Genomic DNA, 288,358 nt, shown 5'->3' with positions numbered 1-288,358 from the left:
CTCAGGCGCGCCGGGTACAACAGGGAGTATTGTAGCTTAAGACCTCTCAGCTTAGCCTTAGCCGCCACGAAAGAATGGCGCTGTTGCTGCACGAGTCTAGTATAGTCAGGGAAAATCATGATCTTTTGATTTTCAAACAGCAGGGTTTCCTTGGTTCTGGCTTCCCTCAGTATAGCGTCCCTGTCGTGGTAATTTAACAGCCTAGCGATCACTGCCCTAGGCCGCTCGCCCTCAGGCGGCCTTTGCGTCAGGGCGCGGTGTGCTCTTTCGATAACAAAACAGGCAGATAGCGACCCCGGGGGCATCCATGACTCCAGCCACTGTGTGAGAAAGTGCTCCATATTGCCCTTGGCACAGCTCTCCGGAAATCCAAGAAAACGGAGGTTGTTACGCCGTGCCCGCCCTTCAGCATCCTCCACCCGGAGCGCTGTGGTTCGCTGCGCGTCCTCCACCGCCGCCATTCTCTTCTTAAGGGCACTTACATCCTCCTCCACCACTGACACCCTGGACTCGGCTTCCGTGATTCGTGCCACTGCGTTTCTAAGATCTTGGCGCAACAGGGTTACGTCTGCGCCAACAGCCCCTATCTTTGCGTCCAGCATGTCTCGTGACTGGGTTATAGCCGCCATAAGGGCTGCATTGTCCGGCCCTCCTCCTGATGGACCACCCCCCGACGATCCAGGGCCCCCACCGGGGCCAGTAAATTTGTCTATGGTCACCTGCTTGGTGGATCCACCACCTCCCCTGGTCATGATTGTCCGGGTGGATGAGGGCCACTAGGGTCGCCGGACCACAGTCGGGGAGACCCGAAAGAAGTCTCTTCGGTAAGGACTAGTGGCAGTTGAGAAATAGGGGGCAGGCGTCAGCCACTTCCCCCAGGAACAGCCCCCCCAGCCGCCGCCGACCAGGGCCCCCCGTGACCCACGTTGCCCCTCAGGAGGCGCGAGGACTCCCAGCGTCCTGCACTGCTGCGCCGATAATGTCACTGAATAGCGGGCCCGGGGGGTGGGGGGGGGGGGGGGCCGGGGAGGGCCACTACTCACAGTTGCTGCTCGCCGGGCCACCGGTCGCCCTACGTCCGTCTGCCTCCGACCAGGGTCTCCAGGGGATGCCAGTTACTCCTCCAGGCCGCCGGCCCCGGCCCGACACGAGGCCGCGAAAATCGAGGTCCCGGCTGCGCCAGGCCACCAGGCCGCCTCCGCTGCCACTGTCCACTCGTGGCGCCTGCGCCTCTCTCCGGCCCAGCCTGGCCCCAGGTGAAGGATCGTCAGTAGTGTCACGGCCTCAGGGACAGCCAACACCGCGGCCGCTCCCGGGCCAAGCAGTGCACTCTGCCGCTTCGCTAAAATCGAGGCCCCGGCTGCTCCGCGACCACCAGGCCGCACCTCGCCCCTCTCTGCTCGGTTCCGTCCGGGGGCACGAGATCACCTCCGAGCCCACCGGATGGTTCCCGGCGCCTTCAGGAACATCAGCCGTGGTCCGGTAGTGGGCTTGTGGGTTTGGGGACAGGATAACTCGTCGGATAATCGGCGGGCCGGCGGGAGCTCTAGCAAGCTGCGACCGCCATCTCCGCTTGCGTAGCCACGCCCCCTGCACCACATATTTTTCATCCTCTTTAATTCTTCTATCATATGAATGTGTATTACGAAATATCCTTCTTCCACTAGGTATCTTATTTTTATCATGTGCTTTTAATTTATTTGTCAAACTTTTCAATTTTAATTCTTCAATTTGTTTTTGATGATATCTCCCTATTTCTCTTTGCATTCTGTCTTTTATATATTATGTAGTGACCTGCTCCTCCCCATTCGTGGTTCCTCTACTCTGCTATCTTTATTAAATAACTATCTTCTTTCTACTTACTCCCCTTCTCTTTCTCTCTTTTTAATCCGCTTTTTAGTTATTTTTCTCCTCTTTTATTTCATTTTATTTTACCTTTACAACTTCCCTCAGTTTTATCATTCATCCCATTGACTCTCTATTCTAGACTACCTTCTAATCCATACCCCCTCTTTTCCATTTACTATTTGCACTTTATTTTGTATCGTTTGGATATGTTATTCTAGTGTGGCGCTTTTTAACCTATTTCAACGTTAATTTGTGTATTCCTTGACTGCTCACTAGGGTATATTCTCTTTTTGTTATGTATTTTGTTATTTTGTATATTTTGATGTTCCTCTGTTTAGACCACCCTCATTTCCTATCATTGTAATTTGTTTTGAACTATTGTTCAGATTGCCCTCTATGTTATATCCTTTTGTCACTATGCTTTTGTTTTCAATGTGTATCCTGATGTTACTATGTGTAGTTCAAAATTATGTCCTATCTCTATAATTTGTTCAGGCTATATTTAATTCCTTCCCCCGCGTTATAGCCTTATCTTCTCAATTCTCTTGGCTGCCCTTCCTTACATCGTCAAATGTAATTTATATGATTACGTCGCCCCCTCACCTTTTGTGCCTATGTTTTCATCCTTACATCGTGAAATTGTATTTCCTACGATTACGTTGCCCCATCACCTATTGTTCTTAATTGAAAGCCCACCCACACCTCTCACTGTCTGAGTCTGCTTTGGATTCACTTAATCGACCTCCGCTTCCCCCATCGCCACCTTCTATCTTCACTTCGAGGACCAGTGCGTTCTAATCTACTGTGCTTCCTCTTTCTCCCCCTTCTTTTCTCCAAATCATGCCTCCACTCACTCTTCCTCCATCAATCTCAACCCCACACATCTCTAAACTCGGCCCTAACTCTTGGACCATCCTCTACCCACCCCATCTATCTAAACATGGTAAAAAAAAATCAAACACAAACTTCTCTGTCTCCACCCAGAAACATTATTTGCTGATCACCATAACAGCCTTAACTCCCCAATTATCACCAACTTTATATTCTTCACCAAACGACCATCTAAATGGAAAAGCTTATTTCTATGTCACCTCCTGATCTCCAATTCCCGCAACATCCCATACGGTCTAAGATTCTCCACTACACCATCTTCTTTCTTTTCAGGCAAAATAGGTATCTCCATCTTCAAATCTGGAACTATACTCATCCAAGCGTCTGAAAAGCACCTCGGCATCTTTGAACAACACTTTAGCGCTATATCCCAAACTCTCACAATATCTTCGAATCCTGCCCTCTCACCCCCTCTACCCCTAGACTCATCACCCCCTCTCATCCCCGATACCATTACCTCATCTCTCTGGCCTACCCCAACTTTTATTGCCTTCCTCTCCCTTCACCTCTCCCTCCCCCTATCGCCTATTCCTGTTTTTTCCCCTCTCCTACTCCCAATGAACAACACTTTAGCTCTTTATCCCAAACCCTCGCACAATCCCCGAACCCTGACCTCGCACCCCCTCTACCCCTTGATTCATCACCCCCCATATCATCCCCGTCCCCCTTACCTCGTCTCTCTGACCTTCCTCAATTCTTATTGACTTCATCTCCCTTCACTTCTCCCTCCTCCCTATGGCCTCTTCCTAATCTAATATGCTCTGGTACACGCGCCTCTCCTTTCAACCTCCTCTTCAACTTCCCCCTCCTTACACCACATCATTCATCCACACAACGATACCACCTGCACCCCCCAATTACCATATGATCTCCCCCGATTCCAAAAACACACTCTACTCAACGCTCCTCCCTCTACTCGACTCCCTTCCCGCTTCTCCCTCTGCCTCTTACCTCCTGGGAACCCCATGTCCCATTAATACTCTCTCTTCTATGCCCCTCCCTCGCCTTGACTCCCACATCCCTTACCCCTCTGCCACCTATCCCCAGATTCTCCTCTGTTCTAATAATACACTTGCTTATATACTCTTCCCTCCCCCTGACTCCCTTATCAATTCTCCCTCTGCCACTTACCCCATAGTACCCCCCGTTACAACTACACACTCTCTTCTATGCTCCTCCCTCCCCTTGACTCCCTTACCACACCTATCTCTGACTCAGTTCCCCACTCCCCCTTAACTGCCCCCACATATCCCCCACAATCACCCTCCAACACCTCCAAGCTTTCTTCAACAACTCACAATCCGACAAATACAACACCACCTCCTACTTCCTCTATGCCACTTTCACCAAACTGTCTGTCCTAAATGAATACCTTTCCTACATCCTCCTCTTGTTCACCTACGCTCTCCAAAAATGATCCTCCCCCTCATTATAATCTCACCCACCTCCAGACTTTCATCCTCATCATCGACAAGTTATCCCCCCCCTAAACAACCCTAACTCGACCAACAGCCCAATAAATACGGACCCACGACACTCATCAACACACACTGGCTTTTCCTACCATTGAACTTGTCCTTATGTCCCTCATCTTAGAACTCTCTTCACTCAGAAGCGATATCTCATTCCTTACTAAAACCATCTCCTCGCACAATGACACTCTCCTCAACACACCCACATATTGTCCGCCAAACTCTATCCCCAACAGAAACACTCCTCCTTCTAGCTACTACACAACCAGCACCTTACCCACTCAACCTTCCCCAATCGTCCCTCCCTACAATACTTACATACCCACACCGCCACAACTTGGTACTCATCCAATACCCTCTGAAGCTGACAGTTCCACTAACTTAACTTCTAGCAACTACACAACCAGCACCTTACCCACTCAACCTTCCTTAATCGTTCCTCCCCACACTACCAATATACCCTCACTGCCACAACTTGGTATTCGCACAATAACCCCTGAAGCTAACAGTTCCACTAACTTAACTACCTCTCCCTCACCACCCTCGTCCACTATCCCCCCTACTCAACAGTCTACCATCCCAGTTCTCTTAGGAACTAGCAGACTCACCCCTCCTCCGACCTCCCCTAGACCACCCCAACAACTTAGACCTATCACCCCTTTTCCCCCCACTACTCGCCCAATAACCTCTGTAGCTAACAGTTCCACTAACTTAATTTCTAGCAACTACACAAACAGCTCCTTACCCACTCAACCCTCCTTAATCTTCACTCCCTACAAAACCAACATACCCACACCGCCACAACTTGGTACTCACCCAAAAACCTCTGAAGCCAACAGTTCCACTAACTTAACTATCTCTTCCTCACCACCTTCGTCCACTATCCCCCCTACCCAATTGTCTACCATTCCAATTCTCTTAGGATTAAGCAGACTCCCCCTTCCTCCGACTTCCCCTAGACCACCCCAACAAATTAGACCTATTCCCCCTTGTCCCCCCTCCAAATCGCCCGACCCCACTCCCCTCTGTTGCATGCTGATTAATTGCCGATCCGCCTTCTGCCACGCTACTGAGATTGCTGAAACCATTCTTAGTGAAAATATTGACATTGCATTCCTAACTGAAACCTGGCTCACAGCCCACTCCACTCCCATCCTCGACTTGCTTATCCCCCGTGGTTGCTCTATCATTAGAAAAGATAGAAACGAACAAACAGGAGGAGGACTCGCCATAATTTTTAAAATTGAACTTAACATCTTGCTCGTTCATCTGAAAGACCCTTCATCCTTTGAATACCTTTGCGCTGATCTCATTATGCCTGACTCCCCCACCACCCGGTTGCACACTATCTATCATCCCCCTGGAAATAACATCCCCTTTACAGAAGAGTTGACTGATCTTATCATACAATCATCGCTCTCACGTTCTAATAATCTCTTCCTCGGTGACTACAATATCCATTGGAACAAAAGTGAAGATCCTACTGTCATCCTATTTAATGATACAATGGACATCACCAATATGACCCAACTCTGCCATTCTCTCACCCATAACAAAGGTGCAACCCTTGATGCTATTATGACTAACAACAACATGGCCTCCCTCTCAAATATACTTCCAGTAGACTGGTCTGACCACTACCTTATCCTCTTCACCATGAATAGAACCATGACTCACCCCGCCCCCATCAGCTCTTTACCTAAGAACACACGCAACCTTCACCTTATTCCTCCTGGCCAATTGGAAGCCACAATTAAGGCCCACTTACTTCTACCCCCTCTCTCTGACAGCACCACCGACCTAACTAACCATTATAACAATTCTATTCTTGATGCCCTCGACCTAATTGCTCCAATCAAACTCAAACAACAAAAAAGCAACCCTCCTAAGTCTTGGTTCAATTCTGAACTTAATAACGAAAGTCGGACCCTTAGACATTCTCAACAGGTTTGGAGGAATCATCCAACCATTGACAATATGGCTCTCCTTAGAACTGCTAGAGCCCAGTACAAAAAAACATATCTTTATTGAGAAAGCCTCCTTTCTACGATCACAAATTGATCAAGCCAGAAACCGCCCTAGAGAACTCTTTAACATTGTTAAAAAACAAACCTCCACTGGCCCTCCTAAAATATTAGCCTCTATTGACAGATGCGAAGAAATTGCCAGTTTTTTTACAAACAAAATCAACAAGATCGAACTATGCTTCTCTTCCCTCCCACTCTCACTACAACCTACCCCCACCCTATACACCCTCCCCAACACTCCTAACTCTCCTCCGTCCACTTTTTCACACCTCTCGATCCCTCTCATCCCCTCCTGCTCTCCCCCAACAAGATACCTTTCCGAAAATAAACCCCCCTGATAAAAACAATGCCTCATGGAATGATTTTAGTACAGTATCTGAATCTATGATCACTAATATCATTGTCAAACTAAAACCCTCCTCCCACTCCAAAGATCCTCTTCCCGCCCTTTTGGTTCAAGAACTTAAATTTATCATTGCCCCTATATGGACCAAAATCATCAACTTCTCTCTTTCCACTGGCTGTGTCCCCACCTCCCTTCAGCTTGGTCAAATCTCACCCATTCTCAAAAACACCACTGCTGACCCCAATGACCTTAACAACCTTCGCCCTATCTCTAACCTTCCATTCCTCTCTAAAGCCCTCGAAAAATGTGTCCTATTGCAATTAGAGAAACATATTGCCTCCTTCAACCTCCTTGATGTTTTTCAATCCGGCTTTACAAAGGGATGCAGTACAGAAACTGCTATGCTAAATATCACTGACGACATTCATCGCTCCCTAGACAAAGGGGAATCCTCATTACTAATCCTCCTCGACCTCCCAGCTGCATTTGATACCGTCCACCACCCCACCCTTCTCAACACTCTCAAAGACCGGTTCGGATTAGATGGCAATGTATTCAAATGGTTCTCCTCATTCCTCCAAAATAGATCACAGCAAATCAAGCTCAGCCACTTTCTCTCTAAACCTCAACCTGTCTCACTCGGCGTCCCTCAAGGATCCATTCTCTCCCCAACCCTATTCAATCTGTTCATGGAACCACTCACCCTCATCCTCAAACAAGCTAATATCAATTACCACCTCTATGCCGATGACACTAAATTATATTACAAGATCAAATCCCACAAAGACAATCTCCACCTCAATGAGACCTTGACCAGAATTCAAACCTAGTTCCATCTGAACCATCTCAAACTGAACCCAAATAAAACTGAAATCATCCTTTTCTCCCCAAAAACAACTCCCTTCCCATTCAACTCTGGATAAAGGACATCAAAGCTCTTAACTGCCCACTCTCCACCTCTAATTCTGTCAAATCCCTAGGCATCAGTATCGACCAGAATCTGAATCTCATCCCCCACATTAAAAATGATTCCAAAAGTGCGCTTTTCACCCTTCTCCACCTCAAGAAACTTAAACCATTTATTCCAGCAGACGATTTCCAACTTGTTGTCCAATCGCTTGTCCTTTCCAGGATTGACTATGGCAACGCCACTTCGGCTGGCATCCCTAAAATCCATCTTGCACCGATTAAATCTGTCCTCAATCTAGCTGCGAGACTCATCTCTGATTGTAAAAAATTTATCACATCTCCCCTGTCCTCAAAAATCTCAATTGGCTCCCAATAGAAGGAAGATCCACCTTCAAGATTGCCTGCATCACTCACAAAGCTCTTCACCAAAACACCCCTTCTCACCTTACAACAAAACTACACAAAACAAGTTGCCCCAGGTCCCTGAGGAGCACAAACTCCCTTGTCTTGATCCCACCCAGACTCAAATGTCAGAAGACCCTATCCTGTGCGTTCTCTGGTAACGCTCCTACAATTTGGAACTCTCTCCCTAAGGATCTTCGCTGCAACCCCTCTTACCCTCTCTTCAAAAAGGAACTCAAAGTACTTCTTCTCAACAAATACTGGGGTATCTAATGTTACTGACTCTGACCATGTCCACTCCTTTCTCTTCCCTTGTCCGCTCCTCTTCCCACCCCCTCTCAATCCCTTCATTTTTCTCACTCCCCCTCTCTTCACCCCCCTCTCACTCCTAACTTTTAATATTCACTTTCCACTTAATGTTATCTCTCTGTTTCTTTGCCCCCTTAACCCTGTTGAATGCATTATCATACTGTAACTATTTTCCGCTTAATTGTTAATTTTATCTCATTATGTTCACCATCCTTGTAAAGCGCTCTGATACTCTTGGGTCCAGTAGCGCTATATACAACCTTTGAAATAAATAAATAGTTTGGGGTTATGGGGTTTAGGGATAGATATGGTTTTTGGGGTACAGAGGTATTTTTAGGGTTCAGGGCTAGCTTTGGGTTTTGGGGTATAGGGGTATTTTTAGGGTTATGGGGTGGGTTTGGGTTTTGGGGTACAGGGGTATTTTAAGGGTTCAGGGCTCTGTTTGGGTTTTGGGGTACAGGGGTATTTTTAGGGTTCAGGGCTAGGTTTGGGTTTTGGGGTACAGGGGTGTTTTAGGGTTCAGGGGTAGGTTTGGGTTTTTGGGTACAGGGTTATTTTTAGGGTTCAGGGCTAGGTTTGGGTTTTGGGGTATAGGGGTATTTTTAGGGTTCAGGGGTAGGTTTGGGTTTTGCGGTACAGGGGTATTTTAAGGGTTCAGGGCTAGGTTTGGGTTTTGGGGTACAGGGGTGTTTTAGGGTTCAGCGGTAGGTTTGGGTTTTGGGGTACAGTGGTATTTTTAGGGTTCAGGGCAAAGTTTGGGTTTTGGGGTACAGGGGTATTTTTAGGGTTCAGGGGTAGATATGGGTTTTGAGGTACAGGGGTATTTATAGGGTTCAGGGCTAGGTTTGGGTTTTGGGGTACAGGGTATATTTATAGGGTTAAGATGGGTTAGTGTTTAAGGGTGTTGGGGTATTTTAAGGAGTAAGGGTGGGTTATGATTATGGGGTGCAGGGGTATTTAAAGGGAGCAGGGTGGGATTAGCACACAATATGAGACATGGCATGAAGGGCGGAACGTACCACACGCCCCCAGCGTTTGTCACGCCCCGAGGACACACCCACAGCACAACACAGACACGCCCACAAGGAACTACTTTGCTGGCACCGTTCTTTTACCTTTTAAATGTATATGGTGGGCGTCTGCATAGCCTATGTCCTTCTGCTGCAACTGCCCTTTCCAACGCTGTATTGGGTGTTATGATTGGTGCTGTGGTTCCTGAGATTACCCGCCTCAAAGGTTTGGGCTCTCTCTTTATTATATTAGTATGGATATATATATATATATATATATATATATATATATATATATATATATATATATATATTACCTACTGGCGGTCGCCAGTAGGTATATATAGTTAGGATTTTTTCCCTATGGGATTTTTGAAAATTCTATGTCTAATAACTTTGGCGTTTGTGGACGGAATCGGCTGAAATTTTCAGGAAAATGGCACATTTTGTTTCTGAGCAGCTCCTGGAAATTTGGGGGGGGTTCGTCAAGGGGGGGCCGAGAAAAAAGGGGGGTCCCAAAACGCGTTTTTCCCATGTTAATTTCCATAGGGCGGTTGGCCTCACTTTTAGCCCGAACGGCTGAATGGATTTCCACGAAACTTGGCAAAATTGTAGGGACTGTTAGCCCGATGTGCCTTTGCTAGGTCTCAATATATGTGCTTCAGTGGATTTTGAGAAATTAACGTTTAAAACAAGATATATATCTGTAACAGCGCTCCGGGTAGCGCTCCGGTTCGCGAACTTTTCGCGTATCGGAACTTTGCGAAGCGAAGCTGATTGGCTCTCCGGTGTCTGTCAACATTCTAAACAGTCCGGAGCGGCCGCCATCTTGTCTCTCGGTAGGATCGAGAGACAAGAGGAGGCCAAAACAAAGGGGGAAATTACCATAAGGGGGCATAGTAGATCCTCGTTGACCCCCTAGGTTTTATGTGGAGGTTTTAAAAGGGCCCAGCAGGGTCAAAAAAAAATTTTTTTTTTTTTTTTTGCGTGGTGAGCGCCAAGTCCGCGAACCGGGAAGCGTTCTGGGCAGCGTACTATAAGGAAAATTGAATGATAGACTTTTCAAATACTGTATGTTAATTGTTTGTTGTTTTTGTTGATTATTTTTTTGTCTTTATTTTTAAAGCATTTTTTTTAATTTTGTTTGTGTTTCATAATTTATTAAACTTTCTAACATTTCAGTGTCTGAAATTTCATTATTTTCTTGGAATATTGTTTGCAATCTGTGAGGTTGTAAAATGTCCTCATTTTCAAGGAGGTCATCTACTGCTTGGACACATTGCAGTAGTTCTTTGTCCAAAGTTTCATCCATAAATTCAATGTCAATTTGATCAATTGTATCAATCAATTCTTGGCTGCTCTCTTGCAGGTCCATTTCAAAAGAAACTTGGTTTTCGCCTTCCATTTTGCCTGAAATTTGGATTAAAAAAATATATATTAGTAGAGATAGGGCACTGTTGGGAATAATTTTAGATAGGCATTTTTTATCAGTGAATTTATCTTTGGGCAGTGTATAGTATCAGAGTGGAAGTAGGAATATAAAAAAGTGTATGTGATTTAATGTAAGTAAATTTATAATTATACAAGAGAAGTCTAAGTCCATCCATAACTATAACAGAGAAGTCTATTTAAATCTATAACTACTACAGAGGGATAGTATATAACTATCTGAAAAAGTTTACCATATTTACTTATAGTGCACAATATACTTCAGTTTTAAAAATAACAACTTACCTTTAGAAACAAGTTGAAGTGATTAGTGATATTCCAAATGATATATACAACAAGAAGTAGTAGTCAAAATGGCTGTGTTTCCTTCTCTTCCTTTATATATATTCAGGTATATAACCAATCAAATGTCAGGTAATAAAAGTAGAAAATGAAAGTAACATTTTCATTGGTTGTCAATTCCAACACTTCAGATGTGTTTTGTGAAGTAATTTACCTCACGGTACTTAGAGAGGTCTACAGGCTAAATGGCTAAATGGAATTTCAATCAAATTTGTGAAAATGAAAGGGATTGATATGTAGTATGAGCTAATCTATATTTGGTGAGAGTGTCTCTAGTCGTTTTTCTGTAAATTACTTTCCCACCTTTTTTTTGGACCGCTTCCCGGGAAGCGGCTCGGTTCGCGAACCTTAAGCGTCACGGGAGTCCACCATTTTGTGTTTCGGTCGCATTAAGATACAAGATGGAGGGCAAATAATGTTCAGAATGGGTAGAAGGGGTCATGGTAGACTTATCTTGACCCCGTAGGTTTTCTGAGGGTGGCTGAGGAGGCTTATATGTGCGGAAAAAAACATTTTTTTTAAAAATTCCGCGAGGTTAGCTTCCGGTTCGCGAACCGGGTAGCGCCCCGGGGAGCGTATTTTGTGGAAAATTAGTGAAAAAAGTTAGAAAAAAATAATAATTGTGAGTGATCAAATGAAGGGTAGCTCTGAGAAGAGCTTTTGGGTTTATGGTACATTTAGGTACTTATAAGTAGGTACCAATGCACAGTCTTAAATTCAGAATGAAAATTCTGTTGCCCTCATCTGAGAAGTGAACTCCATCTCTTCTGTAGATATCTTGCATGTAGTAACGCAAGTTATTGTTGTACAAGGAGCCCATTCCATGGTCTCTCATGTAAGCTGAAACAGATTTGTTTACATGCTTCCTCGACTTCTCAATTTGTGGACAAAATTGGTTGGACCACCTCCATTTCTGTCTTTGGCATATATTGGAATATACCAAGGCAGTTTGAGGAAAAAGTGCCATTAATTGCTCAAAGGTGTCCTTTAAAAGCATTTCCAGACCTACCCCAGTCAAAGTGCCCAAATCATTACCTCCACAGTGCACAATTAACAGGTCAGGTTTTGACAAATGCATAAAGGTTTTCACCAATGGTATCAATTGGTGACATTTTAATCCTCTTTGGCCCAACCAATTAATGTCCACATCTTGTAAATTGAGGTTAGGTAAATTTCTGTTCTCAGCATACCTTTGAGCCCAGTGGATGTAACTATGTCCAACAATCCAGACGTTAAACATGGTGGGAGAAGGTTGTGCTGCAGTCAGATGAAGTGTGGTAATGAAAGGGCAGTTGAAACAGTAGGAGTTTGTAAAGAAAAAAAACTGTGGATTTCCAGTCCTAATGATTCATTAGCAGTGATTGGTGTATTTTCATTTCTGAAAACAGAAAGTTAGGGTGCATGGTTGTGTTCTTTGAAAGATGTAATTTGAATGGTCAAGGAAGAAACATTTAATGAAAGATTGCACTGGATACGCAGGTGCACTGAGAGTTCAGAGTTCAATTGAAACATTGTTGTGTGAATTTGCAAACATGAGAGGTCTTCCAGGAGGTGGTTGCTATGGAAAAAAGGCAGAGAGGGCAGAGGGGGGAAGGGTTTTGATTTGAAAAAAGTGAGGGAAGAGTTATGATTGGCTAATATGAGAGATATGTGTAATGAATATCTGTATTTCTGTGCTTTCAGTAGCTGCAGCCTTTGGAGTGCATCCTTTTTCTTCTGCTGAAGACAATTTGGAGTATTTCTGAGACTGTTTTGAAACTCAAAAAGTATTTGCTAAGGTGAGAAAAGATTTATTTAATTTAGATAGAGAATAGTATGATTTAAGGAGAAAATGATGAAGAAAGCTGTGTTTTTAAAATGTGGCTTTGTCTCAAGTGATATACAAATAGATTTTGGTTTTTTGGAGAAATTGTAATTGCATATTCGGTGTAGCATTCTGGCATGCAGTAACACAAGTTATTGTTGTACATGGAGCCCATTCCATGGTCTCTCATGTAAGCTGAAACAGATATGTTGTTTTTAAAAATGATTTTAGAAATCAATTACATTTCTGGATATGTACTGCTAGAGCTTCATAGGTTGTTTGGGTCATATTTATAAGGCATTTGAGTGTCTATGATGTTATTTTTCCCTTTTTAAATGGAAAGCGTTCCTCATGGGGCAAGTTTTTTGTAAATACGCTCCCACCTGTGCTTGGCAAATTTAGATTTTGATTATGGGAGTTACATAGCCATGTTAATAATGTCCCAAAAATGGTGCTAGGGCATTCCAAAAAACGCTTTCATGTGTCTCAAGGACATTTTCAGTCATTTCCTCTTGAATGCAGGTATACAATTGATTTATATGCTGTGTTTAAAAACGATTTTTTGAAATCAATTACATTTCTGGATATGTACTGCTAGAGCTTCATAGGTTGTTTTGGGTCATATTTATAAGGCATTTGAGTGTCTATGATGTTATTTTTCCCTTTTTAAATGGAAAGCGTTCCTCATGGTGCAAGTTTCTTGTAAATACGCTCCCACCTGTGGTTGGCAAATTTAGATTTTGATTATGGGAGTTACATAGCCATGTTAATAATGTCCCAAAAATGGTGCTAGGGCATTCCAAAAAACGCTTTCATGTGTCTCAAGGACATTTTCAGTCATTTCCTCTTGAATGCAGGTATACAATTGATTTATATGCTGTGTTTAAAAACGATTTTTGGAAATCAATTACATTTCTGGATATGTACTGCTAGAGCTTCATAGGTTGTTTTGGGTCATATTTATAAGGCATTTGAGTGTCTATTATGTTATTTTTCCCTTTTTAAATGGAAAGCGTTCCTCATGGGGCAAGTTTCTTGTAAATACGCTCCCACCTGTGGTTGGCAAATTTAGATTTTGATTATGGGAGTTAAATAGCCATGTTAATAATGTCCCAAAAATGGTGCTAGGGCATTCCAAAAAACGCTTTCATGTGTCTCAAGGACATTTTCAGTCATTTCCTCTTGAATGCAGGTATACAATTGATTTATATGCTGTGTTTAAAAACGATTTTTTGAAATCAATTACATTTCTGGATATGTACTGCTAGAGCTTCATAGGTTGTTTTGGGTCATATTTATAAGGCATTTGAGTGTCTATGATGTTATTTTTCCCTTTTTAAATGGAAAGTGTTCCTCATGGTGCAAGTTTCTTGTAAATACGCTCCCACCTGTGGTTGGAAAATTTAGATTTTGATTATGGGAGTTACATAGCCATGTTAATAATGTCCCAAAAATGGTGCAAGGGCATTCTAAAAAACTCTTTCATGTGTCTCAAGGACATTTTCAGTCATTTCCTCTTGAATGCAGGTATACAATTGATTTATATGCTGTGTTTAAAAACGATTTTTGAAAATCAATTACATTTCTGGATATGTACTGCTAGAGCTTCATAGGTTGTTTTGGGTCATATTTATAAGGCATTTGAGTGTCTATTATGTTATTTTTCCCTTTTTAAATGGAAAGCGTTCCTCATGGGGCTAGTTTCTTGTAAATACGCTTCCACCTGTGGTTGGCAAATTTAGATTTTGATTATGGGAGTTAAATAGCCATGTTAATAATGTCCCAAAAATGGTGCTAGGGCATTCCAAAAAACGCTATCATGTGTATTAAGGATATTTTAAGTCAATGAGGAAACACAGGTGACGTAATTCTGAAATGAGGAAAAGAAACTCCACATTTTTCAATTACATCACTAGTGTTTCCTAAGTTTATGAATGACATTGTGCAGATGAAGTTTAGGTGTGACCACAGATTCAAAAGAGGTCTGCCCTTTGTTCAAGAGTGAAGTGGACATGACTTACTTCATTGGTAGGCCTTTGCATGTATTATCTCCTTTGTTTTCTTCAACAAGTGAAAATCTTATCTGCAACCATGTGTTGGCCTCACCTCAAACAAACAAAACAGGTGATGGACCGAATGTGGATCAATGACACACATTCACCCCAGTCCAAAGATCTGGGCCCAAACAAACCTTTAGATAGGCCACACCTTATCGTCAACCTGAATCAATCATTTAAAATGTTAGGGAGAGATTTATGATTGTTGTATGCCTGTTTTGTACCACTGTGTGTCATTTTTGTGACGCAGTGCTGGTGCAAAAGATTTGCTATGTTAAATAATAAGTAGGGCGTTAAGTTTTTGATGACTGTTATTCATTTACTGTTTGGTAATAGTGGTTAATAACATTTTTTATTATATTTTTCCACAGATTCAACTGCAGATCATTTCAAAATTTGAAAAATGCCAACTAAGAATCGAATTAGAAAGGCTAGAAAACGTCAAAGACAGCAGGATGATCTTTTATTGCAGGAGTCCTCTCCCCAAAATACTTTTGAAATCACCAAGAAAGCTCCGGGTAAGAGCACGAAATCATTCTTAAGAAATATTTGTAGTAAAAAAAGTATTTTTCCAAAAAATGTTTCAGTCCAGAAAAAGAAAAGCAATTTAAATGGAAACGAAAGCCCAATCAAAAATGTTACTGGTAGAGCAAGAGATAACTCTGTGCATGATAGTAGAAGGAAACAACAGTTTAGGGACATTCGAAAACGAATGTTCCGCAACAGGATAATAGTTAATTTATTAAAAAATAATAAGAAAGGCCAACAGAATGTGGCATTTTATAAGAAGAAGAAAAATGTAGAGAAAATTATTGATCATGCTTTTGAAATTAAGCGAAAGTTGTTTATTTTGGTAATCAATAGAATTAGGAAACTAAGCAAGATAATTTCTGATTTCAAATCAAATAGTAGATGGAAGAGAGTAGTAAATCGTAGTAACTTTTGTGAAGTTTTTTCCGGAGAATGGATGCATAGTTCAAGTTGTGAGGCATTTTTTAATGAGGAGAGTTATTTTCAGGATAATGATTTGGTGTTTGCAGTTGACACCAGTGGTCGAGCTTATGAAGTGAAGGATGGTTGTCCAGTTGAAAAAGAAAAACCTGTGACAACAGAGACAGACGAGGTGTTAGGTAATGAGGTTTTAGGAAGACGTCCTAAGGGTCCTGTGTACATTTGGAAGTGTAGTTCTATTTGCAGTGTGCGACAGGATTCCATCAATTTTCTTTGTGATTTTGTACGGACATTTAATAAGAAAAGTTTGAAGCAGAAAATGAAGTTGTTGCAAGAATTAGATCCTTGCAGAGTGAGACAAATGACAGGTTTGCGTGGTCATTCACTGGCTTGTCTTTCCAGGAGAGTATGCCAGAGTGTTTTTCATCATTTCAGGATGCTAGCAGTGCATCATAATAAAGTGAGGAAATTAGTGAGAATGTTGTATCATGCTAAGAGTCCAGCAATTATGCTTAAACAATTATGTGCTGCTCTTTTGCATGGTTCTGAAATAGATGTCAAGAATATTTGTGAAGAAATTGAGTTTTGTTACTTTGGAAGTAAAGATGAGAATGTTGAAATTGACCCAGAAGTAGAGGGTAATGTTGAAGATAATGTACAGGTTTCCAGTACAGATAATTTTCAGAAGGAAATTGCCACATTTCAGATGAAATCAAGTGAGAGGCCTAATTTCACTTGTGTGTGTTGTCGACGCACTTATTATAAGAATCAGAGTAAGTTAGTGGATTTATATGCAAAAAGTGAAAGGGAAAATAATAGTGAATGGAAGGATTTCGCCACATACTTGATGGTAGAAAATTATTTTGATTTGTGATCGGATCAACGTGTGTGTACTTATTGTTGTAACAAATTAAACAAAAACCAGATGCCTGCTAGGGCGGTTCATAATAATCTTGAATTGGTTGAGGTTCCTTCTGAATTGAAGGATTTAAATACTTATGAATCTATTTTGATTCAAAGTATCCATCCCTTTCAGGCTATTGTAAGAATGGAGCCAAAGACAGGGAAGTTGCCTCCAGCAGATTTACAGAGAGGATTAAAGGGAAGAGTTGTTTATTTGCCTCTAGATTTGAACAAAAACATTAACACAATTGGAGTAGAAAAAGTTGAAGAGGAACCTTTGGTTATCTTGGTTAATGGGGTTCCGACAAAGAATAAGAAAATATGGCAAGATTTAGTGGATGTTAGGAAAGTCAAAAAGGCAACATTGTATTTGAAGAAAAATAATAAGTACTATATAAATGTATATGTTGCAGAAGAGGAAGTAAGTGATGAAGAGGATAGCGATTTGTGTGCTGGCCAAATTGAGAAAGTAGAGGCCTCTAAAAGTGAAGAAATATATGAACATTATAGTGTTCATCCTTTGCATTCCAAGGAAGTCATGGGGAATGCAATTGAGTTGTTTCAAATGAAACAAGCCAAAGGGAGTCCCATTAGTGTTTGGGAGGAAAGTTTGGAAGCTCGGTGTTTCCCACAGCTATTTCCCACAGGTCGAGGAGGAAGATATGATGAGCGACCTCATCAAATTCCTGCGTCTGAATACCGGACTTTACGATTGTATGCAGAAGATCCTAGGTTTCGTCAATGCATTCCCTATTTGTTTCATCTCCTGTTTGAAAGCGATCTGTCTGGACTGTCATATGCAGTGAACCACATCTTAAAAAGTGGTATACAGATGCGAAACATCTCGGCAAGTGATTTTATGCATAAAGTCAATGTCCAAGACAGTATTTTGGATTCTCACCTAATTAATCTCATGGCGTGTCAGCGTGGTACTAATGAGTACTGGTACCGTCGTCATGGTGATTTAAAATGTATGCTGAGGAACTTAGGAACTCCAACATGGTTCCTTACTCTGAGCTGTGCCGAGTATGGCTGGGAAGACTTACTTGAATTTCTACGAGAGGCAAATGGAAATATTGAAAACATTGAATTCAAGACACCTGGAGAACTGTGTTCTTTGGATCCAGTGAATGTATGCAGGTACTTCAATCATAGATTTGAAGCTATGATGTCTTTCATCACAAATAAGAAGAATCCACCTCTTGGAGAGGTGTTGGATTTCTTCTGGAGAAAGGAGTACCAAGCAAGAGGTGCTCCTCATATACATATGTTGTTGTGGATCAAGGATGCACCTAAATTTGGAACAGATCCGGATGACTTAGTGATGAATTTCATAGAACAGTATTCTACGTGTGCTGTTCCAAACGCAACGGAGAAGAAAAGCCTAAGAGAACAAGTTCTACGTTTCCAAAGCCATCGTTGTGGAAAGTACTGTCGTCGTAAATTCAGAAACAAGGACAAGTTCTACACCAAATGTCGTTTCAACTTTCCACGACCGGTCATTTCTAAAGGAAGAGTGAACAGTTTGATGTCTTCGCTGCGACATAATGTGACGAGGAAATCACCCAAAAATACATACAATTTGAAAAGGAACGAAGAGTCCAAGTACATCAACGACTACAACCCAGTGATTTTGTCCATGTGGAATGCTAACATGGATATACAGTTTTTGGCTGACAACTGTATGGCTGTGGCTCGGTATGTGACATCTTACATCACCAAAAAAGAAAAGACAGAACTGAAGGATATGTGGGAGGACATTTCCCATGAAAAGAGCCTCAGCAAGAAGTTGTACAGTTTCAGTCTGAAGATGTTGTCGCATCGAGAAATCGGAGCTTACGAATGTTCTGACCGGTTGTCTTCAGCAAGTCTCTATGCCAAATCCAGGAGTATCGTTTGGGCGAGTCTTGGTCTTGCTGCAACGCGAAATCGAGTTCTAAAACCTGTCCGGGAAATTGAGTATTTGGCAGAAAAGGAACCAAACAGTACCGACATTTTGAAGACCAACATGTTGGATACATACTATCCAAATCGAAGCAGTCACCTTGAGAATGTTTGTCTATATGAGGTTCTACAAAATTATATATTCAAGAGGAACATCAAAGAAGATATTGAGAAAGGAGTGTATGCTGTAATTGGAAGTGAGGGATGTCTGGTCAAGCAAAGAAAATGCCAATTAGTAAACCATCGAAAATTGAGTGGCGAATCTCCAGAAAAAAAGGAGTTTTTCTATTTAGCACTTTTGCAACTTTTCAAGCCTTGGCGTGCAGAAGAGGAACTGCTTGGAGATTTCCTCTGTTACGAAGACTCTTTCACTGCTGCTAAGGAGACCATAGAATGTCCTGCTTTTCCCAAATATCAAGAAATGTCGACTTTGGAAATTGAGCAGGAAGCAACGATTGCAGCCGAGATTGCCAGAGACAGTTCTCAGGACAGTCAGAGTTCTGTTTCATTGAGTCAGGATCCACTAGGAGGACCTATTATCGAAAATGAAGCTGCCACTGCTATGAATGAAGTGGAAAGAGCCATGGCACATGCTCAGGAGGATGCAGTTAACTTAGAAGACTTGGAAAAACAACTCAACGTTGAGCAGTGGAAAATATATGATGAAGTTACCAAGCAAATTGAGCATGGATTAAGTCATGAGAAGAAAGAGTGCTCATGTACATCGGTGAAGCCTGTCCGACTGTACGTGAGTGGAGAAGCGGGAACTGGAAAAAGTTTCCTCATTAAAGCAATTTCATGTTATTTGCAGGAAAGGACTGGGGTCATCGCTGTCTTGTGTTGTGACCGCTCCAACTGGACTGGCAGCTCATAACATTAAAGGGATTACTTTGCATCGTCTACTGATGCTGCCACTGGAGCATGACAACAAATTACAATACCACAAGTTATCTGGGGATGCTTGTTGTGAAGTTTCAAGAGTCTTGAGGAAAATGAAACTTCTTATCATTGACGAAGTAAGCATGGTTTCCAATGTCATGCTTGCCTTTGTGCATTTGAGAATGCAAGAAGTTCTTAAAACTGAGTATGCTGTGTTATTTGGTGGCAAACACATCATTGTTTTTGGAGATCTTCTGCAGCTGACACCAGTAAAAGGACAACCTGTGTTCAAAATACTCACGCATGAAGATACCAGGAAGTGCCTAGGGAGCATTGGCAACGTTAATATATGGTTAAATTTCAATTATGCTGAACTGCATGAAAATATGCGTCAGGCGAAGGATGAAGATTACAAGAATATTCTACAAGATATTAGAATTGGAAAAGTGACCGAGCATGGAAAAGAAGCTTTAAATGCACGATTACTGTCAAATTTATATCCTGAACAAGACATTGTGCCTGAGAATATTTTTCAGAAAATTACTGAGAAGAAATCCGGAATATGTTTGATGCCAACTCTTGCAGAATGTGCCATCTTCAACAACAAAATGTTGAATTTAGAAAAGCAAGAGATTGTGAAACTTGAAGCTATTGACAAAATAGAGCATATGGGATCAACAATTATTTTGTCTGAGAATTTGAAATCAAAATTGGATTCATTAGAGAAGACTATATCTAAAACAGCGGGTTTTGAAAAGACTTTGAATGTGTGTTTAAATTGCCGAATCATTTTGAGAAGGAATTTACATGTTGAAAGAGGTCTGGTAAATGGATCAATGGGTAATGTTGTTGATTTTGAGAAATACAGAAGTAGAGATGGTATTGAATTTTTAAAAATTAAATTTGATGGCATTGAGGAAGTACAGCTAATTGGTCGTTGTTCTGCTAGGTTTTTGCTTGTTAAAGATTTATATGTTCGCCGTAAACAGTTTCCTGTTTGCTTGGCATATGCGGTGACAATCCATAAATCGCAAGGTTTAAGTGTAGATACTGCATTGGTGAATAGTGGCAGTTCTGTGTTCAAGGAGGGTATGGCATATGTGGCATTGTCACGAGTTAGAACTTTATCGGGATTGTACCTGATTGACTGTGATGTCACAAACATTTGTGCGGATCTAGATTGTGTTAAGGAATACAATAGGTTAAGAAAAGAGTATGCGCCACATTTGCCTCAATATCCTTTGATTGAGAAACGTGTGGTAGGCCGGAAACGAAGAAATATCAGTAATAGTAGGGAGGTTGTAGCAAAAAGCCCAAAAGTCGATGAACCGAAAATTGTATGCAGAAAGAAAGTGGATTCTGTTGAAGATGTTGTCGGTTTTCAATTTGAAAACAGTTCTGGTGTCAACTGCTATGCAAATGTAGTGGTTAATGTTCTCTTTTCACTAGAGACTTTAAAAGAACAGATTGTGTTCAATTCGGAACAAAGTTTATGCTGCTTGTTGAATTCTGTGTTAGAGAAATGTAGCACTGATCGAACAAAAGTAGAAAGTGTGTCTGAAGTTCGTTATCTGTTAGATGAATGTTCAGGTAAAACAGACTTCTCTGAAAATATTCAGCAAGATTGTCAGGAGTTTTTAATGTATATGCTTGATGTATTGCAAGATGAGGGTGTAGATGTAGATCACCTGTTTGGGCTTTCTAATCAATGGCAGCATGACTGCGAGAACTGTATGGTATCAAGTACTACTAGTGTAGACTCAGAAAGATTTATATATTTAACTTTGCCAGACAGTAAATCAGTCTCCTTTAATAAGCTAGTAAATGCAGCGGATCACAACATGGAGTGTAGCCAATGTAAATCTGAAATGATGTCAACATTATTTATACGAAGATATGGCCAGTATGTCATTTTAATGATCCAACGATGTAGGCCTGATGGATTAAAATTGTCAACTTTAATAAAAAATGTTGTTGCTTCTCAGCTGTCAATATCAGGAAGGACTTTTGTAACTGTAGCAATTATCTATCACGATGGTCCTTCAACAACATCAGGACATTACACAGCTTATTTAAAGTCTCGAAACGGCTGGTCATTCTGCAACGATTCTGTTGTAACTTTCAGAAAAAAATTGCCGTTTGACCTTAAAAATTCTTACCTGGTGTTTTTAAAACCAAAATTTTAAGGAAAGAATCTTGGGGTTTCCTCTGAGGAATTGCAAAACGTTCATGAAGTAGAGGGAATGTAAGTCTGCAATGCTGTCTAGATTATTGGTCCAAAACTTTTAATTATAATGTCAATTTAAAAATCCAACTATATAAACCTGATGCAAGTAAGTCTGCTTCATAGTAAGCAGTATCAGTGTCATAGGAAAAGGAGAACATGAGTGAGAAAGAAGGGTAAGATATTAGTAGTCCAGGATTGTGAAAATAATCTTAAATGTTTTCTTTTTGAAAGTTGCGAAAATAGAAAATGACAGGATTTGATTGGAAGAATTACAAGAGTAGTGAATCGCTGCAACATGATTTGGCCAAGTGGAAACATGTGGTAGAATGTGAGAAGTCTTTTATTGTATGTAACATATTTTTCAAAACGATGGAGGTTTTCTTTCAGAAAGTGGCGGGCTGAAAATATTTATAGCACAACAGAGTGGACGCTGTTCATAGGACATCCTTCGACGTTATGGAAAGTAAGTTAATTTTAAGGAGTTTTGCATTCAGATTTCTTAGGTTGTATGGGTTTTTTAAACACAATCATTTTGATTGTGTTTTTTTTCCCCGCTGTTACATGATGAATACCTTCAAGTCACTGATTTAAGTGAAATTTGATACATTCTGAGAACAGCAAAAATAAACCATTTAACATGTATAATTAATGTTCTGCTTTTTGTACTTATAATATACATTTAGAAATGTGAGGTAGATATGGAGAAACTGAGTCTTCTGTAAGTGTCAAAGTTAATGCTTACAGTGCTGTACTTCTGGGTACTGTTTTTTTTTTTTTAAAAACTGAATAGGCCTCACCTCAAAGAAACCTCTTGAAAGGACACATCTTATTTGCATCCTGAAACAATCATTTACAATGTTAGACACAATTTTATGATGGCTTTACATCTCTTTTGCGCTGCTATTGCATCACTATTGTGAGACATCAGCAGTGCAAAAGAAGCACCATGTTCCAAAATAGGCCTCATTTCATCAGCATGAAGATACTGTTTGTTTAAAATATATATCTTTAGGATTGTGTAGGGGACGTAGAGAAGCAGAGGCTTCTGTAAATGTCAAAGTTGTTGAAAAACTGTTTGTTTTTTAACCTTTTCCCTTCTCTTTTCTAATTTTTAAATACATGTTTTAATATTTTTGGAAATGTTTGTTCTCTCTTTTACAGATTGAAAGTATGAAAAAATATTTTAAAAAGTTAACAAGAATTATAAGGTAAATGTTTTCTACTCTTTTTACCCGCAATGCACTGCTGATGATGTCACTGACCATGTCATGAATGATGTAATAAGAGGACATGACTTACTTCATTGGTAGGCCTTCACATGTATTATCTCCTCTGTATTCTTCAACAAGCGTAAAATTGATCTGTAACCCTGAGTAGGTCTCACCTTAAACAAACCTCAGGAGAGACCACACCTTATCGTCATCCTGAATTAATTATTTAAAATGTTAGGGACAGATTTATGATATATGTATGCCTCTTTTGCGCCACTGTGCGTCAGTTTTGTGACGCAGTGGCGGTGCAAAAGATATGTTATGAGGCGTCAAAATTACAAATTGATGCATCTAGGCAAATTTGTCATGCTGTTTTAAAACCGTGCCACATGAAACCGATGCAGCAGTGATGAAAAAGATGCACCATGTTGCAAGACAGGCCTCACTTGGGGTCATATGTATCAAGCTAATTAGAATGCTTTGGTGACATATTTCTGCTGATAAAAAATGCAAAACTTTTATTGCCTATGTTGATGATATGGCTCTATGTTATTTACATTTCTTTGCTGTTTCAATTAATCTTTTTCTGTTATTTTTTCTTTTCTGTTTTCTATTTTTTCTCTCTGTTATTGCGCATGTTTTAATCTTATTTTGAACATTCACTCACATTCTCCAAGAAACTCTTCTTTGTTATTGTTCTACTCTCTTTTTTTTCTTTCACTTCCTTATCCATTTTGTTTTTCGCAATTATACCCTCTTCCATCTTTTCTTCGGTAAATAGATCTATTAAACAGAATCTCTGGTTTACTCCCTATAGCTGTCTTTCTTTTAACATTACTCTCTGTTTACTTCCCTTATACTAACTCTTCTTTTTTTTAAAAAAAATAATTTTGGTTCGCTTCTAGTTCGCGAACCGGGCAGCGAACGGGAAAGCGAACCAAAAGAAATAGAGCTTGCCAGAGTGCTAAACATTCTAGCAATTTTATTTGAAAGGGGAGGTAGTTCTGAAAAGAACTTTTTTTTAATGTTTTTGTTGTTTTTTTTTTTTTTCTAAACATTTTTTGTTTTTTTTTGTATTTTTTGAACAGTTTTATGTTTTTTTTTGTTTTTGATGGAGGGGAAACAACAAAAAACAGGCATTGAAAAGGGCTCAACAGGAGCAAAAAAAAAATTACTGTCTGGGTTGGTTAGGGCAATTGTGATTTTCATAAGCAATGTTCATTAACTTTATGCTTATGTTACCACATGAAAGCAATGCACCGCAATACAAACAGGTTAGTTTCATGTGTTTAAAGTTCTTCTGAATGTTTGGCACGGTTTCCTGTGCCTCTCCTCCTGTCAAAGAGATATGCGAAGTGGACCTGGCCACAGGAGTTGTTGGTGGATTATCCTGCAGGTCACGCAACTCTGCACGGCTGTAGTTCAGTGGATGCCACCTGCTCATATGGCGATGCCTGGTATAGTTTCCCATGCTATACTTTTTTTCAGTGCCTCTTGATAACCTGTGTTTACAAATTAGGCAGGTGGCATACTTTGCATTCACTTTCTTCTCCCCTCGAGGGATTGAAAAAAACTGCCAGATGAAACTGGTTTTCCGACGGGAAACACGGGGCAACTCCTGTAAGAACTGTGGTTCTTCTGTCTCCTCTTCCTCTAGTTCATCCTCTTCCTCCTCTGTGTTGGTGATGAACTGAGATGGTGGTCCTCTCTTCTCATGAGGAGGTGGAGGTGGTGGTGGGGGTGCACCAGCTGATGCAACTACTGAAGCCATTCTTCACTGTTCAGAAAGGGTCTTTCTCTCACCAAGATGAAAGTCAGAGTGAGGAAAGAAGGAGGGGTTTTCATCATTTGGGAAAAGCAAAAGTTCTAAACCAATGAAAAGTGTTATTTTTAGGTCATATGACCTAGTCTTACATCATTTGGAAACCAAAAGTGAAATGAACCAATGAAAAGTTTTATAAACAAGTCACATGACTTGTTCCGCTCACGTTACGCGGTGCGCGCCGCGTCCCGGATCGCTTCCGGTTCGCTGTCCGGAGCACTTCCGGGAGCGCTAACGCGGCGCGTCATAAGACGCATTACGCGACAAAGTGATACGTCGCGCTTCCGCGACGCGTCACAGTTGCACAAACGAAACGTTTACCGGTTCGCGGACTAGGTCGCGGCATCAAGATGAGCTAACGGAAAGCTTCCCGGTTCGCGAACCGGAAGCGGAGAAAAAAAATATTTAAAAAAAAATTATTAATAAACATCTAAAATATATTTTTGGATTTAAAGAAGAATACATTTTACAGCTACAGATGTTAGCTTTTAAAAAACCAATGAAATTCACTGAAAAAAACCATAGGTTATAGACCATATATAGTTAGGAATTAGCATTTACAAAACCTTGAAAATTCACTGAAAAAACCATAGGTTATAGACCATATATAGTTAGGAATAAGCATTTACAAAACCATATTTTACTCACACAAAACCATTGAAATTTCATATATAGTTAGTTGCACTAACTATATATCGCGCACCCGCAATCCACTGCTGATGATGTCACATATTACATCATTCATGACATGGTCAGTGACATCACTGATGACATCACTGATGACATCTCAAATGACATCACTGATGACATCACTGATGACATCTCATTTGACATTACTGATCACATCACTGATGATATCATTCATGTGATAATACGATGAACCTCTTCAGACTCTAATATAACCTTAGATACAATCAGTGTAAACAGACACTCACAGACTGCCACTCATCCATGGAGTTACTCACACACCTAGTCAGTCATGCAAAGAATCAATCACACCTCCATTTCCTCAACTATACAGTTATACAAACTTTACTTATTCAAACATATACTAACACATATTTACTCTCTTATATAATCCCTGATACAAGTTCACAATGATCCATACAGCCACTCACACATTCACTGGCTCTTATGCACAGTTATTTATATATGTCAACTCTCAATTGTACTGTGTTTTACATATGTACTTACTTTGACATGTAGCACTGAGATATCCATTCACTCACCAATACACTCATGCACACAGTCAACCGCCCATACAGCTGTTTCCACATGCACTTTTGAAACCATACATCTAGTGAATCAACTGCTCACACATCTATGCACAGAGTCATACACCTCCCAGCCACCCACACACACACTCAGTCTCTCATACAAATACTTGGGCAACCAATCAATAACCCATATAGTTACTCATATAGCTACTTATCAACACATGCAGCAGTTTACAGAACAACAGACATAATGATGCACAAATTAAGACACTTTAGTCACTAACCCATGCACTCAGTGAGACACATTTAATCACTCACTCATACAGTCAGTCATGCACCTACTAAATCCTTCATCCAGACACTTATACATCCACTCATTCTTCAATATGTAAGACATATTTTAACTTTACAGAAACATACAGTCACTGGATGTTGTCATCAGTGATGTCATCAGTGATGTCATTTGAGATGTCATCAGTGATGTCATCAGTGATGTCACTGACCATGTCATGAATGATGTAATATGTGACATCATCAGCAGTGGATTACGGGTGCGCGATATATAGTTAGTGCAACTAACTATATATGAAATTTCAATGGTTTTGTGTGAGTAAAATATGGTTTTGTAAATGCTTATTCCTAACTATATATGGTCTATAACCTATGGTTTTTTCAGTGAATATATATATATATATATATATATATGTATATGTGTATATATATATATATATATAGATATATATCTATATATATATATATATATATATATAGATATATATATATATATATAGATATATATATATATATATCTATATAGATATATATATATATATATCTATATATATATATATATATATATATCTATATATATATATATATATATATCTATATATATATATATATATATATATATATATATATATATATATATATATATATATATATATATAGATATATATATATATATATATATATATATATATTACCTACTGGCAGTCGCCAGTAGGTATATATAGTTAGGATTTTTTTGAATAGGGATTTCTGAAAATTCTATGTTGAATAACTTTGGCGTTGATGGACGGAATTGGCTGAAATTTTCAGGAAAATGGCACATTTTGTTTCTGAGCGTCCCCTGAAAGTTTGGTGGGGTTTCGTCAAGCGGGGGCCGAGACAAAAGGGGGGTCCCAAAACGTGTTTTTAACATTGAGTTTTCCATAGGGCGGTTGGACTCACTTTTAGCTCGAACGGCTGAATGGATTTCCACAAAACTTGGCAAAATTGTAGGGACTGGTAGCCCGATGTGCCTTTGCTAAGTCTCAAGATATATGCTCCAGTGGTTTTTACAAAAATTAACTTTGAAAAATGTATATTGGGCTACATTGGGCTATATATATGTTAGAGCCCAAATGTAGCCCAAATGTAGCCCAATGTAGCCCAATGTAGCCCAAAGATGGCCACCAGAGACAAAAAAAACCAAATGTAGCCCAAATATCAGCCAGATGTAGCCCAACTATAGCCCAGTGACAGAATGTCCCAGAGTGTTCTAAAGAACAACTAGAGCGCTAACAGTCTTACTTATGACAAAAGTATGGCACACCTGAAGTCATCTTGATTGGAATAAAGTGTTAACACTTAAAACATTTAATTTGCAAAGGAACAAAATGAGGGGTTTCAATTTGCCATAGAAATGTTATATATATATATATATATATATATATATATATATATATATATATATATATATATTACCTACAGGCGGTCGCCAGTAGGTATATATAGTTAGGATGTTTTTGAATAGGGATTTCTGAAAATTCTATGTTGAATAACTTTGGCGTTGATGGACGGAATTGGCTGAAATTTTCAGGAAAATGGCACATTTTGTTTCTGAGCGTCCCCTGAAAGTTTGGGGGGGGTTTCGTCAAGCGGGGGCCGAGAAAAAAGGGGGTCCCAAAACGTGTTTTTAACATTGAGTTTTCCATAGGGCGGTTGGACTCACTTTTAGCTCGAACGGCTGAATGGATTTCTATCAAAATTTGGCAAAATTGTAGAGACTGTTTGCCCGATGTGCCTTTGCTAGGTCTCAAGATATGTGCTCTAGTAGATTTTGAGAAATTAACTTTCAAAAAAATATATATATCTGTGACAGCGTCCCGGTTAGCGCCCCGGTTCGCGTACCAGACGCGTAAGGTAACGTAACGTAACTTCGCGAGGAGAAGCGGATTGGCTCTCCGGTGACTCTCAACATTCTAAACAGTCCGGAGCGGCCGCCATCTTGTCTCTCGGTAGGAACGAGAGACAAGAGGTGGAAATAAACGAAGGGGGAAATGAAGGAAAGGGGCAAGGTAGACCCCTCCTGACCCCCTAGGATTGATGTGGGGGCTATTAAAGGGCCCCGCGGAACAAAAAAATAAAATACATTTTTTTTCGATTTTTCGCGGTGGAAGCGCTACCCGGTACGCGAACCGGGTAGCTCACCGGTAGCGTAACGGGAGTCCGCCATCTTGTGTTTCGGACGAATTTAGTTACAAGATGGAGGATAAACAATGTTGGGAATGGGTATAAGGGGGCACGGGAGACATATCCTGACCCCCTAGGTTTTCTGAGGGTGGCTGAGGAGGCCCATATATGTAAAAATCCAGTCCAAATTTTCGCACAGTTAGCACCCGGTCCGCGCACCGGGTAGCGTTCCGGAAAGCGTAACAAGGGGAAAACCAAGGGAAATAGTAAAATTATATTTTAGAGTGCTTTGAGGTAGGGTAGCTCTGAATAGAGCTGTTGTGTTGTGTGGGTGATGTAAGTACCAACATGTAGGTACCAATGAAGAGTCTAAAATTCAATGTACACCGTCTCCTCTGTAGATATTTTGTATGTTCTAATATGGGTTATTTAAATGTAAATGTGTGGAAAAGCACTTCATGCTTTAAAGCAATTGTATTTTTGAACTGATTGTTCTTTCCTCTTAGTCCTCCTCTTTGGTTTTTTTTCCCCACACTCTTCTTCAGCATGATAGTTGATAAATTCATTCCCTCAAAAAATTTATATACATAAAAAATTATATTAAATACATATAAAATATATTTTTCCTTTAAAAGAAGAATACATTTTACAGCTTTTGATATTTGCTATTAAAAAAAACATTGAAATTCACTGAAAAAACCATAGGTTATAGACCATATATAGTTAGGAATTAGCATTTACAAAACCTTAAAAATTCACTGAAAAAACCATAGGTTATAGACCATATATAGTTAGAAATTAGCATTTACAAAACCTTATTTTACTCACACAAAACCATTGAAATTCGCATATATAGTTAGTTGCACTAGCTATATATCGCGCACCCGCAATCCACTGCTGATCATGTCACATATTCATGTCACACATTACATCATTCATGACATGGTCAGTGACATCACTGGTGACATCACTGATGACATCTCCAATGACATCACTGATGACATCACTGATGACAACATCCAGTGACTGTATGTTTCTGTAAAGTTAAAATATGTCTTACATATTGAAGAATGAGTGGATGTATAAGTGTCTGGATGAAGGATTTAGTAGGTGCATGACTGACTGTATGAGTGAGTGATTAAATGTGTCTCACTGAGTGCATGGGTTAGTGACTGTCTTAATTTGTGCATCATTATGTCTGTTGTTCTGTAAACTGCTGCATGTGTTGATCAGTAGCTATATGAGTAACTATATGGGTTATTGATTGGTTGCCCAAGTATTTGTATGGGAGACTGAGTGTGTGTGTGGGTGGCTGGGAGGTCTATGACTCTGTGCATAGATGTGTGAGCAGTTGATTCACTAGATGTATGGGTTCAAAAGGGCATGTGGAAACAGCTGTATGGGCGGTTGACTGTGTGCATGAGTGTATTGGTGAGTGAATGGATATCTCAGTGCTACATGTCAAAGTAAGTACATATGTAAAACACAGTACATGTGAGAGTTGACATATATAAATAACTGTGCATAAGAGCCAGTGAATGTGTGAGTGGCTGTATGGATCATTGTGAACTTGTATCAGGGATTGTATAAGAGAGTAAATATGTGTTAGTATATGTTTGAATAAGTAAGGTGTGTATAACTGTATAGTTGTGGAAATGGAGGTGTGATTGATTCTTTGCATGACTGACTAGGTGTGTGAGTAACTCCATGGATGAGTGACAGTCTGTGAGTGTCTGTTTACACTGAGTGTATCTAAGGTTATATTAGAGTCTGAAGAGGTTCATCGTATTATCACATGAATGATATCATCAGTGATGTGATCAGTAATGTCAAATGAGATGTCATCAGTGATGTCATCAGTGATGTCATTTGAGATGTCATCAGTGATGTCATCAGTGATGTCATTTGAGATGTCATCAGTGATGTCTTCAGTGATGTCATTTGAGATGTCATCAGTGATGTCATCAGTGATGTCACTGACCATGTCATGAATGATGTAATATGTGACATGATCAGCAGTGGATTGCGGATGCGCGATATATAGTTAGTACAACTAACTATATATGCGAATTTCAATGGTTTTGTGTGGGTAAAATAAGGTTTTGTAAATGCTAATTCCTAACTATATATGGTCTATAACCTATGGTTTTTTCAGTGAATTTTCAAGGTTTTGTAACTGCTAATTCCTAACTAAATTTAGACACCAATACCCATCCTTTAATTAATATGGGAAAATGTGCCTTATTATAGGATTAGTAGTTCTGCTACCTTGTTCAGATCCTATCAAGATTTTCTCTTGCCCCCTCTAGGACATCTACGGGCTTCAGAATTAATATAGAGTTTGATCTTGAATATTAGAAGATATACTGACCTATTTTTTGATCTAAGGGTAAGCTAAATACTGCAGTTACCAAAGGATTTTTTTGTATAGTAAACCTTTAATTGCAATTATTGTATTAATCCTGAAAACGCCATAGACACCCTTGCCTTGTCCACATAAACAGCTACTGGGTGCTTTAAAGATACAGGACCATACAGCAATAGGGTGTTTCCACCTGAATGTTAGACTGTGGAGTATTGCCCTACTTGTGTGGAAATAGATAACATTGTGAAATGGGTTAGACGTTGCTAGCAGGGCACGTTCCAAGCCTAGTATTTAATAAGGTGTAGAAACATTAGGCGACAAGTTGCTTTTGTAACTATGAAAACAATAGATCATATGCAATGTTGTAACGACATGTATGTTTATCGTAGGGTGTTGTATCAGACCCCCAGCTACGACAGACAACAAAGAAAAGTCTCGAAAAAGGTGGAATCAATCAGTTCAGTTTCAATCAATCAGTTTATACCACCGAAACGCGTCGACGCACTTCCAGTACAATTCAAGTCTCTATCACTTATGTTTATATACGAATACGAATGTTGTAATGATAAAACATAGGTGACAATATTTGGAGCCCGAATGTACAATTTGTATTTTACCATTTTTATGTTTTACAGTTTATGTCTGTCTTGTCAATTATGCAGGTCATAGTTGATTGTGTAAAATGTTGAGTCTCTTTTTTTAGGAACCAATATATGTTCAACAGTATTATGAACTGTTTTTAAGTATTTATGTTTAATAAATAATTTGTACTATATATACTTGTGTTTGTAATAGACTTAATGTTACTGTGATTTTCTAGACTATGTGTTAATTAATTCCTATGATACTCTCAAGGGGATTTACTTTTTCTCTTGTTTTATGATATAGCCATACCATATACTCTTAAGTGCATTATAATCATCTCGGTTAATGCTAACTTTGGTTTGGCTTTATCAAAACATGTCGTGTAAGGTGTCAAACACTTTGGAATACTACCCCCCAGCCAGTCCCGGTGGCAGGGGTAGCATTCCACCCTTCTAGAGGGAGAAGACATGTGGTTACTGGTTTACCCGGTTAAAGTTAAACAGAGCCCCAGCATCACAAAATGGATGCTGCTGCCACAGACACGAGTGTGCCCTCCTGCTGCTGGACAAAACTCCGGCAAGGGAGGCTTGGACAATAGGTTTCCTGTCCAGGGAGGCGCTGGCACCTCCCAAGACAGGCTTTAGTGTATTGGGGCAGGGTGGGTTGCAGTCAGTGAATGCTTTTCAGACACTGCCTGGGGCACACAAGGTGGTCCATGCATTTCCCAGTTCAAACCGGTTGCTGGGGCTCTCAGCCCCAGCTCTAGCGCGAAACTGGACAAAGGGGAAGGGGTGTAACCACCCCCTCCCCTGGTCCACCCATAGGAGGGACCTTAAAGTTAGTCCAACCCCTAAACTTACTATAAGTACAGAACCCCAGTCCCAAGGACTTTAGATTACCCTGGACGAAACTCTGCAACATATATCCTGCACCTTCGACATTCCATTTCGACTGGACGACGGAAGAAATCTCCCTTGTGGCCAAGGAGTGACCAGCCTGTTTAAACAGGCACCAACAGCATCTTTGCCGGTCTGCATTTTCGAGGCTCCCGCCGGACCCTGAAGAATCTGCGACACAGGACATGGACTTCCAGACATCTCTGACCCCGACCTTCGCTCCCAACAAAGCTGAGACCCGTGGCGGACATGAGAGACGTGGGACCGGAACTCCTGTATATCCTGCATTTTGCTACCTGCATCGACTTCCCGAGGTATCCCGAAGTTGTGCATTGGGGTGCTTGAAGCCCCAGCCCCGAGCACCTTTTGCACCGAAGCTCAGAGTGTAGTGTAGTTCCTATATTCCCAATAGGCTCTTCGCATTGAAATAACATAAACAGCAATGTAGACGTAGGACTGAGGTCACCTAGGTCTCTACTGACTATGTTAGACTTAATTAGTTTTGCCAGGTAGCTCAGAGGTCACTAGAAACTTTCTCGAATGTTCAGGAATGGGTTTGTTGTAAGTACACCTCAGCTAGGCCTACTTAGTGCAAGGGTTCGCCCTTCTCTGCACAGAGTTCTCGGACCTTAGGAAGAAGTTGGCAATGAAACTGGAAATGCAAAAACAATGTTTATTAAACCTTTAAAGGTGGTACTACAGTCCACACAACACTCTTCAGTATTGTATCGGGTAGTACAAGGAACTGAAGCACATGGCCCCTTTTATACACAATAAGGGGGCTGAAGAAAAGGCGGTACAAAAGACAAGAGCAGATTTATGACCATACAAGGACATTTTAGAAGGCACAATCGATAGATGGGTGGAGCTAACAGTCTCCGATCACATTCCTGTCTGGAACCAATTAAGTAACGGTCACTGATCCTACTGCGCATGTCTGGACATGTTAGAAGCGGAGACTGCTAAAAATAGCCTGTTGCCGGGCAGACTCCAGGCGCAATGAACAAGGAGGTAGGACCAAACGCATTGCGAGCACATGGTAATGTATGGCACACAAAATGGCCGCTACAAATTCAAGATGGAGTTGGCACATTTGTTACGATAATGGTTAAACGAAACATGTCTGCTGCTAATGCTTAACCTAATCACCGTTGATTTACAACAGGTTAACCGTCCTGATTTAGACAAGAAGGGATTAGTTTCTGACAACCGCATAAACATGACAACTTTGCTCCCTCAGAATAAAGAGTATATCTCTAGAGTCGTGTGAAAACAATAGACAACTATTTCACTCAGTCAATCGTGCATGCTTAATTTCACCAGAGTGCAGAGAAATAGAGAGACGGGCGTTTTCAATAAAAGGTGTTATTTTATTGAGCAGTCTTCTTTCTCATGCAAGAGAAATGAATTGCCACAGTTACAATACTTATCATAAAGTAAAGTGCGTACAGTAAAAGTAGTATTATGAAATAATACTGTAAAAGCACTGCTATGGTTTCTTAGCCATATGATACTTTAACATGTATAAAATATATACATACATAAAAACATTGACTAACAAACTCAACTGGCGCTTCTATGATACGCCTACCCCGGTGTACCTGACCTGTGCCTAATACGTGGCAAGGGGTAAGTAAGTTGCAGCCTTAAGTTAAGTTAGGTTTTTGCCAAGAATCTGAATCAAGAATTCTCTCGAAGGTTTTAATCAGCTCCGTACCTTGGTTATAGAATGAAGGAGGTCTTGTATCTCGTTTCTCAGGACTCGATCTCCCAGCAACCCGCGAGGGTGACTTTGGAACACCGGAGCTGGATTTTCCTGGCTGGAGAAAAAGACAGCGTCTCTCTCAGTGCGTCAAAGGGAGGGGCGGTTACCTTTGGCTCTAGCAACAGCTGGGCTCCCGGGCAAGTAGAACATCGCTCTGCTCCCAACCACAGTGTGTTTGCTTACGGCAACGTTGGTATATTTATACCTGAAAGGTGCCGGGTTTGACGTAAGGTTGGACATAAGACGTCACTAAGAACTAACAGTTCTTTCTGGACTCCAGGAGTTCTTGTGCAAATCAAAACAAAAGCAGGGGGAATTCCCGGGCTGCTGGAGGCTTGGTTTGTTTAAAGAACGCGTTGTGCTTTCTAGGAGTCTATGGGAGTAGCCTTGCCGTATTTGGACTGCAAGTGCTATTACTAAATATGGATATGATTCCTATGCCTTTCTAAGGATATTATTTGTTATAACCACATAAGGGCATGAATCTGGAATATCGAATTAGGGTCCTAGATAGAAACACAACACTCACTCCACGTATTAATGTCCATCATTACTAAATAATAAGCAATATTAAACGCATAACGATGCATGTGTGTTTTCCAACCCACCCCAAAATACATAAATTGCATTTGAAATGGTGTATGGTTTATACACGAAAATGAGTATTGGTACTGTACGCTTTTCAAGCAGGGTTATCATTCAGTTAAATGCATATATATATATATATCAGCTGAATGAATTGCGACAATTACACATGAAATGGCTCTGTATACAGAAAAGAAGGTCGAGACCATTTCATCACATATTTATACGATGCTGTACATGTGCTAGAGGCTGAGGTAAAATATTGTCTCTAATGTCTCTAAAAATAGAAGCTCTGGTCTCTAAGAATAGTTCTACTTTAAGCAGAGTACCATGTGCCAGAAAAAGGGTAAATATTTTTGATGTGAAAGAAAAATAATTTCGCTTTCAGGGGAAAAAATAGTTCCAAATGTTTTCAGTAGCTTTGTTTAACAAAACTGAAGGCCAAATTCAGAGTTCAGGGAACGCTGTGTGCTTGTTGTTTTTAAAAGTTATTCTCGTTGTTCAGGGGAGAACATCAAATCAGACAGGCTTGCAAAAAATTGGTCTACAACATCAGGTGAAAGTTCGATCAAGTTTGAAAATGCTGTAACTGTGCAGTTGTGAGCGTGATTGCTATCATCGATGTTTGGATCAGCAATGCTCAGAGAAGGTTGTACCTGTTTGGTGCTGCTTTCCTCTCATACTTCACCGCCACCTACTCGTAATGGTGAAGTCTCAACGAATGCCGTCATCAGAATAGGTAGCCGCTGGGGACAACACGTTGTATGAGTCGTTACCGGACAAAGCAAAGTATCGATATCCATTGGTACTGCTGATGGTAGTGTAAGACAGACGTCCAACATGCATTCTTCTCCGCATAGCAAACATCGAAGCACAGGTAAGATGCAATCTTGCTAGATTGGTCTGAATGAAAGAAACCAAGTTGTACTCAGATCTCTTAGCCGGGCTAATCCGAGGACCTTAGTGATTTTGTCTCGTAGCGTATTGCTAGGATCGTCTCTTCAATCGTTGCTGGAGTCTTGTCTGTGGCTTGGCTTGCCATATCGGAGCAGAAGGAACAAAAATAAAATTCCTGCTACGAGACCCAAAATTAAAGGTAGGCCGCCAAAGACAGAATGGACAAAATTTGGGAAGATGCCCAGAACTGTTTCAAATGGTGTTAACAGTCCCGAAACAATTGTCTTAAATACATGTGCGATGCCACTGGTATCAGACATGTTTAAAATTTGACTTAACATTTCTACGAAATGCACGGGGCAGTTTGTCGATAAAAGGGTATGTATCTCTGCCGCTGTCCTTGCAACTTGCAGATCATACGTTTCTTTGGACGAGGTCAAAGGCACAGTAGTCTGTAAAAGAATAGACTTCATTCTGCTTAAAGTATCAATTCAAATACAAGAGATATTCACATAAGGCCATATTGCCGCCTCCATGTCTGGATTGCTGTTTGGACACAATACTTGCATACAGCAATTGACCCTGGAAGTAACGGTTATGAGATAGGATTCTCCTGGCACCATTCCACAACAGCTCTGGTCATTTATTAGAACCTAGCTGCCGTTGGATAGCTGTCTGAAAAATGGCTCTATCTGTGTTGCAGGAGTGCCTTGCAGGTGACATGAAAGGTTATTTGAAGACCCTTCGCAGGCTGCATGCAAGTTAATACCTTGACACAGAAGTGTACCGCTTAGTGATTTTTTACAATTATTACCACTAAGGAATACCTCCTTTTTCCCTTCACTATAACATTTGTGTGTGTAAGGTAAATCCTAGGTTGATTTGATGTATCCTTTACCAAACTTTTCATACTGGCCTTCTGGTATATATTCTTGGCAATATTTAAACTGGAAAGTTGTTATCGGAATTGTAATTTTTCCGTGTATTATACATTCAATGACAGGTCTCTCTGACATTGTCAATGATAATCTCTCCAGTGTTTGCAATGCTCAGAATCGTATAGTCTGCTCCTTTTTGTGCCAAACTGATTTGTTTATCAGTAAGGTTAAAGATAGAAAAGAATGACGTTATGTTGATTAGACGCCATGGCACGTAGCCTGAACGTAGGTTTTGCAACGTCCAGCCAAGCTGTACAATAGAACGCAATTGGGACTGACCATGTTGTAACAATACAAGGACTATTACAAGGCTGCCCCAGCCAGGGGGAAGGCTCCTCTGTGCACTGCTCTTGGAGACTAGATAGTCTTATTCACTTTTGTAAGTTTAATAAAGTTCTCTGTATTCAAAATGGTTTGGATTCAAAGTCTTTTTTTATTATTTGTTCAACTCATTATCTTCATGGTTGTATTCAATTCTGACATATCATCCTTATCCGTTTCATCACAGTATCAATATTGCCGTTATATAATCCTCCCTGTTCGCTATTCCCAATGCATTTCGGGCTTCGTGTCAGCCCTTCGTCAGGGGATTACTGTGAATTACGATGTGTCCGGTAGACTAAGATGCGAAGAGACTCTGCAGTATATCTGCGCTTCCGTCTGACTCATGGCGTGAATACATACGGAATGATTATAGCATTTGGGTCATCTTGCCGAAGACTTGTGTCTTCCGCTAAGAGTTGAGTTGCTAAGGCTTCTCTTTCTCTTTCTTCTTCACTTTCCGTCATTTTATTGACTAAAAATGTTTTTGTTGCAGAGCAAGTTTCAAGGAAACAAAGATTAGGTGCACAATATTTTGGAACACTGTATCCTTCAACGTTGACTAAACCAAAAACTAATACATAGGATTCTCATCCTACTAAGTACCGGCGGATATTAACCTTTTACCCACTCCAGACGTCTTTTGGAGTTTTTACGGAAAAAGGGGTCTGTGTGAAAAGCACGACTGAGTTATTCTAGTGTCTTGCGTTAGATTATCCCCTTACCAAACTTGGGCGCCATGTAGTGTAGTTCCTATATTCCCAATAGGCTATGCGCATTGGAATAACATAAACAGCAGTGTAGACGGAGGACTAAGGTCATCTAGGTCTCTACTGACTATGTTAGACTTAATTAGTTTTGCCAGCTAGCTCAGAGGTCACTAGAAACTTTCTCGAATGTTCAGGAAAGGGTTAACCGTCCTGATTTAGACAAGAAGGGATCAGTTTCTGACAACCGCATAAACATGACAACTTTGCTCCCTCAGAATAAAGAGTATATCTCTAGAGTCGTGTGAAAACAATAGACAACTATTTCACTCAGTCAATCGTGCATGCTTAATTTCACCAGAGCGCGTGGGGAACAGAAAATGGCATAATATCACTATGATGCCCATTGGAAAAACGGAGCGCAATCTGTACTTAGCTTGATAATGTTAGGTGGTATCCACTCACGCCCTTGACGCTTAGCACCCTCAGTCTGCCTACGTCGCCCTCGGACCGGACCCTGACGATGGTGAAGCGGGCTCGGTTCACTGCTTAAAAGTAAAACAGCGAGGCGGTGATTGCTTCCGGGTGGGTGTGGTTCCGCGTCAGTGCACGTCGTCAGACGCGCATAGCCAATCGGAACGTGGCGAGTGTATGACGATTGGTCACATGGGGTCTTGGAAGTGGTTGCTAAGCGGCCTAGGGTAAACATTGGTCGAGCTAAACACAGAGGTGTTTATAAAGACTGGAGCGGCCGATTTTAGATCTCGTTTGTGAGTGCCTTCGCTTATGGTTAATTGGAATCAGTTGATAAATTAAGATGATAATTCAAAAACCAGGGAAATCGTAGTATCCCTGTAGTAAAACAAAAATATATATAAAAGGCAGCCATAAGGTTATAGTAGAATAGGGATATTGCTATTAGAATGAGACCCAATTTGCCGCCAGTGTTATGTGAGGGGCTTGCATTGTAGAGAGCCTATAGATAGGTTTTCAGCTTAATGATGAAAATAGATTGTTTGTATTGATTTGTGCCAAGTCAGAAATTGCTAGACTCCATATTAGTTCACTTTATCACAGTATTCCAGGGAATATCATCGTTTAGACCTGTGAGGTGGGTACCAAGCCTGTATACCCACCTTTGTTCTTTTTCAAAGAGGCGGGTGGGAATATTTATTCCGCCAACCAGATGCTCGATGACAGTCCATCGCATGTCGTTGGGAGTGTGGTTCTGTCCAAAACAATGACGACTCATTTTGGTGGTCAGTTTCTTACATCTGATGTTCGAGCGGTGTTCACCTATCCTTTGCTTAACTTTGCGAGTCGTCATGCCTACATAGCGTAGGTCGCAGGAGCAGGTGATCAGATAAATGACGTTTTGGGTATTGCAATTTGTGTGACCTTTCTGTGTCCAGACTTTGCCTGGCTCAAGGTCAAGAGTTTTGGAGTGTGTTGTGAGGTGGCAGACACTACAGTTTGCGCAGGGGAAGTGTCCAGTCACTCTCGGTAAGCCCCAAGTGTCTGTGATCGATCTCTCTGTGGTAGGTGCTTCAATTCTGGGTCGAGTGTGCACCAAAGTGTCCCTCAGGCTGCGTCCTTTCTTAAAAGAGAATAATGGTTTCTCCCAATCTGTTTTTATACTGGACACAATGCGCCAATTTTTGTTGATTGATTTTTTCATGCGCTATATGTAGTTACGCAAGTTAGCGGTATGGTTTTGTTGTCAGTGACCCTGTCTTCAATGAGAGATTCTCGTGGTTGGTTGCGAGCCCTCTTGTAACCTTTATTCAGTATTTTGGATGGATAGCCTCGTGACTTGAGTTTGTCAGTTAGATCTGCGGACTGGATCTTAAAATCTTGGAGATCAAAACAGTTGCGTCTTATCCGCAAATATTGGCCGTAAGGAAGGTTTTCTTTTAGTGGCCGAGGATGAAAGCTTGTGAATTCAAGTAGGTTGTTGCGAGCAGTCGGTTTTTGGTATGTTTTTGTGGTCAATCTTGTCCCGGAGACCTGAATCCTCACATCCAGAAAGGTGACCTCTGTTCTGCTCAGTTCAGAAGTGAACTTAAGGTTAGTGTCTAGTGTGTTAATCCAACATAGGAAGGCCTGTAATTGTTCATCATTGCCTGTCCATATTACCAGGACATCATCAATGTAACGTCTCCATATTTTAATGGAAGACGTGAAGGGACCATTAGGTTGTATGATATGCCTCGCCTCAAAATCCGCGACGTACAGGCCTGCCACACTGGGGGCAAAAGTACTGCCCATAGTTGTCCCAGTTGTTTGCAGGTAGAGGTTGTTTTTGTAGGCAAAGAAATTCTCTTTTAATGCTATGGTAGCACAGTCTAAGATGAAGGTCTTGGATGCCCGGTAATCCCAGGTTATGGAGTCTAGGGCCGTCCCCAGGACCTTGATGGTGTTGTCCTGGGGGATGCTGGTGTATAGACTCTCAATGTCTAATGTCACCAGTGTCGCTGTGTCTCCTGAAAGATCAAGGTTTTGAAGCAACTGGAGTAAGCTTTTTGTATCCTTCAAGTAGGTCGGAGTGTTTTGCACTATAGGTTTGAGATAGTGATTGCAAAACCGCGAAAGAGGCTCTAACAAGGAGCCAATGCCTAATACGATCGGCCTTCCTGGTGGCGGTAGCCGGTTCTTGTGTGTTTTTGGTAGAGTGTAAAAGTAGGGTGTTACATTTTCACTCGTGCTCAAGAATTCAGCCTCATTTTTGGAAATTTCCCCGTTCTCTTCAGCTCTTTTAACCAGATTGGTGATCCGAGCTCTTAAGTCGTGTGTGGGGTCTCGTGTTAGGGGAGTGTAGTTCTTCCTGTCTGCCAGGAGAACTTCACATGCCTTCTCATAATCAGTTGTATTTTGAATTACCAACCCACCGCCCTTGTCTGCTGGTTTTATCGTGATCTTTGGGTCATTTTGCAAAGATCTTAATGCCTGGTATTCCTCTGTACTGAAATTGCTATAGGATGGGGTATCCTGATAGGTTTCTAGGTCTAAGAATACTGCTTGTTCAAACGCAGTTATAGCTGCTGGCACTGTCTGAATCGGTGGGTTAAAGGTTGAGTTCAGTCTTAATCCAGTATCACCTTTTCGTAGTGCTTCATTCGGGTCTTCCTTCCCTTCGAAGAAAGCTTTGAGTTTAAGTTTCCTGAAGAACGCTGAGAGCTCACAGTGTAGCTTAAATTTGTCAGGGCGAGCGGTTGGTACGAAGCCTAAGCCTCTTTCAAGGACTGTGACTTCGATTGGGGACTGGACTTTGTCCGACAAATTGTTTATAAGACTCAGATTCCGCTCGTCCCTGGTTGCTGTTCCCTGTTGCGGGTGTGATTGCTCACTGCATCGTTGTCCTCCCATGACACATGGTTCATTGATTGACTTGTCCCTCTTCTCTTTCCCCTTCCTCTCCTGCCCTGGTCTAAAAAAGGCTGGCGATAATGAGGTTGGAAGTTAGGAGGTGGAAAAAATCCTGGATTCCAGCCCATCATGGGGTATGGTGGTTGGTGGAATGGGAATTGATGACCCATTGTTGGCATTTGGGGTGGCGCTGGCCATCTTGGTGGTTGGTTGTGGAAGCTCTGTTGGCCGCGATTGTTTCGGTTTCCCCTGTTCCCTCGTCTTCTTCCTTGTTTAAATGACCCTGTGCTAGATCCACTGCTGTTGGATGTGTTGTCATCAGACTGGTCGTCATTAGTTGAGTTGTTAGTAGGTGGAGTATATGTTGCAACTGAGTATGGGTATACCTTGTCATACTCGAATTTTTTCAGGTCTTTCTGAAATTTATTGACTTTGGCTTGCATCAAATTGTCTTTATACTCGTTTAACTCTTTGTTTATTTCGTCAAGTTTTTTCTTGTAACCAGTTATTGTTGTCTTAAATTTAGATTCAGTTTCTTGTATTTCTCTCTGTAGGGCATCGGAGAGTCTTAGGGCTGTTTTTATAATTAGGACGAGCCAGTCGCAGGTGCAATGCCACGCGATCATGGCCCATTCCTTTCTAAATATGGCATCATTTAGAAAGATTCGAGGGGCATTCGTGACAAGTAGTCTTCGTGGTGCTATGTTTTTAAGGAGATATTGTTTCAGTATTGTGCCATGGAGGATAGTTCGTATCCTGTCTCGTTTGATTTCTGTGAGATTATCCCACTCTGAAGTATGTGCTATTACCTGTGAAATAGCTGGATCAGCGAACAAATCAGAGTCAGACAAGATGTCAGCTATTTCTGACTCAGAGAATGTAAGTCCTAAGTTTGCCATGGTGGACCCAGGGTTTGTTCGGAGACAAATTGAATAGATAAAAATCTTAAAAGAGCCAAAGTGCGCTCAATAAGAAAAGCTCTCACAGCTCTGCGCTGCTATGTATGTGTAACAAGGAGAGAGGTAGGGAGAGTAGATTGACACTCTTGTTCCCCGGTCAATAGTCAATAATCAAAAGAAGAGTGTCTTCAGGAAAAGCTAGGCCGTAATAAGGAGCACAAAAACAACCACACTGGGATGTTGAAGAAAGCCCTCACTCACCACCTAGTGATGACATGCTTCATCATCGGGCCCCACCAAAGAGACCGAATGACTTGGACAGGCCGAACACCAGGCGAGCTGCCTGGTTCTGGACCAGCTGGAGGCATTGAAGGGCATATGGGGGAACACCGTTGTAAACGATATTCCCGTAATCAATTTTAGATAGAACCATGGCCATTGTGATCAGTTTGAGGGCAGGGAACGAGAAAAACCGGGATATTTTCCTAATGGTCCGTAAAGAAAAAAAACAAGCGGAAACAACTGAGCTGATGTGTGAATGGAGTGTAAGTTGATGATTGAGAGTGATACCTAGCGTTTTGACTGAGAGGGAGGGAGTGCGGGGGTGCTCAGGGATGGTGGCCAAAAGAGGGGCGACCAGGGGTTACCGGTACCGCCCGTCAGGACCAGCTCCGTTTTGTCCGGATTTAGCTTGAGGTGGTTTGCATTCATCCATTCACGGATGAATAGCATCACGGACTGGAAGCTGGTTTGACCTGACGAAGCCGGGGACAAATTAAAGATAAGTTGGAGGTCGGCATAGTTATACACCGCGACCTCCTTGCGCTGCAAAGCAAAAATAAGGGGGAAAATGTAAAGGTTGAAAAGCAGGGGGGAAAGGGAGGAGCCCTGGGGAACCCTACAGTTTACTTTACGGGGAGGAGCAGCGAATTCTGCCAGATGGACAGCCTGAGATCGATCGGACAGGAAGGACTCGAGCCAGGCCAGGGGGCAGCCCTCAATGCCTGCCGCCTTGACACGGCACAGAAGGATGGAGTGGTCCACTACTGTGAGTAGCCTTGCCGTATTTGGACTGCATGGGCTATTACTAAATATGGATATGATTCCTATGCCTTTATAAGGATATTATTTGTTATAACCACATAAGGGCATGAATCGGGAATATCGAATTAGGGTCCTAGATAGAAACACAACAAGAGGCCCACACTCCACGAGTGTCCTGTGGGCCCGCTTTGTGCATTTCAGCTCGGCGCGTCTTCGCGGTTCCAAGTCCGTTGGCTAGTGAGCCCTCAAGAAGACCAACCTTTGATTTAACTTGCTTTCCTGGTTGCTCTAGGCTTGCTCCAACTTCCCTGCAAAGGAGAAGTTCCTCAGACCTTGCTGGTCACCACCGGAGCCAATCTCGACATCCTGCATGGGTTGCATTTGGCAAGGCTTGTTGGGTCCAATCCGGATACCGACACCGCAGTCAACTAGATCTTTCGCTTGACAGCTCGAATCCAGCTCCTGGTTGTCGTCCACGCCTCCTGGACCTCGTGGCTGAAGAGACAAACTTCACCTTTTCACCTGAAATCACCCGACATCTGATGGCATCTCTCTATCGCCACCCTGGTCACTGGCTAGTGGCCCAGACTCTGTCTTCTATGCTTTCTGGTTCTTCACATCTCCGATCCACCCGGACACTTTTCCTCTGGTCGCCTGCAGCACTTCTTTGCAGATCTCTATTGGAATCGACGACAAAACCAGACACGAAAAGACACCTATGCACCCGGCTTCCCTGGGTGAGGTAACACGAGTACTCCGGTGCTCCCGTGGGTATTGACTCTCCAAGTGACCTAGTCTAAAAGGGTTCCTTCGTGGTTCAGCTCCTTGTACCCTTAATCTTTGGAATTGTAACTTTTTTGTTTCCCATAGAAAGTCAATAGTAACATGCAGCTGTGTTTAGACACTGCACGCGTCTCTCATGGGCCTCCTACATCCTAACCTTTGGTTGTCCTGAGTAGCCCCAGCGATTTCACCGGCCCTAGGCCTCCTTTCTATTCCTCACGTGGTTCTTAAACCACTATTTTAGTATATGGTTTTTGAGGCCCCTAGAGCAAAACGTATACTGTGCAACTAACTGTATACTAATTAAGTTTCTTGTTTTGTACTTTTACCTCTGACCTCATAAAGAGTGCAGAGGGGTTGTGTTTAGAATAAATACATAAATATTTGATGTATACCCTGTGTGGTGTGCTTTCATTTGGTACTCAAGAGATTATAAATGGTAAAACAACTTGCTTAACTCGTCTCCAAGTCTTAGCCTGAAGGCTGCCCTCCACAGCTACCCCTAGGATAGCTTTCTATAAGGTTGACTTTATAACCTACCATCAATAAGGGGTCGATTAGACTGGTGCAAGGTGCCCACTAGAATAGTGGACAGTATATACCAGGCTAACTTCTCATAGTGTTGTTCTTCCGACTTGCTGTAAATCAGTACATCGTCCTGGAATGATCTAACTCCTTCCATGCCGCTGAACAACTGATTCATTGTACACTGGAATACAGCTGATGCTGAACACAACCCGAAGGGTAACCTGCAGAAATGATATGCACCTCTGATGTGATGAACGCTGTATATTTCTTTGACTCATCTTGTAATTGTATTTGATGGTATGCAGCGCTGAAGTCTAGTGTAAGATCTTTGCTTGACCTAACGTCATCACCATTTGCCAACCTCAGAGGCAGGGGTTGGCAATCAGCTACTACATGGCGGTTTCATTCACGAATGTCTATGCACAAACGGATCTTTCCATTCCTTTTCTTCGCAATAACCATGGACGGCAACTACACAGATGCATTGATTGGTTCGATTATACCGTTCTTGCACCAATTCTCTAGAATTGTCTTAACTTCAGCACGGGCAGATAATGATATGTCCCTGACCCTTTGTTTCATTGGGTATGCATTATTCTTCAGGACAATCTGTTGTTTGAAGTCCTTTAAGCATCCCAATTTCCTTGAGAATTGTTTCCAAGTTGTCCTCTTGAATGTTGAATAAATACAGTGGTTGGCAAGGGTTGATCATCTTAAGTTTTTGTTGTTCCAGCCAACCCAGAATGTTCATGTTGTAAACCACTACAAATATCCTTTTGAAAGTGTTTTTTTTCTTGAATGACAAATCCACCTTGAATACCCCTTCCAATTCTATCTTGTGTCCGCCATATGCACGTGGAATAATTCTGCTGGATTCCAACGGTGTCTTCCACTAAAGACCACTGTAGGTGTCATTTGACAAGATTGTAATCCTTGATCCAGTATCCACCAACATCTCAACATTTTCACCATTCACGCCGACATTATTCCTGGTTGGTTTTGCGCATCTTCACTGTTAATTTTTTTTTTTTTTTTTTTTTGTAAGACGTTTATTAGTAGTCAATAGAGCAGTACATATAGCGAAGCCTACAACCCTGTGGGCCGGCTGCAACATTACGATATATCATGAGAGTAAAGGAACATAGAGGAAGGTGTACAGTTCCTTCGATTGTAACCTCAGTGAGTGAGTCTTTAATTACATCTTTCGTATCACGTGTGCTCAATATTCAGTTATGCTTGCAAATGACGTCTTGTTTTATCTTTGTTTATAAGTAAACATTTTAACTCTGCAAACAAAACAGATCTCATCGGTGTGTCCCAATCTTTGGCTGTGCCATCGCGTATCTTTCCGGTATCCACAACACTGAAACCCATAGGTTGTAACATCAGACCTTGGAGGCGCGTCAATGGGATAGGGGTTAGTAGTGCATGTGTTCAGTCTGTTTTTGTCGTGGTGTACGACAACCGTTCAGAGCGGTAGGGCCCCCCGGGCTGTCGATGAAGTGTGTGATGTGCCTTACGGATAAATAGTATAGCCAATCTGTGTATTGGGGAGATGCCACCTGCGTCCGGTCCCGTGGCCGGACATGTGTCCAGGTACGCCTTCCGGGTGTGGAGTGTGAGGAAGACAGGGCTATATTTGGGAGACAAGAGTCCGAAACAATGAACATAGGGGTGCGTGTGGGAGGGGGGGCGGTAGGGGAGAGTGTACTTGCGGGAGCGATGCCACGAAAAGGGGCCAGGAGGATATTTCAATATGTCGTGGATTAGTGGTCCCTCGTGTGGGTGGCTGTCCGGATCCACAGCTAGCGTGTCGGATGTATGGTGCAGCCGCTGCTCAGGGCGTCTGGGGGGGAGGCAGGCTTCCTGCAGTCCGCAGGCGCCACGTCTCCAGCGCTCCAAGCGGGCGAGTGTCGTGAGGGGGGGATGCAACCTGCGCCCTTGTCTTCGCCACGGTTTCCCCAGCAGTGCTATCCCATTTGTGGCAGTCTCTATGTGAGCCCTCTGGCCGTGCCCTCCCCCTGGAGGGATCTCAGGATGTCGTCCCAGAGTTGTGCTATCGGGAACTGCCTTAAGCCCGCTATCTCCTCCCGGTGTAGTGCAGTGCTTTCTGCTCTAGCCCAGTTGGTAAAGGATGCATACCAGTATTTGGGGATTGGCGGTTCTCTCCGTTTCCAGTGTTTGGTGAGCAGCCGTTTGGCTGTGATAAGGCCTAGATCCCAGAACCTAGCTTGTGTCTTATTGAGTTTGGTTCTTTTGTATAGCCCAAGAATGCAAGCCTCCCATGTGTGTGGCAGCCCCGGGCCCGTACTACGCGTCAGGAGAGATGTCACCTCCCCCCAGTATGTGGCTAGAGAGGGGCAGTGCCAGAGCATGTGTAGGATGTTCGCACCTAGCAGGTCGCATCTGGGACAGGTGGCAGTGTTGATCATGAAGTACCTGTTGATTCTGTCTGGTGATAAATATGCCTGGTGCAGTATGTATAACTGAATCGTCCGGAAGCGGGAGTTGCGTGGGATATTTACGGGGCCAGCCAGTACCAGGTTCCATTCCTTATCTGTCCAATCCCTCCCTCGGTGGGCCGCCCATTTGTCCCGAATCGATTGTGTGGATCTTTGCGTGTGCATGAGGAGGGCCTGCCCCAGCCAGCGAATGATGTGGGAGCCGTTGCCCATGACGTGTAGGTATTGCATTAGGTGGTGTATCGGCGGCTCTTCCTGAATATCTCCCCAGGACTCCGTGTATGCCCGCAGTATAGACGCGTGGAGTAGGAATTGCCCCGCTGGCAGACCCGTGCCCTCCGACAGTTCCGCAAATAGGAGCATGGCTCCATCCGCGTAGAGGTCGCCCATGGTCTCCACCCCAGCCGCAGTCCAGCTCTCCAGAATGCGTGGTGTCACCGTTCCACCCCTCCAGGGGGTGCCCATCAGGGGGAGCGCAGGGGCATATGGTCTGACTTCCTGGGTCAATTTTAGGCTACGGATGAAGCATTTACGGGCCACAGCCACGTGCAGGGGTAGAGGGTGGGGTCCCTTAGTCAGGGGATGAAACAAGGCGCATACCTTCGAGTGGGTCCATTGGTAGGCAGAGGTGGCCGTGTCGTCTAGATGCGAGCCGCTAAGCCAGTGTGTCACCCATTGCAGCTGCGCGGCCAGGTAGTACAGCTCCATGTTAGGGACTGCCAGCCCTCCCTCAGCAGTCGGGGAGTACAGTTTCGCCAGGGCCACGCGGGGGCGCCCGGTGTTCCAGATCAGGCTACAGATCATTGATTCCAGGTCACGGAATATCTTTGTGGGGACATACAGTGGGATGTTTGAGAAATTATATAGTAGCCTGGGCAGAGCTATCATTTTGGATAGTGCAATCCTGCTGGGCACATTCAGTGGCAGAGTCTTCCAGAAGGCCATCTGTGCTCGCAACGAGGAGATAGCGCGCACCAGGTTGCCCTCCAGTATGTTTTGCGTGTCTCTGTATATATACATTCCGAGGTACTTAAAGGTGGTAGGATACCATGTGAGTCGAGCACCTCCGAGGTGCACATCACATTCCTGCAGGTCCGGATTGAACGAATACACTCCGGACTTTGTCCAGTTGACCTTAAGACCCGATACTTCTTCGAATGTCTGGAAAATGTCTGACAGTGCGCCCGGTACTGCGGTAAGGTCCCGTACATACAGTAGCAGGTCGTCCGCATAAAGCGAAACTATATGTACCCTGTCAGCTAGCGGGATCCCCCATCCTGCTCCCCTGTCCCGCAACAGCGCCGCCAGGGGCTCAATGGCCAGAGAGAAGAGAAGGGGTGACAGGGGGCAGCCCTGTCGGGTGCCTCTACGCACCCGCACCGCCTCCGAGAGCAGCCTGCCCGTCCGCACTCGCACACTGGGCCGCTGGTAAAGTAGTCCGACCATGTCCGCGTAGGCATCGCCCACGCCAAATCTGGCCAGCACCGTCGCCAGATAGGGCCACTCTACGGAGTCAAAGGCCTTCTCAAGGTCTAAGACTAGGCACCCCGATCTCGGCCAATGCGACGTGGCGGCTTCCTGAACTTGGAAGAGTCGGCGTATGTTACGGGAAGTGCTCCTTGCTGGCATAAAACCATTCTGGTCATCATGGACTTGGTTGGAGACCTCCGAGGCTAATCGTCGGGCCAATAAGGAGGTGAAAATGTTATAGTCAGTGTTCAACATGGCTAATGGCCTGTAGGACCCCATGCATGTTTCTTCCCTGCCGGATTTCAAAAGCGAAACCAGGTTGGCCTCATTAAGCGTGTCCGGGAGCGCCGAGTCCTCGATTGCGGCGTTATAAACCTTGAGCAACTCCGGGATCAGTGTGTCTGAACACGCTTTAAAAAATTCGGCAGGTAAGCCATCCGGGCCAGGGGATTTGCCATTGGATAGGGCGAAAATGGCCTCGCGCATTTCCTCCTGAGTGAATGGTGCCCCTAGGTCCCCCTGCTGCGCGTCCGTAAGGGAAGGCAGTTGTATATTTGCAAGGTAATCTATTATGGACGCCGATGAGACCCTCAGCTGTGACCTGTATAGGGCCTGGTAGTGACGCACAAAGGCTTGGTGTATTTTACTCTGTGTGTACACTACCTCTCCCTCGGCTGTTCGGATGGCGGACACCGGCTCCGTGCGGTTCTCTTGCTTGACTAGCCAGGCCAGCAGCCTCCCAGGCTTGTCGCTGTGTTGGTGTACGCGCGCCGAGTGAGCCGCATAGTTGATGTGTCTCAGTCGTTCCAGTAATGTCGTGTGTTCCGCTCGGGCCTCGTTTAATTGGTCGCCCGTCCCTGCCACCGCTTCCTGCTCCCAGCGGAGCAGGTCCGCCTCCACCCTGGGCAGGTTGGCTTCTAGTGTTTTCTGCATGTTCCCCTGCGTGCCCAGACAGTGTCCCCGTACCACCACCTTGAAGGCGTCCCATTCGACCTGTGGGGAGGACGCTGTGACCGAGTTGTCTGTGAAGTATTGTGCTACGCAAGCCTGCAGGGAGTCTCGAAAGGGGGCATCCAGCAGTAGGGCAGGTTGTAAACGCCATGTGGGGATGGGCGGATGTGGGCGCTCCCAAGCCATTTGCAGCGTGTGTGGATTATGATCCGAGTGTGTTCGGCCAAGGTATTGAGAATCTGTGATGTGTGGCAGCAGTTCTGATGACACCATGTACCTGTCGAGGCGGACATGTAACGCGTGCGTCCCTGAGTAATCTATACTACTATTATAAAGAGAGAACTGTGTCCTTTGAGCCAGGTAAACTCGAAAAGTACACCACCAATCCAAACACCGAAGACATCTTTGAAAACCTCAGGGCAAGCAGAAGGACATAGGCTATATAAATTTAAAAAATAAACGTTATTTACAAAATTCCTATTAAAAAAAAAGTAGTCCCTCCAAAGTAGCGCCGGCCGCGACGTGCGTGCTCACATCAGGAGCACTGGGAGGAGCGGCGTACGAGCAGCGGTGGACATGGCGTGGGGGAGGAGCGGTGACCTGAGGAGCAGCGGACAGGCCAGCGGCGGTGCGAGCAGCGGAGAGGCGGACATGGCGCGGGGGGGGGGCCGGTGGCAGACAGGCGGTGAGGAGCAGAGCGGCGAGGAGTGGTGAAATGAGGAGCGGCGGCTGAGGTAAGGCTCCGGGGACAATGTCGGGCCAGGCGGGGGACGGGGAGTTACAACAAACACAGGCGGTGAGGAGCAGAGCGGCAAGGAGTGGTGAACTAAAGAGCGGCGGCTGAGGTAAGGCTCCGGGGACAATGTCGGGGCAGGCGGGTGTCGGGCCAGGCGGCGGACGGGGAGTTACAACAACACACATCGGCTGAGGAAAGGCAATGTCGGGGCAGGCGGGGGACAGGGACTAACAAGGTGACGGGTGGAACATTTTGAAGGTAGTACTGTCCGACCTCCATTGACTCAGGCCAGGCGGGGGTCGGGCCAGGCGGGAAAACAGATCAGCTGAGGAAAGGCAATGTCGGGGCAGGCGGGGGTCGGGGCAGGCGGGGGACGGGGCGGGCGGGGGCACGGGCTGCTTGCCAATGTCGAGGCAGGCAGGGGTAGGGGAAGCCTGAATGCTCCCGGACAAGGTTGGGACGGGCTGCTAGTAAGAGTATATTTTGGTGTTAGGGTTGTGGGCGCGCCATGCATCTTTTAAATCCCACTGTGCCGCCCACTGTGTGAGTGCTCTCGTGGCTCCTAGAGATGTTGCATCTGGCCTGGGTGGGGCCGAGCGGTCCAGCATGGGATCCAGCACTGTGTTGTAATCCCCCCCAGTATCCAGGGGACATCATGCCAGGGCGCCAGCTTCTCCGAAATGCGCGCTAGAAAGCCCCCCTGGTCCGTATTCGGAGAGTAAACTGACACCAGAACTACTGGTTGCCCATCCAAGCGGCCTTTCACCAACACGTACCTCCCCTCCGGGTCTGTGAGGACATCTGTCATTGTGAAGGGGGTGCCCGGTTTCACCCACAGTAGCACCCCACGGGCAAACGAGGAGTACTCCGTGGCATACAGTTGCCCCCTCCATCTATGACGCAGTGCGGCCACCTCCGCACCGTTCAAGTGTGTTTCCTGCAGGAGTGCAATGTGCACCTGTTGCCTTTTCAAGTAGGAATATATTTGATAACGGCGCGCTGGTGTGTCCATGCCTCTAATATTCCAGGTGCATATCGTTATCGCAGCCATTCTAGCAGTGTAAACTCCCCCCCACCATAGCCACGAACATCAGCCCAACGAAGGTCCATTGCATCCCCTTTTCCAGCTCTCCCACAACCATCTCCCCCAGCACACTCAGCAATGTTCAGGAAGACATTAAGGAGGGGAAAAACAAAGAACAACAATAACCAACTGTGGGTGAACCCCACTAAAATACCAAAAGGGCAGTGGCGAAACGGGCCGACGCCCATACTCTCGATCGAGAGGGACAACCTTTCAAGTCTAGGGGGTATCGTGCGCTAAGCACAGTCCTGGCAGTTCAGGTGATCAGTCAAGGAAGGAGATCAAGATCCTTCCCTGAGCCATATGGGATAGGCAACTGGCAGCCAATATCAGTGTTCCGGAATGTGGCGTCATTCGTCCCGTGGGGGGCCCCGTTCCAGCCAGTCATGGCAGGGGAAGGGTATGAGGAGGTGTGGTGCGTTTCCCGGGCCCCTGGCAAGAATGGCTCCCCATTGACTGTGGCCTGCGGTCAGAGGTGGTATAGGAGGAGCACGGGCCAAAAGACAACCCCACCGCCACCACACTCTGCTTTCATCAGCACCATCGGGGCAGTACTCACTGTTCCGGTTGTCCACTGTCCAGTCGGCAGGCAGGGGGGGGAGAAGATTTCCCCGGCAGCATCGGGCATCAGCCGCGCCTCAGCGTCCAGTCGGCTTCTGCCGCCATCCCCCCCGCCATGGCGGGTACCTCACAGATGACTCGTACGGAGTCAATGAAACAGGTCTGCAGTTTGCGGTGGGATGTCCGGTAGGTCCACCGAGATCTGAGAGTTCGGAATCCCATATACAGCTTCATCATCATCGCTAGGGACTGTCTGTTGGCCGTCATCCAGGGCCGCTTCCTGGGATGGCGAATTACTCAACTGGGAGACTCCGGAGTGCATCCTGTTGTTCCAGAAGCATTTGGTCCATCAGGGGAGAGTGTTGTGACGCCTCCTCCGGGCGTTGGGTCTGCTGTGCTCTGTTTCTGCGGCGGCGCCGCGGCCCGCGTGAGCGCGGCCTCACCTTACCACCCTGTGCCTGTCTGGGTGCCGTGTCCGTGCCCTCGTCCAGCCACTCACTGACCTCCTCGGGGGTGTTGAAGAAGTAGGTCTTGTCTCCTGCCACCACCCTCAGTTTTGCAGGAAAGAGCAAGGAATATTTAAGGCCTGCGGTGCGGAGTCGTCGCTTCACCTCCATGAAGTTGTGTCTTTGACGTTGCACTTGGACAGTGTAGTCCGGGAAGAACATTATTGTTGCATTGTCTATTCGAATTTCGCCGAGGCGTCTAGTTTCCCGCAGCACCGTGTCCCGGTCCCTATAATTCAGTATCTTGAAGAGCAGCGGCCTCGGATTAGTGCTGGTGGTGTGGGGCCTCGTCGGCACTCGGTGTGCCCGCTCCACTATGAAGTAGGGCGATAGCGTGCCTTCGGGTAACAGGTTCCTGAGCCAGTCTTCAACATGCTGGGCAGGATGGTTCCCTTCCCATTTTTCCGGGACCCCCATGAGCCTGATGTTGTTGCGTCTCGCCCTCCCTCCCGCATCCTCGGCCCGGTCCTCCAGGAACTCCACCCTGTTCAGGAGATCCTGCACTTGCTTGTCCGTCTGGGTGACCTTGGGTTCGATCTCCTTCACCGCACCCTCCAGAGTCTTGGTCCGATCGGACAGTTTCCTGTGGTCATCCCTTAGGTGGGTCAGGTCCACGGCGACACTGTCTATTTTGGACTCCAAGGAAGTTATGGTCAGTTGGAGCGACTGTTCCATGCGCTCCATAGCTGCTAGCACGCTGTCCAGCCTCGCAGTCACTTGGTCGGCGGCCATTTTGTTGAGCAACTTGTCCGTTTTACCCTTCGGCGCGGCACCTCCAGTCCCGGTGCGGGTCCGCACCCCTCCGGACATGGGCAAGATAGCCCGGCCAGCAGCTCCCCCACCTGGGTCACACCAGCAGCACCTCCGGGATCACTCCACCGCCAGGCGGGGGGTCCGTCAGCCAGCAGCCGCTCCTGGGGCCAGGGCCGTCGCCGTTATGGCAGGGGGAGGTCTGTCAGGCGGGTCCTCGCCTCCTCCCAACGTAGATTCACCGCACTGTCCCAGGTGCAGCGGGGGACCAGGGGGCCAGGGTGGCGCGCGGGTCCACAGGGCCCGAGTTCTGTGGGCAGGAGGGTAAGACAGGTCCGGCTGCCAGGTCCAGGCCCAGGTCGCGGCCCCTCGCGTGCCCCCCCCGCCCTTCAGGCAGCCGCTATCCCCGCGGTGGGCCCGCAGGCAAGTCCGGTGCGGAGCGTGCTGTTGTGGGCCTCCGTCACAGGAAGGCGGCCAGGCTGCCGCAGATTGCGGTGTGGCGGTCAAGAGGAGGGGCCGGGCAGCTTCTCCACCAGCAGCGGATGCGCAACGCAAGCCCCAGGCGGCTTCTCTGCGCGGGTCCCGCTATGCAGGCAGGCGCGGGAGGGACTCACCGGGTGGCACCGGTCTCATCGCAGCATCCTGGAGAGGAGTCCCGTCAGCCGGGTCCGCCATCCCACCAGCGTCCCGCCAGTGGTGTCCTCTGTGTCATGCACGCTCCGGGCGCACCGTCAGGCAGCCAAGCGAGCCCGCGCCACGCACGGAGCACCAGGTGCGCGGCGGCCGTGATGTGAGGGCCGTGTGTCCGCTCCTCCCTCAGTCCGGGCCCCCTGCAGGCGTCCAGCAACAAGGTGAGGCGAATTGGGGGCCGCCAGAGGGTGTTCTCAGCTTGGTGGCAGTCGGCCAGGGGGCTGCAGTCGGTGGGGCAGGGATCGCCGGCCGGGGCCTGTGTGCTGGGCCCGAGCCGCGCCCTCTCTTAATTTCCCCGCCGTCCGGGAAGCAGCAGGTCCCGCAGGAGGGCCGTAGGATAGGTCGGTGCCGACCGTGTCGGAGCTCCGAGTTCAAAGTTTAAGGAGCCCCTAGGAAGCAGGCGCGAGATCCCAGCGCTTTGCAAACATAATGTTTGACTTCTGATCACGCAAGGAGCAATCTCCAGCTACTGTGCAACTTATTTTATTTTAAAAACGCCGAATTTTAAAACTGCTCTAATTTTCATACTGTTTGCATACAGCATACCTGGCATACTTGGCACTCACTTGCCACTATTTTCGCTCTGTTCCTGACATTCCCAGCCGATTTTAGGGCTGTAGATCGAGGGCTAGTGACAACAGCATTTACGGCGGCCATCTTGAGTGAGGGGGCGAGAGTGGTGAGAGCGCTCTAGTGTCCGGTATTTAAGGAAACGGTCTATCTCCGCGCTAGCGGTCGCGTTTGCGGAAGCGCCTCCTCAGCGCCGGAGTCACGCCAGAGTCAGCCTGTCTGTGCCCGTCCGCGCCTCGGACGTGCCTCAGGGCTATGGCACCACCATTTGGTTCAGACCCCAACCTACCACAGGTACATATAGCCGATGTAGCAATACATTCAATAGAATCCCCCTACATCAAATATACGTCTGTCGATTTGAAGGCTCTAAACCGGCAATAAAACCCTCCTGCAGGTTGTTAAAATTGGGGTGGGAGAAGGATTCCTGTCAAACCTGTCAATTACACATTGACCCTGTAGGGATCAAATCCACGCTGTCTGATTCCCACAAGAACTCCTCAAAATCAAAGACAAAATCCTTTTCCTTTATTAGCCTCAACTGTCGCTCTTTACCAATGCATAAACTAGAAATTTTTAACCTACTCTTAGATGAAGCACCCGACGCATTGTTTATTACTGAAACCTGGCTCAAAGAAAGTTCGGGTCCAGACATAGCTATGGCACTTCCGGACTCCTACGCTATCACCAGACTTGACAGGGAAAAGATACCTGGCGGAGGAATTGCCATCATCTTCAAAAAGATTTTTAATTGCAAATTTAAACCTCTTTTATGTGATGGCTGCCAAGCGGCGACATTTAAACTTACGCTAGCCCCTTATTTCACTTTAGCCGGAGTCCTTGTGTATCGGCCTCCGGGGGCAGCATCCAAATGGGTGACAAATATGTCTGCATTATAGGACCGTTAGCCATGAGAACTGCCAATTTCACAATCTTAGGCGACATAAACTTGCATCTAGAAGATGAGGAATGCTCTTTAGCTAAAGACTTCATAAATGACTTAGCAGGTCTCAATCTAACCTTAAAGAACTCAGGGCCTACACATCGTGCTGGACACCTGCTAGATCCCATCTTTTCCAATCTTAACAATATTGTGACGCATTCTGCCCAGCCTCTGCCCTGGTCCGACCACTATTTGGTTAAATTTGCCCTTCAGGTCAACCCAATAAATAAAGATAATACTCCCCTACCCACCCAGTTTATAAGAAAGTGGAAACAACTTGACATTGACAGTCTCAATACCCTCCTGGAAGAACATAGGCCTTGCACTAAGACCACTGTTCAACAGATTTCCTCCACAGTACAAAACTGGCTTCTTGCAGCCATTGACTCCACCCTGCCCAAAACAAAGCTTAAACCTAACACCCACCGCTCTCCTGCGCCCTGGTTCAACGATATCTTACAAAATGAAAAAACTAGATGTAAAAATCTTGAACGTTAATGGAGGAGGAGTTACTCACCTGTAATCAAGGAAAAATACAAAATTCAGTTAATAGCGTATCAAAAGCAGTGTAGCAAGGCTAAAGCAGAATTCATCTGCACAAAAATCACAAATGCCTTAGACCACTCCAAAACACTTTTTAAGCTAGTAAAAGAGCTGGCTGGCTCTAATACGTCTCAACTCCCACCTGAACTTAATAAAACTCAATGTGACCTACTAGCTGCCTTCTTCATCAATAAAGTCGACCAAATTCACCAAGACATTAATCAAGCTTCTAATAAATATAAGTTAACCACTGAAGCTACCCCAAACTGTGCGTCACCTACCTTGGGTAATGCCCCAGGCATTCCGGATTGCTCTACTCCGGTTAATGCATCTTCTGTCACACTTGATAGTTGGCCCTTGCTGAACCCTGAAATGGTTCAAAGGCTGCTAAAAACTATTAAATCTGGTTCACCTAAAGACCCATTGCCATGCTCAGTCTTAAAGCAACTTAACAGCAACGTCTTGGTTACCATCACTGATCTTCTCAATGCTTCGTTACTGGAACAATTTGTACCCAGTGAATGGAAGCATGCAATGATTCATCCGCTCCTGAAGAAAGCTGGCGCAGACCCCAATTTGCCAGCTAACTTCCGCCCAATATCCTTGCTGCACACCTTTGCAAAAATATTGGAGAAACATGTACATCGTTGCCTCACTGATTTCATTACCACTCATGACCTATTACCATCCCACCAGTCGGGATTTCGTGCAGGCTTTTCCACAGAAACTACCCTGCTGGGGGTAACCAAAAATATCCGCCGCATGGTGGACAAGGGCGAAACAGTGGCACTTGTGCTGCTCGACCTCAGCGCGGCATTCGACACTGTGTCGCATGCGGTCCTCGCCCAAACACTCCACTCCCTGGGCATCCGTGGGGCAGCTCTCAACTGGATTAGATCATTATTGGAAAACCGCACGTTCCAGGTCTTCTCACAAACTGCCTGCTCCGATACCATGACATTCAAACACGGAGTTCCACAGGGCTCTATTCTTAGCCCGTTGCTTTTCAACGTGTATATGAGCCCCCTGGCCAAAATAGTGGAGGAAACAGGGCTTTTAATGTTTTCCTACGCTGATGATTCCCAGCTGCTTTTTTCTTTATCAGCTGCAGATTCTGATAATTCCTCCACCCTACAACTCGGACTCTGTAAAATCGCCGACTGGATGCAAAAAAACTTCCTAAAACTTAACGGCGAAAAAACCGAGTTAATCGTGTTGGGCAAAAATAAAGAACTTTGGGGACCCCAACATTGGCCAACTGAAATGGGCACCCCCCCCTGCCCCGGTAACTCATGCTCGCAACCTGGGCGTCATTATTGACGACTCACTCAGTTTACATCAGCAAGCGGTAAAGACTTCAGCCACCTGCTTTGCGATATTAAAATGGCTAAAAAAGATCTGTTGGATGCTGCCTGAAAACACCAAGAAAACAGTTGTCAATGCCCTAATAACATCTAGGCTAGATTATGGCAACGTTTTGTACCTGGGGGCGAACAAAGCTACTGTCCGCAGGTTGCAATCAGTGCAAAATGCAGCAGCCAGACTACTCTGTAAAATTCCCATCTCTACTCCAACCACTAAATACATCAGGAAGTTACACTGGCTAAAAATTGAAAACCGAGTTAAATTCAAATCTCTATGTTTTATGCACAGGATTTCCACCAACACCGCTCCTAAATATCTGCAAAACCTGGTGCGCCCCTACCGTCCTTCCAGATCTCTTCGGTCTTCCACGGCAAACCATTTTGAAATTCCAAGGACCAGGCTGTCACGCATGGGTGGCAAGTCCTTCTCATTTCTAGGACCTTCTCTCTGGAATTCAATGCCACATACATTGCGGTCTGAGTCGAATTACATCAAATTCAGAAAAGCCTTAAAAACATGGCTCTTTAACATCTAGTTTTCTGTAACCGCATTGCTATTGGGATCTGCCGCGACGGGAAACCCTTTGTTGGGTAGCTGTGCGCATTACAAATGTAAACAAATAAATAAATAAAAAAATAAAGTCGGCCAGAGTGCCGAAAAGTGTCCCGTTGAGGTCCGCCTGCAGTTTCGGGCGGCTGCGATGTATTTTGGCGGAGAATCGGCTCAGGGAAGGGGAGCTTAACACGGAGCTCTACCCTAGTGCAACCTCCGCCATTGCGTGCTTAGCCACGCACCTCGCGCATCTTCACTGTTAATAATGGCGACCAGCAGTACCAAGTTCTCCAGTAGTTTACTCTCATCTGAGTTTTCTTCGGACTTAGACCATTCACTGTATAAATCCTTCTAGAACGTTACGCTCTGCAAACTTTAAGGAAATGTCCCATTTCTCCACATCCCTTGCAGAACTTTCCCCATGCAGAACACTCTTTGTTAGTTGCCACATGCGCATTGGATCCGCAACGATATCAGCTAGGCTTTACGCTGTATGTACTGGGGGTTTTCCTAGTGAAATTCTTGTGTGGTCTGTTGGATACAGATTCTTCATCCTTATGGGCAAGATTGACGCTCACTTGTTGGTTGTCAGATTTGCGCAGTAACTTTACTGCTTTGGTTGATCTTTCCATGCTCTTGATGGTGGAGACTACCTTATCTAGGTTTGGGTTCCTATGGCATAACAGTTTTTCCTGCGCCTTCACACACGTGGTTCGCATCACCACCTGATCGCATATCATCTCATCTGCATCGTTGAATGGTTTTCTCATCCTATTCATAACCGTAGGTGTATTACATATTGGTTCATGAGACCAGATTAGTGTAGATGGTATTACTAAGATGTAGCCAACACATGCTTCATCTTGGGTAAATCGCCCAGCAAATTCCTCAGGGCAGACGTAATTTCTGAAAATCGATGCACCACACCCCAGGTAAAACTTGTATGTAGTCCCATACAATATGGGTCTAAATATAGCTTGTATCCTTCAAGGATCAGACGTACATTTTTTGCAAATATCTCAATAGGACTTAAATTCTAGTCAGGGCGTTTGTGGATAAGAATATCAAATTTTGGAATAGTACTCCCGTCGCCATCGTAGTATAGTAAGACCCAATTGCCTCATCTGATGCTTGCTACCTGTAGTAAAAGTTGTACCTCTCCCTTATCACACTCATGGTGGTATCAAAGTAGTTTTCCAGCCTCAATTTGGCTTCTTTAAACACATTTCCCTCTTCATCCCCCTCTTCTTTTTCAATGGGAGTTATGTGATCATCTAACCCCCTTACTTCTGCCCGCAAACAGTTATACATCATGGTGGTTTCCTGGCAGGATTGTATTCAGTTTCGTCAATTGCCTCTAGATGTTTTTCAAAACATTTAAACCAATGTGTCAAATTCTCTGTAGATGGCCCATGGACTTCTAAAAAGGTGCAGTGTAGGCCACTGCGTTCATTATCCCAGTCATGCTGACACAGTACTGGTGTATTAATGAGGAAAGTGCCAACGAGTCTTTTACAGGACGAAATGTTAAGTAGGGTTTCGGCTCTGATGGTAACACCCAGGGGGCAGATTAATAATATTTGTTTCACTCATGCTTCGTTGCAGCTCCTCCCAGGGGCAGGCAGAGATCGGAGAAGGCGAATAGAATGAGGCTGGATGAACAGTGGACTTGAAGCAGTGGAGGTCAGGAGTAAAAGGAAGTCCCCCGCACTGCCGCATCGATGTGGAAGGTGATCTGTGTAGATTAATGGTATGATCCTGTAATCGTCGCCAAAAAGGAGCTTGTAGTAATGAGGCGACAGGCGGAGGTTGGAAAAGCGACCTTCTTTATTGTTCTGTAACTCAGAATGCTGTTAGCTACCGGCTACCTCCCGCATGAACGTTCTAACCTCGCGTTGGGAACCACGTGCACGGAACCATGCGCACAGACACAATAGGTAGGACAGAAGCGGGGAAGGGACACAGGCAATGGTTAATCATGACAGCATTATTATTATTATTAAACATTTATAAAGCCCATGGCTACCCTCGGGCATCCCAGCGCTAAACTGCTGAATAGAGAGACGGATAAATGTAGGAAGATGTTTGTTGAAATAGCCATGTTTTTAAGAGCCTCTGGAATGGTAGGCTGTGCGGATGAGTAGTGCGCGTGCATTCCACAGCTTTGCCGCATTGAAGGCGATGGATCTTCCTCCGCTTCTTGTCCGCCTGACTTTGGGAACGATGGGGAGATTACGGTTAAGCGATCTCTGTTTCTCTTGGGGCGGTGCCGAGAGATAAGAGGTTTATTGATTATTACTCCTGGCGGTCTGAGGCCTTGGCAGCGATGAGCAGGCGCCTGGCCTCACTGCCAGTCTACTCTGAATTTAGAGTTTTCTTGTTTGTATCTCTTATGTAACTCATGTACTCCGAAGTCATTATGTGTCGCAGCTGGTCCTTTTGTAAAGCCTCTGACACCCTTGGGTAAAGTTCACGCTATAGAACATCGCATGAAATAAATACATTAAATACATCTCATGGCCTCTTTCAGTCCGGTGTCTCCCCGTCGGAGCATGCGCAGTGAGATCAACCTTCTTCCCTAGCTCGACGCATGCGCAGTGAGGCTCTATGATCAGTTAATGTTCCGCCTGCAAAATACGTCTTCATATGGGCGTCATGGCGGGTCAGCGGAGCTTGCGCAGTGAGGCTGTGCGATTACACACACTTCTATCTCCAACTGAACGCATGCGCAGTGAAGTCAAAGACACGCTCCCATCTGCAGCTCGACGCACGCGCAGTGAGGCTGTGAGGTCAGACACTCTTCTATCTCCAGGTTAACGCATGCGCAGTGAGGTCAGACACGCTGCCATCTGCAGCTCGACGCATGCGCAGTGAGGCTGTGAGGTCAGACACTCTTCCCCCTGCAGAGCTGTGTGTCTGTCCTCTTTGCCCCACACAAGCCCCCCCACAGGACCCCTCAGAGCCCCCACCCTGCCCCAGGGGCCTCGAGAGCCATGAACCGGCCGGGAGCGGAGCAGGTGAGGCGGGCCCTGTCTGTGGGTCCTGTTGTTGTGTGCTTCTGTGTGCCCTGTCTGTGTGCCCTGTCTATGTGCCATGTTGTGTGTGCTGCTGTGGTGTGTCCTCCTGTGGTGCTGCCCAGTCACTCTAGTCACAATGTGGAGGCCCTTCGTGTCTGTGTGTCCTGCTGTGGTTCTGACCTGTCACTCTAGTCACACTGTGGAGGCCCTGTCTGTGTGCCCTGTCTGTGTATGATGCTGTTGTGCTGACCTGGCCCTCTGTGCCCAAGTCACACTGAAGGCCCTGTCTGTGTGCCCGTTCTGTGTGTCCTGCTGTGGTGCTGACCTGTGTCTCTGTTCCTAAGTCACACTGAAGCCCTGTCTGTGTGCCCTGTTGTGTGTGCTTCTGTGGTGTGTCCTCCTGTGGTGCTGACTCTAGTCACAATGTGGAGGCCCTCCGTGTCTGTGTGCCCTGTTGTTGTGTGTCCTGCTGTAGTGCTGACCTGTCACTCTATACCTAAGTCACACAGAAGGCTCTGTCTGTGTGCCCTGTTGTTGTGTGTATAACCGTGGCGCTTACCCGTCACTATGTACCCAAGTCACACTGAAGGCCATGTCTGTGTGCTCTGTTGTGTGTGCTGCTGTGGTGCTGACCTGTCGCTCTGGCCCTAAGTCACACTGTGGAAGCCCCTCCTGTGTTCTCTATTGCTTTGTGTCTTTCTGTGGTGCTGACCTGTCACACTGTGGAGGCCCTGTCTGTGTGCGCTGTATGTCCTGATGTGTTCCTGACCTGTCACTCTGTCCTAAAGTCACACTCTAGAGGCCCTGTTTTTGTGCCCTGTTTGTGTGTCTTGCTTTTGTGCTTACCTCTCACTCTGTACCCAAGTCATACTATGGAGTCTCTGTCTATGTGGTTTGTTGTTGTGTGTGCTGACCTGTCACTGTGGAGGCCAGGTCTGTGTGCTCTGTTGTTGTGTGTGCTGCTGTGGTGCTGACTTGTCACTCTGTCCCTAAGTCACACAGATGGCCCTGTCTATGTGCTCTGTTGTTGTGTGTGCTGCTGGGGTGCTTACCTGTCACTCTGTACCTAAGTCACACTGTGGAGGCCCTGTCTGTGTGCTCTGTTGTTGTGTGTGCTGCTGTGTTGCTGACCTGTCACTCTGTACCTAAGTCACACTGTGGAGGTCAGTGCTGTAGTGATGCTCTTACGCTCTTCAGCAGTGTGCCGTCCCCCAGCCAAAACAAAACCAAGTCCCAGAGGGATGTTTTTAGGTGGAATCTATGCAGCGCTCATGCGCTGTCTCTAAACATGCTGTATCTCCTCTGTGGGCTTTGGGCACGCCCATTGATTTCAATTTGATATTTTGTGTGCCATTCTGAAATGCGGGCATTTGATTGGTGCAATAGTTTTATTTGTGGGCTTGGTTCCCTTCCATGGGATTGGCCTTCTTACATGTACTCCTCCCCTCTACTTGTGTTAGTTTGGCACTATTTCTATCTTCCCATTTTCTTTTGTTTACATGGTGTTATGGGAAGGCTTTTCTCACGCACAGCTGCTTCCATGCTTTCCATTTCAAGTGTGAATCAAAACAGGCCTGTAAATCTTGTCATGCGCCCGTGCAGCGATTGTGTCTTGTCATGTTCACCAAAATTTTCACTTTCATGTTTCCTGTATGTCTTTTTATCAATGTAGCAGCAGTTATCTATTTATCAATGTAGCAGACGTTATTTTCATGCAGCAAACAGGAAACAGCCATTTAGAGGTCAGGCACCATTGTCCACACCTGTGCAGCGCTTTGATGTTAATCGCGTGTGGGTTAATTAATGTACAAAACTAGATGCGATTACTTACTCTAAATTATGTCAGCCATGGGACTGCACCTCCCGTGGTTATTAACATTTATGGCTCTAGGAGACGGAACAGTGCATTCTGGAGGCATTATCAGAACATTTAAGCCTCTTCCTAAAACAAAAGCACTCCCACAGGTTAACCCCTTATTCATCGATACTATGGATTAACCCTTCGAGAAAATTCTAGCTTCTACCACAACAGCCCGTCATGGCCAGGTCTGGGGCAAAAGATTCAGAGCAAATGTCACAGATTTCCGAACCTACAGGGACTTTGGGCCAGATGTAAGACCCTCCAATCAGCGACTCACAAACTGCATTGCATTTGCGACTCGCAAATTGAGATGTGTCTCAGACATCGTTAGCGTTTCGTAATGGGGTCCCAAATTGCATGCCTCATGAATATTGATGAGGCTGGCGCAATTAACGACTTCATTGGAAATGGCTGGCACTCCCAGGGATAAGTGGTCTGCTGGGGTCAGCAGACCACCATGTTGCATGTAAAGCCTGTTTTTTTTTTTAAATGTAGCCCGTTTTCTTCAAAGGAAAATGGGATTCATTTAAAGAAGGAAAATGAAACTTTTCAGTTTCATTTTTTAAGGGCAGGCAGTGGTCCTTTGGACCACTGCCTGCTCTTAAAAAATATTTCCCCACAAACACACAAAGGGTAAGGGACCCCTTTCTGTCTGAGAGTGGTTTACCACCTACTTTAAGTAAGTGGTAAACTGCAAGTGTTTTGCTGCCGCAAATGCAGTCGCAAAACAATTGTACATGTCATTCAGAATCAGTATTAGGAAGGGACGCCCCTTTCTAAAAGCGAGAGTCGCAAATGCGATTTTGCAAGTTACTGATTCACAAAATAGTATTTTTACATACCATTGTCCTTTTTTGCAGTCGCACGCACAACTTTTGTTTCATCATCACGTTACTTTTGTTGACTTGTTTTCTTCTGTTAGTGGTTTCCCCTCTTACACATCCACTGTTTTTCCGTGTGCTGCCCCTTTCACCCCACCTCGTGCTCCGTCCTTGTTCTTCTGCCGGTCACATTTCTGGCAGATACGGTATCACTTAACAGCCCACCATCGACTGCTGCTGGCCCCAGGCGATGTAATGCAAGTAATCGGAACTCCTAGTTTTAATTTTACATAGTTCCACCCCTATTTAGAACATTTTCACCAGTTTCATTTATTTTTTTACCTTTACAATAGATCACTTCTAAAGGGCTTTCAGGCATCTTCACCTGTGGTGAAATTAGCACATGCTGATTTTGTTTAATGAGCATGTTTATTTCATTGACTTGTTTTGCATGTTACTGGTTTACGGGGTGGTCGGCAGTGCCCGCGGGTGGGTGGGCGTGTGCTGGGAGGCAGAAGATTGTGGGCTGCAGCAGGAGGAAAAAATAAAATGATAATAACATTCCGTTATAATTTTATTTTTGGCATTCTTTGCTGCTTAACTGTTTTCGATGGAGCACTCGACATTCCAATGTTTTAATTTTACCTAGTTCCACCTCTATCTAAATCAATATTCACCACTTCCAGTACTTTTCTTACCATTATAGAAGATTTTGGAGTGTCACTTCTAATGAGCTTTCAGGCATCCACATCTATGTTGCATATCTTCCCTGCTGATAACAGTTCCACTGCTTCTTTTGTCGCCACAAGCCAGGCCTGCTTAACCAGTTGTATGGTTCATAAACCGAGCCTCGTGAACAGTACTCGCTGCCCCCAATAAGAAATTATTTAAATGCGCATCACTCAGTATTAATCACAGCATACATCTAGTAGCGGTGTACATTACAGTAAGCCCTCGTGTACAACTGTTGTTATTGCACAGATCCCTTGCCTGCCGTACAATTATGTACCACAGAATCTAGTTTAAACACTTTAAAACAGTTCAGAAGTAGTACTTTTATAGGTCTGCATAACTACAAACACACAGTTTAACGCATGACTCCAGTGAAGAGCAGTTACTTAGAACAACTGCCACTAGCTTATCCCTTCCAGCTCGTTATTTTATTTCTAAGGCAGTGCTTTCTTGGACCTCTGGAATATGGGGTGGCATTTCTCACCAGGTATACTGTTACCAGTAGCAAGACCCTTGTCAAGAAACAGTTGACCACTTTCCAGTGTATGATAATATACCTTGGTTTTTCAGGTAATCTGACAGTGGCGAACAATGCATATCAGTGCACATCTCTGTGCCTACTACTGTCAAAGCTTCTTTGTTACAGAAAGAAACTTTTTCGAATGTTTCTTTTTTTTAAACACCCAAATGCACAGATCTAGAGCTTAGCTCCTACCTATCCCCGTCCATCAGGACCACCTCGACATCTGTACACCCAGGATCTGGACCAACATCCCCGGACCCATCAGGACCACCTCGACATCTGTACACCCAGGATCTGGACTAACATCCCCGTGTCCATCAGGACCACCTCAACATCTGTACACCCAGGATCTGGACTAACATCTGCCTGTCCATCAGGACCACCTCAACATCTGTACACCCAGGATCTGGACCAACATCCCCGTGTCCATCAGGACCACCTCAACATCTGTACACCCAGGATCTGGACTAACATCTGCCTGTCCATCAGGACCACTTCAACACCTGTACACCCAGGAACTGGACCAACTTCCCCGGACCCATCAGGACCACCTCAACATCTGTGCACCCAGGACATGGGCCAACATCACCTGGGTCTATCATGACCACCTCGGCATCTGTGCACCCAGGATTAGGACCAACATTCCCTTGTCCATCAGGACCACCTCAACATCTGTACACCCAGGATCTGGACCAACATTACCCGGATCCATCAGGACCACCTCAACATCTGTACACCCAGGACCTGGACTAACATCCCCCTGTCCACCAGGTCCACCTCAACATCTGTACAACCAGGATCTGGACTAACATCCCCGTGTCCATCAGGATCACTGCAGCATCTGTACACCCAGGAGCTGGACCAACATCCCGTGTCCATCAAGACCACCTCAAAATCTGTGCACCCAGGATCTAGACCAACACCCCCCTGTCCTTCAGGACCACCTCAACATCTGTACACCCAGGATCTGGACCAATATCCCTGTGTCCATCAGGACCACCTCGACATCTGTACACCCAGGATATGGACCAACATCCCGTGTCCACCAGGACCGCCTCAACATCTATACACCCAGGATCTGGAGCAACACCCCCGTGTCCATCAGGGCCACCTCAACATCTGTACATCCAGGATCTGGACCAACATCCCCGTGTCCATCAGGACCACCTCAACGTCTGTGCACACAGGATATGGACCAACATTCCCACGATCCATCAAGACCACCTCAACATCTGTGCATCCAGGATCTGTACCAACATGCCCGTGTCCATCAGGACCACCTCAACATCTGTACACCCAGGATCTGGACTGACATTCCCCTGTCCATCAGGACAACCTCAACATCTGTACACCCAGGATCTGGAACAACATCACTCTTTCCATCAGGACCACCTCAACATCTGTACAGCCAGGATCTGGACCAACATCCCTGTGTCCATCACGACAACCTCAACATCTGTACACCCAGGATCTGGACCAACATTCCCGGATCCATCAGGACCACCTCAACATCTGTACAGCCAGGATCTGCACAAACATCCCCGTGTCCATCAGGACCACCTCAACATCTGTGCACCCAGTATATGGGCCAACATCACCTGGGTCCATCATGACCACCACGGCATCTGTGTACCCAGGATTGGGACCAACATCCCCGTGTCCATCAGGACCACCTCAACATCTGTACACCCAGGATCTGAACCAACATCCCCAGATCCATCAGGACTACCTCAACATCTGTACACCCAGGTTCTGGACTAACATCCCCCTGTCCACCAGGACCACCTCAACATCTGTACACCCAGGAGCTGGACCAACATCCCGTGTCCATCAAGACCACCTCAACATCTGTGCACCCAGGATCTGGAACACCATCACTCTTTCCATCAGGCCCACCTCAACATTTGTACAGCCAGGATCTGGACCAACATCCCCGGATCCATCAGGACCACCTCAACATCTGTATAGCCAGGATCTGGACCAACATCCCCGTGTCCATCAGGACCACCTCAACATCTGTACACCAAGAAACAGGGCCAACATCCCTGTGTCCATTAGGATCACTGCAGCATCTGTACAAGCAGGATCTGGACCACATCCCTGTGTCCATCAGGACCACCTCAACATCTGTACAACCAGGATCTGGACCAACAGCCCCATGTCCATCATGACCACCTCAACATCTGTACACCCAGAAACAGGACCAACATCCCTGTGTCCATCAGGAGACCTCAACATCTGTACATCCAGGATATGGACAAACATCCCCGGATCTATCAGGACCACCTCAACATCTGTACACCCAGGATCTGGACTAACATCTGCCTGTCCATCAGGACCACTTCAACATCTGTACACCCAGGATCTGGACCAACATCCCTGTGTCCATGAGGACCACCTCAACATCTGTACACCCAGGATCTGCACCAACATCCCCGTGTCCATCAGGACCACCTCAACATCTGTTCACCCAGGATCTGGACCAACATCCCCGGATCCATCAGGACAACCTCAACATCTGTACACCCAGGATCTGGACCAATATCCCTGTGTCCATCACGACAACCTCAACATCTGTACACCCAGGATCTGGACCAACATCCCCGGATCCATCAGGACCACCTCAACATATGTACAGCCAGGATCTGCACAAACATCCCCATGTCCATCAGGACCCCCTCAACATCTGTGCACCCAGGATATGGGCCAACATCACCTGGGTCCATCATGACCACCTCAGCATCTGTGTACCCAGGATTGGGACCAACATCCCCATGTCCATCAGGACCACCTCAACATCTGTACACCCAGGATCTGGACCAACATCCCCAGATCCATCAGGACCACCTCAGCATCTGTACACCCAGGTTCTGGACTAACATCCCCCTGTCCACCAGGACCACCTCAACATCTGTACACCCAGGATCTGGACTAACATCCCCGTGTCCATCAGGATCACTGCAGCATCTGTACACCCAGGAGCTGGACCAACATCCCCGTGTCCATCAGGACCACCTAGACATCTGTACACCCAGGATCTGGACCAACATCCCTGTGTCCATCAGGACCACGTCAACATCTGTGCACCTAGGATATGGACCAACATCCCCGGATCCATCAAGACCACCTCAACATCTGTACACCCAGGTTCTGGACTAATATCCCCCTGTCCATCAGAACAACCTCAACATCTGAACACCCAGGATCTGGAACAACATCACTCTTTCCATCAGGCCCACCTCAACATCTGTACAGCCAGGATCTGGACCAACATCCCCGGATCCATCAGGACCACCTCAACATCTGTACAACTAGGATCTGGACCAACAGCCCCATGTCCATCAGGACCACCTCAACATCTGTACACCCAGAAACAGGACCAACATCCCTGTGTCCATCAGGAGACCTCAACATCTGTACACCCAGGATATGGACAAACATCCCCGAATCTATCATGACCACCTCAACATCTGTACACCCAGGATCTGGACTAACATCCCCGTGTCCATCAGGACCACCTCGACATCTGTATACCCAGGATCTGGACCAACATACCCGTGCCCATCAGGACCACCTCAACATCTGTACACCCAGGAGCTGGACCAACATCCCGTGTCCATCAAGACCACCTCAACATCTGTGCACCAGGATCTGGACCAACATACCCCTGTCCATCAGGACCACCTCAACATCTGTACACCCAGGATCTGGACCAACATCCCTGTGTCCATCAGGACCACCTCGACATATGTACACCCAGGATATGGACCAACATCCCTGTGTCCATCAGGACCACCTCGACATCTGTACACTCCGGATCTGGACCAACATCCCTGTGTCCATCAGGACCTCGTCAACACCTGTACACCCAGGATATGGACCAACATCCCCAGATCCATCAAGACCACCTCAACATCTGTACACCCAGGTTCTGGACTAATATCCCCCTGTCCATCAGGACAACCTCAACATCTGTACACCCAGGATCTGGAACAACATCACTCTTTCATTCAGGCCCACCTCAACATCTGTACAGCCAGGATCTGGACCAACATCCCCGGATCCATCAGGACCACTTCAACATCTGTACAGCCAGGATCTGGACCAACATCCCCGTGTCCATCAGGACCACCTCAACATCTGTACACCAAGAAACAGGGCCAACATCCCTGTGTCCCTCAGGATCACTGCAGCATCTGTACAAGCAGGATCTGGACCACATCCCCGTGTCCATCAGGACCACCTCAACATCTGTACAACCAGGATCTGGACCAACAGCCCCATGTCCATCAGGACCACCTCAACATCTGTACACCCAGAAACAGGACCAACATCCCTCTGTCCATCAGGACCACCTCAACATCTGTACACCCAAGATCTGGACCAACATCCCCGGATCCACCAGGACAACCTCAACATCTGTACACCCAGGATCTGGACCAACATCCCTGTGTCCATCACGACATCCTCAACATCTGTACACCCAGGATCTGGACCAACATCCCCGGATCCATCAGGACAACCTCAACATCTGTACAGCCAGGATCTGGACAAACATCCCCGTGTCCACCAGGACCACCTCAACATCTGTACACCCAGGATCTGGACCAACATCCCCATGTCCATCAGGACCACTTCAACATCTGTGCACCTAGGATATGGACCAACATCCCCCTGTCCATCAGGACCACCTCAACATCTGTACACCCAGGACCTGGACCAACATCCCAGCGTCCATTAGGACTGACCAACTCTGCTCCAATGTAGGATACCGTCTATTTTTAATAACTTTTTTGAAAGAACACTGCAGCACATGCATTAACCATCCTTAACCTGGCGACCTCTCTGATCACTTGTTGACCTTAGGCTTATCTTTCGCCCTGTGCAGCATTCCGCTGACGTTTTGCTCGGTCTGAGCTACAGAAATACCATATACATGCATGCATACGTGCGTACATTCATTCATACATACATAGATACATGCCTACATGCATGCATATGTACAATCAATCAATCAATCATTTGTAAAGCGCACTACATACCCGCGAGGGTCTCAAGGCGCTGGGGGGCCGCTACTGATCAGCAGCCAGGTCTTGAGTATCCTCCTGAAGGTCAGCAGGTCTTGGGTCTGTCGTAGGCTCAGTGGGAGGGTGTTCCATGTCTTGGCGGCGAGGTGGGAGAAGGATCTCCCACCGGTGGTTGTTCTTCGGGTGCGCGGGACGGTGGCGAGTAAGAGGTCGGCGGAGCGTAGCTGGCGGTTGGGGATGTAGAAGGAAAGCCGCCTGTTGAGGTAGGCTGGGCCAGTCTTGTGGAGTGCCTTGTGTGCATGGGTGAGGAGCTTGAAGGATATCCTCTTGTCAATGGGGAGCCAGTGCAGGTTTCTCAGGTGGGGGTGATGTGGCCGTGGCGTGGTACATCGAGGATCAGTCGTGCCGAGGGGTTTTGGATGCGTTGTAGTCATTTGATGAGCTTGTTCGGGGCTCCCGCGTAGAGGGCGTTTCCGTGGTCGAGTCTGCTGCTGACGAGGGCCTCGGTTGAAGCAGGAGGAGGAGACAGCGTTGACTTGCTTGGTCATTGAGAGCATTGAGTCGAGGATGATTCCCAGGTTGCGTGTGGGGTCGGTGGGTGTCTGGGTTGCCCCCAGTGCCGTCGGCCACCAGGAGTCGTCCCAGGCTGAAGGGTTGGAGCTGAGGATGAGGACCTCCGTCTTGTCCGAGTTCAGCTTCAAACGGCTGGTCTTCATCCAGTCGGCGACGGCCTTCATTCCTTCGTGGAGGTTGGCTTTGGCTGTGATAGGGTCCTTGGTGAGGGAGAGGATCATCTTAGTTTCGTCGGCGTAGGAGATTATGTTGAGGTCATGCTGTCGGGCTACGTGTGCGAGCGGGGCCATGTAAATGTTGAACAGCGTCGGGCTGAGGGAGTCACCTGGGGTACGCCGCAGATGATCTCAGAGGTTTTGGAACAGAATGGGTGAGGCGGATGCTCTGGGTTCTGCCGGAGAGGAAGGAGGTGGTCCAATCCAGAGACTTGTCTCTGAGCCCTGCGGCATGCGCGTAGTATGCGGTGGCAGACGGTGTCTAAGGCGGTAGAGAGGTCTAGAAGGATGAGTGCTGCGGTCTCGCCATTGTCCAGCAGGGTCCTGATGTCGTCTGTGGCGGCGATGAGGGCAGTCTCGGTGCTGTGGTTGCTGCGGAACCCTGACTGGGAAGGGTCCAGGATTCTGTTTTCTTCGAGGTATCGGGTTAGCTGTCTGTTGACGGTTTTTATCGATGACCTTGGCCGGGAAGGGGAACAGAGAGATGGGCCGGAAGTTCTTGAGGTCTCTTGAGTCTGCCTTAGGTTTTTTTAGTAGGGCGTTGATCTTGGAGTGTTTCCAGATCTCCGGGAAGGTCGCCAACTCGAGGGAGAGATTGATGATGTTGCGCAGGTGGGGTGCGATGGTGCTGCTTGCTCTGTAGAAGACGTTATATTATGATATATTTGATTTATAGAGCGCACAGCTACTCAAGAGTATCCCGGCGCTTACTTCAGAAAAGAAAGGGAGGCACACTAATCCAAATTAAAAGAGCAACGTTTTTAGTTTCTTTTTGAACAGCAGTGGGTCTTGCTACGCAGGGCCGGGGGCACATTTTCCAGGCTAAACCTGCTCTGTGCAGAAAAGAGTTTCCACCAAGACGCTGACGCTTAAACCTCGGGGTCTGCATCAACAGCTGAGCCGAAGAGCGCAGCTGTCTCCCTGGTGGTATAAAAGGCGAATCTCTTTTGCAAATAGATGGGACCTAAACCATAAAGAGCCCGATGACGTGGTGCCGGAATGGGTCCGACGGAGAGCCGGAGTGGATTGAGCGCTGGGTCTTGATGTTGTCATCGATGCTCACGCTGGCCCAGGCTAGCAGAGGGTTGTGGTCGATGGTGTACGGAGGATCTGTTTTGTTGCTGTCTGTTGGGGCGGTCTGGGTGTTGAAGCTGTCGTGGATGTCTGCTATCTTGTGGTGGAAGAAGGTGGCGAGGGAGTCGCACAGGGCCTGCGATGGCGGGATGTCGTTGGTGTTGGAGCTGGGATTGGAGAGTTCCTTCACGATGTTGAAGACATCCTTGCTATTGTGTGCGTTGTTGTCGAGGCGGTCTTTGAAGGAGGTCCTCTTGGCCGCTCTGATGAGGTGGTGGTGGTTGAGGATGGGTCCTTGTGTGCTGCGTGGCTGCTCGGAGTTGGTTCACTGTGCCATTTCTTCTCTAGTTTCCGGCAGGCTTGCTTGGAGACTAGGAGTTCTAGGGTTAACCAGCTGGCCCTCTTGCTGGTGTCTCTGTGGGGGGGGTTTCTTCAGCGGGGCGAGGGTGTTGGCGCAGTCCTCGATCCAGCGTCTGAGGCTGTGGGCAGTATCGTCGGTGTTGGAGGGTTCGTGGGTGGGCTGAGAGCGAGGTTTGCGTGTAGTTGGTCTTTGGTGATTTTGCTCCAGCAGCTGGGGATCTTTTGGGTGCGGTGGTGTGTGGTGGGTTTCTGGAAGGCGAAGTGGATCCAGCGGTGGTCGGTCCAGAGGAGTTCCGTGGTGTGGCTGATGGAGACGTACGGGCTTGAGGAGAAGACTGGGTTGAGCGTGTGGCTGGTGGAGTGGGTGGGCGTTGTGACGAGTTGCTTCAGTCTGAGGTTGGCGAGGTTATCGATCAGGGTTGTGGAGTTGTTGTCGTCGTTGTTCTCAAGGTGAAAGTTCAGGTCTCCGACGAGGATGTAGTTCGTGAAGGTCAGGGCGTTCGTGCTGATCAAGTCAGCGATGGAGTCGCTGAACTGGGGCCAGGGTCCTGGGGGTCAGTAGACAGGGGTGCCTCTGGGGGTGGAATTAGGGTTTGTGTGGATCTGGAAATGCATGTGTTCGGCAGTGTGGAGCCCGCCGTCGGTGCTAGTCGAGATCCTGATGCTGTTCTTGTGGACGATGGCGATTCCTCCTCCGACTCCGTTGATGCGGTCTCTGCAGGTGATCTTGTAGCCGTCTGGGATGGCTATGGCGATGTCGGGTGCGGAGGAGTCTTTAAACCAGGTCTCTATCAGGAAGGCGTCGTCCGAGGATGTTGTGTCGAGCAGGTCCCAGAGCTCCACGGCATGTTTGCGTGCGGAGCCGGTGTTCAGTAGTATGCATCGGAGGTGGTTGGGGTCTTTCTTGGCGAGTGGTTCGTCGGCTCTGAGGCTGGTGTAGCTGCAGTTCCGGCAGGTGAAGGGGCCGTGTGTGCGTTTCGGGGCGGCCTTGAAGCAGGTGTGGCTCTGTCCGGAGTTGAGAGCGTGAAGAGTGCTGGCATCGTAGTGGCGGCGGTCGTCGTGGCGGGTGCGGGGGGCAGGGGTTCTGGCGCTGGGCGCAGTCCAGGCGTGGACGGGCGCAGATGGACTCACCTCATGCGCACCTTCTGCACACCAGCGGCGCGGCCGCCCAGCGGCTGGCATATATGAAGAGGTGGGAGGGAGGAGTAGCTGGGAGGCGGAAATGGCGAATGGGCAGTGGGCAGTCAGGGGGGCGGGGCCGCAGTGTATGCAGCGGCGAGGGCGGTGAGGGACAACGATGGTAACAGAAGGAAAAGGGGCACAAAAATCGAGGGTAAAACAAGTGGCAGAGAAGGCAAAAGGGCACAAAAAACGAGTGGAACAGAAGGCAAAAGGGGCACAGAAACGAGGGAAAAACGAGTGGCACAGATGGCAGAAGGGCACAAAAAACGAGTGGAACGGAGGGCAGAAAAGCACAAAAAACGAGGGGAAAACAAGTGGAACAGAGGGCAGAATGGCACAAAATGAGGGAAAAACAAGTAGAACAGAGGGCAGAAAGGCATAAAAAACTAGGAAAGAACGAGTGGAACAAAGGGCAGAAAGGCACAAAAAACGAGGAAAAAACGAGTGGCACAGAGGGCACCAAAAACGAGTGGAACAGAGGGCATAAAGGCACAAAAAACGAGTGGAACAGAGGGCAGAAAGGCACAAGAATCTAGGGAAAAACGAGTGGAACAGAGGGCAGAAAGGCACAAAAAACGAGGGAAAAATGAGTGGAACAAAGGGCAGAACTGGCAGAGAGGCACGGGGGCAGCGAGGGGAACAGAAAGGAAAACCGGGCAGAGACACGGGGGCAGCGAGGGGAACAGAAGGAAAGACCGGGCAGAGAGAGCATGGGGACAGCGAGAGGAACAGAGGGAAGAAAAAGTGGCAAAGACCACGTACAGGCAGCGGGGGAAGACAGACAACAGCAGTCACAGATACAACAATGAAAATACAGGCAATACAGTAAAAGCAATAAAGCGGAGGATGAACAAACCTACCTACGGCCTACCACTGGCATCAGGGATGAGGCGCAGGTGGTAGCCTGCGGGTGGTGGAGGGCCTCGTACTTCCTCAGCAGCGGCAGCTGGGGCAGGGAGACACAGGCGGTGCTGTGCGGAGGGGGAGCGGCCTACCTGGTGGGGTCAAGGGTTGCTCATATACACATACATACATATATAAGTACGTACATACAAACATACATACATGCATGCATACGTATATACATGCATATGTATGTACATATATAAATACATATATACGTCCATACATACATTCATATGTGTATATACATACATGACATGTGCACGTACATGCATATAAGCATGCGTACAGAAATGCATGCAAGCGTACATGCATGTATACGTACATACATGCATATGTACATACATGCATATGTGCATACATGCATACATACACACATTCATGACTATGAACATACATACATACATGTATGCACTACACACTCAAAAATGTATTGCTCCTTATATTTAATCATGAAAGGAGAGTGAAACTCTTTCCTTCCATCAGTCCCTACTTTGTTACCTTATAACCATACTTAATTTAGAAATGTCTCTGTTAATCACATTCGTCTTCTCTAAATCCCCCTATTTGTGCACGCGGTGTCACCTTTTCCAGGCAATTGCATAACGATTTTACTCCACATTGACTCACTCACTACCCCTTAGATTTCATCCATTTCCTTTTATCTTTTGTAATTCGTTCATCTTACCACTGATAACAATCCTTTGTTCAATCCTTTCGGCAGTATTTTAACGTTTAAGAACTCCATGCTTGCATTTATGGACATTTTATATAGCACAAGCAACAACGGGCAGCGATGGAATGCCAATGGTTTAACATTTCACAAATATTACAAATTCGGCTACAAAGTGATTAAGTGATGTGCCTCGAAGACGGTTGGCTTGCTGAACGATATATACATTGCATACCTATAGAATAGCAATCCGTTGTAATTTCCCACACTAGATTCCATGGTCTTCCAGTAAATCCTTTTTGTTGAATACATTTAATTTGTTTTCAGTGTATTAAGCAAAATATTTTTGATGAGTAAATTTCTCAGTGCAGTTTGGGACAGTGTCCCTTCATCAATATGATCAACATGTAATTTCTGGTAAAGAAAACTTATTAAAAAATATACCAAAAACAATCATTTTGTAGTAAAGACCAAGATGATATTTGGGCTATTTGAAACAAAATGTGATTGGCGATGAATTATGTACCTGGCTACACCGCGTTGTAAGATGGCCGCATAGAGTGTGAGGTCTGCTGACCGAGCTCACAATCCTCGAGAAAAGTCAAGTCAAGTCAAGTCAAATGATTTATATAGCGCGCTACATACCCAGAGGGTCTCAAGGCGCTTGAAGAAGGTGGGGAATTACTTGTCGAATATCCAAGTTTTAAGTTGTTTTCTGAATGCTAGGTGGTTCTGAGTGAGGCGAAGGTGAGTGGGAAGTGAGTTCCAGGTTTTAGCTGCCAGGTAGGAGAAGGATCTACCTCCCATGGTGGTTTTGTTGATGCGAGGTACAGTGGCAAGGGCTTGGTTGGAGGATCGTAGCTGGCGGGGGGGGGGGGGGTGTAGAAGGAAAGTCGTGTGTTGAGGCATTCGGGTCCGAGTTCGTAAAGTGCTTTGTGCGCGTGGGTTAGGAGGCGGAAAGTAATCCTCTTATTGACGGGAAGCCAGTGGAGGTTTTTCAGGTGACCAGAGATGTGGTCTTTACGCGGAATGTCTAGTATGAGTCTGGCTGAAGCGTTCTGGATGCATTGGAGTTTTTTCTGGAGTTTTGCGGTGGTACCGGCGTATAGGGTGTTTCCGTAGTCCAGGCGACTCGTGACCAGTGCGTGGGTGACCGTTTTTCTAGTTTCGGTGGGGATAGCGAAATGTTTTTTTGAGCATGCGAAGAATGTTGAAGCAAGATGATGAAACGGCGTTGACTTGTCTGTTCATAGAGAGTGAGGAGTCCAGGATGACGCCCAGGTTACGTGCGTGGCCCGTCGGGATGGGTGCTTTTCCAAGGGCCTCTGGCCACCAAGAGTCATCCCAGGTGGAGGGGGAGGTACCCAGGATAAGGACTTCTGTTTTGTCTGAGTTCAGTTTCAGACGGCTGTGCTTCATCCACTCGGCTACTTCTTTCATTCCTTCATGTAGGTTGGTTTTGGCAATGTCAGGGTCTCTGGTGAGTGATAGGATCAGTTGAGTGTCGTCAGCGTAGGAGATGATGTTGAGGTTGTGTTGGCGTGCGATGGCCGCGAGGGGGCTCATGTATACGTTGAAGAGGGTGGGGCTGAGTGAAGATCCTTGTGGCACGCTACAGATGACTTCAGTGGCCTCTGATTTGAATGGTGGGAGGCGGACTCTCTGGGTTCTTCCGGTGAGGAACGATGTGATCCATTCCAGTGCTTTTCCTTGGATTCCGATGTTATTGAGGCGCTGTAATAGGGTGCTATGACAGACTGTGTCGAAGGCTGCGGAGAGGTCGAGGAGGATGAGGGCGACTGTATCTCCATTGTCCAGTAGAGTTCGAATGTCGTCTGTTGCTGCGATGAGGGCGGTCTCAGTGCTGTGTTTGGCTCGGAAGCCGGACTGTGAGGAGTCGAGGGATTTGTTTGTTTCGAGGAAGGCGGCGAGCTGGTTGTTGACAGCTTTCTCGATGACTTTGGCCGGGAATGGAAGGCTCGAGATGGGGCGGTAGTTTTTGAGTTCGGTGGGGTCAGCTGTGGGTTTTTTCAGAAGGGCGCTGAGTTCTGCGTGTTTCCAGCTTTCTGGGAAGGTGGCGGAGTTGAGGGAGCAGTTGATGACGTCTCGGAGGTGTGGTGCTATGATGGAGTCTGCTTTGTTGAAGATGTGGTGAGGGCATGGGTCTGTGGGGGATCCTGAGTGGATGGAGTTCATCAGGCGGATGGTGTCCTCAGTGGAGATTGTGTTCCAGTTATTAAGGATGTTCAGGGGGGGTGAAGGTGTGGCAGAAGGATGGGTGGGTTGGTCTCCGGTTTGGTTGTCGAAGCTGTTATGGATGTCTGCGATTTTGTTGTGGAAGAATGAAGCTAGGGAGTCGCAGAGGGCTTGAGAGGGGGGGATGTCGTTGGAGTTTGCTGAGGGGTTGGTAAATTCTTTGACGATATTGAATAATTCCTTGCTGTTGTGGGCGTTGTTATCTAGTCGGTCTTTGAATGCGGCTTTCTTGGCAGACCGGATAAGTTGGTGGTGTATGCGGGTGGCGTTTTTGAAGGCGTCCCTGGTGCTGGTGTTTGGGTCTTTTTTCCAGGCCTTCTCGAGGGAGCGACAGAGTTTCTTAGATTTCTTAAGATCATCGTTGAACCAGGGGGCATTTTTTCTGCCTAGTTTGAGTTGACGTTTTTTCAACGGTGCTAGGATGTCGGCGCTGTTGTATGTATGTATATGTATAGGCATTTATATAGCGCACTACTTACCCGGAGGGTCCCAAGGCGCTTCGACCGCTGCGAAACCCTTCCTGGCTTCCCTGAGAGATGGTCCCTTAATGGGTATCTCCAGGGTGAAACCAGGCATCCCCGGCGGTCTGGTGGGGCCGTTAGTGAAGATGAGGCAAGCTAATGCCCAGAGTTGCCGAGTGTGAACGCTGATCAGAGTGGGCACCGAGGCGAGAGAATTATCGAGTCCGCTGACCCTGGTCCAGAAACCTGCCGCGCCGGGACTCGAACCCTGGTCCCGGGCCGTCCTCTGCTCTCGGGTCTGCCGCCTCTAACCAGTGACCAAGTTGGATAGCCATTGGGTGAGGTTAATGGCTGCTTGGTCGGGGTTTGAGGAGTGGGCAGGGGGGTTTTGGAGAAGCGATGAGAAGATCTGGTCGATGGTGATTTTGTTCCAGTTTCTTCGCAGAGTAGGTTGAGGATGGTTGTGGGTTGTGTTCTTATTGTAGATAAAGTGAACGCAGCTGTGGTCCGTCCAATTGAGAGCTGTGGTGTGACTGAAGGAGACATGTTTGCTGGAGGTGAAGATAGGGTCGAGTGTGTGACCTGCAATGTGGGTGGGGGTAGTGACAAGTTGTTGAGTCCGAGGTTAGCGAGATTGTCCCGAAGGGTGGCGGCGTTGCTGTCATTGCTCTTTTCCAGGTGAAAGTTGAGGTCCCCCAATAGAATGTATTCCTCGGAGGGGAGGGCGTGTGGGGTGATAAAATCAGTGATGTCGTCACTGAATTGTGCACGGGGTCCTGGAGGCCGGTAAAGGAGGGTGCCTCTGAGTGTGGTCTTGGGGTCGGTGTGGATCTGGAAGTGAAGGTGTTCGGTGCTGGCAAGGTTTACGTCTGAGCTGGTTGGGATGCGGATGGAATTCTTATGGACGATAGCGATGCCTCCTCCTGTTTGGTCGGTGCGGTCCTTACGGATGATCTTGTAGCCTTCCGGGATGGCAATGGTGATGTCTGGGGCTGAGGAGGCGTTCATCCATGTTTCTGTTAGGAAGGCGACGTCCGGAGAGATGGTGTCTAGTAGATTCCAGAGGTCGATGGCGTGCCTGTGGACAGAGCGGGTGTTGAGCAGGATGCATTGTAGGTGGTTGGTGTCAGATATCTGTTTTGTGTTTGTGGATGAGGAGTTGTTCTTGGTGCCGTCGAACTTGCAGGAGTTGCAAGAGAAGGGTCCATGGATGTGTCCAGGAGCGGCTTGGGCGCAGTTGGGAAGGCGGCCGGGGTTTAGGGCTAAGAGGGTGGTGGCGTCGTATGTAATGCGGGTGGGGTGGGTGGTACGAGGGCCAGGGGGTCTGGCGCTGGGCGCGGTCCAGGCGCGGACGGGCGTAGACGGGCTTACCTTTGGCGCACCTTCGGCGCGAATGGGGCGCGATCGCTGCGCGTGAACGCTGCGCGCAAATGCTTCTGTCATAAGTGGATAGTGGGAGGGGAGGGGCGAGGCAGGCTCAGCTGGGAGGCGGGAGCGTGATTGGCGGGACGGGCTTGGACGTCACAACAAGCAAATGGCTGCAACAATAACAACAACTTTACGCAGGGAGAGGTTGGGGCGAGCAGTGGAGCGCTATTACTAAAACAATTAATGTATTATTATTATTATATTTATTATTATATTTAAGCTTATAAAGCGCTCAGCTACCCGAAGGTTTCCCGGCGCTAAAACCAACTAATAAAGAGGGGAAGTCAGAGGGGAGGAGGCTACATGTTGAATAACCAATTTTTCACCTGTTTGCGAAAGCTAAGGTAGTTGGGCTCTTTTCGTAACTGAAGGGGAAGAGAATTCCATAGTGAAGGGGCTAGCCAGGCAAAAGAGCGGCCTCCCATTCTGGCTTTTCTGATTCTGGGCACTGAGAAAAGGTATTGGCTAGATGAGCGCAGAGTGCGGGGGGGGGCAATGGTGGTGAACCAAGGATGTCAGATAAGGTGGGGCCCGGCCAGTGTTTATTTTGTGCATGAAACAGAGAGCCTTGAATTTCGTGCGGTTTTCGATACGGAGCCAGTGTAGTGAGCGGAGGGAATTAGAGGTAGGAGAAGTGTTGGGGAGTTTGCAGAGCAGTCGTGCTGCCATATTCTGGACTGTCTGCAATTTGCGAGTCACCTCTTTGCTGGCACCCAGAAGAAGAATGTTGCTGTAGTCCAGCCTAGAAGTGATTAAGGCCTGGACTACAGTTTTCTGGGTGTCCGCAGGCAGCATCCAGATGATCTTGCGGAACCATTTAATGATTGTGATGCAGGTGGAGGAGGTTTTGACCACATAGTTTTTCATTGACAGCTGGTCGTCAAAGATCACGCCTAAGTTGCGTGCTGATTTAGAAGGGGTAGGAGGAGTGCCCATTTGAGTGGGCCAGTGTTGGGGTCCCCATAGAGTGGTATTGTGGCCAAACAGCAGAAGTTCTGTTTTTCCACCGTTCAGTTGCAGTTTGTTGTCCAACATCCAGGCTGCGATGTTTCTCAATCCTGAACATAGAGCGGATGAGGGGGCAAGAGAGTCAGAGGAAAGAGAGTAGATGATCTGGGTGTCATCTGCGTAGGAGTAAATAGTGAGCCCAGCTTGCTCTGCAACAGACGCCAGAGGTCTGACGTATAAGTTGAAGAGCAAGGGGCTCAAGATGGAACCCTGTGGGACTCCATACGCAGATGTAAAAGTTTGGGAAGCGGATGATGAAGAGAAGACTTGGAAGGTTCGGTCGGATAGGAAACTGACAAGCCAGTTGAGGGCTGAACCGGTGATGCCAGATGATCGGAGGGCGTTGACAAGAATGGGGTGGGAAACCGTGTCAAATGCGGCGCTCAAGTCCAGCAGAATGAGTGCCACGGTTTCCCCCCTGTCAACACGGTGACGGATGTTTTCTGAGACTCCCAGCAGAGTGGATTCCGTCGAAAAGCCTGATCGGAAGCCGGATTGTGACGGATGTAGGATTCCCCTTAGCTCAACGTGGGTGGACAGTTGAGAATTAATGTGCTTTTCTAAGATTTTAGAAAATACCGGAATAAGCGAGATGGGACGGAAGTTGGCTGGAATGCTGGGGTCGGCATTAACTTTTTTTAATAACGGCATAATCATCGCGTGTTTCCATGCGGAGGGTACAGTAGCTTCTCTAAGGGAGGAATTTAGAAGGTCCATAATGGGTTCTAGGGAGGATTTGTCCAGTTTTTTTAGAATTTGAGGGGGAATAGGGTCCAGTGGGGAACCGGATTTGATTTTACTGATGATGTCGGAGAGGGTCTCAATATTGAGCGGATCCCATGTGTCGATCAGCTGAGTGACCGAAGGACAGGTATCAGATGGGGGCCTAAGGTCACAGGAGGGCGTGGGTGGAGAGGGGGGGATCGATGAAAAGTGGATGGGACTGTTGTCCTCTGGCGTCCCTAGATCGGAAGATGAGATTGTGGCAGTTAAGTTGGGTAGAGAGGGAAGGGGAGATGAGTTCTTAAAATTTGAATAGATGTTATCAATGTTGGCGACAAAAAATTCGGCCAGTGAGTTACACTGTACCTTGTTGAGACATGGAGGTTTGGGCTGACACAGTGCGCCCGAGAGTTTTTGTACTGCCTTGAAGAGTGCCTTTGGACGATTTTTTGCTTCAAGGATGGTATGATTGACATGGTCAGCTTTAGCAGTTTTACATAGGAAGTGATATTTTGTTAAGGCAGCTTTATAGGTTTGCTTAGAGCAGGAGTCATATTTTATGCGGCATTTGCGCTCCAGGCTTTTACAGATGTTTTTTTCTTTTTTTAAGGCTTCAGTAAACCAGGGTGCAGGTGGATGATGAAAATTGTGCGTTTGCATGCGCAGGGGTAGGCATGCGTCGGCAGCCTGTGCAAGCCAGCTGTTTATAGCGGCAGAAGTTGCAGTACTAGTATCTTCCATGAAAGGTCTAGTTTTCTCGAGACAGGAATTAAATTTGTTCAGGTCCAATTTGTTCCAATTTCTGGATAATCTAGGTTCTGTAGGGTTAGAGGGAGTGGTCGATTTCTGACCTAGTTTAATAATAAAAGACACTATGTAGTGGTCAGACCATACAATGGGAGACGGAGCCTTACAGTCAATGGCCTCTAGATTAGAAAGGATAGGGTCCAAAAGGTTACCTGCTTTATGCGTAGGGCCATAGTTGTGTAAAAGAATGTTTAAAGCAGCCAGATCTTGTAAGAGATTGCTACTGATAGTACATGAAGGATCATTCAGGTGTAGGTTGAGGTCGCCGATAATGAAAAAATTTGTAGAGCTCTGGATTAGCGGTGCTATATACTCCGGAAGGGAGGCTGCCCAAGAATTCGCTGGGCCCGGGGGGCGGTAGATAAGCAGCCCAGAAAGAGTAAAATTGGGAGAAAGTGAAAGCTTGAATAGACCTGCCTCACAGTTGGGTAACACAAAGTCTTCCCATTTGCAGGAATATAATCTGTTGTACACTATGGCTATACCTCCACCTTCTTTCTTGGGCCTATTTTTCCAAACATAAGTATAGTTGTCTGGGAGAGCGGCGGCAATATCCGGGCCAGAGTGGTCTTTTAGCCATGTCTCTGTGAGAAAGAGAGCTGCAGGTTTCTCCGAGACCAGAAGATCGAATATCTCTCTCTTATGTTTGCCCAGAGATCTACAGTTTAGACTGATCAGTGTTCTAGTTCTAGTTACAAATGAAATGGCTGAGTGGTGGACGCTGTGAGGGGTCACAAAGTAGCGCTATGAACACAGCACTTTAAAAGTATAAAGCGGCGCTATGAAATTGAACACAGTGCAATAAATAACAAAGCAGCAAAGCAGCGCTAAGGTCAGAGCACGTTTAAGACACAATGCGGCGCAATGATAATAGAGCAGGAAGAATGCACAGAGCACAAGCAACACTTCAGGAGCCCATCCAGCCACAGAAGTGAGCGCCGAATGCAGGGGCCCCACCAGCGAAGCTAAAATGTAGGTGGGATCGCAGTATGTGTGAACATCGAGTTGGAACTGCGGGCGACGGCGGCATGACTCCTGCTTAGAACATTTAGAAACGCGCATGAGCGGGGCGGAAGATAGCCAGACCACCACATCCGAACATCTCCTATACATGGATAAAGTCCTGGATCTGATCAAGTAAAAGAATGAGGACCTCAATGCCCGATCAAGGAGAAATAACCACCGGAATATTGGAGTCAACAGCCATTCCAAAAATGGATGACTTCATAGAGACAATGTTGCTAGATCTCTTCGGACCTGAACTATCTCTAGTCTTCTTCGCCGAGAGGGCCCATAGAACCGCGGGTCCGCAGCCACCCCGGGAACACCACCTCGCCCTATAGTAGCTGGTTTGTTAAACTACTAGGGCCGAGACACAGTCCTCCGTGCGGCAAGAGAGAGAGGCCAGATTCAGTACAAAGTGATAATCTATTCTTTTTTCCGGACTTCAATTAGCGGTGCAGTCAGCAAGACGCAATTTTCAGCCACCCAAAAAACTCCTACAGCAAGCCAACCTGAAATAGGCCATGCTATACCCTGCGAAGATACGAGTAACACAGGATGGGAAAGCATATCACTTCACAGATCCTAAAAAGGCCCTCAAGTTCATCAAGAAACAGATACAACCTAAGAAATCACAGGGAGTGTCTTCTCAGGCCATTTCTGATGCACGGCTGAGTGACAATGATTAAATAGAACTTGATGCTGTTCTGATTTGGCATGCGCAGAAGAAGTTTGGTCCCACTAATGGCCGCTGACATTCTTCTGTACCACATTCCATTTAGTAGTAGGTTGTAATTTTTTTTCACAGGCCTAGTCGTGTCCCTCTTTGCGGATGACATCACCTTATGTAATCCACCCCGAACACAATCCCTTGCCACTAATTTGCGAAATTATACGCTTTGGTGACATGCTGGGAATTCAAATTAACTGGGCTAAGTCCACGCTACTTCTAACAGAGGCTACAGCTTCATTTTCCATTGAATACCCACTCCAATGGGCAAGTGGCCCTGTTAAGTACTTGGGTATCCATGTATGTAATGACACAGAGAACGTTTGGAGGGCCAACTTTGGCAACGTAGGGATCTGGCTTAAGGATAAAATTCCCATATCTCTGGTGGGACGATTCGCCATTGCAAAAATGGTGATTATACCCAAGTTCTTTATTTGTTTGTGAACATCCTTATACTAATCACACAAGCTTTTTTTAAGAGACTTCGGTCTAATCTTATAGCACTAATCTGGGCAGAGAAGCAACCTCATGTGAAATACGATCTCCTAATGTTGCCACAAGCACAAGGCGGAATGGAGGTGTCAGATTTACAGCTGTATGCGTTATACGCCCAAGCACACTTTTTACACTATTGGACACATCCAACACCCTTCCAACCACATGTTGCGGTGGAAATAGACAAAATCTGCCTGTGCCCGATCTCGACAGCCCTATTTCTTCCATTCAAGCGGCCGGGCCTCGAAATAGATACTCCACAGAGTTTGAGGTGGGCATGGATGGGGTTGTCGCGACGCGTGGGACACGTGTGCGTCAATGCCCCATCGATTCCTGTGGCGAAACACCCAATGCTGCCACGGATGCTAGACGGCGGTGCCTGCGCTCGTGCTAGTAAGCTCGGCTTCCACACTTTTGCAGATTTATACCCAAATGATCAGTTCCTTGACCGCCCTGCCCTGAATTCTGTCACAAGCGCCCCCCTGGACACTCTTCTGTATTATCAATTACGTGCAACTTGCCGGACAGTATTTGATACATTCCCAGCCCCGCAAACACTTACAGCGCTAGAATACATATACAAATCCAGCTCTGCAAGCAACTCATTACATCTCTGTACAACCATATGCAACGCCTCAGCGCCTGTAACAGACACACATGCCCGAGAAGCTTGGCGAAATGACCTCCCCTTACAGACAAGCAGTGAACATTCTGCTGTGGCCAACTCGAGTTTCTGTCCCCTAATTACAGCTTACGCCTCATCCATTTCAAATTCTTGCACCGCATATACTAAACCCCCGCTCAAACACATTGCATGGGGCTATATCCAGATTCTCACTGTGCACGCTGCCCTACGCTGAGGGCGGATTTCTTCCACCTTGTCTAGCAATGCCCGCTATCGCTACCAACTGGGGAGAGATATTTTACACCATTGGGAAAATCATAGGCACACCACTAGACCCCCCGCTATTGGCAATGTGGCGGGTGTGGACCGCGGCACCTGGAAACTTGAGGCACCAATGCTACATCTAGAAAAATGCAGAGTTGCAATGAACTGGGGGCGCCCCAGGGCACCACAGGCCCGACATTGGCTCAAGGACATTGCATATTGTCACAAGCAATTGGCCAACTACAGGTAACTGATGCCACTGAGGTCTCGCCCTCATGATATATGGGTGCCTTTCACCACCTATCTCTGGCTATCAGAGCCCCCCTCCGCTATCCCCTCTGACAGCCCCTCTGAAATGACATGTATTACACCCTAGATGAATACTGGAGAGGGCACCGAGAGGGGCGGCCGCGGAGGAGGGAGGGGTGGAGCCCTTTCTTAGATTCCGCAAATACTCTTCTTTTTCTCACTGTGTCCCTTGAGTGTAATGATATAAATTGCAACAGTGCCTATGATGTACGTGCTATGTCACACAAGTCATCGTTCTGCATAAAGTTTGTAACATTGCCAACGCTTTCAATAAAGTTTTTTTGAAGTATTTAAAAGCAGCTATGTAGAGTAATGTATCACCCAAAGCCTGGTGACAGTGCTCTTCTGTAGATACAGACACAGAGGTACGTTGTAGGAGTTTGAAGAGTGGAGGACTGAAGACCAGAAAAAACAGGAGGGGGGAACTCGAGACCGGCCCAAGTAAGCGCAAGCATCGCAGCATCAGTTACTAGAAAAGCAACACATGTTTTGATTCATGTAAAATTTACCAATGTGACCAGAATAATTTCAAGGTCCCCACTTAATGATTGCAATGCCCATCATTTTCCATCTTGAGGTGGGCAAGAGCTGGGACAGGGGTTAGTTTGACCGCCCTCGGTTTAACCTCGTTGAGAGGTGCCCGACACATGCGCTTTATTCTGATCTATGAATGCTTCTAGAAAGAGACACTCAGGGTCCTCTTTGCACCCAGAGCGAGGAGGCCTGCGTTCCCACCAGGCGATGCTTGGGTTACTTTCCCTTGCTAAATTGTTTACAGATAAGTAAGCAAACAGCAGAAGCTGTATACAAAATAAACCATGTGGTCTGGGAGTAGGCTCTCCCACCTCAAAGCCTGAATTCCCTCCTTGCTATGGAACAAGCGGGGTTGCTACTGGGGAAGGAAAGGAGTAGGGTGCAGGGGAGAAGGACATTATGAAAACAATAATCCGTTTCGAGTTGCGTTAGTCTTTATAACCACCGCTGTGCATATCAACACTTATACCCCTTTCTGTTTCAGGCACACGCGACCTTCCATGATGTTTCTACTTATTTTTCGGAAGAGGAGTGGAGGCTTCTGCAGGACTGGCAGAAGGAACTGTACAGCAATGTCATGAAGGAGATTCACCAAGCTTTGCTCTCGCTGGGTAAAGTTCAAAGTTTTCCTCCTTCTACAGGTTTCATGATATATTATTTATCTATGTGTGCCTATACCTGAACTATTTTACTTTCTAGATTTTGCTCTCATTTTCTATCCGTGAATTATGTTAAATAATTTTTGCTCCAGAGATAAAACTAACATGTTGACAAATCATTCACCCAACATAGTGACTGAGTCTGCGTATTTCCATAGGATGCACTGCAGCCGTCTTGAAACTGCGCATTGTGTCGCTGATTACAGAAGCAGGGTCTACGCGGTGGCAGCGTATGCTTATTAGTTCGCAAACAGCAAGGTGATTGGTTTCAGCTCTCCTGGAAAGGGCAATGAATTCCATGGAGTAGCTCGTCGGCCTTAGAAGTGTCGTCCACAAGACTGTATGTGAGAAGGAAGGATCACAGAGCAGGTGGTCTGTCAATCACGCTTGGGTACGCCCTTGGCGCCGGACTGGCCGGACCTGGCATTAGGCGTTTATGCTAGGAGGCTGGAAGGGTTGGGGCCAGTTTTGCAGCAGTGTGGCAGATGTGTCACTGGGAGCCGATTTTGCAACATCTGCTGCAATATCAGCCCCAATATCAAAATAAACAAGCAAGCCTATCCAGCCTCCAGGGCCGTACAGTGCTTCCCCACGGGCTGGTCATAGAAAATGGCTAGGGCTGCTTTGGGTTCCCAGTCAGGCCCTGTATGCCCTGGGGGGGCTGGAGTCTAGATGACAGTGACGTCTATCCTGATGAAGAGTTTATTGAAAGAGGCAAGTGATTTTGAAAGTGATTCTGGCAGTCAGCACAGTGAGTGCTGGGAGGCAGGCAGGATCATGTTCATAAAGGTGAGAAAGTGGACACACAGCAGTGACCCTCCTGCTTCAGGTGAAAATAAGAGTGGGAAAGGCCTGTGTATATCAGTCTCACTTAATCAAACTGAGATTTTAATGAACACCAGAGTAAAATACAAATCCCATGTTGTGAATGGCTTAAAAGTCAGAAGTGTTGGTGCAAACAACATTAGGGGTGAGATGTAAGGGTGGTTCGCACGGTGCAGTGAATCAGATTATTGTTGTTTGGCTTGGTGAGTCGAGCTAGCTGTCAACTAGTGCACGATTGCTGGTGAACTGTGTTTAAACTGCAGCTGCTATGAGACAGTTCAGTGACGTGGGTAAGACATTAAAAAGCAGAGGGGAGAGAAGAGAGGTATGTGAAGCAGACAAATTATAGGAGAATGAGAAACAGTCAATGAGGCCTGTTTGGCCCTGGTAGGTACATCATTTGCTAGGTCAAAGGCTCAGTTGGACATCTTCTCTGCTGTCTAAAGACCAACCAGAAGTGCCCATTACAGACCATGTCTAAAGTGTGAGATGTGTCAAGAACAGAATGCAGGATGAGAGTCCCATCTTTTTAAGAGACTGTATTTCAAGCACCTTGGGACCCTCATGGATGAGTAGTGCGCTCTATAAATCCCTGATTGATTGATTGATCAATGCAAGCTCCAAACCACCCAGAACACCTATGCCAGACTCTTCCTCGGAAGCCCTCGACACGAGGATATGACCCAACACCTACGAGACCTCCACTGGCTCCCCATCGAGAAGAGAGTAACCTTCACGCTACTCACTCACGCCTACAAATCCCTCCACATCGGACCCAAATAACTCAACAAAAGAGTCTCCTTCCACGTACCCAAATGGAACCTCCATGCTGCCGATCTCTCCCTGCCCACACGCATCTGCAGAACCAGAGTGGGTGGAAGAGCCTCCTACGTCTCAGCAAAGACCTGGAACAAGCTCCCAGTCAACATCAGACGCTCCCCGACCCTGCACACCTTCAGGAAGAGCCTCAAGACCTGGCTCTTCGACTGACCCAGAGCTGCTCCCCTCCCCCTCCAGCGCCTTGGGACCCTCACGGGTAAGTAGCACGCTTTACAAACCCCCTGATTGATTGATGTGGCAAGCAGAGCTTTCTCCGTCACATGATTCGGACGGCAAACATAATCGCGTGTGTTGGACTTGGCCCTCTTGGCAGGGTCATCCCTGAACTTTTTGCCTTCCTCCAATATTCTCTCTGACTTGTTTTTGTTGGTTTAATGATTCTGGGCACTTTACCACTGCTGACCAGTGCTAAAGTGCATATGCTCTCCCTATGAAAAGTGTATACATTGATTGATGTTCATGATTGGTTCATTGGATTTACTGTCAGTCCCCAGTAAAGTGCACCAGGAGTGCCAGGGCTGGTAAATGCCAATACTGCTAGTGGGCCTGCAGTGCTGGTTATGCCACCCACAGAAGCAGCCTTTTTAAAAATGTGTCTGGGGGCTGTCATTGCAGAAGCTGCGTGCAGTCTGGTACTGTCATGCTGGCTGGGCAAGTGCACACACTTGCCAGCCTCTAAACCTTCCCTTTGCTTCATATCAGTTACCCCTATGGTCGGCCCTAGGGCAGGGTGCTTTTTAAGCATAAGGTAGGACATGCCCTGATGTCCTAATAGTGAATTAACAGCCATTTTCGTTTTCACTATTGTACGGCTACCTGTTCTCATAGGCCAAGATGGGCTGCTGGAATTATTATACTCTATAATCCCAGCAGGCTCAGGGAACATGGTAGAAGGTCAAGTTTAGTATGCCTGAACTCAGAATAATAAAATACTTCTTTTAGTAAAGTTTATTTTAATATCCTGTGTTTGCAAATGCAACTTTTAGAAAGTTAGCATTTGCTTGCCTAACCATTTCAGCCCGCCTCTGCTAGGATGTGTATTTGCTGTGAAGGTTGTGTGAGTGACAGGGCTGGGGGATGACAGGTGGTGAATGCAAGGATTACACCTAGGTGGGTGGTGGGAGTGCCCCTGGACTCTGAATAGGGATGTGCTCTGCCACCACAATGCTGGCTCCACCTACTGGGGAGCGACTAATGACTCCTGGCCCAGGAAGAGGGAAGACTGTCAACAGAGTACTCCTGGCTGCCCCTGTCATCACAATGCTGGCTCCACCTCCTGCGGAGCGTCTGATGTCCCTGCCCCTCACACTGAAAGGAAAAGCCAGGAACAGCACAACAGAGTGGAACAGGCTTCCTATTAAAGCTTTCGAAGCAGCTGATGCTTCCTTGCAATGCAGCATTGGACGGCACAGAACCCTATCTCCAAAACAGTGCATTAGGGGAGAGGTAGTGTGCTGACAGGAAACAGGGACAGGGTGCAGGAAGCCTTGCGGGTAACAGTTCTCCCCCCCAAGTGTCTATTCACAGGTTGGGGTTTGGAAGGGTGCAAGGCATGAAATCTCCTTGCCAACACGGGTGCATGCACTTGATCAGCGGGTTCCCAAGTCCAAGTCCTGTCTTCTGGAGTGTATCCCACCCAATCTATTAGATATTGCAATTTATCCCTATATCTGTGAGAATCGACTATTCGCCGGATTTCGAATTCTAATTCTCCATCTATGCGAATGGGGGGAGGGGGTGGTTCTGGACAGGAAACAGGTTCATATGTTTTGAGCAGAAAAGTATGAAAAACGGGGTGTATTTGGATTTCGGGTGGTAATTCTAGTTTGATGGCTACTGGATTAATGATTTGTGACACCTTATTTGGTCCTATATATCGGGGTTGTAATTTCCTTGGTCCCGCTAACCTGAGGTTTTTGGTAGCTAACCACACTCGGTCTCCCATACATATGTAGGTGCAGGTCGTCTATGTTTATCAGCCTGTTCTTTCATGTGCTCCTTTGCCTCTTGTAGCTTGTCTTTAGCTTAGTTCCATATTGAGGTGAGTTGTGTGTGATGTTCTGTGACTGCAGGTATCTCTGATATAGTTGAAGGAAGGTGAAGGGGTAAGAATAGAGGGTGATATCCATAAGAAAAGACAAGCATTGGAAATGCAATAGGTCTCGGATTTATTTGAGTTAGAGCTAATGGCATTGTAAATGGCAATGTCTTTTAGCCATGTGTTATGGAGTGTATGCATGTGGTGTGTAATGGGATTATGTGGTTTGGATTGGAATTGTTCACCCTGCACACTCACAAACTGTTCACCTTGCACACTCACAAACTGTTCACCCTGCACACTCACACACTGTTCACCCTGCACGCTCACACACTGCTCACCCTACACGCTCACACAATGTTCACCCTGCATGCTCACACACTGCTCACCCTACACACTCACACACTGCTCACCCTACACACTCACACACTTCACACTCTGCACTCACAATGTGCACTCACAACTCTGCACTCGCACTCTGCACTCACTACTCTGCACTCACTACTCTGCACTCACTACTCTGCACTCACTACTCTGCACCCACTACTCTGCACTCACTACTCTGCACTCAGTACTCTGTACTCACTACTCTGCACTCATTACTCTGCACTCACTACTCTGCACTCACTACTCTGCACTCACTACTCTGCACTCTGCACTCACTACTCTGCACTCACTACTCTGCACTCACTACTCTGCACTCACTACTGTGGTACTGAAATTCTGGACCCGTGTTATAAACCTCATCGTATCAAGACGATTTTCGTATCAGCAGACCGAAAATGACGAGTATCCTATGCACAAGCATTTCCGTCACGATCGAGTGACGGAATCACCCTGAAATTAGCATTTCCGTTCCGAACCCTCGGGTTCCATTTTGTGAACGGCATCCATTTTGTGATTGCCCTCACATAGCCAAATAACTAGAAGCCAAAACCTGGTCCAAAGGACACGTACACCTTAGCTGACTCTTCTGTGACCTGGGCAAGCTGACTCCACTGCCCGAAGCCAAACCTGTTCGCCCAGGTCCTTCCCCAGAGGCCGAGCAAGATTAGTATCAAGGCACAACATATCATAAACCTTTCATCGCACATAAACCATGCCTAATCTTACACACACCTGTCCCTGTTTCTTGCTTTATGACTTGCTTTACGAGGAGGAGGTGCCCGATTTTATTGGGGGTCCATCGATATCTGATGAAAATACTGGGTCTTGCCGGGTAATCAACTACGGGCTGGACGAACTAAAATATGTGCTTGTCATCATGACTCTGCTTTTCCTTTGTAGTAAAAATATTTGTATGGTCAACTGTAAAATAAGGAATTTGTGCCCGAAGCTCATTACTTTGTATAAAAGACAAAGGCTGGCTTTGTAACTTTGAGCAGTCTCCTGAGAATATACATGCCGTTATACTTCTAGGATACCTGTTACTGGCTGTAGCCAATAAATACGATCTTTGATTTCACCCAGAAGACTCTGTGTTTCTGTAGTCTGAAACAAGAAGGACTCGGAGTTTTCAGGTGTTCTCCCTGGCACCGCCGGGTCCATAAAAAACCCGGTACTCCAGTTGGCGCCCAACATGGGGCGGTATCAGCGGTACTGGTCGAAGCCAGAGGTTCGTGAGGAGCTTCGTGTGAAAATTCCGGAGGACGGCCAGCCACTTCAGCGACCCCTGTATGTCGACGTGGTCCGAAGGTCTTTGCTGCGAGGTTCCCCGCGTCCCGACGGCTACGAAGGACTGCTGCCCTGACTATCGCCCTGTTTTGGACTCTTGATGATTGGTAGAGCGAAACGATAGACGAGTCTTCTGGTGATGTCACCGATACCTCAGTTAAGTATAAGTGAAGCGTCTCCCAGTCCTTAGTTTGATTCTTAGTTCTTGGTATCCTTCGGGATTATTTTGTATTGGAACTTGCAAGTGCCAAAACCGAAGGAACCGCGTATTCACGAGACTATCGTATTCGATAATCCTTCGAAGCTTGAAGCTTGAAGCTAGACTAGAGAGCGAAGATGCCTGGTCTTAGCAGACTTGGAAATTTGTTTTGTCTTGGTTGGTCTTGGTTGGTCTGCCTCTTACACTTCGGGGAGCCACCAGCTTACTAGCTTTTAGAAAGGACCTCAAAACCTGGTTGTTCACCCAGTAGGCCTTTTTTTTCCTTGTTGTTTTCTCTCTGTTTGTGACACTTTCTCTTTTAATGTGTTATGTTAGTACACTGCAGCCTACCTTAAATAAAAGCGCCGGGACACTCTTTTTGAGTAGCCGCGCGCTCTACAAAAGCCATTTTAACATAACATAACATAACAAGGATTCCCGATTGGAGGACTCGTGTCCGGTTCCTCCGATTGGAACTCCAACATATGAACTCTATGTGAAGCACGGCGTGGGCCCCATCACATATAATGAAGTATGGATCCGATACACCAGAAAAGACGGTGTTCTAAAATGGCCCCAATATGGTAGTTTTGACACAGAGATTTTGGATAATCTGGAGGTTAAACTTTTTAAAAAGAAAGCCCGGCCGGCAATGTTTGACTCTTTTCGCATATGGCGCAAAGAAGCCAAACAGAAAGAAATGAAATTAGCAAAGAAAAGTAAACGAGGTATGTCAATGGTACAAGCTGCCGTTGCGTTCAGAGATCATGAGGAAGAGCGAGAGAGTGAACAAACGCTTAGAAGTAAGAAGTTAGCGGTAGATAAGTACTACCCAGTTTTGCCACGTAAAGGACAAGAATTAAAGGAGAAAGTTGATCAAGACCCTTTAATGTCTCATCTACTGAGTTCACCACCTCCTTATGCGCAAAGTTCTACTGCACCTCAGCAACCTTTGGTTGTGCAACACCCCATTGTTGGACCACAGGTTCTACCACAACCACCAGCTCCTCTTCAGCTGGTTCCGACTCCTCCGGCGCAGCCCCCTTGAGGGCCGCCGCTTTTGCTACCTACTCCATCTGTGTTCCCTACGACTTTGCCTACTGCTCCGACTGTTTATCCTGATACTCTTTCCGTGTCTGTCTCCACTTCTGCATTACCTCAATCTGTCTTTCCTCCTGTCCTTCCGCCAGCTTCTCCTTCTGTCCGACAGAGAGTGGCCAACACTGTTACTGGCTTTCTCGCACCTTTCTTTGGGTCGCCTAATACGACCCCTAGCACAGAACGAAGGCAGCTACGCAGTCAGCAGCCTGACTATCAAGAGAGAGAGTTACTGAATAGGTTAGCGCGTAAGTGGGTTGTCGATACTGCAAAATATGACGAAGAATCTATCATAGAAGTCTTCCGTCAATGGGAAGCATCGAAGAAGAGATATGTTTTTGAACAGATGTGTGTACTTCTCCGTGAAGATCTGGTAGGAAATGATCCGGAACATAACCTGTCTGAGTTGTGCCGTGTTCGGTTTAAGTTCGCGGAGGGTATGATTGTAGGCACCGATGTTGAAAGAGCGGTTGCAACATTGTTGTCTTATCGGAGTAAAGTGGGTACTTCTCGATCACTATCTGAATATGACACATCTGGTAGGAAAAAGGCGCGACAGTACCCCATGAGAGAGGTTCCTCCGGTTTGGAGGGAAGGGGGCGCAAATGCTAATCCAGCCATTCCGCCGCATTTTCAGCGTGTATGGGTACATGTTCCTTGGAAGAGATCTGAGGTTTTGGCTCTCAAACAGACATTGCCTGATCCTCGTAAAAAATTCTGCAGGGTATTATAAGGAATTGTCACAGACTGCAAGCTCGTGCATTATGAACTTAGCCGATATAGACATGTTGTTTGGGAACGTGGTTCCACAGCCTTTATGGGGAAAGATTCGCCACACCGATCACGATCAGGAGTTAGGTGATACATGGGATAATATTGCTGCTGTAGATAACAGACAAGTCGGTGTTGCTAAACCCAAACCTTTAATTGCAGAACTCCCTGGTAGAATAATAACTTACATGAAGACTCTAATGCCTGAATTGCGTGTCAATTGGGATAAATTGTCCTCATGTAAACAGAAGAAAGACGAAGCGGTGTCCGATTTCTTCACGCGGTTTGAAGAAACTTTTGTAGATCATAGCGGTCAGGATATGGCTACTGAAGGTGGCCAGAGATTGTTCGTCGACAAATTTGTGCATAATCTACTGCCGGAGTTGTGTGCTAAGTTGAAGGATTCCGAGAGTGTTTGGGCTGTCTCAACGTCAGCGCAGATTTTAGCTACAGCCCAGTACTATGAAAATAGGCGCAAGGATGAGTTAGAGAAAGCGGATAAAAAGACTAAAGAATTAAAAACTAAAGTTCTGTTGCAGCAAGCGTATCCACCTCGCACTAATAATCAGCGCGATTATCAGCAGCCTCAGCAATATTCGAGGAACTCACAAAGAAACGAGTCTTCTCAACAGCGTTTACCGTATGGTCCCAATCAGTGTGCGTATTGCAAAGAGGAAGGCCATTTCAAGAGTAGTTGCCCGGTTTTGTTACAACGTGCGAATGGTGCTACCAGTGTGCGAGGTCGCGGTGTTCAACAAATGCCTAGAGGTAGGGGACGCGGTGTGTTCCCACAAAACGGACGCCCGTTTCCACCACAGAATTCAATGAACAGTTTTGACCAGCAGAATAACGCTTCTGGCAGGACGACTCAGTACTATGCTGATGATTACTATGCAGAAGATGAAAATATGGTAGGCAATGATTGCTAAGACAGCCATGGACAAAGAGAGGGAGTTGTTTCAGTTCCAGTAGATCAGAGTGGACCTTATGTTGAGGTGATTACATCAGGTGTGTCAGAGCCTTTTCTGTTGGATACTGGTGCTACAAAGAGTTCTATTATGCACCCAAAACTCCCATGCGCACCTTTGTCTGGCAAAATGAATGTTTCAGTAGGTTTTTTTGGCGCCCCGGTTAGGAACCCAATTTCTAGTCCTATGTCTCTTTCTGTTGGACCTTGTGAATTCGAAGCACCCCTTATTCTTACAACAGGTTGCGGTGAGAATTTGTTGGGATTGGATCTGTTGAAAAGATTATATGCAACTTTGTTTTGTTCTCCTTCAGGAGTACAACTGACACTAGGTAAACGAGTGGTCTCTCCGATCTATCTATGTAAGGATAAATTCCAGACAGAATTGTCTTCTCTTCCGGATACTCTTTGGGCTACTGGTCCCAATGATGTAGGTCTTTTGCAAATATCACCGTATGTTGTGACGTTGAAAGCCAATGTTAAATTGCCACGCATTCCCCAATACAAGATCTCTAGCGAAGGTTAAAAAGCGTTGTTAGCGATCATTTATGATTTGGTTGAGAAAGATGTAATTGAAGAGACGAGAGGCAATGTTTGTAATAGTCCGGTTCTGCCTGTCTTGAAGCGCACTGATCTTTCCCAGCCACCTGTTTATAGGTTCGTGATTGACCTTAGGGAGGTGAATAAGATTGTTGTGCCACAGTTTCCAGTTGTCCCTGACATCACCACCCTATTAACAATGATTCCAGCTTCAGCCACTTGGTTCTCGGTGATTGACTTGAAGAATGCTTTCTTCAGCATCCCGATTGCAGAGGAGAGCAGAGATATTTTTGGCTTCAGTTTAGGAGGCCGAAGTTTCCGCTTCAAGCGCGCTCCTCAAGGCTATTGTGAAAGTCCATCAATTTATAGCCAGCCTTTGAAAACACAGCTTGACATGATTGTTTTACCCGATGGCGCTACGCTGGTCAGTACGTCGACGATTTGCTTGTAGCTGCAGATACTGAGGAGATTTGTAAAGAGGCTACGTTGTCGTTGTTGCGTCATTTGTCTCATTTTTATCACAAAGTGTCTCTCTCTAAGTTACAATATTGTTGACAAGAAGTGACCTACTTAGGTCACCTCTTATCGAAGGAGGGAAGGAAACTGACCCCAGAAAAAATTCAGGCAATTGCAAATCTGAGTGTGCCAAGGACACAGAGAGAAGTGCGTGCTTTCTTGGGCATTACATCATATTGTAGGCAATGGATACCGGATTTCTCATTATTGGCCAAACCTTTGGTGGCATTAACTTGCAAAGATACACCGAATCCCATTCCGTGGTCTGAAGAGTGTCCGAAAAGTTTTTCCGAATTACGTGACGCACTGTGTTCGGCTCCTGTGTTGGGTACCCCCGACTACAGTAAGCCCTTTACATTATATGTCCATGAGAAGGAAGGTTGTGCATTATCAGTATTGACACAGCCTTTTGGGGACAAGCAACGTCCATGCGCGTATTTCTCGTCAACTTTGGATCCGGTAGCTAGGGCATTGCCAAGCTGTTTAAGAGCCACAGCAGCAGCAGCTGTTTCTATTCGACAGTCTGCTGCGTTGGTGATGGACAACATGCTTATCGTGATGGTCCCGCATGCGGTAGACACTTTGTTAAATAGAACCAAGACACAGCATTTAACCAGTGCTCGATTGTCAGGTTATGATGAGTTACTGGGTTTTTCAGAACCGGTACTAATCCGGTAACCCAGCGGTGTCAGGGCAACACCCAAAGACCCCGGATTCCCCTGTCTTGGCAAACAGAGACACAGGATACTTCTTGATGACGTCAAAGACCAAAGTTTATTGGTTGCAACCAGGGACAGAGGTCTACGAAGTACACACGGGTAGTTCGACAGAGACTGCACCACATCAATGAACAAAACTCGGTCTTTTATGCCGAAAATTACGCCTCTGGCAGCATCACAATTTACATTTGGTGCATACAAACTAACCAATAGCAATGTAGCATTTCAAAAGTAGCGAATGACGACAGTCAAAGTTAATCCCACTTCCCGTTGTCCAGCCCACCAAAACGATCGCACACATGCTTAGTTTCCTGTTCGATCAGGCCGGACAAACCCATCATAAAACCTTCAACCCAGGTCGATGATCAAGTCGTAAAGGAAAGGCAAAAACAGATAGAAAGGAGATAGAGGAGTGGGAACGGTGTACCATAAAATCGGACCACGTCCTGTCCTTTGATCTTTATCAGGCCAGCTGTGGGATAAGGTACTGGCTCAGCGGGATTCGCCCCAGGCGAGGAGTCAGTTCGGCCAGGTTAACCAGAAGTAAACTAAGGCGTACGTGTCAAGGACTCGTTCGGCCACAATCATCGGGCCTATGTTAGGGCAACCACACAAGATGGCTGCCACATACAAAATGGTACCCGAGGGTTCTAACTAAATCCTCAAATGCAGAGTGTTCTCCTATATCGATTCATGCGAAAACACTCAGACACATTACACTCGCCATTTGCGGTCTGTAGAGACCAAAATCGTCCATTTCCGACGATCTTTATAAATCGGGTTCAGAACTATCGAACCCAATTCGGAACCACAGACCCTCCTTTTGCCCTATCATAGGCAATAAACCCAGACCCAGTTTAATCTGAATCCGGATCTATATTCATCAGGTCATCGATATGTTGCTGTAGCATCATCTTATTACTATGCATCTCTCTCTGTACAGGTTTCCGTACACACAAAGTAGCACAAAGGCCACAAATAGTCGGAGCACACTGTACACAGAGACAGAACATGAACAGAATCGCTAAGACCATCCCAATGCCCATCAAAATCTTCCAACCCCAAGTGGATATCAATCCCCATAACCATCCCATCAAAGACCAATCTCCTTTGTCCAGATGGACAGAATCGGAGAGTTTGTGCAATTTGGAAATGGCCTGGAAGACTGATGGAGCGTTGTCTGGAATTAAAACGCAGCAGCTCGATTGAATCAGTCTACATACTCCACCTCGATCTGCCAGAATAACGTCTATGGCAACTCTATTCTGAGTGTCATAAGTCTATCCGACTGGAGCTCAGCAGTCAAGTTACCAAGGGCACCGGCGGTCTCAACTATGGTGGACTCAACCACACTTGTAAGCTGACGAATGTTCCTGCTGTTAGCCATAGGTCCCCAAAACGGCAGAAAACCCTTAACGAAATCTCCTAATTTTTGTCCTGCAGTGTCTTCTTGACTAAAGACACCTCTAGCAACTCTCGTCTTGTGGTAATCTGCTGCAGCTGTAAAAGTGGGGGGTAACAGAAAGGAAACAAAACATGTGCCCGAGAAGTCGGGGGGCAACCATGTATACGCTTTGTCATAGCAAACAAAGTAGGTACCCTTGGCAGCTAAGAACGCTGGGGAAGACTGAGACGGAAACACATAAGTCTCAGCGCAAACACTCTTCCCTAACTGAGCCTTCGGATTCTTACCGTTGCCCTGCAGACAATAGTAGCCTTTATGGGGCACTATCCAGATCGGTAGAGAACTTTTCGGTCGCTGGTTAATACGCAGACTAACTCCATATCCAGTAACGTTCCAACCACTATATGGTAGCCTTTCATCTTTCGGAATAGTCTCTACTGCATTAGTCCCTTTAATCATGTCGACTATACCTCTAGCTAGTGGATTAGTCTTCGGACTATCTCTCGGTGAACGTAAGGGGTCAACACTGTGGGCATAGATGAACATGGTTCGGTAGGCTCGAATCGAACCATTTAAACTAAAGGGCAAAACTAGGTAAGGAATACCTTTATCGGTCGTATGAGGCATCAAACCACAAATCCAGCAGTTCGTTGTATTGATCACTAACTGATGCTGGTCCAAAAGCTGTATGAAGGAATTATTAGCAAATTCCAGACGTCTGACTACCTCATATTCAGGCAAAAGGTGGAAAGAATGAGAGGAAATAGTAGGTGAAGGTGTAGGTTGCACAGTGGAATTAGACGTTGTTTTAAAAACAAATGCTACATAACCAGTTATAAAAATTGCGAAATTCAATAGCAAAAGTATGCATGGTATCAAAAAGCATTTCTTCGACATTATCTTGCATATACGTTTTCCAAAAGTCAGTGTCTGCACAGGTTTCTCCAACTCAAAGAAATCCATCCTAAACTAAAGTTGCTGCCCGCGGTGGTTGGTTGATTCTGCTTGAGAGTGCCTCTGCTGCACCCAGGAAGGCTGCCTCGGACCAACAGAACCCAAGACCTAGTGTCTCAGACTTACACTCCCAAGACTGGTAGCAACCGCGACCCTAGCAGCAAGAACCGGATGGCAGTTCAGAAAAACAAAAATGAGTAGATCCTTGGTGGAGAGTTAACCTGCAAACAGTAAAAAAAATCAACGTTATTAATTGCTTTATTTGTCCATATTTCTCAATCTCAAATTGTATCTGTTTCTTCCAGGTGACTCTTGATCGCCAAACAAAAGATGAGGCTCGGTAGTGTCCAATCGATCTGCAGAAGGTACTGATGCGTGCAAAAGTCGATCACTTTCCTGTTCTGAGCTAGTCCCAATCAAACGAGCATCACTGAACGTTACAAACTTCGGGATTGTCTCGGTCTCAGAATCTGCGAGACCATCCTGTACCCACTTATCATACGGCAAAGGTAAGGGTGCTTTCTTCGTGTGGGAGCCGTGAATCCAGTGGCGCTTCCCACGTACTCGCACCGCAGATCTCGTCGACAACAGGACCTGGAAGGGTCCAGTCCAGCGGGACTGATCGTTCTTCGTACGCTGGAAATTTCTAACAAAGACCCACGCACCAGGTTCAAGGGAGTGACCAGGATCCTCTGTAGCTTGAGGAAGACTATTGTATACCTGTTGGCGTAAAACACTCATTTTAGTTGTTAATTCACGCAAGTAATCAAGCAAAACAGGGTATTCGAGGTCACTAAACCTCGTCGGTCTTGGTACGCCCCAAATATTCGCTGGGCGACCAAACACTACTTCATATGGACTCAAGCCCATTCGTGAGTGCACGGTCATTCGGGTGGACAAAAGTGCTAATGGCAAGGCATCTGGCCATTGTAAACCAGTGCTTTCTTGAATTTTGGCCAACTTAAGCTTAAGAGTGCCATTATAGCACTCGACTAAACCAGCTGATTGGGGATGATTTGCAGCGTGGAATTTCTGCCTAATTCCGAGACCCTCACACACTCTCTTCATAACTTGACCCACAAATTCACTTCCATTATCACTCCAGATGATTCTCGGCATTCCGAATCTCGGGAAAAACTCTTTTATCAAAACCTTCGCTGTGGACAAAGCAGTATTGTCCTTAAGAGGGTAAGCTTCTACCCATCTAGAAAAAGAGCAAACAACCACTAACACATACTTCAAGTTGTTGCATCTTTCCATATGGATAAAATCTAGCTGCAAAGCCTCGAACGGATACGTAGGAGGAGCAAAATGACCAGCTGGTGTTGGAGTTCCCTTACCAGGATTATGCATCAAACACACCATACAGTTCTTGACTAAATTCTCTGCACATCTGTGGATCCCTACATTCTGCCAAACTGGAGCCAACAACTTGCAAATCCCTTTCACACTAATGTGTGCCATTCCATGTGCCATTTTAACTACTGGAAGCACATACGCGTTGGGCAACAACCATCTCTGATGTTCGGACAAATCAGTCCAATAACCATTCGAGTCCAATCTACCCTTACTCTCTCTCCATTCATCCAACTCTCTCTCTGTAGCCTCACTCTGAATGACTTTCACGCTCTCAATGGTGTCTTCGCACATACTCTTCTCTGGAACCCATCTCGCCGGACCCACAACATACATTCGACTCATCACGTTCCTAGCAGTTTCTTTCGCAACTTCATCCTCAAATGCATTACCACGGCCAACGTCATCCGTAACCTTTTTATGGGCACTGCATTTCACGATCGCTATTTGCAAAGGTAACGTAAGAGATTCAAGGAGTTCATTCACCAGTTGTCCAGGCTGGATCTTCGTCCCATGCGATGTCAAAAACCCACGTTCACGCCACAATCGTCCAAAGCTATGAGCCACACCAAACGCATACTGACTATCCGTGTACACATTCACTCGTTTCCCTTTCGCCAACACACATGCTCTCGTAAGTGCAATCAATTCAGCCGCTTGTGCGGAATTATGTGGGATACGTGCAGCTTTAACGACCGTATGCAAAGTCGTCACAGCATATGCTGCAGTTGTATCGCCATTCGGTAATTTGAAACACGAACCATCAACCCACAAAGCATCATCACAATCAGAAAGAGGAGTGTCCCTAAGGTCCACTCTCCCTTTCGTCTCTTCTTCGGTTCTTAGAAAACAATCGTGTTGCTCTTCACTATCATCATCTGTCTCAAGCGAAATTGGCAATAAAGTAGCCGGATTCAAAGTATTGCACCTCTTGATGTGCACATGGCTCGCTAACAACGTAAGTTCATAACCTGACAACTGAGCACTAGTTAAGTGCTGTGTCTTCGTACGATTCAACAAGGTATCCACTGCATGTGGAACCATGACCACTAACGTATTGTCCATAACCAAACCCGCAGATTGTCGAATCGAAACAGTCGCTGCCGCTGTAGCTCTCAAGCAACTCGGCAACGCTCTAGCTACAGGATCTAAAGTCGACGAAAAGTACGCACATTGGCGTTGCTTCCCGCCAAACTGCTGAGTCAAAACCGATAATGCACATCCCTCTCTCTCGTGGACATACAATGTGAAAGGCTTACTGTAGTCGGGAGTACCCAACACAGGAGCCGAACACAACGCATTGCGTAACTCAGAGAAACTCTTTTGCCATTCATCAGTCCAAGGAATCGGATTTGGAGTATCCTTAACCGTAAGAGCTAGCAAAGGCTTCGCTAGAAGAGAAAAATTTGGAATCCACTGTCTACAGTACGAAGTAATGCCCAAAAACGCTCGTACTTCTCTCTGTGTCGTAGGGACACTCATTCTCGCGATAGTCTGAATTCTTTCTGGGGTCAGTTTCCTTCCCTCCTTCGATAAGAGGTGACCTAGGTAGGTAACTTCTTGGCGACAGAATTGTAATTTCGAGAGAGAAACTTTATGATGGCAATCAGATAAATGAGACAACAAGGACACAGTGGCATCCTTACATATGTCTTCGGTATCAGCAGCGACCAACAAATCGTCAACATACTGAATAAGGACTGCACCTTCAGGAAAAGCTAACAAGTCAAGTTGCGTCTTCAAAGCTTGACTGTAAATCGATGGACTCTCGCAATAGCCTTGAGGAGCGCGTTTAAAGCGGAAGCTTCGTCCTCCTAAAGAGAACCCAAAGATATCTCTACTCTCTATGGCAATCGGAATGCTGAAGAAAGCATTCTTCAAGTCGATCACCGAAAACCAAGTGGCAGAAGCTGGAATCAATGTCAATAATGCAGTAATGTTGGGTACAACAGGGAATTGCGGAACAACAATTTTGTTCACTTCACGGAGGTCGATAACGAACCTATATACAGGAGGCTGTGAAGAATCAGTTCTCTTCAGTACAGGCAAAACAGGACTATTACACACATTACCTCGTGTCTCTTCAATAACGCCCTTGTCAATCAGATGTAAATGTAAATGTATTTGAGCTTATATAGCGCACAGCTACCCACAAAGGGTTTCCCGGCGCTTGCTTAGGGTACCCGTCCTGGAATTCCCTGTGTGATAACCCCGGCAGGGTATCCACAAGGTGAAAGCCAGGCATCCCGCCGCGAGGGGCCGTTTGTGGAGATTAAGCAAGCTATTGCCCAGAGTCGCAGAGTGTGAACCCGTGAGTTGAGAAGGCACCGGAGCGAGAATTATCGAGTCTGTGGAATTTTTTGAGCCCAAGACCCGCCGAAGCGGGGAATTGAACCCTGGTCCAGGGCCGATCTCAGCTTCCGGGTCTGCCGCCTCTAACCCATGAGCCACACTTCTCCACAATTATAAATGATCGCCAAAAGCGCTCGTTCACCATCACTTGAAATACGATATTGTGGAATGCGCGGTAACTGAGCATTCACCTTCAATGTCACAACATATGGGGGAATGTCTAACAGGCCCACATCATTTGGACCCGTAGCCCACAATGAATCTGGTAGCGAAGACAATTCAGGTGGGAGACAATCTTTCGAGATATATATTGGAGAGATCACATTCTCACCCAAAGTAAGATGTACTCCTGACGGAGAACAGTACAAAGTCGCATACAATCTCTTCAACAAGTCCAAACCTAGCAAGTTCTCATTACAACCTGTAGTCAAAAGAAGGGGTGCTTCAAACCTACGAGGACCAATAGAAAGAGGCAATGGAACGGAAATCGGATTCGTAACGGGGGCGCCAGAAAAACCTATAGAAACATTATTAAAGCCAGACAAAGGTGCGCCAGGGAGTTTAGAATGCATAATAGAACTCTTCGTAGCACCAGTGTCTAGCAGAAAAGGCTCTGACACACCTGATGCAATCACTTCCACGTAGGGTCCACTCTGATCTACCGGAACTGAAACAACTCCCTCTCTTTGTCTATGGCTATCATAACAATCATTACCTTGCTCTTCATCGCCTTCAACATAGTAATCATCCACGTAGTACTGTGTAGACCTACCGGACGGATTCTGCTGTTGGTCAAAACTGTTCATTGAATTCTGCGGAGGCAAAGGGCGCGCGTTCTGTCCGCGACCTCTACCTCTAGGCGCTTGTTGAGTACCTCTACCCCTAACACCAGGAGCACTATTTGCACGTTGCAACAGAACCGGACAACTGTTTTTGTAATGACCCTCTTCTCTACAATACGCACACTGATTAGGCCCATACTGAATACGCTGTTGCGGAGTCTCGTCTCTCTGCGAGTTCCTCGAATATTGTGGTGATTGTTGATATTCACACTGATTATTAACACGGGGTGGATAAGCTTGTTGTAGAAGAACTTTAGTCTTCAATTCCTTAAGTCTTCTTATCCGCTTTCTCTAACTCATCCTTACGCCTATTCTCGTAGTACTGAGCCGTAGCAAGAATCTGCGCCGAAGTAGAAACAGACCAAGCACTCTCGGAATCCTTCAACTTTGTACACAACTCAGGAAGAAGATTGTGCACAAATTTATCAACGAATAATCTCTGGCCACCCTCGGTAGCCATATCCTGACCACTATGATCAACAAATGTTTCTTCAAAACGCGAGCAAAAGTCTGAAACAGACTCATCTTTCTTCTGCTTACACGCAGACAATTTGTCCCAATTAACACGGACTTCAGGCATCAAAGTCTTCATGAAAGTAATGATTCTACCAGGAAGTTCAGTAATAAGATTTTCAGGCTTAGCACCTCCAACTTGTCTATCATTTGCCGCAACAAGATTCACCCACGTATCACCCAATTCATTATCATAATCTGTATGTCGAATGACATTCCAGATGGGCTGTGGAACAACATTCCCAAACAGCATGTCTATATCCGCCCAATTCATAACGCACAAACTCACAGTTTGCGTAAGTTCCTTATAATATCCCGCCGGATTCTTCCGCGGATCTGGTAAAGTCTGCTTAAGCGCTAGAACTTCTGCACGCTTCCATGGAACATGAACCCACACTCGCTGAAAGTGCGCTAAAACAGGTGGATGAGCATTTGGATCAGCAGGTCTCCATACTGGAGGAATCTCTCGCATTGGATATTGGCGCGCATGTCTCCTAACTGACGAATCTGGCTCAAACAGCCGTTCAGTAGGGACATTGCTTCGAAGCGACAGTAACGTCGACACCGCTTTCTCGATGTCATGTAGACTCACAATCGTTCCTTTAGCAAACTCGGAACACAATCGAAAAATTCTTCAGGAGCTTTAGCCACTTCGTCCGTCCATTGTTCATGGAGGAACGCACACATAAGTTCAAAAACATAACGCTGCTTTGGTGCTTCCCATTGCCGAAAAACATCCATAATACCCTCTAGATCGTACTGGGACTTATATGTCACCCATCTACGTGCCATATGATCCAAAACCACTCGCTCATCTGTATCGGGCAATTGGCTACGCAGCTGTCTACGCTCGCTCACAGGAGACATACCCAATTGTCCCAACCAAGGAGTCAAGAAACCAGAAAAAGCAGCGGTCATCCGCTGTCTAGGAGAAGGAGTAGTCGGAAGGACAAGAGGAGACGAAACAGTAATAGAAGAATTCATAGTAGGAACAGGCATAGAGGCCGTAGTAGCAGGAAGAGACAAAGTTGGCGGCCCCTGAGAAGACTGCGCCAAAGGGACAGTAGCCAACGAAGGAGCTGGCTGTGGAGGAATTACAGAAGGCAAAGCAACCGGCACTTGCACGGCCACGACCGGTGGCGGTGGTGCCGTAGCATTTTGCACATAAGGTGGCGGTGAATTTAACAAATGCGACTTTAAAGGGTCTTTTACAAGATCCTTCTCGTCTTTCTGCTCTTTAGACGGCAAGACTGGGTAGCATCTGTCTACCGCTAACTTCCTCACTCTAAGCATCTGCTCACTTTCCTGCTCTTCTTCATTATCTCTGTATGCAATGGCAGCTTGCACCATAGACATACCCTTCTTATTCTTCTTCGCTAACTTTATTTCTTTCTGTTTGGCTTCTTTGCGCCATATGCGGAAAGAGTCAAACATCGCCGGCCGGGCTTTCTTCTTGAACAACTTCACTTCGACTTCTGTCTCAAAACTACCATAACGGGGCCACTGTAGGACACCGTCATTCTTCGTGTATTTAACCCAAATCTCATTATAGCTAATCGGACCCACGCCATGCTTCACATATAGGTTGTAGGTAGGAGTTCCGATCGGAGGAACCGGACACGAATCCTCTAACCGGGAATCCCTCAAAGTACCACAGCTAAACAATTTCCGAAGACTGCTAAAACCAGGCATCTTGCTCTCTAGTCTAGCTTCAAACAACAAGGGGAATCTAAAATCGATAATCTCGTGAATACACGAATCCCTTGGCTTTGGCGCCTGCAGGTACCAAATCAAAGCTATCCACTAAAGGATACAAAACGAACTAAGGACTAGGAGACGCTACCTTTATACTTAACTGAGTTGTCGATGGCGTCACCAGAAGACCCGTCAATCGTCTCGCTCTACAAACGTCTAAGGCTCCAAAACAGGGCGACAGTCAGGGCAGCAGTCCTTCGTAGCCGTCGGGACGCGGGAAACCTCGCAGCAAAGACTTTCGGACCACGACGACATACAGGGGTCGATGAAGTGGCTGGCCTTCCTCCAGAATTTTCTCACGAAGCTTCTCACGAACCTCTGGCTTGGACCGGTACCGCTGAAGTCGCCCCACTGTGGGCGCCAATTGAGGTACTGGGTTTTTCAGAACCGGTACTAATCCGGTAACCCAGCGGTGTCAGGGTAACACCCAAAGACCCCGGATTCCCCTGTCTTGGCAAACAGAGACACGGGATACTTCTTGATGACGTCAAAGACCAAAGTTTATTGGTTGCAACCAGGGACAGAGGTCTACGAAGTACACACGGGTAGTTCGACAGAGACTGCACCACATTAATGAACAAAACTCGGTCTTTTATGCCGAAAATTACGCCTCTGGCAGCATCACAATTTACATTTGGTGCATACAAACTAACCAATAGCAATGTAGCATTTCAAAAGTAGCGAATGACAACAGTCAAAGTTAATCCCACTTTCCGTTGTCCAGCCCACCAAAACGATCGCACACATGCTTAGTTTCCTGTTCGATCAGGCCGGACAAACCCATCATAAAACCTTCAACCTAGATCGATGATCAAGTCGTAAAGTAAAGGCAGAAACAGATGGAAAGGAGATAGAGGAGTGGGAACGGTGTACCATAAAATCGGACCACGTCCTGTCCTTTGATCTTTATCAGGCCAGCTGTGGGATAAGGAACTGGCTCAGCGGGATTCGCCCCAGGCGAGGAGTCAGTTCGGCCAGGTCAACCAGAAGTCAACTAAGGCGTACGTGTCAAGGACTCGTTCGGCCACAATCATCGGGCCTATGTTAGGGCAACCACACAAGATGGCTGCCACATACAAAATGGAACCCGAGGGTTCAAACTAAATCCTCAAATACAGAGTGTTCTCCTATATCGATTCATACGAAAACACTCAGACACATTACACTCGCCATTTGCGGTCTGTAGAGACCAAAATCGTCCATTTCCGACAATCTTTATAAATCGGGTTCAGAACTATCGAACCCAATTCGGAACCACGGAACCACAATGAGTTAACCTTATTAGCAAGTCATGTCCACATTAAAAGATGCAGCAAACTAAACCCAGCCACGTTGTTGCCAATTCCAGTTGAGACAGAGGATGCTGAAAAGCAGCACAACTGTTTCTTTAGGGCAGAAGAAGAAACGAAAGGGAGAGTAGACCTTAGGGACACTCCTCTTACAGAATGTGATGGTACTTTGTGGGTTGATGGTTCGTGTTTCAAGTTGCCGAATGGTGATACGACTGCGGCATATGCTGTTACGACTTTGCACACTATTGTCGAAACTGCACGTATCCCACATAATTCAGCGCAAGCTGCAGAGTTGATTGCACTTACGAAAGCATGTGTGTTGGCGAAAGGGAAACGAGTGAATGTGTACACTGATAGTCAATATGCCTTTGGTGTCGCTCACAGTTTTGGACGTTTGTGGCGTGAACGTGGTTTTCTGACTTCGCATGGGACTAAGCATGGTCAGTTGGTGAATGAGCTTCTTGAGTCACTGACCTTGCCGTTACAAGTTGCGATCGTAAAATGCAGTGCACACAAAAAGATCACAGATGATGTTGGTCGCGGAAATGCGTTTTGCGGATGAAGTCGCAAAAGAAACTGCAAGGAATGTTATGAGTCGAATGTATGTTGCAGGTATGGCGAGATGGGTTCCGGATAGAGGCATGTGTGAAGATACGATTGAGAGTGTAAAGTCCATACAAGCTGAAGCTACAGAGAAAGTGTGGAGAGAAAGCACGGTAAATTGGATGCGAATGGTTGTTGAGTTGAATTGTCGGAACATCAGCGTTGGTTGCTACCTGATGCGTATGTGCCTGCAGTGGTTACAATGGTGCATGGAATGGCACACATCAGTGTGAAAGGGATTTGCAAGTTACTAGCTCCAGTATGGCAGAACACTAGAATCCCTAAATATGCCGAGAATATAGTCAAGAACTGTATGGTGTGTCTAAAGTACAACCCTGGTAGGGGAACCCCAACTCCAGCTGGTCATTTTGCTCCTCCTACGTACCCGTTCGAGGTTTTGCAGCTAGATTTCATCCACATGGAGAGGTGCAACAACCTGAAATACATACTCGTTGTTGTTTGTGCCTTTTCAGGATGGATAGAAGCCTACTCATTGAAAGACAATAGTGCCTTATCGACAGCTAAAGCCCTTGTCAAAGAATTCTTCCCTAGGTTTGGAATGGCGAGAATGGTCTGGAGTGATAATGGGAGTGAATTTGTGGGACGAGTGATGAAGAGAGTATGTTAAGGGCTAGGCATTGATCAAAAGTTCCACGCTGCAAATCACCCCCAATCAGCTGGATTAGTAGAATGCTATAACGGCACCCTAAAACTAAAACTGGCCAAAATCCAAGCGAGCACTGTCTCAAATGGCCCGACGCTCTACCCTTGGCACTCCTATCAACTAGAATGACTGTACACTCGAGAGTGGGACTTAGCCCCTACGAGATAGTGTTCGGCCGTCCGGCCAACATTTGGGGAGTGCCAAGGCCTACAAAATTCATTGAATTAGAGCACCCTGTACTGCTTGATTATCTGTACGAATTGACGACTAAATTGCGTGTTTTACACCAACATGATACTCTACCTCAAGCTACTGAAGCTCCAGGACATCCTATCGATCCTGGATCGTATGTACTCGTGAAAAATTTCCAGCGGACAAAGAATGATGAGCCCTGCTGGACTGGTCCTCACCTAGTACTTCTGTCCACAAGATCAGCAGTTCGAGTGGAAGGAAAGAAACATTGGATCCACGGGACCCATTGCAAGAGGGTCCCTTTACCTTTGCCTCACGACCGGTGGGTCCAGGAGGGGATTGCTGACTCTGAGACCGAAACTTTGCCTCACTTCCTGCTCTTTAGTGATGCACAGGTGAAAGGAACAAACTCTGCACGCGAGAGTGATGACATTCTGCAAGGATCTGTGCCACCGTCAATGCGATTGAACACTACAGAGCCTGAACTTTTGTTCCAGGACCAGACAACACCTGGAAGAACACATTACAATTTGAGGCCGAGAACTATGACTATGGACAAATAAAATTGTTTTTATTTTTTAAAAGTGCAGCTCTCTCTCCTCTCTGAGAAACCTGCTTATTTTTGTTTTTCGAACCGCCATCCGGGTTTAGCTGCTAGGGTCGCGGCTGCCCAAAGTCTTTGGAGTGCAGCCGAAGACGTTATGTCGACGATTCTGGTTGGTCTAAGGGAGTTGCCCTGGACTGACAGAAGCATTCCTTAGCAGAATCACCCTACCGCTGCGGGCAGCAATTCTAGAGGATGGAGTCTTTCAAGACGGAGAGACCTGCCAAATCAATGAACTTTGAAACCAGAATATGCACAGTGATGGCAAAAACCCGATTTTTGATAATATGCATTTTTATGTTGTGTAGTATAATGATGTTTTTAATAGGTTCTGTAGTAGGGGATCTCTGTGTATAGTCATAATCTAGTGAATAGTCCCGCCCATGTGCGTGGACCCCGGCAATCAAAAATAATCTCTTAAGTTGTCAAAATAATGCAGAAACTGCAAAGACACTTAAGAGAGAATTTAAAGACAAATAATGCAGCCTATATTTACAGGCTACACTGTCCAGTACTTCAACTAGAAATTCCACCAAAAAAACACCACACACAACACAGCCTGCCAGTTTCTACCATAGAGAAACTTGCCTCCCCCAGTCAAAGACTCTGGAATGATAGAGAGGAAGGTAGGGACAGACAAGCCCCATAGACTGCCATTATGTGGCTTAAATAGGATACTGTGCCTTTAAGAGAACTTTCCATAACTTCTCCCAGTATCCCAGAATGCATAGCAGGTCCCTCTACTTTCAGTTCTTTTTTCCGGCTCCTGCTTACAGGACCCTGGCATTGAACTCTCCCTTGTTTCAAGGGTATATTGGATATTTTGGCACTTTTGAGTTCTAAAAGTGTTTCAGTTTACTTTCTTGGTATTCTCTTTCTCTGTTTTGTGCTGTTTTAGGCGTTTTAGGGCTCTAAAATGCCTGGCCTTTTTGATAAGTGCCCAGCATGTGGGAGGAAGAAGGCCAAGAGTGATCCCCATGATGTCTGCATCGTCTGTCTCCCTGAAGATCATGTCCCTGAGGATTGTATCATCTGCCAGCAGTTTACTGCTCGGACTCTGAGGGACAGACTGAAGATAAGGCTTTCTGGCCTTGAGGAGAGGCGTCTGCATGATGCAGGTGGGTCTGGGCAGGCTGGGAAGGTTCCCTCTGCCTCTGCTGAGGCCTCTGGGGGGCTCCCCAGGGGCAGGAAATCCAGCAAACGGTCCCGGTCTCCGTCGACGTCGATTGCATCGACGACGATGTCGAGAGGAATGACGGCGGTGTGCTCCCCTTCTCCCCGGGGCTCCGGGTCGAGACGGCGTGACGGCTCGACGTAGAAGATCATGGAGAAGTCGCCGTCAAAGCCACCGTCGACGTCATCGTCTTCGTCGACGTCGAGGTCTTCCTATCGACGCCGAAGGCGAAGTGACAAGCATCGACGCTCGCCGTCGAGGCGACACCGTCGATCGCCGTCGAGGCGACACCGTCGATCGCCGTCGAAGCACCCGTCGACGTCGAGGGGCTCCTCGGCGTCGAGAGCATCAAGAAGACGGCGATGCTCGTCGTCGAAGACGGAACGCTCGACGTCGCGGAGGCGGCGTACGACGTCGCGGAAGAAGAGGTCGACGCCGAGGGGTCGGCGTTCGACGCCGAGGAAAAGAGGGTCAACGTCGCGGAGGCGGCGATCGACGGCGGAGTCAAGGAAGCGTCGTTCAACGCCAGAAAAGCGAAGCTCTGCGTCGAGCAGAAAGCGGTCGGCGTCTAGGAGTCGTTCAGCCTCTCCAAAACGGCGCAAGAGGGATTCTAGTCCCAGAAGTCACGCTGCTTCTAGTGGAGGACGCAAGAGGAAGCGGTCACCTGCTGATGGGGCTGGCTCTCCGCCCCCTTCGCCTAAGGGATCACCGGGCTCGGTGTACTCAGAGGTGTACACACCATCTCGGCCTCGGACTCCGACTCCTCCGCCTGTTCCTAAGGAGGATCCTCCACCCAAACCTCCACTTCCTTCAGGCGACCCTCCACCACCTCCGGTCCCTCCGCATGGGCCCACCCCGCAGCCGAAGGTTCCTCCGCCGAGGTCCACTTCCCTGCCGTCTTTGCCTGCTCCTCTTAAGGGGACCCCAAAACCGAAACCCCGTGAGGAGCCAAGGAAGACCCCGCCACGAAAACCGGCGGAGCGGCCACGGGCGGGCAGGTCTCGCTCTCGCTCTGGGAGAAGGGAGAGATCGCGACGCGGATCATCCACGAGGTCGAGATGCCGCCATAGGAGGCGCGAATCTCGCTCCCACACGAGGTCCTCTGGGACCAGGGACTAATTTCCTACCCTATCGGGGTCACCGGACACGAGAGTGTCCCCGATAGATGACCTGGTGGCGTTCCATGACGTCCTTTTAAGGGGCGCTGCGAAGTTGGGCATATCCCTGACGGTGCCTACTCCGAAAACGTCAGTCATTTTTGAGACTTTACATCAAAAACACCTGTCTCGTCCTCTCCTGCCTCTGGTGCCGGGCCTGGAGGAACCGGCTATGGCCCTGTTTCTCACCCCTGCGGTGACGAGGGCCGCTCCATCGAGGTTGCTGAAGAAGTACCGGTCTCCCGATTCGGATCCGTCCTTTTCTTAGAACGGAACCCCCTCCTGACTCTGTCATTGTGACGGCGGCCCGCAAGCAGCATGCCACCACTCCGTCCTCCACGGTTCCCCCGGATAAGGAGTCCAGGTGGATGGATTCGGCGGGGAGGAAAGTCTGTGGAACTTCCGCTACCTCCATGAAAGCTGCGAGTGCCACGGCGCTGTTGGGCCGATACGACCGCGCCCTCTGGGACTCCCTCGAGCGGTTTGCAGAGCATTTGCCTCGGGAGAAGCGTGAGGACTTCATGGAAGTGCTGAGTGAGGGGATGCTGGTGGCGAACCAGATTATCAGCGCTGCAGCGGACTCTTCCCTGTTGGCTGCTCACGGATTTTGCCACGGAGTCAACCAACGACGCCACGCATGGCTCCGGCTTACGTCCCTGAAACCGGACGCACAGCAGAGGGTGGCCAACCTACCATTCTCCGGTGAGACCCTCTTCGGGAAGCATGCGGACGTTGAGATGGCCCGCATGAAGGCGGAGGCCGAGACGCTAACGGCTGTGGGCCTGGAGAAGCCTAAAGAGACCAAGAAGACGTACCGCCCTTTCCAACGGCGGTTCGGCGGGCAAGGCCGAGGACGGGGCCAGGCTTCGGGGCAATCGCAACAGCAACACCAGTTCCGTAAGCCGTTCCAGAAGCGCCAGAAGGGCAGAGGAGGCCAGCAGTCGGCCCCAGCGCCCAAGGGCCAGGCTGGGTCTAGGCCCTAGGAACCTACTTCCCCCGGATCTGTTACCCACTCCGGTAGGGGGAAGCATTCAATTTTTTCTGGCAGAGTGGAGAAAAATTACTCAGGACAAGTGGGTGCTGAATATTGTTTGCAATGGATACAGTCTTCGGTTCACCAGCCCTCCTCCAGCAATTCCCCCGGTCAGCTCGCAGTTTCAGCTGCGCGAGCTTCAGGCGGAAGCGGATATCCTGTTGAGGAAAAGGGCGATAGAAGAAGTACCTCTGTCTCAGAGAGGAAGAGGCCTGTACTCCAGGTTCTTTCTGGTTCGCAAGAAGGACAAGAACGAGTTCAGGCCCATTCTGGACTTGCGGCAGGCAAACAAATGGATTCGCAGGGAAAAGTTTTGCATGCTGTTGTTGCATCAGATTTACCCTCAGTTGCAACAGGGAGACTGGCTATGCGCTATAGACCTACAGGATGCTTACTTCCATGTGCCCATTGCACACAAACACAGGAAGTTCCTGCGGTTCCAAGTCGGCACCAATCACTATCAATACACAGTACTCCCATTCGGACTGAAGTCTGCGCCGAGAACATTCTCGAAGTGCATGGCGGTGGTAGCAGCACACCTGAGGAAGAACAAGGTGTTCGTCTACCCGTACTTGGACGATTGGTTGATCAAGGCATCCTCCTTCTCGGAAGCGCGAGCACACTTCCAGAAGATGTGCGTTCTCTTGAACAAGCTGGGGTTGCACATCAACATGGCCAAGTCTGTTCCGACTCCGGTCCAATGCATACAGTACTTGGGAGCCTCCATCAATACGCTGTCAGCAAGCGTGTCTCCTTCGGAAGAGCGACGATTATCACTCCTTCGGAAGGCTCAGGCTCTTATGACAACTCCATCTACAACAGTGAGGACGGTGTCTTCTCTACTGGGATCGATGGCCTCTTGTATCTTCCTGACGCCACACGCACGGCTGCACATGAGACCGCTGCAGGAGTGCTTGGAGGACCAGTGGGATCAGAGGAAAGGATCCTGGGACGACAAGATTCGACTGTCGCTGCATGCTCTTCAGTCTCTGAAGTGGTGGTGTTCGGCGGAGAATCTCCTCAGAGGGGTTCCCTTTCACAAGGACATTCCCACGCAGACTGTCGTGACGGATGCGTCTCTTCTGGGATGGGGAGCGCACTCCGGGACTCTACAGATTCAAGGCACGTGGTCGCCGATGGAGGCCACGTATCACATCAATTTCCTGGAACTCAGGGCTGTTCACTTGGCACTGAAGGCCTTTCTTCCGTCCTTCCAGACCAACTCTCTGCTTGTACAGACGGACAATACCACCACGATGTATTACCTCAACAAGCAGGGGGGCTCCAGATCACGCACTCTGTCACAGGAGGCGCAGACGATCTGGCACTGGCTCCTAGCCAGAGGACTGACGATAACGGCCACCCATCTACCAGGTGTGCAGAATGTTCAGGCAGACGCACTGAGCAGACTGGTTCAGGAAAACCACGAATGGGTCATAAACGACGAAGTACTAGGAGAAGTCTTCGCAAGGTGGGGAACTCCAGACGTAGATTTGTTCGCCACCGCCGAAAACAGCAAGTGCAGAAACTTCGCCTCCAGGTACTTCCAGCAAGGGACGCTGGGGAATGCGTTATGGATCAACTGGACGAACGGCTTTCTGTACGCCTTGTAGGAGAGTAGGGTCTGCAATCCTATGATCACCCAGATTTTTTGCTTTTGTTTCACTGGTTTACGACTTTCCCTGGCTGTGGGCCTGCCAATCAGACCCACAGCCTAGCTGTTCTCTCACTAAATTGACATGTGTACCTTAGGTGCATTATCCAATTGGGACTGGGCCACCTTATCAGACCCTGTAACTCAGGGCATAGGTGTACCCAGGGCCTACCAGGGGCTGAAGCATGTATTATGCCACCCCTGGATGGCCATCTAAATCTGACACAACTGGCTGCACGACAGCTGGGGCAAGGTGGTGTACTCACCCTTTGCTTTAGATATAGTATACCTATATCTAACCCTAAAAATGGACACACAGATTCCTATCAGTCACTCCTATGGCAGGCCTTGACAATCCTGAAGGCAGAGTGCTTGGAATCATGTGAAATGGGGCTCTGGCATGAGCTGAGCCCGTTTGCAGCTTGCGGAACCAAGTCCTAAAAGCTGTTCCATGATAACGCATACCATATACTCTTAAGTGCATTATAATCCTCGCGGTTAAATGCTATCTTTGGTATTGCTTTATCAAAACATGTCGAGTAAGGTGTCATACGAATTGGAATACTAACCCCTCGCCAATTCTGGCGACGGGGTTAGCATTCCACCCTTCTAGAGGGACATGACATGTATGTAACTGTGAACCCCGGTTAAAGTTAAACGAAGCCTCAGCTCCACAAAATGGATGCTGCCACCACAGACACGAGTCTGACCTCCTGCTACTGGGAGTCCTTCCAGCGAGGGGAGCTTGGACAAAGGGTTTCCTGTCAGGGGCGGTGCTAGCACCATCCCAGACAGGGTTTTGTGTATCCTGGGTAGGCAGGGCAGAGCTGGAAGCACGCCAAACTCAGCGCTCTACTCAAGAAACCATCGGCTGACCCCACCGACCTCAAGAACTACCGCCCCATCTTGCTGCTCCCGTTTCCTGCAAAAGTCATCGAGAAGACCGTCAACAAGCAGCTGGCCGCCTTCCTCGAGACGAGCGGATCCCTCGACCCCTCGCAGTCTGGCTTCTGGGCCAACCACAGCACCGAGACCGCCCTGATGGCAGTCACCGATGACATCCGAGCGCTGCTCGACAACGGAGAAACAGCGGCCCTCATCCTGCTAGACCTCTCCGCGGCCTTCGACACTGTCTGCCATCGTACCCTAGTACAACGCCTCAGCAACGTCGGAGTCCAGGAGAAGGCACTGGAGTGGATCATCTCCTTCCTCGCCGGGAGGACACAGAGAGTCCGCCTCCCCCCGTTCAGATCTGAAGCCACCGAAGTCATCTGCGGCGTCCCTCAGGGCTCCTCGCTCAGCCCAACCCTCTTCAACATCTACATGAGCCCACTCGCAGACATCGCACGCCAGCACAACCTCAACATCATCTCCTACGCCGACGACACCCAGCTGATCCTCTCCCTTACCAACGACCCCGCCACCGCCAGAGCCAACCTTCACGAAGGGATGAAAGAGGTAGCCGAATGGATGAAGAACAGCCGCCTGAAACTGAACTCGGACAAGACGGAAGTCCTCATCCTGGGATCCTCACCCTCCGCCTGGGACGACTCCTGGTGGCCCCCCGCCTTAGGCAGCGCACCCAAACCAACAGACCACGCACGAAACCTGGGCTTCATCCTGGACTCCTCCCTCTCCATGACCAGACAAGTCAACGCCGTCTCCTCGTCGTGCTTCAACATCCTGCGCATGCTACGCAAGATCTTCCGGTGGATCCCCACCGAGACCAGGAAGACGGTCACCCAGGCCCTCGTCACCAGCCGTCTGGACTACGGCAACACCCTCTACGCCGGAACCACCGCCAAACTCCAGAAGAGACTCCAGCGGATCCAGAACGCCTCAGCACGACTCATCCTGGACATCCCCCGTCGCAGCCACATCTCCGGACACCTGAGAGATCTGCACTGGCTCCCGGTCAACAAAAGAATCACCTTCCGTCTCCTCACCCACGCACACAAAGCCCTACACAGCCAAGGCCCAGGATACCTCAACAGCCGCCTCAACTTCTACGCTCCCAACGCCAGCTTCGCTCGACCAGCCACGCCCTCGCCGCCGTCCCCCGCATCCGTAGAACCACCACAGGGGGACGGTCCTTCTCCTACCTCCCCGCCAAGACTTGGAACTCCCTCCCCACCCAACTTCGCCTGACCCAGGACCACCTCGCCTTCAGGAAGCAACTCAAAACCTGGCTGTTCGAGCAGTAACAGACCTCCCCCCCCCCCAGCGCCTTGAGACCCCCTGGGTAAGTAGTGCGCTATATAAATTCGATGATTGATTGATTGATTGATTTACAGGAAGGTGACTGCTGAGTGGCACCCCGGTGCTCACTACGCATCTGCCGGCTAGAACCAGTTCCAGGGGCACACCAGCCCCTGGCCTGGGGAAAGTCCGGCATAGGAGAGGGGTGTAACCACCCCCCTTCCTGGTCCCACCCCTAGGGCAGGACCTAGTCGCGTACCCACCCCTTTCTTTAGGATAAAGGCAGGAGCGGGGACCCTTCCAAATTAGATCATCTTTGAATCAAGAAACTACTTTCTACGAAAGGAACTCAAGACTTCTTCTCAAGATTTCTTCCTTGTGACTAAGGAGTAGTCACCCTGCATCCGCAGGCACCATCTAAGAACTCTGCGGTTTGCTGCACGTCCTTCCTCCGGAATCCGACTGACCAGCTCGACGAGACTCGGCTTCCCTGGCACCTCTGACCTCTACCTACCTCTACAGCTAAGCTGAGAACCGTAGGTGCGACGAGACCTCGAGGGACCGGCCATCATCAGAACTGCACAACTTCTATCCAGCACGACCGCCGAGGGATCCTCTGGTGAGTGCTTTGGGGTCCGAGAAGCCCCGACCCTGAGCAGCTCCAGCACCGAAGTCCAGCCTCCCAGCATCTCCACGATTTGCGTGGGGCCCTTCTGCTTTTTGCTGCTCACCGCGTTGTTTGGCTACTAGCCCGCTGGCTTGTGGCCTTCTTAACGACGCCCGACGACATCACTGCTGCTGGTCTGGTTGCTCCAGACTGGCCCTTGCTCCCTTCCGAAAGAGGAGCACCCCGGACCCTCCTGGTCCACTCCAGACGCCATTTTGAGTCCACCGCGTGGGCTTGAATTTGCCAAGACTTGTTGCCCCAATCCTGGGTCCAGCGACGTCGACCGCTTCATCCATCGTGGGACAGCTCGCACCTCCATCCTGGTCGCCGACAACGCCTCCTGGTCCGTGAGATCTGCAGAGCACAGCGTCGCCCACTCACCTAGTCGAGGTGACTACCATCCGGTGCCCTCCTGGTGCCACCTGACTACTGGCTAGTAGTCACGAACTTGGTCCCCTCTGCTTTCAGGTGTCATCCATCTTCGATCCAGGCTTGGATCAACTCGAACTATCTTCACTGGTCGCCTGCCAGCAACTTCTTTCTTCAGGCTCCTGGTTCGTCTACGAGGATTCCCGACGTCTTTTGAGACATATGCAGCTGCAGCCCCTGGGCTAGGTAACTTCGGCATTTCGGTGCCCCAGCATAGCCTCACTATCCAAGGGTCAGGATCCACTGTCGTTTTCGATCTACCTTATCGGGTTCGCCCGAGAACACTAACTTTGTCTTTACTAGCTCCCATAGACTTTGTCCCGCATCCCGCGTGAGAGTGCACACTCTGCACCCGAGTCCCCTAGGCCTCCTACTAGTAATCTGAAGGTTCAGTAACGTAGTCCTAGCGATTCCAAAGCCTATTAGTACAGTACTTATCTGCTAGTAATTTCTCATTCCACTTCCATAGTATATGGTTTTCCGTGCCCCTCGGGCATTTGTGTAAATTGTGCAACTTAAAGTATTTTCATAAGAGTTTTGTTGTGTGCTTATTACCCTGTCCTCATAAAGAGTACAGGGCTGTTGTGATTTTAATAAATACACTGTTTATTTTCATAACACTTGTGTGGTGTCCTTTCACTTGGTGTTCAAGGGGTATATGTGATGGTATAACAGCTGGCTTAACACGCCCTCTAGAGTTTAGCCCGAAGACTGCTCGTATCCACGCTACTAGGATAGCTGGTCTAAGGTTGACTTACAACCAATCACCATAAGGGTTGTTTGGACTGATACAAAGTGCTCACTAGAATAGTGAACATTATATATCAGGCCAACTTCTCACACGCCTTTCCTCCCATTCCCCTGATTCCGGCGGTGCTCATCAAGCTGGCCCGGTCCAGGGCTCGGATGATACTCATCGCCCCGGAGTGGCCCAGGCAGTGGTGGTTCACGGACCTTCTTCACCGGTCTCTCCTTCCTCACATTTGGTTGCCGTGCAGGCCGGACCTTCTCACGAAGTTCGGGGGACGGATGTTACACCCCAAACTCTTGTCTTTGAGTTTGGCGGCATGGCTCCTGAAATAGTGCAATATGGCCATCTGAATCTGCCCGATGATTGCATGGACATACTGAAGAAGTCTAAGAGGCCTTCCACTCGGACTTCATATGCTTACAAGTGGAAGAGGTTTTGTATCTGGTGCCAGTCTAAGAACCATGATCCTACGACCTGTAAGGAAGATGTCATCCTTCCTTACTTTTTACATTTGGCGCAGTCTGGCCTTAATGTGCATTCCATTAAGGTTCATCTGGCTGCATTGACTGCCTACAGGAAATGCCCTTCACAGACTTCCTTTTTCCAGATCCCTGTGATCAAAGATTTTCTGGAAGGATTGAAGAAAGTATTCCCTCCTGTCATGCTTCCCTCGCCTTCATGGGAATTGAATGTGGTACTGTCCAGATTGATGAAGGAGCCTTTTGAACCTATTCATAAGGCTTCGTTACAGCACCTGTCCTGGAAGACGGCGTTCCTCGTGGCCATTACATCGGCCCGCAGGGTGAGTGAAATTCAGGCGTTGTGTTCTAATGAACCTTATACTGTATTTCATGCTGCTAAGGTTGTTATGCGTACTCACCCTAAATTTCTTCCCAAGGTTATTTCTGATTTTCATGTCAACCAGACTATAACTTTGCCTACGTTTTTTCAGAACCCTTCATCCCCAGCGGAGAGGTCTCTCCATTCCCTGGATGTTAGGAGGGTGTTGAAATTTTATCTGGATAAAACCAAAGATATTCGTAGGTCTGACCAGTTGTTCATGAATTATGGATCGGTCAGGACGGGTCTTGCGACCTCTAAGCAGTCCATCTCTAGGTGGATTGTGTCCTGCATACAATTGTGTTACCAAAAGGCTAATAAGACCTTAGGAGGTAAGCCTAAGGCTCATTCCACCAGGGGCAAAGCTGCCACGACGGCTCTGCTCCGTAAGGTGCCGATTGTTGAAATCTGCAAGGCAGCCACTTGGAAGTCGGTTCATACCTTTGCTAAGCATTACTGCCTGGATACTGACGCCAGGGCAGACGCTCAGGTTGGGCAGGCTTCGCTGCGGAATTTGTTCGCACAGTAGTGGCGTTATGTGTTTATTCTCCACCGCCGCTTTGGTGTGGGGATGGGCTTCCCATTCTATTCACTAGATTATGACTATACACAGAGATCCCCTACTACAGAAGGAGTAGTTTCTGTCCTGTAACTCCAGTTCTGTAGTAGGGGTATCTATGTTATAGTCATAAGCGCCCGCCCTCCTCCCCGGTGGAGATATTTCATCATGTAAGAATGCGACAGGTCTGGCGTGCTTCGCCTTCAAAAAGAACTGAAAGTAGAGGGACCTGCTATGCATTCTGGGATACTGGGAGAAGTTCTGGAAAGTTCTCTTAAAGGCACAGTGTCCTATTTAAGCCACATAATGGCAGCCTATGGGGCTTGTCTGTCCCTACCTTCCTCTCTATCATTCCAGAGTCTTTGACTGGGGGAGGCAAGTTTCTCTATGGTAGAAACTGGCAGGTTGTGTTGTGTGGGTGTTTTTTTGGTGGAATTTCTAGTTGAAGTACTGGACAGTGTAGCCTGTAAATATAGGCTGCATTATTTGTCTTTAAATTCTCTCTTAAGTGTCTTTGCAGTTTCTGCATTATTTTGACAACTTAAGAGATTATTTTTGATTGCCAGGGTCCACGCACATGGGCGGGACTAATCACTAGATTATGACTATAACAGAGATACCCCTACTACAGAACTGGAGTTACAGGACAGAAACTACTCCTTATACTTTATTCACTTTTCGAGTGACATTTGCACACACTACACAGCCCACACCTCCTTCTCTTGTTTCCCGGCATTCTTTTCACACTCTACCTGAACACGAGTCTGCCAGAAGATTGGAGTTTGTAAATAATTAATTCGTTCAGCTCTTACACCAGCACCAGTTGATAATGAACACGACTAATTGTTGAGTGTGTGGACTCATACCACACACAACAGATAAAGGTATCCCATATTTTGTCCTGCCATGTAGCTACTATGGTTCTTTATGGGCTTTTCAAACAATGTTCCTATTTGCCATCGAACCATATCCCCCACGTTCCACGAAAAGTAACTCAAGCAACAAGGCATTAGTGGTGGGAATCACAAATATGAGCAGAGATATTGACATGTATAGAACGATTCCCAGAGATGAGTTGAAGGCTTACAGCATACGGAACACAACAGGGTATGGAATTGCCTTGAGTGAAAGCATGCTAGCAAAGAGATCCTCCCTGATCTGGATCGTACCCCACTAGGGTTACCTATGTCTGCAGGGAAATGGCAAGAATCCCAGAGCTCAGTTAGGGAAGAGTGTCTGTACTGAAACTTATGTCTTTTCGTCTCAGACCTCTCCCCCGTTCTTAGCAACTAAAGGTACCTACTTCATCTGCCATGATAGAGCATATACATGGTTGCCCCGTGACTTCTCGGGCACATGTTTCATTTCGTTCCTGTTGCCTCCCACCTACACGGCCGCTGCAGATTACCATAGGACAAGGACAGTTAGAGGTGTTGTGAGTAAAGACGACACTACGGGTCAGGAGTTTGGTGACTTCGTAAAAGGTTTTCTGCCGTTTTGGGGGCCTATGGTGAACAGCAGGAACATTCGCCAATTGACGAGGGTAGTTAAATCTACGATAATTGAAACTACCGGTTCCCTTAGTAACTTGACTGCGGAGCTCCAGTCGGACCGCCTTATGACCCTTCAGAACAGGGTCGCATTAGACGTCATACTTGCAGACCGAGGTGGGGTATGTAAAGTGATCCAGTCAAGCTGCTGCATTTTCATCCCAGATAACGCTCCGACAGTATACCAGGCCATCTCCAAACTGCATAAAATCTCCGAATCAATTCATGTGGATAAAGGAGACTGGTCCTTGATGGGGTGGTTCTGGGAACTGATATCGGCCTGGGGATGGAAACTTCTGATAGTCATTGGGGTGGTCTTAGCCATTCTTTTCCTGCTCTGCCTCTGTGTACAGTGCGCTCCTGCAATGTGTGGCCTCTGTGTTACATCATGTGTAAGGAGACCTGTATCAAGAAACGAGCTAAGTAGCAGGATGATGCTACAGCAACATCTCAATGACTTTGTGAACATAGACCTAGACTCAGATTAGCATGGGTATTGGTTGTTTTGCCTATGTAAGGGCAAAAGGAGGGTCTGTGGTACTGAAATTCTGGTGTTATAAACCTCATCGTATCAAGACGATTTTGGTATCAGCAGACCGGAAATGACGAGTATCCTATGCACAAGCATTTCCGTCACGATCGAGTGACGGAATCACCCTGAAATTAGCATTTCCGTTCCGAACCCTCGGGTTCCATTTTGTGAACGGCATCCATTTTGTGATTGCTCTCACGTAGCCAAATAACTAGAAGCCAAAACCTGGTCCAAAGGACACGTACACCTTAGCTGACTCTTCTGTGACCCGGGCAAGCTGACTCCACTGCCCGAAGCCAAACCTGTTCGGCCAGGTCCTTCCCCAGTGGCCGAGCAAGATTAGTATCTAGGCACAACATATCATAAACCTTTCATCGCAAACAAACCATGCCTAATCTTACACACACCTGTCCCTGTTTCTTGCTTTATGACTTGCTTTACGAGGAGGAGGTGCCCGATTTTATTGGGGGTCCGTCGATATCTGATGAAAATACTGGGTCTTGCCGGGTAATCAATTACGGGCTGGACGAACTAAAATATGTGCTTGTCATCATGACTCTGCTTTTCCTTTGTAGTAAAAATATTTGTATGGTCAACTGTAAAATAAGGAATTTGTGCCCAAAGCTCATTACTTTGTATAAAAGACGAAGGCTGGCTTTGTAACTTTGAGCAGTCTCCTGAGAATATACATGCCGTTGTACTTCTAGGATACCTGTTACTGGCTGCAGCCAATAAATACGATCTTTGATTTCACCCAGAAGACTCTGTGTTTCTGTAGTCTGAAACAGGAAGGACTCTGAGTTTTCAGGTGTTCTCCCTGGCACCGCCGGGTCCATAAAAAACCCTGTACTCAACTACTCTGCACTCACTACTCTGCACTCACTACTCTGTACTCACTACTCTGCACTCTGCACTCACTACTCACTACTCTGCACTCACCACTCTACACTCACCACTCTGCACTCACCACTCTGCACTCACTACTCTGCACTCACTACTCACTACTCTGCACTCACTACTCTGCACTCACTACTCTGCACTCACTACTCTGCACTCACTACTCTGCACTCACTACTCTGTACTCACTACTCTGCACTCACTACTCACTGCTCTGCACTCACTACTCACTACTCTGCACTCACTACTCTGCACTCACTACTCACTACTCTGCACTCACTACTCTGCACTCACTACTCACTACTCTGCTCTCACTACTCACTACTCTGCACTAACTACTCACTACTCTGCACTCACTACTCACTACTCTGCACTCACTACTCTGCACTCACTACTCACTACTCTGCACTCACTACTCTGCACTCACTACTCACTACTCTGCACTCACTACTCTGCACTCACTACTCACTACTCTGCACTCACTACTCTGCACTCACCACTCTGCACTCACTACTCTGCACTCACTACTCTACACTCACTACTCACTACTCTGCACTCACTACTCACTACTCTGCACTCACTACTCACTACTCTGCACTCACTACTCTGCACTCACTACTCACTACTCTGCACTCACTACTCACTACTCTGCACTCACTACTCTGCACTCACTACTCTGCACTCACTACTCTGCACTCACTACTCTGCACTCACTACTCACTACTCTGCACTCACTACTCACTACTCTGCACTCACTATTCACTACTCTGCACTCACTACTCTGCACTCACTACTCTGCACTCACTACTCACTACTCTGCACTCACTACTCACTACTCACTACTCTGCACTCACTACTCACTACTCTGCACTCACTACTCTGCACTCACTACTCTGCACTCGCTACTCACTACTCTGCACTCACTACTCACTACACTCACTACTCACTACTCTGCAATCACTACTGACTACTTTGCACTTACTGCTCACTACTCTGCACTCACTACTCACTACTCTGCACTCACTACTCACTACTCTGCACTCACTACTCTGCACTCACTACTCTGCACTCACTACCCACTACTCACTACTCTGCACTCACTACTCACTACTCTGCACTCACTACTCTGCACTCACTAGTCACTACTCTGCACTCACTACTCACTACTCTGCACTCACTACTCACTACTCTGCACTCACTACTCTGCACTCACTACTCACTACTCTGCACTCCCTACTCACTACTCTGCACTCACTACTCTGCACTCACTACTCACTACTCTGCACTCACTACTCTGCACTCACTACTCTGCACTCACTACTCTGCACTCACTACTCACTACTCTGCACTCACTACTCACTACTCTGCACTCACTATTCACTACTCTGCACTCACTACTCTGCACTCACTACTCTGCACTCACTACTCACTACTCTGCACTCACTACTCACTACTCTGCACTCACTACTCACTACTCTGCACTCACTACTCTGCACTCACTACTCTGCACTCGCTACTCACTACTCTGCACTCACTACTCACTACACTCACTACTCACTACTCTGCAATCACTACTGACTACTTTGCACTTACTGCTCACTACTCTGCACTCACTACTCACTACTCTGCACTCACTACTCACTACTCTGCACTCACTACTCTGCACTCACTACTCACTACTCTGCACTCACTACTCTGCACTCACTACTCTGCACTCACTACCCACTACTCACTACTCTGCACTCACTACTCACTACTCTGCACTCACTACTCTGCACTCACTAGTCACTACTCTGCACTCACTACTCACTACTCTGCACTCACTACTCACTACTCTGCACTCACTACTCTGCACTCACTACTCACTACTCTGCACTCCCTACTCACTACTCTGCACTCACTACTCACTACTCTGCACTCCCTACTCACTACTCTGCACTCACTACTCACTACTCACTGCTCTGCACTCACCACTCTGCACTCACTACTCTGCACTCACTACTCTGCACTCACTACTCACTACTCACTACTCTGCACTCACTACTCTGCACTCACTACTCTACTCACTACTCTGCACTCACCACTCACTACTCTGCACTCACTACTCACTACTCTGTACTCACTACTCTGCACTCACTACTCTTCACTCACTACTCTGCACTCACTACTCACTAATCTGCACTCACTACTCACTACTCTGCCCTCACTACTCACTACTCTGCACTCACTACTCTGCACTCACTACTCACTACTCTGCACCCACTACTCACTACTCTGCACTCACTACTCTGCACTCACTACTCTGCACTCACTACTCACTACTCTGCACTCACTACTCACTACTCTGCACTCACCACTCTGCACTCACTACTCTGCACTCACTACTCACTACTCTGCACTCACTACTCTGCACTCACTACTCTGCACTCACTACTCTGTACTCACTACTCTGCACTCACTACTCACTGCTCTGCACTCACTACTCACTACTCTGCACTCACTACTCTGCACTCACTACTCACTACTCACTACTCTGTACTCACTACTCACTACTCTGCACTCACTACTCTGCACTCACTACTCACTACTCTGCTCTCACTACTCACTACTCTGCACTAACTACTCACTACTCTGCACTCACTACTCACTACTCTGCACTCACTACTCTGCACTCACTACTCACTACTCTGCACTCACTACTCTGCACTCACTACTCACTACTCTGCACTCACTACTCTGCACTCACCACTCTGCACTCACTACTCTGCACTCACTACTCTACACTCACTACTCACTACTCTGCACTCACTACTCACTACTCTGCACTCACTACTCACTACTCTGCACTCACTACTCACTACTCTGCACTCACTACTCTGCACTCACTACTCACTACTCTGCACTCACTACTCACTACTCTGCACTCACTACTCTGCACTCACTACTCTGCACTCACTACTCTGCACTCACTACTCTGCACTCACTACTCACTACTCTGCACTCACTACTCACTACTCTGCACTCACTATTCACTACTCTGCACTCACTACTCTGCACTCACTACTCTGCACTCACTACTCACTACTCTGCACTCACTACTCACTACTCACTACTCTGCACTCACTACTCACTACTCTGCACTCACTACTCTGCACTCACTACTCTGCACTCGCTACTCACTACTCTGCACTCACTACTCACTACACTCACTACTCACTACTCTGCAATCACTACTGACTACTTTGCACTTACTGCTCACTACTCTGCACTCACTACTCACTACTCTGCACTCACTACTCACTACTCTGCACTCACTACTCTGCACTCACTACTCACTACTCTGCACTCACTACTCTGCACTCACTACTCTGCACTCACTACCCACTACTCACTACTCTGCACTCACTACTCACTACTCTGCACTCACTACTCTGCACTCACTAGTCACTACTCTGCACTCACTACTCACTACTCTGCACTCACTACTCACTACTCTGCACTCACTACTCTGCACTCACTACTCACTACTCTGCACTCCCTACTCACTACTCTGCACTCACTACTCTGCACTCACTACTCACTACTCTGCACTCACTACTCTGCACTCACTACTCTGCACTCACTACTCACTACTCTGCACTCACTACTCACTACTCTGCACTCACTATTCACTACTCTGCACTCACTACTCTGCACTCACTACTCTGCACTCACTACTCACTACTCTGCACTCACTACTCACTACTCTGCACTCACTACTCACTACTCTGCACTCACTACTCTGCACTCACTACTCTGCACTCGCTACTCACTACTCTGCACTCACTACTCACTACACTCACTACTCACTACTCTGCAATCACTACTGACTACTTTGCACTTACTGCTCACTACTCTGCACTCACTACTCACTACTCTGCACTCACTACTCACTACTCTGCACTCACTACTCTGCACTCACTACTCACTACTCTGCACTCACTACTCTGCACTCACTACTCTGCACTCACTACCCACTACTCACTACTCTGCACTCACTACTCACTACTCTGCACTCACTACTCTGCACTCACTAGTCACTACTCTGCACTCACTACTCACTACTCTGCACTCACTACTCACTACTCTGCACTCACTACTCTGCACTCACTACTCACTACTCTGCACTCCCTACTCACTACTCTGCACTCACTACTCACTACTCTGCACTCCCTACTCACTACTCTGCACTCACTACTCACTACTCACTGCTCTGCACTCACCACTCTGCACTCACTACTCTGCACTCACTACTCTGCACTCACTACTCACTACTCACTACTCTGCACTCACTACTCTGCACTCACTACTCTACTCACTACTCTGCACTCACCACTCACTACTCTGCACTCACTACTCACTACTCTGTACTCACTACTCTGCACTCACTACTCTTCACTCACTACTCTGCACTCACTACTCACTACTCTGCACTCACTACTCACTACTCTGCCCTCACTACTCACTACTCTGCACTCACTACTCTGCACTCACTACTCACTACTCTGCACCCACTACTCACTACTCTGCACTCACTACTCTGCACTCACTACTCTGCACTCACTACTCACTACTCTGCACTCACTACTCACTACTCTGCACTCACTACTCACTACTCTGCACTCACTACTCTGCACTCACTACTCTGCACTCACTACTCACTACTCTGCACTCACTACTCACCACTATGCACTCCCCACTCTGCACTCACCACTCTGCAGTCACCACTCTGCACTCACTACTCTGCACTCACTACTCACTACTCACCACTCTGCACTCACCACTCTGCACTCACTACTCACTACTCTGCACTCACTACTCACCACTCTGCACTCACTACTCACTACTCTGCACTCACTACTCTGCACTCACTACTCACCACTCTGCACTCACCACTCTGCACTCACCACTCTACACTCGAGTCCATGCAATTAGAGGACATAACATTCTGAATAAGCACCTACCTCTCAGTGCCCTCACTGCCTTGGGAAACTTCTCGATGCCGGCCAGGAAGAGAGCAGTCATCGGCGCGCGGTGGAGACGCTGGCGCCGCGTGCGCGACTGAATCCGCGCGTGGCCAGCTCTTGTCGCACCTCTCCCATTGAGAATGCTGGGCGCGTGCCCAGCTCTTGTCCCCTTTGCCGGGTTTGCTCGTTGAAACGATTACAATAGTTCTCTGCTGAGAACGCGCTTTGTGCGTCTCTAGGCCGAGACCTAAAAAAGGGAGAGATCTAGTTCTAGAGTCTGATTGGTTCTGTCGGTTTGCCCATCAGTTCGGGGGTGATAGGCATTAGAAAGGCAGTGGTCTATGTGTAATGCCTTACACATGCCCTGCCAGAACCTGGACACAAACTGGGAGCCCCTGTCAGAAACAATCACTGAGGGTAATCCATGTAGCCACACTATGTGTTGTATGAATATTTATGTGAGTTCCTTAGCCTTAGGTAGTTTTTCAATAGGGACAAAGTGAGTGAGTGCGAGAAAAACGATGTGGAGAGTAACCTATATATGTGTGGTGATATAGGTCATTCTCCACATCGTTTTAATCGTTTTCGTCACTTACACTCAAGATGACATTGATTTAAGTTTTAGCCTCTAACTCCAATGGATATAGGCGATTACACCAATGGTCGTCTTGCACCCTTTCGGACACCACTTCTTTTTTCTTGTTGCTTTACATCCCTTTCAACATCGTGGCACCCGTAGAGTAATTTCATGTGCACACAACACTGGAGGCATTCAGCTCTTGATATTGATTTTTTCTTTTCAGAACTATTATTCCCCTGATGAAGGGTTAATCCCGAAATGCATTGGGATTGAGAAAATGGCAATGTCATGGATAACTGCATTAATGAAAAGTTGTTTCGAAAACAAATGTTATGTTATGTTATGTTATGTTATGTTATGTTATGTTATGTTATGTTATGTTATGTTATGTTAAAGGCTCTTATATAGCGCTTGACTCACCCGGGGGCATCTCAGCGCTTAACTGGAGGATAACATGAAGCAGGTCCAGATGAAAATTACTCGAATAGGAACAAGGTTAAAACAGGAAAGTTTTAAGTTGTTTTCTAAAAACCAAATAGGACCTGGATTTACGCAGAGCCTCTGGAAGCGAGTTCCAGTATTTGTGAGCAATGAATGAAAATGCCCTACCGCCTGTGCGAGTTAAACGAATACGCAGGACCTTCAGAAGGGCCAATGAGTTAGATCTTAGATTGCGTCCGGACACCTGCTTACAAAGCTTTTTTTGCAGATAGCGTGAGCCCCACCCCTTGAGTGCTTTAAAAGAGAGACAACAGATCTTAAAAAAGATCTTTTTTTCACTGGAAGCCAGTGAAGTTCTCTAAGTAAGGGAAGAGATGGGAATCCTGGGGGGCGGTTTAAAACCATCCTTACTGCAGTGTTTTGGTTCACTTGAAGTTTAGCTAACATAGTCTCACCTCCTTCCGCTAACAGCGCGTTCCCATAGTCGAGCCGACTCATAACCATCGCCTGGACTACTGTTCTGCGGTGTTCTTGTGGCAGGTAGGGGAGTATTCTACGTACAAGACAGACGCTATAATAGCATGCCCCTGAGATATTCTTGATGTTATCTTTCATAGTGAGTTTCAGATCCAGTTGTATTCCTAAACTTTTTACTGAGGAGGTGGGGGTAGGGGCCTCTCCCAGCTGGGAGGGCCACCAGTCAGCCGACCAGGAGTGAGCGGCTCTACCAAGGAGCATAAGCTCGTTTTTTTCCGGGTTAAGCTGGAAACATCGCTCAATCATCCAATCCGGGATTGCTAACATTCCCCCGGAGAAACGTAATTTCTCGTCAGTAGGATTGGAACCGATTGGAAATAGCAGCTGTGTATCGTCGGCATACGACACTATCTCAAAGCCGAATGGTTGAACGATCTTGGCTAGAGGACCCATATACATGTTAAAAAGCGTGGGGCTTAGGCACGAGCCTGAGGCACACCCTTGTCCAACAAAGATTTTTGACATGTGAAAGGACCCAAAATAGTGGTTTGCCATCTGTCGGGTAGGATGTTCCTCAGCCACTGCAGGGCCACGCCCCTGATACCGCACTCATGCAATCTATCCACCAGCAGTCGATGAGAAATAGTATTGAATGCTGCGGAGAGGTCCAAGAGGATCAATATCATGGATCTTCCAGCATCAAGGGTTAGTCTCAGTGAATCAGTGACAGCCAAAATGGCCGTCTCTGTGCTAAAGCCCGGGCGAAAGCCCGACTGTGAGGAGTCGAGAATGTCGTTAAGTTCTAAATACTGACTAAGTTGTTTGTTTATTACTGTTTCCAGCATTTTACCGAGCAAGTACAGCAAAGATATTGGTCTGTAATTGCTGAGCACCTGAGGGTCTGCAGAGACGTTAACATTCACATGTGACGGATAACATTGTGAACCAATTAGAAAGAAATTAACATACAGAAAGTAAACAGAAAAAATCTGATTGACTGAACATCTTTTTGAACTTAAAAGGAGGGCCTTGCAACCCTTAAGAGTGCAACAAGGGGACATTAGGTTAGGTTCACCAAACGCTTTTGTTAAGTCTTATTAAAATAAACACAATTGCTGGCAGCAGAACTGACTATGCTGTTTCGTACAGACAGAACAGTTATTTGGGGCGTATTCCACCCAATACTCCCCTCTGAAGCTACGCCCCTGCTCTTACCCTCCGTTAACTCCTCCATGCTCCAGCCTTAATCCCTACTCTTTAGTAGAAAGTATTCCCCATTTTCCAGCCATGCCCCTCTGTTATCCCACATTTACCACCAAAAGGAATACTTATGTGTGCGAAGATACCCGCACAGAAAGATAAGTGAGGTAAAGGCGTAGACCTCCACATGTAGTTATGTGAATATCATTTTGTAGTTCATTATTACAACTATCGAGGTACTACTAGGCATACTACACAATGCATTTTGTAATTAGGCCTATCAAGGTATTGCAATGAACAATTGAATTATTACTGGGAACTGATATACAGCACCAGGAGTCCTCAGAGCCTGAAAATACAGGTGCAGAATGTTACCAACTCTGCCTTTTTTTGCTCCACAAATGTATTTCCTTAAAAGGACGATAACTCTCTATGCTTTATCATAGAGCTTGATTCCACACCATCAACAATTCATTATTGCACTCTGCACCTTACAACCACACCACCCGCCCACATAGGTATTACCCATCCAAGGAGCTCCTCTTCTGCGGGGGAGTCGTTGCCACACCATAAACCCATGAACCTTTTGGTTAAGCTTGCCAAGAGTCTGTGGCGGTTCACGTCCTCTGAGCAGAAATTCTGGAGCCAAAAATTGACGGAGCTGGTAACATTCTGCCACCTCTATGTCCAGACCCTGCATACTTCTGGTGTTGTACATTAGGTTTTTGCGAGTTGTAACTTAAGGGTCTTTAAAAACCCTCCCTAGCATTTTTCTGCTTTCGTTAACTGGGAACTGATGCCTGCTCAATACAGGCCAAGGATATCTGGGGCCTCTTCTGGGTGCATCTTTTGCTACATTCAGAGCCAGCTCTGAAGTCTAAAGTCAACATGTTAATGCTGTTCGGAACATATAACTCGTCTTGCATTATGAACCATGGATCACTTGACTATCCCTGAAGTTATCTGGTACTGTCAGCGGCCGGCAGAGGCTGGGCTGGGCCACCCCCCTAAATTCGAGATCAAGATCAGAAGTAAGCGGGACAATAACCTTGGTTCTGGTATTGAGGAGAACATTATTGACATTTGTTTGTAGGCACGAGCAGAAAGTTAAATGTGGGAAAATTACCTTGGGTATATCTGGGTTATATAGTGATTTATTGTGAATAACCGAATAGTGTATAACCAAAGATAAGCGAGAACCCAGGGCATGAGTAAGGTAACACGCAAAGGTGGAAATGGGGGGAGAGTTGCGGGGACACTGGACGCATTCCTCTCCAGGGCTGAGTCCATGTTAATACATGAGATTCAGCTCACAGAGCGGAGGTTATCACTGGAACCTCTAAACCCACTTCTACCTCAGGCCCCCCGCTAGAACATAACATTGTCATAGCCAATAGACAATTATCAACACAGAGCCCTGTACCTAATCAGAAGCAGGCCATCCTAGAACTGCCAACATCGGTTAACTCCCTATGTACAACACCATCTCCCTCTCCCCCTTCTGCCCGTACCAGGCAATTAAAGACCTTCCCAGCACCCAAAGGAAAAGACCAGTAAAAAAAAAGAAAAGCACGTAGCGCCCCAAAAACAAGCCAGCAGATCACCAAACAGGCCAAAAACATGAACGATATGCATGAGCAGGGAGGGCCGGCAGTTATGTCCCCGGTCATAGACATCCATAGGGAGGGCCGGGGGTAGTATTAGCATGACAACGGGAGTACTACCCCCCAAGGGGTCAACGGATGTTTTAAAACAGTTGGAAGAGAGGCTCTCTGTAATAATCAATCCAGTGATGGTGAAGCTGGATGTAATTGCAGCCAGGCTAAATACAATAGAGAAACGCCTATTTAATGATCCACCTAACACCAAGGCCTCTATGGGGGGTGGGTGGGTGCAGTGATATCAACAGAGCAGACGGGGGGAATTGTTGAATGCCCACTACCAAACAAGGCCCCGCCAATGTCAAATCCGAATTCCACACCCCAAGGTCACAGGAACATTGGCAGTAGGTCTACTAATGCCTCAAATTCTACGGTATTAGACCTACCTCCCCAATCGGCACACCTGGTGGTAATCCTGGGTAACGTACCGCCCCTTCCTCAGGGTACCACTGAAGCTTACTCACAACTTAAGAACAAGGTGACCCACTGGCTTTGCAATAACGCATCAGTAAGCCCTGCAATAGATCGTAGCATTATAATGGCTCGCCGAGTGGGCTGGGTGGGAAACTCAGGAAAACCTGGAGGGGGGACTGTATTATTGTCAATTTCAATGACTGTATGCTTGTCGAGAGGATTTCTAGAGGAAATAGATCTGGCACCGCTAACACCAACACTGGTATCCAGATGCTCCCCCTGGGTTTTTTCTACCGCCCAGAGCATCTTACCAGAAACAACCGCCCACCTCATACCAATCGGCAGCCATGTGGGCCACCTATAGCCGGCAGCACCACACACCATACCCTTCAGTCAGCTAATCACATTCCCCAGGGGACCTCTAACATCTTACCTAGTCTATGCAATAGATTCGCAGCCCTCTCCTCTCTAGAGGACTGCGACTGACTAAATAGTTATGATATACCTGAAGAGTCAACGCCGCCTTCCGATTTTCAACATTCGAGAGAAGGCGGACTAGGTGAATCTAGGGATGGGAATCATATAGTCTCCCAAGTCGAGAGTATGAAAACTGCCCCCGTTCCAGACCCAGGGAACAAGGAAGCTTATAACGCAATTTCTTGGAATGTCGCTGGATTGGCAGGGAAATTCCAATGTCCTAAGTTTTTAGAGTTCATCAGGTTATTTCCCGTGATTTGTTTACAATAAACCTGGTCGGTGGACTGTGACCTTTTTTTAGAGGGTTATAAGGCTTTTTTTGTCCCGGCCGTACGTTCATCTAGTGGCAGAGCTAAAAGCGGTTTGGTCATATATACCTCTTTAGCCCTGAAATGTGCATTCACCCCAATGACTAGCACCAATAATAATATCCAAGCTGTGATCATGAAGCGAGGGAACGTGAAGGTCTTTCTGATTAATTTCTATAATTCAGTGAATATAACGGGGTCATGTCAGATTGATCAATTGGGCGACTTTATCAAACATCACTGCAGAAAAGCCTCACAGTGTATGATGCTAGCAGGGAATTTTAACACCCACCCATGTGGCGACCCAACAAAAATCGCCATGGGTGAATTGGGTTGCTTCAGAATGGGGGGCATACACTTTGAACATTCTAGTCGGGGCGATGCTCATAACCACCTAATGAATAAATATGATCTGGTAAGCACTATGTCTGTGGTGGACGTTGGTAACAAACAGATTGTCCCCACATTCAAAAGCCATTCAGGGGGGTCCTTTATAGATCACATCCTAATCACGGAGGATTTGCGATCTCGCTTATTGGGTTTTGAAATCTCAAACAGTATCTATAGCGATCACAATCCTAACTGTATCCACCTGGCTGGGAACTTATTCTCTTTATGGGAAAAGTCTTTACCTGTTGGGGTCCTGAAGCCCACAGACGGAAGGCGCCGTCTCAAGTGGTCAAAAGTGAATCGGGACGCACTTTACAATAATATCCATAAAACATGTGCCCCAGAACTTGAATCTTGTGTATCCCCTGCCTCTGCCCCCGTGGACATTCTTAGGGCCTTTGTGACAATTACAACTGAAGTGGGGACGTTGTTGACCACCCCGATAACAGCCCGAAGACAAGGACCCCCAGATGGGTTGATCACAGCTGCTCAAAGGCTGCCAGGAAGCTAAAGTCAGCCCTGAAATGTACCCTGAGAGACCCCTTGCAGATCCGTTTACTATGTTCATCATATAAAAAAGCGCTTATAAAACGTAAGGGTGAACTAAAAGAAATGATCTGGACGGATCTTCTATACCCCAGTACTTTGAACAACAGCCAGAAATTCTGGGGTATAGTCAACAGACCATTTTTTGACACAGAAGGGGTACCTGAACTAGGTACTAATATCCCTGAAAATGACTGGGTGCAGCACTTTAGCTCCATCTTTAAGGCCAATACTCCCCAGCTGGACATAGGTGGGCAGGGTGCAACCCGTCCGCATTTTACACCAAGTGAAATTGAGAGAGGGATCATCGGGCTGATGAGAAACAAAGCACCGGGCCCTGATGCCATGCCTCCGGATCTTTATAAGTCAAATGCGGCGCTATGGGTACCGGTTCTTACAGCAGTGCTCAATGCAGCAGCAACCGTGGGTTGCCCTGGGTCATGGGGCACATCCACGATCGTACCTGTTTTCAAGAAGGGAGACCGAAATAGCACCACTTGCTACAGACCGATCTCTCTGATCGATTCTGTGGTTAAGGTCGTGGGAGGTGTGGTCCTGAATAGACTGTCAACTTGGGCTGAGGAAATAAGGCTATATCAGACATTCAATATGGGTTTCGCCCTGGCCATTCTACACTAGCACAATGCCTACATCTATATATGGTACTTGGGAAGTATACTATGGCCAGGCAGGGCACCATCTACATGGCGTTCATGGATCTCTCTTCCGCGTTCGATTGTGTAAACCGGGGGAAATTATGAGATCTCATGGGCGCTATGGTCAATTTCATAAGAGATCTTCACAAGGACACCAAGGCAAATGTAAGATACTCGCTTGATCTTAGGGTATCCAGGGACTTCCCTGTTGAGAGAGGAGTAAGGCAGGGCTGTATTCTGGCCCCCTTCCTTTTTAATTTATATATAAACGAGCTGGACACGTTCCTGGTAAAGACTGATGCTGATTTCCCTTATGTTGGGCGCAGGGGTCTGCCCATCTTGCTATATGCAGATAATGCCGTTCTTTTGGCTAGAACTCTTAGAGCAGATTTTTTGTATATCCCCATTGAGATACATGTAGTTATTTTAAAAATCTGGCATGGATCCGGCCCTCCAGGACCGGTTTGGAGACTCCCTGCCCTAGAGGCCTGCAAACCCTATTGAACTCCTCTCATGGATTTATGGCCGATCGTGATCTTGCCATAAATAATACAAAATCATATATCATGCAGATAGGGGTGCGCCCTAAGAAACAGTATCCATTTGTGGTAAATGCTGAGAAGGTACCTTTAACTACATCATTCTCGTATTTGGGAGTCTTGTTTGATGACCAGTTAAAATGGGGCCCGCTGGTACAAAGGAAAAGAGGAGAGATAATACGGGCAAACTCAGCAATATTCAATTTTGCGACTAAAATGGGCAAACGTCCAGCAGCCGCACTATTGAAGATATACCAGGCAAAAAGTATCGCGTTAGTTGGGTTACATCTTACAAAAGGACGACTCCATGAGTAATAATGCCATTTGCCACTAGAAGTTTCACAGCATTAGGAAGCTAAGTACCAAAAATTAAGCAAACCTGAAGCACCTAACGAGAGCCAAACAGCCAAGTTTTCATTTTTTACTAAAAATTGATTCAGATGAAACTTAAGTTCCACAGGTAGAGAATTCCCAATCTTGGAAGCCAGGTGCCTGAAAGCACAACCACCAACTCTAGCTTTCCTAACTCTGGGAACAGAGGCCAGTTTCACCACAGCCAATCTGAGAGTTCTGTTTGGCACAGATGAATGACCGTGTCCTACACATGGGTAAGGCCATGGGCGGAAGGTGCTTTGTAACAAAAGCAGAGAGCCTTAAGGTCAATTCTCTGTTTTACTGGCAACCATTGGAGTTTCATCGGTGCAATACTAACAGAGGCCCGTCTCGAGAGCCCGAGCAGTGTCCGAGCTGCCACGTTCTGCACACGTTGAAGTATATTCAGATTCGATTGAGAGATACCCAAATACAAAATATTGTAGTAGTCCAACCTGGGTGTAACCATTGCTTGGGCTACTGATTTTTGGGCAGTCTCAAGATGAAGGGCATTGATCTGGGCATCAAAAGAAGGTTTTTTCTGAAACCAGATGTCCAGATTTTTAACCTTGGGTTTGGGGATGGTAAGGGACCGTAGTTGTGTGCCCACCACGGATTGGACCATATGTTCAAGTGTCTGCCCAATACCAAGACCTCAATCTTCTCAGTATTAAGTTTTAAATAATTAAGGTACATCCCAGCGGTGACATCAGACAGGCATGGCCGAAATGAAGCAGTACTTACGTTGTCAATAGGCTAACTTCAAAGAGCTGTGCCCAACAATCCTGTTGCCGATGCATGCAGCCGGGCTCTTGTCTGTCTAACTCCTGGTCAAAAGTACGGCATCAACACATGATGCGACATGTGATTATGGGGTGACTATGCATGTAACTCTGCTAATTTTACTCTTTATTCCTCTGAATTGGCTACCATTCAAAATGGCCTAGTTATAGACTGAGCCATATTGGTTTAAGAATAATCTTATCCATGTGTGACAGTCAGAATTCAAAACGCATTTGACGTCTTATGACCCCCACATTTTATGTAAACATTTTGAGATATCCACTCACTGTGGTAATGAACCTAACCATATTCGTTTTTTATCATCCACAATGTGTGATTGCAACGAAACCCTCCCCACAATCACAGTGTTTAGAGATGTACCCTCACTTATAGGGTAAGCATCAAGAGGTTTATGATATTCTATATGTTTACACTGTGTCTCACCTTTTTCTGTCCGTGCCACGCCTCCCCAGTGTCTGTGCTAAAACATAATGTGCATAATGTATGTCCTCTCCAGGGCCAGCTCTTGTTGGTACTTATGTCTAAATGTGGCTCATTGTTTGCTGTATTCCTGAACCATTACTAAGCGAGTGGTATACTATTTTTGTTCTGCATGTCTTAACTTATTTCTGTTATATGTCATTTTGTCCTGACTCTAGAATCCTGGAGTTATAGGTCAGATTTAAAACAAACAAAGATACCTGTTTGTCCTGATGAATGCCACTGACCCATTGGGGCATACAAAACTGGCCAAAACATGTCAACAATAAAACCTGATATTCCAACGATTATACGCCGTATGCAATCATTGTTCTAATTTCTTTTAACCCTGTCAGGGCCACCTTAAAACTAGGTGTGTGTACCCTTTAAGGTATATCTACAGACATTTTCAGCCATTTGGAAGACCTCAGTTCCATCAATGCTGTAAAAAATGCAGTATGAAGTACTGAGAGAAAGTAAGTTTTTTATCATCTCCCATTAGCTATTGGCTTTCTTATGTTTTTCATGTTTTATCTATGCCTGGATGGGAGTCTTTTGCCTTTCATAGATTGTCCAGAGCCCCATGCGTGCTCTTTAGATGATGGTGATGGGGCATCAAGTGGTACTTTTATCAGTCTGCAGATGTGGCCGCGGCACGTCCAGGTAACTCCGGTGGGGGAGGGGGTGGATTTCTACCGACGACAAGTTGAAAATTCATTGTTTATATAATTTTCCCTCGTGGTCGCCTGCCGAATCCCTTCCCAACCCGCCCCACCGCTCTGACCTGCACGGGCCACGGCTGTGCAGAAGTGGCATGATGTGTCACTTTCAAGTCAGAGTCAGTTTGTGATATTTAATATATAATTTTTAATTGTTGATTTATGGCACTTTTGTTTAGACATGCTGTGATGTTTGGATGCCTTTGCCTTGCGTACAAACACAGTGTCATTAATTGATCGCCCCTGCACGCTCACTTGCTTTACTTTGCTGTCATGATAACCTGCTGTTGACTTTACACCTATGAGGAAATCAAAACCTGCTTCTCAGGGGTCTCACTGATACGTAGACCTTTAAAAGCAGCAAGAAGTTGACACAGAAATCTGGAATACCAAAGAGACATTTTATGAAACTCACATGAGTTGAGTCTGCGTCACACAGAAGCCGTGGCAATTGAATGAGGCAGTCTGCAGAATACAGATACCTGGGGCTTTTTATATGTTTTAGAATTACATAGTAAGCATAAAAGCAAGGGGCAGTCCTGGCTCGTGTGAGCACACAAAAAATACCAAATATGGACATACAAGTTCTCTTTGTTCAACCAAGTGGGAGGAGCTAACAGTTTTCAGAACGTTGTTATTGTTATTGTTATTGTGGATTTGTATAGCGCCGGGTCACCTACAGGTCTCAGGGCGCTTTGACCACAGAACATAACATCCGGGATATCGAAAAGGGGGAGTATTTAAGCTGAGCTGAGTGCTGTTCTGAACAAATTTGTTTTCAAGGCTTTCCTGAAACGGAGTAGATTCCCCTCCTTTCGGAGTGTCTCAGGCAGGGCGTTCCAAAAGTTCGGTAGTAAAACGAGGACATACAAGGAGTTTGGCATCAGAGGACCTGAGATTTCTTTCCGGTCTATATATCTCAATCCGTTCCTTGATGTAGGTCGGGGCCTTCCCATAGATGGCTTTGTGGGCTATGCAAAGGCTTTTAAAAACGGACCTCTGTCCAATTGGCAGCCAGTGTAGACTTTTTAGTAGTGGAGAGGCATGCGTTCTCCGCGGAAGGTTAAAAATAAGTCTAGCGGCGTCGTTTAGGACTACCTGGAGTCTGTTTGTTAGCATTTTTGGCAGGCCTAAGTAGAGCGCATTACCATAGTCAAGTCTAGATACTATGGTGGCCGAGACCACTGTGCGTAGCATCGACTGGGAGAGGAGAGGGACTAGTTTACGCAACTGTCTTAGAAGACCTGTACAGGTGCCAACCACGGTAGAAACCTGGTTGGTCATTGAGAGGGCACTGTCCAATTTAATGCCCAGACTTTTGACCGTGGCTGCTGGCTGTGGGGTTGGGCCCAGCTCCTGGGGCCAGTACATATCACTCCAGGAAGAGCACTTGGATGGTACTACCAGCACCTCTGTCTTTTCGGGGTTAATTTTAAGCTGGTTGGTGGACATCCAGTGGACCGTATATCTAAGTATGTCCTGAGCGTGTGACTGGGCATGTGCTGTGTCATCTATGCCCAGCAGCAACTGTGTGTCGTCGGCATAGTTGAACACCCGACAGCCCATCCCCGCTAGTGTATTAATCAGGGGCTGTAGATATATGTTAAACAGGAGTGGGGATAGAGCTGAGCCCTGGGGGACGCCACAAGTCAGACTTCCCACTCCTGATACATTATCTCCCATCTGGATTCTCTGGGTTCTCCCAGATAGAAATGATTCCAGCCACCGAAGGGCTAGACCCTGAATCCCAAACCCAGCCAGCCTATTCAACAGAATGGAATGGCTGACAGTATCGAACGCCGCTGATAGGTCTAACAAAATCAGGGCGCTCGGTCTTTTACTGTCAGCCATCCTTCTGAGTTCGTCCAGCACCGAGAGCATGACCAACTCGGTGCTGTGATGTGCACGGAAACCTGCCTGCCTCTCATGGAGTAGATGGTTAGACTCCAGATAGCTTGACATATATTTTAGTACATGTTGCTCGAGTACTTTGGACAGGAAGGGCAGCTGGGATATGGGTCGATAGTTTTTTAAGGCATTGGGGTCTGCCCCCACTTTTTTTAATAGCGGTCTTACACGAGCTTCCTTGAAGCTAGTGGGAAGCCTGCCAGTACTCAGCGATTTATTCAATTTAGCTAGGATATGGTCCTCTAGGATTGGACCTGCCAAGCAGAAAATACTTGGAGGGCATGGATCTGCTGGGGAGCCAGATTTTGTCTTTCTCATCAATGATTCGAGGCTTAATGAATCCATGGGGGGAAATGATGATAAGCAGCTGGCATTTGGATTTAAAGCGATATGCTGCTCAATTGGGCTGCACCCCATGCTTTTTATTTCGCGCATGATAGTATCAACCTTATCCAGAAAATATTTCTGGAAAGTATCGCAGTCTATACTACTTTCTGCATCCTGGGCTCTTTTTGTTAGTTCATTCAGGATTTTAAATGTTTCCTTTTGAACATTGTTCGCCCTATTTATACGGACCTCATAGAATGCGGCTTTGGTTGTCCGAATAGATTTTTTGTAGCTACGAAACGCCGTCTTGTATTGTTCACAAGTAGCTGTGTCCTTATTCCTCCTCCAGTTTTTCTCTATATTACGCAAGGCCTTCCTTTGGTCCCTCAAGGCAGGTGTGAACCAAGGGGCTCCCTTTTTCCCACTATTTTTTGTTAAAAGTTTCTCAGGAGCTATCTGATCAATGGCCTTTACCAAGTAGTCCATCATGTATTTACAATCCTGATCTACATCTTTATTAAGTATTATTGGCTGAACAATTCCTCTGAGTGATGTAGTCAGTGTATGTTGGTCTACATTTTTCCACTGGCGGGTCAGTCTGGTTTTCGGTTCTGGGCGTGGGAGTATGGTATCAAGGGGGATATCACAGTAGATCAGGTGGTGGTCTGACCACATACAAGGGAGGATTCCAGCTAGTACCACCCTAAGATCTGTGGTCCATATTAGATCTAGGGTGTGGCCTTTTATATGGGTGGGAGCGTTTACAAGCTGCCTGAAACCTAGAGAGGACATAGTTGTCTCTAGGGTGCTGGCCGCTGGCTGTTTCCTATCTTTGTCCCAGTGAAAGTTGAAGTCTCCTGTAACTATGACGTTTCTATATCTGGAACACATGTCAGAGGCATAGGTCATAAAGGAGTCATTAAACCCTGGGGTGGCGTTAGGAGGGCGATAGACTGTGAGAACTGTAACACACATGTTATCAAACATGATTTTTATCGCCAGCAAGTCGGCCAAATCCGCCGACTCCGCCAGTATTTTAGTCACTGCTAGATGTTTCTTAAAAATTATAGCCACCCCTCCCCCTCGGGTGTTCCCTATGCGATTCTGCCAGTGGGTGTCGTAATTTTCAGGGATAGCAGCAATAATGTCTGGTAGGGAGTTATCCCCCATCCAGGTCTCGGACAAGGTCAAGATGTCAATGTCTTCGCCCTGCAGTAGGGTGTAAATCTCGAGACTATGACAGCAAAGCGACCTAGTGTTTAGGCTGACAAGCTTTAAAATATGCGGGGGGGCTCGGGACCTACCTATCTGCGGTGCCTGGATGGACAGTTCCTCGATACGAGTGAGTGTAGCGAGGTCTAAGGATGTCATGGCCCCATTCAGATGATGGATTTCCTCGCCAGAGTATGCAATTCGTGTGGTGGGGGGCCCTGCCCCTGCGCCCCTCCGTGCGCGGACGGGCGCAGACGGGCAGGACTCTGGCACGACTCCGGCACAGGTCCGGCGCGTCCGCTGACCGCGTCCGCTGCGCGGAGACATGGCCGACCGTTTTTATGCTGGCAGCTACAGCCCAGCCAAAGATGGCCGCCACGTAATCCGGGACCCGGGGCTTCACCAGCCCTGCCGAGCACCTTGGGATCGTGGTAAGAGGGAAGTCGTAGTCCTCACGCTATAGCGCCAGTTCCCCAAGTACAATTATGCCTTCCAATAAAAACGAATGGTCCAAAGTGCAAATGTGCAAAGCAGCGAGGGGATATTTTAAAAAAGGGGTCGGACACAAGGGAAAATACAGTTTTAAAAATTAGCACTAGTAGAAGAAGCGATCCGCCCGAATCAATCTCGGGGATGTAATGAAATGAAAGTCTCTCGCGTTTTAGCCCCGCCTCCCCTTTTATGCTGGTAGCTACAGCCCAGCCAAAGATGGCCGCCACGTAATCCGGGACCCGGGGCTTCACCAGCCCTGCCGAGCACCTTGGGATCGTGGTAAGAGGGAAGTCGTAGTCCTCACGCTATAGCGTCAGTTCCCCAAGTACAATTATGCCTTCCAATAAAAACGAATGGTCCAAAGTGCAAATGTGCAAAGCAGCGAGGGGATATTTTAAAAAAGGGGTCGGACACAAGGGAAAATACAGTTTTAAAAATTAGCACTAGTAGAAGAAGCGATCCGCCCGAATCAATCTCGGGGATGTAATGAAATGAAAGTCTCTTGCGTTTTAGCCCCGCCTCCCCTTTTATGCTGGCAGCTAGAGCCCAGCCAAAGATGGCCGCCACGTAATCCGGGACCCGGGGCTTCACCAGCCCTGCCGAGCACCTTGGGATCGTGGTAAGAGGGAAGTCGTAGTCCTCACGCTATAGCGCCAGTTCCCCAAGTACAATTATGCCTTCCAATAAAAACGAATGGTCCAAAGTGCAAATGTGCAAAGCAGCGAGGGGATATTTTAAAAAAGGGGTCGGACACAAGGGAAAATACAGTTTTAAAAATTAGCACTAGTAGAAGAAGCGATCCGCCCGAATCAATCTCGGGGATGTAATGAAATGAAAGTCTCTCGCGTTTTAGCCCCGCCTCCCCTTTTATGCTGGCAGCTACAGCCCAGCCAAAGATGGCCGCCACGTAATCCGGGACCCGGGGCTTCACCAGCCCTGCCGAGCACCTTGGGATCGTGGTAAGAGGAAAGTCGTAGTCCTCACGCTATAGCGCCAGTTCCCCAAGTACAATTATGCCTTCCAATAAAAACGAATGGTCCAAAGTGCAAATGTGCAAAGCAGCGAGGGGATATTTTAAAAAAGGGGTCGGACACAAGGGAAAATACAGTTTTAAAAATTAGCACTAGTAGAAGAAGCGATCCGCCCGAATCAATCTCGGGGATGTAATGAAATGAAAGTAGTAAACACATTCCTTTCTGAAACTAATCAGTAACAGCTGCAGACCCTACCGGGCATTTCTGAGCATGCGTTAAAGTGGAGGAGGCTAAAAATATCCTGTTACTGGGCAGACTTCAGGTGCAGCTAACAGGAAAGTAGGACAAAGCACATGGTGAGCACATGGCAGCACATGGCACTCAAAATGGCAGCTAGAAAGACAAAATGGCTTCTGGTAACGCTAACCCATTGCTGCTAATTTACGACAGACGGCCGTTTTAGCGTTAGCTGAAGACATTCGTATGATCCAGTAAGAACATAGAAAACATGTGCTCATTAATTTTCACACAGTTTCATCAATTTCCTAATCCATTGCTAGATAAGCATTTTCCATTCTAAACATTTCATTAAGGGTATGAGCAAGAATACAAAAGAACGGGACATTTGGTCATAAACATACATACAGACAGTAGGAGAAAGTAATGACCACTATTACAGAGAAAATTAGCATTTTCACAACCCTAAGCAAAAGCAAATCCTAAAATCTTTCAGAAAACACTATATACTCAGGTGAAACAGTGGCAATCCTTCAATGCTCTCATGTTGAATAGGATTACTCTTCCACAGAGAATGAACTTTATTCTACCTTTACTAAACAGAATACTACTCTAAAACACTGCAAGCAAGACAATAAAAATGTGTTTCCTAACACCCAGTATGCAATTGTACAGGAACCGCTTGTATAATCACAACTTATGCCCAGAGTCCATTCCAAGTCTCTCTGGCAGACTTCTATTGTTCATCGAATCTCCTCTTCCATCACTGCATGGGCCTCTTCATTTCAGGCCTCCCATGGAAATGTGTCTCAGTATCCGTTGGAGTGCCCTCCTGGCAAACACTCACAGCTCAGTCGAAAGTCTCAATGTCTCAAGGCAGTGCACCAGTGTCTCTCATCTGCGGCAGACACTACAGATATTATGCTCTTCATTGATAATGAGCACAAATCATCTCGTGCAAACCATCTCGTGCAGACCATCTTGTGCAGACTCAGATCTACATTCTCAAGCTCCAACACTCATTATTCAGTGTCAGAGGACGCTCAGGCTGCTCTTTCATGGGCACCATAATGTAGTGCCTCTTGGCAATCTTGGATTCTCCGGTGCACTGCTCTTCCGTTGGAGCAAGGGAAAAAAGGGAAGTGTGTGGCCAAAACTCAGGCCAAGGGGCTCAAGGGACTGCACACTGTCAGAGGTTGCCAGCACATGACAGGTAGATTTTGCTCTTTCGCACTGAAACTCTTGTTTTGTGACAAAACCAGATCCTCCTTTTTCTCTGATGTTCCAACGATGTCCGATGAAGCAAACACAATACTTGAAGATACCATTGATGGCGTGCGGGTGCCTTGCTACTCTCTGGGTGCTGGGACTGTAGACCAGTGCCTCCTGCTTTCATCTATAGCTGTCAATGATAGGAGTTAGGATTCGTCTTGGTCATTCGTTCTGCAGGGTATCATTCTCCCTTTGACTCTGGAAGATCCTGCAGAACCTAATGATGTAGGAAATGTGACACAATTGTTAATTTCCTTCAATTTTGTACAAAAAACAATTCAATATTTAACAAGGGGACTGCAAACAGGTGGCCTGCAATCTTCAAGAGAGTGGCCATACGCCATGGGACTATGATGATCTAAAATACATTATCATTCTCATAGAATACAAAGACAAAGGCAAAACAATGACTCTATCCTCTTCAATTGGGTTTCCATATGAGAGCATCTCCTCTGCCATCTAAGGGTAGATAATTACATAAGAATTCTCTATGAATGGATGTCCTCACACATAGTGACATTGTCTAATGGGGTAAACATTTTCCTCAATGATTAAGTCTAAGTGTTCCTAAATCCCTCATCTAGAACACCTCAAAAGCAAAACTACACAATACAGATTATCAGGGACATGTACACAAAGGCTAATTATCAAAATGTGGAAACAAAAAGACAAGAACTAGAGAGTCCTGGTGTTTCCATTATTAAAACACATCTGGTCTATCAAAGATTAAAGCAGCAGAAAAAAGAACTGAGAACCAATTTAGAATGGGCATTGAATTTGTCACATTCAAAAATAAACATAAGGTGTCTCCTATTGAGATGGAAAACTTTTCTTACTATACTATTAAGTCAGTTAACCAGTCTATCACTAAGCTGACAGTCAGACTGGAAAGCATCAAAAATAGGCCTAAAGAAAACTCTTTAAAAAAAACAGTCTGGTCAGGTCATACAAAAGGGAATTATGCATAATATGGTGGTCCCTGTTACATCCCTGCAGTCTGGAAGTGTGAACCTGAACAATACATCAATCATAAAAAAATGAGTTGACTGGTGAAAGGAATACGGAAAAAGGAAATAGGAGTATGACACAGCTAAAATCCCCAATAACTAGGCACAATGCAACATTAGGGGAGAAGCGGCCAAAGGAAAATCTATAGGAAGAACAAAAACATTACTCAAGTGATAGTCAAGTCTGTGACATAATACCAAGAATATGGGTAGTACACAAAAGTCACAGTAGTGCAGAAATTTGAACTCTACCGCTGGCCCCTACACCATATACGGTAATCTCAGCTAATGGTCCAGTTCCTTCTTCAAGGGAAAAAAATGAAAAGTTTAGGTCACCTTTAGCAAGAGTCACAAATCTATAATTTCATCCTTAGGTCCAATCAAGGATATATATAAATCTAGGCCTGCCTATTCCTTAAGGGAGAAGGGCAGTAGGGTGACTACAGATGACAAAATTTGAGTTTATATATCTTTTTCTTTATATTTAGCCAAATATGACATACACTGGTAAAGTGCTGTCGGTCTTGTTCGCAATATGAAAAAAAATCATATCTGTGGAATTTAGTATCAGCGCAAATTTACCCAGCTCTTGTACAGCAACACATATCGTCATACATGTCCCCTCACAACACAGGCAAACTTGTAATAATATCAAAAGCAGCAACATGAAACAAAAACATGTGTCAAGCCATCAGATACACATGCAGTATACCAAGCACAAAAAAAGCATAGACAAATTACAATAGCACATGTAAATAAGCAGTGACGCATGCATTCATGCAGCCCAAAACCCAAAATCCAGGCCTGCTTAATTTGTCAGGCTCAAAATCAAAATCAAAATTACACTTTCATTTACTCTCACCCTGCTTTGACAGGAGATCACCAGTCACTGGAGATCAACTGTCAAATAAAACTTACAGTGTCGCTTCTGACACACAGGACCAGCAGGAACGATTCATAAAGGAGAAAATGCAAAATCATGAAAAAAAAATACACAAACATTTCTTTTCAAAGAAGTCATAATAAAAAAAATCTCTTTTCAACATACTGCTGACACAGCACATACCCACACAAGATCTCAACTGGTAACCAACCATCTTTTTTTAAAAACATGCTAACCCACTTTAATATTGACAGTCAAAAAATAAAACTCTTTCACAGACGCTCTGCGTGTCCCGTGCGCCAACCCCCTTTAAGGCCCTGCTATTTTCCTCTCTTCAAGGCTTGTCAGGAATGCACTTCTCGGAGACAAAGCCCTAATGTAATGAGCTGCAGATGTGGACGTAAAAGCCTCGCACAATCCTTCTAATGTGCAAGCTTGAATGTCTGTTAGTCAGAGAAGCTTTATCAAGCAGTCATTTCTCCATCTGTTTTCACTTACTGCTAAACCCCCATCTCACTGACCTTAAGGTCAAAATCTGCCTGGCGCACTCCGCGCGCTCCTTAGACCCCCCTTCCTATTCCCTAACTCGAGCTGACAAAGGCAAAAAGCCTTCCCCATTCTTTCTAACCTACAAAAATCAACCCTGTTGAAAAACACATGTTATATAAATGACTTCTTTTAGGGGCTAAAATTCATGTATACTTATATTATTAAAACGTTTACTGTGAATAATTCGCAGAACATAATAACATAACATACCAGCTTTAGAATAAATGTTTGCTACCACCCGCTGCAATGGTACTCATTTTATCAACCTTACATGAATGAACTTCCAAATGGGCCCCGCTAAAATTAGAACCTTCAACCCTGATGTTAAACATAAACCTCTGCACCGGGCACATTGGCTCACTGAGCTATGAAAAACAACCTCGAATAATAACAACCCACAAGTTTGTATTATACACAGATGTATGCCTTTACTAAAGCCTGAAACACTTTAACGCTATTGTAAATGGCAAGAATGCTGTTTAAAAGGCTATTTAACTCAATTTCGACTTTGATCTCTGGGGCACTAAAAAATGAAAATCCTACGATTGCATTACTTATTAATCATCCTCAGAATGTTGTTTACAGATTGCAAACATTGGACATTAGACATATCTCATATAATTCCTTAGAAAAATGAGTTTTTTTACGCCTGCGCCAAGTGAAAACCAACATGTAAATATCCTGATTATGCAGAAACACACAACTTAAATGAAATTTTAATGCTAGAAGGTCATAGTGTGAGTACTAAGCTTCATAAATATAAAAAAAACAAATTTAGAAGCGCTTAATTTTTAACAATTATTTTTCCTCATAATTAATAATTATTTTCACTAAACCCAATCTTTTGAGCTAAATCCACATATAAAAACAAGCTGCATCCTTTGCCTATCAGTTTAGACGCAGTCATGTATGAGCCTACGCACAAAGGCATAACTTAAAACAAGACAGATTTTCGCGCCAAATTTTTAAAAGGACAATCATTATTTAGCAGGAGAACCAAGAATATACTTTGAAAAAAATGCTTAAAGAGAGGAAAACCACAATTGAAATGTCTTCCTGTGATACAAAATAATGAACCTTATTTTGTAACCCTCTAAAACACTATTCTGAAATGCAAAATTCAAACCGTGATTAACTAACGGCTAAGCTCTGGCTAAATAAACATTCCGATGTTATTCATGGCCTTTGAAAAACAACATCTGCTGCCTTAACGGCAGTCAGATCCCTGCACAGTGATGAAACCTGAGCACGCTTTCAGTCTTACTGAAAACAGACATTTCAAGTTTTAAAATGCGTGTGCAATAAGATGCATTTAAATGTAGCAAAGATTCACTTTAGCTGAAGTGTTTGCCTTTTACATGTACGACAATGCATGTAAGTAAAAAAAAATGCTATATATTCATTTTCCTACAAAACACACCATTTATTTTTGAGGCCTTTCATATTCCTAGTGAATGTGAATTTTAACTTTATCTAATTTAAGCATTTAACATTTTGCACATATGCGCCTTTGCTTAGTCTATAAATTAAATAGCAACATATAGCGATTTTAGCATGTCGCATGGCAAATTGCTGCATTCTCATTTAATTTCCACCTAATATTAATTATTCTAACATTTTACTTAACAGACTGAAAACATCAAGAAACCTACAACCACACATCGAGCACATTTCAGACAGAAACAGAAAGATTTCAAACATTCAGGACCCACAATACAGCGCTTTTAGGCATTTGTTTCATGAATTGCGTCAACGCTATTCACATACCGAAGTTACACTAATGGGAAGAACCACATAGACATTGAAACACACATTGAACCCACAGATCAACACATAATACTGAAACAAAATACAACCCACAGACTGTACTTAAACCAAACCATTTGTAAATGCTAGGTGTAAGTCATATTTACAAGAAACGCTTGTCAATAGTGTTTCAAAAGACTGCAATTCACCAGTTTTGACTGGCAGAGCACCAAAAATCGCTCTGCATTTCTCCATTCATAAAAGTGCACAGAACAAAGGATCCTTATATGTATTATGTCCATATTTTAATTCCCTGGGGATACAAAATCACCAAGGAAGAAATGTTTTTACACCTAAACCTATTTAGGTATCCCTTCTAAGGGAAGCCGGCTAATTTACTTCACATCACATTATGGTACCGTCCAAAAAAGCAACACATTTTAACATGTGAGCTTAACAGCAGGCATGGCCAAAATATTGGCCGAATGGTGCTTCGTACGTGCACCGCTCAAATTTCAAACAAAGTAGAGAAAAGTCTCTTCATTACCTGCCTACATGAGTTGCAACTCACATATAAACCAAACATATGACTAGTCCCTTCAAACAAACAAACAAATTAGTCGCAGCAAGCGTATCCTAAAACTGCCTTGCCAATCAAGACTACCAAAAGCTCGCAGCAAGTACTGTAGAACAGTTCTTACCAATCAAGAGCGTCCAAATTCTAACTGCCAAGTTCTGAATGACCTAACGGTCTCTCTTTTTTTTTTTTTTAATACTCACGCCAAAAATGTTCTTAGTCAGGGGTGACATCATGTGGAGGATCAAAATCAGGAAGATCAGAAACACATTGGGCTGCAGACACAAGAAATCACCAGAAGCGCCGTGCACAGCATACCTTCTTAGTAGAAACCCGTCTTGTTTCCCTCCGTAGATTTCTGTCTCCTGACAAGATCTCTCCTTCAGATAGCCACCTCTCTGATGAGGCCCACGTTGGCGCGCCATTTGAGGAAATCAAAACCTGCTTCTCAGGGGTCTCACTGATACGTAGTCCTTTAAAAGCAGCAAGAAGTTGACACAGAAATCTGGAATACCATAGAGACATTTTATTAAACTCACATGAGTTGAGGCTGCGTCACACAAAAGCCGTGGCAATTGAATGAGGCAGTCTGCAGAATGCAGAAACCTGGGGCTTTATATATGTTTTAGAGTTACATAGTAAGCATAAATGCAAGGGGCAGTCCTGGCTCGTGTGAGCACACAAAAAATACCAAATATGGACATACAAGTTCTCTTTGTTCAACCAAGTGGGAGGAGCTAACAGTTTTCAGAACGTAGTAAACACATTCCTTTCTGAAACTAATCAGTAACAGCTGCAAACCCTACCGGGCATTTCTGAGCATGCGTTAAAGTGGAGGAGGCTAAAAATATCCTGTTACTGGGCAGACTTCAGGTGCAGCTAACAGGAAAGTAGGACAAAGCACATGGCAGCACATGGCACTCAAAATGGCCGCTAGAAAGACAAAATGGCTTCTGCTAACGCTAACCCATTGCTGCTAATTTACGACACCTATTTTTGTTCAATCAATACGAGCACATACATAGGAATTATTAAAGATGCAGCAAAAATTCCAGCCCTTTAAAGTCTATCACTTACAATACAATACTCGTCTTTTGATGTTGTGTTATTATGGGATTTTCTTTCAAGGACATCTGATGGTAATACACCTGACATCGACCAAACTATCATCAAACACTTCCCGTAACAAAACCCCACAGCGACTGTTTCTGCACGTGAACTGCCTCCCTTTGGCTGATGGGTCCACGTGATCGAAGTGAATGTACACAAGACTTGAGGGTTTTTAAACTCGTATAGTTTACCTTCGTTCTTATTCGGTTAGTGATATGGAGGAGGTGTGTGCAGGTATTTGCTGGAGTGTGGGGGTAGTGAGTTACTTATCTGGTGTCACTTTGACTGTCCTTTATAGTTGGGACTCTGCAGACCCTTTGCTTCAGCTTGTGAGTTGTGTGTTTCCATATTACTGAATTATTTTGTCCGTGCGGATGTGTAAGATCTGTCCTCGATCTATTCCTCGCCTGAGGTGTTCGCTTGGTGCCTCCTGTGCGCCTCCTGTGTGCCCGCTGTGTGCCTGCTGTGCGCCTGCTGTGTGCATCCTGTGCACCTGCTGTGTGCCTGCTGAGTGCCTGCTGAGTGCCTCCTGTGTGCCTGCAGTGTGCCTGCTGAGTGCCTCCTGTGTGCCTGCTGAGTGCATCCTGTGTGCCTGCTGTGTGCCTTCTGAGTGCCTCCTGTGTGCCTCCTGTGTGCCTGCTGTGTGCCTGCTGTGAGCCTGCTGTGTGCCTGCTGTGCGCCTGCTGTGCGCCTGCTGTGTGCATCCTGTGCACCTGCTGTGTGCCTGTTGAGTGCCACCCGTGTAACTGCTGTGTGCCTGGTGTGCGCCTGCTGTGCGCCAACTGTGCACCTGCTGTGTGCCTGCTGTGTGTCTTCTTTGTGCCTGCTGTGTGCCTCCTGTGTACCTGCTGTGTGCCTGCTGAGTGCCTCCTGTGTGCCTGCAGTGTGCCTGCTATGTGCCTGCTGTCTGCCTCCTATGTGCCTGCTGTGTGCCTGCTGTGCGCCTGCTGTGTGCCTGCTGTGCGCCTGCTGTGTGCCTGCTGTGTGCCTCCTGTGTACCAGCTGTGTACCTCCTGTGTGCCTGCTGTGTGCCTGCAGTGTGCCAGCTGTGTGCCTCCTGTGTGCCTGCTGTGTGTCTGCTGTGTGCCTGCTGTGTGCCTGCTGTGTACCTGCTGTGTGCCTGCTGTATGTCTCCTTTGTGCCAGCTGTGTTCCTCCTGTACGCCTGCTGTGTGTCTCCTGTGCACCTCCTGTGTGCCTAATGTGTGCCTCCTGTGTGCCTGCTGTGTGCCTGTCGTGTGTCTGCTTTGTGCATGCTGTGTGCCTGCTCTGTTCCCACTGTGTGCCTGCTGTGCGCTTGCTCTGTTCCCGCTGTGTGCCTGCTGTGGGCCTGCTGTGTGCCTCCTGTGTGCCTGCAGTGTGCCTGCTGAGTGCCTCTTGTGTGCCTGCAGTGTCCCTGCTGAGTGCCTCCTGTGTGCCTGCTGTGTGCCTGCTGTGCGCCTGCTGTGTGCATCCTGTGCACCTGCTGTGTGCCTGCTGTGTGCATGCTGTGTGCCTATTGAGTGCCTCCTGTGTGCCTGCTGTGCGCCCGCTGTGTGCCTGCTGTGTGCCTCCTGTGTGCCTGCTGTGTGCCTCCTGTGTACCTGCTGTGTGCCTGCTGAGTGCCTCCTGTGTGCCTGCTGAGTGCCTCCTGTGTGCCTGCAGTGTGCCTCCTGTGTGCCTGCTGTGCGCCCGCTGTGTGCCTGCTGTGTGCCTCCTGTGTACCTGCTGTGTGCCTGCTGAGTGCCTGCTGTGTGCCTCCTGTGTGCCTGCTGTGTGCCTCTTGTGTACCTGCTGTGTGCCTGCTGTGTGCCTCCTGTGTGCCTCCTGTGTGCCTCCTGTGTGCCTGCTGAGTGCCTCCTGTGTGCCTCCTGTGTGCCAGCTGTGCGCCTCATGTGTGCCTGCTGTGTGCCTGCTGTGTGCCTCCTGTGTACCTGCTGTGTGCCTGCTGTATGTCTCCTTTGTGCCTGCTGTGTTCCTCCTGTACGCCTGCTGTGTGTCTCCTGTGCACCTCCTCTGTGCCTGCTGTGTGCCTGCTGTGTGCCTGTCGTGTGTCTGCTGTGTGCATGCTGTGTGCCTGCTCTGTTCCCGCTGTGTGCCTGCTGTGCGCTTGCTCTGTTCCCGCTGTGTGCCTGCTGTGCGCCTGCTGTGTGCATCCTGTGCACCTGCTGTGTGCCTTCTGAGTGCCTCCTGTGTGCCTGCTGTGTGCCTGCTGTGTGCCTGCTGTGCGCCTGATGTGCGCCTGCTGTGTGCATCCTGTGCACCTGCTGTGTGCCTGCTGTGTGCCTGCTGAGTGCCTCCTGTGTGCCTGCTGAGTGCATCCTGTGTGCCTGCTGTGTGCCTTCTGAGTGCCTCCTGTGTGCCTGCTGTGTGCCTGCTGTGCGCCTGCTGTGCGCCTGCTGTGTGCATCCTGTGCACCTGCTGTGTGCCTGCTGTGTGCCTGCTGTGTGCCTGTTGAGTGCCTCCTGTGTAACTCCTGTAAGCCTGCTGTGCGCCTGCTGTGCGCCTGCTGTGCGCCTGCTGTGCACCTGCTGTGTGCCTGCTGTGTGTCTCCTTTGTGCCTGCTGTGTGCCTCCTGTGTACCTGCTGTGTGCCTGCTGAGTGCCTCCTGTGTGCCTGCAGTGTGCCTGCTATGTGTCTGCTGTGTGCCTCCTATGTGCCTGCTGTGTGCCTGCTGTGCGCCTGCTGTGCGCCTGCTGTGTGCCTGCTGTGTGCCTCCTGTGTACCAGATGTGTGCCTCCTGTGTGCCTGCTGTGTGCCTGCAGTGTGCCTGCTATGTGCCAGCTGTGTGCCTCCTGTGTGCCTGCTGTGTGTCTGCTGTGTGCCTGCTGTGTGCCTCCTGTGTACCTGCTGTGTGCCTGCTGTGTGTCTCCTTTGTGCCTGCTGTGTTCCTCCTGTACGCCTGCTGTGTGTCTCCTGTGCACATCCTGTGTGCCTGCTGTGTACCTCCTGTGTGCCTGCTGTGTGCCTGTCGTGTGTCTGCTGTGTGCCTGCTGTGTGCCTGCTCTGTTCCCGCTGTGTGCCTGCTGTGCGCTTGCTCTGTTCCCTCTGTGTGCCTGCTGTGCGCCTGCTGTGAGCATCCTGTGCACCTGCTGTGTGCCTGCTGAGTGCCTGCTGTGTGCCTGCTGAGTGCCTCCTGTGTGCCTGCAGTGTGCCTGCTGAGTGCCTCCTGTGTGCCTGCTGTGTGCCTGCTGTGCGCCTGCTGTGTGCATCCTGTGCACCTGCTGTGTTCCTGCTGTGTGCGTGCTGTGTGCCTTTTGAGTGCCTCCTGTGTGCCTGCTGTGTGCCTGCTGTGCGCCCGCTGTGTGCCTGCTGTGCGCCTGCGGTGTGCATCCTGTGCACCTGCTGTGTGCCTGCTGAGTGCCTGCTGTGTGCCTGCTGAGTGCCTCCTGTGTGCCTGCTGTGTGCCTGCTGAGTGCCTCCTGTGTGCCTTCTGTGTGCCTGCTGTGTGCCTTCTGTGCGCCTGCTGTGTGAATCCTGTGCACCTGCTGTGTGCCAGCAGTGTGCCTGTTGAGTGCCTGCTGTGTGCGTGCTGTGTGCCTGTTGAGTGCCTCCTGTGTGCCTGCTGTGTGCCTGCTGTGCGCCCGCTGTGTGCCTGCTGTGAGCCTGCTGTGTGCATCCTGTGCACCTGCTATGTGCCTGCTGAGTGCCTCCTGTGTGCCTGCTGAGTGCCTCCTGTGTTCCTGCAGTGTGCCTGCTGAGTGCCTCCTGTGTTCCTCCTGTGCGCCTGCTGTGTGTCTCCTGTGTGCCTGCTGTTTGCCTCCTGTGTGCCTGCTGTGCTCCTGCTCTGTGCCTCCTGTGTGCCTGCCTTGTGCCTCCTGTGTGACTGCTGTGTACCTGCTGTGTGCCTGCTGTGTGCCTGCTGTGTGCCTGCTGTGTCCTACGCTGTGCCTGCTGTGTGCCTCCTTTGTGCCTGTTGTGCGCCTGCTTTGTGCCTGCGGTGTGCCTCCTGTGTGCCTCCTGTGTGCCTGCTGTGCGCCTGCCGTGCGCCTGTGGTGTACCTGCTGTGTACCTGCGGTGTGCCTCCTATGTACCTGCTATGTGCCTCCTGTGTGCCTGCGGTGTGCCTCCTGTGCCTCCTGTGCCTGCTGTGTGCCCGCTGTGCCTGCTGTGTGCCCGCTGTGCCTGCTGTGTGCCTCCTGTGTGCCTGCGGTGTGCCTCCTGTGCCTGCTGTGTGCCCGCTGTACCTGCTGTGTGGCGGCTGTGCCTGCTGTGTGCCTCCTGTGTGCCTGCGGTGTGCCTCCTGTGCCTGTTGTGTGCCCGCTGTGCCTGCTGTGTGCTTTTCTTTTCTCTCTTTCTTCAGTGCCCTGCTGGTGGGTCTTGTTAGGGATTCCACTCTCTTACTGAATTGTCTTTAAAATACCTCAAGTGTGCTGTTGTAACTGCACTGCTGGTCGCTTCCTCCAAGCCACAATGTACCTTAACTTGAGCTCCGGCTGTTGCTGTTTCTCCACCTGCTCCCTTGTGCATGTTTCATTGCTGTCCTCTTACATCTGGGCTCTCGATCACTCTGCTTCTCGTTATTGGGACACGGTAACCTCTGCAAATATTGTTTTTTTTCTGCTTCCTTGTAATACCAGGCCCCCTCATCACCGCCAGCATCTGTAAAGCCAAAGAAATGGAGGAAAATTGGGCCTTGGACACTGAGCAGCACGAAGGCAGACACAGGGGGACGCGAGCACCAAGTGAGTAAAAGTACAGCATTTCTGAGGCATGTCCTTTCTGCACCAGACGGACACTCATACGGATACACATGTGCACATGACGGACACTCACGCAGATACACATGTGCACTAAACGGACACTCGGACAGATACACATGTGCACCAGACGGACACTCGCAGAAGCGGTCGCTCCTCCTCACGCTGCTTTCCCGATCTTCATTCTGGTATCGTGACCACAAGACCACTGCCTGCATTTAACTGCGCTTGAATTTCTGAATAATTTTCCTTCGTGAGCCAGATCGCCACTTATCGCTTCATTACCTGATAAATTGTGCTGATTAACATAGTAGCGTCGCGCTAGTCTCAATTGTGCTGATTAGCATATTAGCGTAGCGCTAGCCTCCCATAGCGCGCTGCATCGCTCTGCTTTCTTTGTGCTGCCTGCATTTAACTTTATGCTTAATTGTATCCTGTGCCGGTCCCACTAGCATTGTCATAGCGTTTTTACACACTTTGTGCCCCAACCCTGCATTGAATTTGGCCGACTGCCATCTTGTTTTGGTTGTTGTTGTTTTGCCTTCCCTCCCCGGATCTCCACCCGCCTCCCGCCTCCCAGCTGCTCCGCCCTCGCCCCTCCCCTCTACTTTCTACATATGACAGATGCTTTTTGCGCGCAGCGTTCACGCGCAGCGGTCGCGCCCCTTGCGGGCCGAAGGTGCGCCAAAGGTAAGCCCGTCTACGCCCGTCCGCGCCTGGACCGCGCCCAGCGCCAGACCCCCTGCCCCCGCAAACCGCACTCCTCCCGCACTATGTATGACGCCGCCACCCTCTTAGCCCTCAACCCCGGACGCACTCCACGATGCTACGAAGCTGCCCCAGGACGTTCCCATGGTCCCTTCGCCTGCCACTCCTGCAAGTTTGCCTGCATCAAGACCTACACCAAAACCTCTTCCCCTAGACACAGCTCCGACTCTAACCACCTGAAGTGCATCCTACTAAACACCCGCTCGATCCACAGACATGCCACTGAACTCTGGGACCTACTCGACACTGCTTCACCGGACATCGCCTTCCTTACAGAAACCTGGATGAACGCTTCATCAGCGCCCGACATCGCCATAGCCATCCCGGACGCCTACAAGATCATCCGAAAAGACCGCACCAACCAAACAGGAGGAGGCATCGCCATCGTCCATAAGAACACCATCAGAATCACGACCAGCTTCGACGACAACCTTGCAACCGCCGAACACCTCCACTTTCAGATCCACACCGACCCCAGAACCACGCTTAGAGGCACCCTCATCTACAGACCGCCAGGAACCCGTCAACAATTCAGCGAAGACATCACTGACTTCATCAGCCAACATGCCCTCGCCTCCGAGAACTACATTCTACTGGGAGACCTCAACTTCCACCTGGAAAAGAAAAATGACAGCAACACCACCACCCTTCTGGACAACCTGGCCAATCTTGGTCTCAAACAACTTGTTGACACCCCCACCCATATAGCCGGACATATGCTCGACCCAATCTTCACCTCCAGCAAGCACATCTCCTTCGATCACACCACAGCTCTCCATTGGACGGACCACAGCTGTGTTCACTTCAGCTACAAAACTACCTCGACCCACAACCGCCTACAACCTATTCCATGAAGAAACTGGAAAAAAATCACCACCGACCAACTCCTCACATCGCTCAAACAAAACCTTCCCGCCCTATCATCGGACCCAAACCAAGCGGCCACCAAACTCAAACAATGGATCACTCACAGCGCTGACGAACTAGCACCCTGGAAAAACCACCAAACCAAACAGGGCAGCAAAAAGGCCCCCTGGTTCAACGAGGACCTTAAGAAATCCAAGAAACTATGCCGTACTCTCTAGAAAACATGGGGAAAAAAACAACCACTGACAACCTGACCACCTTCAAGACAGCCACCCGCAAACACCACCAATTAATCCGATCTACCAAGAAGTCAGCATTCAAGGATCGACTCGACAACAACGCCCAAAACAGCAAGGAGCTATTCAACATCGTCAAAGAATTTACCAACCCCACCACAGCCTCAAACAACATTACTCCCTCCCAAGAACTCTTCGACTCGTTATCCTCTTTCTTCTACAACAAAATCGCCGACATACATAACAGCTTTGAGAACATTTCCAAAGAACAGTCCACTCCACCCACCTCCGAACCTGAACCGCCCTCTAACATCCTTAACGCCTGGAACCCAATCACCACTGAAGACACCATCCGCCTAATGAACTCCATCCATTCAGGCTCGCCAACCGACCCCTGCCCCCACCACATCTTCAACAAAGCAGACTCCATCATCGCACCCCATCTCCGTGATGTCATCAACTGCTCCTTCAACTCCGCTACCTTTCCAGAAAGCTGGAAAGACGCCGAACTCAACGCCCTCTTAAAGAAACCCACAGCGGACCCCTCTGAACTTAAGAACTACCGCCCCATCTCCCTCCTCCCATTCCCTGCCAAAGTCATTGAGAAAGCCGTCAATAGACAGCTCGCCGCCTTCCTTGAATCCAACAACTCCCTCGATTCCTCACAGTCCGGCTTTCGGGCCAAACACAGCACCAAAACCGCCCTCATCGCAGCAACAGACGATATTCGAACACTACTGGACAACGGAGAAACAGTTGCCCTCATCCTACTCGACCTTTCCGCCGCCTTCGACACAGTCTGTCATAGCACCCTCATACAACGCCTCAGCAACATCGGCATACAAGGAAAAGCCTTGGACTGGATCATCTCGTTCCTCACCGGGAGAACCCAGAGAGTCCGACTCCCCCCATTCATATCAGAGGCCACCTAAGTCATCTGCGGAGTACCACAAGGATCATCACTCAGTCCCACCCTTTTCAACGTTTACATGAGTCCCCTCGCATCCATCGCGCTACAACACAACCTCAACATCATCTCCTACGCAGACGACACCCAACTGATCCTTTCCCTTACCAAAGACCCTAACACCGCCAAAACCAATCTTCATGAAGGTATGAAAGAAGTATCTGAATGGAGGAAAAACAGCCGACTAAAACTTAACTCAAACTAAACGGAAGTCCTCATCCTAGGATCATCCCCCTCTGCCTGGGACGACTCATGGTGGCCATCGACCCTGGGCACGGCACCCATACCCACAGACCACGCACGGTGGAGAAGTGTGGCTCACTGGTTAGAGCAACAACGATAGGGAGCGCGAACGTCACGCTCCACTCCAAAATGCACTGCAGTTATAGGATACTCGATCCAAACTCATATTATTCCATTTGTCCATTTTCAATGTTAATCCGTGTTTTAATCAAAACATGTTTTATCTAGTTTTTTTCACTTTTTCTTGCGCTCAATATCCACATATGTAACTAATTGCGTTTTTTGGAAACTTTACGTATCAACATGCGCCAATCCAGGCTTCTTTGTGAATACAAATCCGACACAACAAGTAGTTCCAAGCAGCTTCTTTATTCTTAACCCAATGCATTTCGGGCACTTTTTGCCCTTCATCTGGGGTAGCTGAAAATTACAAAGAAGTCCATTAATATTAATAATAATAACCTCCCCTCAATTTAAATTAATACATATAGCATTGCTCGACTATAACAACTTGTTTAAAAATGCATTGCATCAATTAAGTTACCAAGTTCACAACCTTCGATGCCTCAGGTTACTTATTTTGCTTAAAGAAACACAATTACAGCCGGGATGAATTTAAACGCCAATGTAACAAGCTGAGTTCTGTTATTTGGTTAGTTTGTTCATGGTTGCACAAAATGTAATACCAGGTATTTCTCGAGGCGTATTAAACTCTCACTATTTCTTAGTGTTAGCATGTTCATATGCTCAATAAAAGCCAAATGCTTTCTTCATCTTAACGTGCTTAGTATTTATCTGCCCCACTCTTATCAATGCGCCGAGCGTACCTGCTCTCGTATTTCTTATCCTCCCAAGGCAGGAATGAGTCCAAGCTTCAAAAACAAGCTCTCCCACTAGCAGCTTAGCCGTTAGCCTAATGAATGCTCCACCCTACAGGTGCTGCCAATAAAAATGCGTTTAACACACCCTATGTTTCTTGTAAACTTCTAATCTAATGGACTTCTTTGTAATTTTCAGCTACCCCAGATGAAGGGCAAAAAGTGCCCGAAATGCATTGGGTTAAGAATAAAGAAGCTGCTTGGAACTACTTGTTGTGTCGGATTTGTATTCACAAAGAAGCCTGGATTGGCGCATGTTGATACGTAAAGTTTCCAAAAAACGCAATTAGTTACATATGTGGATATTGAGCGCAAGAAAAAGTGAAAAAAACTAGATAAAACATGTTTTGATTAAAACACGGATTAACATTGAAAATGGACAAATGGAATAATATGAGTTTGGATCGAGTATCCTATAACTGCAGTGCATTTTGGAGTGGAGCGTGACGTTCGCGCTCCCTATCGTTGTTGTTTATGCAAAGTGCATGATGGTGAGGCACAATCCAGTTTGCACGCAAAGGCAAAAGGAAATGACACAAATTCGGTTGCAATCGAATAGAAAAGAAAAAAAACATGGTGTGCATACCACTTCATTCATTGTCACTGGTTAGAGCAGGCAGACCCTGAAGCAGAGGTCAGACCTGGGACCAGGGTTCGATTCCCGACGCGGCAGGGTGTTGAGCTCAAATGTCCACGGACTCGATAATTCTCGCTTCGGTGCCTGATGGGTTCACACTCTGCAACTCTGGGCATTAAGCTTGCTTAATCTCCACAACGGCCCCCCCCGCGGCGGGATGCCTGGCTTTCACCTTGGGGATGCCCTGTAGGGGCTATCTCACAGGGGAAAACCAGGACGGGTTCCCAAGGCAAGCGCGGAGATACCCCTTCGGGGGTCGATTCTGGCGCTATATAAGAAATACAATAATAATAATAATAATAATACGTAACCTAGGCTTCATCCTAGACTCCTCCCTCTCGATGACCAGACAAGTCAACGCCGTCTCATCCTCTTGCTTCAACGTACTTCGTATGCTCAAAAAAATCTTTTGTTGGATCCCCACCGAAACTAGAAAGGCGGTCACCCACGCACTGGTCACCAGCCGACTGGACTATGGAAACACCCTATACGCCGGAACCACATCCAAATTACAGAAAAAACTCCAACGCATCAGCCAGACTCATATTGGACATCCCGCGCCAAGCTCACATTTCCGGTCACCCCAAAGACCTCCATTGGCTTCCCGTCAACAAGAGAATAACGTTCCGTCTCCTCACCCACGCACACAAGGCCCTCAACAAACTAGGACCCGAATGCCTCAACACTCGACTGTCCTTCTACACACCGACCCGCCAACTAAGATCCTCCAATCAAGCCCTCGCCGCAGTTCCGCGCATCCACAGATCCACCATGGGAGGAAGATCCTTCTCCTACTTGGCGGCCAAGACCTGGAATTCTCTCCCCACTCACCTCCGCCTTACCCAGAACCACATTTCCTTCAGGAAGGAACTTAAAACCTGGCTATTCGACAGATAATGCCCCCCTCCCCCAAGCGTCTTGAGACCCTCTGGGTGAGTAGTGCGCTATACAAATTCCTGAACTTGAACTTGAACATGTGCACCAGACGGACACTCCCACAGATACACATGTGCACTAAACAGACACTCGGACAGATACACATGTGCACCAGACGGACACTCGCAGATACACATGTGCACCAGACGGACACTCCCACAGATACACATGTGCACCAGACGGACACTCCCACAGATACACATGTGCACCAGACGGACACTCGCAGATACACATGTGCACCAGACGGACACTCCCACAGATACACATGTGCACCAGACGGACACTCGCAGATACACATGTGCACCAGACGGACACTCCCACAGATACACATGTGCACTAAACGGACACTCCCACAGATACACATGTGCACCAGAAGGACACTCACACGGATACACATGTGCACTAAACGGACACTCGGACAGATACACATGTGCACCAGAAGGACACTCACACGGATACACATGTGCACTAAACGGACACTCGGACAGATACACATGTGCACCAGAAAGATCCTCACACAGTGTCGTCTAACAATTGAAGGTACATTAAAGCTGGTCTGAGCTGTAAAAAGCCCTTTCCCCTCAATAGAGGGGTTAAAAACCTCCTCCTAATGTCATTGTAAAAATCACAAAACATAATAATAATAACATTCTCTTGACCCAAGAAAAAGGGGGTGTTTACAATGCCCAACATTTTGACCTATCCTTTAAGATTTCAACAGACATTAAAGCGTTCCAGGCCTCTGATTTAATTTAATTTTTGCGGGTATATACCGCTAGTTTATAATGCTTCCTGAGATTAACTATCTGCTCCCTGTCTCTTAGTTTATTTTTCAGGGCTTGTAGTAGATTTTGATGGGCCCTAGAGCATTTTGCGTCAAACCACCTTTCACCTAAATTAAATCTGGGCTTAGTTGTAACGGTCAAATCAGTTGCAACCTGGCTGCAGAAGGACACTCACACAGATACACATGTTCACCAGAAGGACGCACATAGATACACATGTGCACTAAACTAACACTCACACAGATACACATGTGCACCAGATGGACACTCACACAGATACACATGTGCACCAGAAGGACACTCGCACAGATACACATGTGCACCAGATGGACACTCACACAGATACACATGTGCACCAGAAGGACACTTGCACAGTTACACATGTGCACCAGAAGGACACTCGCACAGATACACATGTGCACTAAACGGACACTCGGACAGATATACATGTGCACCAGACGGACACTCACACATATACACATGTGCACCAGATGGACACTCACACGGATACACATGTGCACTAAATGGACACTCGGACAGATACACATGTGCACCAGACGGACACTCACACAGATACACATGTGCACCAGTAGGACACTCGCAGATACACATGTGCACTAAACGAACACTCACACAGATACACATGTGCACCAGAAGGACACTTGCACAGATACACATGTGCACTAAACGGACACTCGGACATATATACATGTGCACCAGACGGACACTCAAACAGATACACATGTGCACTAAATGGACACTCGGACAGATACACATGTGCACCAGACGGACAGTTCAAGTTCAAGTTCAGTGATTTGTATAGCGCACTACTCACCCAGAGGGTCTCAAGGCGCTTGAGGGAGGGTGGGTGCATTACTTATCGAATAGCCAGGTTTTTAGCTGTTTTCTAAATGATAGGTGGTTCTGTGTAAGTCGGAGGTGAGTGGGGAGAGAATTCCAGGTTTTAGCCGCTAAGTAGGAGAAAGATCTTCCTCCCATGGTGGATTTATTGATGCGCGGAATAGTGGCGAGGGCTTGATTGGATGAACGTAGTTGGCGGGTGGGTGTGTAGAAGGACAGTCGTTTGTTGAGGCATTCGGGTCCTAGGTCGTAGAGGGCCTTGTGTGCGTGGGTGAGGAGACGGAATGTTATTCTCTTGTTAACGGGAAGCCAGTGAAGATCTTTCAGGTGCCCGGAGATGTGAGCTTGACGGGGGATGTCCAGTATGAGTCTGGCTGAGGCGTTTTGGATGCGTTGGAGTTTTTTCTGTAGTTTGGCTGTGGTTCCGGCGTAAAGGGTGTTTCCATAATCTAGTCGGCTAGTGACTAGTACGTGGGTGACTGTCTTTCTTGTTTCGGTGGGGAGCCAGCGGAAGATTTTTTTGAGCATGCGTAGGATGTTGAAGCATGATGATGAGACGGCGTTAACTTGTTTGGTCATCGAGAGGGAGGAATCTAGGATGAATCCCATGTTACGTGCGTGATCTGTAGGTATTTGTGCTATGCCAGGGACGGTGGCCACCATGAGTCGTCCCATGCAGAGGGGGATGATCCTAAGATGAGGACTTCCGTTTTGTCCGAGTTTAGTTTTAAACGGCTGTTCTTCATCCATTCGGCTACTTCTTTCATTCCTTTGTGTAGATTGGTTTTGGCGGTGTTAGGGTCTTTGGTGAGGGAGAGGATTAGCTGGGTGTCGTCCGCGTAGGAGATGATGTTGAGGTTGTGTTGTCGCGCGATGGATGCGAGGGGACTCATGTATACGTTAAAGAGGGTGGGACTGAGTGATGATCCTTGCGGTACGCCGCAGATGACTTCGGTGGCCTCTGATCTAAAAGGGGGGAGGCGGACTCTCTGGGTTCTTCCGGCGAGGAACGAGATGATCCAGTCCAACGCTTTCCCTTGTATTCCGACGTCGCTGAGGCGTTGTATGAGGGTGCTATGACAGACTGTGTCGAAGGCGGCGGAGAGGTCAAGTAGGATGAGGGCAACTGTTTCTCCGTTGTCCAGTAGCGTTCGGATGTCGTCTGTAGCAGCGATGAGGGCGGTTTCGGTGCTGTGTTTGGCTCGGAAGCCGGACTGTGAGGGGTCGAGTGAATTGTTGGATTCGAGGAAGGCGGCGAGCTGACTATTGACTGCTTTCTCGATGACTTTGGGCGGGAAGGGGAGGAGAGAGATGGGGCGGTAGTTCTTAAGTTCAGAGGGGTCCGCTGTGGGTTTCTTAAGAAGGGCGCTGAGTTCGGCATGTTTCCGGCTTTCTGGGAAGGTAGTGGATTTGAAGAAGCAGTTGATGACATCGCGGAGATGGGGTGCGATGATGGAGTCTGCTTTGTTGAAGATGTGGTGGGGGCATGGGCCAGTTGGTGAACCTGAGTGGATGGAGTTCATTAGACGGATGGTGTCTTCAGTAGTGATTGGGTTCCAGACGCAAAGGTTGTGAGAGTGCTGTTTTTGTTCGGAGGTGGGTGGAGTGGGTTGTTCTTCGGGCAGGTTTTCAAAGCTGTTATGAATGTCAGCGATTTTGTTGTGGAAGAGAGAGGATAGAGAGTCGCAGAGGTCTTGGGAGGGAGTGATGTCGTTGGTGCCGGCGGTGAGTTTGGTAAATTCTTTGACGAAGTTGAATAATTCCTTGCTGTTGTGGGCGTTGTTGTGTAGTCGATCCCTGAATGCTGATTTCTTGGTGGATCGGATCAATTGGTGGTGTTTGCGGGTGGCGTCCTTGAAGGTGGTAAGGTTGTTAGTGGTTGGGTTTTTTCTCCAGGTTTTCTCGAGGGTACGACATAATTTCTTGGATTTCTTAAGGTTATCATTGAACCAGGGGGCCTTTTTGCTAACTTGTTTGATCTGGTGATTTTTCAAGGGTGCTAATTCGTCAGCGCTGTGGGTGATCCATTGTGTGAGTTTGGTTGCAGCTTGGTTAGGGTCCGATGATATGGCGGGGGGTTTTGGTTGAGCGATGTGAAGAGTTGGTCGGTGGTGACTTTGTTCCAGTTCCTTCGAGGAATAGGTTGTGGTGGGATGTGGGTCGTGGTCTTTTTGTAGCTGAAGTGAACGTAGCTATGGTCCGTCCAATGGAGATCTGTGATGTGATCGAAGGAGATGTGTTTGCTGGAGGTGAAGATAGGGTCTAGTGTGTGACCAGCTGAGTGGGTGGGGGTGTCAACAAGTTGTTTGAGTCCGAGATTGGCCAGGTTGTCCAGAAGGGAGGTGGTGTTGCTGTCGTTATTTTTTTCCAGGTGGAAGTTGAGGTCTCCCAGTAGAATGTAGTTCTCGGAGGTGAGGGTATGTGGGCTGATGAAGTCAGTGATGTCTTCGTTGAATTGTGTGCGGGTTCCTGGTGGTCTGTAGATGAGGGTGCCTCTTAGTGTGGTCCTGGGGTCGGTGTGGATCTGGAAATGAAGGTGTTCGGCGGTCGCGAGATTATCGTCGGAGCTGGTCGTGATTCGGATGGTGTTCTTATGGACGATGGCGATGCCTCCTCCTGTTTGATTGGTGCGGTCTTTTCGGATGATCGTGTAAGCGTCTGGGATGGCTATGGCGATGTCGGGCGCTGAAGATGCGTTCATCCAAGTTTCTCTATATCTTCCTCCAATTGGTAGATTTATGGGAAAGGGAATATTGTTTATCAGTTAAATTGAGCTACTGTAAAAACTAGGGAATGGGGTGGCCTCCATGGAATCAGTTAACCAACCATGGCCTGGCTGGGAGGCTTTATGTATGGTTATAGCAGTCGTTGGCAGTCTCACGTGACCATGAACTCGGGTTTGGATGCATCCTACTCAAGAAGGGTGACAGAGGCACCATACCAGTCCTCACCCCTGATCAAGGAGTTGGTGCCAATTAGATCTGGTATAGGCGTTTGCCTCAACAGGACAATAAGGTATTCAAGGGTAAACTTTCTAGATCGCTACGAATGCACTTAGGCTGTACATTACTCCTCTTGATGCGTCCTACTGTTATTATCGTAACCAGGTACGAAAGGTACGCATCAGAACTGTGTTTTGCTACTACTTCTATATCTGTTGTATTCTAAATGATTTACGACATGTAACTGTAAAGCGCTCTGATACCCATGGGTCATGTTCACGCTATATAAAACTCAGAATAAATCAATAAAAACTTACACCACAGGTGGGGCTGAAGAGCTTTCACGGCCCCCTGTTTCTGACTCATGCTTCTCGCAGGGCTTTCACTCACCTTAGGGTTTTATTTGTCTATCTTACCCCAGGAGATGTTAGTCTCCTGCTCTCACTCATATGAGCCTAGGGAGCCATAGCTTGTCTCCGGCAGCAACACACTGTGTGTTTCAGTAACACAATTCTATGTTCCTCATCACTATCTGACATCTTTCTTTAACCTGCCTTTTATCCCGGTAGGAACGACCTTCATTCCGCTGTGAAAGTTTATTCTGGCGGCTGTGGCTTCGTTGGTGATGGAGAGGATCAGCCGGGTGTCGTTGGCGTAGGAGATGATGTTGAGTCTGTGGTTTCTGACGATGGCCGCAAGGGGGGCCATGTAGACGTTGAAGAGGGTGGGGCTCGGAGAGGAGCCCTGGGCACTCCGCAGCTGATCTATGTAGGTTGGAGCATTGATGGTCTTTTCATTACCCTTGGCTGGGAAGGAGATGAGGGAGATAGGTCTGAAGTTCTTGAGGTCCGTCGGGGTTGGCGGATGGCTTCTTCAGCAGCGGGTTGATCTTGCCGTGTTTCCAGCCATCGGGGAAGGTGGCGATTTCGCTGGAGCAGTTGATGGTACGGCGAAGCTCGGGGGCAATGAAGGCGGCTGCTCTATGGAAGATGTGATATGCGCAAGGATCCGATGGAGCTCCTGAGTGGATGCTCTTTATGTTCTTGAGTGTCTCGTCTGCGGTGAGCGGACTCCAGTTGAGCACGATCTGCTGGCAATGTGGCAGGGTCTTCGGTGTTTAAGCTGTCGTAGATCGGCTTGATCTAGTAGTAGAAGAAGGAGCCAAGTTTGTTGCAGAGGTCTTAGGAGGGTGGGACGTCTGTGGTCCTTGAAGATAGCTAAGAGTTATTTGCTGTTGTGCGCGTTTGTGTTGATTTTGTCTTTGAGGGACATTTACCTTGAGGTTTTTAGACAAGGTGGTGTGCGTTGGCTGCAGTTTTGAAGGTTGCGTTTGTTTCTAGGGTTTTGTTGTTCCTCCATCTCTTCTCGAGTCGTCTGCAGGTGAGTCTGGACTCGTGGAGGACAGAAGTGAACCAGCTGGCTGTCTTGGAGTGTTGTTTGCTTGGTGTTTTCTTGAGGGGTGCCAGAGTGTCGGCACAGTTGGAGATCCATTGATGAAGGTTGCGTGCTGCAGTGTTGACATTTGTTGGTCTGGAAGGTGTGGTTGTGCTGAGGAAGTCGACGAGAAGTTCTTCGGTGGCCTTGTTCCAGCTACAACGGTGGCAGTGAGGGTGGTGGTGAAGGGTGGGAGTGGCGAAGGCGAAGTGCACGCAGTGGTTGTTGGTCCAGAGGAGTTCAGTGGTGTGGCTGTAGGTGATTTTCCCTTTGACGGAGAAGATAGGGTCGAGTGTGTGTCCGGCTGTGTGCGTTGGTGCGGTGACTAGCTGCTTGAGTCCGATGTTGGCGAGGTTTTCCAGTAGGGAGGAGTAGTTCTGGTCACTGGGGTTGTCCAGGTGAAAGTTGAGGGCTCCAATTAGCATGTAATCGGTTGATGTGAGAGCCTGGGATGCGATCAGATTTATGAGGAGGGGCTGTAGATGAGGGTGCCGCGGAGTGTAGTTTTGGGATTGATCTGAATCTGAAAGTGGAGGTGTTCCATGGTTGTCGTAGGGTCTTTCGAGTGTCTGGTCAATCGGAGCGTGTTCTTGTGGATGATGGTGATGCCTCCTCTTTGTCTGTTTGCACTGTCCTTGCGGCTGATTTTGTAGCCGTTGGGGATGACGGTGGCGATGTCTGTTCCAAAACAGGGGTTGGTTCAGGTATTCGTGAAGAAAGCAATGTCAGGAGAGGTGGTGTCAAGGAGGTCCCAGATTTCTGTGGTGTGTTTGTGGGAGAGCGCTTGAGGAGGATGCAGTTGAGCCGGTCAGTGATGTTGGTTGGCTGGGCTGCGAGAGGAGCTGGCGTGTTGGCGTGGGTGAAGGTGGTGCTGCATTTCCGGCAGGTGAATGGTCCTCAGGTCTCCTGCGAGGCGGCGGGCGGTGTGGAATCCTAAGTTGCTTATCATGAGAAAGGTGACTCGACATGTCCCAGTATAGAAATATGTGTTTGGTAAAAAGCCATGGCTGCTCACAGTTTCACACGTGGCATCACCCCTCACAGCCAGGCATTAACTAACATCCTATTTTACTAATAGGAACTTATGTGACCAGAAGATAGGTTAGGACATCGGTCAAAATACCTGGAAGACTAAAGACCACACAAGTTGAACACCACCACAACAATTCAAGGGGGCGTGTACTCTTTTCTTCTCAACAAAAATGTCTGAATAAAGATGCAGATTGGCATCAGCAAGAACAGGTCAGTTGGCATCAGCAGGATGAAGGGTGCGGATGTTATGCAGCCAATATATAAATAGAAATTGACACTCTGGCACTTTAGACATCAGATGAGTGGAAATACTTGCTAATGATGTTGCCCCGTTTCCACAATGTAGTAGTTACACCCAGTGTATAGTTGAGGAATTGTTGGTCATTTTGAGTTTGTGGAGCAGGAGTCGTGCTGGAAATGGAAAGGGCTCAAACTTCACCTTCTCACTCGTCTCTCACCTTATCTAGAGATGAAGGAAGGGCTCGGTCTGTGAGGGCGGTGCCCGAGCTGGCTCCACCCTCGGAAGCCTACGATCTGGCAGTCCACCCTGCACAAGACCAGTGGTCCTCATGCTAGAAGGGTGGATGTGGGTGAACCTCGCAAGAAACCCGTTCAATCAATTCCCCAAAATTAAGCCCCTTTTTGGGGGGTTTACACTTTGCAGAGCAGACCACCATGGCATGTTTACCGCCAATACATTAGTTTTTTATCAAATCTAGCCTGCTGCGACAGCCGGAGCACTGTCAGTGAAAATACTCTACTGTTTCACTGGAGTGCCCGACAAAGGGTGGGCAGCTCAGGCACCACAGGCGTCTCAGGCCCCACAGGCAGCTCAAGCACCACAGGCGGCTCAAGCACCACAGGCGGCTCAAGCACCACAGGCGGCTCAAGCACCACAGGCGGCTCAGGCACCACAGGCAGCTCAGGCACCACAGATGGCTCAGGCACCACAGGTTGCTCAAGCACCACAGGCGGCTCAAGCACCACAGGCGGCTCAGGCACCACAGGCGTCTAAAGCACCACAGACGGCTCAAGCACCACAGATGGCTCAGGCACCACAAGCGGCTCAGGCACCACAGGCGGCTCTGCCACCACAGGCGTCTAAGGCACCACAGACGGCTCAAGCACCACAGATGGCTCAGGCACCACAAGAGGCTCAGGCACCACAGGCAGCTCAGGCACCGCAGGCGGCTCAGGCACCAGAGGCGGCTCAGACGGCTCATATACCACAGACGGCTCAGGCACCAGTAGCAGCTCAGGCACCACAGGTGGCTCAGGAAACGCAGGCGGCTCGGCCCCCACAGACGACTCATTCCCCACAGACTGCCCAGCCACCACAGGCGGCTCGGGACCCACAGGCGGCTCGGGCACCACAGATGGCTCAGGCATCACAGGTGGCTCAGGCACCACAGGCGGCTCAGGCACCACAGGCGGCTCAGGCAGCACAGGCGGCTCAGGCAGCACAGGCGGCTCAAGCACCACAGGCGGCTCAGGCACCACAGGCGGCTCAGGCACCGCAGGCGGCTCAGGCACCACAGGCAGCTCAGGCAGCACAGGCGGCTCAGGCAGCACAGGCGGCTCAAGCACCACAGGCGGCTCAGGCACCACAGGTGGCTCAGGCACCACAGGCGGCTCAGGCACCGCAGGCGGCTCAGGCACCACAGGCGGCTCAGGCACCACAGGCGGCTCAGGCAGCACAGGCGGCTCAGGCAGCACAGGCGGCTCAGGCAGCACAGGCGGCTCAAGCACCACAGGCGGCTCAGGCACCACAGGCGGCTCAGGCACCACAGGCAGCTCAGGCACCGCAGGCGGCTCAGGCACCACAGGCGGCTCAGACGGCTCATATACCACAGACGGCTCAGGCACCAGTAGCAGCTCAGGCACCACAGGTGGCTCGGCACCACAGGCGGCTCGGGACCCACAGGCGGCTCGGGCACCACAGACGGCTCAGGCATCACTGGTGGCTCAGGCACCACAGGCGGCTCAGGCACCACAGGCGGCTCAGGCAGCACAGGCGGCTCAGGCAGCACAGGCGGCTCAAGCACCACAGGCGGCTTAGGCACCACAGGCGGCTCAGGCACCACTGGCAGCTCAGGCACCGCAGGCGGCTCACGCACTGCAGGCGGCTCAGGCACTACTGGCAGCTCAGGCACCGCAGGCGGCTCAGGCACCGCAGGCGGCACATGCACTGCAGGCGGCTCAGGCACTGCAGGCGGCTCAGGCACCACAGGCGGCTCACGCACCATAGGCGGCTCAGGGTTCCTTGCTGGAGTCTAAATGACCCCTTTAGAGTGACATAAGGGACACAAATAAAACATTTAAGCGCAGTTGTAAACCTTGTTTTTTTGTTTCTATATAACAGTTGCAACAGTAGACGACTCAGAAGATCTCAGGATGAATAAGAGGGAAGCGCTTCACATGAACAACTTGCAGGAATCGGAAGGGCTGGGGAGAGAGGAGCGTCTGAGTTCAGGTGAGCATAGAGACGAGAGTCCATCCTATGCTGGCCCTCCCTCGGTTCTGGCAGTAACTGCTCTGGACTGGTCTAGTCTGCTGCATGTGCATACCTTCACATTGAATGGGTTCATGAGCATTAGGCTGCCCCTTCAGAGACAGAGGCCACGACTCTTACTGGGACAGATGCTCTTCTGCTGTGCAGTGCACCAGACAGTGCAGCCGCTAAGACCCCTTTTATCTGTTCCTTTTCTGTATGAGTGTGAAGTTAATTTTGTTATTGTGCCATATTGTGTGGAGAAATGTGGCTCAATGGTTAGAGCAGCAGACCCTGATGCAGAGGTCTAGCCCGGGACCAGGGTTCAATTCCCCGCCTCGGCGGGTCTTGGGCTCAAAAAAATTCCACGGACCTGATAATTCTCGCCTCGGTGCCTATTTCAATCATGGAGTCCCACTCTGCCACTCTGGCCAATAGCTTGCTTAATCTCCACAACGGCCCCCACAACGCTAAGGATGCCTGGCCTCCACCTTAGGGGTGCCCAGGAGTGGACACCTCACAGGGAAAGCCAGGATGGGTTCCACAGCGGTATTCGTACAAGCGCCTTGAGACCCTTGCGGGTGAGTAGTGCGCTATACAAGTATCAATTTACATTTACATACTGTGTGTAGATGCCCTTTGCGGTGCCCCTAAAGTGGTACAAACTTCTCTCTTTGCATCACATTCAAGGCCCTTTCTTTGCTTGACGGTAACTCACTTAATATCCAACACTGTCCTAGTCCGTACAGACAACATGACAGTTATGTATTATGTACAAAAACAGGGGGACCCACTCTCTCCAACTGACACGCCTAGCACAAGCCATTTAGAAATGGGTTATACATCACAAAATGTATCTCTTAGCAGAACACCTTCCAGGAGTAAACAATCAGATTGCAGACCTTCTGAGCAGACAAAGGCCGCAAATTAATGAGTGGGAACTTCAGCCCCAAATCCTTCCCTACTTTCAGGAATGGGTATTTCCTCACATAGACCTGTTCACCACAGATCAAAATGCAAAATGCCCAAGCTTTGCCTCCAGATTACCACACCCGCTCTACAAAGGCAATGCCCTCTGGATGAACTGGTCAGGGATATTTGCCTGCGCTCTTCCGCCTCTCCCACTAATTCCGCTGGTAGTTCGGAAGCTCAGACAATCTTCACTCAAACTCATTATCGTAGCTCCCACATGGGCACATCAACCTTGGTTTCCACCCTTCTGGAGCTCTCAGTAGTTCCACACCAAAAGCTGAATCTCAACTCCAGTCTCCTCACTCAGAGCCATGGAGGAATCAGGCACCCAAATCCCAAAGAACTTAACCTGGCGATTTAGCTCCTGAAGTCATAGAGTTTGGTTACTTACATTTACCACCAGATGGTATGAACATCCTAAAGGAGGCCAGGAAACCTACTACTAGGGCATGTTATGCAGCAAAGTGGAAACGTTTTGTTATATACTGTAACAATAACAATATCAATCCCCTGGATGCTTCAGTACAAAACATCATATGTTATCTTTTACACTTGCAACAATCTGGATTAGCTTATACATCCATTCGATTGCATTTAGCAGCAGTAGCTGCATACTTACAAAACAGACTTATCTCTGTTCAGAGTACCAGTAATTAAAGCCTTTTTTGGGGAACTAAAAAGAGTGATACCACCAAGAGCTCCACCTGCACCGGTTTGGAACTTGAACATAGTCCTTATAAAGCTAATGGGTCCACCTTTTGAACCAATGCACAGGTGTCAATTACAATTCCTCTCTTGGAAGGTTGCTTTTGTTATTGTTGTCACTTTCCTGAGGGGAGCTGGCGAACTCCAGGCGCTAACTATACAAGAGCCTTTCTTTCAACTTCACAAAGACAAGGTGGTTCTTCAAACAAATCCCAAATGTCTACATATGTTATGTTATGTTATATCTACTTTTATAGCGCAGCGACTCACCCGGGGGCATCTCGGCACTTGTAGTGGTGTTCGAGGCATATGAGCTGTAGATCCTATACTTGTGCATAGATCGCCATCTGGTGTTGGGCTTGGATGTTTGCACTTTGTTTTTGTCTTGGAAGAAGTCTTTGTAGTCACGAGGTAGGTGACTCCTCCTTAGGATGTTAGTGCGCATGGGCATCAACTCCATCTCCAGAATGTTTTTTTCCGCCATCTGGTTCGGATGTGATTTGCTGCGCTTTGGGTCGATATCGGTTTCGAATCTCCCTTCGACGCGCAATCCCCCTCCACTCAATGGTATTGTCTTGATCGCGTTTCCCTTTTGACTCGTATCTTTAAAAAACCTCGATCTTCGATGCGGGCCATTGGGCCTATCTGCGCCGACCACGCCAGCAGTCAATGGAAAGGATTCCTTTAAAAAAATGCCCCGGGTGTGGTGCTTTGTTTCCTCACACAGACTTGCACGAGGTTTGTAATCTCTGCCACTCCATGGAGCAAGAAGACCAGAAATGCGAGGGCTGTGCATCGTTCAGGTCAAAGAAAACCACCCGTGACCGTCAGGCTCAACGTCACGTAATGTCTCGTGGAATCAGCTAATTTCCGGACATCTTCGATGTAGATCCCAATGTCCAGCCGGAACGACAATGTGATGAAGAAGACATCTAGAAAAAGAAGAGGTAGAGGGGGGTCTGTGGGTTAGTTTATCGACCTACATATCTCATAACCCATTTAATAACAAAAAACATACAGGAGATACAAGGTCAAAAATGTGTGTTGTACTAAATCTTTGAGCTAAACGGAGTCATGGAACACACCAGAAATGACGTGTGGCTGAAAAACTCCCATCAAAGCACTATTATGGCGGAGTATCGTCACGTGGGATACGGATGGTAAATCCAAGTCTCAGACCCTCCAGCTTTTCGCGATTTCGCGATTCACGAAAAAATCGCGAAATCAGCTGAAAAGCGCGATTGCCGCGATATTTACCATTTCGGCCGCGAAATAGGTGTCCCAGCTGCAATTTAAAAAAATGGTGGCTTCTCATTGGATGTACGCAAATACGTCATTACGTGTTTCCGTACATCATTCGGCAAATGGGGTCCACAAACATCAGTGGAGAAAAGAGGGGCAGAGTAGTGGGGAGCTGCGAGAATGAAAGGTAGCGCCGATTGCTGTATTTAATTTAAATGATCGTTTATTTTGCCCTCTTGATAATGCTGTTTTTGTGATGCAAGTTATCAGGTAGCGCCACCTGCTGGAATGTTGCTAGAAACAGTTAAAATGAACGCATGTTCGTCGTCATATTTCTCCTTCCTCCATCTACACTGCCACAAGCACATTCAACGCAACCAGTCTCTGGCTGTGCGTGTGGCAAGCCTGCTCATCACAATGAGCAGGCAGGTCATATTTTTTAGGCACGTCACTTTGTCTTCAGTGACCTTTGAAATCCCAGGCCCCTTCTCATCCTCTGCTCCCTTTCTGTAGGTAGAGGGGCCAGTGAGGAGAGGTGCTGGAGAGGAGAGGGGAGCGGTGAAGGGAGGTGCTGGAGAGGAGAGCTGGAGAGGAGGGGGGAGCTGTGAGGGCCTTGTGTGAGAGGGGGACAAGTAGATAGGGAGGCAAGTGAATAGAAGAGATGCAATAAAAGGGTCTGTAAAAGCGAGAAAAACTGCTTCTACAGGAGGGGGTAGTGAATGTAGACAGGTGGGGAGCGGAGGTTAAGCGGAGGTGATGGCAGAGGAGGAAGTGAAGGTAGTGCCCAGGGTGACGGAGGAGACGAAGCAGGGAGAATGTCTGGCAGGTGGATGAGGCTAGAAAAGGGAAAGCTCACCAGGAGAGGCTTACTACTGCTGGGCGTGGGAGGCACATCCTGCGGTTCAGATACAGTCTCTCTAGGCCTTTTTAGTCGCTCATTGCAGTATTTAGGTGTTAAACTGATAGTATTAAGATGACACCTTTGCCCAGAGAGTTAAAAAGTAAAAATTACAAAACTACTGTCACAATGTCACACGTTACGCCACATATTTTGCTTGTGTTGATGAATAATTTAGACAGTGCACCTGCTTAATTTGTGCCTACCTTGCGAATAATTCCAGTGCCCTTGCATAAAATGGACGCAAAACCTCTGTCAACTTTTGAAGTTAATATGCACAGTAAGCCTGAAAGTATCTAAGTACTGTATTAAATTGCATTTCTGCAACGTAATGAAGTTGTGCAGGATATGTAGCATATTACAATATTTACTAACAGTGAACAAAACATTACATGTTTTCCCATCTATTGGACTCAGTATGTCCACCATGGCGTTGAGCAATATTTAACATTCTTACATTAGCCGTGGCAATGCACCTCCACCCACTAAGACCCTGAGCCCTAGGGCACCTGAGGAAGAGGTGTCGTGCCTCATGGGTCCAGGAGGCAGCGGTACCCCCAGCGGGGGTGCGTACAAGGGTGCTAGAACATCACGGGGAGAAATAGGACACCCCTTAAACGAGGTTAGGATTGGATCTGTGCTTCCGTAGAGCGGCAGAACTTTAAACATACCTATTTTAAAGTGGAATACTCTGCTAAAACATTTTCTATTGATTTAAGGCTGAAAATGAATGCTTATGAGTAAAATACAGTGCCGCAAAAATGCCGCTAAATTTCCATATTTGTGCCGCTAAATTTCCATATTTGTGCCGCTAAATTTGCTAATCCATGCCGCAATATCCTGGGGGGTCTGAAGTCTTACCCAACCCATCAGGTGATAGTGTAGAGATGGATTCAAGGGTGACCCTCTAGCCACAATGTATTTCAATATGGTGGTGATGGTGTGCAATGTGAAAAAAGGTGTAAAATTAAAATTAACTACTGTGACAGAAAATATGTTTAATAGGCACTGTTACACTCTGCACTACGCCTTCACATAGTCATATTTTCACACTATGTGGCGTCATTTTAACCTTAACACTGTAACAACCCTGTGGACTGAACCTTGCTCGAGACCCGGTGTGGGTCCTACCTAAGTGCTGCCAGGCCGGACACGCCTTCCTGCATATACCGTACACCCTGTGCACTCTCCACACGTCGGCTGTAGGCTGCCGTTGCCTTCAGATATCAAGGGTACAGGTGACCTCGCTACTGACGTTCTGTTGGCGGCTGGATACGGCCAGGGGTGCTGTGTGGCCCTTTTGACGTGCGATCACACACAAGAGGAGCAACGTTTGGTGCTCCTGGGCTGCAGCGCTTGAGGCCCACTAGCCTGTCGTGGACCAGGGCGTCATGGGGAAAACCGACACCCGCCAATCCAGATTGACATTTGAAGCCAGGAAGGCCAGCACGCGTCCACCTCGGTGGATTCCGAACCGCCAGACATGGATCCTAGCCAGTCCTCCACGTAGCCCCCAGGGGATGACGTCAAGACACTTGTTTTCGCCGTCCAGAACAGTTTGACCGACTTGTCAAGGAAGATGGACACAATGAATAATCGCCTGGGCTTCCTGGTTCACAAGGTCGTCGAGCATGATGGGCAGCTTAAGGAAGCTGAGTGGCGCATTTCTGAGAATGAGGATACCACATCTCAATTAGAAGGTCAAGTCACGAGCATGGATACATTGCTAAAAGTCATCGCAGCCAAAAACGAGGACATTGAAGCTCGGAGTCGCCGCAATAATATCTGCTTAGTAGGTATACCGGAATCGACCAACACTGGACGGATGGAAGACTACGTGCAGCGTCTCCTGAAAAGATAATTTGGGGCAGACTCCTTTTCACCTCATCTTGTAGTAGAGCGTGCACACCGCTCTCTGGGACCACGCCCTCCACCTGGTGCCCCCCCAAGACCCATTATCGCCAGACTGCTTGATTTTAGGGACCGAGACACGACGCTGCAAAAAGACAGTGAAACGAAACCGCTACAATTCGAGGGTAACGCTTTCTCTGTCTACCCAGATTTTACCCTTGCAGTACAGGAGGCACGTCGGAAATTTCTTCCTGCAAAGCAAAAGCTCCGCAAGGCCAACATAGAATATGCCCTTTTATACCCTGAAAAAATCCGGCTCTTCCATGATGGCACACACATCATCTGTGCAAATCCACAACAGGTGGATGACTTCCTGAAGAGGGTAGCAAAAAATTTGCAGAGACGAGACCGCGACTCCAGATCATCCTCTCCTTCTGTCAGCTGATCAACAACAACATGATGGCGGCGCTCTGATTTCCTGAAGGACTTCGCTGTGACATATGGACATGTGTACTTTATGTTGGGCCCTAGAACTTTCCTCTGCAATCTCACTGTTCCTGCACTGCCGGAAGGCCTTCTGTATTGGGCGGCTGGTCCTGGTCAGATAAGTGCTCTGTGGGCTTAGATCGCAATGACCATTACTGCTGCATCCTTGGCTATAACTGTCTTGTACACTTGGTAGATAACTTGACTTTTTACCGGGCACCCCTTCCCCCCCCTGCGTTGCTGGTTTCTCCCTTGTTTTTTTTGTTCTCTCCCCTTGGAGTTACACTACAGCGATGCTGGTCATGGGAGGGGGTTCATGCCCACTTGGCGCCCCCCTTATGGGACCTCCCCCCTGCATGTTTGTTTTCTGGATTGCTGTTTGCCTGCACTCCATGGTTTTATCCCAGTTTTACTGGGTTTGTGAACATTTACTGACTTTCTGGAACTCATTAGGTGGGTGGTTGTATATTGGCACGATTGGGGTGATGTTGTGGGTGGGGGTGATCTGAGATTTTATAGCTGTTTTAACGTCACCTTTGCTGTGATAGTTCTTGTTGGAGAGTGGGAAGGGATGGGGAGGTTTTTTTACTGTTCCGTGAAGTGCAATGTATATGTCTTGCAATACGTTAATTTTGGCAAACTTACTGGCAACACTGCTGAGCAAACACAACCGCAATAGTTCCATTTCCCCCGTTCATTATGGCAGCACAATCTAGTATCAACCTACTTACAGGGAATGTCAGGGGACTGTGTGACCATCGAAAAAGGCAACAGATCTTCACCTATTTGGATCGTCATCAGGTGCAGATCGCATTGCTCCAAGAGACGCACAAGGACCCTCACATTGAAGAGATTAAAAAAAGGTTCCTAGGGGTCCCACTGATACTTGGTCCTTTTAAACCAACAAAGAAGAAATTGGCACAGAAGCTGAAATATAAAAGAGCATCTTTATTAAACTCAAATGAGTGAGACTACGTCACACAGAAGCCTTAGCAACTGAATGAGGCAGTCTGAAGAGTTGAGAAAACAGAGGCCTTATATATGCTTAGGGTTACATAGTAAGCATAAAACCAAGGGGCAGTCCTAGCTCATGTAAGCATGCAAAATGACTAATATGGGTATACAAGATCTGCTTGTTCAACAAAGTGGGAGGAGAGTTACTTGTCCATACAGCAGCAAAAATAGCCTGATAGTTATACTAGAGAAGCAGGTGCATTCTACTGGCTAGGCCCTTCTGGGCATGTGCGAAGGTGGAAGATGCTGAGTATAGTTTGTCTCTAGGCAGATTACAAGAGCAGTTAACAGAAAGGTAGGACAGAGCACATGTCGAGCACATGGCAAACAAAATGCTGCCAGAAATACAAAATGGCTTTCACAAAGCGGAATAGATAACTTCTAAATACAGGATGGCTTCTGCTAATGCTAACCCATTGCTGCCAATTTACAACAACATGCCATCAAGCTATGGTAATAGATGGGCCTCCGCCCGAACATTCTCCTGTTGTTCGACTTACTCCCGTGGTACACTCATTCTGGTTAAAAAGAATACACCATTTATACTGGGAGGTACATACAATGGTAACTCATGGCGTAGCTGCATTATGTGGGGTACTCTGGGTACGCAGTCGGTCACCTTAGCGTGCAGCTATGGTCCTGATCAAAATCATCCCAATTACTTCACTACTCTATGGGGACGTATTTTGACATAGGCTCCACACATGTACTCTGGGGGTGGGGATTTCAACATGACCTTGCACCCAGCGGTAGACCGCTCCACCCCTCCCTGCACCATTACGCAAATGCATGCGAGGCTCTCTCAGGGATATTGGAGGAGTACGCGCTTGTGGATGCCTGGAGATGCACACATCCGGCTGGGAGGTAGGGTACATTTTTCACATCAGGCCATGCCACGAGGTCCCGCTTTGACTACTGGCTCTGCTCGCGTGGTACGACTCCCTGGATTCGCTCGGCTACTCATTTTGCCCGGACATATTCTGACCGTGAGTCTGTGTGTCTGGAGATAGCTCCCCCCAACTCAGTAGCTACCCCCAGTTGTTGGAGACTAATACCCGAGACCCTCTTAGACAGGGTTTTACATGCCGAGCTCAAGGATTTTTTTGTCCGAAATAAAGGCTCTGAAGCTCAGATGAGCACACTTTGGAGGCCTTTAAGGTCACTGTCCGGGGTGTAGGCATGTCCAAGAGTTGTGGGGTACTACGAGACATCAGACAGAATGTACAGCAACTGGAGATTGAGATAAAACGCCTGGAGACTAACATGTGGGATGACAATTCGGGCTCACATAGAGCGAGAAAATCTCGCAGAATACACGACCACTGCAGCACGTGAGGTGAAATTCCAAGGCAAATATTTCACCGCTCGCCGCTATCGGGAGGGTGAGCGACCCGGCCGTGCTTTAGCTAATGATTACGCAACCTTGTTTTTCTAATTACGTGCAGGAGGTAGTCGATGAGGTGGGTGTGCGGCATAGGGATAGCCAAGATATACTTTAAACATTTACCACTTTCGACATGAATTTGTATAAAACACAACATTCTTCTCCTCCAGACTTTGCTCCCCTTATCTGTGACATCACCCTAGGCTGGTTGGGCGACACGCAACGCAAGTTCCTAGCTGCGCCTTTTGAGGATGACTAGCTTCAGGAAGCTATTATGCAGATGAGGTCAGGCAAGGCTCCGGGCTCAGACGGCCTACCCTTCAATTTTTAAAAATCATACATTGATCAGCTGCTCCCTATATTAAAAGAAGTTTTTCTAGAGGCGCATGAGTCGCATGAGTCGCAAATTCTTCCGCCCTCAATGAAGGAAGCCCTCATCACATCATTGTTAAAGCCGGCTAAACCTGCTGACCGATGGTAATCTTACAGACCCCTATACCTGTTGAACACTGGCGCTAAGATCCTTGCTAAATTGTTGGCTAACCGCTTGGGGCTCCTCCTAGATAAATTAGTCCTTCTGGATCAGGCGGGTTTCATGCCAGGTAGAGCGACGTCCCACAATCTTAGAACCTTGTTTACCATCCTACAGACAGTCGATCCCAAATTGGCACAGTGGCCGTTTTTTTGGACGCCTCCAAGGCTTTTGACTCGGTGGAATGGGATTACCTGTTTACTGTTTTACAATCTATGGGACTCCCTTTAAGTTTCCTCTCCTGGATTCGACTGTTGTACACTTCACCTACAGCGAGAGACTTGATCAATGGGCACACCTCACCATCCTTCTCCCTATCCCAGGGCACCCACCAGGGATGTCCCCTCTCCCCACGCCTTTTCACCCTGGTAATGGAACCATTGGCATCATGGATTAGGCAACATTTCAATCATGTGGGCCTTCGCTGCCTCCTACGGCCTGTCCTCATATCCCTCTATGCAGACGATGTTGCCCTTGATGCGACAATGCGATGACGCCCTGGCAGCCTTGCATCTCTGTACTTTGGAGCCGCGGCAGGCCCTGCGACACGCTTCTCCGGTGATGCGTTGGCGACTCTCACGATGGCGTCATGCTTCTCCGGTTATGCAACAGCAGACGGCTTCGATGAACACACACTTCCAGGGAGATGCGGCGAAGGCTCGCTTCTCCGGGGATGCGACGATTTCAGCTACGGCGGCGACACGCTTCCTCTCGATGCGTCGTGCTTCCAGCTCCCAGCGGCACGCAAGTGACTGGAGTCAGAATTCCCAGCAAGAAAGTTCAGGAGGGAGCTGGAGGTGAAGTATTTTGTCCCTGAGACTTCAGCAGGAGGCAAGCACAGTTCAAGCCCTTGGAGAATATTCTGTAGATAAATGAAAGTCCTTAAAAAGTTCCTTCTCCTTTCCTTTGGCAATGAAGCAACCACTACAGGCCAACCCAGCAAACAGCACACTGGCAGAGGGGCAGTCCAAACTCCTGCAGCTTCCTTGGTTCTTCTCCTTGGCAGAAAGGTTTCTTGTTCCATAAGTGATCTAATTTCTTGGGATCAGGGTCCCAATATTTATACCCCAAAATCATTTGTTCTCTGAAGGCAGAGAGGCCTCTGCCTAGTCCAAACCAGTTCCTGAGCACTTTGTTTACATGACTCTCTTCTTCCTTTCACTGTGCAGGGCAGAGACATCAGACGCCCCACAGGAGGTGGAGCCAGCACAGGGGAGGGAAGATGCAGCTCTGGAGCACTCTGTTGACAAGATTCCTTCTCTCCTTTCACAGTGCAGGGCAGAGAGATCAGACAAGCCACAGGAGGTGGAGCCAGCATTATAGAGGGAATGCCCAGCCCTATTCAGGTCCCAGGTGCAACTCCTCCCTCCCATCTAGATGCAGATCTCTCTATTCACCACTGGGCTGCCCCAGCCTGTCTCCTGGAATTCCCCAGCCCTGTCACTCACAAACCTAGACAATGAATACACAAACCAGCAGAGGCAGGCCTGGATAGTTAGACAAGAAAATATCTACTTTCTAAAAGTGATATTTTCAAACACAGAATATTAAAACCAACTTGACTAAAAGATGTATTTTATTATTCTGAGTTCAGGCATACTAAATTCGAATTTCTACCATGTTCCCTGAGTCAGTTAGGATTATAAGAATGTAATAATCTGACTGCCCATTCTAACCTATGGAGAACAGGCAGCCTTCAATAGTGAAAAACTAAAATGGCTGTAATTCACTATTAGGACATGCTACACACATCAGAGCATGTCCTACCTTATACTTACAATGCACCCTGCCCTTGGGCCTACCATAGGGGTGTCTAATATGAAGCAAAGGGAAGGTTTAGGGACTGGCGGTGCACTTGGCCAAGTCGACATGGCAGTCACAGACTACACACAGGCCTTGCAATGGCAGGTCTGAGACACACTTTACAAGCTGCTTCTGTGGGTGGCACAACCAGTGCTGCAAGCCCACCAGCAGCATTTTATTTACAAGCCCTGGGCACACATGGTACACTGTACTAGGGTCTGACAGTAAACCAAATAACCCAATCATGGAATAACCAATTAGTACATCAATTTAACATAGGGAGAACTTGTACTGTGGCACTGATTAGCAGTGACACAGTGCCCAAAACATATAACCAGCAAAAACATATTAAAACAGAGGAGGCAATCCGTCAAAAATGGAAGGGAGACTCACGCCAATGATGCCAGGTCTAACACGTGTCCCCTTCAGCTGAAATGTGGGGAGAACTACCCTTCCCCTTGGGAGTTCTCTTCACTAAGGCGGAAAAATCTGGACAGACCATCAGAGTTGGTGTGTTCTGTACCAGGGCGGTGTTCCACCGTAAAGTCCATACCCTGTAGGGAAATGGACCACCTCAACAACTTTGGGGTCTCACCCCTCATCTGCATTAGCCATCTGAGGGGCCTGAGGTCGGTCTGAACCAGGAAGTGAGTCCCAAACAAGTATGGTCTCAACTTCTTCAGCGCCCAGACCACAGCAAATGCCTCACGCTCAACTGCACTCCAGTTCTGTTCCCGTGGAAGTAGCCTCCTACTGATGAAGGCTACAGGTTGGTCTAGGCCCTCCTCGTTAATCTGTGATAGAACAGCCCCCACACCATGCTCTGAAGCGTCTGTTTGTGCAATTAATTCTTTTGAGAAGTTGGGCGCCTGAAGCACGGGTGCTGTGCACATGGCAGTCTTCAGGGTGTCAAAAGCCTTCTGACAGGTGTCAGTCCAGTTCACTTTCTTGGGCTGCTTCTTGGAAGTCAGCTCAGTCAAGGGTGCAACAATGTTGCCATACCCCTTGACAAACCTCCTGTACTACCCCGTGAGTCCTAAAAAGGCTTTCACCTGTGTCTGAGTCTTTGGGGGTTCCTATGCCAGGATGGTATCAATCTTGGGTTGTAGGGGCGCCACCTGGCCGCTTCCTACCTGGTGCCCCAAGTCCCCCACGGAACAGTGCCCGATCTGGCACTTACTTGCCTTGATCGTGAGGCCTGCCTTGCGCAGTGACATCAACACTTCCCAGAGGTGCTACAAATGTTCTTCACAACTGGCGCTGAACACCCCAATGTCATCCAGGTAGGCAGCACTGAAATCCTCCAGTCTAGCCAACACCTGGTTGACCAACCTCTGAAAGGTTGCAGGGGCATTCTTCATTACAAAGGGCATAACCCGAAATTGGTAGTGCCCATCTGGTGTGGAGAACGCTGACCTCTCCTTAGCCCCATCTGTCAAGGCGATCTGCCAGTACCCAGATGTCACATCAAACGTGCTGAGGTACCGTGCAGCCCCTAACCGATCAATGAGCTCATCAGCTCTTGGGATGGGGTGTGCGTCAGTCCTGGTGACTGAATTGAGCCCTCTGTAGTCCACACAGAACCGGAGTTCAGGTGTGGCACCCGGCGAGGCAGCCTTTGGGACCAAGACTACTGGGCTGGCCCAAGGGCTGTTAGAGGACTCAATGACCCCTAAAGCAAACATCTTGGAGATTTCCTCCTTAATGTAAGCCCTAACCTTGTCAGTCACTCTGTAAGCCTTGTGCTTCACAGGAGGACTGTCTCCAGTGTCCACATCATGGACGCACCACTCTGTGACACCAGGAACCAAGGAAAATAGATCAGAGAATTTCCCCAACAGCTGGTGACAGTCTTGCTGCTGATCAGGGGTCAGTGTGGCAGAGAGGCTGACACCATCCACTGACCCATCTTGCTCTGTGGCAGACATGAGGTCAGGAAGAGGCTCGGTCTCCTCTTCCATTCCATCATCTGTCGCTGGGAGCATACCCACTTCGGACCTTTCTAAGTGGGGCTTTAGGCGGTTAACATATAGGACCCGCAAAGGGTTCCTTGGAGACCGCAAGTTCACCAGATAGGTGACATCACTCTTGCGCTCCACCACCTCATATGGACCAGTCCACCTGTCCTGGAGCGCACAAGACTCCACAGGGGCCATGACCCAAACTTTCTGTCCAGGTTAAAACTCAATCAGAGTGGCATTCTGATCGTGCCACCGCTTCATTTCCTCCTGGCTGGCTTCCAGATACGCCTGAGCGAGATCCCTGAAACGCCGAGTCTGGTTCCTGAAGGCCAGCATGAAGTTATATACATCCTTGGGAGGTTACCTGGGAGATTGCTCCCAGCCTTCCTTGACCAGACTCAAAGGTCCTCTTACCGGGTGACCATACAAAAGCTCAAAGGGGCTGAACCCTAGAGACTTTTGTGGCACCTCACGGTAGGCAAACAGAAGGCATGGCAAAAGGACGTCCCACTTACGCCTCATTGGTTCTTCAAGGCCCATGATCATGCCTTTAAGAGTCCGGTTGAATCTTTCAACCAGCCCATTACCTTGGGGGTGGTAAGGAGTGGTGAACTTGTATGTATCACCACACTCCTTCCACATAGACTTCATATAATTAGAAATTAAGTTTGTACCTCGGTCAGACACAACCTCTCTAGGGAGCCCCACACGGAAAAGATCCCCATCAGTGCACGTCGCACCACAGGGGCCGTCACTGTCCTGAGCGGAATGGCTTCCGGGTACTGGGTAGCATGGTCCACCAAGACCAGGATAAACCTGTTGCCCATGGCTGTCTTGGGGTCCATTGGCCCCACAATGTCAATGCCCACCCGTTCAAAGGGGGTACTGACCACAGGGAAAGGTTGGAGAGGGGCCTTGTGCCTCCTTCAGATTTTCCCACTTGTCTGGCAAGTTTGACAAGTTCTACAATGTGTATCTGAGCTCTTCTGCATCTGGGGCCAATAAAAGTGGGAGACAAGCCATTCAAGGGTCTTGTTCTGCCCCAGCTGACCAGCTAAAGGAACATCATGAGCCAAACCGAGTAGGAAGGCTCTGAAGTGCTGGGGTACCACCAGCACACGGGCTGACCCAGGCTCAGCAACCTTAGGCTCGCTATACAGGAGACCATTCTCCCAGTAGATCCAATGTGATCCAGACTGATCACCTGCTGCCTGTTTTGTGGCCTGTTGCCTCAAACCCACAAGAGAAGGGCACTTCTGCTGTTCTTCACAAAATTCCTCCCAGGAGGGACCCCCCTCTTGCTGCCAATGGGTCAGCTCAGGTAGGTTCCCCAATTCAGAAACTTGCTCACCAGTAGGTTCCAGGGCATCACCTTCAAGGTCTGCCTCCTCCTGGACCGTGGGAACAATGGAGGCTGGTTTCCCACTCCCCCTACCTCTTTTCTTTAAGGCAGGTCCCTGGGCCATACTTTCAGGCTCCAGGGTCTCTTGAGCACCCTTAGCTGCCATAGACCGAGTGGTCACACACGCCAACTCAGGCAGACCCAACATCTCTAAATGCGACTTCCTCTCCACCTTAGCCCAAGGGAGCTTTCTAAATTATTGCCTAACAGACAATCAACAGGCATGGATGGCCTCACAGCTACTTGAAGAGTACCAGAGACCCCACCCCCCCACTCAAAGGGAACTTGAGTCACCTTGTAATGGCTTTCTGTGTTGTCAGCGGCAACAACTGGACAGAATGCATTGGGGACCACCTGCTCTTCAGACACCAATTGACACTAGACAGCTGTCACACTTGCTCCTGTGTCTCTCAGAGCCTCCACTCTATGGCCATTGATGGTTACCCACTGCCTGTATTTTTTAGTGTTATCAGGCAGCTGAGTCTTAGGGACCATCTCAAAGTCTCCTCATGAGACAAGGGACATTTCTGCGGGACCCCACCCACCTTGGGCACCCATCTCCTCCCCACCCAGGGCTACACTGGCCATCTGACAGGGTGGTGCAAGGGGTGGCACATACTGTCCTTTCTGAGGACACTGGGGATCATACCAACGGTGTCCCACCTGCTTACACTAAAAGCAGGTAACAGGCCCCCTATGAACAGGTTTATCTGTCGGGGGTCCTGACTTCTTCTCAGGGGGAGGCTGAGAACCCTTACCTTGGTTCCCTTGGGAATTACTTTGGGGACCTTTTTGGAACTCCCTCTGTTTACCCTTGTCCACCCCACTCATCTGCTGGGGACCCTGCCCACCTTTAGCGGAGTCTCCCACAATACCCTTGTGGACCCTGGTACTGACCCAGCCGTTCGCCTCCTCAGCGAGTTTTCTAGGGTTAGTCAACTTGCTATCAATAAGGTGCTGGCGTAGCTCTGGAAAACAATTAGCAGATAAGTGCTCGCTGGCAATCAAATCATAGACAGCTTGAAAATTATCAACATTGCTACCCCTCACCCAACCATCCATAGCTCTGCGAAAGAAAGACACATATTCTACCCAAGTGGTTCCCTCCAATTTCTTACAATTCCAGAACCTCTGTCTATAGAGTTCTGGCGTCAAACCATACCTTGTCATCAGTGCTGCTTCATGTGGTGATAAGACATCCTATGCTCACTGGGTAGGTCTAACAAAGTATCTCTCCACTCAGTCAGAAAGCGGCCCCACAACCCTGCTCCACAATCTTTCTCAGGGACCCGGTGGGCCAACATTGCTATCTCATAGGCTGCAAACCACTGCCCAATATCTTCATTCTTGTGAAAATCTTTGATGACATCCTTGGGAATATGTACTCTGCCTTCTGAAGGCACAGATGGTGCGCTGCCACCAGAGGAATTGATTTCTAGGCCCTTGGACTTGATCTCTAACTCCCTCAACATTCTCTCATGCTTCATTCTCATTCTCTCTCTTTCCAAAGACAACCTGTTATTCTCTGTTTCCCTCTGACCCTCCATCTTAAGCTTAGCCAACTCCAGCTCGAGTGCCCTATTTCTCATCCCTGTCTTCCAGCTGTCTGGGGGACAGGTCTATGGAAGAGATGCTGCTGCCAGGTGGAGACGGCACCCCTCCCCTGGCTGGAAACACTGGCCTATTAATTTGCCCATCTGCATCCCCAACTGGCTCCACCACAAGTTCAGGGACATTTCTAGCTTCTACCCAGGCCCTCAGCGCCTTTTGGTAGTCTTCCTTTTTAGAAATGCCTGGTGTAGCAACTTTCAATTTCCTGCAGAGATACTTGAGCTGTTTCACAGTGTAGGTTTCCAACCTCTCTTCCTCAAAATCAAGATCCAAAGATGCAACAGATGCTGCTTTACTCATGGTGGTAAGAATTGGGAGTCTTCCGGAAAAATAACAGTTCCAAGGAAAAATATTATATATAAATAAAAAGTATGTGGTCGCGTTTGGTCTGCACTCACTAGTAGTGTACATCAATCACTGTATATGAAACACAAATGCAAGGTCCAAATTCCACCGCTGACCACCAATGTTAGATCTGGGGGTCTCTAGCTGGTAATGGTATTCACCTTTGTCCATATAGGGACCCTTACTTCTAAGTCAGGATAAGAGGATTACACTCCTTAATAACCCCTGCTCACCCCCTTGGTAGCTTGACACGAGCAGACAGGCTTATCTCAGAGGCAGTGTGTTAAACATTTGTGAATATACACAGTGATACAGTGAAAACACTACAGATGGACACAACACAGGTTTTATAAAAATAAGTATTCTATATATAGACTTAAACACAAGACCACAAACAACAAAAATCCACAATACTTCTGTCAAGAAATGTACCTGAATTCCTGTGATTCCGTGGGGGCAGACGGCTGGAAGGGGCGAAGCTTCTAGTAGAATATTTACCAACTCCCCTATACCCCTGGACCCAGAGAACTCTAAGTCCAGGAATGAGGGGGAAAGGGGAAGAGGATGAAAAAACAAGAGAGACTGCCACACAGGTGTCTTCTTCTACTCGTCTTTAGCTGAGTAACACCTAGAACATTTAGCAGATGATTAATACAGTTCCATTAGACTAGGCTGAACATTTAACCATTACTTCCAATCTCTAATCATACCTTTCTCTGTGTGGAATTGAGCCTCTCTCTTAGGTCAGTTTGTGAAAGTATTATTATAATGATTCAAACAGAGGTTGACTCTATGCTGAGCTGGTTCCTGCGCTGTAAGTAATTAAGCTGACGGAGGGCGGAGCTAGCCGGCGTCAATGGTGGACGCATAAGAGCAGAGCTCCGCGGCGGCGCCTTTGATTATTCGGCAAATATCCTCACCCAGCAACGGAATCGAGCCGAAAACGGCTGTGATCGCCGACCCAGCCCCTGCTGCACCTCCGACCGGAGTTTGCGAGCGGTCCGCGCTCGGACACAACACTTTCCCTCGCTTGCGAGGTGGCGCGGGACCAGGCCTGGATCCCCGGCCTCCCATGGGCGCCTAGACCGAGCTGCGTGACCCGACGTGCGGCAACGCGGACCTGGCGACCCGGCCCCTTCCAGATCCCGGCGAAGTAAGATTTCCGGATCTCCCTCCGTCACGGGGCTACGTAGGGGAGCCCAGACAGACATCTGGTGGGGGCTCCAGGAGACACGTGGATCGGGGATACGCCGCCCCAGCAGCGGGAGAGGAGGCACACCTCACGGCGAGATTAGAATCCCGGCGGGACACGAACATCCACGGCCCCTCAGTGATTGGGCCCCCTCAGCGTTGGGGCCTGCAGAACGACTTGGGGCGAGACGAGAGCCCCCCCTCCGCATGCCCTGTGCTCCTCGGGGAACTCGATCAGCGCCACTGAGTCAAGAGGGCGGACGCCCAGCGGAAGTCCAGCACTACCGGCGCCTCGGCAGAGCCTGGCACGACCAACTGGCCACGTGAGCAGACCCTTGCACCCACCCCAGCGGCAGGCACGCAGCGGGAGCGGGCCGCAGACTACACGCGCCTGGCACACATCAAGGCCACGAGGCCCCCAGATCGTCGGAGGGCAGCAGAGATGGTAAAAGGGGACAGGACCCAGTCGAAACTGTCGTTCGACCAACGCAGGCAGAAGACACCGGACCCCCCGTCCCCCCAGGCTGCAGGGGCTACCAATGACCCGGGCTCCTCACTCTGCGCGGAGATAAAAGGTATGCTCACGACCATGGAGAAGGGCCTACAGGAAGGCATGTCGGCCATAGGCACCAAGATCGACGCGCTGGCGTATCGAATGGACCGTATGACGGAGAGAGTGGATAAGCACGCAGAGAGACTCGATATGGCTGAGCGCAGACTGACGGAGGCTGAAGAGGCGCAGACGGAGTGGGACACTGACCGAAAGCAATTTGGCCGCCTGCTCCAAGTGATCCAGGAGAAGTCGGAGGACTTGGAGGCGCGCTCCAGGCGCTCCAACATACGCATAACGGGAGTGGCCGAATCGACCCAAACGGGTAAGATGGAACTCTTCGTTGAAAAACTGCTGAAGTCGCTTTTAGGAGAAGACACGTTTTCCCCGATGTTCATCGTGGAGCGCGCCCACCGAACCCTCGGACCAAGACCTCCGCCGGGCGCAAACCCTAGACCGCTGATAGCGAAATTGTTGAATTACAGAGACAGGGACGCAGCGCTCCGAGCGGCCCGGGAGAAGGGCTCACTCCAGTATGAGGGTATGAACATATCCTTATACCCAGATTTCACCACTAAAGTGCAGGAGGAACGGCGGCGCTTTCTCCCGTACAAACAACAGTTACGGGACCTTGGGTTGGACTATGCTATGTTATACCCGGCACGGCTGCGCATTAACAGACAGGGCCACTCGCACTTTTTCACGGACCCCAAGGAACTGCAAAAATCCCTGAAGGTGTGGGTAAGGGAGCACAGAGGAAACTCGGAGACCCGCGCACCGGACCAAACTGGCGCCGAGGACCTGGAGGAACAGGACTGAGTAGGAGAGCATACACGGGGGCACAACGGTGAACTGCGCCCAAGGGGGCATTCAGGGCGTCTCTCCGCCCGGACACGAGACAGACTCCTGCTTGGCCCTTATCGCGGGTCTGTTTGACCTACTGGACGCCGTCGGATGGGTGAGATCCAGACGTTCTGAACTGGTGCCCCTGGGCCAACATTTGCGGTACGATGCTGCCCTGGGCGAGATCCCCCATCCTGGGGCTGGACATGATACAGGTCAGATGCGGTTTGGAGGGAGGGGGGCGGGGGCCTGGACAATGAGCCGGACCCTAAGGTTTGATTTTTTCTTGCTGGACTACTTCCACAAGGCGCTGCTGCGGAAGCAGCTTGCATTGCTAGTGTGGTGGACCGGGTGGGACGCTGCACAACGAAAGGATAGAGTAGGCTACCTCTGCCCTGGCGCTTCTAGCTATCACAGCTCGGACAGAGCTTGTACGGGGTGTTATTGAATGGGGTTGTTGAGGGGCGGGGGGGAGGGACGAGGGGATCTCGGTTGCACCAGGTTGGGGTTGGTGGGCTGTGGGAGGTGGGTTGGGACACTTTTTCTGAGTTTGGGGGAGTTGGGGGGGGGGTCCACAATGTGTTCTGCAATGTTATGTATCTTGGAGAGGACTGGAGGTGGTGGCACGCGCCGGAAGGCGCGACAGGTACTGTTGGTAATCGCCAATTGCTGCTTCTTTCCCTATGGCTGACACACTACCCAGCGGTTCGCTGAATGGCACTGCAACCCTTACAGCACTGACATGGAACGTTCGGGGGTTGAATGATTATCGGAAACTCCGTAAGGTATTGCACTATCTCCAGAGACACCACATAGACCTGGCCTTGCTGCAGGAGACACACCTACCCAATACCAGTAGAATGCATACGCATAGAGGCCTCCAGGGGCACTCCACATATGCTGGCTTCACATCACACGCCAGGGGTGTACTTACGTGGGTAAACCCTAAATCCAAGCTATCCCTCACACTACTGGAAGCGGACCCGGAGGGTCGATTTGTGCTGAGCCGATGCACGGGTAAGGGACATGACTTCCTGGTCATGAATGTGTATGGCCCGAACTACGACACCCCTGACTTTTATACAGCAGTAGTGGGACACTGTGCAGACCGGCCCACAGATAGCATGATCTGGGGGGGGGGACTTTAACTTCACTTTTAACCCAGAACTGGATAGGTCGGGGGGTCCCCTTAGACGCCCGGCAGCGGCTGCGCAGAGAATGCAGGCGGAAATGGTGCGACTGGGGCTGGTAGACGTCTGGAGAGAAAGGCACAGCGCGCGGGGGGGTTTCACACACTACTCGGCGTATCACAACATTCATACCAGGATCGACTACTGGCTGACGACACTCCCCCTGCTGCAGAAGGTGAGAGACTGCAGGGTGCTCCCGCGGACACTATCAGACCACTCCCCCATACTGTTAGTCCTGAACACTCCACAACAGAGAATACCCCCTTTCACCTGGCGCTTCCCACCATACTCCTTGCTGGATGAGTCATTCCGGGCAGAACTGGGGGAGGATATCGATACGTTTTTCTCTAATAATATAGGCACAGTGGATAGATTCGGGACGGTGTGGGAAACATTCAAGGTCTACGTTCGGGGAGTGGTCATGGCCAAGCGCTCCAGTGTCCTAAAAGCCATCAGGAACAGACTGTCTTACCTTGAGGGTCGGATTGCGGAATGCGAGCGCACACAGCTGGCAGACCCGTCTCCGGCGGGGGATGAGATACTGCGGGAACTCCTGACAGAGTTCCACGAGGAGGCAGACAGGGAGGTTAGACACCTGGGAAAATACGCGACGGCTCGCACGTACGGCGAGGGAGACCGACCGGGCGCACTACTGGCCAGAATTATGAAGGGAGCCAGGCGGAGACAGGCAATTTCGGAATTACAGTCAGCGGATGGGGCGACATTAACCGCCGAGGAGGATATCCTGGCGGAATTCAAGGGATTCTATCAGGAGCTGTACTCTAGTAAAATCTCGGGAGTAGAGGGGCAAATCGACAATTACCTAGACTACATTAAAATGCCGTTCCTAGAGAATTGGCAGAGGGAGTTCCTGGAGACACCCATACTCCGAGAGGAGATAGCGGACGCCCTGGACAGCATGAGGTCGGAAAGCGCGCCTGGAATCGACGGCCTAACTGTGACCTTTTATAAGGCGTACAAAGACAAACTGTTGCCCTATCTTTCCACCCTCTTCGACGAAATCTGCGAATATGGCGCCATGCCCCCTTCTATGAGGGAAGCACTAATAGTGATGATCTTAAAACCAGGCAAGCCACACGATCTCCCGGGATCGTACCGCCCCTTGTCTCTTATCAACGTAGACGCGAAGATCTACGCTAAGGTTCTGGCAACCAGACTGGCGCTTGTAGCTCCGGAACTGGTGGCCCCAGAGCAGGCTGGCTTCATCCCTGCCCGGAACCTTACCTACAACATTAGGACGGTTATGGGAGCTATGCAACATACCAAACACGACACCAAGGCCATTGCAGTCTTCTTGGATATGGAGAAGGCGTTTGACTCCGTGGAATGGCCTTTCATGCGTAAAGTCCTCAAAAAGCTGGGTCTGGGAGACCTTTTCCTCCAGCTGCTGGGCGCACTCTATCACCGGCCGACCGCGAGAGTTCGATTGGGCGATATAGTCTCTGAGGCCTTCACTGTGAGTAGGGGCACGAGACAGGGCTGCCCCCTCTCGCCACTACTGTATGCACTGGTGGCGGAGCCACTGGCCTGCGCGATGCGGGAATACCACTCCTACGAGGCAATCAGCTACCCAACCTACAAAATCGGCATTTCCACATACGCGGACGACACACTGTTGTACATTAGAGATCCAGTGAACAACCTCTCTTCGGTCTTAAGGGAGGTGGTACGGTTTGGGGCCCTCTCGGGGCTGAAGGTCAACTGGTCGAAGTCCGTGGCATTCCCCCTGACCCCTGTAACTGAACCCTTTGAGATGGAATATCCACTACAGTGGTCCGTAGACCCGGTCAGATATCTGGGCATTCGGATACACACAGACCCTGAAGTCGTGTTGAGGGAGAACTATGGGGTTGCATATAGCAAACTGGCAGATGATGTTGAGCTATGGATCAAACTCCCACTTTCATTGATGGGCCGCATCGCCTTGATGAAAATGGTAGTCCTCCCGAGATTTCTGTTCCTCTTTAACAACCTCCCGATCGTCCTCTCTAAAGCTTTCTTTACGACCTTAAACAAACTCCTCGTCAGACTCGCCTGGGCCGGAAAGCAGCCTAGAGTCCGCTGGACGGTATTGCAGCTCCCATATGAGCAGGGGGGGTTGGCAGCCCCGGACTTTGAACGTTACTATAGAGTCGCGCAGGCCTCCCATCTCCATACCTGGATACATGGCAACCCGGACATACCGCATGTGATTCTAGAACGACTATTCGCTGCCCCTACCCCGCTCCCGGCGACTATCTGTAGCCCTGGCGACCGTAGAGTAGGAGTATTGGACTCCATCCGCTCAACCAACCACGCTTGGCATACCATAGTCCAGAGGCAAGATAAAGTGTTGTTGTACGCCCCTAGTATGCCGACACACTGGGCGCTTTGGCTTCCTACACTGACGGAACCGGGTGTACGCAGAGCGCTTGATGATCTGGGTGTACGCACGCTGGGAGATCTATTCGAAAATGGCACGGTGAAGACGTGGGAACAGCTTGCGCGGGGGCGCGATACCCCCTCCTTGCTACACCGCTTCCAATTCCACAGGGTCCGCAGCGCCCTCCTGGACCACTTAGGCCCTGACATGGAGGAACCCCCTGAAATCCCGGAACTAGAACACATTATACACGCTGAATCTCCGAGGAAACTTATTTCAAAACTCTATAGCATGGGACATGCACACACGGCACAGCGGTACACGAGGGCACGACTGGCCTGGCAGACCGATCTAGAAATACACATAGATGACGGAACGTGGACGTACTGCTGCGCGGCCTCCAGGCGAATCTCGCTGAATGGGAGACACCGCCTGGTGCACTTTAAATTTTTGCAACGGGTGTACTATACGCCGGAAAGGCTGCACCGATACCGCCTCCGCGACTCCCCCCGCTGCGAGAGATGTCCAGCCCCGGTGGCGGACTTTATACACGTTGCTTGGCTGTGCCCGGGAGTTCGGAGATTCTGGACCGGAATATTTGCAGAAATGAGCAGAATAGTGGACCTGACTTTGGACGTAGAACCCGCCCTTGCCCTCCTGGGCGATGTGCGGAAGGTCCCGGCGCCGGTGCGTAAAATGGTCAGCATGGGCATGCTACTAGCCAAACGGGTGGTCGCGTCCTGCTGGATGCGTGGCCCGCTCCCGACACTGAAGCGTTGGGCCAGCGACATGCTGTACTGTAACACGCAGGCGGAGGTGTATAGCGAACTCCTCCCCCCCCGAAGTCGCCCCAAGAACTTCTGGGAACTTTACCGGGCCTATCTCACTTCCAGGGTGGACGAGGATGACACAGCATCAGGGGAGGACGAGAGACAGGGGGGCGCAGCAACCTATGACCCGCCATGACTCCAGCAGCGGCTCACATTCCATAGCCAGTGTCATCAAGCCCAGTAGGCTTTCCACCTCTCCCAGCCCAGCGCGAGCGCCCGCGCATTCGGAGGGACGTGCTATGCACCACACGTAATGTTGCTCCACTAGACCATACGTAACTTGCAGGGAACACACAGACTGGGGACCAGTTATGGGGGTGGGTAGTTGGGGTTGGGGGGACGAGTTGGGGAGAAAAAAGTAAAATTTATGATATGTTACACTTTACACAGTGCACGTTATATTATTGATGATGTCACCACTCTGGAGCCGCAGCCGAATGGCTAGTACATTGGACTCTCCCTCTGTTAGCACTAATTTTTTGTGATCTCTGCTTGATGTACTCCTACCTCATTGACACGACGATCGGGCCTGCCGCTGGCCCGTGAAGGGATGTAGGCGGACGGCTCTGTATGCATTGTAATGTGCTGTTTTTCTGATAAATAAATAAATAAAAAAAAAAAATTAAGCTGACTTGAAGAGTCTTAAATGTTGGTATCTAGCAGTATTTAACATATGCATATATTGAAAATACCCCCACATACATGCTGCAGAATGTCTCTTGAATATTCTTCTTAGCTGCTTGACCAGAATTCTCAGGAAAACTTGACTGACGGCTGAAAGCTCGCAGATTGCTAGTTATGCCACATAAATGTTCTAAAAGTCTTTAACTGGAGCTGGCTACAATGCTGCTGAATACTTGAGTTATGCGAGATTGGAAAGAAGAATTCTTACCCGCCAAAGACACTCTCAAACGGGTACTGAATTGCGCCCAAAAGCAGCGCTGACCAACCTCTGGCTCTGGTACCTCGAAGACTGCAATACTGGAAACATGAAGCGGGGCTTCCTAGAACTGAACCCCGAAATACCTCGAGATACAGCTCTCAAGGACCAAACAGAACTCGAAGCAAATGCCTGAAGAGTTCTCAAAGAAATGATAATCGAGAACCTCCTTGAGCGTCGAAACTGAAGCGCTCACAGGAAGCACGTCGTATCGCCAGAAAATGTCAGTTGAAGTGCGCCGCGTGTAAAACGCGAGCGCACGAAATGGCGGACAGCAATCCAGACTAGAGCGCTAACTATAAACAATGAATGGCACAATCAGGAAGTAATCTGGAATCCCTAATAAGACCAGGATTGAGCCACTCTCTGTCTCCAACTCCATAAGGAGAGTGGGAATAAAGGTGATCTGCGATATTTATTAAACTGACTAGGGTTCGCTGCTTTTACCGAATTGGACTGGGACCTGACAACTACACTTAAGATTGCTGAAAAGATGATTAAAGTTGCTTAGTTTAAGTTGATAATACATGCGACAAAGTTCTCAACAAAGTACCTGGATGTGTAACGCAAAGTAAACAAAAGGTGAGATGCATTGGTTCCGTGATCCGGGGGAGATGATGCGTCGTGCCTCAATGCTTGCGCAGAGTAGGGGATGCGTCGTGCTTCTTACCGGTGCGGAGGTGATGCGTAGATTCTCGGCCTGCGGGCCCATTGCGGTGCGTAAGATGGAACCTTGCCGCGATGCGATGATCCGGTTGCGATGCGAGAAGATGGCACCCTTGATGTGACGATGCAATGACGCCCTGGCAGCCTTGCGACGACTCTGTACTTTGGAGCTGCGACAGGCCCTGCGGCACGCATCTCCGGTGATGCGATGGCGACTCTCGCTATAGCATCACGCTTCTCCGGTGATACAACAGCAGACAGCATCGATGAACACACGCTTCCAGGGAGATGCGGCGAAGGCTCGCTTCTCCGAAGATGCAACGATTTCAGCTGCGGCGGCGACACGCTTCATCTCGATGCCCGCGGTTCCGGCTCCCAGCGGCACTCAAGTGACTGGAGTCAGAATTCCCAGCAAGGAAATTCAGGAGGGAGCTGGAGGTGAAGTCTTTTGTCCCTGAGACTTCAGCAGGAGGCAAGCACAGTTCAAGCCCTTGGAGAATATTCTGTAGATAAATGAAAGTCCTTAAAAAGTTCCTTCTCCTTTCCCTTGGCAATGAAGCAACCACTGCAGGCCAACCCAGCAAACAGCACACTGGCAGAGGGGCAGTCCAAACTCCTGCAGCTTCCTTGGTTCTTCTCCTTGGCAGAAAGGTTTTTTGTTCTATAAGTGATCTAATTTCTTGGGATCAGGGTCCCAATATTTATACCCCAAAATCCTTTGTTCTCTGAAGGCAGAGAGGCCTCTGCCTAGTCCAAACCAGTTCTTGAGCACTTTGTTTACATGACTCTCTTCTTCCTTTCACTGTGCAGGGCAGTGACATCAGCCGCCCCACAGGAGGTGGAGCCAGCACAGGGGAGGAAAGATACAGCTCTGGAGCACTCTGTTGACAAGATTCCTTCTCTCCTTTCACAGTGCAGGGCAGATAGATCAGACAAGCCACAGGGAATGGAGCCAGCATTGTAGAGGGAAGGCCCAGCCCTATTCACGTCCCAGGTGCAACTCCTCCCACTAGGTGCTGATCTCTCTATTCACCACTGGGCTGCCCCAGCCTGTCTTCTGGAACTCCCCAGCCCTGTCACTCACAAACCTAGACAAGGAATACACAACCCAGCAGAGGCAGGCCTGGATAGTTGGGCAAGAAAATACCTACTTTCTAAAAGTGGAATTTTCAAACACAGAATATTAAAACCAACTTTACTAAAAGATGTATTTTATTATTCTGAGTTCAGCCACACTAAATTCAAATTTCTACCATGTTCCCTGAGTCAGTTAGGATTATAAGAATGTATTAATCTAACTGCCCATTCTAACCTATGGAGAACAGGTAGCCTTCAAAAGTGAAAAACTAAAATGGCTGTAATTCACTATTAGGACATGCTACACACATCAGAGCATGTCCTACCTTATACTTACAATGCACCCTGCCCTTGGGCCTACCATACGGGTGTCTAATATGAAGCAAAGCGAAGGTTTAGGGACTGGCAAGTGGGTGCACTTGGCCAAGTCCTTGGAGGAGAAGCGTGGCTCAGTGGTTAGAGGCGGCAGACCCGGAAGCTGAGATTGACCGTGGGCCAGGGTTCGATTTCCCGCCTCGGCGGGTCTCGGGCCTCAAAATTCCACGGACTCGACAATTCTCGCTCTGGTGCCTACTCAACACACGGGGTCACACTCTGCGACTCTGGGCAATAGCTTGCTTAATCTCCACTACGGCCCCTCGCGGCAGGATGCCTGGCTTTCACCTTGTGGACACCCTGCCGTGGTTTCTCACAGGGGAATACCAGGACGGGTTCCCTAAGCAAGCGCCGGGACGCTTGCGGGCAGCTGTGCGCTTTACAAGTCCAGCACATTTACAAGTCCAGCACAAGTCGACATGGCAGTGCTAGACTGCAACCAGGCCTTGCAACGGCAGGTCTGAGACACACTTTACAAGCTGCTTCTGTGGGTGGCACAACCAGTGCTGCAAGCCCACCAGCAGCATTTTATTTACAAGCCCTGGGCACACATGGTGCACTGTACTAGGGTCTGACAGTAAACACAATAACCCAATCATGGAATAACCAATTAGTACATCAATTTAACATAGGAACACTTGCACTGTGGCACCGATTAGCAGTGACACAGTGCCCAAAACATATAACCAGCAAAAACATATAAAAACAGAGGAGGCAACCCGTCAAAAATGGAAGGGAGACTCACGCCAATGATGCCAGGTCTAACAGCTGGTCGCATATCTCTTATAAAAATGGTCAGACTTCCGAAATTTCTTTACTTATTTCTCAATATTCCTTACGATCCTGGGCGACACCTTTTTAGTACTCTCCGGTTAGAACTGATTAGACTAGTCTGGGCCGGTAATCAGCCGTGCATCCAATGGGACACGTCGACACAACCTTATGCACAAGCAGGTTTGGACATTCCAAATTTTGAGTTATACTATATAATCGCGCAGGCACACTTTGCTCATTATTGGTTACATTCCCCCCATTACACCCCTCATGTCGTCACTGAACATTGGCTTTCTGACCCTATCCCACTGGATGGCATTATACTTTCCAGGGTTGGGCCCCGGGGGCATAGTCCGACCTCTGTGGACTGCACAAAAAAATGCTTGGACTTGCATTTTGGAGCACGCGGCGGCACCTACCCTGCATTCCCCTCTTCAACCGCTAACCTACCACCCCGATATAGCGCTACAGCAGGAAGGCACATTTAGGAACATGCATGTGCTCAGAATATTCGAAAATGGGGTGATCTTTACGTTGGAAGTAAGTTCTGTCCCCTCAAACAGTTATGTCATGACTCCCCACTGTCTACCATGGGCACTTTTCTGTATGCTCATCTACGTCATGGTGCACAGGCGTGTCACTCCACGCTCCCCTCTGAACCAGCCACTTTGACACCTCTACATCAAATCCTACAGGCGGATTCCGCTTCCCACTTAGTATCTACGCCTTACCACACCTTGTATGTAGATAGTGACTACCCTCCATGCACCTCTGGAGCTAGATGGGGGGCAGAGTTAGACCAGGAGTTAACCGATGAACAATGGACTTACTGCTGCAAACAAACCGAGCAGGTCTCCTCGAATAGCAGGCTGCGTGTCATCCATTATAGATTCCTCCACCGCAGCTACTATACCCCAGTTAGGCTCCACAGGTATGGCCTGCATGATTCGGATAGATGTGCTAGATGTTGGGCGGATCCTGCAGATTTCCTGCACTTTGCGTGGGTGGGCGCTGGGGTGTATGTCGACTGGCACCAGGTCCTCACAGCCCTACACTCCATGACTTCCACATCTATCTCCAGATCACCACTTATTACACTTTTAGGTAATACTGTACACATTCCCGTTACGTACAGAAAAGTTGTGTCATTTTGTTTGGTTTTGGCTAAGCTCCGCGTGGCATGTAGGTGGGGCCGTGGCCTTGCACCTAAATTTAAGGAGTGTCTAGGCGATATGATCCTTTGGCAAGATCAAATTTGCACATATGTTGAATTTCTTCCCTGTTCCTCACGACCCCGTGATATATGGGGCCCGCTGCAGTCATACTTGTTGGAACACCCTGTTGTTGCTGAATCATGAAACCAATGTGCTTTGAACGCTTTTGAGATGTGCCTCCTCCCCCCGTGGTTGTGAAACCTGCTGTGGAAGTCCCCTCCCGCTGTGTTGCTTATGTTACACTGAACAGAAGGCTTTGCCATCGCCCATTATAGTACTGTTGTATACTTGCAACGTATGTTGTATCTCTTTGACATCCATCTACTTTAAATGACACAGTCCTCCATTTGATGATTGCATTTTCCTAAACTGCTCATGATGATGATGTATCCCTACTGTGCCTGTTGAAGGATTGCTTGTATATTGCTGACGGCTGTTTCAATAAAACAATTTAAAAAAAATAGTTTTTACGCAACTAAATAATAGGGCTGCTTAATATCACGGGGAACAATGAAATTCTGATCCCTTAGTAGAAGACTTTTTACTCGAAACATTTGCACCCTCACAAAAGTCCGCGCACACCCTGCCAATGTTAAAAGGCATGCTAAAACATGCCGCAGAAGTTTTTAAGGACCCTGTCAGAGCCAGGATTCTCAAAACCAGAGTGGACAAAAAATATAAAGCAGCTCCCAATGACCCAGTGTACATCAGAGGTCAGGTCCTTTTGGATTCCCTTGTCGTGTCTAATGCACGCAGGAGGGCAAACTCACAGTACAGGCGACACCCCTCCGCCTGATAAGGAATCCAAACTGATAGACGCATCTGGAAAACGTATTGCGTCACAGGCTGCAGATCATTGGCAGATTGCCAATGCCCAAGCTTTGTTGGCCAGGTATGACAGGGCGCATTATGATGAGCATGAAAAGCTCATTCAACACCTTCCTGACCAATGCAAAGAAAAAGCTAACAACCTTATTCAGAAGCGGAGATTAATAACTAACACCTCAATTAAATGTGCGCTTGACGCGGCCGATACCGCATCCCGTGCCATTAACACTAGCGTTTTGCTACGCAGACACGCTTGGCTCCGAATCTCTGGTTTTAAACAGGAAGTGCAGTCTGCTATTCTTAATCAGCCTTTTGACCCACAGCATCTTTTTGGGCCTACAGTCGATACATCTTTAGAGAAGATGAAAAAGGATACAGAAACTGCCAAATCCATGGGGGCCTTGCAATTATCTTCCCCTAGAGGTTCATTTTGTCGCTCCTTTTAAGGGCTAGCTCCAAAACTATTAGCTCAGAGCATCCCTCTTCTTCGTAGAAGAGCCCCAGCCAAAATAATTCCTCCAGAGGATACTTTCGTGGAGGGTACAGAGGCAACCATGGTAAGGGAAGAGGTTGCGGTAACAATACCAGCAACTCCCCTACCACCAAACAGTGACTTCCCTTCACTTCCCCCTGATCATCCCACTCCTATCGGGGGGCACCTCTCACAGTTCCTACCTGTCTGGAATTCCATCACCACAGACAAGTGGGTAAGACAAATTCTCAAGTATGGTTATTGCCTGGAACTCCCCTCCACTCCCCCAAATATTCCTCCCAGACTACGTCCAATGTCCTCAGAACATCTCACTCTTCTAAAACAAGAGGTTCTCTCTCTATTACAAAAACATGCAATAGAACCAGTCCCCTTACCTCACCAAGGAACAGGGGTTTACTCCCTCTACTTTCTAATTCCAAAAAAGGACGGTTCTCTCAGGCCAATACTGGACCTCAGACCGTTAAACCTCTACATTCAGTCAGACCACTTCCACATGGTCCCTCTCCAACAGGTGCTCCCACTGCTTCAACAAGGAGACTTTCTCTCCATGCTAGATCTAAAGGATGCCTACTTTCATATTCCCATTCACCCCGCTCACCGGAAATATCTCAGGTTTGTGGTGGATGGTCAACACTACCAATTCAAAGTCCTCGCTTTCGGGGTGACTACAGCACCCAGAGTCGTCACCAAGTGCCTCGCAGTAGTGGCAGCCCACTTAAGAAGGCATTTACGTGTTCCCTTATCTGGACGACTGGCTCATAAAAGCCAAGTCACACAGCAGCTGTGTTCAACACACACACAAAAGAATCCAGCTGCTTCACAACTTGGGATTCACAGTGAATCTCACCAAATCCCACCTCCAACCATCTAACACACAACAATATCTAGGAGCTACGATAAACACTTCAATAGCTTTAGCATACCCCAACCCTCTCAGGATACCCCAGGATAAGCACTATGTAAGCTCGAATAGCCAAATTTCAGCCTCAACACTCATTACCAGCATGAGTGTTCATGCAGTGAATCGGGATGATGGCTTCTTGCATTCTCATTTTCCCTTATGCAAGACTCCAGATGCGTTCCTTACAAGAATGTTTAGCACGTCAGTGGAACCAGGCTCAAGGTCAGGTAACAGATCTGATGTTGGTGGACAGCCACACACATGACTCTTTCCAGTGGTGGAAAACACAAACCTTTCCAAGCGGCGGCCCTTCCTGGACCTGGTTCCACAGATAGTGCTGACAGCAGACGCATCACTTGCCGGCTGGGGAGCCCATGTTCAAAACCATACCATTCAGGATATATGGACCCCTCAGCAAAAGCAACTCCACATAAATTACCTGGAATTGTTGCCAATTTTTCTGGCACTAACATTCTTTCAATTCCATCTGGTAGGCAAAGCTGTCCCAGTCCGTACAGACAACATGACAGCAATGTACTACATACAGAAACAAGGGGGAACACGCTCTCTACATCTTTCACACCTAGCTCAAAGCATATGGAGATGGGCCATTCCGCAAAACATATATCTCCTTGCAGAACACGTCCCAGGGGTACACAATCAGATTGTAGATCTGCTCATTCATCAAACACAGCAGATCCACAAATGGGAACTTCATCCTCAAGTTCTTCTTCCATTCTTTCACATGTGCGGACACCCAGAAATAGATCTGTTCGCCACTCATCAAAACACAAAATGCCCAAGCTTCGTATCCAGGCATCCACGCCCATTGTCCAAAGGCAATGCACTATGGATGAACTGGTCAGGCAAATTTGCGTATGCTTTTCCACCTCTCCCACTAATTCCATTAGTGGTTCGGAAGCTCAAACAGCATTCCCTCACAATGATCCTGGTTGCTCCAACATGGGCCCGACAACCATGGTTCACAACCCTCATCAAACTATCAGTAGTTCCTCATCAAAAACTGCGCCTCTCACCCGAGCTTCTCACTCAGGACCATGGATAGATAAGACATCCAGATCCCAGTGAACTCAACCTTGCGATCTGGTTCCTGAAGTCTTAGTTTGTTTGCCTCAATCTTCCACCAGACTGTATGAACGTCATTAAAGAGGCTAGACGTCCTACCACCAGAGCATGCTATGCCGCAAAGTGGAACTGATTTGTAATTTACTGTACAAATACAAAATTAATCCACTAGATGCTTCCATTCAAAACATTGTATGTTATCTCCTACACCTACAACAATGCAACCTAGCATTTACATACTGTTAGAAATGGGATCCCTGTCTGGCCAGGGCTTGCGCCAAAGTCAGTCAGAGACCATCACTCCTAAGTCAGGGCAAGGGAGTTACTCGCCAAGATAACCCCTGCTCACCCTCTAGGTAACGTGGCGCGAGCAGCAAGGCTAAACTTGGAGGCGATGTGAGTTAAGTATTTGCGCACGCACCCCAGCAACAACACCCAAGGCCCACCACAAAGGAAACTCCACACAAGGTTATATATAAAAATAGCCTTTGTATTACACCAAAACACATTAGATAAAACACACACTTTACAATGTGCCAGGGGCACGGGCAGAATTTACAAGGGATATGTACAAGACAGGGCCACATGGACCACTGTCAGGAATCAGCACTTATAGAACTTAGCACTAGGTAGAATTAGCACTTAGAACATAGAATATGGAATGTAAAATCACTTTAGCACACAACCTGTAACTACTGGTAACCAGGACCTCACTAGCACCACCTGCACTAGGAGAACAACCACCTAAGTATCACAATACCTGTAGGGGTCTAAGGAAGGAAAACACATGATGCATTATCAACACATTCAGAGGTGCAGGAAACACAAGCTGCGCATAAACTCACATTCAGCAGTGTATAAGGGAGGAAAACACCATAGCGCAAAATCCACATTAGCCACCACCTGTGGCGGCCCCTGTGTACCAATGTCAGGGCCTAAACGTGGCAGCTGCCCACAATTTGCTGGGCAGCTGAATCATCAATGATGGGCCAACGCTGGAGCCTCGCAGGCTCTGGCCAAAAGCACTGTCCCTGAGCCTCTCTGGGCTCTAAAGCCACTGCGGGACACAAGAGCCTCTCTGGCTCTAAACAATGAAGAAATGCCCCCTGAGCCCTCTTAGGGCTCTGCACAAGGATGATCATCGTTGGAGCCTCGCTGGGCTCAAAACACGCAATGCCCCTGCCTCTCGGGGCTCTGACTCTGTGGCACCTTCTTGAGCCTCCTCTGGGCTCGTGAAGCAACTAGGGGCAGGAGCCTCGGGGCTCAACCAAGGACCAGGGTGGTGGAGTCCCTCTCAGGGGGCTCGGCTACAAACAATGCCCTTGGAGCCTTTCACTGGGCTCCACACAGCGAGCACGGGAGCGCGCTACTGGGGAGGGGGGCGGACACCGACAATGTGTCCTGGTGCCCCTCCCTCTCTCTCTGTGGCCACACTCACCGGTTGTTGGCTCTCTCTGGACCCCTCTTGCTGCAGGGGCTCTGTGAGGCAGCCGGGACGTCCTCTTTGCTGCGGGCTCCTCCTTCTGCCTCCTGGCTGCACTCCGGGGCTCTCCCTCGGTCCCGGGAGCCCCGTGAAGGCAGGCGCCCTTCTCTCTCACGCCGGAGCTCTTCTTCACCGGCACTTCCGGTTGTCCGCTTGTCCCGCCCCCGGCCTGCCTGACTTCCGGGTCGCAGCCAATCGCAGCGCGGCCCTGGGGTCGGAAGGCGGGACAGCGCCTCCTAATCTCCCTCCGGGCCGGCGGCGGTGAAAACACGGGGCATTGCCGGGTGGGAACTGGCTTCAATTAATATACAAAGCGAGGTGGCACTTGCTCAAAGGCGGCAATGTCCCTGGCAGGGCGGGCACCTGCCAGTGGACTTGAAAATCGTCACGCAGCGGGGCAAACGCCGGGTGGACTCCGGCTTCCAAAAATAAAGCGCTCCTCAGCGCTAAAAGGCAATTTAAAGCGCTCCCTGCGCTAAATGCAAAAAAAAGCGCTCTTAAGCGCTAGAAGGGGAAAGAAAAGTGCTCCCAGCGCTATCAATCAAATGCAGCGCCCCCAGGCGCTATAGGACAACAAAGTCCAGCAAAAGTCCTTGTAGGCAGGCAGGGGGGGCAAGGCTGGGCCCAGAGCCAGCACACTGGGTCTCCAGGCAGGGAGACACTCCAAGTGGCGGTCCTCTGGCCCAGCGACAGCAGCAGCAGCCCCCTCAGGATCCTGGAAGAGAACAACATCTGTGGGGACACAGCCCCATTTTTATACACCACATTCCTTTGTCTAAGGGTGCAGGGTGGGGGAGAAACCAGTCGCAGCTGGTTTTGGAGCACTCTAGATGGCTCAACCACCCATTTCATTCACTGGCAGGGCTAGGGTCATCAGTCGCACCCCAGGGGGCGGAGCCAGCATTGTCTGGGGAAAACCCAGCCTCATTCAGGACACAGGTACACTCCTCCCCAGCCATCAGCATGCTAATCTCCCACTCACCACCGGGCAGACCCATCCAGCCTTCCTGGAGCCAGGCTCACCAGCCAGCTCCAACCAATCACACGCCAGGCATATTTTACACTAATATGCCAACTCCTAGAAGTGGCATTTGTACACAAGACACACTCATGCCACATACACCATTGCGAAGCATTCACTCTCACGAGTTCGCACATATCAGATACGAACCTGTACACCCCACGCATCAGGAACTACCAGGGACACATACATTCCCCATGCATTCCTATGGGAGGGCAGGCCTATCTCATCACATGCACTCAGAGTGCGCACGCACTTTCCACTGGGACACAGTGAAAGTGCGCAGAACCCAAAAATCACCATCACCAGGTCACCATTACAAGCAAAAAGTCTAGGGGTGAACCTGCCAGAAGGGCTAAGTCCAACACATACATACGACTACATCTCACTACAATAGCAGCTTATCTCCGAAACAGACAGCACTTTACTTTGCTTAGAGTCCCCGCTATCAAAGCATTTATGGAAGAACTTAAACGAATAATTTCACCAAGAGCTCCACCCTCTCCAGTATGGAATTTAAATATTGTTCTTATCAGACTCATGGGTCCCCCTTTTGAACCTTTACACAAATGCAAACTACTGTTCCTCACTTGCAAAGTAGCCTTCCTAGTCGCTATCACATCTCAGAGAAGAGTTAGTGAACTCCAGGCATTAACCATACAAGAACCATTTTTACAAATCCATCCTAACAAAGTGGTTCTTAGGCCTAACCCAATTGTTTTACCTGAAGCCGTTTCTGCCTTCCATCTTAACCAGTCTGTTGAACTCCCAGTTTTTTTCCCACAACCAGACTCAGTGGCAGAACGGGCTCTTTACACGTTAGACGTTAAAAGAGCAATACTTTACTAAGTAGAAAGGAAAAAATCATTTAGAAAAACTCAACAACTCTTTGTGGCTTTCTCCACACCTCATAAGGGCAATCCCATTTCCAAAGCGGGGATTGCAAGATGAATTGTCAAGTGCATCAAATTAGCTATCTCAAAGCCAAACACTCATTAACCATTCCACCTAGAGCTCATTCCACACGCAAACCAGGGGCTTCTATGGCATTCTTAGGGAACATTCCCCTAGATGACATCTGCAAAGCAGCTACATGGTCTACACCACTCACTTTCACAAAATACCATTGTGTAGATGTGCAAGGAAAACAACAAGCCAGTGTGGGTCAGGCTGTATTAAGAACACTTTTTCAAACTACGGCAACAGATACAGGTAGCCACCGCTAAGGAGGTAACTGCTTTATAGTCTATGCAGAAGTATACAATCTACAGCTCATATGCCTCGAACGGAAAATGCTACTGCCCAGGATGCATCTGTTCTTGGCATGTGGAGCTCTAGATTCGTATACGCCCACCCGCCTCCCCGATACCGCTATCTGTTCCAGTACCATGAATGTTGGATTTATAGAGCGCGTGGTTACCCTGGAGCGTCCCAGCGCTGTACCACTGGGGAACCTGTCCTGGCTTTCCCTGTGAGATGGTCCCTTTACTGGGCATCCCCAAGGTGCAGCCAGGCATCCCCGGCGGTGATGGGGCCGGAGTGGAGACTAAGCAAGCTATTGCCCAGAGTTGCAGCGTTGGACCCCATGGTTAGAGTGGCTCCGAGGCCAGATTTATCGGGCCCACTGACATTGGTCCTGCACCTGGCCGCATCGGGAATTGAACCCTGGTCCCGGGCCGACCTCTGCCTCTGTGTCTGCCGCCTCTAACCGTTGAGCCACACTTCTCCACAATCTTACTTAGATACATTACACGTGGACATCTCTTTCTATTTCTTACTAACTCCCTTTATGGCGAAAACAACTCGGAGATGGAGCCGATGCCCATGCGCACTATCGTCCTAAGGAAGAGTCACCTACCTCGTGACTACAAAGACTTCTTCCAAGACAAAAACAGTGCAACATCCGAGCCAAACACCAGATGGCGATCTATGCACAAGTATACAAATCTACATCTCTGCATGCCAAGATCAGATGCATATTAGTAATTAGCATTTTCCTTCTGCTTTTTACATCAATCAATCTGATGAGCTACCTGTGTTCTTTCTTCAACCTGATTCTGCAGCAGAACAAGCGCTACACACACTAGATGTTAGAAGAGCTCTACTATATTATGTAGAAAGAACAAAAGATTTTTATAAAACAAACCAGCTTTCTGTTGCTTTTTCGCCACCACACAAAGGCAATCCCGTCAGGCATTGCAAGATGGATCGTGAAATGTATCCAAACATGTTATGTGAAAGCGAAAAGAACCTTGATAATACCCCCTAGAGCGCATTTTACACGCAAAATAGGGGCTACTATGGCCTTCTTAGGAATATTCCCTCAACTGACATCTGTAAGGCAGCAACATAGTCTACACCTCACACATTCACAAAACACTATTGTGTAGATGTGTTAGCGAAGCAACAAGCTAATGTAGGCCAGGCAGCACTTAAAACACTGTTTCAAACGACTGCAACAACTACAGATTAGCCACCGCTTTGGGAGAATACTGCTGTATACTCTACGCAAAGCATGTGATCTACAGCTCACATGCCTCAAACGGATAATGTTACTTACCCAGTAAGCATCTGTTCTTGTCATGTAGAGCTGTAGATTCACTTGTGCCCTCCCGGCTCCACGGTCTCCAGTAGTTGTTGCAGTTCTCACATTACATACATTACACATGGACATCTCTATTCTACAATTACTAACTCCATTCTCACCCTCTGCGATGAAACAATCTAACAATGGAGTCGTTGCCCATGCGCACTATTGCCGAAAGGACACTTACCTCGTGACTGGAAAGACTACTTCGAAGAAAAACAAAGTGCAAACATCCGGACCCAACACTAGATGGCAGGAGTATGTAAAGCATGTGAATTTGCAGCTCTACATGCCAAGAACAGATGCTTACTGGGTGAGTAATATTTTCCTTCTTGTAAGTGGTATCCCGTTTGAGGAGACCCACCCTGTGATTGCATCGTGTTTTGTTTATTTTTTTGTTTAATGTCCTATTTCTTCCTGGGTGCTTGCTTAGCGTTTTCCTTTTTAGAATTATTCTTAACCCGTGGTTAACTCAGGTCTGGCTCCTAGATTATCTCTACCCCACGTTGCATAGGTTTCTTCGATAATTTTAGGCACTTCCTGTAGGAGAGTAGGGTCTGCTATCCTATGGTCACCCCAATTTTTGCTTTTTGCTTCACTGGTTTTCGACTTACTGAGGCTGTGGGCCTGCTAATCAGACCCCCAGCCTGCTGTTCTCTCTCTAAATTTGTAATACATGTGCTATAGGTACATACCACAATTGGAAATGGACTCCTTGTCAGCCCCTGTACCATGCACTATAGGTGCCCAGGGCATAGGTGCCACCAAGGCCTACCAGGGGCTGAAGCATAGCTTTTGCCACCCCTGGCTGGTTCTTAAATTGACACAACTGGCTGATCACTCAGCTGGGGCAAGTGGGTGTAATCACCCCTTGCTTAGATATAGTATACCTATATCTAAACCTATATCTGGACACATATATAGCCTGTAAGCCACTCCTATGGAAGGCCTCATCAATCCTGGAGGCAGAGTGCGTGGTTTTATGTGAGATGGTGCTCTGGCATGAGCTGAGCCTGTCTGCAGCTGTCGGGAACAACTCCCTAAGCTGATCCGGGATAATGCCATACCATATACTCTTAAGCGCATTATAATCCTCGCGGTTATATAGCAACTTTGGTTTGGCTTTATCAAAACATGTCGTGTAAGGTGTCATACGAATTGGAATACTATCCCCTCGCCAGTTCTGGCGACGGGGATAGCATTCCACCCTTCTAGAGGGAGAAGACATGTTACTTTACTGAAACGCGGTTGATTCAAAATGAGCCTCAGATCCACAAAATGGATGCCCCTGCCACAGACACGGGTCTGACCTCCTGCTGCTGACCGAAACCCGGCAGAGGAGGCCTGGACAAAGAGTTTCCTGTCACAGGGCGGTGTCAAACCACCCCAGACAGGAGATAGTGGATTGGAGTAGGGAGGTTTCAATGAAACCAGACACTGCCTGGGGAGCACAAGGCTGCCCCTTGCAGGATCCGGCCAAACCGGTTCTGGGGCCTCCCAGCCCCTGTCCCAGCGCGGCCAGGATCAAAGGAGAGGGGTGTAACCACCCCCTTCCTGGGTCCCACCCATAGGAGGGGACCTAGCAGGATGTCCAACCCCCTAGATTCGAATAAGAGGGGGAGCAGTCCCAACGGACCTCAGATCATCCTGAAGAAACATAAGAAACGAAATCTGGACCCTTCGACTTTCTACACGACGTGAGAAGACTGAAGAATCTCCCTTGTGGTCAAGGAGTGACCACCCTGTGCAAACAGGCACCATCCAGCCCTCGACCCTTGCTTTGTTGCAGTTCCCGCCGGAACTCGAGCGACAGAGATCGACGAGATCAAGCTTGCCTGCCTTCTACCTGCCCGATCCACAGTCCCTGCAGAGCTGAGACCCGTGGAGGCGACCGGAAGCGTGGGGCACGCCATCTTGAAAAGGCCACGAGACGCTGACCGTGCGGCCCACGAGTGACCCTCGAAGCTGTACACCGGGGTTTGAGAAGCCCCAGCCCCGAGCTCCACTTGCACCAAAGCTCACCCCTCCACACTCGCTGAGTGCTGCGTGGGGCCCTTCTGCTTGTGTGCGCTCGACGCGTTGGCCCGGTCACTTGCCAGCTGGCTTGTGGCCCCTGTGCCGACGAACTTTGAAATCCGACTTGCTTTTCTGGTTGCTCCAGATCTGCACCAGCTCCTGTGAAAAGGAGCACCCACTCTGACCCTCCTGGTTCGAGTGATAAGCAACCTCCCGGTTCCGCGTGGATTGCTTTTGCCAAGTGCTGTTTGCTACAATCTTCAAGCCGACGGTGCTGACGGCGAGAGCCTACGTGGGACAGATCGTGACCTGCTCCTGGACGTCGCAGATGCCCCAGAGCCCACGTGACAGCGGAGAGAAGCCTATCGACAACCGCCTGATTGCGCCCGACATTGCCTGGTTCCGTCCTGGTTCCACCCTGGTCACTGCTGAGTGACCCAGACTCTGTCCCCTCTGCTTTCAGGTACTTTTCTACATCGATCCACCCTTGGATCGCACCGGACACTTCTGCTTCACAGCGCCTGCAGCTGCAACAGCTCCAAGCACCCAGAACCTGCGTGACAGAACCCGACGCCACTTCGACCCTGTGCACCCACGGCCTGTGGGTGAGGTAACATTGCAACGCCGGTGTCTTTACACTGGTACACACCTCTAGGGTCTGTGTCTAAAGTTTTGTGTTCCTAGGTTCAGCGGAAGTATCTTTTTATTCACTTTAACTGACTTTTACGCACCATTGACAGTGCATTGGTGCGCGCCGCACTTTCCGTGCTGCACCCGTCTCCTGTGGGCTACTCCCGACTTCTTCATTGCTTGTCCTGACTGCTCCCAGCGAATCTCTAGGCCCTAGGCCTAACCATTGTTCGTAAAGTGTTACTTATACCACTTTTTTGATATATGGTCTGAGTGGCCACCCGCCCTCATCCATAAACGTGCAACTTTATATGTGTAACAGTGCTTTTGATTTAACGCTTGTGCCCCTTTCCTCATAAAGAGTACTGGGGAGTAATTTAGAAATAAATACATATATTTTTATAATATATACTTGTGTGGTGTCCTTTCATTTGATTACAGGATTGTATGTGGTAAAACAAGCTCGCTTAACACGACCTCTTAAGTTAAGCCTTTAAGGCTGCTTAGTCCATGCTACCACTAGGATAGCTTGTCTACAAGGTTGACTTACAACCTGACATCTTTGGGGTTTGTTTGGACTGATAACCAGTGGTTCCAGAATTGGAAACACTACCTATCAGGCCAACTTCTCACATTGGTGTGCAGCGGTGCGGATTTGAGCTTGCTGTTTGTTTTACCATTGCAATCTTTATCAAATTGAAAGATCACATCAAGTACCTCTAGGTACATATAAATCAAAAGCTTAGCATATTAAGTTCTACTGAACTTAGTAGTTGTAGATTAAAGGGATTAGCACACCCTGACTACAACTCACTAGCAAGGTACAGTAGGAAACCACTTAGTGTAGGTAAGTGCACCACTTACACCTCACTAGCAGTCATGTCTGATACAGAAAGAGCCTCAGGCTCTGCTCCTGTAATAGTTGATCCTATAGGGACAACATCCAGATATGACAACCTTAGCCACAAAGACCTGAGTGCCTTGTGCACAGCCAGGGGGCTAAAAAAGGGCAGAGGCCCTACCATTCCTTCCCTAGTAGCTCTCCTAGAAAAGGATGACCTAGATAAGGTGAGTCAGACTCCCTTAGAAACAGAGGAAGGGATAAACTCCCCTGAGAATGAGGATCTTCAAGATGATGTAGTGGAGGAGGAAGAAGAAGAGGAAGGCTCTGATGTAGAAGAGCCTGAAGATCAGGATCAGGTGGGAAACCAGGTACAGGTTGCCAGGCTTAACCAGGCCAACTTGGACCTACATGGGAATGGAGGGGGCCAGCACCACTCCAGATCTCATAACCAAATTCTCCCAGGTAATAGAAGGGAGAGATCTCTGTCAAGGGACTCTCACCTTTCTAGTGCCTCAAGAGAATCTCAAAGAGGAATGACTTCCTCCCAGAGAAAAGAGCATAGGGCCAGGATGAGGGCTGTCCAACTCCAAATAGAAAGGGAAGAGGTAGCCTTGGCTCAAGCTAAACTTGCTTTAGCAAGAGAGAGAAAATTGTGTGGCTTAGATGCCACTGGTGGCAGCAAAGTTCCTAAAGAAAAAGACAGGGCCTATGACAATAGAAACCTGACAAAAATTGTGCCCCCCTACAAGGAAGGGGATGATATCCACAAATGGATGACTGCTCTTGAGAGGGCCTGCATGGTACAGCAGGTCCCTGAGGATCAGTGGGCAGCAATTTTATGGTACTCCTTTTCTGAGAAAGGGAGGGACAGGCTCCTCACTGTTAGACCTGAGGATGCCAAAAACTACTCTGTTCTGAAGAGTGCTCTTATTGAAGGGTTTGGCCTAACCACTGAGCAATACAGGTTGTTGTTCAGAGACACCCAAAAAGCACAGACTCAGGACTGGACTGATTTTGTAGATTGTGCCACTAAGGCTCTGGAGGGTTGGCTGCAGGGAAGTAAAGTTTCAGACTATACAGGATTGTACAATCTTATGATGAGAGAGCAGATCCTTAATAACTGTCAGAACCAGCTGCTGCATCAATACCTTGTTGACTCTGATTTGACCTCTCCCCAAGAATTGGGAAAGAAGGCAGACAAATGGGTCAGAACAAGGATTAAGCAGAAAAACCAGAACCAAGGTGACCAGAAGAAAACAGACCAGAAGGGTGGGAATCAGAAAGATAAAGAAAAGGACCAGAAGTCTTCAGGCCCCCAAACTAGCAATAAGGAGGGGGGTTCCCAAAATGGAAACAAGAAAAAGAAGAACGATGGCCCAAAGAAACCTTGGTGTAATACCTGCAAATCAGTTTCACACTGGGGCAGTGAATGCACTAAGAAAAATCCAGTCCCCACCACTGCAGCTCCTAAAGCAACTGCACCCCCTAGTACAGTCAGCAGTGGTGGTACACAGCCAAAGGGTTTAGTAGGGTTGACCCTGGGTACTGAGGTGGAATCTGGCCTAGTCAGAATCCCCACACAGGCAGTTCTCCTATATGATGTGGACATATCTTTGCCCACTGCAGTAAGCCCCAGTAACCTGGGCAAATATAGGCAGACTCCCTTAATTAATGAGAAACTGGCTCAGGCCTACAGGGACACTTGTGCCAGTGTCACAATGGTGGCACCTGGCTTTGTGGACCCTGGACAAATTGTACTAGGTGAAAGTTACCTAGTGACCAATGCAAGCAACTCCACTACTTCCCATAGTGTGGCTGTTGTGAACTTCTCCTGGGGAGGGGTAGATGGCCTAAAGAAAGTTGTTGTGAGTGCAGACCTCCCAGTAGACTGTCTGTTAGGCAATGATCTTGAAAGCTCAGTTTGGTCAGAAGTGGAGTACAGGACTCATGCAGAAATGCTAGGGATTTCAGCTCATGTCCTTGCAGTGACAAGGTCTCAGGCTAAGAAGTGCCTTCCTGAACCAGTGGTGGATCTTGAAACAATAGACCAACCACAACCCAAGAGAAGGAGCAAGAGGGTTAAGGCTGTGCCTTCCCACTTGCCCCAGGTTGAGGATCAGGTTTCACAGGAAACTGATTCTGCAGTCCAAGAGGAGACTGTCTCAGAGGAGCTTGAACCTGATCAGGTTGAGTTTCTGGGGACAGGGGGACCCTCAAGGGCAGACCTGGGGCAGGCCCAATTAGATTGCCCTTCACTTGAACCCCTCAGACAGCAAGCTGCTGCTGAGGCTGCAGGGAATGCTCAAGGTACCCATAAAGTGTATTGGGATGAAGGACTCCTTTATTCAGAGGCTAGAGACCCCAAGCCTGGCACAACCAGGAGGTTGGTTATACCTTTGAAGTTTAGGGGCTTCCTTCTTACCTTGGCCCATGATATTCCCCTTGCAGGACACTTAGGCCAGAACAAGACTTGGGACAGGCTTGTTCCACACTTTCACTGGCCTCACATGTCAGAAAATGTCAAGGAGTTTTGTCGCTCCTGTGTCACTTGCCAAGCCAGTGGTAAGTCAGGTGGCACAACAAAGGCCCCCCTGATACCACTACCTGTGGTGGGGGTACCCTTTGAAAGAGTTGGAATAGACATTGTGGGTCCCATGGATCCTCAAACAGCATCTGGGCACAGATTTATACTGGTGGTAGTGGATCATGCCACCAGGTACCCAGAAGCAATTCCCCTGAGGACCACCACAGCTCCTGTGGTGGCAAAAGCCCTCATTGCAGTTTTCTCAAGAGTGGGCTTTCCAAAGGAGGTTCTTTCAGACAGAGGTACTAACTTCATGTCTGGATACTTAAAAGCAATGTGGAAAGAGTGTGGAGTAAACTATAAGTTTACCACACCCTACCATCCACAGTGCAATGGGCTTGTGGAAAGGTTCAACAAGACCCTAAAGGGAATGATAAAAGGGTTACCAGAGAAGCTTAGGCGGAAATGGGACATCCTTTTACCCTGCTTGCTCTTTGCTTACAGAGAGGTCCCACAGAAGGGGGTTGGCTACAGCCCTTTTGAACTTTTGTTTGGCCACCCTGTAAGAGGTCCATTGAGTTTGGTGAAGGAAGGATGGGAGTTACCTCTCAAAAAGCCTAAACTAGACATTGTGGATTATGTACTTGGTCTCCGCTCCAGGATGGCTGAATACATGGAGAGAGCATCCAAAAACCTTGAGGCCAGTCAGGAATTACAGAAAGCCTGGCATGACCAAAAGGCTGTTCTGGTTGAGTACCAGCCAGGGCAGAAGGTGTGGGTGTTGGACCCAGTGGGGCCAGCAGCTCTCCAGGACCAATGGACTGGACCCTACCCTATCATTGAAAAGAAGGGAGAAGTCACCTACCTGGTTGACTTTGGCACCCCTAGGAGCCCCCACAGGGTGCTCCATGTCAATCGTTTGAAAGCATTTGTTGACAGGGAGGACATGAGTCTCCTCATGGCCACAGATGGGGAACAGGAGGAAGAGAGTGACCCTCTCCCAGACCTGCTTTCCCAGAACCCTGATGATGGTTCAGTTGATGGAGTAGCCTTGGCAGGCAGCCTCACTGAGCAGCAACAGGTGGACTGCAGACAGGTGTTGCAGGCCCACAGACAATTGTTTTCACTCACACCCAGTCAGACTAACTGGTGCACCCATGAGGTGGATACTGGTGACAATCTGCCTGTGAAGAATAAGATCTACAGGCAACCTGACCATGTCAGGGATTGTATAAAGGCTGAGGTGCAAAAGATGTTGGAGCTTGGAGTGATTGAGCCATCCGAGAGCCCATGGGCTAGCCCAGTGGTCCTTGTGCCAAAACCTCATACCAAAGATGGGAAGAGAGAAATGAGGTTTTGTGTGGACTACAGAGGTCTCAATGCTGTCACTAGGACAGATGCTCATCCCATTCCAAGAGCAGATGAGCTCATTGATAAATTGGCTTCTGCCAAGTTTCTGAGCACATTTGATTTGACAGCTGGCTACTGGCAAATCAGACTAGCTGAAGAGTCAAAAGCCAAAACAGCATTCTCTACCCCTAGTGGGCATTATCAGTTTGTGGTAATGCCCTTTGGTTTGAAGAATGCACCTGCCACTTTCCAAAGGTTGGTGAACCAAGTCCTTGCTGGGTTGGATGACTTTTGCGCAGCATATCTAGATGATATTGCTGTCTTTAGCTCCACCTGGGAGGATCACCTGATCCACCTGAAGAAGGTTCTGGAGGCCCTGCAAAAGGCAGGCCTGACTATCAAGGCTACTAAGTGCCAGATAGGGCAGAGCAAGGTTGTGTACTTGGGCCACCTAGTAGGTGGGGGTCAAGTTCAGCCACTGGAGAGCAAGATCCAGTCCATACAGGACTGGACTCCTCCAACTACCCAGACACAAGTCAGAGCCTTCTTGGGCCTGACTGGGTATTACAGAAAATTTGTAAAGAACTATGGGTCCATTGTGACACCATTGAATGACTTGACATCCAAGAAGATGCCCAAAAAGGTTCAGTGGACAGTTAGCTGTCAAAAGGCATTTGATGACCTGAAGAAGGCCATGTGCTCTGCACCTATCCTGAAGAGTCCTGACTACTCCAAACAGTTCATTGTACAGACAGATGCTTCTGAGTTGGGGGTGGGAGCTGTGCTTTCACAACTTAATCAAGATGGTCAAGACCAGCCCATTGCTTTTATTAGCAGAAGGCTGACCCCCAGGGAGAAACGTTGGTCAGCTATTGAGAGGGAGGCCTTTGCTGTGGTTTGGGCCCTGAAGAAGTTGAGGCCATACTTGTTTGGTACTCACTTCCTAATTCAGACAGACCATAAGCCCCTCTTGTGGCTAAATCAGATGAAGGGTGAAAATCCCAAACTGCTCAGGTGGTCCATTTCCCTACAGGGGATGGACTTTACAGTGGAGCACCGCCCAGGGACTGACCATGGTAATGCAGATGGTCTCTCTAGGTACTTCCACTTAGAACATGAAGACTTATCTGGTCAAGGTTAAGTTTAATGTCCCTGCGTTTGGGGGGGGGTTATGTAGGAGAGTAGGGTCTGCTATCCTATGGTCACCCCAATTTTTGCTTTTTGCTTCACTGGTTTTCGACTTACTGAGGCTGTGGGCCTGCTAATCAGACCCCCAGCCTGCTGTTCTCTCTCTAAATTTGTAATACATGTGCTATAGGTACATACCACAATTGGAAATGGACTCCTTGTCAGCCCCTGTACCATGCACTATAGGTGCCCAGGGCATAGGTGCCACCAAGGCCTACCAGGGGCTGAAGCATAGCTTTTGCCACCCCTGGCTGGTTCTTAAATTGACACAACTGGCTGATCACTCAGCTGGGGCAAGTGGGTGTAATCACCCCTTGCTTAGATATAGTATACCTATATCTAAACCTATATCTGGACACATATATAGCCTGTAAGCCACTCCTATGGAAGGCCTCATCAATCCTGGAGGCAGAGTGCGTGGTTTTATGTGAGATGGTGCTCTGGCATGAGCTGAGCCTGTCTGCAGCTGTCGGGAACAACTCCCTAAGCTGATCCGGGATAATGCCATACCATATACTCTTAAGCGCATTATAATCCTCGCGGTTATATAGCAACTTTGGTTTGGCTTTATCAAAACATGTCGTGTAAGGTGTCATACGAATTGGAATACTATCCCCTCGCCAGTTCTGGCGACGGGGATAGCATTCCACCCTTCTAGAGGGAGAAGACATGTTACTTTACTGAAACGCGGTTGATTCAAAATGAGCCTCAGATCCACAAAATGGATGCCCCTGCCACAGACACGGGTCTGACCTCCTGCTGCTGACCGAAACCCGGCAGAGGAGGCCTGGACAAAGAGCTTCCTGTCACAGGGCGGTGTCAAACCACCCCAGACAGGAGATAGTGGATTGGAGTAGGGAGGTTTCAATGAAACCAGACACTGCCTGGGGAGCACAAGGCTGCCCCTTGCAGGATCCGGCCAAACCGGTTCTGGGGCCTCCCAGCCCCTGTCCCAGCGCGGCCAGGATCAAAGGAGAGGGGTGTAACCACCCCCTTCCTGGGTCCCACCCATAGGAGGGGACCTAGCAGGATGTCCAACCCCCTAGATTCGAATAAGAGGGGGAGCAGTCCCAACGGACCTCAGATCATCCTGAAGAAACATAAGAAACGAAATCTGGACCCTTCGACTTTCTACACGACGTGAGAAGACTGAAGAATCTCCCTTGTGGTCAAGGAGTGACCACCCTGTGCAAACAGGCACCATCCAGCCCTCGACCCTTGCTTTGTTGCAGTTCCCGCCGGAACTCGAGCGACAGAGATCGACGAGATCAAGCTTGCCTGCCTTCTACCTGCCCGATCCACAGTCCCTGCAGAGCTGAGACCCGTGGAGGCGACCGGAAGCGTGGGGCACGCCATCTTGAAAAGGCCACGAGACGCTGACCGTGCGGCCCACGAGTGACCCTCGAAGCTGTACACCGGGGTTTGAGAAGCCCCAGCCCCGAGCTCCACTTGCACCAAAGCTCACCCCTCCACACTCGCTGAGTGCTGCGTGGGGCCCTTCTGCTTGTGTGCGCTCGACGCGTTGGCCCGGTCACTTGCCAGCTGGCTTGTGGCCCCTGTGCCGACGAACTTTGAAATCCGACTTGCTTTTCTGGTTGCTCCAGATCTGCACCAGCTCCTGTGAAAAGGAGCACCCACTCTGACCCTCCTGGTTCGAGTGATAAGCAACCTCCCGGTTCCGCGTGGATTGCTTTTGCCAAGTGCTGTTTGCTACAATCTTCAAGCCGACGGTGCTGACGGCGAGAGCCTACGTGGGACAGATCGTGACCTGCTCCTGGACGTCGCAGATGCCCCAGAGCCCACGTGACAGCGGAGAGAAGCCTATCGACAACCGCCTGATTGCGCCCGACATTGCCTGGTTCCGTCCTGGTTCCACCCTGGTCACTGCTGAGTGACCCAGACTCTGTCCCCTCTGCTTTCAGGTACTTTTCTACATCGATCCACCCTTGGATCGCACCGGACACTTCTGCTTCACAGCGCCTGCAGCTGCAACAGCTCCAAGCACCCAGAACCTGCGTGACAGAACCCGACGCCACTTCGACCCTGTGCACCCACGGCCTGTGGGTGAGGTAACATTGCAACGCCGGTGTCTTTACACTGGTACACACCTCTAGGGTCTGTGTCTAAAGTTTTGTGTTCCTAGGTTCAGCGGAAGTATCTTTTTATTCACTTTAACTGACTTTTACGCACCATTGACAGTGCATTGGTGCGCGCCGCACTTTCCGTGCTGCACCCGTCTCCTGTGGGCTACTCCCGACTTCTTCATTGCTTGTCCTGACTGCTCCCAGCGAATCTCTAGGCCCTAGGCCTAACCATTGTTCGTAAAGTGTTACTTATACCACTTTTTTGATATATGGTCTGAGTGGCCACCCGCCCTCATCCATAAACGTGCAACTTTATATGTGTAACAGTGCTTTTGATTTAACGCTTGTGCCCCTTTCCTCATAAAGAGTACTGGGGAGTAATTTAGAAATAAATACATATATTTTTATAATATATACTTGTGTGGTGTCCTTTCATTTGATTACAGGATTGTATGTGGTAAAACAAGCTCGCTTAACACGACCTCTTAAGTTAAGCCTTTAAGGCTGCTTAGTCCATGCTACCACTAGGATAGCTTGTCTACAAGGTTGACTTACAACCTGACATCTTTGGGGTTTGTTTGGACTGATAACCAGTGGTTCCAGAATTGGAAACACTACCTATCAGGCCAACTTCTCACACTTCCCACTCCTGCTGTGTAGAAGTAAACTCCCTTGGGCGTTGGCATATAGCCAATGCTGCTGCTTCCCCCTTTATGTTACTTTATATTACTTTACATAATGGTTGATACTGCGGCAAAATTGCCCATCAGTGTTATCCCCAGGTCCAGGGCAGGTGCTGCCCCATAATCATTCTGTACTTGTTTCAGAACTTCAGGCAAAAAACTGCTATTGAAGGTGTACCATGTATTTTGGTGTAAACTGCACCGAAGACTGTACGCCAAGTGGCACAATCTTCCACCGTGGGAGCCATCCCCATTGGCAAGCATATTGTTAATATTCTGTGTTTGTCTTGCGGGCCCGTATGGGGGCATACCGCTTCAAGCAGGCTTGTTTTGTGTACTATCCAGAACGGAATTTTCTCCCGACTGATGGGAATCTTTTCCAATACGGCGTTCAGCATTAGTGGACTGATACCCATGGTAGCCAACTATAGTTGTGCTGCCTGAGCCGTCCGCGCAGGGTTAACTGTCAGTGTGTGAAATTTCTGTAAATCTTTACTAAGTCTTCGTATAGTGTTGTTTTTTCTGCTGCATCTACATTAGCAAGAGTAGGATGAGGTGTATAAGCAGCTAGGACCGGCCAAGTCGCCCCTTCTTTACTGAGCGGACCGAGTCTCTCATTTTCTACAGTATGGGGGTGTGCACGTTTAAACCAATTTATGTGTTCTTGGTAAGTTAACAGATTTTCCATGTCCACAAGTGGAAAGCATTCCTCCGGTGTTTCATCTTCGATGTAAGTCCGGCAATAAATAATACACACACACAATGAAAAAATCAGAGACCAATTTATATAAATAGAACTTGGTTATATTTATTTTGTAGAACCACAGTACTTGTCTCAGGTAGGTACGTTTTTTTGATAGAAATACTTTTCACTACCAAAAGTAGACAGTGCAGTCATACTTTGCAATATTAACCAAATTCAAAAAAGAATACATTCAGCATACAGGCCGGTGACATCGACTTCGAGTTTGAGTTTTGGAGGTTAGTGCCAGTAGTGGGCTAGGTTCAAAACAGCATCAACAGCACACCTCCAGCGGTGCAGGGGCGGCCAGTTGCAGGGTGCTAACACAACGTTGGGTGCCCAATGCAAGTCAATTGAGAAAGGCCAAATCAGAAAAGAGCTACAGGCTGTGGCCAGGAGGCTAGTTGGGGGAACCCAACAGCTGGCGAGGTAAGGACATCCTGCTCAGGGATGTAGGGACACCTTTGGTCCTCTTTACCAAGGCCCAGGGTGGGCGGGTGCAGGGTTACTTTTGGTGTTATCAACGGCTTACTGGGGCAGGTCGCGTTGAGGGGGTCACTGTACAGAGGCTGCAGGCGACGTCGAGGAGTCCAGGAGGGGTCAGCCAAAGGTGTACTCAGGCTCTGGAGCACTGGGGAACCATGTTGATGGTGTTGGGCCTCTTCTATTTGGGCTGGAGGTGTCGGGTGCAGAGGTAGAACCCGGTGTCAGGTTTCACGATGCTTCAGATCACAGAGGCCTTGCTTGGAGGTTGTTGTTTTTGAACAAGTTCACTGGTCTCAGGAGGTCTTGATCTTTGTCGAAGGCAGGCAGTCCTCCCTGGGATTTGGAGGTCACTGGACTACAAGACGGGTTAACTTTGGCGCCGTTTTCATCTAGGGTTGCAGACAGGCTGGCGGGGCTGGGGCTAACTCATGTGCTTTCTGCAGTCTTCTCTGCTTTTGTGGCACTGTGGTGTCGGGTTCTTCTTAGGTTATCAGAAACCGAAGTTCAGGGCTCAGATACTACATTTAGGGCTGTTTGAAGGGAGTGCCAGATAGTAGCCAATTGGCTACTTACCTTAAGGGTGACTGCACCTGCAGGGGGAGGTTTGAAGCACTTCAGCCCAGAGCAGGCTTTGTTTCTGACCCACAAGAGCACAAGGCTCGCCCCTCAGGAAGTCAGCAACATGTCTAGAGGTGGCCGGCTGTTGGGACCAGTCAGGCACACTCTAGTGGGTTGTTAGATTTCAGGGGCTCTTTCTAAGCGGTCCTTAGCGTGCAATATTCAATGAAGCTGACACTGGAATCCGTGCAGGTTCATCACAGCGAGATGTTTGGTACCAAACATCTCATCATTCAGTGCAGCCATCAGGGAGCTTGGAAACCCGTAGTGACGAGTATCCAGCCCGTGTACTCACTATAGCTTCCCTGTTTACCCACAATATCCAAGAATCAACATGGTTATTGCAGGGGCATATCTGCTCATGTAGATATGTCCTGATAGGGGATAACGTGCACCCTGCCTTGGGGCTGCAAGGGCTGCTATAGGGGTGGATTAACCATATCCCATGCAGTGCCCGTGGGCATGTGTGAAGACCGGATTTTCGGACCAGATAGAATCAGCTCACAAAACACCACCAATCCAGCCGAAACGTAACCATCTCCCTCCTTAGGACCTATTTATCCAGGCACCTGGGTACCTACCTGAGGATGGGGAATTAGCAATATACAAGCTCATATCATCAAAAACACCACTAAATCTATAGGGTTACTAGGAATACTCACTGATTACTAAGGACTTCCATGCCCTACACCACACTCATACCTTATAGTCTTGCGGCAACTCAGACCCAGACTATGCTATCCTCCTACTCATAGTGAAGGGGGCAGTTCCGATAACTTACCATTACACACTGACCACAATCAGTGCTCTCACTATTTCATACATACACAAGCCACAATCCTGTGGGTATACACACTGACCACAATCAGTGCTCTCATTAACGTCGCTACACAACGACGATCACTTTCCTATGAATACCTTCTGCTCTCTCTCTCTCTGTTGGGAAGTTTCTCTCATACATCTAATATCTACTGGGGATGTCTCATATGCAATTGTTATATTTTATGTGGTACACAAGAATGGCCAAATCACAATATGCAAAGGTTATTATCAAATACAAGTGCTCCTCTACTCCCTTGCTCAGTTACCATTTACCTGGACGGGAGATGCATCCGTTCATATAACAGCATCTGACTAGAAGAAAGGTTAACTTTATTATGAATAATAATACTTGCACAATGGTTCACTAAGAACTGGGGTTCCTTTATTATTATAACATCACAATAACTAGCAATCTAGACATAGCCTGAAAAGTAAAGGGGAATAGACACATACACAGATCTGAGGGGTCTCTTTATTATAAAGGAAAGCTTTATTACTAACGCATAAAAAGGGAAATGGATTATAACAGACTGCACATCGCTGAAAGAAAAAGGATTAGCAATACAGTAGGGAATCTAGCCTAGGAAATAAAAGACAAGATTAATGTATATGGGCACTAATATAACAGGACAAATATCACCTGATTAGTATGAAGTCTTGCTCTAGCTGTCATCTGGGTTCCTCTCTCGTCTGTGCCTTAGCTCGTCTCAGATACACGCATCTGCGCTGATCACTCTGCACTGGATTCCTCTCCCCCACGAACTGTCTTCACCTTCCAACTTCAGTCTAATGATATAGTTTCTGCCGCTCTGATAACCGTTCGCTCCACTAGCTTCTTCACTCTGTCTGATTACTCCAGCTCCAATGTCCAATTCACTCCAGCTGCTCCCACAGACTAATCCACGATATAACTTCAGTCTCTTCCAAAAGGCAGCACTCCAGACTCCAGCTGTTAACTGCCTGCTCCAACTAATCACAACTCCTTCTGATAAGTAACTGCTTCTGACTGCTTTCTTCAGCTCCAAAAATCATCGGACTTCTCTCTTCAGCTCCAAACACCATATGCCTTCTCTCTCCATTCTAAAAACCAACTGCCTTGAACCATCCTAAAAACCGACTGACCGCTCCGCCTCTTCTGCACTTCGCTAATATGGAATGCTCTCTCCTAGTGGAAAGTTCCAGCCAGTAGCCTCCTCCCACCGAATCCATTCACCAGGCTCCCTGCTCCAGACGCCCCCACAGTGATCAACTGCTTGTTTCGTCTAGAGACTTGAGCCCAGGGACATTTCCTGATAAGATTCAGCTCCGGACAGATCTCTCCAGTTTGCAAAGAGCGAACAACACCTCATAACTAAAACATCACCTTTACCCTGCAAGCATTTCAGTCTGCAGAGGCAGAAAGCAAAATGGAGTCTCTCTGGTTCTGGGCCTTGTAGGCCCGAAAAGAATGAAATAACACTTAGCTCTGTCAGAGTACATACACACCCCATACCAATATGTAATATAAAGTCAGAACTACAGGATCCACCCTCTACTATAGATAGCATGATGAAAGGACACATAATTATGTCAAAGCCAATAGGCAATAGATGGATTAGAGTCAGAAATAAGGGATCTATCATCATATAAAGCGGCTATCCTCTAGTTTATGCTTCTAGGTCTGAAAAGAGGCCTAAAAGGACCAAAACAAGCTAAGAATAGGGATCCAGGATGGTAGCAAGCTTAAAGTCACCATCACTCAGAAATAGAGCCAAAAACCAGGTCAGCACAGCATGGCACACATGAGGGATGTGTGCCGTGTCGACTCTTCAGTTTAGTCTGCCTCAAGACACGCAGCCTGCAGTGGCAGAGTGCGAGGCCTCGGTGAGGGGGCCCGAGGGTGGCAGAGTGCAGAGCCTCAGTGAGGGGGCCTGAGGGTGGCAGAGTGCAGAGCCTCAGTGAGGGGGCCCTAGGGTGGCAGAGTGCAGGGCCTCGGTGAGGAGGCCCTAGGGTGGCAGAGTGCAGGGCCTTGGTGAGGGGGCCCTAGGGTGGCAGAGTTTGTGCTGCAGCCCTTGGGGTTCCTCGTTAGTGCCCATGCCCTAGGTGCCAGGGGTTTCATCCACTAGGGACTTACAAAGTCCACTGAAGTTGTGTCAATTGGGAAACAAAATGTAAAGTTTATGGAAAGAGCTCTGGCACTGGAGACCCGGTTTTCAGGGACCCTGTGCACTTCCAGTCACAATCGCATCATTTTCCAGGGAGAAAGTGGGGGCTAACCAGGTCCAACAGAGGCACTTTCCTACAATGACCCCCACACCCACGGTGTTTTTTTCCAGGTTGTGTAGCTCATTATTGGGTTTTTTTCCTGTCCCTAACCACCAGGTTTTACTGAACATTATCCCTTCCACCCTAAATGTCCTTCCTCCAATGGCGCAGGCTCTGCTGGGCCGTGGGAGGATATATTCCATGGTTAGAACCGACAGTGGGTCGGTCGACAGAATAATCAAGGTCTGCTCGACCTTAAAGGAGATGGGTGGGCCGAGGGTTTGGTGGCCAGAGAACCTTGGCCGCCAAACTCTAAATCAGTGACTAAGTTGTGATAATTTTTCATGAATCATTGCAGAACCATTGTTTCCACCTGTCGATAATGATCCAGGTTCAGTAAAGATGCGCTGAGGCACCCGATTGTTTCTTACATTGTTCAAAGTCGCGTCTTTAGTCAGAGTGATCACAACTCAACTATAATGGTGATGCTTTTGTTTTAAAATGGAATTGTTCAGAGTTTAACTGTGACAAATGTCTGTTTTATCCTAGCAGACAAGTCTTCCAGTTTATCTACAGGATTTCCATTTCTCAACACTGAGATTTTTCAGAGGAAAGAAGAACCGGTGCCGGTATCAATTGATGCTTTCAGTGCAGGCGTCGGAGGGAGCGGCGCAGACTGCAGGCCAGGTATGTCGACTTTACTTTCAGGGTCATATGTGGCGACTCCTTTCAGTGAGTTTCAAATGTTTACAATCTCAGGCTGTGTCTGAAGCCCCGGTGACTCTTGTCGCTAGTGTGAGGTCCTCTGCCAGGAGACTGTTGTTGTCCTCTGTTGTCACAGCCCCTTGGATGCTGAGTTAGAAGGGCCGAGCACAAGGTGTCCTCTAAGACCGTGATGGCTCAGGAACTCAGAAACAATATGACGCAGTCAAGAACCTCCGCACCCAGGCAGTTCATGTCCTAAAACAGTGAAAGGTGTGATCAGCCAACCTAAGCGTCCGATGTACAACCCCAAATGTTAATATATCGTTCCGCGTCTCACTTACGGACGCTGTAATATGAAGCCCTTTGGCCCACATGGACTGTCGTAAATGCAAATTGTAAGTGCTGATGTCGCTGAAATGCCCCAGTGATACGTGTCTTTACCTGGGAATACTGACAACATTATTAAAACGCAGCTATCCGTTCACCACACACAAGTAAAAACCTTCCAAGTGCAGTGAAGTCGCTGTAATGCAGAACCAAGGTCTCTTAGCAGCTCTCACCTCCCAGGGGATGAAAGCCATTTCACTGCTGTGTAGGGTGGCTCCTTCATGTCATCACACAGCCCTTTTCCAGTGTGGGACTTTCACTTGTATATTATTGAACACAGGTGCATGCGTCTCATTGAAGGAAAGAAAGACCTCAACACACAGAATGCAATAGGTTGTTACGCTAAGACACCTTATGGTAATCACGCTCTTTATAAAATCATTTCATTCATTCATTCACACTGACCCTTTGAACTGGTAAACAGTGTCCTTGATGGAAAGAAGTGAAGTGGCCACAATATTGCAGTAGAACTTCCTGTCTTAAGTTCTTCCAATTCCCTCCAACAATCCCCCCACTTCCCCCATGGCCCTAGGGGGGTACAAGTGTTTGAAGAAAAGATGATCACAAGTCAAAGGTTTGGACATGGGAGGACAGATGGGAGGAAGGAAGGAATGAAGGGGAGGCGTAGGAATTCTACTGCCTGGAGCAGATACTCTGGCCGCGCAGGAAGGGAGTCCTGCAGGTGGACAGCACAGCTCACCCTGAGTGTGTAAAGTATACTACAGGGGGCTGGTGAGGAGCTGTGGAGAGAAGGAGGAGGCTGATCAGGGGGTGGTCCTGCAGGTGGACAGCACAGCTCACTCTGAGTGTGTAAAGTATACTACAGGGGGATGGTGAGGAGCTGTGGAGAGAAGGAGAAGGCTGATCAGGGGGTAGTCCTGCAGGTGGACAGCACAGCTCACTCTGAGTGTGTAAAGTATACTACAGGGGGATGGTGAGGAGCTGTGGAGAGAAGGAGGAGGCTGATCAGGGGGTAGTCCTGCAGGTGGACAGCACAGCTCACCCTGAGTGTGTAAAGTATACTACAGGGGGATGGTGAGGAGCTGTGGAGAGAAGGAGGAGGCTGATCAGGGGGTAGTCCTGCTGGTGGACAGCACAGCTCACCCTGAGTGTGTAAAGTATACTACAGGGGGATGGTGAGGAGCTGTGGAGAGAAGGAGGAGGCTGATCAGGGGGTAGTCCTGCAGGTGGACAGCACAGCTCACTCTTGTTGCGTGCTTATCTAGGTTCCTGATCGATACTGTGACCTTATGCCCCTATTCGGCTATAAATCCATTTATTCCCTATATTGGCATAACCGTTCAAGTGCGATTTTCTGAAAAGTCATCTCTGGCCTCACACGAACAGAGCCACATTCCAGCATGACTCTCTGCTACTTCCTTTGCGACCAATTAGTGCAATGACAGAGCAGCAGTCACTATCTGATATTCCTAGATAACACTCCGAGTTCTTCAACAAGATAAAAACTTAGCAAACCTGGAAATCCCCGCTTGCTATGTTTTGATTAGTAATGGAACTCTAATGAGCAACTGATAACTGTCACTTCCTAGTGACATCTTTAATTGACGTCTTATGTCCAGCAAACTTGCGTCAAACCCGGCACCTGTCAGGTATAAATATTACCAACGTTGCCTTAAGCAATGCGAGTTCGTTGCCTCTTGCTGATGCCAGCTGCCTGCATGACCCTGTGTTGGTAACTCTAGCACTCTGTCGCTGCAGCCTGCTATCCTGTGGTGGTGAAGCTGCTGATTACCATTATCGCCGCTACAGCGCGAACTATGGTGCAGTACGCTTAAGGAGCTGAACAGCCGTCCCTCTGCGAAGACATCCAGCAGATTCCAGCTGCCCGCGGACGCTGTCCCCCCTCCTTCCTCGACGCGCTGAAGAGAAGCCGCTGCATTTCTCGTGCAGAGAAATCCAGTCCCGGCGCTTCCGGTTTACCCTCGCGGGTGACTGGGATATCGAGAGAGACCCCTGAAGGAGATACCAATCCTCCATCATTCTATTCAGAGGTATGGTGTTGACTAAACCCTTAGACGAGAATTCTTGAAACAAACCTTGGCAAAACCAACTTAACTTAAAGCTACTTACTTACTCCCCTTCTCACGTGTTAGGCTTAGGTCAGGCACACTGGGGTAGGCTTAGTTAGAAGCACCAGTTGAGTATGTTAGCCTAATGTATATATGACTGTATATATGTTTTATTACTTTTAAACCATTGTATGGCTGAGAAACCATATCAATGCTTTTACAATTCTATTTCGCAATACTTATCTTACTGTACGTACTTTTTATAATAACAATTATTGCAATTGTGGCAATACATTTCTCTTGTACGAGAAGAAAGACTGTTCAATAAATGTTAACCCTTTATTGACAAACGCCCGTCTATTCTCTACATACCGTGAAAGTAAACTGCACTAGACTGACTGAGTGAAATCTATGTCTATTGTTTCACACGACCCTAGAGATTGACTCTTGATCTGAGGAGCAAAGTTGTCATGTTACACGGTTGTTGGAAAACTGAATCCCTTCTTGTCTGTGCCAAGGAAGCTGATCACTTCCTATTCAGAGAAGAAAGTTTCCAGTGACCTCTGAGCTAGTTGGTAACACAACCCAATTAAGTTTAGCATAGTCAGTGGAGGCCTGGAATATAAGCAGTTCCACGTTGATACTACTGTTTATGTTATTCCAATGCGCAGGGCCTAGTGGGAAACTAGGAACTACACTACACTCTGAGTGTGTAAAGTATACTACAGGGGGATGGTAAGGAGCTGTGGAGAGAAGGAGGAGGCTGATCAGGGGGTAGTCCTGCAGGTGGACAGCACAGCTCACCCTGAGTGTGTAAAGTATACTACAGGGGGATGGTAAGGAGCTGTGGAGAGAATAGGTGCTGAGGACGAAACCCTGCCGCTGGAGGCCACTGCTCAGTTTTAGTGCATAAAGTATTCTCCACCAGGTCAGATACATTAGCGGCTGAGAAGGGAATCATACAGTGTGATAGTGCAGCTCACGTCTGAAGTGTTAAGAGAGTGTGTGGCCATGGGGTGAGGCCACTGGGTCTGGTCTGGTGGGAATGCTGCAGCTGGACAGGATAGCTCACTTCTGAAGTGTTAAAGTATGTTCCTCCACCAGGGGAGGTGGTGGGGCCCTCAGTGAACTGGGGTGACTGCAACAGAAGCAACACTGCACCTGATGGCACCGCTCACGTTTACAGTCTTTACGCATTCTCCACGCGGGGAGTTTGGCACCAGAGCGAATCCTACGGCTGGATGGCACAGCTCACGCTTGAATGATTAAAGTCTTTTCCATAAGGGTCGATATTTTGGAGATAATATGAGGATGGACTGGCAGCTTAAGCAGGAACCAGATGGACGGTGCAGCTCACGTTTGTCACGTTAAAGTATTTTCCACCAGGGGAGCTGGGAGAGTGGCTCAGGGGGAATCTTGCAGGTGGACGGTGCAGCTCACTTTTAGTGTGTTAAAGTATTTTTCACCAGGTGCCTACAGCCCAGCTCCCCTCCCCCTTACCTGGCACTGGTACTCTGGCCAGTCTAAGGCACTTTCAGCCTCAGCCTTGCACCTGGAGGCCCCACCTCACTCTTCCTGCGGCTGCCCCTCTCCACATTCTCCTCCTCCGCCTCTCTCGCCTGCTCTCTTGCTAGCTGTACCTCACTGTTGCACCCTCTTGCTCTTCTGTGCCTCTTTTCTCATACTTCTTTGCCTTTCTCACATTTTTTGTGCCTTTGCTCACTCTTATTCTAATACTTTTAATGACTCTTTTCCATTAATTTGGTGCCTTTTTCTCAAACTTTTGACTTACTTCTATGCCTTTTTCATACTCTCTTTCATACTTTTGTGACTATTACTATCTTTCTCTCACCGCCCACCTACCTTCCCGCGTTTTTTTTCCTTCCCCATCCTGCGTGCTCTACTCTGTCTTCTGCTTCTCTTCACAACTTCTTAACCCTTTCCATTGCCCTGCACACCCCTCCCTGCATTCCTCCCTCCTCCCAGGTCCTACCTAGTGGTGCCTGCTGCACAGTCATGCAGTGGGAGCACTGCTGGTGTGCTAAATGCGTGCCTAACGCAAACCTGTCTGTGCCTGTCTACTCCTGGATGGTGCCTAGTGCCACAACTCCTGGTAGGATCACCCTCTGCCCCCTCTCAAGAGCAGCCTCTAATCACTCGACATAGGACATCCGTCCACCCACTGCTAACACACTGTGCTTCCCAACACGTTAGGACCTTTCTCTTGCTTCCACTGTCACGTTCCAGCAGCATACAGCATCACACGCTCCCCGCACTCTGAATCCAACGTCACCCTCTCGCAATCCAACCTAGCAAACACCACACCAGACCATCGGCAAACTCATCCCAACCTAGCAAGCACCACACCAGACCATCAGCAAACTCATCCCAACCTAACAAGCACCACACCAGACCATCAGCAAACTCATCCAACCTAGCAAGCACCACACCAGACCATCAGCAAACTCATCCAACCTAGCAAGCACCACACCAGACCATCAGCAAACTCATCCAACCTATCAAGCACCACATCCGACCATCAGCAAACTCATCCAACCTAGCAAACACCACACCAGACCATCAGCAAATTCATCCCAACCTAGCAAACACCACACCAGACCGTCAGGAAACTCATCCCAACCTAGCAATCACCAGATCATCAGCAAACTCATCCCAACCTAGCAAGCACCACACCAGACCATCAGCAAACCCATCCCAACCTAGCAAACACCACACCAGACTGTCAGCAAACTCATCCCAACCTAGCAAGCACCACACCAGACCATCAGCAAACTCATCCCAACCTAGCAAGCACCACACCAGACCATCAGCAAACTTATCCCAACCTAGCAAGCACCACACCAGACCATCAGCAAACTCATGCAACCTAGCGAGCACCACACCAGACCATCACCAAACTCATCCTACCTATCAAGCACCACACCAGACCATCAACAAACTCATCCCAACCTAGCAAACACCACACCAGACCGTCAGGAAACTCATCCCACCCTAGCAATCACCAGACCATCAGCAAACTCATCCGAACCTAGCAAGCACCACACCAGACCATCAGCAAACTCATCCCAGCCTAGCAACACCAGGCCAGACCGTCAGGAAACTCATCGCAACCTAGCAATCACCAGACCATCAGCAAACTCATCCCAACCTAGCAACACCACCCCAGACCATCAGCAAACTCATCCCAACCTAGCAAAAGCCACTCCAGACCATCAGCAAACTCATCCCAACCTAGCAAGCACCACACCAGACCATCAGTAAACTCATCCCAACCTAGCAAGCACCACACCAGACCATCAGCAAACTCATCCCAACCTAGCAAGCACCACACCAGACCATCAGCAAACTCATCCCAACCTAACAAGCACCACACCAGACCGTCAGCAAACTCATCCCAACCTAGCAAGCATCACACCAGACCATCAGCAAACTCATCCCAACCTAGCAAGCACCACACCAGACCATCAGCAAACTCATCCCAACCTAGCAAACACCACACCAGACCATCAGCAAACTCATCCCAACCTAGCAAACACCACACCAGACCGTCAGGAAACTCATCCCAACCTAGCAATCACCAGATCATCAGCAAACTCATCCCAACCTAGCAAGCACCACACCAGACCATCAGCAAACTCATCCCAACCTAGCAAGCACCACACCAGACCGTCAGCAAACTCATCCCGCCTAGCAAGCACCACACCAGACCATCAGCAAACTCATCCCAACCTAGCAAGCACCACACCAGACCGTCAGCAAACTCATCCCAACCTAGCAAACACCACACCAGACCGTCAGCAAACTCATCCCGCCTAACAAGCACCACACCAGACCATCAGCAAACTCATCCCAACCTAGCAAGCACCACACCAGACCGTCAGCAAACTCATCCCAACCTAGCAAACACCACACCAGACCGTCAGCAAACTCATCCCAACCTAGCAAGCACCACACCAGACCATCAGCAAACTCATCCCAACCTAGCAAACACCACACCAGACCATCAGCAAACTCATCCCAACCTAGCAAGCACCACACCAGACCATCAGCAAACTCATCCCAACCTAGCAAACACCACACCAGACCATCAGCAAACTCATCCCAACCTAGCAAGCACCACACCAGACCATCAGCAAACTCATCCAACCTAGCAAGCACCACACCAGACCATCAGCAAACTCATCCGAACCTAGCAAGCACCACACCAGACCATCAGCAAACTCATCCCAGCCTAGCAACACCAGGCCAGACCGTCAGGAAACTCATCGCAACCTAGCAATCACCAGACCATCAGCAAACTCATCCCAACCTAGCAACACCACCCCAGACCATCAGCAAACTCATCCCAACCTAGCAAAAGCCACTCCAGACCATCAGCAAACTCATCCCAACCTAGCAAGCACCACACCAGACCATCAGTAAACTCATCCCAACCTAGCAAGCACCACACCAGACCATCAGCAAACTCATCCCAACCTAGCAAGCACCACACCAGACCATCAGCAAACTCATCCCAACCTAACAAGCACCACACCAGACCGTCAGCAAACTCATCCCAACCTAGCAAGCATCACACCAGACCATCAGCAAACTCATCCCAACCTAGCAAGCACCACACCAGACCATCAGCAAACTCATCCCAACCTAGCAAACACCACACCAGACCATCAGCAAACTCATCCCAACCTAGCAAACACCACACCAGACCGTCAGGAAACTCATCCCAACCTAGCAATCACCAGATCATCAGCAAACTCATCCCAACCTAGCAAGCACCACACCAGACCATCAGCAAACTCATCCCAACCTAGCAAGCACCACACCAGACCGTCAGCAAACTCATCCCGCCTAGCAAGCACCACACCAGACCATCAGCAAACTCATCCCAACCTAGCAAGCACCACACCAGACCGTCAGCAAACTCATCCCAACCTAGCAAACACCACACCAGACCGTCAGCAAACTCATCCCGCCTAACAAGCACCACACCAGACCATCAGCAAACTCATCCCAACCTAGCAAGCACCACACCAGACCGTCAGCAAACTCATCCCAACCTAGCAAACACCACACCAGACCGTCAGCAAACTCATCCCAACCTAGCAAGCACCACACCAGACCATCAGCAAACTCATCCCAACCTAGCAAACACCACACCAGACCATCAGCAAACTCATCCCAACCTAGCAAGCACCACACCAGACCATCAGCAAACTCATCCCAACCTAGCAAACACCACACCAGACCATCAGCAAACTCATCCCAACCTAGCAAGCACCACACCAGACCATCAGCAAACTCATCCAACCTAGCAAGCGCCACATCCGACCATCAGCAAACTCATCCAACCTACCAAACACCACACCAGACCGTCAGCAAACTCATCCCAACATAGCAAACACCACACCAGACCATCAGCAAACTCATCCCAACCTAGCAAGCACCACACCAGACCATCAGCAAACTCATCCGAACCTAGCAAACACCACATCCGACCATCAGCAAACTCATCCCAACCTAGCAAACACCACACCAGACCACCAGCAAACTCATCCCAAATTAGCAAACACCACACCAGACAATCATCAAACTCATCCCAACCTAGCAAACACCACACCAGACCACCAGCAAACTCATCCCAACCTAGCAAACACCACACCAGACCACCAGCAAACTCATCCCAACCTAGCAAACACCCCACCAGACCGTCAACAAACTCTCGCATGCATGCGCCTCAACACCGGCTGGCTTAAAGAACACACTATTGAAATGTGGGACCTCCTCAGGAGCAGATACAGGACCTCCTCCTCCGAACGGAAACCTGGATGAACCCCGTCTTATCTCCCGACATTGCTGCAGCCGTCCCAGCAGGATACAAAATTGCACGCCAGGACCAGACCCAAAACCCCGCAGAGTGACACATCATCATATTCAAAGACACCCTCAAATGCACAACTACCACAGACCCGGACAGCCCTTTCCTGGAAAACATGCACTTCAACCTACATCCAACCCTGAAGGACACCATGGCTTACAGACTACCTGGTCCACAAGGCAACTTCAGCAACCTAAGATCAGACTTTATCGCCCCTCACCATTAACTCCAAGGAATCTTTAGTCCTCAGCTAAATATGGTGAGGGGTTTCCGTCCCATCACCTCTAGTTATAGGGTGAGGGGTTTCTGTCCCATCACCTCTAGTTATAGGGTGAGGGGTTTCCGTCCCATGTCACCACTAGTTACAGGGTGAGGGGTTTCCGTCCTCTGTCACCTCTAGTCATAGGGTGAGGGGTTTCCGTCCCATGTCAGGTGTTGATTAATGGGGCTGTTTTAGGACTCCTCGAGAAAAGCTGCACCCTCCAGTAGAACCTCCCACAAACTACCCCAGGTTATGAGACTAACCTCCCATTGCCTCCTGGTCACCAAAGCTCTGTACGAGGGTCTTTGATAGAACCAGTGATCTCTCCCCTTCAGAGCTCTCCTCTCCCAAGAGTAAGTGCCAGTCTAAGAAAAACATATTTCTACGCTGTTCTAACGCACATACATTGTAAGATACTTTGTGCTTTAAGCCACACAATTCCGTTTAGAAATTGGCCTGGGCCTGGGTGCGCCGACTGTGCCACGTGGTCTCAGTGATGCCAGCCACAGAGATGCATGCTGCTGCTCTAGGGTGTAATAACGCTCTCCATGTTTACTTGTATTTAACAGGTTTCGAGGTCGTTTCATTCCACATTAAAGACGAGGCAGAGACCTATTTCATGGAACAACAGGAGAGCAGTCCAAGAACTGTAGCAATGAACCCCCCAAGTAAGTAAATAATGCTTGGAATGAAGGTAAGACTAAAGTTAGACGTCACAGTCCTATAGAGGCGTTTCATGTCTTCTGTAAAAGTTGGATTCCCCCCCTGGTGCACCCTGGCTGTTGTCATGTTCCCTTAAGAGCCCCCTCGAAGCATGGATATCTATAGAGCCCCAGAGCTGGCGGTGGGACGACCCCAGGGAGACCCAATGTGAAGCCGCCATTTAAACCGGAAAGAGTGGATGAACCGGCTTCTTCCACACAAATCAGTTGTGGAAATTGTATTATGTCAGTTGAACAAGATATGGAATCCATTGCCCTGCCCAGCCTCCCGCTGACCAGATTCAGACCTTCGTGCGTGGTGTCGCTGGGAGTATTGATCAGTCTGGTTGATTTAAAGACTGATGGCCATAGATCAGCCGCTGCCTTCAGCCACCAGGCTCTGCCACCCAAGGTACACCATGCCACGAAGCTGCGTTCCTCCATTGAGCATGTCGCGTGTGGCCGATAGAAGACATGTATTCACTGTTCCACCTTCGCAGCTTCACCCAGTGACATAATGCAAAGTGACAGGGCTCCACCATATCTGTTATGTTATGTTATAAGCACTTTTATAGCGCACAGCTGCCCCAGCAAAGGGGCGTCCCGGCGCTTTAGACAGGCAAAAGACATAACACAAGAGCCATCAGAGAGTCAGGTAGCAGTAGAGCGGAATGCTAAAGTGCAGAAGGAAACAGATGGGTTTTAATAGCCCTCCTGAAATCAAACAAGTCATCCAATGCACGAAGTTGGGATGGAAGTGAATTCCATAACTTAGCAGCTAAAACCCGGAAGGATCGTCCTCCGGTGCGGCAGAGCTTAAACCGCGGGACCACAGCCAGGTTTTGACCCAAAGACCTCAGGGAACAAGACGGAACATAGAAAATAAGAAGGTTCTCAAGGATCTGAGGGGAGGACAATTTAAGGATCTTAAAAGACAAACATAAGGTCTTAAAATCAATCCGTTGTGCCATGGGCAGCCAGTGTTGTGTCCGGATAGTTTCTTTTGCGGAACAAAACCTCGGTAGACCCACCAGGGCTCTAGCAGCAGCATTTTGAACACGCTGCAACCGGGCGACTTCCGCCTGGTTGGCCCCTAACAGGAGCGAGCTGGCGTAATCAAGCCGTGATAAGATAGTAGCCTGCATAATCAGCTGCCTGGTAGGGGCATCGAAAAATTTCAGGATGGGCCTAAACCCTCGCAAGATCCCGAAACAAGTAGCTGCCACTTTTTTTGTGTGGCTGCAAAAACTGAGGGCAGAGTCTAGCCAGACACCCAAGTTTTTAACCTCCGAAACCGAAGTTGGAGTAACACCTAACTCTGGAGGCCACCACTCTTCGCCCCAAAGGCTCTGTTTGCCCACGATCAGGACCTCCGTCTTCTTAGCATTGAGCTGAAGACAGTTAGCTGTCATCCAGCGCGCTACTGCTAAGAGACCGCCCCGAAACCTGGGGGCTTCAAGGTCGGACCTCCCACTCAGTGTCACCGCCAGCTGCGTGTCGTTAGCATAGGACACCATATTCATGTCCCAATGCTTGGCGACCGCAGCCAGCGGCTGCACATACAGATTAAACAATGTGGGACTCAGTGCCGACCCCTGAGGCACTCCCTGTTCGAGCGTGTAGGATTTAGACTCAAAGGGTGGGGTTGCAACCCTGAATGAGCGATCGGCTAAAAATGACCGAAACCAGTCCAGTGCTGTACCAGAGACACCGGCCTGTTCCAGACTTTGCAGCAGAATCGAGTGTGAAACCGTGTCAAACGCGGCACTGAGGTCAAGTAACACCAGTGCCGCAGTCTGACCGAAATCAAGCACGGACCGCAGATGTTCCGTCATCGAGAGTAAAGCTGTCTCGGTGCTGTGGCCAGCACGGAAGCCATTCTGGGAGGGATCCAGAATTTTAGCCCTCTGTAGATGTTCCGACAGCATACCATTGACATGGGCCTCTTCCACCTTCGCAACCCATGGGAACAAAGAGATTGGTCGATAATTCTCCAATTTGAGGGGGTCCAACGTGGGTTTCTGTAAGATCGGGGTAACAAAAGCCTGTTTCCATTTAGTTGGCCCAATGCCTGAAGAAAAGGACAGGTTAATGAGCTGGCGCACAGGAGGGAGACAAAGAATAGATGGTTCCCTAAACTGCGCCGGTCTAAGAGGGTCAGCAGGAGACCCAGATTTTACTTTAGTGGCCAACCTATAAACACCTCCTCCGACAGGCAAGGAAGAGTCGAAAGAAACAAATTTGTGGAAGGGTTGGTTCTCAGAGCCTCGCTCGAAGGGATAGAGCAAGGAAACGAACGATAGATAGCCTGAACCTTTTCAAGGAAAAAGGTCTAAGAGACGTTCACTGACCTTGGGCTGAATCCGGGCCCCCTCACAGGTTAGGGGCCCTCTGAAGGGTTGGTGCCCCCCCAACGCGGCAGGAGTCTGCGTCACACCCCTGGCTTCTCCCCAAGATATGAGCTGTGGAGCCCCTCAAAACTATGCTTTCCCCCTCTTCTTGTTCTTAACCAGATACCTGGCATTACACCCAGTCAAGTAACTGGAGACAACCCAGCCTGCTGCAAAGGTCCACTCAGCTTTGAACGTACCCCAGGTAACCCTTGCTGATTGTCTGAAAAAAAGAATCCAATGCATGAGTTAAAATGAAGCTCAAGAAAAAAATATTTATAAGCAAAGCCTATATGCAAGATGCACTGTTCCTAGAGAATACTATTTCTCAGCATTTAAATATACTTTAAATCTCAAAAAAAGAATGATAATGATAATCTGTGAACTTCTCGTTACTAGATACATTTATTCTAAGACATCAAGTTTCAAACAAAAACAGTAACATATATCTCCATGCTAACTAGGTAGCATGGAGGAGTCTCGTTCGTTATCGGAATCGCAACACGGGAAACCTCACCCGGCCCGGACACGGAAAGGATTGACAGATTGATAGCTCTTTCTCGATTCTGTGGGTGGTGGTGCATGGCCGTTCTTAGTTGGTGGAGCGATTTGTCTGGTTAATTCCGATAAAGAACGAGACTCCTCCATGCTAATTTATTTATTTATTTATTTATTTAATTTATATGGCGCGTTATAACCACCGGGGTCTCTAAGCGCTGTTTGTCCAAATTTACATAGTGAGGTATTGCATTCACTTGATCCCACCTGTACACCTAAGGTCTGCTCCATGCTTGTTTAAATAATACAGTTTTTTGTTTTTTTCTGAAGGATAGTAAGTTACTTTCCTTCCTGAGTTCTGTTGCCAGTTTGTTCCATAAGGCTGGGAGTGTGTTGGAAAACGCACGACCCCCCGCCGTGGTCAATTTGAAGCGGGGTTGGGATAGAAGAGTGGCATCCGACGAGCGCAAAGTCCTACCCGGTGTGTAAGGGGATAGTCGGGATTTCAAATATTTTGGCGCTTTGCCATACAGAGCCTTGTGAACGATGCACAGTCCTTTAAAAACAATCCTCTGACGAATTGGGAGCCAATGTAACTCCTGCATCAGAGGAGAAGAATGGGCAGTCCTGGGTTTTTTATAAATCAGCCTAGCTGCATCATTCATAACCCCCTGTAGTTTGTCCAGCAGCCACTGAGGCAAACCTATATATAGGGAGTTCCCGTAGTCCAGCCTAGCCAAAATTGTGTCTGAGACCACGTGTCTCAAAGTAGAGAATGAAAGTAAGGCAGAGATCTTCCTTAGTTGGGGGGCGCTAGAGGGCGCACTGCTGAATGGCCGCACTTGCGTGAGGCTCCAGCAACCTGGCATTGTGATCCGATATTTATCCTCTTATTCCTGCACGCACCCGCCTGAAAATCCCCACGGAGGGGCAGCCTACCATCCTTCACACTCGGTGAAACTTTGATGGCTCTACTCTGAAAATCCCCGGAGCTGTGGCCCGCGGAACCCACCTCGGCTGACGTCGCCTGGCGGAGACGGAGCTCGCTGCCGGCCCCATGACTTAGGTGAGCCCGGGGATTACCACGAGGCGGACAGGCCTCGAACACTTCGGATGTGGCGCGGCTGGGACTAACGCTGAAGCGGGCTCCGAGCAGGGGCTGCAAAGTACGAGGTACGAGCGCCGCACACTACGTTGGACACGGGGGATGTGAAGGTGGGATGCCCCCGCCGCTCACCCACTGCGGACATACCCTATAATCGCCGAGCTAGGCGCGACATCTTGGCGCCATAAGAGACTGGCTGTGAAATACCGGAGGGAGTCCTGAAACGTCCGGTAACCTGCCTCACTATCACTTTGCACAGCCTCGGAGCCTGCCTGTTGCCGGTGTCCCGACAAGCTGACAGCTCAGATTGCCTGGCGCCCTTGCTCCTGCCCTTTGGGTGCTACATCCTTTGCTGCAGTTCCTGCGCTTTCTCCTGCCGGGCCTGTCCACACCTGCGCTGCACTATTTCTCGCTGTGAGCCAACACGCAGACACTTGCTGAGCATCCCCCACTACCTGGTGTATTAGCTGCGGAAGCGGCGTTGCTGCACCGCGCTGTATAGTGTGTGGCCACTGTATCCTCCACCAGCCCTTCTCCAACAGCGGTGGAACCAACGCAACGGCGCGGAAGATCCATACATATCTTTGCCGCCATGGGGAAGCCAGACAGTCGCCAACCCAAACTGCAGTTTGACACTGCGTCGCAGAAAAAGGGGACACGGCACACAGGAGACACGGTGCCACCCCGAAGCCCGGTCGCGGAGGCCTCAACGTCGACTCTGCTGACCCCGGATATGGCCGCCATCCTACAAGAAATGCGACAAGGCTTTGCGACAGTGGTCGACAAAGTAGACAGGCTTACCTCTAGGATGGACAGCATTGCCCAAAAGATGGATGTCCATGAAGAACGCATATCTGAGGCGGAGCGCAGGATATCGGCAAATGATGACACGACCGCGGCACATGACACTCGCCTTGCCAGAATGGACAATGTCCTGAGGGTAATCGCTGCCAAGAACGAAGAGTTGGAAGCCAGGAGTCGGCGGAATAACATACGCGTCACGGGCATTCCGGAATCGACCAACACGGGGAGGATGGAACTGTATATCGAGAGACTGCTTACAGCAACAGTTGGGGCAGAAGCTCTTTCGGCTCACTTTATTGTGGAACGCGCACATCGCTCCCTTGGGCCTCAACCACAACCGGGGACCCCACCGCGACCCATAATTGCCCGCCTGCTCAACTACCGAGATCGCGATGCGGCGCTGAAAGCAGCCAGAGCGAACCAGAACCTGACATATGATGGCGTGCCCTTCTCGATATACCCTGACTTTACCCCGGTGGTACAAGAACAGCGACGGAAATTTCTTGCTGTTAAAAGGAAGCTTCGTGATTTGAACATTGACTATGCTCTCCTGTACCCGGCCAAGTTACGCGTCACTCACCAGGGTACACAGCATTTCTTTCTTAATCCACAACAGGTCGAAGATTACCTTAAGACCCTGCCCAAACGACCCAAGCGGACTGCGGACGCTGAAGACTTAAATGCATCTGGTCCCGAATAAGTGGCGGCTGGCTCTCTTCAGTTCATCCTCCTGCAACTGGTTGGTTAATCTTCACTCCCCTCGATGGTAGGGGGAACTCATCCTGCTCTGAGATGGCTGCGGCGGCCCCTGGGGATGCCATGGACGGGTGTTGGACTGCAGGTGGTAATGTATGCCAGGCCCCACCCCCTTCATCCCTCTCTGCTCCGAGGGTGACCCCGAGGGTGGACAAACACGGAGTGGGATGGCTGGGGTGATGGACCGTGCACCTCTGATGACCCCAACAGGGTGTTCCCCAATGACACTCACGTGGTTGCTTGTTTGTTGGTTGCTATTTAGCACTGTTTTGGTGTTCGGGAGGGGGGTGGGAATGGGATGCTGGCAAGTTGGGGTGGCTTCAGTGGGTGGGGGGTGGTGGACTGACGATTGGGCGGAACGGGCTAGTACTGGGAGATATGGACCTTCCTTTGGATGTTCTGGGACGCTTTGCTGTGCAAGGTTACATACTGAGAACTGCCTGTCCTTTTTCCAGCTGGGTCCGGTTGCTGGAGTAGTCAGGGGGGGAATGGGGGGAGGGGTCTGCTGGGACTTCTGTTGGGTTTCAAGTTTTGACATGTGCATGTTGTGTTCTGTACTCACATATTTGCCCTCTGGAGGGCTCCTTGATTATGACATGGGGATGCGGGGGCGGGATGGGTATGCTGCACGTTACCTATGGCGGGGGTGTGGCGGAGGGGTTAGGGGCGAATCTTTTCTGTTCCATTTTTTGTTCTTGCTTGAAGACGATGGGCTACTCCGACTGGATGTTGATCTGATTGGTGCTAGGGATGGACTGGTCGCCTTCCATGCTTTCATCCTGCAGTTATTGTATTACATGATTACATGACTGACACACGCCTAACTGTGATTACTTGGAATGTGAGAGGGCTGGGAGATCATAGGAAGAGGAGACATATATTGGGCTACCTTGATCGTCATAATGTTCACATTGCTTTCCTACAGGAAACGCATTTTGCGCCCCACAAATCACAAGCCTTTGGGAGTAGGTGGGCTTCTCACTCGTTATTTGCTAACTACTCCTCATATGCGCGAGGCACGGCCATTCTAATTAAGAAATCCACACCCTTTCGGCGGGCTGGCTCTAGGGTGGATCCCCAGGGGAGGTATTGCTTGCTATGGGGTAGACTAGGGCACATGTCAGTAACACTTGTCTGTTGTTATGGGCCCGACACGGATGACCCACAATTCTTTACCTCTCTATGGGCGGCAGTGGTTGAGACGGGCCCACAACACATCATATGGGGAGGAGATTTTAACGTGACCCTGCACCCCCCCCCCTGGATAGATCACACCCCGCCCCACACCATTACACTAATGGGCGCGAAGTCCTTAGAGCGACTATTGCTGGTAACAATCTCATTGACGCCTGGCGGTCACACTGCGGGACTAGGGAGGAGGGTACACACTTTACAGCGCATGCTAAGTCGTGGGCGAGACTTGACTATTTCCTCTTAACTTCACAACTATTTACAGCGCTTATACATGCGTCACATCTCCCCAGGACGCACTCCGATCACTCCCCCGTTTTGATCACGTTGACTGGTTCTGAGCTTGGCCCCCCGGTGACGGCGTGGCGCATGCAGCCCACTATGTTATTGGACGCGACGTTCCAGGAGGAGCTCCGTGACGAATGCCTAGATTTCTTCAAGCGCAATAAAGACTCTGTCCAAGACGTTGAGACCATATGGGATGCCTTTAAGGCCACACTCCGAGGCTTATGTATATCGAAGGGCTCGGGAGTGCTCAAGAGCATAATGACACGATTACGCAGTATAGAGGCTGACTTACGCAGTGCAGAATGCCGCCTTAGGGCAAATCCTGATACTATAACCCTCGCTACCATTCGCGACAAATTGTCGGAATTCTCTGAAGAGGCTGCTCGCGAGGTGAAGTTTAGGAACAAATACTGGGTGGCCAGGCGATATGGTGAGGGTGAGAGGCCTGGGAAGGCTCTAGCAGCGACGGTCAAATTAATGCGGTCGCCGACGATAATATTGGAACTTGAGACGGCGGAGGGGCTGATACTTAGAGACACCGTCCACATCCTTAACGAATTTGTGCGGCATTATGGTGTACTTTACACCACTAGCAGACATGGTGAACTCACATTGGATGACTACCTGGCAGATGTCTCCTTAGGTTGGTTGAGCGACGCGCAGAGGTCCTTCTTGAACGCCCCTTTCGAATTGGATGAGGTCAGGGAAGCTATCATGGGCATGAAATCGGGTAAGGCCACCGGTTTGGATGGCATACCTATAGAATTCTACAAAACGTTTATTGACTTCATGGCACCGGTTTTGCGGGAAGTTTTTGAAGACGCACTGGAGGTGGGCCATCTCCCAGCTTCCATGAGAGTTGCCCTCATTACATCGCTGCTTAAACCTGGAAAACCCGCCTCGTGCTGCGACTCTTACAGACCGTTGTCCCTATTGAACTGCGACGTTAAAATCCTCGCGAAACTGATTGCGATTCATGAATATTCCGTACCACCCCGGATCCTATTTTTTTCGTGTGCTACGTTCAGAATTGCTCCGACTGGTGTGGGGTGGTAAAACGCCCAGACTCAAATGGGAGATCCTTGTCCGGCCATTCTCACAAGGGGGATTTGGCATCCCTGACTTTGAGCTCTATTACCGGGCTGCTCAGGCCCACTATGCTTACTTCTGGGTGCGCCAGCAAAGATATATGCCTCAACTGGCGGCTGAACACTGGTTGGCACACCCGATCCCTATCGAAGGTGCGCTCTACTCCCAGGTTGAAGGTAGGGACAAGACCCCTTCCACTGTGTCGAGCACGGTGACGGCGTGGCACTCTATTGTGTCTAAGCTGGACTTGCACTTCCTATACGCACCGACACTGCCGCTGGCCTATCACCCACAGATGCCGCTCCTACAGGAGGCTGGCTTTCAAAAACTATTGAAAAAGATTAGTGTCACTACGTGGGGAGACTTATACCTAGATGGCGTCTTCCGAACTAGGGAACATTTATATGAAGGCATCCACCCAACACCTCTGGACTTGTTTTATTATGTCAGGCTCAGACACGGTCTGCAAGCTATCACCCCTGATTTCCCCTGCGAGCCCCCGGTGCTACCTCCCTTACATAACATGCTGCTTCACGACCATCCTATTAAACTAGTGTCTGCACTCTATAAATCTATACGAGCCAACATGACATACACTGCTCTGCCCGCTAGGCAGAAATGGGAACGGGATCTAACCTTGACTCTCACGGACACACAATGGGAATTTTGCCTACAGCAAACTGAGCGCATATCCTCTAACAGCCGTTATAGGATAATCCACTATAAATTTCTGCACAGGCTGTACCACACCCCGGCGCGTCTACACAGATTCCAGCTTAGGCCTACAGATGCTTGCGACAGGTGTGGGGCCCCGGGGGCTGATTTCCTTCACCTTGCATGGGGATGTCCTGAAGTGAATAGATACTGGACTCAGGTATTTCAGGCCCTCCTCAAAATGATACACATGACGGTGGATCCATCCCCATTGGTGGCCCTTCTGGGGTATGTTGCACCTCTACAAGCGGCTCAACGCAAATATGTGGCACTGGCTATGCTTCTGGCTAAACGCAGGGTGGCCTGTAGATGGGGGCGGGGAAGAGCGCCCAAGTTCAAGGATTGGTTGAGTGATATGGTATACTGCCAGGAACAATTGCATACCTATTCTGAACTATTACCGCCGGCTTCTAGGCCTACTGATATATGGGCCCCACTACAATGTTATTTGATAACTGATCCGCCCGAGGATAACGGCAATTGAAGGTGGGCGGTGGAGTTCCGTCGATGATGTGTCTTGGTCTTGCAATGTAGCACCTGGCCTGCGAGATATAGCTTGATGAGTTTGCTACCTCCTCCCTTCCCCCCCCCCCTTTTTCCCGCCCACGACTGACAGCAATTGCAGTTTGAAAGTAATGATCCTTAGATGATGCTATTTTGGACTAGCGATACAGCCCCCCCTTCCCCCCCCTCCATTCCCCCTCCCCCCCCCTCTCTGTTCCCCTCCCAGCCCCCCCCCCGTTCAGGACCCTGTGAAGGGAACCCCATCCTTAGCGACGTCCCCGGATGCCTGTCAACCCGCTGCTTCCGATAATATGGCTCAGCCTTCCCTCTTTTATGGCCTCATGACTCTGCCACTCTGACAGCCCCGTGCCTACCGAGATTAGATGTGCCCGCCTGGATGCCCATGTGCCCCCCCTCCCCCCATCATTCCTGAGTTTGTATGGACGCTGCACATTTTTTTTTTTTTTTATCCTCATTTGCCGTCTTGCCGCCCATATCTTTGTTACTTTCCGACCTCTGGGCTATTGTTGTCTCTTGGGCTGGTCTAGAGTAATGGGGCGTGAACTGCACATATTTTTGAGTCTGGTCCCCTTTCTAGACTCCTTCTTGACCATCTGACCCAAGATGTGTGTTCTCCACCATCTCTTTTCCTTGCTAACGATTCCAAATACCAGCGAGACAGGCACGGGCTTAATCATTGGACTTTCAACATAACTATAATTTTAACCACATTTTAATGGTTATAAAAAAAAAAAATTAAAAAACTCGAGACTCATTTGTTTAGCTGTGAAGACGCGGCACTTGTCACTTCGATGGGACTGTTGGCAGAATTGTTTCTTTTTGAGCACACGTACATGTCGACAATGATTTGTATTTATGTATGCACTGATAGCGGCCGGCCTCCGGGTTGTTGGCGAGACGCTGTGTAATCCTGACAATGCTCAATAAATGTCTTGAACCAAAAAAAAAAAAAAAAAAAAAAGAGATCTTCCTTAGTTGTCTTAGAAGGCCTATACAAGTGCCCACCACCGTGGTGACTTGTTTTTCCATGGATAGTTTGTCATCCACATATAGGCCTAGACTTTTAACTGCGGACGCTGGTTTCGGTGGTGTACCCAGCTCCATAGGCCAAAATTTCTCGCTCCAAGGGTTGCCCGAAATGGAGATGGGCAACACTTCCGTCTTATCCGGATTGACTTTCAGAGAGTTCTCGGACATCCAGTTGACCGTGGCTTTCAGTATGTCCTGCAGCTTGGTGGATGCTCCCGGGCCATCATCCAGCCGAATGATTATCTGGGTATCATCGGCGTAGTTGTACACTAGGCAGTCCATCCTATTCAGGAGAGCGATTAGTGGCTGCAGGTAGATATTGAAAAGTAGGGGTGACAAGGCAGAGCCCTGTGGGACCCCGCAGGTGATCGGAGCAGAGGTGGAAAGTAAATCTCCCAACTGTACTCGTTGCGTCCTGCCCTGCAAGAATGATGTAAGCCATGCATATGCTGTACCCATGATACCAAAGGATCTCAACCGCGACAATAGCTGTTTGTGACACACGGTGTCAAACGCCGCGGAGAGATCCAGTAGTATCAGGGCGCTCGGTGTTTTTACATCAGCCCGAGTTCTGAGCTCATCCAGGATAGATAGCATAACTAGTTCCGTGCTATGGTTAGCACGGAACCCTGCCTGATTGGTCTCCAGCAGGTTGTTGCTCTCTAGATGGCCCGAGAGTAGAGCTAACACATGCTGTTCGATCACTTTAGCCAAAAAAGGCAACTGGGAGATAGGCCGGAAATTTTTCAAACACTTCGTGTCCGAGCCGGGTTTCTTCAATAAGGGAATCAGGCGAGCCTCTTTAAAAGCTAGAGGGATCTGTCCTGTACGAAGAGAGGTGTTCAATAGATGCAGAACCTCTTCCTCGATTCCTGGTACTGCCAACTTGAATATATCAGGAGGGCATGGATCCACCAAGGAACCCGATTTAACCCGGTCTATGATTTTAAATAGTTCCTGTTTAGAAATTGGGGAGAACTCAACTAACGGTGAGATATTTAGCGGGGCGGTAAGGTCCGGTGGGCAGGGACATTCGAGGAGTGTAGTTGCAGCAATTTCATCCAAAATATCGGATATCTTCTTTACGAAGAAGTCCTGAAACCTCTGACAGTCCTCCTGAGTGAACTCAGGACTTTGCTCTTTGTTTACCCTGAGCTCCGCCAGGACCCGAAAGATTTCCTTTTGCGGATTTCTTGCAGCAGCTATTCTTCCCTCGAGGAACACAGCCTTCCTAGTTTGTATGGCTAGTTTATAATTGGCTAAGGATGAGACGTATTCTTGCTTGGCAATGGCGTCATATTTTTTACGCCATGCCCGTTCTTTCTTCCTCACCCCACGTTTCATCTCCCTTAGGGAATCATTGTACCAAGGAGCCCCAGCTCCTCTCGCCACCTTCTTCACCCTACGAAGAGGTGCCACCACATCAATGGCACTCCCCAGTTTATGCTGGAGGTGACCGCAAAGGATATCAACATTGACATCCTGCTCCTTAGCTGAAGGGGGGTGTTGCAAGAGGTGGACCAATTTCTCCCCATCAAGATTTCTCCACTTCCGGGCCATTTTCCAGCCATCCCCAAGTTTGGACAGGTGGCCCCTCAGTACGAGTCTACCCTTTATTAGAAAATGGTCGGACCATGCACAAGGCAGAATTTCCGTAGCACCCTGAGCTGGCATGGTAGTCCAGACTAAGTCGAGCACATGTCCTTTCTCATGTGTTGTCCCTTGACCTGTTGGGTAAGACCTAAGGAGGAGATAGCCTCCTCGATCTGTAGTGCTTGTCCCTCTTTGGGGGATTTTTCCCAATGATAGTTGAAATCGCCGACAACAACCATTTTATCATATCGTGTGCACAGGTCCTGGACCAGTCTCGTGAAGAGAGTCGGGAATCTGGCGAGGCCCACGGTGGCCGATATACCATCAAGAACACCACACATACCGCTCCCCGCCTGAGCTTAACCCCCATAACCTCTGCTCCCCCGAGGGTTTCGGAGAGAAACCTTTCGGCGCGCAGCCGTGTCTGGTAAAGAAGGGCTACTCCCCTTCCTCTCTTGGCTCCCTCCCTGTTGAAATGAATTGCCAGATAATTGTCTGGAAGGGCCGCCACTAAATCTGGCGCCGAACAGTCCTCCAGCCATGTTTCTGTGAGCGCAAGAACATCTAACTCCCCGTCTTCCAGGAGTGTAAAGACCTCCATCTTATGGCTCTGCAAGGAACGCGTATTCAGCAGGCCATAACTCAGGGTGTAGATGTTAGAGGCGCGCTGCCGCACTCTGATGCTCCTAGGTGAAACTAACAAGCCCTCACAAGCCAGCCGGTGTATAGTAGCCAGTTCAAGATGAGACTTGCCCAAATTAAGCTGTAATAAGTCACCCCTGGAATAAGGCACGTTTTGGGCAGGGGTTCTGGCCCCAGGCCCCGGATGGTCACGGATGGGCAAAGATGGGCTCACCTCTGGCGAACCTCCGGCGCGCCTATGGCGCGCCCGCTGCGCGTCAGCATAGTGGCGTTTAAGTAGCACCCAATCGTGCTATGTGTGCAGCATCAACTAGAGCGCGAACCAAAATGTCGTCTCTTGCCGGCACTTCCCCTCCCAAGATGGCGCCTAGCCCCCAGTCCAACTAACGGGCCGCCAAACAGCGGTGAAAACTAGTTACGTAACCACCAGCTACAAGATACATTATGTAAAATAAGATATATATATGTCCAGTGCTTGTGATGTACGATGATAACATCATAGAGATATATGTTACTGTTTTTGTTTGAAACTTGATGTCCTAGAATAAATCTATCTAGTAACGAGAAGTTCACAGATTATCATTATCATTCTTTTTTTGAGATTTAAAGTATATTTAAATTCAGAGAATTAGTATTCTCTAGGAATAGTGCATCCTGCATATAGGCTTTGCTTATAAATATTTTTTTCTTGTTATTCACATACTGTATAGCCAACACAGTACAGCAGTTTGCACCCTTGGTTAACCTTGTTTATGTTAAATATTTCGTAAATAATAGAGTGCTCCTCTCTCCCTGACAATTAAAATGAAGCTCTCCACGGCGTTGGGTCTGTGGCCGAAGTCCATGGGTGACCCTCTCTTCACTCCTGCAGTGAGGTTTAATTCAAAGCTGGAGCCGCGCAGGGAGTGCTCTGCAGGAGCTGCGCAGGGAGTGCTCTGCAGGAGCCGCGCAGGGAGTGCTCTGCAGGAGCCGCGCAGGGAGTGCTCTGCAGGAGCCGCACAGGGAGTGCTCGGCAGTAGCTGCGCAGGGAGTGCCCTGCAGGAGCCGCGCAGGGAGTGCTCTGCAGTAGCTGCGCAGGGAGTTTTCTGCAGGAGCCGCGCAGGGAGTGCTCTGCAGGAGCTGCGCAGGGAGTGCTCTGCAGGAGCCGCGCAGGGAGTGCTCTGCAGGAGCCGCGCAGGGAGTGCTCTGCAGTAGCTGCGCAGGGAGTGCCCTGCAGGAGCCGCGCAGGGAGTGCTCTGCAGTAGCTGCGCAGGGAGTTTTCTGCAGGAGCCACGCAGAGAGTGCTCTGCAGGAGCCGCGCAGGGAGTGCTCTGCAGGAGCTGCGCAGGGAGTGCTCTGCAGGAGCCGCGCAGGGAGTGCTCTGCAGGAGCCGCGCAGGGAGTGCTCTGCAGTAGCTGCGCAGGGAGTGCCCTGCAGGAGCCGCGCAGGGAGTGCTCTGCAGTAGCTGCGCAGGGAGTTTTCTGCAGGAGCCACGCAGAGAGTGCTCTGCAGGAGCCGCCCAGGGAGTGCTCTGCAGTAGCTGCGCAGGGAGTGCTCTGCAGTAGCTGCGCAGGGAGTGCTCTGCAGTAGCTGCGCAGGGAGTGCTCTGCAGGAGCTGCGCAGGGAGTGCCCTGCAGGAGCCGCACAAGGAGTGCTCTGCAGTAGCTGCGCAGGGAGTGCCCTGCAGGAGCCACGCAGGGAGTGCTCTGCAGGAGCCGCACAAGGAGTGCTCTGCAGGAGCTGCGCAGGGAGTGCTCTGCAGGAGCCGCCCAGGGAGTGCTCTGCAGGAGCCGCGCAGGGAGTGCCCTGCAGGAGCCACGCAGGGAGTGCTATGCAGGAGTCACGCAGGGAGTGCTTTGCAGGAGCCGCGCAGGGAGTGCTCTGCAGGAGCCGCGCAGGGAGTGCTCTGCAGGAGCTGCGCAGGGAGTGCTCTGCAGGAGCCGCGCAGGGAGTGCCCTGCAGGAGCCGCGCAGGGAGTGCCCTGCAGGAGCCACGCAGGGAGTGCTATGCAGGAGTCACGCAGGGAGTGCTCTGCAGGAGCCGCGCAGGGAGTGCTCTGCAGGAGCTGCGCAGGGAGTGCTCTGCAGGAGCCGCCCAGGGAGTGCTCTGCAGTAGCTGCGCAGGGAGTGCCCTGCAGGAGCCGCGCAGGGAGTGCTCTGCAGTAGCTGCGCAGGGAGTGCCCTGCAGGAGCCACGCAGGGAGTGCTCTGCAGGAGCCGCACAAGGAGTGCTCTGCAGGAGCTGCGCAGGGAGTGCTCTGCAGGAGCCGCCCAGGGAGTGCTCTGCAGGAGCCGCGCAGGGAGTGCCCTGCAGGAGCCACGCAGGGAGTGCTATGCAGGAGTCACGCAGGGAGTGCTTTGCAGGAGCCGCGCAGGGAGTGCTCTGCAGGAGCCGCGCAGGGAGTGCTCTGCAGGAGCTGCGCAGGGAGTGCTCTGCAGGAGCCGCGCAGGGAGTGCTCTGCAGGAGCTGCGCAGGGAGTGCTCTGCAGGAGCCGCGCAGGGAGTGCTCTGCAGGAGTCACGCAGGGAGTGCTCTGCAGGAGCCACGCAGGGAGTGCCCTGCAGGAGCCGCGCAGGGAGTGCTCTGCAGTAGCTGCGCAGGGAGTTTTCTGCAGGAGCCACGCAGAGAGTGCTCTGCAGGAGCCGCCCAGGGAGTGCTCTGCAGGAGCCGCGCAGGGAGTGCTCTGCAGTAGCTGCGCAGGGAGTGCCCTGCAGGAGCCGCGCAGGGAGTGCTCTGCAGGAGCCGCGCAGGGAGTGCTCTGCAGGAGCCGCGCAGGGAGTGCTCTGCAGGAGCCGCGCAGGGAGTGCTCTGCAGTAGCTGCGCAGGGAGTGCCCTGCAGGAGCCGCGCAGGGAGTGCTCTGCAGTAGCTGCGCAGGGAGTGCCCTGCAGGAGCCACGCAGGGAGTGCTCTGCAGGAGCCGCACAAGGAGTGCTCTGCAGGAGCTGCGCAGGGAGTGCTCTGCAGGAGCCGCCCAGGGAGTGCTCTGCAGGAGCCGCGCAGGGAGTGCCCTGCAGGAGCCACGCAGGGAGTGCTCTGCAGGAGTCACGCAGGGAGTGCTTTGCTGGAGCCGCGCAGGGAGTGCTCTGCAGGAGCCGCGCAGGGAGTGCTCTGCAGGAGCTGCGCAGGGAGTGCTCTGCAGGAGCCGCCCAGGGAGTGCTCTGCAGGAGCCGCGCAGGGAGTGCTCTGCAGGAGCCGCGCAGGGAGTGCTTTGCTGGAGCTGCGCAGGGAGTGCTCTGCAGGAGCCGCCCAGGGAGTGCTCTGCAGGAGCCGCGCAGGGAGTGCTCTGCAGTAGCTGCGCAGGGAGTGCCCTGCAGGAGCCACGCAGGGAGTGCTTTGCAGGAGCCGCGCAGGGAGTGCTCTGCAGGAGCTGCGCAGGGAGTTTTCTGCAGGAGTCACGCAGGGAGTGCTCTGCAGGAGCCGTGCAAGGAGTGCTCTGCAGGAGCCACGCAGGGAGTGCTCTGCAGGAGCCGCGCAGGGAGTGCTCTGCAGGAGCCGCGCAGGGAGTGCTTTGCAGGAGCCGCGCAGGGAGTGCTCTGCAGGAGCCGTGCAGGGAGTGCTCTGCAGGAGCCGCGCAGGAAGTGCTCTGCAGGAGCCGTGCAGGGAGTGCTCTGCAGGAGCCGCGCAGGGAGTGCTCTGCAGGAGCCGCGCAGGGAGTGCTCTGCAGGAGCCGCGCAGGAAGTGCTCTGCAGGAGCCGCGCAGGGAGTGCTCTGCAGGAGCCGCGCAGGGAGTGCTCTGCAGGAGCCACGCAGGGAGAGCTCTGCGGGCGGCAGTGCTGGGAGCTCCTTCTACTGGCTGAAGACTTTGAGGTGCATCGTTTTCCTCTTATGATTCCCACAATGGAGGGAGTAGGGGCGATGCTGCTTCTTCCCAGAGTGGATTATTCCAGAGGCGTCTACTATGGTTCACCTCAATACCTGGTGAAACTGCTGCAACATCTGTAAAAGAGCTGCACAATGCTGCCCGTCCCTGATACCTTGGAGACAAACATTGCGCTGAGAACCTGTCGCATAGCACGTCAAGCCCAATTCTCAGATTGGAAATAAATCTACACCCGCAGGTCTGTGACCGTGCATGGGGGTAGATTATGGGAGTGCACAAGCATTGCCCAGGGTATGCCTGGAGCCTGCGGCTGTCTCAGCCTGGCTGTAGATTGTGCCCCAGGATGTATCTCCACTTATGCATCAGTCTGCAGAGCCGGGCGCAACGACTCCTGTATCTGTTTCCTCCACAGGGAGAACCCAGTTTCCCGGCATCCCCAATCATTTTGGGGTGGAAAAGGATTTAGCCATTGTCTTGATAGGCGAATGGAATGTCAGACCTTTTCCAGGGTGGCCAGGGGTAAGCAAGGATTTTGTAAATACATTTAAGGCTGGGCACAGATTCTGGGCTGCCCACTTCCTGCCCACTCTCCATTGCAGTGAGTGGATTTGCTCTCACAAAACTCTTTGTTTGAGTAAGTCCTTTTATGAGTTAAAAAATGGCGTTTGTGAACTCCAAATAAAAAGCATATTTTGTTAATCCGGGAGGTTATGTACTTGGTAGAATAGTAGTAGGTCCATTGTAAGAGAGCCGCCTGAGACGATAATATTGGTCCAAGATTAAGGGTTCTGGCCCAGATTCACAAAGGTAAAATAAGACGAAACTTTACGACTTTCGGTATTCACTAGGAGCATTTACTACTCCTTAATGCCCTTTGTGAATACCAAAAGTGGTAAAGTTCAACTTTTAGTATTCACAAAGGGCATTAACGAGTAGTAAATGCCCTTTGTGAATACCGAAAGTCGTAAAGTTAGACTTTTATCTCAGTTTACTTTTGTGAATCGGGCCCTCTGAGTTCACCATCAGAGCTCAGCGTTCCCGGCATTTGAGGTAGGTTTTGGATGGGCCAAGAGAGGGTGGGGTCTCTGAGGTGCTGTTACAGCATCTTGAGGAGCAAACTGACATGAAACTCTTTGTTTTATGCCTGACGTCCCTAGTAAGATCACACGCAACACGTGTCGGCTAGTGATCTTGGGAAGCAGATGCGGAATCAGAAGCCATAATATGGAACCCTTGGCTGTCACTCCGTGCAGGAGAAAACATGACAGTAAAATGTCACATTAGATGAAACGACATGCATGCATATGATTTTACATTTGGCTGACAGCACAGTGAGGTGTAAAATTGCATGGTTCATCGAAGTATTGATGTAGCATGTATTTCCTTACATGTAAAAATCAATTTAATGTACAGATTCACTTTTGGGTGCAAAATAACACATGGTTTTTGGTTGGATTTTGGTATTAGATTCAGGAGCCAAATCACAAAGGCTCAACTACCTGTTGGTAGGTTTGCGCCCTAGAAATGCTGCATGTAAACATACATTGATGAGCGTACTCACATTCAGAACAAATCAGCTCTGGTGACACTAAAGAAGCATTGAGACAGTTCTACCTGCAAAACTAAGTTTGGTACAAAATCAGCAAAAAGGTGGAATCACTTTTAAGAGTGAAAATTGCAATTGGGGCAGCATCAGGTAGAGTGTTGAACGCTTGCAGGAGCAAAGTTCACAATTGGGTGCAAAATCGGTTTGAGCTGTGAAATTAGTTATGTGGAAACGCATCTTTAGTTCAAACTCAGCAGAAGTGTGGTATCACATTTATATGTAAAATTACTAAATATAGAGACAAAGCGTGGCCATAAGATTTCACATTATGTGTAAAAGGTGCTCATCAATGTGGCATCACTTTGGATTGGACCATATTGAGGTGCAAATTCATTGTTGATGTGACACCAGCAGAAGTGTGAGGAAAACAATTAAAAAAAAATAATTCTTACAGAGTTTTATATAGCACGAACTTGACCCGAATTGGGTATCAGAGTGCTTTACATACCACCAGTTGCATTACATGAGGACACATTCATTTTTGTTAGGCACGGGGAGATTAAGTGATTTGCCCAGAATCACAGGATGTTGAGCGTCGGAGCCGAGACTTGTACCCAGTTCCCCAGATTCGAGGTCAACGGCTCTAGCCGTTAGGCCATCTCCTCTACCCTTTTAAAACCAGGATTCACAGTTGTGTTCAGTATCAAATTTTAGTTCACAACAACTAGGTGCAACATCGCCCTTGGTTCATCAGCAACAGGACTGAGGAATCACTTATCGGTGCAAAAACACCTATACGTAGAAAATCACCCAACTCCAGCAGGTGTACTGAGAACGTTTTAGGTTAAAAAAGACATTTAGGTTTACAATCTTATTTAGGTGCAAAATCACCCTTTGTACAAAGTCTGCAGGAGTGTAGTATTAACTATAGTTGCAAAAATACTCAGAGTGAATCTACACGTGTAAGTTTACTTTTACACTTTTGAGTGCCTACTTTTGTCTGTTCACCATTTCCGAGTTAGATGTTAGTCAAAAGGGTAGAGTTACATGTCTCCACCCTCTAAAATAGGGGTGGAGTCAGTACAAATTCAAATACAGCCATAAAGTTACTATTAATAGTGACTTCTGATGGATACTTCTAACTGCAGACTTCTCACCTTGTGACACCAGACTCAATCCAGAAACCCAAAAAGCCCTGCTCTTGCACACAGGTAGCTGGTGTGGGGCTCCACGCCGACTTTGCTCCACTCCAGAAGTGACAAAGGAAGCCACATATAAGCGCCGCCCATGCACGCTGACGTCCGTTCCTTTCTTTCCGCTCCTTTAGACACAGACCTGAAGCTCTGCTCCTTTTTGTCATACCGTGAAGAGGTTGTTTTTCAACTATTGTTTTCTTAATCCTAAACCAGTGTGCAGGGAAGCATGACACCTCCTAATATTAGCGACTTTAGGTGCCGTTTGAGCAGACCTGAATGCAGGACCCTTCACTGCGACAGAATGTCCTCCCAAAGCTGCAGCTTGATTGGAGGACAGGTGCTCTGGCCCAGACGTTCCGAGTACAACACTCTCCTAGCCTAACCCTGAGTCACTAAGATGCCTTGGGCCCAGTCGTTTCTGATCTTAATCAGAACTCGGGGCAGGAGAGGCAGCAGCGGGAAGGGATAAGTAGACCATATCCAGGATGGCTTTGATGAAGGCGTCAGAGGTGACTTTAGAAAGTTGATTGAGAAACTCAGCAATGTAAGAAGGTTCACCGTTGTCTGAAGGTGGTCCACGGCTGACTGTGGAGAGCCTCCCTTCAGCAGCCAGTCATTGAGGTACGGAAAGACTGGTATCCCGACCTCCGAAGATGGAGAGCGACACTGCCATCGTCTTGATTATGCCCATGGGGTGCTGGCAAAGCTGAAAGGGAGCATGGCAAACTGAAAATGTTTGTGGTCTACCTTAAACCACAGGTAGCATCTGTGGGCCTGTAGGACAGGGATATGAAAGTAGGCGTCATACAGGTCCAATGCCACACTCAGGGCAGATAGACTTTGGGCAGTGTGAGCATCTGTGGGCCTGTAGGACAGGGATATGAAAGTAGGCGTCATACAGGTCCAATGCCACATTCAGGGCAGATAGACTTTGGGCAGTGTGAGCATCTGTGGGCCTGTAAGACAGGGATATGAAAGTAGGCGTCATACAGGTCCAATGCCGCATTCAGGGCAGATAGACTTTGGGCCAGGGTGAGCATCTGTGGGCCTGTAGGACAGGGATATGAAAGTAGACGTCATACAGGTCCAATGCCACACTCAGGGCAGATAGACTTTGGGCCAGTGTGAGCATCTGTGGGCCTGTAGGACAGGGATATGAGAGTAGGCGTCATACAGGTCCAATGCCACATTCAGGGCAGATAGACTTTGGGCAGTGTGAGCATCTGTGGGCCTGTAAGACAGGGATATGAAAGTAGGCGTCATACAGGTCCAATGCCGCATTCAGGGCAGATAGACTTTGGGCCAGGGTGAGCATCTGTGGGCCTGTAGGACAGGGATATGAAAGTAGACGTCATACAGGTCCAATGCCGCATTCAGGGCAGATAGACTTTGGGCCAGTGTGAGCATCTGTGGGCCTGTAAGACAGGGATATGAAAGTAGGCGTCATACAGGTCCAATGCCACACTCAGGGCAGATAGACTTTGGCCAGTGGGAGCATCTGTGGGCCTATAGGACAGGGATATGAAAGTAGGCGTCATACAGGTCCAATGCCACACTCAGGGCAGATAGACTTTGGCCAGTGGGAGCATCTGTGGGCCTGTGGGACAGGGATATGAAAGTAGGCGTCATACAGGTCCAATGCCGCATTCAGGGCAGATAGACTTTGGGCCAGTGTGAGCATCTGTGGGCCTGTAGGACAGGGATATGAAAGTAGGCGTCATACAGGTCCAATGCCGCATTCAGGGCAAAAAGACTTTGGGCGTCATACAGGTCCGATGCCGCACTCAGGGCAGATAGACTTTGGCCAGTGGGAGCATCTGTGGGCCTGTAGGACAGGGATATGAAAGTAGGCGTCATACAGGTCCAATGCCGCACTCAGGGCAGATAGACTTGGGGCCAGTGTGAGCATCTGTGGGCCTGTAGGACAGGGATATGAAAGTAGACGTCATACAGGTCCAATGCCACATTCAGGGCAGATAGACTTTGGGCCAGTGGGAGCATCTGTGGGCCTGTAGGACAGGGATATGAGAGTAGGCGTCATACAGGTCCAATGCCACATTCAGGGCAGATAGACTTTGGGCAGTGTGAGCATCTGTGGGCCTGTAAGACAGGGATATGAAAGTAGGCGTCATACAGGTCCAATGCCGCATTCAGGGCAGATAGACTTTGGGCCAGGGTGAGCATCTGTGGGCCTGTAGGACAGGGATATGAAAGTAGACGTCATACAGGTCCAATGCCACACTCAGGGCAGATAGACTTTGGGCCAGTGTGAGCATCTGTGGGCCTGTAGGACAGGGATATGAGAGTAGACGTCATACAGGTCCAATGCCACATACAGGGCAGATAGACTTTGGGCAGTGTGAGCATCTGTGGGCCTGTAGGACAGGGATATGAAAGTAGGCGTCATACAGGTCCAATGCCACACTCAGAGCAGATAGACTTTGGGCCAGTGGGAGCATCTGTGGGCCTGTAGGACAGGGATATGAAAGTAGGCGTCATACAGGTCCAATGCCACACTCAGAGCAGATAGACTTTGGGCAGGGTGAGCATCTGTGGGCCTGTAAGACAGGGATATGAAAGTAGGCGTCATACAGGTCCAATGCCACATTCAGGGCAGATAGACTTTGGGCCAGTGTGAGCATCTGTGGGCCTGTAGGACAGGGATATGAAAGCAGGCGTCATACAGGTCCAATGCCACACTCAGGGCAGATAGACTTTGGGCAGGGTGAGCATCTGTGGGCCTGTAGGACAGGGATATGAAAGTAGGCGTTATACAGGTCCAATGCCACATTCAGGGCAGATAGACTTTGGGCAGTGTGAGCATCTGTGGGCCTGTAGGACAGGGATATGAAAGTAGGCGTCATACAGGTCCAATGCCGCATTCAGGGCAGATAGACTTTGGGCAGTGTGAGCATCTGTGGGCCTGCAAGACAGGGATATGAAAGTAGGCGTCATTCAGGTCCAATGCCACATTCAGGGCAGATAGACTTTGGGCAGGGTGAGCATCTGTGGGCCTGCAAGACAGGGATATGAAAGTAGGCGTCATTCAGGTCCAATGCCACATTCAGGACAGATAGACTTTGGGCCAGGGTGAGCATCTGTGGGCCTGCAAGACAGGGATATGAAAGTAGGCATCATACAGGTCCAATGCCGCATTCAGGGCAGATAGACTTTGGGCCAGGGGGAGCATCTGTGGGCCTGTAGGACAGGGATATGAAAGTAGGCGTCATTCAGGTCCAATGCCGCATTCAGGGCAGATAGACTTTGGGCAGTGTGAGCATCTGTGGGCCTGCAAGACAGGGATATGAAAGTAGGCGTCATTCAGGTCCAATGCCACATTCAGGGCAGATAGACTTTGGGCAGGGTGAGCATCTGTGGGCCTGTAGGACAGGGATATGAAAGTAGGCGTCATACAGGTCCAATGCCACATTCAGGGCAGATAGACTTTGGGCAGGGTGAGCATCTGTGGGCCTGTAGGACAGGGATATGAAAGTAGACGTCATACAGGTCCAATGCCACATTCAGGGCAGATAGACTTTGGGCAGTGTGAGCATCTGTGGGCCTGTAGGACAGGGATATGAAAGTAGGCGTCATACAGGTCCAATGCCACATTCAGGGCAGATAGACTTTGGGCAGGGTGAGCATCTGTGGGCCTGTAGGACAGGGATATGAAAGTAGGCGTCATACAGGTCCAATGCCGCATTCAGGGCAGATGGACTTTGGGCAGTGTGAGCATCTGTGGGCCTGTAAGACAGGGATATGAAAGTAGGCGTCATACAGGTCCAATGCCGCATCCAGGGCAGATAGACTTTGGGCCAGGGGGAGCATCTGTGGGCCTGTAAGACAGGGATATGAAAGTAGGCGTCATACAGGTCCAATGCCGCATTCAGGGCAGATAGACTTTGGGCAGTGTGAGCATCTGTGGGCCTGCAAGACAGGGATATGAAAGTAGGCGTCATACAGGTCCAATGCCGCATTCAGGGCAGATAGACTTTGGGCAGTGTGAGCATCTGTGGGCCTGTAGGACAGGGATATGAAAGTAGGCGTCATACAGGTCCAATGCCGCATTCAGGGCAGATAGACTTTGGGCAGTGTGAGCATCTGTGGGCCTGTAAGACAGGGATATGAAAGTAGGCGTCATACAGGTCCAATGCCGCATTCAGGGCAGATAGACTTTGGGCAGTGTGAGCATCTGTGGGCCTGTAAGACAGGGATATGAAAGTAGGCGTCATACAGGTCCAATGCCACATTCAGGGCAGATAGACTTTGGGCAGGGTGAGCATCTGTGGGCCTGTAGGACAGGGATATGAAAGTAGGCGTCATACAGGTTCAATGCCGCATTCAGGGCAGATAGACTTTGGGACGGTGGGAGCATCTGTGGGCCTGTAGGACAGGGATATGAAAGTAGGCGTCATTCAGGTCCAATGCCGCATTCAGGGCAGATAGACTTTGGGCCAGGGTGAGCATCTGTGGGCCTGTAGGACAGAGATATGATATTAGGCGTCATACAGGTCCAATGCCGCATTCAGGGCAGATAGACTTTGGGCAGTGTGAGCATCTGTGGGCCTGTAAGACAGGGATATGAAAGTAGGCGTCATACAGGTCCAATGCCACATTCAGGGCAGATAGACTTTGGGCAGTGTGAGCATCTGTGGGTGTGCAAGACAGGGATATGAAAGTAGGCGTCATACAGGTCCAATGCCTCCAGGGTGAGCATCTTGAGTTTGTGTTTTCACAAAAAGGAGTTGAGACTGTCAAGATCCAAAACAGTACAAAGGCTTCCGTCCTTCTTCAGCACAAGGAAGTAGCGTGAATAACATCCAGTCACCACTGCCGAGGCCAGTACCATCTCAGTCTCTTGTGGTCAAAACAGCCATCACCTCCTGGCGCAAACTGTACAGGTGGTCTTCTTGAAGCTCCTCTTGTGCAGGGGGCAGGTGCGGCAGAGTGAAAAGGAATGGGAGAGTGTAGACCTTGCCTCCCACAGGGAGGCGCTGTGCCACTGAGGGCATTCTAAAGAGGTCAGAGGTTGTTGCCAAAGGGGCAGGGGACTGAGTTGTACACTTTCCTGATGGTCTGAATGTGGTCTCTTAGGGCCACAGCCCAACCTCGAAAAGGCACATATTACGCAAGCAGCAGGGCCTAGAGCAGCTTTTACACCAAGGCTCTGACATATCCCTGGAAAGAGCAAAATGATTGAGGAGATTCCTGAACTGGTGCGGTAAGACCCACAGATCACTCTGGCTTGGCTATTTAAAATGCTTTAGGTCTGATTCTGTGTTTTTGCTGAACAGGAGACATCTGTCATAAAGCAAGTCCATGAGAGATGTCTGTGGACCCCCTCCACATGTGGTGATGAAGTACCACACGTGTTCAAGTAGCTCCCCAGGACAAAATGTGGTATCCAGGCTTGATCGAATGACAAACATAGCCACATCACGGCCAAAAAGAATGGTTTGGCCCAACGAAGTCCGAAAGACTTCTGGAATTGCCAATAAGAGCTCCCCAACCATGTCCCATAGTGCATGGGTGTATCGTCCCTCCAAGCAGCTAGTGTTGACTGACATCAAGAAAAGGCTCGCTGATGAAAATATTTTCTTACTAAATGTTTCTATAAGTTTGAACTTTCTGTTTGGAAGAATAGTCGGAAAACTGTGACGGGTCGCTTTGCTGATGAACAATCAGAGTCACCTGGAGCTGCTCAATGTTTTTGTGTGACTCGGCGATTGATCAGAAGGCAGAACATTGTTGAGCCCAAGTATCCAAGAGAGTGTCAGTAAGGGCCTCATTGAAGAGCACAAGGTTTCGGACCGTGTCTGGTCAGGCTGAAGGACCTTTCACGGAGTTACAGATCAAGGACTTTCAACTCTTGTAGTTCATTTTAGCTTTATCCCAGCAAGAACCTGCTGTTGGCACTGCTAAAGGTTACTTTCTCTACCTTATTACATTTGCTGGGGCAACCGTCCTTGTTCAAGTCACCTGTTATGATGACATTTCTTAAAGATTTGAAAGATGTGTTTCTACTAAAAGCCTTGTTGATGTCACAGTGGGACTTAAATTGGGGTCTAGTTTCCCTAATGTGTACCCCTTTGGAGCCAATACATGTCATCCACTATGTCTCTTAACCTTAAAGAGGGTCTTTCTGGTTGCGATGGTATCTGCATGTTCCACGGATGAGCTTCTGGCCCTCTCGGTCCGCTGCCTTATACCACCTTTTTTACAGACAAACTGAAGTCAAGACCTTGAGCTGCATTCTTGCGGGAGGTGGCGGCTCCTCTTCAAGTCAGAGAGGCTGTCAGTATTCTTTGTTGTGCTTCTTCCCTCTAAAGAGGAAGGGAGACTCCACTGCTTCCCCCAAATGAGTACTGAGCTTTTACATCAATTTTACCAAAGACCATTGGGCGGATGATCAGCGCATTGTGGGGTTACCTGGCTTATATGATACTCCGTTCGTCTCTTCCTGAGTGAACGAAGTCAGCGCTAAGCCGCAGGACACCCCCTACCATCGCTCAGCAGCGCTGCTTTTGAGTCTTTGGATCCAGACCGGCGCCCGGGGATATTCACAGTTTGAGGAATAGCTACATAGCGGAGCATTGTCAAAGTTAAGGAACTTGTTCTTTACAACCTTATTGACATTCTGACACTTGGCGATCCTGCTATCGGGGCGAAGATCTCCGTATGGTAAAGTAAAGTGAAAAGTTAAAAAGTTTATGAAACCTTTTCAAATATTACATCAAATATTTTTAACTTAACTATTCATGTTCATTCACTTTATATGTGTATTTTAAATGTAGACTAATGTAATAAAATGTTACAGTATTAATAACTTAATGTATTTATTTTGAGTATATTACATTAAAATAAAAAGGTTTTTCTGAAGTTTATTTAAAAAAAATCCCACCTAAATTCAAATTATAGTTTTTATTTACTATGTACTTAAAATTATCAAAAGTAATGTATAGAATTAGTTAACAACAATTTAATAATTTTTTTATTGTAAAATTATGTCACATTATTTTTTTCTGTAAAAACGTTATTACAATATTTAAAAATAAATGAATAATATTTATTGTTCAACAATTTTGCCACCTTAAATGTAATTTATTTATATTTTTAAACAATTTAAATAGTTTCATTTATTTTAACATTAGTTTCTGAGGGGTTTTATTTTATGCCCCTACTTCCATTATTTCTTATGGGAGTTTGTTGCAGTGTAGTGTCTGCCTATATGTGACTCTGAGCTGGAGTACGACGCTATCCTGAGTGAGCTATAGAAGGGCAGTTTGTGAATTGTAAAGGGCTCACTCGTTTCTGGGTGGTTGCGTCTCTCCTTAAATCCTTCCTTTCGAAGCTGGCTCTCTGCATACGATGCCAAAGAGAGGTTTACTGTGCAGAGAGTACAGTGGGTCCCCGGAAGCTTTACAGAGGCTAGATTAGATTATACTAACGCTCTCTTTTGCGGTCGTGTGGGTGCCGGTTAGGCTTATCAGAGGGCTGCGCTAAGCATTCCTTGTACACACAGCAGCAATAAATGAGACACAAAGTCAACGAATAAACCAGAGACCAACTTGGTTATACCAAAGTATACTTGGTTATTTTTCTTTTGCAGAACCACAGAATTTCGTCATAGGTAAATATGTTTTTCAATAAAAAAAACTTTTCAGTTTCAAAAATGGACGCAGTGCAATTTTCAGACTTTTGCAATGTTAACCTATGGGAGGAAGAAAACATTCAGCATGCATAGGGTTAACATTGACATACAAGACCAATCTTCGGAAGTTAAGGTCAGTATCAGGCAATACTCAGTTCAACACCAACAGTACACCACCAGCGGCACAGGGGCGGCCCGCTGCAGGCTACCCAATGCAAGTCAATGGAGGACAGCCAAATCGAGCTCAGGCAGGAGGTCGGACCTCGAAAGCCAACCACAGGACAGGTAAGTTGCGTTGCTCAGGGTTGTAGGGACACCTTTTGTCCTTTTCACCAAGGCCCAAGACTAATTGGTGTAGGGGTGCCTCTTGGTGTCAGAAATGGCTTACTTTAGCAGGTCGCGGTTGAGGGGGTCTCTGCGGAGTGGCTTCAGGCGACATTGAGGAGTCCAGGAGAGATCAGCTCACAGTGGACTTGGGCTCTAGAGCACTGGGACCCCTTGCTGGAACCAGTGGGCCACTTGGACTCGGGCGGAGGCGTTCGGTGCAGAAGTGTAACCGGGGGCAGGCTTCACGGTCCTTCAGATCACCAACACTTTGCTTTGAAGATAGGTGCTGTGTGAACAGGTCCGCTGTTCTCAGGAGCCCTGATCTTTGTCGAAGGCAGGCAGGTCTTCCAAGGCTTTGGAGGTCACTGGGCTGTAGGATAGATCGTCCTTTGGCACAGGATCTTCGAGGGCTGCAGACAGGCCGGTAGAGCTGGGGCCAATTCAATTGGTTTCTTCGATCTTCTCTGCTGATGTGACTCTGTCGTGTTCGGCTCTTCTTGGGTCATCAGAAACTGAAATTCAGGGCCTGGGAATGCCACCTAAATACTAGATTTAGGGGTGTTACAAGTGAGTAACAGGTAGTGGCCAGTGGGCCCCTTAACTGGGGTGTGTACATCCTCTACCATGCCCACCTCCTGTGGGATGGGGACATGGACCTAGCCCTGATTGAATAAGTCCCTCCATCTTCAACATGGTGGGCTCTTAAAAGTGTGCTTCACCTCGTCTCCAGCACCTGAGGGGTGGTGATGGCAGAGGGGGCACACCTCTTATTCTTTCTATCTTTTCTCGCCTGTCCTCTCACCAAAACGTGAGTGAGGAGAGGAAGAGGGCCTGCTCCCTGTAACAGGAGAGGCTGGATTCATATTACAAAGGTGGTAAGGCCTTTGAAGCTCCCCGCCACATATGGCTCTTCCTGACCGGGGGGAGGTGTGAACACCTCCACTCAGGAAAGGCTTTGTTCTCGACCTCTGAGCTTTCAGGCACTCGTCCCATGAAGTCAGAACCCTGTCTGGTGGCAGCAGGCTGGTTAAGGCCAGTCAATGACCACACTAAGGATTGGTAGATTTTAGCGGACCCTTCTAATGGGTTCTCTGTGTACAATTTTTCATAAATCTGAAACTGGAATCAGTGCTGATTTTGATTATGCTGAGAATGTTGGTACCAAACATCTCATATTTCAGTGAAGCCATCAAGGAGCTGGGAAACTCATAATGACGAGTGTCCAACCCATGTACTTACTCTGACTCACCTGGTCACTCACAATATCCATGAATCAACAAGGATATCGCAGGGGCTTATCTGTTCATGCAGATACGCCCTTACAGGAGATATAGTTCACCCTGCCTTAGCGCACTTGTCACCCATGGGTCTCAAGGCGCTGAATAACAGATGTTTATTGTTACCCAACTCAATGGTACTCATTTTATGGACCTCAGATGGATGAAAGGCTGAGTGGACCCACCAGGATTTGAACCTGTGACCATGAGGTCGAACACAGGCCCCTGCAGTGGATGCATTAGTCCATTGAGCCACCAGACCCTGCCTTAGGGCTAAGGCCTGCTATAGAGGTGTCTTCCCTATATCTCATGCAGTGCTTATGGACATTGCACACAGGGGTTTGTGCCATATCAAATCTTCAGTTTTTTCTGCACCAAGACACACAGCCTGCAATGGAAGTCTGCATGTGCTTGGTGAGGGGCCCCTTAGGGTGACACAATTCGTGCAGCAGCCCTTAGGTACGGTACCAGGGACATTTTTTACTAGGGACTTCTATGTGAGCTAAGGTGGTAACAACTGTGGTATACTTTTAGGGAAAGACCACTGGTACTGGTGACCCAGTATTCTACAGTAAAAGTTGTATCAAAAGCCAGGCAACAGAAACCCTTCCTACACTTCCCTAACCGTCCCATAACCCCCCCTCTTACACCTCTCTTAACCCCTCTTCTTTAATAGTAATTATTCCTATTTTCCATCTACTCCTACCACATTTACTACTTAAACAAATGTAGTTTTACACGTGCTGAGATGTTTGCAGTTGGGCCAGAAATCTCTTCAAATTTAGGATAGGAGAGGCAGAAACCTCCGCACATAGGTATGTTTATAGCTCTGTGTTGTACGTTATTAGTACTCTTGTAGTTCTACTAAACATACTACAAAATACATTTATTTTGTGACTATCCCCCACAATATAAAAGAAAATATGGTAGAAAGATGTCACATTAGTTGTAAAGGGTGTGCACCATTATGCTCTCACAATTGGCTGATGGCACACTGAGGTACAAAATCCCCCTTGGTGCAACATCTCCATGAGTGTGGAAAACCTTTAGGAGAGCAAATCATTTTTAGGCCAAACTCATCCAGGTGCACATTAAGCATCACTGCGGTATCACCGTCAGATGGGAAATCATGAGAAAGTGCAAAATCACTCTTGGTGCAACATCAGCAGGAGAGCGGATATTCTTTTAGTATCAAAAACACATTTAGGAGCAAAATCATCATTAGCTGAAAGATCATTGTTGATGCGGCATTAACACGAGTGTGAAAACGTGTTAAGGGGCACGAAGGTGCCTGCTTTGCAGTGCACAGCTGCTGTTTTGTTACAATGTCCATGGTATTAATATTGTGCTGTCTTTCCACATCCTTTGTTTTCAAATAAGCTTTTGAAATAAATATACGCTGTGGACGTGCATAACATGCTAATGAATGAATCATTTAAATCCAACAGGTGATGAAAGCATGAAGAGAATAAAAGTTGGCGATTCTTTCAAATATTCTGAAAAATCTCTGCCATGTAAAGCTCTTTCAGGAATAAACAATACATGTGTACTCCAGAGCTCTAACAACAAAGTAAACTCTAAAGCCCAGGGATGGTCAGAAAACTATCAGCCTCTTAGAGGTGACACGACTATCAAATGTGAAAGCAATTTCAGCAACCCGGTTCATTTCAATTTACATCAACAGAGCCCCAACACGGAAGTGTCCGATGCATATAATAAAGCTGAAAGAACTCCAAAGAATTCACAGTTTCATAAGAGTCTTTTAAATACCCAACAACATCAGAGTGCATACACATGTAATGAGGGTGAAAAGGGTCAGCGTCTGAAGGGAACTCCCACCAGACATCTGAGAGTGAGTGTGAGAGCGAGACCGTTTGCATGCACCGAATGTGAGAAAAGCTTCATCTACAAGAGCCACCTGATCACACACCACAGGATACACTCTGGTGAAAAGCCATACATGTGCACCTTCTGTCACAAAAGGTTCAATCGCAAAGACTATCTAGAAGAGCACACTAGGATACACACGGGAGAGAGGCCCTACAAATGCACCAAATGTGAGAAGAGCTTCATTCAAAAACATCATCTCAATGAGCATGTACGAAAACACACATGACGGCAAAGAGCAAAAGTAACGTTGGAAGAAACTGATCTAAAAAAGCAAAAAACAAAATGTTCACAAGCGAAGCTGAAATATGAGAAACTGTGAACAATCTCATGTGGATTAGGAATTGTAAGACTCAATAGTGTGTTGATCCATTAGTCGATGATGTTAACACCAGGCAGCTGGCTATGTACCAGATGGATTACTTCATGTGTACATAGAACTGTGCAGAATCTACTCCAGAGCGATACAGGCATTTCACACCTTTTTGATAGAACAACTGTACAAAGAATGAAGCCAAAATGGATCCAAGCTACTGTTAGAGTATAAATCAACTCCATTTTGTCTGAGCACCAGGGAATGAATGAGTACAGGATAGCTACTCCTATAAGAAGTGTCCCAGCACTGAGAAGTCAGAAGCAACTGAAGAAAGACACCAGTTCCTGAGTCATCTTTGAATTGCATAACATGTTTGACTCATGGTGATTGCGGATGTTCGAGCAACAGAACGTTTTACCTTTTGTGACCAGGTCCATACAAGTACATGCCTGCCAGAGAATCCTTTACTCACACAATCTACTACCATGAGCAGAAATGGATGTGTGCAACAATTGTCTTGTGCAAAGGCCCACATTAATTTGTAACCTCCAAGTACCCTAATATATCTTTAATTTTAATTGTACTTTGTACACTCGTCCTGTGGAAAACATCAAGCAGCATTAATTTGCAGATTTGAAGAGGTGTTAAGCAAAATATGGGCATAGTACTTATAGCTTGAAACTCGTTCTGGAAATGTGGAAACAAGTTAATGAAATAAAAGAATGTTTCTTGCATGCAGGAACAAATGTAATAAACTCATCAAAAGGATAACTCTCTATTAGAAAAGTCAAGGTTTTTTAATAAAGAAGGAAGACTTAACTTGTTGCAGATGCAATGAAACAACTGATATGTTTCCAGGGTGCTGAGTATTCTATGGCGGTCCTCTCGATGTGCTTGGTTTAACGTATTTCATGATTGAGATCGTCCTTCTGCAATAAACCCATTCTCTGTAAAGTGATTTTGGAACTACAATTGTTGAAAATAAACTGTTAAGAACAGAATAAAGTAGAAGTCTGTGTGCACGTCTGTGTAAACGTCTGTGTGCTCGACGGCACATATGCCAATATTTATTATCTCCTCACACATTGCCAAAGTATATGTGCAGCATCTGTCGTTCTTCTGTGCTCTTCAGACTGGTACTTACAGCTTTTGAAAGTCAAGAGGCAAACCATTCCCACTTCAGAGCAGACATTTACTATGGCTTCTCTCTATGAACATAAAACCCTAGATATATGAAGACCTTGCATTGCCATTTAATCAAGCCAGGCACTGCAAGGGCTTCGGTGAGATTCATGAAGCCTATGCGTTGCCCGTGCATCACTCAAGGCACCGCAAGGGCTTCAGTGAGATTCATGAAGCCCGTGCGGTGCCATTTCATCACTCAAGGCACCGCAAGGGCTTCGGTGAGATTCTTGAAGCACGTGCGTTGCCATTGCATCACTCAAGGCATTGCAAGAGCTTCGGCGAGATTCTTGAAGCACGTGCGTTGCCATTGCATCACTCAAGGCATTGCAAGAGCTTCGGCGAGATTCATGAAGCCCGTGCGTTGCCATTGCATCACTCAAGGCATTGCAAGAGCTTCGGCGAGATTCATGAAGCCCGTGCGTTGCCATTTCATCACTCAAGACACCGCAAGGGCTTCGGAGAGATTCATGAAGCCCGTGCGTTGCTATTTCATCACTCAAGGCACCGCGAGGGCTTCGGTGAGATTCATGAAGCCCGTGCGCTGCCATTTCATCACTCAAGGCACCGCGAGGGCTTCGGTGAGATTCAAGAAGCTTGTACGTTGCCATTTCATCACTCAAGGCACCGTAAGGGCTTCAGTGGGATTTACTGAGCCACACAAGGCTACCTTGCGTGTCCTTTGTGACTTATTAAATCAAGAGTAACTCAAGGCAGCTCAAATCGCCGCCTTGCATTACTCCGATTCAGAAAGGCGTCACACGGGGGGAGAGTGGCTGGTCCCACACTTCCACCCATGCTTTTTGACACATTCCCAAATTTACTGAGAGAACCAAAACTGGGAATGCGTCAACATTGTACGCCTCCAATAGAGGGGGAACAAGGAGAAATCTATTTATTTCTCCTCGGGTTTTCTTCTTTCTGCAGCACAGATAGAAAGAGGAAAACAGATCTAAGCATTGTTTTCGTGCAGGAAAGTGCCCCCTCCTGCACTAAAACAATCCTGCGTGTAATGCAAGCACCCGTCCACCGTAGCGCAAGGGTGCCTGCGTTGGCGCTAGATAGCACAGACTGCACCAGTGCATCGAGAGTATGGAATGTGCCATATATCAGTAAATATGGCACATTCATCCCCCCTTGTGCCTGATTCACAAAGGTAAACTTACACTTTTGACATATTGGGAGCATTCTGAAAGCTGCCCTAGGAATGCATTCCTCCATTGCTTGCCATTGGCTTGTTGTTCTGACAGGCAAGGTTGCTTTCTTTCCATTTGTTTTAACCTGTGCAGCATGTCTCTGCCCCTCCCTTGAAGCCTAGCCTGTTTACGGCAGCTCTGATCGGCTTCTTCATTCCTCGACGACTGCCTGCTGTTTGGGAACTCTTTTTTTCTTTTTCCTGAAGCTCTCCATGAGCGTGCATGGGTGTTCATGTTTCCTTCCTTGTGAGCTTCTCTTTCTCTCCCTGTTGCTCTCTTGCTAGTCACTCCATAAAAGCACATGCGTGTTCTTGTTCTCTCTGTGGTCGGCTGATTCCTCCCTTCGCGTCATCCGTCTCTCTGTTGCTGCCCCCTCAAACCTCTTCCCCCTTTCCTGCTCTCCAGTGAAGCCCCAACCTCCCCCTTCGCCTGCCAGGCTCATCGGTGGTGTCCCTCATTGGATTCATGATAAACATATCTAGCTCCAGGGGCTGGCGACTTACTTTCTAGGATGGGTTTCCTGGTCCACCACTAGCATCAGTCGTGTTCAAGAGCAGCCGGCAGCTGGTCTCACCGTCGCATCTCTAAGGCCTGGTGCAGAGCAGCACTCCTTGCCTTGTGGTGACTTCAGCTCTGGCAGGGCTCAACCACTGCAAGCAGCAGAGCTCGTCTCTGACCCCTAATCACCCTACTATTGAGGTGGAGACGGCATTCCTGCCAGGGAGCCGCATTAAAGATGCAGCGCTATATACACTGCAGCCTGCCATGCATGGAACCAAAGGGAGCTTTACGAAGGACTGAAATCACTCTAGAAACGAACGCTATTCAACCATCAGTCAGATGACAAGTTTTTCTAAAGTGAAGATTTGTATCTTTCATTTGCTTCTAAACAATACCTATCCATGGATGTCATCTAGGGGTTGCCAGGTGTCGTAGCTGCGACCCCTGACTCGCCCCTTGCGACCCCTGATGCTACCTTTGTGTCCCTTGATGCTACCTTTGTGACCCCTGATGCCACCTTTGTGACCCCTTGCCTCACTAATGGCAAAATCAGTGCCAAAAACACAGTGTAGGCGCCACATTCTTTTTTTAGCCTGTGTTGCTGTTCTGCGTAGCACTCGCAGTGACTACTATTCACTATTAGTGTAGTAAATAGAATGGAACTTTGTAGCTGGAATAGGACCTTTGATGGCAGCTATGGTAAATACAACATTCATTTAAACACATGTTTATGTGTGCTTGTGTGAGTGTTCATGTGAGAGAGTGTGCACATGTGATATCATGTGTCTGTGTGCAAACAGGTGTGTTTGAGTGAGTGATTATGTGAGAAAGTGTGCACATGTGTGATCATGTTTTTGTGTGTAAGCAGGTGTTTATTTTATTTATTTAGAAAGTTTTATAAGCGCAAACTTGACCTCTGAGGGTATCGGAGCGCTTTACAGTTTAAACATCAAGAAGGGTACAAGCAAATAAAACAGAGCCAACAAAGCGAAAAAATTCACAGTCTTATAAAGTCCGGCATTCTCGTTACCCTGGCAGCTGCGCCGAAAATCAACTGCTGAGGCCTCAGAATCAAAAGAAGTTGCCAGACTGAGGCAGAAATGTCTTCATCAGGAGCCTTTTGACTTCTTTTTTGAAGAGGGCAGTGGAAGGGTTCATCCTGACTTCGGAGGGAGGGAGTTCCAAATCCTCGGAGCGATACCTGAGAATGCTTGAATAGGTTTTTCTTTTCTTGATTTTTTGTGGTTTGAGCAATAAGGTACTGGCGTTTCTGGAGGTTCTCGAACCACATGAGAGCTCCAGTTTCTGAGCGAGGTACAGCGGGATCTTGAAGTGGATGGCTTTGTGTGCCATGCATGCAATTTTTAACTGAATCCGAGCTTCATATGGAAGCCAGTTCAGGGCCAGCAGGTCCGTAGATATATGGTTGTATTTTTTTGCCTGTATGAGCCTAGCAGCTGAATTGAGGGCAATCCTAAGAGGAGCTGTCTTCACTCCGGGCAAGCCGCAAAGTGTTGTGCTACCATAGTCTAGCTTTGAGATCACTGATGATTGTACTGCACCCTTAAGGTCTTGAGCAGGGAGGAAAGGTTTGAGTTTCCTTAGGATGCTGAGTTGGAAGTTCGCTCCTTTGGTGAGTTATCTGATGTGCTTCTGCATGTTCAAACTTATGTCTAACATAATACCCAAAGAGGTTGCCAAATCAACGAGGTGAGGTCTACAGTTGAGAGCAGTAAGCTTATTCAATCATTGTTCCATGACCGGGGATTGCTTGTGGGGTGCGATTAGGAGGAATTCCATTGTGAGAGCATTTAACTTCAAGTGGTTACGTGTCAGCCAGCTGTGTGTTTCCAGAAGGACTCAGTTGAGGGATTGAATGTTCTCTGGGGTGGCGATCTTCAGGTATAGTTGGGTATTATCCGCATACATGTGATAGGGAATGCTGGATGATTTTGGAATTTCTGTCAGAGGCTCCATGAACAGGTTGAAGAGCGTGGGTGAAAGTGCTGAGCCCTGAGGAACCCCCAGAGTGACTGGAACAGGGATTGGTTCACCTTGAAGATTTGGGATCTGTTATGGAAGAATGAGGAGAACATGTTTACAGGTCCAGACAGCCCCATCCTGTGTTCCAGGTCAAGAAGGATCTGTAAGCACGACTCATTATCTCCCAACATTCTTAGCGCATCATCGACAATGTGAGTTAACGCAGATTCTGTACTATGGCCCGGGCGGAAACCAGATTGGCATTGATCCAGGAGTTGGAAATGATCAATGTAGTTACAGAGTTGGGCGAGCACACATTTCTCCAGGAGCTTTGCCAAGGTGAGGATATTAGAGATTGGGTGAAATGTATGAATTTCCGAGGGATCAGCAGATGGTTTTGTTAGAATTGGGGTAACTTGACCAGATTTTAGGCAATCCGGAATAGCACCTTGTCGAAGTGCTGCATTGACGATCAGAGTCCAAAGTGTTAGTAAGGAGGTTCTAACTTCCGGGAAAAGGTTTGATGGCAGGGGCTCGTTGTACTGATTGGAAGGTTTCAAAGTTGACAGCATTTTGCGTATCGTGCGTTCATCCAAGGTTATGAAAAGATTCCAGGATGCATTGCTTTTGTGGAGATAGGGCTGCGAAGGGTCAATGCTATCCAACCATGGGGGAAGGGGGGTGTTCAAAGGACTGATCAACAGGTGATCAAGGGCAGAGCGGAATTCAGTTTCAATCTTATTATTCTTATCCGTAAAGAACTCAGCTAATTCTTCGCAGTTCGCCAGTGTCCCTTGACCCAGTGATGAGAGATTAAGATGACTGTTCACTTGGGACTTGATGAGTTCGAACAGCTTTTTTGGGCGTTTATTTGCTTGCTCTAGTTGATTTCTGAAAAAGGTGGCCTTCGAGCATCTGATGCGTGTATTGTAGATGCTTCTTAGGGATCTCAGATGGTAGAGATGTTCAAGGGAGGGATAGGATCGCCACAGCCTTTCTGCAAGTCTTAAATTTCTTCTTTCGGTATTAAGACTATCATTCAACCACGGTTTGGAGAGTTTAGAGGATATTCTTTTAAGCTGTAGTGGTGCAACCGAGTCTAGTACATTAAGCATTGAGCAGTTATAGTGAGCCGTAAGGTCGTGGACATCCGGCATGTTAAAGGGAGGGGCCAGGATGTTATCGCAGAGAGTTGTCAGATCTTGCGAGCTGATGTTCCATTGACATCTTTTCAACTGTTTTGGGGTCTTAGGCCGGGCTCTATTAGCTCTTCCAGACTCCAGGGTGGAGAAGGTGAGGCAATAGTGGTCTGTCCAATCACACGGGAGGATTGGAGTTGAGCTTACCAAAGACAGGATCTAAGGTAGCTCCTTTGGTATGAATAGGGCTGTCACATACTTGGATTAGGTTGAAGTCTAGTAGGAAGGATTTAAGGCTATTAACCATCACATCATTCACATCAGTCCAGTGAAGGTTGAAATCTCCCAGGAAGAGCTGAGTGCAATGGAAATCAGTATTGGCCGATAATGTCCGTGATCTGTTCTGTGAAGGTTGTCACGAGGCGGGTGGTAAAACGAGTGCAGTTTGCATGAGTGATTGTTGCAACCAGTCAATTCAATGCATAGATATTCACAGGATGGCAGGGGGTCCAATTGTAGTACTTTCACTATTAGATTGCTATGATGTAAACAAGCGATGCATCCACCTTTTCCACTTGCTCTGTCCAGCCGAATGATATTGTAATTGGGAGGCACTAAAATGTCCAGGATGGGAGCAGCTGAGTCATTTAGCCAGGTTTCCATCAACATTACAAGGTCAAGATCCTGGGCAAGGGTGAGGTCGGCAATGTCCGCAGCATGTTTAACTGCTGATCTACAGTTTAGGAGCGCACATTTGAGGCTTATGTTGGTTGCATTTGGTGCAGGTAGAGTGTTGGTGACTCTTGGATTTAAGCAAGCCGGGCTGAAGAAGGCTGGAATGCCAGAAACCGGTCCTCGGAAGCTTGTTTCCGGTCCAGGGAAGGCATGGCTTGGCAGTTCTGGCTGGACTGTTCCCATAGGGCACAGGGTCAGACTGATTTGCATATGGCCATGTCTGAACTGGGGTGGTGTTGAGTGCAAAAAAACAATGGTTTTAGGCCCAGATCTCTGTACTGGGGTGAATGTATGACAATGTTCTGCATTCTGTCCATCAACTGTGGTTCTTGCATTTGTCACCCCGAGTGGGATGGGTATGCTCAGACGTGAGTCCCATGCTCTCCACACCACTGGATTCAAGCAAGCCGGACTGAAGACGGCTGGAATGCCAGAAACCGGTCCTCGGAAGCTTGTTTCCGGTCCAGGGAAGGCATGGCTTGGCAGTTCGGGCTGGACTGTTCCCATGAGGCACAGGGTCAGACTGATTTGCATATGGCCATGTCTGAACTGGGGTGGTGTGGAGTGCAAAAAAACGATGGATTTAGACCCAGATCTCTGTACTGGGGTGAATGTATGTCAATGTTCTGCATTCTGTCCATCAACTGTGGTTTTTGACTCTTGTGACGTTGTTCTCATTTAAAGTTCTGGTGTTTGGTCTCGGTTCCCTGAAGGGATCCGTGGGGATGGATTACATTTTTTGCAAGTTTGATATAGTGGAGGAAAGTGCCAGATCATATGAAAGTAGGAGGGAATGAATATCACTATCCGACAGGGAGGCTCTACATCTGGAGGGGCTAGAAGGGTCTTTAGGGTGAGGAGCGGAGGCCCAACTATGGGGTGTGTTGGTGATGTGGGACGGTGACTGATGAAAAGAGGGAGGGGAAGGGAGCCAGAAACATCCGTTAGCTGGGAGCAAGCAGTGATGGTGGTTGTTCAAAGTGGAGCATCAAAGTCTGGAGTTAGCAGACAGTTCCTCTGTAATGTGTAATAGACTACATACCTCTGCCTTAAGTTGTTGGAGGCAGAGTGCTATCTCGTTAAGTCTGCCTTCCAAAGAAGTCTGGGAGTAGGATTGGGAGGCTAGGTTTAGGGGACCCTGCAGAGGTAGAGAGGTAGTAGAAGCGGGGGATAGTAGGGCAGGTGGCGAATGAATGTGCCCAGAAGGAACGGATTCTAGGAAATGGTGCTGAGTGTTCGGAGGGATGGGTAGGATAGGGGAAGAGGGGTTAGACGTATAGAGACCCCTGGAAGCCTGTGGGAGCAGGTCGGGATTGCGGGTTAGGCTGGGGGAAGGGATCATGGGGAGAATCGGGGCAGTGTTTTGAACAGCGGAGCTATGGGAGTTAGAGCTAGCTAATAGTGAAGTGGGGGAGAGCAGGCAGACAAGAATGAGGACTTTGCTGTCGTGGCTCGTTTCCATCGGGCATTGAGGGGGAATTGTTATTATGAGTTAAGGTAGCTAGAAGGGGACCCTTTGGAGCAAATGTAAGGTCAGAGGATGGTGGTAGAGCTATACTTTGCGGTGGGTGACTGGGGGCCCGCTGGTGGGCCGGCCCCTCTGGAGGGGCCGTGTTTGATGTTAGCCACTGTATTCATGATGGTGGGGAAAAAAAATTCAAATACCACTAGATTGTGATCTAAAGCTTGTATAAGGATGGTTCCATTTTTGTAAATGGAGAGGACGGGGATGTGTCAATAGCGTTCAGTGTGACAGCTAACGGAGAGATTCATGGGGTGAAGGTGGAGAGAGCAGTTGTATCACACTAGCTAACAACGCACCATTGGATGTCTTTGAGTAGACCAAGATCCATGTGAGCCAGACTATTTAGGGCTAAAAAGACAGGAGGATGGGCCATGATAACTTGAAGGCAATTCAAGGGTTGGAATTAAATCTTAGGCAAGGCATTTCACGCAGGACCTTAAAGGCCATCACCACATCTAATTATGCGGTATTGGGACATACTAACCACTCAAACAAGGCCACCATCTGTGGAGAATTTTATTCGATGGCAGTAGGTAGTGAATGCAGGGTAATTTGTGCAAGCCCTTGAAGGATAATTCAGAGACCAAATGTGTTCGATATCCTGGTCCACATAAAAGGATGTATTTAACCTATTAGCCGAAGGGAAGACCTGAACACTAGAGCATGTATGATGTTAAAAGGAGAACGCATGGACCAGGTGTGTGCGATATAGGTAGAATGACCACTCCAAGATGGCCACCTTATGATGAGGGTGGAGCATGCTTACTTCTCTTTCCATGGCCAGCAGCATAGAGCCCAGGGAACAGAGCGCCCCTCTTAAGTTTTTATAACAGGAGGACAAAATGGGTGCCCAACAACACCACTTAAAGTCAAACAAAATGAGCGCCCTACAATGTAAACATCGGAGCTCAGGGACATCACAAAGTGCCAGCCAGTCCAGGACAGACCATCTAGAATCAACAGGACAGACCGGGCTCTCGTGGCAGCCGCAGTGTGAGATACGAAGAGCAGGCGACGCCTGCATGCAGGTCCGAGCCGTAGCGACACGAGCTGAAGTGCAGCACTAGATCGGTAGCCCCCACACCCCTCTCTACTCACTGACTCCGGGAAATGAAGCGAAGGCAGGAGAGATCATCTGGGACCCAAAGGAGTACGAGGGCACGAGCACCGCCCAGCAGCCTTCGCTGGAAGTATGGGATCCACAGGACTTCGTCGTGTCCCGCTACGAAACCAGGACTGGAGCGATGCTCAGCAAATTTCGCCAGCAGCGGGTTCCACAAACCTCAGCACCTCAGGAGGCACATGCACTTATCTCCACAGTCCGGGGCAAGAAGCAGCATCACAGGGTCGTTCAGACCCTCGAGCCAGCCCCACAGGACCAAAGCGACGCTCAGCAATCACCACCAGCAGCGGGCTCCTCAAAAGCACCTCAGGAGGCGCGGGCACTCATCTCCTCGGTGCGGTGGCAAGAAGCAACGCCGCAGGGGCGGTTTGGACCTTCGAGCCAGGATCTCAGGTGTGTGTGTGTGAGAGAGTGTTTATGTGAGAGTGTGTGCATATGTGTGATCATTTGTCTGTATGTGTAAGCAGGTGTGTGCGAGTGAGTGTATATGTGGGAGAGTGTGCATGTGTGATCATGTGTCTGTACGTGTAAGCAGGTGTGTGCGAGTGAGTGTATATGTGAGAGTGTGTGCATATGTGTGATCATTTGTCTGTATGTGTAAGCAGGTGTGTACGAGTGAGTGTATATGTGGGAGAGTGTGCATGTGTGATCATGTGTCTGTACGTGTAAGTAGATGTGTGTGAGTGAGACTCAGTGACAGGTAGTGAGTGAATGTTATACGTTTTTTACGGGACGGTGTTTCTTCCAGTACAAAAACTATTATTCATGGTTGTTCCACTTTGTATATGTGCTCATTAATGTAGCACATATGCAAAGTTGGAAAAAACACGAAATTTAAACATTTCTCCTCCTCGTTATGCCTGACACAAGGAGTTGTAAGATTTTTCCACACATTCCTCTCTACAATTGTTTGTAGATAGAGATATGCGTCAAAACCCATGCGTGGTAGCATGGGAAAACCCATGGAACGCCCACTTGATGCAAAGTAACACAAAGCAGTGCAAAGTGCGATGGTGCAATACTTTGGGATATTATGCGAAGCAAATCAGGATTTGTGTTGGATAATAAATTCCACCCTAACACCAGGTTTCCATTACAAAAGTGATGCAAACAAGGTGCAAAGTGTTTGTAAATGTGGTCCTGACTGTCAGTAAGTATGAGTGAGATTAAGAGTGAAGTTAAGTGAGTGAGTGAGAATGAGTGTAAGTGGGTGTAAGAGAGTAAATGTCAATGTAAATCCAGTACTTGTATAGCGCACGGCTCACCCCATTGGGGTATCCCGCAGCTGGGGGCCATTGGAAAGATTAAGCAAGCTTTTGCCCAGAGTTGCATGGTGCTGGGCAGACCCCTGCCGCTGTAGCCGGGATCGAACCGTGATCCCCAGCGTCCGGCATCAGTCGCCGCCACACCTCTTCCCTGAAAGTGTTATGCTAGAGTGGTGACATGCCTTACTTGAAACTAGCATTTGCAATGCAATAGTTCTTGCATTTTTCGAGAGTTTAAGCAATTGGCATCGTAAATTACAATGCCTTTTATTTATCTATTTTGCTAATTAACACATAAAAAAAAGGCATTGTCATTTACAGTGCCAATAGCTCAAACTTTTGTAAATGCTAGACCTATTCAAAGAAGCAGCCACCATTGTCCCAGCTGCTCGGAAAGTGAAAGCATGCACGGCGCGCTGAATGTTGCAGGAAAGCGTGTTGTGTCTGCAGTAGGAGAAACTCATTAAAGAATATAGCGCTAACAGACTAAAAAAAGACATACTGTGTGACAACCAAAGTAAAAGGGCCAGTCCTCATGGGAGGTTACAAATAAAGACAAGGCGGTAATAAGGAGGGACTAACAAGCCTATTAACAAATCAGAAGTCAGCATTTACGAAGGACAATGGCACAAGCCAATGACAAATATGGGTGGAGAGTGGGCAGGGCTTCTATTCCATGATCCCATTCAGCATGCAGCGGAGTAGCTCATGTGCTGCCTAGGCTCGACCTAAAAATCAGGGTCAAGAGTCATATGTTCTCACTTCTTGTGACGTTATTAAGGTTAAAGGATATATGATGTCACTTCCACTATCCCTAGAATTTTGGTGAATTGACGCCAATGACCTTATCTCTCAGGCGATTAGTGCTGCTTTACATACCAGCTGCTAGGGAATCCAACATAATGGCGTTTTCAGTACCATTATTCCCAGATTTCTATAGGGAATACATGGGGGCCCCAATTCCCAGTTGCTCACTTTTACCCTAACATTTGGTAAAAAAAATATTAAGTGTATATTTGAAGACATTTTGGTCTGTTTTGACCGGAAGCTTGTTTACTTTTCAGTCCTCCAACTCTGAGACGATTCTCAGAGTATCGAATTGGTTGCAGTCATGCAGGTAGAGGCGGATCCAGTAGTCCAGTATGTGGTAATTGCACAGGTGTAACTTTTATATACATATACATGTTATATTTGTAACTCACCCCAACATCAGGCCTTATATTACATGTGAGGACATATCTGCATGATATGGCCTGTGCTGGTCAGTTCCATTGCTCCCAGTACAAGTGATCAGGGAAGCCATTTTAAAATGGGTTGGACACTGGTGAAAACGAGTTCCCCAGCTACATGATGACTTAACTGAAAACAGAGATGTATGGTATCAAACTTCCTGTATTCATAAACCTACTCTGATGCCAATAGTGGATTTGTAAACACAGAGGTGCCCCCTGAAATCCTACCAGCCTTTGGTGCGTTGGCTGACGGGTCGCGGCCAGCCTGCCACCAGAGACAAGTTTCTGACCCCCAATGTTGAGGGCCTTTGATCTGAGAAGGCCAGAAACAAAACCTGTTTGGACAGAGGGTATTATCACCATCCTCCAACAGGATGACCTGCTGATTAGCATTCCAAGGCAGGGGAGCTACAAAGAGTCCACTGCCTTTGGTATGAGAATCTGGCTTCCCTCACAGGAGAGGATGCCGTCCCCCTTTGTCCAGAGCCCTTTGGCATCTGGACATTAGATAGGCGTGTCCACCTTCAGGCTAGTACCACCCCTAAGGTGGGCTACCGGAAGTGGATGCAACTTTTCAGCATTAGCTATCTTGGTGATAGAAAACGTAGGAACTCTGGAACAAGGTTCTGCCTGCTTCCCACAGGAAGTGGCCATACAGGGGGGCATAATGAGTCCATTGGCTACAACCCTGCACGCCCCTATCGCCCTTAAATCCAGTATTTAGGGGAGCGCCTGGCTGGCTGCTGTTCTAGTCAAAGTGTGCCAAACGTAATCGCACCCTGCAGCTGCTGTGCCGCCAAAGAGGCCTCCTGCCTTCAACAAAGAACCAGGGACTCCCTGGCACCTGCAGGCCTACCAAAGAAGACAGACTCCAGGACCGCAGAAACCAGATGTTGCAAAGCAGCACCACCCCCACACTTCGTAGCCCAAGCTGAAGTATGACAACAGTGCCAGCGTGGTCCCCCGGCCCTCCTGTGGTAAAGTCCCCAATGCCGCCGATAGTCCCCCTATACGGCGACTGCTCCTGGTGATGAGAACCCATCGCCTAAGGACATCTCTGCACCCGTCACCCCTTCCACTTGGAGAAGAGGACCGAGGGTGTCCCGACGTCAACAAGCATCATGAGGCCTGAGCCCCCTTGTTGGTTGAGCCCGACTGATCCCCCAATCTGAGCCTGCAGCCTCTTTTCTGACGGACCGATCTCCATAAACTTGAATGGGGCACCTGACGCTGTAAGGCACCTCTGCCCCCTGCCACCCCAGTACTGCCCAAAGTGAACTGTGGGTGCTGCCTTGGACCTTGCCCCATACATAAGATTGGCCCGTACGTTGATGTTGAGTGTCCGAATGCAATACATGTTTTACTCCATAGGTTAACATTACTGCAAAGTGCTTCAATTACTATTTGAAATATCAAAATCACCCGACGCTGAAAAACACACCTTTGCACCAGGTGACCTGTTGTGTCTGCCTTGGACCTTGCCCCATACTCACCTTAAGTCCCGGGGAAGTGTCCTGTAAGTCGTTGTTAAGTGACTGTATGCAGCGTATAGGTTAACATTGCTCCAAAATGCTTGAATTACAATGTTAACATTGCTGTGAAGTACTTCGATCTCGATTTTAGTACCAAAAACCCGTTTTCTTCAAATCTGCTATTTTTAACAGTACTTATCTAATTTTTTGATGACCTTGGTGCCTAAAGTTATATAAAGAGGAGTGTTATTTTTATAAATTTGTGTGGAACTCCTTATTGAGTCATGTGCATCATTTGCTGACCATTGTGTGTATTTTCAGATGTCTAACACTCATCTCTGATAAGCAAGCCTAAAGCGTCTTGACTATGCTACCCCCTAAAAGAGCATTTTTGGATTGCCCCGCCCCCCGCAGTGTTTAATTTGAGGCAGTGGTTTCTGGTGCTCGGCACTGGTATTTAATTGTCACACCGGTACCTATAACAGTCTGCCACATGGTGGTGCTGTTTGTTTAATATAGAGACAAGCACAACATATATACCACTACATCGCATACGTTGTTAGATCGCAGTACCTTTACAAAGCAAGCCGTTAAAAACAACTTGCTGTAGGAGCCGCTGGATGTATAATTTACTATTCAAACTTCAGTGTGTGGAACAGTAGGGAAGGAGTTGGAGTAGTAAGTTATACTATTCCTTAGCTTAGAGCGCCCCCTACAGCAAGTCATTGTAAGGACTTGGGTTGTAATGGTACTGTAATGTAACAACATGGTCGTTGTAACAACTGCGTTGTAATCACATGTGTTGTTATGCATGCGATGTAATGGCTGGTTCCCGGAATGAGCAGTGCTTCGGGGAAGAGCGCTTGCAACTCCTGTCTGCTGAAACGGTAAGTGTCACAGCAAAGTTGAATAAACACCACAGTACTTTGAAATGCACTCCTGGATAACCTCACGAGGATGCAGAAACCATTTACGAACAAAAATAAAAACATGTTACCACTTCGGTCATATATCATCCAATGAAAATGCGGAGGTTCCTCCACAGTGGTCCAGCACTAGCAACACGTCGCCATTGCAAAGAAGCAATGGAGTCATTTGAAGATTAAAGTGCCAATATCCAAACCCACTGGTGATTGACAGTGCAGCGCGTCCAGCTACCTCAAGGTTGAACCGCTCCTTCCTCCACATTCCAAGTGACACCGCACATGACATAGGACCCATTCCATCACAGAGCCGAGCAGCTAATAACCCACACCACACTATGCCACCTCAACTCCACAATCTCGCAGCCAGAAGCCACTATCTCCCACTTAAGCTCTAAAATGTCCACTGTACCTCACTCCCCTCGGCAAGAACGCAACACTCCAAACACCTAATCCTGAGAAGTACTCTTCTCACACACCCCAGAAGAGCTGGCACAATCTTTCCCACACTGAAATTACGAACTTACTTGCCAGCTATAATACCTCTACCTCCCCCACCATCTCTACTCCAGATAACACAAACTAATACACGATACCTACCATCTACTTACCAAACTTCTTAACACACAAACAGTGGGACTTGAAGGCATAGTCCTTAAATGGTTTGAATCTTACCTCACGGGCAGAGGAGAAGTGTGGCTCAATGGTTAGAGCGGCAGACCCTGATGCAGAGGTCTGACCCGGGACCAGGGTTCAATTCCCGCCTTGGCAGGTCTTGGGCTCAATTTCCTCGGACCTGATAATTCCCGCCTCGGTGCCTATTCTTATCATGGGTCCCAATCAGCAACTCTGGGCAATAGCTTGCTTAATCTCCACAACGGCCCCAACAGCGCTGGGATGCCTGACTTGACCTTGGGGGTGCCCAGGAGTGGGCACTTCACAGGGAATAGCCAGGAAGGGTTCCACACCGGTATGCGTACAGCGCCTAGAGCCCTCAGGGTATAAGTGCGCTATACAAGTACGAAGTTTACAGTTTTTACAGAGCACAGCTGATTCAAATTGAGAATTGTCACTCAACTCTAAAGGCGTCAAGGTGTCCCTCGAGGCTCTATCCTTGCTCCTACCCATTCAATCTTTACATGAATCCCTTGAAGATCTACTAAACAAGCATTGGCAAAGCCAGGAGGTCTCGCCTTTGGGACATACTGGCTTTGCCAATGGGTTTTAGCCTTACTGTACAGCCATCCTGATGATGTGCAGCTTAGCTAAAAAATAATTTTTAAATAGTAAAAGTTGAAAAAGTATTGTTGCGTGCATGCTTGCAGGTGAAAGTGTGTTTACATGGGAGAGAGAATGTGAATGTGTGTGCATGTGTAACTCAATCAGGGTTTAGTAGAGCGCACTACTCACCTGTGAGGGTCTCAAAGCGCTGGGTGAGGGAAGGGGACAAGCAATGCCGTTGAGGTCAGTCGAAGAGCCAGGTCTTGAGGCCCCATCTGAACTGTTGCAGTGTCGGGCTCCGTCGGAGGTGAAGGGGGAGTTCGTTCCTGGTCTTGGCTGCGAGGTAGGAGAAGGATGCTCTGGTCCTACAGAAACGAGGGACAGTGGCTAGGCCGAGGTCGACTGAGCGGAGGTTTCTCTTGGGGGAGTGGGAGGAGATTCAGTTGTAGAGGTATTGGGATCTGGTGTTGTGGAGGACTTTGTAGGCGTGTGTGAGCAGCTTGAAGGTTATTCTTTTTTCGACGAGGAGCCAGTGGAGGTCGCAAAGGTGTTGGGTGATGTGGTTGTGTCGTGGGATATCGAGGATAAGTCTGGCTGCGGTGTTCTAGACAGCCTGGAGTTTGCGGAGGAGTTTTTGGTTGATTTTGGCATAGAGGTTGATGCTGTTGTCCAGTCTGCTAGTGTTGAGGGCGTGGGTGGTAGTTTTCCTAGAATTCTGGGGATCCACTTGAATATCTTGCAAAGTATGCAGAGGGTGTTGAAGCATGCGGAGGATACGGCATTGATCTGGTGGTTCATGGTGAGTGGAGAGTCAAGTATGATGCCGAGGGTCCGTTGGGGTGGGTGGGGTTCCGAGGTCGGGGGCCACCACGTGTCATCCCATGCAGAGAGGGTAGAGCCGAGGATGAGCACTTCTGTTTTCTCTGAGTTGAGCTTCAAGCAGCTGTTGCTCATTTAGATGGCGATGGCTTTCATCCATTCTTGGAAGTTGTTCCTGGTGATGTTGGGTTCCTTGATGAGGAAGAGGATGAGCTGAGTGTCATTGGCATAGGAGACGAGGTTGAGCTCGTGGTTTCTGACGATGGTTGCGAGGGAGGCCATGTAGATGTTGAAGCGTGTGGAGCTGAGCGAGGATCATTATAGTACTCCGCATCAGATCTCTGGTGGTTCTGAGAGGAAGGGCGGGAGTCTTCTTCTCTGCGTTCTTCCTGAGAGTAAAGAACGTATACAGTCTAGGGCCTTTCCTTGGATGCCGGCGTAGTGGAGTCTGGTGGCTGGTGTGCAGTGGGAGACAGTGTCGAAGGCTGCTGATAGGTCCAGGGGGATGAGGGCTGCCGTGGGGCCTTGGTTGAGGAGCGCGCAGAGGTTGTCGGGGGCAGCGAGGAGGGCTGTCTCTGTGCTGTAGTTGCTGAAGTGTGTGAAAGTGAAGGTCAAAGGGGATGTGACTTCACTTCTGCAACCCCTGGCATTTTGTTGAATTGGTCATCATGCAGAAGGTATTCCAGTACTATGCTTCCATTTTACCAATCATTACTGTGTGTGTTTTAAACAAATGAAATCTTTCTAAGTTAACCAAGACTACTGCGGCTCCCAGAACGCACTGGTATGTTAAAAGCTAACAACTTCAATATGTAGTCCCGTGGGCATGCAGCAAGCCCTAATAATTGGATAGTGTGTTCAGGCCCAAGGGATTCGGTGATGATGATGGGGCCAGGTCTGCCCGGCTCGCGGCTGGGCTTGCCACACATAAGTGGAGGGGGTGATGACACGGGCAGGCTGCCTAGACTGAGCGAACGAGGCCTTTGGATGACACCGACAGGCAAAACAACAGAACAAACGAAGGAAACTACACAGTAACACATTAAAATGGGGCAGAAAATGAAAGCATAATAGCTTTGACCTTGAAAAAGGGATGGGTACAAGGTGAAAATGTAGACAAATATAGAAGGCAAAGAGTGAGATTCGGCTCAGTGAAGAGAATAAGAAAGTGCAGGAAGGAGGTGAAAAGAGGGAAGTGAGGAAAAAGAATAAAAAATTCAAGTAAGGGTAGATGAGAAGAGCAGGGCAGAGATATACAAGTGAGAAGAGAAAATGCAAGCGGGATGAGGCAGTGTGTAGAGCTCAAGGGAGGGCGCTGGAAGAGAGATGGGCACAGAATAGAGGCGGAAGGTAAGGGGTTAAAGCCAGAGGGACAGGAGAAACACGACACTACATTGAGAAAGGAGGGCAGATTTGAGAAGACAAAAGGACAGGTGGAAGAAACAGGATGAGAGAAACAAGTGCAGGGGTAGAAACAAAAGGTAGGGGGAACAGTAGGGTATGGATGAGACAGAAGGTCAGGGGGAGTGACAGACAGGTATGGGAGAAGCAGAAGGGCGGGTGCAACAGAAGGGCAGGGTTAGAGAGAGAAGCACAGGTAAAGACTGAAAGGCAGGGAAAGAAACACAATGGGAGGGGAAGAGACAAAGGTGCAGGAGAGAAAGAGAAGCACAGATAAAGACTGTAAAGCAAGAAGTCAGGGTGAGCAACCGAAATACAAGGGGAGAAACAAAAGGGCTGATGTAGAGACAGAAGCACAGGTAAAGATATGAAGTCAAAGAGAGAAACAGAAGGTGAAGGGGAGAAACAGAAGTGCCGGGGTAGAAACAGAAGCATGGGTAAAGACTGAAAGGCAGGGAAAGAAACAGAATGGGAGGGGAAGAGACAAAGGTGCAGGAGAGAAAGAGAAGCACGAATAAAGACTGTGAGGCAAGAAGGCAGGGTGAGCAACCGAAGTACAAGGGGAGAAACAAAAGGGCAGATGTAGAGACAGAAGCACAGGTAAAGATATGAAGTCAAGAAGAGAAACAGAAGGTGAAGGGGAGAAACAGAAGCATGGGTAAAGACAGGAAGGCAGGGGGAGAAATAGAAGGTGAATGGGAGAAACGGAAGCATGGGTAAAGACAGGAAAGAAGGGGGAGAAACAGAAGGGCAGGGAGAAAGGCAGAAGGGCAAGTGGAGAGACAGAAGGGCAGAGGAGAAGCAGGCGCCGGGCTAAAGACAGAAAGGCTGGGGAGAAACAAACAGGTAAGGAAAGTCACCTTTGAGCAAGGAGAGGAGATAGAAGCGAATGGGAAGAGAAGGTTAAAAGAAAAACAGAATTCAGGGGAAGAGACAGGAGAGGGGAGGGGAGAATCATATGGTCGTTGAAAGAAACAGAAGGAGACGGTACAGAAGATGGGCAGTAAGAAAAAGTGTGTGTGTTCCTAGTTCTCCATCAGCATCAGCAAAATGCTGTACTAAGTGCAAAAGGCAAAATCTATTGGCTTTGTCAAAGTTTGTTTTTAAAAACCTAATTAATGGAGTCAACTGACAAAAAATACCCATTTTTACAAAGTTTATGGCAGTTGGCTGCATCAGATTGAAGCAAGGTTAATAATTTTCAGTTGCATTTTTGTTGAAATCTCCAAAGAATGCAGCAGATGGTGAATTATGCGGCTAAAGCAGCAAATTCACATTTACTGCTAAAGACTACGACCACGCGAGGCAATGAAGCGTTTCCAATGGCCCTGATTACAAAATGATGATTCCAATATTAGAACTTATTTGCAGTTCCAGATGCCTGAGCAGCCTGATCTTCATGTGGTTGTAGGAGTTTGACCTGTAAAGCAAAGCACACAGTATTCCCCCTTCAGTGCCCTTCCTCGTGCCATGCAGCTGCGGCTGTCAGCTGTGTTTATCAACGGGGCTTTGCCATGGTGGGTAATCCACTCTGACAGCTGCATTGGGCCAGGCGCTCATGAGAAACATGGCCGTGTTAATGCGCCAAGCTGGGCGGAGACAACAGCCACGGCACAGAAGAGAAACACCATCCAGGCCTCCCACAAATGAACGGAAAGAGGAGGGCGTGTAGATGGAGGAGACAAAACAGAACAAGCGCAAACATTCGCCAACTGACACTTAGCCACATTTATTACATAAAAACAACCGAAATATACAATAAACCATTTTACACAATCAAAAAACAAAGTGCACAAAGCCAGCAAAACAAAATTCAAGTACATTACGAAATAAAACGTATCTATTCTAACATCAGGTGAACACGTTTTATTGCCAAAGCGCATTCAGGCAAAAACAAACAAACAAAAAGACCATAAAAGAACTCGAGCAGCGTGTGCGTCCCTGCGCGTTCCGACGGCAATGCTCCATGGGAGTTAGCTTGTATGGAAAGGTGGGACATGCAATACCCGTCAGGCATTACCACACTCACATTTTTAAATGACACACAGATAAGCCAATCAAACGCAAAGGAGGAGTCAGACTCCACAAAGTAGATACAACAGATCGCCTACAGTGCAAGCGCTGTTTAGGCTCGACCTAAAAAGACCAGGATCCTTTATATTCTCTATACTGACGCCTCAGTCTGTGGCAGATACGGTGACTTGGCGCTGACCACAGCTACTGCAAGCTGTAGCTTCAACTCTGTATAGATTGACCAACCGTCCGTAAACTTCACGGACCGTCCGTAATTTGGATTTCACATCCATTGTCTGTGACGATCTCTTTTACGGACGGCTTTTGTCCGTAATTTTGGGCATTGGGGAACATCACTGTTCCCTTGCCAGTAGCTTAAGCTCCATGATGGAGCAAGCGTGCACTCCTCTGAGCACAAGAGCAGACCCACTCCCCCCAATGTCATTCTTTCTGCAGCTGATTGCCAGATACAGAATGAGAATGGGCCAGTCTGGGCAGTGACAGCATGTGGTGGCCTCCTTCTTCCTCAGTCTATGGTAGGACAGTCTGTCAGGGGGAAGACATGAACAAAAACGCCCATGGTGCTAGGCGAGAAACCAGTTCATGACAAGGAGGAGGTGAAACAAGTTTTTAAAAAAAGGGTTATGGGTCTTTCACTGTCTCATTTTAAAACTGACACAATGTTATATTCAAGAAAGCCATGGTTGCTGTTATTTTTATTTTATGCAAGCAGCAACCATTGACCATGCCAATAGTTCTGGCTTGTAGGTGTAACACTACTTGTGTTTTTGCACTAAAGCTCAGCCCTCCACACTCCACGAGTGCCGTGTGGGGCCTGCTCCTGCATTTCAGCTCGACGCATCTTTCCGGTTGCTAGCCCGTTGGCTAGTGAGCCCTCTGAAGATGTACCTTTGAAACTAAACTGCTTTCCTGGTTGCTCCAGGCTTGCTCCAGCTTCCCTCCAAAGGAGAAGCTCGCCAGACCTTGCTGGTCTGACTCGAAGCCAATCTACACTTCCTGCGTGGATTGCGGTTACCAAGCTTGTTGGGTCCAATCCGGATACCGACACCGCAGTCAACTAGATCCTTCATGGAACAGCTCGAATCCAGCTCCTGGTCATCGTCGACGCCTCCTGGTCCTCGTGGATGCAGAGACAAGCTTCACCTCTTCACCTGAATCAACTCGACTTCGCCTGGTTCCTTCCTGGTCACTGGCTAGTGACCCAGACTCTATCCCCTCTGCTTTCAGGTTCTTCTCATCTCCGATCCACCCGGACACTTTTCCTCTGGTCGCCTGCAGCACTTCTTTGCAGATCTCCATAGAAAACATTGACGAAACCCGACACGAAAAGACACCTATGCCCCCGGCTTCCCTGGGTGAGGTAACTCGAGTGCTCCCGTGGGTTTTGACTCTCGAAGTGTCCTAGTTTAAAGGGGTTTTGTCGTAGTTCATCCGGAAGTGCCCTTAATCAGTAACTTTGTAACTTCTACGTTCTCCGTTATGTCAATGGTAACTCGCAACTGTGTTTAGACACAGCACGCATCTCCCGTGGGTCTGCTACTTCCTAACCTTTGGTTGTCTAGTGTAGCCCCAGCGATTCCCTAGGCCCTAGGCCTATTCACTATTTCTGAATTGGTTCTTATACAACTTACTTAGTATATGGTTTGTGAGGCCCCTAGGGCATAACTGTATTTGTGCAACTTATAGTATGCTAAATGAGTAACTTGTGATGTATTTCGATCTCTGAACTCATAAAGAGTTCAGAGGGGTTGTGTTATAAATAAATACATATATATTTGATATATACCTTGTGTGGTGTCCTTTCATTTGGTACTCAAGGGATTATAATTGATAAAACAGCTGGCTTCACATGCTCTCTGAAGTTTTAGCCTAAGACTGCTGGTCCATGCTACCACTAGGATAGCTGGTCTATAAGGTTGACTTTACAACCACGGTCAATAAGGGGCGTTTAGACTGGTGCAAGGTGCCCACTAGAATAGTGGACATCATATGCCAGGCATCGGGCATTTCCCTGGGAGGCTGCAAAGGTGGGGATGGTGGGGGGGGGGGGAGGGGGAGGGGTGGACGGGCGGTTTTGTCACCTTTGCCCAAAGCTGCGCACACTGGAACACCATGAAGTGCACAATCATCTGAATCTGATATAAACTTCTGTTCCCTGGTCCTGAGGTGGGGTCTGTTCCCTGGTACTGAGGGGGTGTCTGTTCTCTGGTCCTGAGGGAGTGTCTGTCTCCTGGTCCTGAGAGGGGGGTCTGTAAATCTTTCCCCCCACTTTTAAAGTTTTCCCCCCACTCCCCCAGAATTCTCATGAATTTCGCATTTTTTCTCCATTAATTTTGGTCTTGTAGTCCCTCCCTCTGTCCTCCCCCCAGTGTCCCCCACTGCGCCTAGCACAGGAAAGTTTGTCTGTGTGGTGGTTAATAGGAAAGTCTTACCATTTACTGTGTGTGTGTGACTGGCGAGGGTGCCGGCGCTATGGCTGCTCCAACTGCGTTATCAGGTTCCTCCTCCTCTTCCCCCTCAGCTGGAATATCTCGCAGCGCCTGCACTAAGATCTCCCATTCCATCGCCGCTTCCTGGGCCCTCCCATCTTGTTTGCGGCAAGCCAGTTGGTACCTGAGTGTGCTCTCACTAGCCGCCCATTTCAGAAATTCGTTCAGCCCTCTCCGGTGTGTTGGACCTGTCTTCGACTTCCACCCCTTGGTCACCTCCCTCTTGGCCAAGATTAGGCCCATGTCTATAAACTTGCTGGGTATCTTATTCATGGGCGTGTGTGGGAACCAGTGAAGTATACTAACGGCCTTATCGTACTGTAAGTCCCTGTCTGCTACTTCATTTAATGTGTTGCCTACCTCCCTCCAGTAGTCCTGCAGGTGTGGGCTGTCCCTCAGCATGTGAACCAGATCCGCTCCTATCTTATTGCATCTGGGGCAAGCAGCCTCCTCAGCCCCGAAATATTTCCTTATCTTACCTGGGGTAAGGTATGCTCTATGGAGTAGATAGAAATGAATCAATTGGAATCGTGCATTTCTCGTGCTTTTCCTGGCTCTTCGCACTAGTTGTGTCCACGTGGTGTCTGGGATCTCCAACTGCAGGTCTAGTTCCCACTTGGCCTTTAACGCAGCCAAGGGCTGAAGGGTTTCGTTCAACATTCGTGAGTATAGACACGTCACTGCTTTGAAAGTGCCTGCCGACATCGTAGTGTACTGGCAGGCCAATGTTGTTGTTGGCTCAATTAGTCCTTCCCCCCAATGTGCCTGTATGGCCCTCACCACCGCCGCGTGTAATAAGTAGTCTCCTCTCGGGAGATCGTAGCGGTCTTGCAACGTTTGATACGGGGTCAGTACTCCGTCATCGTATAAATCCCGCACCATCTGCAGTCCTGCCTCCTCCCATAACTGCAGCTGCGACCAATCACCCCCATGTGGGAGTGCTGTCACCATGCCCAGTGGGATTTCGGGTGCATATGGGTGTCTGACTCCTGCACGTCTCTGTGAGCGGTTCCAGCATAGTCGGAATGTGCGCTCCTCCTGGGACAAAGCTCTGAGTACCAGTCTCTGTTGTAGGGCGATGTAAGCCAACACATGACGGGGGTGCCGTTGTCCCTCTCCTGTTCTGGACCGCAGAATACCCTCGCTATTTCCTGCGTAAAGGTCTGCAGTTGAGCCGCCAGGTAGTAGACCTCAAAGTCTGGGACCGCCAGGCCTCCTTCGTCTTTTGGGCGGGTTAGCGTCGCTAATGCTATCCTGCGTCTGCCCGTGCCCCACAGAAAGGATATTATCAACGACCTTAGCTGCCTAATGATCGTTCCAGGCACCCAAACTGGGAGTGTCCTGAAGTAGTATAATTATCGGGGCAAGGCGATCCTCTTCAGAAGAGCTATGTGGCCCGTTACTGACAGCGGCAGGGTGGCCCAGAAGGTCATACTGCTCCGTAGGGCACGAATGCAGCGTCCTGTGTTGCCCTCCAACATGTTCGCGGCGTCATGGTATACATGCACTCCCAGGTAGTCCAGGCAACTAGGCTCCCATCTAATCAGCTGGCTGGTGGGGGCTGCTCCTCATCCTGTCGCAGGGGGGAATAGACAGGTTTTAGTCCAATTAACTCTGAGGCCGGGCAGCCTGCCGAAGCGCGCTAGTAGTCTTTCCGCACCTTCCACCGCCCCTTCGGCATCCTCCAAAAAAAGGAGGAGGTTGTCCGCGTACAGCGAAAACAAGTGATGGTTCCCTCTGAATTCTAGACCTCTGAAGTAGTTACCCATTCTAGCCACAGCCGCGAGAGGCTCCACCGCCAATGCAAACAGCAGGGGGGACAATGCACATCCCTGTCTGGTGCCGTGGCACACCTCATACTGTTGTGATACCAGCGTGCCCACTCTCACCCGTGCTCTCGCCGGAGTACAATACTTTCGTCCAGTTTATGTAGCCGTCGCCCAGGCCGAAACACCGCATTACTCTGTATAAGTACTCCCACTCCAAGCTGTCAAAAGCCTTCTCTATGTCGACTGAGAGCACTAGGGGTGCCCTTGCCTCCGGTGGCGGTTCATTCACCAGTCTGATCAGCCGTCGGATGTTGTGAGTGGTGTTACGGGTGGGTATGAACCCGGATTGATGCTTGTGAACCAGTTCTTGCATGTGGTGCAACAACCTGGCTGCCAGTACCGTGCTCAGAATCTTATAATCTGTTGTAAGCATGGACAACGGTAGGTAGGACGCAGGATCAGTGCTCTCCCTTCGTGGTTTCAGTAAGGGGATCATTATGGCCTCACTCATAGATCGCGGGAGCCGTCCCTTGTCCTTGGCTTCATTGTATACAGTTTGAAGCCTGGGGGCCAGTTGCTCCAGGTACCGCCTGTAAAACTCTATGGACACGCCGTCTAAACCTGGAGTTTTATTGCTAGCAATCCGTTTCACAGCTCCCCTAATTTCTGCTATCTCTATTTGACCGCCTAGGGCGTCTGCCTGCTCTTGCTCCAGTCGTGGCAATTGCAGCTCATCTAGAAATGCTTCTATTTCTTCTCCCTGGGCCACTATCGCGCTTTTGTATAATTTCTCGTAGTAAGACCTAAAGCTGTCCAGTATGTCCGGTTGCGTGTTGCACATGCGTCCCTCCTCCCCCCTTACGGCTAAGATCAGGTGACTGTTTCTAGCGGGGTTTGCTAACCAAGCCAGTAGTGTCCCTGCTTTATCTCCTTCAGCATGTGATTTAGTCAGATACGTCTTGTAGTCAAAGCTGCGAAGACGCTCCACCTCCACTGCCACCGCCTCCCGTGCCTCGCAGACCCTGTCTTGAAGCTCGGACCGATTGGGGCGCGCTAATTCAGCCTCCCTCAGCTTGCGCTCGGCCCTGTCCAAGTCGTCCAGCAGGGTCCTGCGTACCCCGCATATTTTCCTATGCAGTGGCCCCTCCCTACAATCTTGAAGGCATCCCACTCCGCCGCCCTAGAGGTCGCGGAACCTTCATTCTCTGCGAAGTAGTGGGCAATCCTCCCTCCCAGCGCTTCTCGGAATGGTGGGTCATCTAACGTGTCCGGCCTCAGCCGCCACGTCGGGACCCGTGATATTTCATTCATCCAGTCTAGCGTCAGTAGCAGGGGATTATGGTCGGATAGTTTGCGCGCCAGGTATTCCGTCCGGGCCACCGCAGGGAGCACTAACGGAGAGCACGGAAAGGTGTCGAGACGGATGTGGCGCTCGTGAAGGCTGGAGTAGAACGAGTAGTCCCGCTCCGCCGGGTGCTGTGCGCGCCAAGCGTCAGCTAATTCCCATTTTTCCTGGCAATCTGATCTGCTTTTCGCTAGCCGGTGCATCGGGGATGTGGGCAATGGTGGGTGCGATCTATCTAGTGTGGTGTCTGCTACAGAGTTGAAGTCCCCCCCTATCAGTACTGGGCCTGTGAGGTAGCTAGCCAGTTCACCAGAGAGCTTTGCAAAGTAGGTCGCCTGGTCTACATTAGGTGCATAGATGCTTCCAAGAACTATGTGCCTGCCCCTGAGCTTGCCCTCCACCGCTACATACCTTCCCTCCTGGTCCACTATGTGTCTGCTAATCTGAAAAGGGGTGCCCGCCCTTATCCAAATCAGCACCCCTCTAGCGAAGGCGGAGTACGTGGTGTTGAATAGGTGGCCCCTCCATCTACGCTGCAGCGCTATGCCCTCCTTCTTTGTTAGGTGAGTTTCCTGCAGAAACGCAATTTGCACCCCTCTGCGGACCAGGTAAGAATGCAACTTGTGTCTCCTTGCCATAGTATGAAGCCCCTTCACATTCCAAGTCACACATT

General features: G+C 48.2%; 1 protein-coding gene across 4 annotated transcripts; it reads left to right on the top strand.

Moving 5' to 3' along the window:
- The first annotated feature begins 60,211 nt into the window (after positions 1-60,211).
- On the top strand, positions 60,212-263,346 carry LOC147729428 (uncharacterized). Of its 4 annotated transcripts, none has more exons than XM_086959769.1 (7): positions 60,212-60,356; positions 85,427-85,553; positions 153,664-153,768; positions 168,732-168,842; positions 222,279-222,416; positions 231,579-231,677; positions 261,577-263,346. In XM_086959769.1, the coding sequence occupies exons 1-7, from the start codon at positions 60,333-60,335 to the stop codon at positions 262,242-262,244; spliced, it is 1,272 nt and encodes a 423-aa protein (XP_086815895.1). In that variant the 5' UTR covers positions 60,212-60,332; the 3' UTR covers positions 262,245-263,346. The 4 variants fall into 4 exon arrangements, with proteins under 4 accessions (XP_086815895.1, XP_086815894.1, XP_086815896.1 ...); XM_086959768.1 differs by having other exon boundaries at positions 60,224-60,356; positions 85,427-85,583; positions 222,282-222,416; XM_086959770.1 differs by having other exon boundaries at positions 60,226-60,356; positions 222,282-222,416.
- Positions 263,347-288,358: the final 25,012 nt, after the last annotated feature.

Source organism: Lissotriton vulgaris, chromosome 2_2, assembly GCF_964263255.1.
Source record: "Lissotriton vulgaris chromosome 2_2, aLisVul1.2, whole genome shotgun sequence".
Classification (NCBI taxonomy): domain Eukaryota; kingdom Metazoa; phylum Chordata; class Amphibia; order Caudata; family Salamandridae; genus Lissotriton; species Lissotriton vulgaris.
This window is presented reverse-complemented; position numbering and strand designations above follow the sequence as displayed.

What these genes read in the sequence shown, in the direction of transcription:
- LOC147729428 (XM_086959767.1), top strand. Translation starts at nt 60,333, where the DNA reads ATGAACCGGCCGGGAGCGGAGCAG. An exon ending in AAGTTTTCCTCCTTCTACAG is followed by an intron (nt 85,584 to 153,663) that starts GTTTCATGATAT and finishes TTGTAATACCAG; the next exon opens with GCCCCCTCATCACCGCCAGC. An exon ending in CAGGGGGACGCGAGCACCAA is followed by an intron (nt 153,769 to 168,731) that starts GTGAGTAAAAGT and finishes TCTATATAACAG; the next exon opens with TTGCAACAGTAGACGACTCA.